The sequence below is a fragment of the Chaetodon auriga genome, chromosome 8, assembly GCF_051107435.1.
Source record: "Chaetodon auriga isolate fChaAug3 chromosome 8, fChaAug3.hap1, whole genome shotgun sequence".
In the NCBI taxonomy this organism is placed as follows: domain Eukaryota; kingdom Metazoa; phylum Chordata; class Actinopteri; order Chaetodontiformes; family Chaetodontidae; genus Chaetodon; species Chaetodon auriga.
This window is the reverse complement of record NC_135081.1, coordinates 5,610,143-5,835,315: the sequence shown is the minus strand read 5'-3', so window position 1 is coordinate 5,835,315 and position 225,173 is coordinate 5,610,143. Positions and strand designations below refer to the sequence as shown.

The window sequence follows — 225,173 nt, the reverse complement described above, 5'->3', positions numbered from 1 at the left end:
GTGCCGTTAAAAATATGCCACATCTATACATTAGGACTACTTTACCGGCAGACTTAAGAAATGATTGAAGAAGTGAGCCAATACATCATCAGACGCCAGAGAGGTCTCCTGCATGGAGACAAGCAAAAAAAAAAAACAAAAAAAACAACACTTGAAAGAGCACCCACTGACCGAGGTGAGGCTTGGAAACTGTTCAACCCAAAGCACTGTCAGTGTGAAAAGAATCTGTCAACAATCAAAACTTGTACTCACAAAGTTGCGAGCTGTAAGATGTGGAAACTCTTCATAGAAAGAAAAGCACAGGTTACCAAACAAACATTAGTTCCAAAAAAGCAAAGTTTCTCAAAAGTACCGCTCTTACCTGTTGAAATGACTCCACACATTGTTCGCTTCAAACTGGCTCCCCAGAAAGACGAGCCAGCCGCAAACCTTTCAGTGTAATTACAGACACACTGCAGGTTGCTATGGAAGTGGAGTCATTTTCAAAACACAGGGGGTGTAAAAGTTTAACTAGAGACAGACAGACAGAACAAACACAAGGTTGTTTCTTCCTGCAATTCCAGACCTAAAAATAACTTATTCCCAAATTTTACACTCCTGTTAGTCTAAGATTACTTACTTATATGTGGTAAAAAAAAAAAGTTAAATGAGTGAATGAAACTGTTGTTGCAGTTAAGACAAGTTAAGGTAAGCTCACACCACTAGATGGCACCAAGCACCTACAAATTGCTGTACATACTACAAGGAAGAAGTAACCAACTATTTCGCAAGTGAGAGACCGGTGACACATGTAAAAATAAATAAATAAAAGCATTCAAATTTATTTTAAAACTGCTCTGAAAACATGGTAAAAGTTGAAAATCTCAGAATTCCAAAAAACATTACAGTTGATCGATGTGTGGAAAAATACATCAAGAGCAAAGTGTACTGCTGGCGAGACTTCCTTCACATTCATAATTAAAAAGTAAGGTTTGCGTTGAAAAAGGGAGGGAAACAGCACACATACAGGCACAAAGACACACTGATAAGTACTGAAATTGCTCTCATGCACTGGCTACAAATCAGTTTCCTTGTTGCTAAGCCTCGTCGTCACTATTAGGCAGAAAAAAAAAAGCTTCAGTGACTTTGGCCTAGCAAAGAGGAATACAGAGAGGAATACAGTTCACTCCCTGCTCATAGTCTCCTAACGTTTCGCTTGCTTTGAGCGCTTCCTGGAAGGAGCGGGTCCTTCTTGCGGCGGCCTACAGACTGGCTGCCACACTCTCTGGAGCCGTGGAAAGCACACAGACAAGCTGTGCAAAACTGGAAGGCACAGTCAGCTCTGCTGCACACCCCCTCCCCTTTCACTGAGTGACATCTTGCAGGATGCTGACAGCGAGGGCAAGGCTTGAGGCACTCATCGTTGAAGAGGGTTTTGGCAACCTGAAAGAAAAAAAGTGACTTGAAATGACTCAGAGGAAATGCTTTATGTGAACATCTCTGGGCAGTTCCTTCAGTAAGGTAAGTAAGAAACTTCATTCACCCTCCACTGAACAGCAATTAGTACAACATTTTCAACTAATATTTAATAGATGCCAATATTTCAGTTTGGGCCCTGTGGGTCAAAATGTCTGTTACTGTGAACGGTTGAGTGGAAGATGAACGGATCTCCAAAAGGATGAAACATGCTTTAACATTTTAAGCAAGACTAGTGGAGTATTTTTGTTCTGTCCAATTGTATAGTGAAAAAGGTAAAGGAGAGCCACACAATAACTTCTGCCAAGGTCTCAGATCTTGATCAGCTTGATAGTGCTATGGCTTGTTCACAGTGACTGTTAGGAGAGTTCAGGTGATGCAAATCTCAAAGCTTTAAAAATACTGTGACTCCTCAAACCTTGTTCCAACAATCGGCAGCCATGGGCTCCTCTAGACAGCAGCCTAGCACTCTGAAAATTACAATAACTGATGCCCGCAAAGCAGGAGAAGGCAATAAGAAGACAGTAAAGGATTTTCAGGTAGTTCTTTCCTCAGTTGTACTGTAATTAGGAAATGGTAGTTAACTGGAACAGTGGAGCTCAAGTTGAGGTCTGGCTAATCCAGAAAACTTTCAGAGAACTGCTGTAGGATTGATAGTGCAGTAAATGACCTTTAGGAAGATTTAGCAGACTCTGGAGTAGTGATGTACTGTGTTCTCAAATTCCATAAAAAGGCTGAAGATGACAAGGCGATGGCTTCAACAACAAGATCATGATCCTCAACACTCCTCAAAATCCACAATGGGCTACCTCGAAAGGCGCAAACTGAAGGTTTTGCAGCAGCTCTCACGGTCCCTGGACCTAAACATCATTGAAAATCTGTGGACAGACCTCAAAAGAGCAGTGCATGCAAGACGGCCCAAGAATCTCACAGAAGAATCTCATTGGGTCGTCTTTGGCTTGCTTAGTTATTCACAGTAACAGAACTTTTGATCAGGGTGACACAATCTTTGCATGTCACTGTGTCATCTCTTAAAGGGAATCTAGCGTCATAGTTTTAAAACTCACTTCTAGAAATTTTTCCCGTTTGCTGCTACTGCCTGAATGTAAGACGCTGTGCTCTAATGGGGTTAAAGTTCTGTTTCCTGACTGCGGGGTGCAGTAGCTGGAGGTCCTAGACTGGGCCTGAATTGTCTTGAGTGCCGACCTCTTGGCCAGAGTGAGTCTGGTCTCTGCGTCAGGGACATGGGCAGCACCACTGAGCTACAAGACAAGAGCAGAGAGTTAGACTTCTTTGCAGCTATTAGTCATATTCACATGGACAAGTTAGATAAATGTAACAATGTCTCAGATGTTATCTTACACCAAATCAGCTGGGACAGTAAAAAGCTGTGAGGTGGGTTTTTTTTTTTTTTAATAAACACTGACCCTAACCCAGCCATTCATAACAGTGGCTAATATGGTAAATCACCTACCTCAAGTGCAGCCTCCACTTCATTCAGGTGGTTTCTGCTCTTAAAACTAGCTCCCTTGTCTTGCTGGATTATTTCATTCCAGCTCTTGCACACCTCACCACAACTGCCAAACACAAACAAATGCATGCATGAGAACAACAACTTCAGTCCTCATGGTACCTTTAATACTGACCCTGTTCTTGACTGTTCAATAAACAAAAGTCTACAAGTTTAACTGTTCTGCTCATCAATATTAAAAACCGCGTTGGTTACATTTTTTGATTTTGATAGTTTAGTTGCATACATATAATTTAGACTTGTGTGATGTCCCATACTTTCATTTGAGCTAAGCAAATGAACTCTACAGGAGTTTCTGATTTTATTCACAATTCTAGCTTATTACTGCCATCACAAGTCATTATTTTCAGAACCATTTACCACAAAATAAATTGGGAATGGAGCTACTTGACCTTTGAGAAGGAAGGTCATACAATTATGCAAAGCCATACAGTAGATGTAACAAAAATATGACAGTAAATTAGATTTTACTTTGTATATATTGACAGCTAAGTGTGTTGAAAACATCAACTCTTCACCTGTAGATGCTCTCAGAGGTCAGGTGGCTGAGGATGACAGCCAGGATGTGCCTGAGGTTCCTCTTCTTCAGCTCTGTGAATATATCCACCTTGCCCAGGCCCATCTTCCTGCCAATCAGCCCTGCCAATGGCATGGTGGTCCTGAACATCTCTGGGGTTTCAGTCAGTGCTGCTGTGCACTTCAGCTGCTCCTTCAGGCTTGGACTTTGGCCAACAAGCATCTGAGCTTTCTGCTGGCACATAGCATGAACGAGCTGCAAAGCTGGAGTCAGAGAGAGATTGACCGGGGTTGTCCGGAGAGGAGTTACATCGGGGTTGGCAGGAGTTGTGCTAAAAGGTGTCATGTTTTCTAGCTTGGTTGTAGTCACTCTTAGTGGTGTGGCGTAGTCTTGTTTTGAAGATGCCAAATTATCAGAGGTCATGCTATGACCACATTTAGCAGAAAGGACACTGTGAGGTGTGGCACTGTCAGCAAAAACAGAGTCTTCTTTAGAATGACTGTGGCACTTGTGAAGATGTTCATGCTTTCTTTCTGTTAGGTCTTCCTCAGACTGAGAGCCCCCTTCTTTAAGTGTAGAAAGCCTGTGCTGGCGCTGCAAACGGGAGCGCCGCTTAGCCTCTGCCAGATTTGGGGTTTCATTGTTTCCTCTGGAGACAGAGAGGAGCAGCTCATGGAATGAGCCGTCGTGATCAACCGAGGAGTCTTGTGATTTATCAAGGGTCAGGGAACTGAAACCACTGTCTTCACACACAGACCTGTTCCAGGGTTACAAGAGGGTTAATACAGGGATGCTTTCTGATGAATGTATGGAATGTATTCAACTAAAGTATTCAACTGAGTAAATGTAAATTTGTAGAATGTAGAATTTAAAAAACCATTTGGTCATTTAGAAAGTGTCAAAAAAGCACATACCTGGTGTATTTTGGTTTACGTGTGGACGATGGCGTGAACAAGACGCTTGAGCTGTCATTTAGGTTATTTGTCACACCGCTGATTGGTGATTGTGAATTTTCCTTAGATGATGTAGGCATGGCTTTGCCAAAGCAAGGAGTCTCAATATTAATTTGATCAGAGGCAGAAAAGTTCTCACTAAAATCTGAATCCGAGAGTGAATCTCTTCTCCCAAAAGCGGAAAGGCAACCAGAGTTGAGTTTACCATCTTCAAGAGTGGAGGTCCTCACCTGCGTGTAGAGGAGACGACGTTTCCCACCAGACAGTGGCAGATCCTGCTCCAATTTTAAAGTGCTTGATGCAAAAGCCCCCATCACACTGTCTAGAGAGTCAAAGGATGCACTGAGCAAGTGTTCAGATCTGACACTGGTGGAGAATTCAGTCCTTCTGGTGCATGGTGATTTTGCGCTGTCAGTTTTGACACCTGTGGTGTTCCTGCACAGTAAAAGTCTGTGTCGCAACGAGGAATCTCTTTTAGGAGTTTCACACCAGCTAACTGCTGATCGCTGCTGCATTCCCCTGAAGTCCTTGCCCAAAAATCCAGCTGGTCCTCTGGTCCTGTCCTTGGGTGTGACAGAAAGCCTGAGGTTCTCTTTAGGGGTTTCAGGGAAGTCTACTGGAGACAAAGACCTGCAGGGGTCTACCCCGCTGCTGCTCTGTGGGCTGTGGAACAAACCTGAGTATCCACTGTCAGAGCAGTCATCATAACAGTGCTGGCCTTTGCAGCGCTCATGGTAGATGTTTGATTGAGGTGTGCACTGCATTTCCTTCCCTCTGTATGCTAGTTTTGTCCCAAACACAGGATTCACCGAGGGCCGATGATGTCAGCTGACCTGAAGATAACAACAAGGAGTATGTGAGACAACTCAAGAACAGATGAATAGCATGCACTGTTGGGAACAAATTTATTCAAACATATAAAAAGTGATACAGGTTTAACAAGAAATTATGACTGTAGTAGGGACAACTTATACCAGAATAAAGATAAACTACCTTAAATGTTGCCTGTGTTTGGAGTTATTTCTAGGTAGGTGGTGACGGGCTGGGCTCGCACTCGGAACCTCTGGAATTTGTCGTAAGAGATGAGCCAAGTGATAAAAAGATGTCGTTCTGTCAGATGTTCCCATATATACGTTGACTACCAGTTTGTCGAAGACAGTTGTCAAAGAAAGTCAGCTGACTCAACCCCACACAGTCTCAGCTGGTTCATCAGCGTTGCTATGACAGCGCGTGTTGTCGATTTAAATCCCCCGTCGCGTGCTCTAGATGCCGCTATAAAGTGAGCGATAGCCGCCAAAACGAACAACCTCGGGGAGTCATACGAGGGTCAACGAGGGGGTGTGCCACCTGTACACCCTTTTATTTCCAGTTACTTAACACCGGCTAGGGGCGGAGATAACAGTCGGCTCATTAGCTGCACATTCATCTTGGTAGTTCCCTGACGACGAGGTCAAAAATTACGCTGCTGTGTAGAGCACAATTGTTCAAAGACACCTACAAACTGATGCAATTTATCATAGTTAATTACATTTAAGACTAAAGTTAAGATAAAAGCCTTAAGTTTACAGAAAAAAACAAACGCAGTAAGACTCCCTTAGGTCCCAAAGACATCCTTGTTAGAGCAATTAGCATGATGTGAGAACACCTGTGTCGATTACCGAGTTACATTTTGTATAGGGCACTGATATCTAATGTTACCGAAAAATCTGACTGCGTATCGTTCCACATATCTGTATAATATCACCCACGTCGATAAATGCAACGTCAGACATTGTTAAATATCAAAGAGTCATTAGGTTTGTATTGAGGATTGATTAATTCCATTCAGGTTCGCTACATCCTCTTATTCTTTGGGATTGCAGGATGGCTGGAGCCAAATTAACGTTACACCCAGTAATGTGAGCGATACAGTCCACATGGTGTGGTAAACTAATAAGTTATCACCGTAACTATGCTTCCTAAAACCACAACCACTGCTAGGTAACGTTGGCCGGTCGCCAGACATGTGTGTCGTAAATTGCAAATAAATAAATAAAAATAGTATTAAACACAGTTATAAAACAAACACTTACATCTGGATAAAAGCGGGTAAACAAACGTTGTCTCCTCAGGCTCAGTTCTAGGCCTCAGCTCGCACCCCTCGTCGTTGTTTCTGTTTGCTGAGGTTACATGTCCGTCTGCAGGAAACTCCCAGCCACGTTTTCAAATTTGGAGCCCAGTGTTGACCGTGTCACATGTTTCCGCTTTGGCATCAGCCTTCTTCCGCGTGTGGTTGCCATAGTAGCAGACCCCTTTTTGCCGATGAGAGTTTAGCTAAACAGCAGCAGGTAAAGTTACTTTCTTTAACTTTAAGCGCGTTAAGTTAAGTTAAGAGGAACACTGAAATTTACTAAAGAAAATTCTGTCTCGCCTTAACGTTACTTCCTCAAATAAAAACATAAAACTCACCATAACTTCACCATAAGTGCTTAAGTTAACGCTATCTAGCTACATTAACAATAACGTTGGGTTAGCCAACTTTATTGAACTGGCAAAAGTTATATATCTATCATTCAGAGCCACTGTATCAACCGCATTAACACAACATTGTTTTTGACATGATAATTGAGCAAACTGACATTCTTCCCAGCTATGAGTGCAGATGCAGTTTTCTCTCGTCAAAACCAGTTCACCGCCATTGACCATAGCGGGAAGGTCCCTGTGGAGCACCTGGACTATGATTACATTGAAAAATGCAGAGATGTAAAATACCTGGAGAAGATCTTGAGAGTGCTGAGGTAAAAGCGACATAACTGAGCTTGAGATGTGAGGAGGCAGACTCATTTTTGTGTGTAAATCCAATCTTCATTAATATTTAATAATATTACTTTACATTGCTGGTGAGCTTTTCTTCTTTAAGCTAATTCTGTCATCATGGGAATGTATATGCTATATTGAAAATAGGTTGCAAAAGGATATTAGAGCACAGCATATTACTATCTGATAAACATGACTGAAAATATTGCTAGGAATTTGGGCTTTCAGAAAGTAATGTTTTACTTTGTGTAAAGGTCTGGCGACGAGGGCATTTATCCTCATCTGATCAAGTTCTGTGAGAGTCACTTGGAGAAATTGGATCCGAGGAGCCGAGCTCTCAGGAAGGAGAACCCAGTGGCCACTGCAGCGAGCCTCTCTAAAGATGAGTGGAGCCGAATTGTTGATGAGTTGAAGGTATGGTTCACAATGCAGTGTAGTTTTTTTTATCAATCCTGCTTACTACCTACTCTCTTCTTACATGGTAATTTCTCTTAAAATGTGTCAAACATTTTCGTATTAAATACTTTACAGGCATGGCAAGAAGAAACAAAAAAGACTGAGATTTCACTACAACAGCAGTCAATGTTTGATGATCCAGTTAAGGAAAATATGCCACCCATAAGAGGTTCCAACTGCCCCGTTCCACTTCGTCAGGTAAAAATTGTCCCCAGCTGTCTATGTAACATGTATGCAAGAAAACTGCTGCCACTATAATAAAGTCTTATGTCATCACAGACTTCAGTTCCAAAAGAAAAGAGGAATTCTTCAACACACATTCTCCCACGTGATTATCGAGAATGGGACAAGTGAGTCATTTTGTGTCTACATTTGTCTATTATATTCAGAAGAAAGAGCACACTGTTACAGCAGCTGCAGGCGCTGTACATAAAAGGTTCCTTGCATTTTGCTTTGTAAAAGGCCTTAGCTACACTTCATTCATCTCAATGATCCACAGTTAAACACCTGATGCTGTTCTAGAGCGTCATTTTGTAAAATGTTGCCTTGCCCAAATGTATTTAACTCTATTTCCAGGTTTGATGTGGAAAAAGAATGTGAAAGAATCGACGGAAATGTGGTCAAAAATGATCCACCTGCCATTATAAACACAAGATACCCCAAGATCAAGACTGCAGTGGATGCTTCATGTAATGTATTATGCATCTCATATTTTTTTGGCATCTTTACAAAGCATTGTGTATACTTCAGTTGTGTGGGTATGTGTCTGAAATGTGCGGTCTCCACAATATATCCAGTGCTGACACACCAGGAAAAGCTCCTTCTGGCAAATCGTGAAAAAGACAAAGGCAATGAAGCTTTCAGAGCGAGCGATTATGAGGAGGCAGTGGCATACTATTCCAGGTCAGGCTCTTAAAGCAACTCCCTTACTACAGAAAAAAAAAATTAACATCTCTGAAGGGGATTATATTATATTGCCTTGCATTTTATTAGTCTGCTGTTGTTCATTGAAGTCTGATTTCATTCCCATTTACTGTACCTCTTAAGCGTTTGTCCATTAGCCTCATTATAAATAAAGATCTATTTTATTTCTGGCCTTCCATTACAGGAGCCTTTCCATTGTACCAACTGTGGCTGCATACAACAACAGAGCCCAGACAGAGATCAACCTCAAGCACTGGCACAATGCCATGAGAGACTGCCAGTGGGTACTTACACTGGAACCAGGCAATATGAAAGGTGCTTTCCTTTTTTCCACAGTAGCACTGTAATGAAATTACAATGATGCGTCCAATCAGAACCACACTTATAGTGTTGGCATCATTTTATGTTGCCTCTGCCTCACAAACAGTTACTTTTGGGGATTTACTTAATGTTTATACATGGTACATTAGCAACTTTACAGCACTTTTTTTTTCATCATCAGCCCTGCTACGTCGTGCCACTGTTAATTATCACATGGGCAACTGTCAAATGGCTGCTGACGACCTGAGGATGGTGCTTCAGGAACAGCCACGGAATGCTGCAGCCACTGTAAGTGATTTAAGTAGAGGCATTTTGATTACGTGCCAGCAGCCTTTTTTCCACTAGGTGTCACTGTATTTGTGTGAGATCAGGTACTTAAAAGCCAATTGCAGCTGCTTCAAGGTATTAATGAAATCATATGTAGTCCGTAAATCCTGTAAACAAGGAATGATGTAGTTTTGCAGTTGTTCTGTGTTACATGGTGAGTCCAAGGTGTATTTTATTTAGTCATAATGTCTGCATCTGACAGTCGACATTGTTTCTATGTCCTTGTTATTAATTATGCATCAGGGATTTTAATGCACTGTAAATCCCACAATGGGGGAAAAATGTTCTTTTTACATTGGTACATAAGCCATTCATTATAGCTCAGTAGAAAATGTATGATTGGAGTACCAGTAGATGTGCCACCTTTGCTGACTTATGTAACACACTTATTATTGACAAATTCTAATGTGTGAGTGATATATGGTTTAGCAACTTCTGTCTGAAACTGAGAAGAAGATGAAGGAATGGCAACCGGAGCAGCAACGCAAAGGCAAAAAAATCTTTATCAAAGAAGTAGAAGAGGAAGATGACAGTGACGGTGAGACAAAAGCAGAACTGACTGGTGAGATTGTTTGAATGCCTCTATAATCAATATCTATATCCACGATTTACAGACACAGAGACTATGAACAAGCCGGTGACCATTTGTAATTCCCTGAGTACATCTAGAAATCTATCGATGATCAATTTAAATTGTTCTCTTAGCTATATTCAACACAGCATGAAGCTTTTAATTCATTTGTCTTTTTAAGGAAAAGTTTGGGCTTTTTAAATCAGCATCAGTTATGTGCATGCCTAAAGCAGCATTCTGCAGTTCTTTAAAATAACTGTATCAAGGCAGTGCATTGATTTTCAGCAATTATTATTACTGATCTCAAATTAAAAACAACCAAATAAAGAATCCAGTGTAGTCGATCTATCTGATATATTGCCATGGTTGATACTATCTACAAATCTTAACTTATCACAGACATATTGGTGTTCATATGCAGTGTATTTCAACCAATCAGTAACATATGATTGTGTGATTTAGTCCCACTATAGCTGCCTGGCACAGGATTTGCCCTCTAATCAGCTCATGATTTATACAAAACATCTGAGGGAGCTTCAGCAGTGCTGGTAATAGTAGGGCAGTCATTTTCATCACAAACCCTTCTGTCTGCTTGTGCTATAGATAGAGGAAACACCCCCTGTCCCTCTGGGTAACGTGACATACTATGTGTGCGTGTGTTAGCTGCCCTGCCCCCACCCAGCGCTTCTGTAATTCACTGTTGAGAGTGGCTGCTTCCTGGAACTCCCTCTTTGAAGTGGCTCTGTGTCATGCGTGTCCAACCCTCCCCCACTGTGATGTAACCGCTGACTCCTTCCTGTGGGTGTGTCTCCCCCTTCTCATTCTGTCTCTCCCTCTGCCTCTCCCTCCCTCCCTCTCCCTACCAGCTTGTCCGGTTGAACCTAGCCAGCCTGTGGGAGGGGAGGAGAGCTCAGCTGCTCCTGCCGAAAGGGGAGACATGGGTAACGCTCAAAAAAAGCCCTACGGCAGAGGAGACGGGGGTCCGCACAGTGAGTTCAACAACTCCCACCATGGACACTGGAGGAGCAAAGGTGGAAACTCTGACAAGTACAAAGTCACACAGGAGTCCAAGGAAAAGGTGACTAATGGAACAAGCAAGAGGGGGTCGACAGCCTCAGTCCAGGCTGATCAGGGCAGCAGTGGTAAGGAGACTTCGGTTGGAGGAAATGCCGGGGAAACTGTCAACCTTGATGCCCCATGTGGAGCCCTGCCCCCACCTCTGTCCCGGCTAAAGAATGAAGGAAACCTGCTGTTTAAAAACGGACAGTTTGCCGATGCACTGGAGAAATACTCACTCGCCATTCAAGGCTACAAAGATTCAGGTAAGGTGAAAGAGTCCTCATAGCTAATGCTGTTCTTGTTATTGTAGTCTGAGGTGGCTGGTGGTACTTCAGTATCATATTATGTAAGGTTTTGGTTGATGCATGACATTGGAGAGAAGTTAACTATGCACCCTTCATGTCAGTAAACATAAAACATTTTTACTGACATGAGTGTATTATAAACAGGCTGTGACTTGTAACAAATGGCCTGTAGTTTGACTAATGTGTCACACATATCTGAATAGATTTTGCTATATGGGGTTTATGCGGTGGAGACTCTTTCCTGCATTATGCCAGTACATTTATAAATCAAAGGTCATGACCTTGCAGTTATAATTCTAGTGCCTTGACTCACAGAGCAGGACACAACAAAAATAAAACACCAAAAAGGATATTTTCCATGAGAGAAATTATACCTCAACAACAGAATTGATCTCTCCCAGAAGCAGCCCATATTAGTGTAATTCAAGTCTTGAAACAGTAAAGAAGATTTCAATATCCAGGAACCAAAATGTTGGGCTGTTTGTTTGCGTATTTAGTGATTTTGTCCCTACAGCAATGCGTCACAATGTGGCTGTTGTGGTATATACGGACAGTGTTTCTGTTTTAGCCTCAGCCCGGCACTAAGCCTCTCAGCTCAGGTCTGTCCAGGTCACATGACTACTAACCACTCACTGTGAAATTGAATTTGTGAGACCTCAGCTATAATTCTCACAGAGGGAGAAAGTGAGCGATTGATGGAGGGAGAGAAACCGCTGCATGTCAGACCCTCCACCATCAAACATCCTCTCCCTGCCATAATGACCTCACTAGCAATTGTGCTGCTGAATGAGAAAGTGACTGGACATCAACATCATCCAAGGTCCATCGTCTGACTGATGTAGGCAAGACTACATGTAATGCCAACAGCCTGCAGCTGAGAGCAGAGATGAGGATGCATTCGCTGAACTCCTTTAAACCACTTGAACATGCTATGTGTCAGTGATCTGTCAAAATGGACATGTCCAAAACAAAACTCATAATATTGACATTCAGACTGTTTTTTACAGGGTCTCAAAGTCACGTTTGGGTCAGTATATGGATTCCCTAGTTCATACCTCTAACACACTGTACGTGCTCTCCTGTCACAGTAACATAACTAAGTTTGAGCAGTTGCTGAGACATCATCATCGCTGCCTCGCTGTGTCATCATCCATAATCTAATTTCATCTGATGAGGTGGCATGCTAAGCTGACTGTATTTAGTGATGCTCTGCCGGTAATATACAGTATAGGCCTAGCTGATCTGCCTGTGTCAGTGATAATGATGGTGGAGTGAAATACCTGTTAGGTAAGTGGAGAGAATCGCAAACACACTGTGCACTCTGTGTGAGCAAGTTGTTTAAACTTGGTTAGAAAATTGGTTTGATGAGCTTTTCCTTGGTCGTCATTCTTGTGTTTTTCATCTTTCCAGCTCTGGACCTCATAGTGCTAATTTTGTACAATAGCAGGATATATTAGTGGAAAAATGGGTTGGCCAGCTGCTTTGTTTTAGGTCCTAACAAAGAGCTTAAGAAATTTTGGTTTAAGCTGTGTGGAGTCCAGACTTGTACCTCAGGTTACAAGTTCAGTTAAAAAATGCAAGTTACTCAAACTGGAAGATCAGTGATCACATTAATTTTGTGTGTTTGATAGTCTGCACTCATCAGTATCAGATAGCATCTTACAATTAAGTGGTTTTGAAAGTCACATTTCTAATGCTGATGCAGCAAAAACAGTTCCCTTCACTGCAACTTACACATACAGCATCAAAGGTAGAGTGACGAGATATTGGCAATATAAAAGACACGTTTTTCTTTTTGAAATCCATGTCCTTCTTAATCAGTACTCCCATGTGTCTATAGTTACATAATACATTAAACTGTCTGATTCAGTCAGTAACCTTTGAACATTCTAAATGATTCATAACACATACAGACTTGCTCTTGTTAAAGCTGCACCAAAGCCAGTCAAGAAGTTCTTTAAAGCCTATATAATTTTTTGCCAATTCTGAACATTTTCTGTATAACAGGTCCAAAGGTGGTGACAATCTGCATGTGCAGTTTCTGAGTTGTATTTCCAAAGTATTTTATTTGTCGTATTTGTGACATGTGTCTCTTTTTGCACAGGGATTGATAGTCCGGAGGATCTATGTATTCTGTATTCTAACAGAGCAGCTTGCTACCTTAAAGATGGAAACAGTCAAGACTGCATACAGGACTGCACAAAGTGAGTGACCTTATTTATGTGACTTTGTAACACAGTGTGTATCAGTGGAGTTAGGGGTAATGTTAGCTGTGGGTGTCAACCCAGAGTTCACAGTTCACAGTGGATCTGAGCTTGAGAATGCCACACAGCTTCCCAGTTTTTGTACACAGCCTGATCATTCAGCATACCTCAGTAGCACATCATTTTATGAGGGGATTTGCACTGGGGTGTGTCGTAAGGGATTTTCATTAATCTCTTTAGAGTGGTTTTATGCGCAGCAAACTCAGGGTAATTTGAGGGACGCTCCCATGAGAAAACCTTTGAATGCTTGTTATGTTTGCTGCAGATTCAACTTCTAGGCCTAACAAGAAAAGTAGGTTGTGTAACAGTTTATTCACACATACACAACAGTAATACATACAGTACTATGTACTTACACAGCAACACAAGAACAGATCCACTTTGAAATCTGTCACATATATATAGATTGTCAATCAGGACGGACAGTACTCTCAGAGAGTAGCATCTATAGGAGAGGCAGCAGACTTGATCCTTTGCTCCTGTCTCATCACATCTATTTATACCAACCAGAGCCCTGGAGCTGCAGCCTTTCTCCCTCAAGCCCCTCCTGCGCCGGGCCATGGCTTATGAGTCCCTGGAGCGCTACCGTAAGGCCTACGTGGATTACAAGACTGTCCTGCAGATAGACATCAGTGTGCAGGCAGCCCACGACAGCGTCAACAGGTATTAATCTTCTGACCTCAGCTGAGAGACTGCAGAGACCAGGGAGATGTCTGCACTGAACTGACTCAATAAGTTTAAGCATTCGCATTCACATTTATAAATGGTCTTACTGGCAGGACAAAGTCAGCATGTGACTAAATATTACAGTGCCTGTGGCAGATCATTGGATGGCAGTGGCTTCCCTTTCACTTCCCTTTCCCTTTCACGTGTACTGAAATGGACATCTGTGAAGACAGTGTTTTTGCTATCCATTTGAAGCTTCAGTTGTGAAATTATTTAATCCTGCTTCAACCATGCAAAGTACTTTGTAACTTTGTTTTGTTATTATTATTGTTGTTGTAGGGATATTTTATTGCTAGTGTAATAATATTCTTTATTTTAAACTGCATTGTAACATAATCAGAAGACTAAATGAAAACAAATCAAATGAACAAGCAGACAGAGTCTAATTAGTGGCTAACAGATTTAGCTGGTGTTCAAAGCTGCTTCAGCTACAGGCTAATTATGGCTGTCAGGGTGCATGCCCTCTCTCTGTTATGCAATCGGAAAACTCACCTGGCTGCTTTGTATTCAGGAGGACCAGAGGGCCGTAGCTTTAGCATATGTCCATATACAGTGTGTGTGTGTGTGTGTGTGTGTGTGTGTGTGTGTGTGTGTGTGTGTGTGTGTGTGCGTGTGTGTGTGTGTGCTAGAATAACAAACATACTAAACTGTGAAGAGGTGCTAATAGCAAACACTCTGTGAGCCTCTTTAATATCAGGTCTGTGTGTATAGCATATTCCACTGTCATGTTAATATCCATGTATTGACTGATGTGCGTCCTCCTCCAGGATCACCCGGCTGCTGATTGAGCAGGACGGTACAGAGTGGAGAGAGAAACTTCCTGACATCCCCCTGGTGCCTCTGTCAGCTCAGCAGCACCGCAGAGAGGAGCCGCCCAGCGCAGAGGTCCTCCAGGCCCGAGCAGAGAAGGCAGCCAGGGATGCAGGTCTGCTCTGAAAAAGCCATAATCATGAGTTTTGAAGTCTGGCCCCCAAAAAACAGGATTACACTTACTGACATGTATTGACATGTCTGACAGTATTTCGATGCTCCCATGTAAATTCTTAAACTGTGGATGGATTAATGAATACAAGCGTGACATTAGGGGAAAAATAGCCCCGTGCTTTCCAAAGCCAACGGTTATTCTTGAGCTGTGAAATGCCAGTGTGAAAGCTTAATGATTTGAAAAGCATGGGTCTTATGACTCGTAACTAGTGTTACGAATTGCATTTTTCATGCAAAGCACGTGACGAGCTCCTAATGGACTACACAACCATATATGTATGTAATACTTCAAAAACGCTGAAAGGTTAGCTCCACCTCAGTCAACTACAACAGAAAAATGACATGAACATTAATAATTTTCAATGCGGAACTCTTACTTAAGTATTTGAGATTTTACATTATGGTATTGGATAGAAGAGCATAGACTCAGCTCATCCTTGTTTCTCTGTTACTCTGCAGTGAGACAGGGCGAAGATGTTAAAGGCCTAATTTTTATATAAGTGGACGTGTCACCTCTGTTCACTGACCATGCAGTTTCTTCATTCCCTGGGCTGTGCTAAAGCTGTTATTTTTAAACTCTAATGAAAGACCAGACCTGCTGGCACAGTTTCTTTTCCCAAAAGACACTCTGCGGCAGATTGATTTGCCCTTAGTCCACATTGTGACTGATTGCTGACTTAACTCTCATGCCTCACGTCCAGCTACCACAGCATTAATTTCAAGGGTTTAAACCCTGAAGCTTTACAGCATGGAAGACTGGCCTATTTCCATGTGTTAGGGTTTCTTAGAAATAAAAGGGAGCTAAGTTAAATTGTGGATTCAACAAAAAGGAAAGTTGAATGCTCTTTGTGTGAAAAAGCAATAATCACCACTTTAATTTGTCTTCCAGAAAGGAAAGCAGAAGTCCGTTTTACAGGTTTGAAGCAAGAAGGGAATGACTTTGTGAAGAAGGGCCAGTTCGAGGATGCACTGGGAAAGTACACTGAATGCCTTAAGATAAAGCCAGAAGAGTGTGCTATCTACACCAACAGGTTAGAGGCTCCGTCTCACCTCAGCATGAACAAACACACACTGACCGATGGTCTCTTTCACTTTCTCTTCCTCACTATCACTCTTTACTTCTCATGGTTTGTTTCCTTATAAAGCCGGGATGACAGAAAAGACACAGAAAATCTATTTATTCCTGTGGATAAATTAAAACAGACTGATTCATTATCCACAGCTGTCATCTGTCAGGCGGTGCATTCAGCTCTGCAGCTAATCCCAATCAGTCGTCAGTCTGTCGCCGGTAGTAAATTAGCATGTATTGTTGGTAAGTTGGAACAGAGTTGCCGAGGCTCAGGATGCAGCTGCCTGCTTTCGTACTTGTTTATCACAACTCAGCATATAGCCACTCTCATTTTCTTTTATCATACATCTAAAGAGAAATACAGCAAGCGTAGCGCATGCAGCAGACAGGTCTGACTTCATTCTGTTTCCATCTGCCACCCTACCTACCCCCTCCTTTTCTTCTACACAGAGTAGGCAGATTGTTGACCACGTCACAGAGGAAAATTTTCCTATTGTGCGTACGTGTTTGTGAATGTATATTGAGCTGTGCTGTGGAAAAGAGCTTGTATGTACAGCCACAAAAGAGCAAACACAAACCTGTTGCTGCCATTCAGCTGCTGAGACCCTTTTGACTGAAAATGTTGACAAAACATGCATGAAGAAGACAAAGATATTAGAGCGAACGTCAGAGACGTTATATCGTATCTCATCCATTTCAAATGCAAATGATCTGTTTCGTGCCCTCAGCCTTTATTGTGAAGTCTGATTGACAGTTGATGAGTAAGAACGGATGATACCTTTTAGTCATGCATCAGATACGATGAGCTGCTGGTTACAATAATAAAACCCACAAGTGACGTGTGTCTGTGCCTGCAGAGCCCTGTGCTACTTGAAGATGGAAAGGTTTACTGAGGCCAAGCAGGACTGTGATGCAGCACTGAAACTGGAGCCAACCAATAAGAAGGCCTTCTATAGACGAGCAATGGCCAATAAAGGCCTCAAGGTGAGAAGAGCTGGCCATTAATGACTAATGCCACCAGGGAATGTGTTCATTTCAAAGGAGGGCTGGAGGGAAATCTTTAAATTCACCCCAAATTGTGCATGAAAGGGGCATATAATATAATGTAATTTCCCACATCTCCCTAAAATATTTGTTTAAAATTACACTTAAGGCTGTATTTTGTCTGTCCCTCCACCAGGACTATCTGGCGTGCAGCTCTGACCTGCAGGAGGTACTGCAGCAGGATCCCAATGTGCAGGAGGCTGAGAAGGAGCTGGAGGAGGTCACAGTGCTGCTCAGACAGAGTCTGGCCAACACCAACACTTCACCAGCCAAAGCCAGGAAGACCGTCCCCATCACAGAGGTAGGACCACCTCTACACCTGTATTTTTTGATGAACTTGATGGCTTTGAGTCAGATCCTGTACACGGCTCACCTGGAAAGTGTTTGGTCTTTTTCCACCAATTCTCAGGAAATCACATCACTGTGTACATTCGTTGTCAGTATATTAGATTTGTGCACATGTGAAAGTGTATGGAGGAAGGTGATATAATGATGGAGGGAGACTGATGGAGCCTGGTTCAGGCTGCCCATCAAGCCTCCTGCAGGAGCTCTGAGTGGTGTGGTGATGTTGGTTTAGTGGCCGTGGTGGGAACTCAGATGAAGCCTTGGTACCCAGAAAGACTGTCTGGGGGCATCGTTACAGCTTTGTGGTTAAGACACACACAATGTGACTACAACATCTTTAGTTTGATTCTGGCCAGGGCCTCGGCCTGTGCTGCATGTCATAGCCCCCTCTCTGCAAGCACTGCAGAAAGAGTGCTGGAGAACTTCCTGCACGTCACACACATTGAAAATGTACTCTGTTTAGTTGACATAATCTCAACCATCAGTCAAATCACATACAGCTCACATACCCATATGAAAGATCAGTGTTTTGGTTTTCTAGCCACCCAAAGACTATATAGCTGAATCTAACTGCTCTCAACAAAAACTCATGAAAAACGTAGCAGCCATTTCCACCAAACAAGTCCAGACAAGCCATTTATTATGTTATCCACCCAGCACCAAATGGCAGAGATCCTGAGTGAAGTGACTGGTGAAGAAAATCAAGCATCTTGCAAGCTAGTGCTTATTTCTATGCAGTGCCTTCAGTTTTAAACTGACTGGCTGTGAGTGTTTCATGCCTGTCTAAGCCATGGAAGTGCTCACAGACACCTAACATGCACATAAAGAAGGGGGCTTTTACTTGCAGAACCCTGGACAACAAAATTCTAGTAGCTACTCCAACTCTGCTAATGTGTGTTGTGCTGCTATCACTGTGATAGCACGCTCAAAAAGAGAAAGACCAGAGCCAGCTGACGTTAAAGACCATTACATCTCAGATTGGATTACTGTCCCAGAACCAAATGATCTATTCAAAGGAGGTACATTCTGAAAGATTGTGAAGAACTGACTGAGACTTGCCTTTCTCAAGTCAGTGTATTTAAATGAGTGCAGTATGTACAGAGTAAGCATCTTTCCTCAAAGTCTAAAGCCTCTGCAACAAACCCTCTCTCTTGTTTTTCCCCTGTAAACCTTGAGTTCATCTTCTTCCTCAGGTTGAGGGTGACGAGGAAACGACAGCCGGTTCTAACTCAGAGAGCAGCTGCAGAGGAGAGGACATCACCATCAACCTCAAGCCAACCAACGCCTACGAGTTCGGCCAGTCTCTGAATGTAGCTCGCTGCAGCGGAAACACAGCGGCCTGCGCTGACCTGCTGGCCTCCACAACCCCGGAGATGCTTCCCCAGCTCCTGAGCACCCAGCTGGATGGACACACCATCAGCTTCATCATGCAGGCGCTGGACTCCCACCTCCTAGAGAAAGACCCCAACCTGGTCTACCGACACCTCGACCATCTGCACACTGCCGACAGGTTCTCGGTGAGATACAGTTTATGTCCCGATCACAGAAGGTTTTGTAATTCACAAAAAGCTACAATCTGAGAAGACACGTCAAGCAAAAAAAGTTCATTTGTAAGTCACATATTTACTTACAGAGCACAGATTTAATCTGGTAACTACTCCATCCAATAAATCATGAATTTGCTTGCTTGCATCTGTAACCCCTGCAGCTGAGGTTCAGGTGATAAATGATGATGTGCTGTTTTTGCAGGTTGTACTGATGCTGCTGGAGAAGGACGAGCGTCGCTACATGACTCAGCTGTTTGAGCATCTGTCTGTTGTGGAGAGTGCAGAGTTCACAAAGAATGATGTTCAGAATCTGGCCAACAAATACATCTGACCCTCCTGCCCCTGCTCTCTGCTGCATGAGCTGCTGCACCACTACAACTCTTGGATCTATGCAAAACACTGCACAAGAACTGAGTACACAAAAGCAGGAAGCTGCAGAATGTGCCCCAGAGCAATACAATGGAACTGAGTCACATTCACTCTACTGGTGTGTGCTGGAAAAGATCTGATCACTGTATGTTTGAGTGACAGTATAAGGAATATATTTTTCTCTCCAGAACATTTTGCTATGCAGATTTACTTTTGTACCACCACTAACCATTTGCAATGTACAACAGGCAGGTAGAGGGATGCTATGGACCTTTCACTTGAACTTACTGATAAGTAGCATCCAATGTACACCGTCACGTGAGGCTGCAGGCAGGTGGATGTGCTCAGGACAAGCTCATTTTCCCAGAACTGAGCTCCAGTTGTTCAGGTCCTTGAACCCTGCCAGTCTTTTGATATCAATCATTTGATAAATGCGCTTCTGACAGACACCAGTTAAGATATTGGGTGCATGCTGAATGTTGCCTAGCAAAGGAACATGTGAGGTCATGTGCTACTGAGCTAATTAAGATGTTCCTTGCTGTGAGCCACGGCCCTGATATAAAGTAATAATAAAAGATTTATTCTGACCATATTTACTGGATTATCTCTGTGGAAGCAAAAGGCCTGCGTAATATCTTCCTGCTGTTCTGTGCAGTATGATGAGAGTATCTGTTGAGCTGATATCTACCGACTGTTTTAGGAGGAACTACAATTTGTAACCACACATGACTCAGATGCTCTCATGTTTCTTCAGCTATGCAATCAGCAGACCTGAGTTGTAATGTAAACTCACTCTTAAAGGCTGGTGTCTGTGTCTTTTCCATAAGGAATGACGTAATGTCACTCATCCTATTTGTTTACCAAATTAGCCTGTCAGCCAGCCAGCACGCGTCTGCACATTCATCCTCACAGCAGTTCAGCCATGCAGATGTGCACACACTGGAGAGAAGCAGCATCTTTACGAGATGTGTGCCTTGGATTTCAGATTAGGGGTCGACTTACATTTTGGTGAGTGTACAGATACTCCTTAGGAGTTTATTTATGTCATTCAGTAGCTTTTATCAGAATGTTAAATGGCTTGGATTTATGCATCAGAAACGATACATATATTCACTTAGCTACATGCACGTAATTGTTCCAAGTGTCATTTGCTAATTTAAAGACATTCTGTCCTCGTTAAGTATGTAACTACTGAATGCTCCAGTCATCCAAAAATTGAAGACTGCCTGAATCCAAACCATTCTTTGTTTGCAAGTGTTTTATCAATGCTACATGAATGTAACAAATTTAGTTCAGGGTGGCAAGTTGGGGGACAAGAGGCAATAATTTCACGTCACAGTTTCTCTTCACTGTGGTTTTAACATTATATTTCAGTAGAGATGTACAATATTCAGCTATTCAATAAACTGGAAAAGTTTTCTTCTCTGTGCTGATGAAATGAAATAGTTAAATAAAAATTGAATACTCTTAATTATTTACAGTATTTGTATTAACCTGAACACGGGAGGATGGGACAACAACATTTCATAAATTTTTTATTTTTCTGATATGCATTTACACGCATATAGTAAAGCAAATTACCAAACACATATACAAATACCTTATGCCATTCTGCACAAATTACAAATTATATCTGGCACTAGTGTTCAAATTAGGATCAAGAAACTGGAGTTTTGGTGAAGAATGACAAACAGAATCCGGGAGGAAGAAGAAAAACAACATTTTGCTTGAATGCGGGGTAGACTGCAGCATGTAGCCTCCTCCACCGAACCAAACTGAGTGTTCATTCAGTAACAGACCTGTGTCAAAATACCATTCAAGATGCTTTACCGACCTGGTAGAGGTTCACCTGAGCCGGCTCAGTGGCCTCAAAAAAGCTGACCACTGAGCAGTAGAGACAGGCGTGAGCAAACACTCTGAAATAAAGTGTTGAAAAGAGAATTTGACTTCAAGTCTGCTCAGCAGCACCGATTGGCAACACAAACAGGAATCACAGGACAAATCAATCGGAAAGGAAACCCAGAACAAACCAATGTATCCCTATTCACCTTTGTGCATTGCAGAACTTCAATGTAATAAGAAATACAGGTAACAGTGCAGGTGCCTCAGGCCGTTCAGGGGCCTCAGTTATTTGCGTAGCATTTGTGAAGCATGTACAAAACAGCAGTCTGTGTGTCTGTATAATCCTGGGTTTTGTCTTCATTCAGCCCCATGGTGTAAAAAGGGTGCACCATACTGCGTCTACAGGTGACAAGTCAAAGGTATAAGATTTAACAAGAGCCTGAGTGCTGTCTTTGGTAGGCAACTGAAAAGTCTTCATTTACCATGTCTACCACAGTATGTTCTGTATGTGAATGAGCATCCCTCCTACACAGACAGACATTCTGCAACCAATAATGAGTCATTGTTTGGAGTCTTGAAGACACAGTGGAGAGAGACAAACAGAGAACACAAACAGCTTCTTAAAGGCACCATGAGTTAACAAAGAAAGATATCAAAGCTCTCTCTTACTCAGCGAGGTGAGACCATCAGCCTGAATAAATCACCTTTGAACAGGACAAAACATTTTCTTGATACAATTTCACAGAATTGACCAACCCATTGGTTAATGTTAACATAATGACTTTCAGCATTATCTCGACAACCGTGGCCTTCCAGAGACCTTTCTCAAATCAACCTCCCCCCCCCCCCCCCCCAACATATCACCACAAGCTCTCCACAGAACTTAACCAGGCCCGGGCTTCCAAACTCACCGTAGCACTAAAAACACACACACACACAAGAATTTTAAGCAACATCAGCTACAGGTCGAAACTCAGTGGTTACCAAGCTGTGAAAAAGCAGCCAAGCTTTTGTACATGTGTACATCCATCTGAAGAGAATCTCAGTTGTGTCGATTTCAGTGCTACAATGATTCAGGATGTTGAGCCCAGGCCTTAGAATTATACATTAGAGGGTTTATCTCAAACAAACATCGAGGGAAAATACAAAAAAAGGCTAATAATAAATACAGACAAGAACACAGAGGTTCCTCTGTTACTAATATATCTGGGGAAAAATCAAAAGAGGAAATAGTGAATCATATTGCCTGGTCCCTGTTCGAGTTCACTTCCGGAAAGCTATAACATTAAGATTCCTGCGTGGTGTTGCATCCGCGTTGTCGAGCCAAAATCAAACACGAGCGAAACCGGCACAGTGGTTTTATTTGAACCTACACAGACCGACAGGACAGTGGGCTGTCTCTGTTACAAGTGGTGAGCGAGTGAACAGTCAAAAAAAGTGTCAGCAGTCCGCGGGTCACACAGGGAGGAAACACCAGCATTCACAACCTTAACATGTCTCACATGGCTGCACTTTGGAAACCTCTCAATAATTCCAATGAGCCCTCTGACAGCCAGTGGACGCACAGATCTCTGATTTACTCACATAAACCCCAAAAATAACACATCCCCGTCACAAGGGAAGAACAGAAAATGCAGGTTAAACTGTAAGCTATGACTGTTAGTTTAAGGGAGGAAAAGATGTTAGCGTCTGTGCAGCACTTAAGGTATTGAGATTTCATATGTCAGTCTGTATACAGGAGTTCTTGGGCTGCTGCTGGGTTTGGGTTGGGTGCTGTGGTTGGTGGTGGTTGTTGTTGTTGTTGGTTTCTTTTAGCAGCTCTCTGGTGTTGTTGTGAGAGTCCAGCTCAGCGGGGCACACCAGGTTGACATTCTCCTCTGTGATGAAGCAGAGAGGGGAGAGCTCTGCGCCGTGGCCCAGGGAGGAGGTGGTGGAGGTGGGGGAGTGGGGGGTGATCACAGCTCCTTGTCCCTGGGAGGAGGATGAAGAAGTGGGGCAGGTCTCCAGGCGGTCGTTCTCCACCTCGGGTAAGGGGCTGACGGTGGCGAAGCGGGTGTGGTAGTCGCCTCCACCGGAGCCGTGGCTACAGGACGTCTTCATGCTTTCCAGATCGGAGCAGCTGAACTCGGAGAAGTGGCTGGAGTGGGAGTCGGCCACAGATGGGAGGCTGCCGCTCAGCGAGGGGGAGTCGAACTCTGAGGAGTTGGTGCTGCGCTGCTCCAGCAGCTGAGCGTCCATGTCCTCCCGCGTCTCGTTGATCTTGGTGCCTCCGCCGCCTTTCTTGCGCAGCTTGCCTTTGCTCTTCTTGCCCCCCGAGCTGGAGGAGGATGCCTCTTTGGCCCACTTAGTGGAGGTTCCTTTGCCTTCTGAGGAGGTGCAACCGTTGGAGGGGCAGGTCCAGCCACAGCGGCCAACATGGCTGCCATCATCTACACTGCTGCTGCCACTGTGGTGCCGTAGTTTGCCGGGTTTGGATTCGATGTCAACCTGGACCTCCATGCTGTTGGCATCTCTGGAACATGGGAGGAAGAGGGGAGAATGAGACACTGAAGAAAAACACAGCATGTACTCGACTGCAGGAATGAATGCGCAAGTGCGACTGTTTGTGTGTAGCACGACTCAGCATGAAGCCTGCAGAAGGCTGCATCATTAGGCGTGATGCACAGAATGGTGAAACACTTCATAAGAGACCCTTCTAGAACAATTCTCATCATCAATACAAAGAGAACACACGTGCTCAGTGGATTTCTATAAATGATTTCAAACAGAAATCATTTAATGTTGGTTTTCTGCCGAGTAACACAGTATCTCCACACTGCCGATCATTTCTAACACACCGGTGCTGGTGCGAGCAGTGATATTCACTTCGTATTTACATTATGTGATCACACGTGTGCATTTGCTGGATACTTCACTGCAATCTGTTTCATATTACTGATTTTTGGAAGGACACCAGCTACACAGAACCACGCAAATGCTGCCAATGCACAGACTCTTCCCGAGATAGATAAATAGAGTACTTGACTGTTCCCCTGAGGGAACTTGCAATGCTGCTGCAGCAATTCACATATCACAAAACACACATAACTTACACAAAGCTGACATGAGGCAGGCAAGAAAAACACCATTTTAACAATATATACACATGCGCATAGAAACTACTGCGCTAGATGAAACTAAAATAGAATAAAAAAAATAGATTAGAATTGAAATAAGACAGAGCTGTCACAGTGCATATTAAAGTCTCCGCTCTTGCACAGAGGGGGGTCACTGTGCAGCGTTACTGCAGTGGGTTGGTATGACTTTCTGTAGCAGTCCTTACTGCAGCAGAGCTGAAGAGGCCTCTAACTGAAAGCAGTCTGCTGCCTGATTAGTAGGTCGTGCAGTGGATGTGAAGTGTTTCCCACTATGTTCATCATCCAGATAAGAAGTACATGATGCTCACCTGTCGAGGGGCATGTAGGCGTTAAGAATGGATCCAGCCATTGCTTTGGTGCTAGCGTTGTCGCTGATTGTACCCAGGCTGACCGTGCCAGACTCACCACTCAGACTGCAGCGCTCCTTCTGCACATCAGCCTGCACCTCCAGCCTGACAACATGCGAGGGGGGGGGGTTAGACAGTGCAGCAAAGTACTGTGAAGTCCAAAGCTGCACCAACAGTTTCCACAAGGAAATGACCATAGATGTCACTCCACAAAGTCCCATTTGATCATAGTTTAGTTTCAAAACAGAATTTGGGGCATCTGACATGAGTTTGCATAATAGGTCATTGGCAAAATATACAAAAGCATTATAGGAGATGTTAAACTGTAAAATGTCAGTGTGAGGCTGAGGCAGAGCCTACATTTGTCTCATACACAGGTTTCAGTGTGTTTGCAGTGTCTCTCAGAGATGGCTCTACTGTAAAGAGCACAGTGTAAATGAAGATAATTCATTCATTTGCTCCATCATAAAACCCATAAACGTGTGTTGCATGCATGGAAAATGCAGTGCATTCAGTGGGTTTCTGAATGCTTACTGCACAATTGTCAAATTGCTGCTACCAGTGTTTTCTGAAGCAGCCAGTCTAATGAGGATGCCCCCCTGTTTGTGCAATCAATGCAACTCTTGATGTTTTTTGTCATCAATTATTTCATATATGTCAGACACTGAAGATGACTGTCCGCTCTCTAAATGTACATGCACAGAGAATCACAACTTGCATTCATTTGCTATTTTACAGGAATCAAAAATTGATATCAAAGCACTCAGGTGGGCTTAAATCGCTGGCTGTCTGTCTGGCAGCTGGCGCTTACAGAAAGCTCTGTGCCAACATTTAAATCCCATTGCGTGTGTTGCTGTTTCAGTACCTGTTTAAGTAATTGACCATGGCACTGCCTGACAGGCTACCGGTGATGCTGGCTCCAGCCAAGGCCATGGTGGACGCAGTCTCACTCAGGTTGTCCCTGATGGCCCCCAGACGGTCCATGTGGCTGCCGCTGGCACTCAGACTGCCCGTCAGCCCCCCAACACTGCCTTCACCTATACTGGGGTTGTTCCTGGTGTCTGCCACTGACGTAGTATCTGCACAGAAGATACCACCATGAAATAACACTTCAAAATATAAAAATAAGGGATAGAAAATGTAATCTCTGGCACGAATAACAGGCAGTGCTGTCTGGTGAGGGTATTTGTCCAAGAAGCAGTGTCACAGAAGAAGCACAAAAAAGACAATTTTCACAGAAAGAGAAAGTGTGACAGAAGACGTGACATCTGTGGAAGCAGCCACAGCTTTCATTTGAACAGCAACTCAGTAATGTATTAGTCAGCAAAAGGCAAATTCTGTTGTTCACCAACTTGGGCAAAAATACACAGGGTGACTTTTGGGTGGGGGTGGGGGCACTGAAGCTTACCGGTTGCAGCTGCCCCACTCCCAACATTCATGTCATTCTCGTCGTCAAACTCTATGCGAACTCCTTTGCCATTCCCAGCTGAGACCCCACAGCCTCCACTACGGCACAGCGAGATGGGCACCACACCATAGACGTAAGCCAGCATGATGGGAACTCCAATGCCTGGGGGGTGAAAGAGAGAGACACACACAAAGACACCAAGGACATGTTACACCAAGGCACTGGGGGAAAAAAACAGTGGAGGCCACTGTTGATGACGCACAGAACTCAAAAACAGTCATCTCCTTCAACTTTCCCATCTTTGTGTACCAGCTCATGAGAAATCTAATTGACTTTGAAAACAAACTTTTGCATAACATGAACTCTAAGATTAAACAAAAGAAATTCCTGGAGCTAGCAAAGCCAAACAAGGTTATGTCAATAATGATCACCAGACATGCAGAGAGCTGAGGCAGAGGTACAGAAACAGATACAAAGGGGGGGGGGGGGCAGGATTGGCTGGAGGACAGACTGACCGACAGTGACTGCAGCCACCACTGGAGACACAATGACAGACAGAGTCACTCCCCCTGCGATCACCAGGTTCCTCTTGTGGTTGGAGATATCTTTGCCTTCATAGCGGTTATGAATCTGACAGAGAGAAGGAGCAATGTGAGTCAGAAAGAGGAAACTGACGAGTCTAACTTACACAACTGCTATCAAACCCAGAAAACAACTGGCTGTCGTGTTGTTCCTCCAGCAGTAACCAGCCATTATATGACAGCTGGCTCATTTTAGAGGACAGATCAAAGCGTGCGATGGATAGCTGCCAAAGTGACATGTGAACGAGTGCCAGCAACAGTAAAACAGTTTACAAGTCCATTAATACAATTAAAAAAGCAAAAGAAAGGAGATGTTTTTTCACAATTCATTACAGAAACTGTCAATACCTTTCCCCACCTACTTCCCACAAAGACTGTTTGTCATTATTACACTCCTGAAACATGTCTGCTTTATACGTCGGTCAACAGTGACAAAGTACAGCTGATAGTAAATGGCCATGGCCTTGGTGTAGCGAGTCCTGATGGTGGAGATTTAACATCGGGACTGAACAGCGACATTCATGTGGAATGCAGGTGATTCATGCTCAGATGTTTCATGTGTCATGTGATCTGTTCTCAATGTGGACTGGTTTTGTCAGGGAAGAAAAGTTTGCTGGCTCTGCCGTCCTCTTGGCAGCTTCGGGAGGGGAATTCTGGAGACTCAGAACACTTTCAATTCATTGGAATGTCAAACTCTTATTGGACCAGCTGAGACTGATGAGTGATACTGAACAACACAAGTGTATACACACACAGAAACACAAACACACAGGGCAGGTTTATGACAAATGACCTCAGCTGGCTTGAAAAGAGCCTGAGAACAATCATGACAGTATGTGTGCTAGTTTTACAATGTACTGTGGCTGGTTAGTTACTGATCGACTCAGGGCTTGGTTCTGGTCATGCAGTGTATTTACTTCCATGACTGATAACTGTGATATGCACTGTGTAGTTATGTAACACTGACTATGATTAGGACTGAACAGATAGTGCTTTAGAAATGTGCTTTGTGGGAAAGCAGAGCAGTTCTTCTAAACTACTAAATGCAACACTGAGAATGAAACTCTGAGCCTTCATAGTAATCCAGACAGCTCAATACAGTCAAGTGTCTGAACGGTAAACCTGAGCAGTGACAGATCCAATGAGTCAATGCTCTGCCTCATCCAAGTAGTGGAAACTATAAGCAGGAGACCTTGATTATGTTCCAAACTACAGTACGGGAATGCATCTCCAGGGCCTCACCTTCCTTCCCACATATACAGGGATGCCAATAATCATGGCGGGGATAGCTATGCCGGCGATGAGTGCGATGCCGACAGGGGCGCCCACAAGTGTTCCCAGTTGCCAAAGAATCTTCTTCTTCCTGCTCCATGGCTTCTTTCCCCAGAAAGTACAGCCTGATGGACTGAGAGTGGTAGAGGGGGAAATGTTACAAACATATTTTTTCATTCATACAGTTGGCGCTGTAATATGTCTTCTGCTTTTTCATCCCTTGTTGCCTATGGGAGGGAAAAGGTTTCTCCCCGTGTGGACAAAAATCTTCACTGTTCAAAAACATTTTCATTTAGGTCAGGCAGCCATGTTGACATACTGACCTCAGGTAGTGCAGGTCTGAGATCTCCTTCATGCAGAGCCAGCAGAACTCACAGCCGCAGACAGCGCAGGTCATGTGGTTACAGCTGCCATCGTTCATCTTGATGATGTAAGCAGCACAGCGTGGACATGGCTTAATGTCATCAGCTACAAGGCAGAAACATGGAAAGAGAATATGATTCATTGTGCATAATATAGTTTCACTGACTAGTTATACTACGAATCCTTCTCTCATTTCCACAACGTGACTATACTTGTGGTAATGTTCTGCATATAATCTATGCTCACGAGTGCATGAGCAGTCATGTTCAGTCAGCCAACCTGCAGCTCCGCTCTCTTGGCTGTAGCTGAGGGAGGATGAGCGGACTGTCCTCAGGCGGAGGCTCTGGGCTCTCTGCTGACGTGCTGCATCGCAGGTCTGGTTGGGATGCCACAGCTGCTTACAGTGGTAACAGAACTCTGTACCGCAGCCCTCCCTGCCGCACGTGATCTTAGGACAGCTGGCACACCCAAAGGCAATCACTGCGTACCTGGCAGAAGGCAAACATAACAAATCAGACTACAGTTAAGATTTAGCACATTGTGGTGACCGCATAGAATGAGTTTTGTCTGAATGTACCAAGGTCATAAGAAAAAAACATGTCAAAACAACAAAGATGAATAAAGCCACAAAAAAATTAGTTACAAGTAAATGATGCACTTGCTGTAAAAGTATCGCACAGACAAAATAAGGTACCATTCATTCGCAGCAGTTTTGCACAGTAAAGGCCATATGTTTAATGTGAGACTGTTGTCCAGGTCATCATCTAGTAAATAACATGTGACGTTGATCCGGACAGGTTTGGAGCAGAGTCTACAGTTTGTGTCAGTCTGCCTGGTTCTCCCAATAGCTGCGTCTTCTGCAGCTGCATAAAATGGCATTTAAATGGCACAGTAAAGCACAGCAAATCCAAACGTTTCGGACAGAGTGACAGCTGAGGTGAGGCGAAGCATGCTGCTTTCAGACAGCAGACCAGAGACAAAAGCAGCGAGTGCATACAAAGAGACCATGTTCAAAGTAAGACAGGTTCTTCTGTTCAAAAATGGCAGCTGAAGAATACTGGCTAACCAATTTCCTGAGGGAAACCCTGGAGTGTGTGACGTAGATGTATCTGACTGTAGCAGAAGTCTCCTAGCTCCTCTGTGACTGACCCCGAGATTAAGTTTCAGTCACAGAGCCATGGAGAGCCTGGGAGACTTCCTCTGCTGTGGATCAGTTTACTCTGCTGAGGACTGTGTCTAAAAGGCAGACAAACAGTGAGGAATCCCAGAGACATGTCAGTCTTATTTAAAATCAGTTTCGGTAAACCACCGGCACTAAAGACTATGTAGACTGGGGACTGGAGATGACCAGAGAGATACCAGAGAAAGAGAAGACCATTGCTTCAGTGTTGCTGTATACATTTAAGACTGTTTAAAAACCCTAAATATATCACACCAATAACTGCAACGAACATCAGAGTCCTCTTTCCATAACAGGACAACACTGTAAACCCTTCCTGCTGGAGACTTTGGGGACAGAAGGACTCAAACTCTGACCACCGCAGTGACAATACACCAGTAAGTTAATAAACAACAATATAACCAATGAAGACACTGTATTTAATAATGTCAGGTTAATACAGCTGCTGTGGGTTGTTTCCAAAACTTCTCTGAAACAATGCACATAACAAACTGAGTGATAAACTGCTCCACGTTGGCCGAAGCCTCTGAGCTGCCGGAAAGAGGAACAAGCGAGAGGAAAGGACAGAGCCGAGGAAAGCTGCAGAGAAATAAAAAAAAAAATCAAGTGATACAATAGTTTCCTCTGAACCACTCTGGGGTACAAGAGTAAAATCTACCCTCTCAGCACGAGAGACAGACATTTGCTGAAGGAAGGACTCTTAAAAAGACAATTACAAAAAGCTGAAGTCAAAGAACTAGAGTTACAGCCAACAGCCACCTGACCGACATGCAGAAATGGCCATTCAGTGATCTGTATACAGGCTGAGAATGTGTCTGGTGAGTTGAAACTGCGCCTGTAAAGTTTCATTTAACTTCCCTTCAGCATTGTCAGCCCGTGGTCTTTGGCTTGTCAGAAAAAAAAACTGCTGCCACCATTGTTTCAACACACTCAGCTGGCAGTATGACCACTGATAAGGGCGAACTAGAGGCAACAGTGGTGGAGACGTCACAGAGGCCTCAGCCAACAGTCAGCCAAAACGCTTAATGAAGGTCAAATGCTCTGATGTCCATCTGTTGGCTTGGTATCAAGACCCTAGAGACTGAAAGGACTGTTAGCTGAAGACAGTTCAGCTTTTAATGGTGAAAAAGACACTGTGGCAAGACGAGAGAAGGCCAATTCATCGATGTAATGCCAATAGTTATGAATGAATATATCCTGGCTGTATTCTCATCTCTTAAAATTCACCCAGATTTCACTATTATGCCAGCACTGTCCTTCCCTGTAGGATGGCCCTATTGCTTTCTTTCCAGCTCCAAGCACTCAAAGCACAATAAAACACGTCATGCCTCACACGTTTTTTTACCCTCAAAATATATTTGCTACTATTCTGGTCAAGGTTACAAAACAGGACATCCAAAACCAAAACATCCAGCTGCCAAGTACTCAAGGTTACTTTGGCTTCAGAATGAGGTACAAACAGTCCTTTAAGATGGTGTGATGGGATGAGGGACTTTATAGCCACCTGACCTCAAAACAATTCCTGGAAGAAAAGGAAATGGCTGTGACAGCGTAAGCAAAGAGAGGGAGAGTTTTTCAAAATGATAGAAGCTGGTTTATTAAGGCGGCCTATCCACGGATACTGATCCTCCCAATGAAGTAAACCTTTTCAGACAGGGTGCTGTGTTCACGCACATTCAGCCCTGATTCAGGGATGTCACTAGATCTCACTGGCTCATGCTTACATGCTTTATGACACCCAAAAAAAGTGTTTCCATATCATAGTCAGCCTGACAGAGAAAACAACAATTCACTTTCAATGAATGTAAAACCTGGACTCCTCCTGACTTTAGTGAGTAATGAAAAGCCAGCAGTTAAGGTACTTCAGACAGACGTCCACTCAACTTCATAGAAATGAGGTGCTGATTTGATTTGGCAGAGTCTGACTCACCATTTGATCCTGCAGGGCCTCTACAAAGACACACTGCAGTGACAGTGGGGGGGTGGGGGTGGGGTGGGGGGTGTATTAGACAGCAAAACAGTCCAGCACAACTGGATTACTTTTAGAGGGGCCTGATGTGACTGAAGACAACTCCAATGGTCTGTGACTCTTTCCCTCCTTCACTATCTCACGCTTTCCTTCAAATCCTTGTTCAGGTTAGCAGCAATGACTCGTCATCACAGTACACAACAGGTATCTGCAGCCTTGGCCACGTCCACAAACACACAGATATTCAGTGCAACTGGAAACTGATAGATATCAAACTCAAAAGTTGTCATTAACTGTAACTGAGTACATAAACCCTAAAAGGATTGGGGGACTTCACTGTGGAACAGAGTGAATGAACTATGTCAGTGGAGTTCAGTTGAACATATGTTGTAAAAAAACAATCCAAATCCCTGCAAGGTCTCTGCTGCTGCTCAGAACAGAGGGTCAATCGCTCGCTTTCTGGAGGCTACAAGGGAAGTCGTTTCCTCTGCTGCTGTGGCACACTGTCCTTCATTGTCCCTTTCAGAATCTGAGACATTGTCATATTGGTTACCATAGCAAATCACAGAACATGGAACAGGTCAATGATGCGGTGACGAGGTGCATGTTTAACCGATCAGAAACATAACTTTAAGTATGCAACAACAACAAAAACTGCAGTAATATGTACTATGTACTACTACACAAGCTCTAAAAACAGTACATGTGGCAGACTATGGGCCAGTAACTATTTTATGACCTGGAGATAACTGAACTGAGGGGGAAAGATGATGTCGACATGGACTGAAGTTCTTTGGCTACATGTGTATAGTTGGAGAGGACACGTACATCATATCACACCCTTAGCTAAGTTGTTAGACAAGGTCCGTCTTTCTTTTTTCACCGAGTTATTGAGTAATCACCTGCTGTATTCAACATTTTCTCTCCCAATGGGCCATACTTGACCTCATACTGGCACTATAAAAGACTGTTCACTGGGGAGACACATACCACACTCTATCTCACACACCACATTGTGAGATATTCCTTAACAAGAACACCTGAGACACCCTGGACATACAGGCACGCTGGACAACACCTTGTAGAGAAAACACTCTAGGTGTAATTCCTTTTCACAGCTTATGTGACAGCATCAGTGTGAGCCGCATCACAGTGTGTATCATTTTGGCTGTGTATTTAAAAGCAGTTCTTACCCACAGTCCGGTGCAGGGCACCAGCGGCAGTCAGGGTCAGCCACGAGCCACCTCCTCAACATGAACTCCTCGTATTTGTCCATGAGTGCCCGGTCACCCAGGATCATGCGGATGTCGTGTGGGTTAAAGCGCTCCGAGCACTCAGGGCAGCTGATGTTGACACGCGACTCTGAGATCTCAATGCGTAGGTACTGGCGGAGGCAATCGATGCAGGAGCGGTGATGACAGGTCATTATGTCAGGGAAGCTCTCCCTGGAGTGGCGCAGAAGGCACAGCGGGCACTCCAGTAGCTCGGTCCCCACCCCACCCACCACCTTGGAGGAGGAGGAGGAGGAGGTAGAGGAAGAAGGCCCTGAGGCAGATGAGGTGGAGGCAGCAGCAGCAGCAGTAGCAGCAGAGACAGCTCCAGTCCCAGCCACGGAGAAGAAGGCAGAGTTCTTGTCATTACACATCTCAGAGTGGATGCTCTCAATGCTGGCAATGCCATCCACCCCTCCAAGCCCTCCAGGTCCAGGGTGCTGGAGCTCTCGAGACCTTTGTCGCCCCAATTTGGGCTCCCGACCTCGCCGTCTGAAAAAAGAGGCGAGGGAGAGGCGCCTCTTCTTGGGGGCCTTCTTCACAGAGGGCAGAGAAATGGAGGAAGCAGTGGACTGCAGGTCCCGATCAGAGCCCATCACCCCACCGCTACCACCACCCAACTGATGGTGCTTCTGCAGGCTCATCTCTCCGGAGGGAGGGGAGGGGTGTGCCAGCGGGGAGCCAGGGCTGGGTAGCCTGTCCCTCACATGTGCAGGGAGGTCTGGGAGTGGAATGGGGCTGGGAGAAGGGGTAAGGTGGTGAATGGGGGAGGGGGAGGGGGGTCCAGGGTGGGGGGACAGGGCTCCAGAGGGCCCGTCTGTGTTTAAGACATGGTGGCTTCTCCTGATCAACCTCGTGGTCACATCTAATAGCCGGATTTTGGCGAAGGGGTGGGGGTCACCTGCTGCAAAACTGCTGCAACAGAACCTGGAGACAGCAAAAGAGGAAAGATGCAGCAGAGGGCAGGAGATGAGGAGACAGAAAAAAGAGCAGAGGGGAGAGAGAAGAAAGAAAATAAGATTATTTTAATATTTAATTTCAATAACCACATTGCACCTGTGAGAATGCAATGAGACAGAAATGCAAAGTAATGTTTCATTCAGACAGACAGACAGACGAAGCATAAAAACGAAAGAAAAAAAAAAAAAGAAAAGTTTTGGACAACAGCAACTTTATTATGTTATTCATCAACGTCAACCTAAAACAATAAATCAAATGACATTCTGCCTTTCTGAAAGGGGAGGAACATTACTCATTGCGTTTGACAGTTTGGTTCGTGGTATCGCCTTCTCTAAACATGTGGAGGAGAGGAGGAGGAGGAGGAGGAAAGGAGAGGAGAGTTTTAAAATATTCTCAGCTGCAGGCAGCCAGTAGGTACAGCACTCTGTCAAGATTATTGTATGTGTGTGTTTAGCTTAGTTAATAATGGCACATTACTCTTGAGATATACGTGTGTCCAAAACCCACTCAAATATGACAAGAGCATTCATTTAAGCATGCTCTCCTCTCCACGCTTTCACAAGTCATCTTGTGGAGGGAAAGCCATTGAAAAAATAAATCTGTACTTAAAATGGTGATAAGTCATCAATGCACTGAGACCCACGGTCACATGAAAACACTTCACACTGGACAAGAGAGTTCATTTGAACAGGTTGTAAAAATGTCAATATTTCAGTAGGTGGAGCACTTGAATCCCCCAATTTTTTTCTTCACAAAAAACATTTTTGGATTCTCCCTAATTCCAGCAATGATTGTGCTGTTTCCAAAGAGGTGCAGGACCTATGTACTGCAGTGAAAGAAAGAAAGGAAAAAGGCATCCTGACATCGCTTGGGGTTCAGAGGGTTGAACAAACAATTTACTGTTTCCAGTTATGTTGAATGCATGTGATTATAAAGCTTCATCTAAATTGTGGTTTGATGAACAACTGTGTTCAGGAGCAGTGATTGTACTGTGACAGGTTTACACGATAAGATTGAAAATAAATATGATGGCACATTTATGTCAGTGCACTGCTAATTCCATCCATTTAATTTCCTGAGTGAGGCCTTCACATACTCAACGCGTAAGATGAAGACTGAAGTATTCCAATGTATTTGCTGGTTCTCAGCGTTTTGCTCAGTCAGCCACCTCCTCAACATGAACTCCTCGTATTTGTCCAGCAACGTTTTGCTCAGTCAGTATCACAGTTGGCAGGCTGCCTTTTTGCATTGCTGATCAGTGCATCAGTCACAGAGCTGAGAAGAGGGGACAGAAGGTTGACAACCTTGGACAGTATTGACGTAGAGAGACGGTGCTCTGATGTGTTTGTAAGATCAACAGTGACAAGGCCTGGGCCCAGACCGTCCTCTGCTGATAATGGCAAATGGGGAAGTGCCATATAACGCACGACAGAGTAGAGCAAGGGATTGCTTGGTAGATCGGGTTCTGACTCAGCAGCAATTCAGACGGCGACTACTGTGAATCGCAATTGCCAAAGCTGTTGCACAAGAGGATAATATTGAGTTAACGGGAATAAAGAGCATGTGTCACCTTTAATACCAGTCTGACGAACACATCTTTAGTGTTGGTACATATATTCTCTCACAGTCTATCTTTTTCAGATAGTTTGGCAGGGATGAACATATTAGCCAATATGAAGATCATACCCACGACAAACTGTTACAGCTGAAGATTTAGGTGACAATAAATTCACAGTAATAAAGACCAAGATTAACATATTGTGTTCCTTAAACTCATCTAAGAATGCATGCTCTTGCATCTGAATTTCAACAGAAGTTTGCTAGGTAGGTCTAGTAATTTCACAATATCCTGTATGACAAAACATAATCACTTCTCTGTAATCTCCATGTCTCTGTGTGTGTGTGTGTGTGTGTGTGTCTAGTCACTCTAAAATGATAATATCAGGACACATTGCTTCTGAGCAGATCCTGTCCACTTGAGAATTTTACACATTTGAGAGGGTGAGAGAAACAGAGCGAAAGAGAGGGAGACAGAGGGACGCTGTGCGAACTACAACAGTGCTCAGCTGCAGAGGCAAAACAAGCTACAGTCCCACCAATACTACATTCGGGGGTTTAGCACTGTTGTTACGATTTAATGTGTATATGTTTTGCATCAACTTCTCATCATGTACCAAAGAGGAAAAGACACATCATTTACAGTTACAACAGCTGCCACACCATTTCCTCTTTTGTGATAAGTCAACTCACATGCCACACATATATAATTGAGCGGAACGACAATCTATTGTATGTAATCTTGATGCAGTTTCCTTTTTCTGTATCAGCTGTAATTTGATATCAGCCAACAATGTCAGTCCTCTTTTAAAATGGTCAGGCTTTCAAAGCAACTATGTTAGGCTAGTCATTAAATGCACCATTGCTACAGGTCCATTGGTAGGGGAATAAAAGTCCAGATTTAAAATTTCCATCTGAAATGAGCAAGACTCCATCTCCCGGACAGCCCACTTCTTGAGATATGCACAGCTTCTGAGGAGATCAGCCTGAGCCAATAAATACAGATTGTCTTCAAGGGCCACAACCTCAACAAACCAGCAAAGCAATGTAAAACTGTAATTGAGTGAAAATCATCTACACTCCGGCCAAAGAACAGTACTGAGACCCAGGATAGACTCGATGCTGACCTGGGAATCATTAACAAGGTTAAAACACAGGTTTGTCCCACAGTTTGCTTCACCGCTGACTGTACTCTCTGTGATTCTACATCTGTGTTGTGCTTTGTGTTTCTGGGAGTGGTGATGAGGGAGGTGGAGAAAGAATGTCTGTTATTTTAGGAGAGCATTGCTACTGAGGTCCAGCTTGCTCGCTGGGTGTCCATCCCTCAATGTGTATGTGTGTGTTTATCCGTGTCTTTGGTTACACCTTGGCAATGAGACATGATGTGCAAACACACACAGAGTAGTACAGAGTAGTGCCAAAGGGGACGCACACACACGCACACACACACACACACAGCCGCATACGAACACCCATAAACTACCCCCACACACACTGGAGGGGCCTACAGACCATATTCTCTCACACATACTGTACATATTTTATAAGCACTTACTGCAATTGCAGTAAAACAAAACCTCCACAATCTGTCAATCTGCACCACCATACCAAAAGATCAAAAGTAGCACAGTGGCTCTCCAGCTGCAACCAAACCACTGACACTACCAGCACCACACTTTTCTGACATGCCACATACACATGCGCTCACACGCACACACACAAACACAGATCCCCTCCCTGTCCCACAGCTCTGACTCCCCTTGCTTTGAGGCAGGACTAAAAACAGGAAACTCTGATGTGGTGGGCAGGGCAGGTCTTAGTATCTCCTGCACATATGGAAGGAGGCATGGGATTCAGGAGTGATTCTCTCATAGACACACACACAGGGCTGAATGTTTTGCACATTTCTTTAGAACTGAAAAGATTGAGGAAACCCAGTAGAAAACTCCTTCAGGGTGTTGTGTGTTCAGCCACATGCAAGGCTGCAGACCAATAGTCCCAGAGTCAATAGTGAGATATCGGCGTGCAGCATGTGGTAAACAGAGTGTGAAAGGCTAATAGTTTTCATTCAACCATGAAAAGGTGATTGCAGGGCAGGCACTTTATCCTGACCTTGATGTCTGCCACAAGGCTACCACCGCATCTAAATCAGCTAAGGAGTGACTGTCCAGGCTTATCGCTGCTAAGCAGATAGCTGTGCGTACATGTGTGTGATGAGAGGACTGACGATGCAGGCAGACTAAACCGGCTGTCTCATCTGAAGTCCCTGGCTAGGTCCCAATCACAAAATGAAACACCTATGTCAGCTCACTGGCTGCAGGCTGTGGTCAGCAGTAAAGGCTTTTCTCAGCGAGTGTGGCGATTTAAGTACATTAACACAATCCAAATCTGCCCAGCATGCCTGGAAGTGGAGTAGAGAGCTCAGATAGACAGAAGAAGCAAGGGTATAGAGAGGGGGAAGAAACAGAGAAATGAAGGAAAGAAAAAGAAGAGAGAGTACGCCATAAAATGAATGCAAATCTCGAATGGAAAGATGAATATTGATGGAGGGAGAGAAAAATGGGCAAAAGTTGCTGAAGGAGCATGTGATGAAAAAATCCTGCTCCATGATTTGGCAGCTTTCCACACAGCTACAGTACATTTCTCCTCGTGGATTAAAGGTCCAGTGCACATGATTTAGAGGGATGTATTGTCAGAAATGTAATGTAATATTCACACTTATATTCCATTTGCATGCTAGCGATAATGTTATTGCCAAAATAAGTTAAGGTTAGCCAGCAAGCTGTAATGTAGCTACACCGCATGGATGTGGTGTTGGTTGCTTGTAACATTAGCTGATAAAGTCATTTGCAATTTACCAGCCAGATCAGTCCAGGAAGTCTGGATGAATTAGCTCCAGCTTTCCACTCAGGACAGTATTTTGCTACGTTAGCTAGCTGACAATTCACTTGCACAATGAATCCGGAAGCTACAATGTTAGCTAACATTAGGCAGCTAAAACCACAATGTCACAATATATTTGACCTAAATTATCCAAGAATTAATTCGGACACTGAACTCTTTGGTGAGCCCTGTTAACCGGACGGTGTCCAATAGTGAGGCTGCGGTTGCTGCACACAACAACTCACACAGAGGTTTGAGAGCCTGCTCATCGCTGCTTGCTGCTTTAATTGTAAATGTAACCCATATTTCTAGATATCACACAAATTATGTTTCAAATAAGGCAGAGAAAAAGCTATTTGTCAACCATGGAGAGCTACTTAAAGAGAACATACCAATGGTTTTCAAAACAGTGGAAAGCTGCCACTAGAAAACAGTGTAATGATGGCCCAAAGGGACGAAAATATGTCAAGAACACAGACATGGGAAGCCACTTGAATGCAAAAGCAAACATTTTCAACTGTTTAGATAGTGAATATACATGTTTTTCATACTTCTCTATGAAAGTGTGAGCATGCACAAAAACAACAAACTAAGAAAGCAGATCGAAAGATGAGAGCTGGTAGACATGCCAGAACTTTCCTTTGGGACAGAGTTCATTCGGCATTCCGGTGAGAGAACAGATCCACTACAGACCTCAGCTGGCCTACTGCAAGCTGGGAGAGTCCAACTCTCACTAAACACAAGCTGAGAACCACAGTACACTCAGCTTTAAATGCACCACAAATTCCCTGTAGCAGGAGGCAGCTTTGCAATGCTTGTATGTGTGTGTGTGTGTGTGTGTGTGTGTGTGTGTGTGTGTGCTAAAAAGCTCATCTGGATGGAGATTGTTTTAGTCTTAAAACATTCTTTTAAAATGAAAACATCTTATAGCCAGAACTGTGTGAGGTGAAGGTTTGTGCACCTGTTTGTGTGCATGGTGAATCAATGACCCATTGCTTTTCTACTTGGTAGTTGTAGTTTATCATTCGCTTAAAAATCTTGTCCTGATGCATAGGATCCATACATCTAACACCAATCCCCACAATTTCAAGGGAAGGGCCACCTTCTTGGTGCATGGAAGCTGTGCCAGATTGCATGCAAGTTTATCAAGACAGGAGGTCTGTTAATAATTCAAATCATCATAACTAACTGAATTTTCTATTAAATTTCAAGCGTAAATAACACACAGTGGAAAAAGCATTTCCCTTGGCCAACTTTTGACGAGGAACAGCAGCTCCTGTTCCGACACTGGTCTGGGGAGGCTCCAGAAAAGATTCAAGGAGCAGACCTTTAAATAATGTGTCCTTTTTGTTAAGTGGTGTTAGCTCACAGATCCTAGCTGTGCTTAGTGACTCAAGAACACTTTCTATGAAGACCACATCTATAGTGCCTTATGGGAGCATTCATAGTGAAGTATAATACATTCATAATGCTTTATGACTACACTCATAAACACACTAAGCTTTGGATGCACAATGTCAACAGTCATAAAACATCATTGTAGACTTTTAATGAAATATAACTTCAAGTGTTTTGTGGAAGCTCTTTGCTAGTTATAAACTAGATGTTGACTAGCAGGGTTTATAATACTTTCTTTCTACATATACAGTGTTTATGAGTGTTGTTATAAAGAATTACGAATGCATTATACTTCACTAGGAATGCCTCTATAACACACTATAGATGCGGTCTTCAGAGAGTGTTACCCTTGAAATCTCTTAAAGAAATGTTTTGCTATACAGTTTTTAGTTGATACACCACTTCCCATGTTTGTTTGTGTAAATCACTATTAAGAGAACAAAAACACATTATTGATTTATACTGTACAATCAATGTGAATTTACGATAAATGATGTACAAATGATGACAGAAATTTGCTGAGACTTCTACTGGTCATCTGAAGCCTAATTTATGGATGTTTGTATAGAAAGAGGTGGTATGTCCCTGTAATTTACCATTATGTGGAAATAAAGACAATGTCTGTCTGAAAACATTCCTTGTTGATGTTTGGATGGTGGCCTGTATGCTACATTAGTGTCCTTTGCCAGTCACATGCCTGTTAAAGTGATGAACTGCACTGCTTGTGGTTGCGTTTAGAGATGGTAACAGGCATTTTTTTTTACTTGTGCTACAATTTTGTGGTCTGTGCTTCAGAACTTCAGCACAGACCACAAAATTGGTGCACCAGTAGCACCGGTTCTATGTGCAAACAGAGCTCATGTACAGCACTGATCCATGGTTTCTCCCCATCATAAATATCCCTCTATTCACCTATATTAACATAGAAAAACATTCAGGAAAAAAGATATTTCCTCAACTAATGTACAAGTGATGCGACATAATGAGAATAAAAGATAGCATCCAAAACTGTTTCTCATATAAAAAGGTATTTTGATGACAGCAATGCAACTACAGGATGAAGTGTGCATATCGCCATTTGAGAACCTCTAAATTTGTCATTGTGTTGATGCTATTCATCATGGCACAACACGGTCTGACACACCCAATGAAAACAATTAAGGGTACGTCACACTTTGATGGCTTAACTGTTTCGCCCAAGCAGTGGGAAGATTTAAAACCTATTCACCCAAGGTAACTGTCCAGGGCTCACAATCAATCAGGTACAACTAGTTTTGGTTGAGAAAATAAAGAGAAATCTGGACTAAAACATCAGCATTCCACTCTAGTGGATTTTACCTCTCAACATTAAAATAAAGCAATTACTTACAAACATTTTGTCACAAAATGTTGTATGTACAGTTAGAAAATAAAGATTAAGGGAATTCATGTACGTGATAGAGGCAGCTACGAATTCTCAACAAATACAACAGAAATTCAGCAACTTGCTTTCTCATCTTTTCCTTCGTACCAACATGCACTTTTACAACAAAATTCAGAGCATCTGTTTGATTTTCTTCTGTCACTTTCAGTGATGATGATATAACCACATCGACTCACACCAAGCTGTGAATGATTTTGTTGTCACGACATCTTTAGTTTTGCATAACATATTGTCTCAATCAATAACCTTTCGAAATCGTTTGCAAAGACAAGTACTTCAAAAGATAAACTACATATAGTACATCTGACATTTGTTAGCTATGCGTAGCATTTACTTGAGCAAAAAAAACTACTATAGCAAGGCCAAGCGGTCATTTAACCACTGTCTTTTCTGACAGTTTCTGAACCAACAAGAGGGCACAAACACATTCTAACAAGCTATGTGGCAAAAGAGTGAACTGTTCCTCTCAACGTAAAGAGAACATCCAACACAATCATTTTGAAACACAGGTTCATACACATGCAAACACTCCAAATGAAACAAACCCACTAAACAAACACTGAGTTGAAGGATCTTTGTAAGGTCTCTCTTAGTTCTTTTCCTGCCGTATAGACACGCTGGTTAAACACAGGCCTTGTCCAACCAACTCTGAACTAAAGGGAAATTACAAAGGGCAAGCCTTTCCATTTTCCATATCCAAGACTCATCTTTTCCTAGACCAATGAGAGTAAATCAGCACCTAGCTGTATTCTAGCAGACAGGAGAGGACCACCCTGGGTGACTCAGCAGTGCAGAAGAATGCCCATCATTTCACTCAGTTGATAATTAGACCTGGGATTCTACTGGGTCTAAACTTAGCCTGCAGAGACTCAGTAGTGAGCTGTGTTTCTATAAGTGGTAAGCAGCATGTGCGTGGGGTACATATGAGTGGGGAGAGGGAGACCACCCACAAACAGACCGTGTCAGTTACCGCCTGACATGGTGTTCAAGCAGAGAGACGCTGTGAAATGAGTTTCCCTATTTCACCTAGTTGGAACACATGAAGAAGCACAAATAAAACAGAAGGATGTGTGTACAGAAGATAAGACATACACCTACGGTCAAACAGACAGGATAGGTTCAACGAAGGCCTGGTAGATGGATAGGTAAACAGACGGATAACAGTGATGACAGGCTAAGAATGAGACAGCCACACATACAAATGTGAACAGTAAGACATGCAGCAGCTGAGCCAGTGTAGTCAGTCAGTCAGTATCACTCCAGCTGCATTCCTGGCCTGCCTGTCTCCTGTGTAATGCTGCCTCTATGCACATTCCTGGGCTTCTATGGGGCTGGGGACAGTCAATGCATTAGTGAGGCTTCCACTGCATCATGAACAGACACAGAGCAACCTCCTGGCAGGCAAGCTGAACAGCTATTGACTGATGTGGGATGAAAAGTCAAACAATGTCCCTCCCTTTTCACCAAAGTGTGGAGCAAGCTGAAAACTGGAGGTGTGGTCAGTGGCTGTATTCAAATGACAGATTTAACCTTGTATTAGTGTGTTCAGGGAAGTCATTCAAATGATATCAGTGTGATTCATTGACTATCCCCCTCTGCTGCAGGGAGCAACATTACACACAATATACAGCAGCTCAGAGAAGAGAAATATTGTATGCATTGTGTTTTAAATATGACCCTACAAGATGTAAGGGATTAAAAATGGCGCAAACAACGTCCACAACAGCAGAGTGAACAGGGAAGGCATTGTTGAATGTACAAAGAACAGCAAGGCAGGGCGAAAGGGAGAAGAAAAGGAAAAGTTTCCAACCCCAACAAAGCCAGTACAGTCTCCAGCTGCCCTCCTCCTCCCAGACTCCCCCTCTTTCCTCCCTCTCTTCACTTAAGAGGGGAGGAAATGAGGTAAGCATCCTGGCATTTCTGCTCAGCTGAGAGAGCTAAGAGCTCAGGAAGAGGGTGTGAAATAGAAAGGAATGATCTGTTAAATTGGGAGAATGTAATATATTTCCCCTGGTAATACTGCATGAAGAGCAGAAAATAAATAAATGCACAAATCTAAGACAATACACAGTATACCAAGAGCGGATCAGTTGGTAGAGATTTTGCCAGTCACACTGACCATCCTTTCAATAACTCATATATTAGTTTTAATTATGTGCAGTATATCCTTTTTTCCCAAAACGACTCACATAGCACTGGTGCTACTTACTCTTCAGTCCCTGCCTTTTACTTGCACAGGCCTGTTGAATAAGATGCGGTCATGGTTGGTCTTTAAGGAGTTCTGATTGTCTGGTACACACATTGAACATCCACTGGGACCATGTGAGCGAATGTCATTCAGTTTACACTTGAGCCCAAAACCTGTTTCTATTTTTTTCACCAGGATAGGGAAAGAAGACCAGACATTAAGCATCTGAAAAAAATAAAAACTCTCTTTATGAACAGAGAGAGAGATAGGCACAAACAAGAAACATACAGCAACAGTAAGAGCATCACTCATTATCCACTTTGGAGGGCGGTGTCATTTTTTTCCTTTCCAAAACCAAAAACACATGAGCAGAGGTGTAAGGAATGAATTAAACACAGTGTTTATCTGTTCTAACATAAGCCACTAAGGTTTAGCATGCCTGTCTGAAGATCTTTCTACCAACAGTAGTAAATCTTTGCATTTAGAGATGTCTCGAGTTGATCAAAAGGATCGGTATTTGCTCAACTACGACACTAATTACCAGCAGTGTGTAAAACATTCTGGTAGCAGCTACTCTTTTTAGTTTGTGCTGACTGCTAACTAATGCGAGATTCAGAACTACATGATGTTTTTGTCTGTCGAGAAGGTCACTGTGTCAGATTAAGAGATGAGACATGTTTTGCCATGACTTGGCCCACACAGACTAGTACGTATTTGTCCCCGACCAACCGTAGCTTGCCATCGTTCCCGACATCTGTGATGTCATCAGGAAGGAGGTGCTAGAGAGACGGCGGTAGCTTGCTCCACTATTTTGCAAGATTACAGATTACATTACAAAAAGATGTAAGATTTTGTCTCAGTCTTTTTAGCAACATTGCATGATTCTGAGTTGTAACCATTTAGCTATGTAGTCATGAAATCCATATCTAAGACCCTTTTTCAGGCTCGTTTTCAAATGAATCACTTGGAATCTTTTAGGTCTACAAGAGCTTCAACCAACTCACAGAGATAGCATTTAATTGGCTAACTAGCTCCACCTGATTCAACCTGCTAGCCACTTCTGTCTGAAATCAAGTGCTCACTGTTTCACAGCTACTTTTATTATGAATTGCCGTTATCACTGTAAACTGGTTTAGTGCAGTGGTAAAATGGAAATCTCGACACGCACAGCAACATAACTAATGGGGGCAAACGGTTTATTGCAAATTTAAATGTAGGATGGAAATCAAGAAAAGGAACCATTGAGTACTAGTTCCAAATTATCAGACTCATGGGAATTCTATGCCTCCTTGCTAATCGATCCTTTTATCAACTCTGGCATGTTTTTCAGCTGCATGTTGCAAAACAATGACGTCAAACTCGGGTGTCTAGACCGCTGGGAACTTACAACACAAAGGAGTCATGGCAGAGAGGACATTCCAAAATGTGGCTTCATTTCATGAAGACAGATGACAAGAGTGCCAGTTGTAATGTCTCTAAAATGATCACTTCAAGTCAAGGTGGAAACACCAGCAATGTGCTGAAACATCTGTCTCTGCAACATGTGCTTGAATTCCAGGAGTGCCACTGCTTCCCAACCAAGCTGCAGATCCATTACTGAGGGTAAATATCCTATGTTATAATCACATTAGTGCCATGCAGGCAGGCTTACCAGATTTTTTTCTTTGACTAAGAAAACCTAAATGAAAACAAATGCTGTACAAATATTCTCTCATTTCATCCATTTTAGACGATGACAGACAGACTGGTGTTACAGCTAGCTCTAAATCAATAATGGAAATGATAAAGAATCTGACTGATAAGCAGAATCAATAACGGCACTGCTATCAATAAAAGTTGACCAATTCCAATCTCTACTTAAATGAAAGCGCATGAAAGAGACTGTCTGCAGTGCAACATGCTGGCAAAAGACATGACACCTTTAGCACTTTACTGAGTACTTCTGCACTGCAGTTCAGATGCCATCCTTTTTGGGAGATTACTTGCAGTTTGTAGCTTAACAAGATCTATGAATTTCCACATGGCAAACTCCCAACCACCTCAGGAGTTCAGGAGATCAATCAAACCGCCATCCGACTTACATGCATCAAAACGCATATGCTGAGCACAATGAGATAGGTGCCTGATCACCCAAAATGCATATGTGCTCTTCATAATAAATGGCAGCACCCTAAATATGTTGGCCAACCAACTACAGAAGAACAGAGGGAGGTCACACACATGTCCTAAACACAGAGAATTCAGTTTGGGTTGCTAATGGGCTTTGGGCTAATGACCTTTCTTTGGAAGAACACACAGGTCTGGACAACATACTTCTAAGCCCAGGGAGGCCCCTGACACCTGCACACTGATGACTCTGGAGGGCTGCCTCTAGCACTCATAGAAGTTTTAGTTTAGTTTTTGCACATCTATGAGTCTGTGAGTGTCTCTGTGAGCGTCACACAAATGCACACACAAGTGGTCACAAGCGCTCACAGGCGCGCTGGAGAAAAAGCCGCATTACGTCATTATGCAATTTCATCATCTTTCAAAGCAGATTACGCTGTTAATACAAATGGAGAAAGTTTGTGTTTGCTCTTCTTGCCCTTGAAGAGAAGGAGAAACCAGTTAAAAAACAGAGGATGATGGTACACGATATCCTCATTGGGACCCCTGACCATGGAGAGTTTTATCCCATTGTCTTGGTAGTGCCAATTTGTAAGGCTATTTCCGCCTTACAGTTGAGCAGTCTGACCAGCAATTTATAAGCAGATGACAAACTTTAGGAGACCCATCAGTCCTGACGAACTTCTGTGAATCTGTCTGAGATACATGCAGTCAAATGTCTATAGTCCCTCCTCTCCAGCAATTTAATTGGTTGTTGACCAAGGAATTACAGGCACACTGCCCCAAAAGTAGTCATAATTTCAACTTGGTGCACCCTGTTGTGTTCTGGTGCCTAAGGGCACATCAGAGTTTGTTGGTTGGTAGAAAGTCGTGCCTGACACGTCCAAACCATTGAAAAAAAAGGCACAGAACTGCTCCTTAGTATGCTGCATCTGATCACAGCCTTACTTTGCTCTCAACACAGTAACTTAATGGTGAGGAGTCACCGTTTTTTTTGAGCCTCATGTTTTGTGCTGAGCAATGAAACGGTGGCAATGATTTTCTACACCTTTTTCCCTGATTTATGATAAATAATTTTTTTAACAAGCACATAGCAGAATCACAGTTGTTCTTCAAAGAAAAAGCCAATCAAATACATTAAACTTCTTCACCACAATTGATTCATCCTTTTGTAAAACCCAGATTCCAAAAAAGTTCGGACACTGTAAAACTTAGAAACAGAATTGTAAATTATCTGTGTTTTATAAAGTCTTCCTGAGTCCATGTAGATATATCCTTTATAGAATCATGTGTTCACAAAGTGGTGAACTCTCTCGATCCTCGCTTGTGAATGACTGAGTCTTTCCAGGATGCCCCTATCATACCCATGACACTATCATCTGTTAGCAATCAACCTGCTTACCTGTGGAATGTTCCAAGCAGCTGTTTTTGGAGCATTCCACAACTTTGCCAGTCTTTTGTTTTCAATCTAACACATGTCAAAAAAGGACTGGCAAAGGATCACATTCTGCTTTATATGTGTTTTACACAGCATCCCAACTTTTTTTTGTAATCAAGGCTGACAAATACACACCAAAAGAGGGGAAGAAGATTGCAAAGTGACTGTGTGGGATGACAACTTAGTCAGAGAATTTGGAAAAAGCACATCAAACAAGTGCAAATTAAAATAAAGATGCTGACATTTCTGAAAACTATATGAACATCAGTGCTTTGGCATTATTGTAGTCATACTCTGACCAAAAATAGATGACTGAAAACTTGCTATCTATATAGGCCTCCTAGGAGATCCCCTTAATGAACTAAGAACAAGAGAGCGTTCTAAGGTTGAGTTTCACTGCCCAATGCCATGAAATTTAAGGACCTAGTTGTTGCTATATGCAACTAATTTTTAACAGTGAAAGAATCTTTTGAGGCGGACCACAAATTAGCTGCTAAACTGTGGCCAATGCTGGGTAGTCAAACTGTCAAGACCAGAAAGACCAAAAACAAAAACCATCACACTGGGCCAGGAAACTCAAAACAGAAAATGTTTCACAGTCAACATTATATATTCCGACAAACAGTATCAGATGACCAACTGCTTACTGAAATTTGCTTATGGATGACTTCAACAAACTGTTGCAATTATTCATGTTGTTCAATATGGAAATATTACCATGGTAACACTATAAGCTATAAAGCCCAACACTAAAAATATATAGACACAGGTGTTATTGTGAAAATAACAAAACATTGCACCCTTGACTAAATGACTATGAGACAAAGGCACGATGGCTTTCTTTGATGTGATTCAGGCTCATTTCTCAACACAGCCAAAAGCATCTGGACAGAGCTGTGGTTCCCACAACACAGAGAACCCAGAGGATGGCAGCTTGTGGCCGCATAACCCTTCCCAAGTTTTGATATTCTTTCTTGCCACCACCAAAAAAATGACAATGACCGAGCAAAAGCAGTGTGCACCAAAATATATTAACCAAGTGTTCAGTCTTTCTTTAGCCAAAAATGCGCCGAGCAGAACAGCTACACTGCAGCGCAGCTGGGGTAGTAAGACACAATTTCCACTCTGCTGCACAGAGCATTCACTACAGTGACACAATTCACCTGCACATGGGACGTGCTCCAACCTTCTTTCAGATACAGGTAAGGGCCGATTACTGGCACAAGTGCTGCAGTGTCATTCTGAATAGGTGAGACCCTCACACACAAGTATCCAAGGTTATATATGATAATGCTCATCAAGCTGATGAAAGGGTCACCTGCTGCTTACGATCTATTGCTATTATGAGTAATTCATTCATAGCTTTAGTGCAAGTAATGTGTCTAGTCTTCATCACCTCAAAGCTGCAAATCAATATTTGCATTTTGTATGATATCTATCTAAATCAAGGGGTGCTCTGCTTTTTTACCTTAGAGAGGCAGGTATAATGAGAAGTAGAAATGGTCGGATGCATGTCCCCTGACAAACCCCACAATGCTGAAGAATAAAATATGAAAAGCAGATTCCTACCAATTGCCATAATATTCCCCAACAAATAGGGAGAAGCATGAAGTACCAAGCTGCCCACCTGTGATATTTCCCATACCCATCACTGACACAGATCCCTGCTTTAGATTACGTTTACTGTCCGTGTGATGGACACAACTTCTCAAAACCCTCTGAAAACACAACTTTTTCTCTTTCTGCTTGTAGTTTTTATCTGGTCATTACCAAATCAGTCCTGGAGTCCAAGTTCAACCCACTGCTGCAGTACTGAACGTTGGTTAAAGACAACTCAACATCTTTAATGGACTACAAACTGTAATCTAGCACTAATTTATTGGTAAGCAGCTGTTATTAAAAAAAAGTACTGATAATGCCAACACTTGGCGTTACGTTACGCACAGTTTTGTCTTCGAGTTCCCATTAACGTTAGATTGATAGCTAGGTTAGCTCTTTAGTTCACTGTTTAATGTCACTTTACGTCACCTCACAAATTACCACCATCTGGTACACGTGTCCAGATAGAAAATAGGACAAATGACGTTACCAAAATGTAGCTATGAGCCACTAAAAATGTTCCATGGTCCTCAGCCCTCCTAACTGACGGTAACCAGAACGCCAGCCAGCTAACCACCAAACATAGCGAGCGTTAGCAGCTGGCTAGCAAGGTTAGCTAGAAACGATGAGAACATACCGTCTGTTGCTAGTGACACTTGTTCCGCAGACAGTAACGTTGACAAAGACGAAAGGAGACGTTCTGCTTTCCAACAACGATTACAAGTTAATCAATCAGTGGTCCCGGTGCGCTGCCGTGAATTTCTTCCCCACTGCTCTTAATACTTCTTTTCCTCTGTCTTCGGTCCCACCTATCCTTTCCGTTTCGAACGACAACAGCTTTACAGAGCTGGCTCTGTTGTTCAGTGTTCTCGTTCTAGCTCAGAAATTCAAATCTCATCGCGAGATTTTGACCAACGGTGGTCGAAGTTCAGCACCACGCTCCGGCCCGTCACATTTTCAAAGAGAGATGCTATGTAATCTGTAAAGCAGATTTAATATAATGAAGAAGAAGAAGAAGAAGAAGAAGAACAACAACAACAACAACACTAATAATGTTAATAACAATAATATTTTTCCCCGAGTACACAGTAGCCTATGTTACTTGTCAAATAAAATCTTTGACATTTAGTACAAAAAAAAACAAAAAAAAACAAACAGTAGAGCTCAAGGGCATATGAGGTTTGATGGCATCTTCAAGCTTCTGTGTGACAAAGACTTCTCTGTCCATAGCAACTGGTCAAAAAAGCATATTATTATCTATCAGGTTAAATAAACAGACCCTGATTGTATTATTAAACCTAGCATGAAGACATTTTATCCAAGATTTTTTTTTTTTTTTTTTTTTTTTTTTAATGAATTACAGCAAATATGGGGCACACTAGAGTGCAATATATACATTAAAATGTCACACTATGCTCACTCATGTCTCAGAAATGACCTCCCTTACCTCACATAAATACATTATCTATAAAACCTTCTTTTCAGTTTGGTTTGGACCTTCAGTTCATGGGCAGCCATTCATTTAGTTCATGAAAGATGAACAGCTCCAGGCAGACAAATCTAATCCAAGCTAGAGAGGATTACATGATAGCTCTCTGTGCGTTTATCATTATTTAAAGAGACACAAGGGGAAGTGATGAATGAGTTGGTGGAATTTTACAGCTCTGGTCATTACTACTCAGATATTCACAGACGTGTTAGAAACACTGTTTACTTGCACCGAGGATTCCTTACAGCAAAGCCTAATTAGGGAGGAAAGCTGACCAAAACAAGGAACAGCCTGAACCAGACTGTGGAAATCATGTGATAGCAGGAATCCAGGGTAATCAGAGGGTTCTTTCACAAATAGGTGCAGGACAGAGTGTACACACAACACGCACATACACGCATCCTGTAGTGACTAAAGTGCGTATGTTCATGACTGCAAATCCTACACTACACAGGACCTTACAGTCAGTTTACATCCGCGTCAACATTGCGCCTGAAATGAAAAGGCGTGAAAGCAGCACAAAGACTCCAATGCGAACAGAAGGAAAATGCAGCACTGATGGTGCTATCAAACTGTGGAGATGGAAGGTATTTACTCAGAATCCTCCCTCTGTGAACCATAAACAGATATGAACAAACATCATAAGAGTCAAAGCTGGATAATCCCATAAAATCCCTGTGGAAAGTTGCTTTGGGTCAGCAATGCACTGTAGGTTTTGAAATATGTTCACAGTCTGTTCCATCTTAAACAAGGGCTGATCTTGAGCTTGTGAATGTTTGTGCTGGAGTGTCAGGGGAGACATTGCGAGAGCCTGCAGTCGCTATAAAGTTGGACGCTGTGGTGATATATTAAATGTTTTCGGTCCAATAATAATAGGATGTCAGTAAAGTAAGCATTAGTGATGTGATAAAAGCACACATCCAGACTTAAAAGGAATTTGTAATGATCAAAAGCTCAGTTGGAGAGGTTACAGGAGATGTTTCCAGAACCAACTTCCTGTTCTTCCACTATCTGACTAAAGAATAAAAATTTGGATTGTTCCCTGTATAACTAAGTGGCAAAAGAGTAATAGATTGATTTGCTTTTAGTCCAGTATTCTCAGGTTCCAGGACAGGATCCTGCCAAAACACCAGAGATCATCTGTATCCAAGGGCAGGCACTTGATTGGGTCGACAGCATGTTAATGTTTCCCACAGATATAAAAAGAAACAGCAGGTAGTGCGCCTGCTCCGTCAGCCTCTTCACATATTCATGCTCTGCCAGTTCCAAGACATTGTACAAGGTCCCCACTGCTGTTTGCAGGAGGGAAGATGTGATAATGGCATTTTCATCTCTACTGAACATATATTGGTGCAGTAATAAAAACTGTAGAGATACAATAAAGAAACAACAGCCACAAACACAGAGAGCAGAGGACTCATGTCAGCTGAGAGGTACAGTGCCATTCAGTCCCCGCTATACATGTAAATGACTGGTTTCCACTACAAATAAAATGCCATTCTCCAATTCTTTGCTTGTGATTTAGAGTACATTGAGGCTGAGAAGTGAGTAGAAACCTGCCTTACTCTCTGTGGAGGTTTGGTGTCTGAAAAAATATTTATGTGAACTCCACACTTCTAACATTTTCAAAGCCCAACCCATAACAAAAAGAAATCATTTGTCACTGTGGAACATTTGCTGCAGATTCCAGTCTATCTTGTGAAAGCAGCACTGTGTACAGTAGAAATCAGGCTTCAGTGACTGAGCTGCTGCCACTCAGTCACTCCTTTATGCAAAGTAGTCCTATTTTCTGTGAATATTAAGTACCAACAATGTAGATGAGGCCCGCACACAATGTTACCATGACCATGTATTCAATCACACAAAATAGTGTATAAATGGTACTGCATACTGTGTATTATGCCACAAAACGTGTGTATTCCAACAAAACCTGTCTACAACCACAAAACAGTGATACTGTACAAATTACACACAGGATATTCAGAGAATCCTATCATTTCCATAATTCCAGTGAATATCAGTGACACCTGGTGGAAGATGAAAGTACTGTCCATCATACTCAGATACAACCACATTACATGAAACTAGACTTGTACCTGCAACGCCATCTCAGGAAAACATTGGCCAATCGCAATGCAACGCCTTCAGTCTGTTAAAGACTGTTCTGTTAAACACGCAATAATCAAACTGGTGTCAAATGTTTGTATGTTACTGTTTACAGGTATGAAACTTCATGGGACAGTAAGAAATGAAGGAAGCATAAATTTTGAATGAATTTATTACAGCCAGCAGCTTACAATACAAATCACCTTTCAAAATGCTCAGCTACCACCTTTCTGAACACGGCTGATATTCTGAGCACTGACACAGTAAAATGACATAAAACAGAGGAATGCATTCAAATTTATAATCTCAATTTTCTCTTTTTCTTTTTTTTTTCAACAAATTTTTGTTTATGATCAAGGTCTAGTCAAACCATTCCTAGACCTGGCAAAGTCAATTGTTTTCTTCTTTTTTTTAAGAAATGATTTATCATTTTGCGATGTTTTCAGAGTTTTAGGTTTTTCAATGTTTAATATTTTTTTTCTCTTTTTCCATCGGTGAAGCAGGTTTCAAAATGCTCTGTAAGACAAAAAAAAAAAAAAAGAATGTAAATGCTTATGCTGTAGTTCATTTACTTATTACATGTACTGTATGATTTCTGTATATCTGTGTTATCTCGAACTTATTATGTCCACACAGACACACACACACACCTTTAGACGGTGGGAACACCAGCAGGGGTGGTGGACTTCTGAGCAGCCTCCTTGGCCTGATGGGCCTGAAGCACAGCAACAGCTTCATCCACCTGAAACAACAAAACACTTAATGAAGCATGCATATGAAGCTTTTTTACTGAAATCATTCAAGCAGCACGCCTTGTAAAGATGCGGCCAGCAAATAAATTTAGAGAACAAGAGTCTTTCAAATGGCAAAGACAAAGGAGAAAAAAAGACTTCCAGATATACAGCAACATGTCAGATTATCCATTAACTGACCTTTGAGCGCAGCGATTCAGGAGACTCGAGCATGTGGAGAAGCTCTGAGTTGTCAATCTCAAGCAGCATACCAGTAATCTTGCCTGCCAGGCTGGGATGCATGTTCTGGATCAGGGGGAACAGACGCTCACCTGAAGGAAGAGGAACAGTCATTAACAACTATTCTAAATGTGGCGAGGAGGGAGAATTCTACTGCTTTCTAAGCGTATTTTAAAAATACATTTGCTCCTGCTCGAAGCAGTTCAGTTCATGTTCTGTATAAATCCAAGCAGGTGATGAACTAACCCAGCATCTGCTTCTGTTCCTGAGGAGGGGCAGCAGCCAGCATGGAGGCAGTCAGGGGCTCCTGTCCTTGGACGTGGACAGCCGGCTAAGGAAGGAAAAAACATGTGAGTTCAACAACCATGTCAGGCTCTAGGGCACAGTGACTAACTTGAGACATTAAAAACATTGAGTTCTTTGGCTGTGTCGTCCACGGTCAATGCTTTTTCTGACAATACAACTTACACATAACCATTTGATGCACATGGTCATTTCACTTTTGTCGAGTCTACCATATTGTACACACTAAATACTAATACTAGCGGTGTAGACAGAAACTGGGGTCTAAATTTTTTTTTTCCATGAACTTTGTGAAAGTTTTCTTTTCTTAATTGAATGGAAATCTTACCTGCTGCATGGTGACCTGTGGCTGGGAGGCCATGTGCTGCTGGGGGTTGCGCACACCAGCAGCATATTTGTACTGGGGCATGGTGCGCACTGGTGCGGCAGTGGCCGAAGCACCGGCAGGGCGCTGGCCGAGGGCCTGGGTTGCTGAGGTGCGGAAGTCGAATAAGGCACTTCATCAAAACTGCATCCAGTGATTTACAAGCAGCAGCAGAACAACAAACAGGCTATGTGTTGTGAAAGTTCAAATACTTACGCATACGCTGGGAAGCCATCATGCGTGGGACCTGGGTGTTTGTGGTGGTGGTGGGACGGATGGTGTTGAAGGTCTGGGGCCTGGGAGCTGATGGGCGCATTGCATTGGGCATGTTTTGGAAATCTGAGGGAAGAGGAAACATTTGAGATCCACACTGAAGGAATTACAAGTCAGCTCATTTACATCACTTTGCAGGAATGGCCAAACTGTTACTCAGTCATAAATCACAGCGTGGAAGTGTGATACAAGTGAGTCTACTCACGCTGTGGACGCACTCCTTGAGTGGCCCAGCGGGGCCCAGGGCGGAGCTGGGGCAGCTGGTTGGCAGAGTAGTATGCAGCACGGTTTTGGGCCTGAGAAGAATGAAGACAAAGATTTAGCCATAGTATTGAAACATAATTTTCCCATCATTCATTTCCATACAAGCAACAGAAGTGGCGTAAAGTAGTGATTCCAATTCCAAACACAGTACACATTAAACAAAGTAGTGTGTTGGCAAAGTACAATACAAAATGCAACATTGTACATCATGTACACACAGCAAATTGGCGGGGAAGAGGTGGGGGACTCACCTGAGGTATAGCTGCCATGAAATAGCCTGATGGTGGGGCAGGTTGATATGGGTTGAGGACAGGGTTGGGCACAGCGCGGACAGTGGCCATTCTCTGCATGTACTGGTTGGTTAGGTGGGCCTGGCGCTCCTCCTTGCGCTGGGCAAGGGCCACATACAGTGGCTTTGTTGCAACAATACGTCCATTCATCTCTGTTACAGCTTTAGTGGCTTCCTCTGGGGAAGAGAAACACACGAAGCCAAAGCCTTTGCTGCGGCCACCCTCCATCATCACCTACAGGAGAAGACGCAAATTAGCATTCACTCTGATTATCATCTTGCTAATCATCATAACATTACAATCTATACTACTGAGGACAAACACAACGTGTGATCAATTCTTAAAACATTTAACATGACGAATCAAGTAGATTCAAGTCTACTTGATCAAATCTTTACCTTTGCACTTGTTATGGTTCCAAATGGAGAGAATTCTTTACGCAGGCGCTCATCGTCAAGGCCATCGTCCAGGTTTTTCACATACAGATTGACACCCTGGAAAATGGAAAACGGACAATTTTATTTGACGGGTATTTTTGGATTAATGAAGAGGTCGCATTCAACACAAGACTGTTAAATTGCCTTTTTTTTAAAAAAAAACTGCAACAACAGATTAGAAGGCCAACAAACCTGGTATCTGGTCATGCGATCCTGTTTCATCTGCTCAAATTTGCGCTTCAGCTCATTCTGGCGCTCCCCTTTCTTCTGTGCACGGCCCACATACACCTGCCTGCCATTCAGTTCTTTACCATTCATATCGTCCACAGCCTGCAACAAAACAAGAAACAGACCACTGAAATGAGCGATGCAGAAGCTGTTTGTATTGATTCAAGGCCATCAGCAGAGGTACACTGACAAATAAGAGATGAGCTTCGTTTTCCAATAATTTAGATAGATATCATGTCAATGTCCCAAGGAAAAGTGTTGATTCGAACCTTCTGTGCATCTTCATGTCTCTCAAAGCTGACAAAGCCAAATCCCTTGGATTTGCCACTGTCATCAGTCATAACCCGGATACTGAGTGCTGGTCCTACAAAATACAACAAACACGTTTAACAGGTCAAATCCCATTAGCAACACGCTTGACTGTGAACACGCGGCATCTCTTGAAATTGTTTCATCTTACCATATTTGCCAAACAGCTCCTTCAGCTTCTCGTCATCCATGTCCTCCCCAAAGTTTTTGATGTAAACGTTGGTAAACTCTCTGGCACGTGCCCCAAGCTCAGCTTCCCTCTCTTTACGTGATTTAAAGCGTCCAACAAACCTGTTGGTCAAATGATGCAACATGTTAGAAGAAATCACACATACCAAGACAAAACCATGGCCAAAGGTAAGTCCCCAACGCCTGACTACCATGACCTTTTCTGGAATATAAATGACAACCCGTAAGTGCTGCAGATGTTCAGGGAGCTCATTCTACTGCATTTTTTTTATTTGCGTCCTGTAACTAAACTATTCAGATGGACAAATGATGACCAAATGCTTTCTGTGGCGGTAAAATGAGCTTTAGTAACTTTGGGGAGTATTTTGGACTTTGAACAATGCAGGAAAGATGTGACCACAACAAATAGTGGTCTGAAGATTTGGAGTTTAGAAATCTTTCCGATGAAACCAACTTACAACCATAAACTGCACAACTTCAAACCATGCTTCCCAGAGTGCAGTGTTAAAATAAAACACTTTGCAATTAACTCCAAAATACTATACTAATTGTGCATTGGATTCAAAACTAATCAGAATTTAAACATTCTGATCATTACTACACAAACACACTCTACTTGTAATGCTGTAAGATGTTAAAAAGGTGGCCCAGTTCTGATGTGTTTGTCATTGCTCTCTCAGCCGTGTGGTCATTTGGTTTGGTTTGTGGACAAGATGCAGATAAACACAAACTATGATTAGGTGTAAACTTCACATGTTAATCACACTCTATTAAAATATATAGTTATACTAGAGAGCAATTGCAGTCGCACTTACACTTTTCTGTCATTGAGCAACATGCCATTCATTTTCTCAATGGCCCGCTCAGCAGCCTCGTGGGTCTCAAAGTGCACAAAGCCGTAACCCTTTGAGCCATTTTCATCACAAACCACCTTCGGAAAAGGGAGATTTCAGCACGTCAAAAACACCATGCATTTAAAAGACACACTAGACACACAATCAGCAGCAATCTGGTGCAATATTTAGTCATGCAATGGCCTTTATGTATATCACACACGCACAAAAGTAGAGAATGTCTACCTTGCAAGAAAGGATGTTTCCGAAAGCAGAGAAAGTGTCATAGAGGGCCTTGTTGTCAATGGACTTGTCCAGGTTCTTGATGAAGATGTTGCCCACTCCACTCTTCCTCAGGGAAGGGTCACGCTGGGACCACATGATGCGGAGAGGTCTGCCTTTGATCACATCGAAGTTCATGGTGTCCAGGGCTCGCTCAGCTAAAAAGAAAAAGGACCCATGGACAAGGATTCGGGTGAAACTAAGTCCCTATGTTTGCCTATTGCAATCATTTCAATACTTGTCAAAGTAAGCAAAACAGATTTAAATAAATATTATTTCATGATACCCCAGTAATATGACAGATGTATGACGTGTTCAGTACTTATCATTAAATTAACTAAAGCATCAACAGTGCTCATTGCAACAGAGATGCTATAACATGGCATATGTGCGGCATGTTCAAAATGGAGTCAGATGGTGCCACATCCCTCTGCTTAGCTGTCCTTGCTACATTACGGTAAACTTACCGTCAGCGGGCTGCTGGAAGTTCACATAGGCATAGCCGAGGGATCGGCGGGTGATCATGTCTCTGCATACTCTGATGGACAGGATGGGCCCTGCCGGGCTGAATTTCTCGTACAGCATGGCCTCGGTAACGTCTGGATGCAGGTCTCCCACATAGAGGGAAGCCATTGGGTAGCTAGGCGCGCTGGGGTTCATGTCAGACGACGCGTGTTCACAACCGATAAAACTGTATGGTTATATTAGCTCGATATTTTCTTGACAACCGTCAGACAATATCAGCCTCCTCTATGGTGAGGTTATTTTTCGGTCTTTTCGATAGCTTCGCCAAAATTACGAGCGCAGACACGGACTACCTCTCTTTAACAGTTAGCAACGTGGGCTAGTTAGCTGATTAGCAAAATGTCGGCGCGTGGCCTAACCGATGTGGCTCGGAGACTTCACTATTCTGAATCTGTATTATTCCACAGTCAGTGAGCTATACTGCCGATAGTATTCGAAACAAATGTCCTTGTTTACAATGATAACTGGAATGACAAAGCCCTTAAAGGGAGAAAAAAAGTGGTTAACAATATAACTAGCTAACGTTGGTCACCCACGCTTTCAACAATGGCTTGCTAAGTTAGCGTTCTTCTCGTTCCGTCTTTCGTTCTTCTCTCGAAGGCAGCGTCTTCTTCGCGTAGCTTGGGTTGGCAAATGAAATCCTGCTTCACCGATTTTTGTTTTTCTTATAAAAATATGTCTGCGTGTGCTCTCTAGCTTTTGGTTTGTTTCATAATAATAAAATGTGTGCCGAGACTAGCTCCGGAGCACACCCTACGCAGACGGATTACCGGAATGAAAGGAAGGTCGGTGGAGGTTGTTTCCCGATTCCAGTCGAAACCACGGCGCGTTCACCACTGAGGTTGACGTCACACATCTCGCGATACTTTATATTAGATTTGATGCCGATCACGACAGGTCAGATTTAATGTTGATCATCACAGACCATCCTTCATTACAAAAACTTAAAATGTGTTATACTAATAATATTTGTATTTTCAACAGGTAAGAAAGGTGTCGATGGTCTGAGTCTGAGCCAATCCCACTGACCTGCGCTCCTGTCACACTGATACACTGCACTACTATACTCTATCTAATGCTGAACGTATTACCGCCGCACCTGCCCTTTCAAACAGAATCTGCAGGCTATAGGATCGAGTACTTGAGTTTTAGTAAAGGTAAATCACGTTTCAATTGAACTGTATCAGTTCAAACACAGGCCATTCAAAAGCCCGGTTTCAAACGCGTGAACAGCCTCCTTCCGTCAATCTAAACGTTACTCCAGCACACTTTATAATTAATGTGAACAGATTGTCGAGTGGCATGACGACTCCGTCAATCTGTGTTGGCTGTAAACGTAGCCAACAAAAAAAGAAAATGAGTAACTTTTGACTTTCACTCAATTTATAGATGATTTTAAACGCCTTGTGGTTATTATCTGTATGTTTGTCATTTTGAGGCGACTCTCTTCATATGTCTCCTTTGGCTGGATGCGTCTGATGTTCGGGGTGCTTATTATGGCGAATCCCACTAATGTGTATAATCAAGACAATTTCCTTTTGTTGTTATTCATCCCTCGGTGGATAACATGTAGGAAATGTCAGTTCACTAATGAATTCTCAGCACATAATTTACTGGCTTGACTGGCTGAATTTCGTACACTGGCCACGCTCTTTGGTTGAAGTGTTCTCAGAAGCTGTAAACTCAGCTCTGCTAAATATCACATCCTCCCTTTGCGTCTATGGACACTTCAGTCAGCTGGTGTTACCTGCGCATATTTCATCTAGAGTAGCTTTGAATTTGTCTGCAGAAAGCTTCAGTCACTGAATGAATTGGATCACTCTTAATTTCATAAAGACCATATCATGTCGCCTTGATTAGACTGAGGGCCAACTCTGCACTCACAGCTCTGCAGGTGTGCTCTTCACTGTATTGCTCACTCACACACAGGCTTTAAGTGATGGCACTTTCATTCTTTCCTGAATGACATTTTGCAGTTGAAAACCTTCCACGGCTCTTGCCTTCAAAGGCTCAGTGATAGTCAAGGGTGTGGCCTGTGCTGGTGGTGCAGTCGGTTTTTCCACCAAGAACAAGTCTGTATGATGTATTTCAAGGATGCATTGCAAAGACACAAAAGCCATCACTGACCTTCCACAGAGGGGGGTTTGCATTGGAAACACGAAATCAAACTGGTGTGTAATGAAAGAGGACTTTCTGTGGGTGTCCTTGTCTGCTCCCAGCCTCCGCCTCAGGGTGACTCACTTATTCTTGTCCAGTGAGTCACAGAAAACAGAGCAGCTGAGTTATAAAGGTTGCTGCATTTACCGTCTAAATACAGCAAAACTGACTGCTTTTTGAGGTAAGCTAACCAGTCCTCCAGTCCTGAGAGTCATTTAGGTGAGCTGTAGATGACTCTGAATACTATAAATGTTAAATCAAACAAGGCTGTTACATGATTTCAAATGGACAAGATGAAACTTTTACATTATTTTTTTTATTCCACTTACATGAAATTACACATTTTCCCCCCAAATTACAGTTATGCTTGGGTGTTCTGTATGAAATTCCAAAGACATGAACAAAGCTAGCCCGCCCAACAACACTCTTACATCTCCGCAAACTAGTTCTTACCAACATGCAGTTCAGGCAAGTATTGAAAGAAATAAGGAGAATAAAAGACAAAACCAAAAAAAATCTTAATTTGAAAAAGCAGTAACTAGACCAGCACGTGCATTTTTTTAGTTTTTTTTTTTTTAACTGCTGTGCTCATAAAAACATCAACAAGCTTGTGTGCTTTTTTTGTTCTTCAAAGTTTTCTATACCTCGTAGTTGATAGATAGAAATACAAAAGCAGGTCATCTGAAAACCAAACAAATATAAAAAAACCCAATATAATAAAGAGTAGAAAGTTGAGCATCTGACAGTAAATGGAATGTAACCTTGGTGTTCCATCAAAACTTTGCCTCCTGTCTCCTGTACGCCCTGTTACACCTCCACTGTTCTTACCTCCTCCAAGCACACACTAACTGCTGCTGTCTCCTAAGGTGTGAGGAGCCAACTCCTGACTTTGAAACCGCAGATGTATCATCAAAAGATGGTGTTAATCGTGAACAGGACCGTTGACATGAACAGGACACACACACAGCATAACCGTTTTCTTACTCAACACTCAACCTGCAGCATGTTTCATGAGAACTGGCCCTCTGCCACCTTAATGCAACACCCCTGTTTGCTCCCGCACAAAAAAGGTCAACAGACAAGCAACCAAGCCCAAATACCCATTACCCTTCCACATGGACCCTCCCGCTACACAATTTAAAACTTACCCTCCCTCCCCATCCCCTTTCCCCACAGTTACTACAAAAGAAGGAATAGTAAACTGACAGGAGTGAGATGAGTGTTGAGAGAACAAAAAAACGATGATGACAATGAGGTGGTGTCATTGTAGATGATCGTGATGAAGTTGAGTCAGGACGATGGCAGGTAGACAGGGATGACTATGGGGGATGGGGGGTGGGTTGGTGGGGGGGGGGTCTGGCTCAATCTCTGGGCTCCTCTGTATCTTCCCCCTGGTTATCAGAGGTCCACAGCTGAGGAAGAACAGGGAGATGACAAGCAGGAGAAAGAGAAGCAGTGAAAGAGAGGAGAGCAAGAGGGTAAAGAAAAGAAAGAAAAGACAAGGAAACATCCATTAATACCTGATCTTAAGACTTTTCATTTTCATTTGAATGGAGAATTAAAGGGTACTGCACAGTTTCTACTCCTCTGTCAGCAGAAAAAAATGCCCCCTCTTGTTCAGTAACACATTTGGACTACTAGGTAACAAACACACTGAGTCAATGTGTCACCGATCTGCATGCTCATGTTAAAGCTGACCATGCAGAAATCAGTGCTTCACCCACTGGTCAAATACTGTCGTGTAGACTACAAGAAAACTGATTCACAACAACAGATAATCAATTTCAAATAATCAATTTTAAATCATTTGAATGCAGAAATGGTAAAATACTCTCTCATTTTAGATCAGTTAGTTCAGATTTTCTTACTCTTGTATCATAATAAACTGAACATCTTTTGTTTGTTTTGCACTGAAAATAAGACGTGAAAATACGACCATGGGCTCTGTGCGGCTGTGACTGGCACTTCATAGACCAAACAATCATACGAGAAAATAATCAGCAGACTAATCAAGTGAAACTTAGAACGACTTACTGTCAAGTTGTCTCTCAGTAGCTGCATGATTAGTGTACTGTCTTTGTACGAATCTTCACTCAGTGTGTCGAGCTCTGCAATGGCATCATCAAAAGCCTGGAGGATTCAAAACACATTTTTAACTACTGAAGAATGATGTCACGTGAGTAAAACATGTATATGTTTCAAGTCAGCTGTACACAGGTCTTATTGCTGTCTCACTGGGTGTATTTAACATTGAGTCTGACAAGTCCTCACAAAAAATGTGACATGTTCATAAACTTGCATTGCATTGAGTGGTTTCATATTCCCATGAGTATGAAAAGAGAGTCATATGGTGTTATGGACATACATTCTTGGCCAGCCGGCAGGCATCGTCAGGTGTGTTGAGGATCTCATAGTAGAAAACGGAGAAATTCAGGGCGAGACCAAGACGGATTGGGTGCGTGGGCTGCATCTCATCTTTGCTGATGTCAAAGGCACTTTGGTAGGCATCCTTTGAGTCTGAAATGATGGCTGGGGTGAAAAAGAAAAGGGCGTGAGATCCAAGGAACCCACAACAGCCCTGTGATAAATCCTACCCTCATAAAGGTTGTGTTCAGTTTTTGCTGAAACTGTTTCAGAGGTGTTGATTATACTAGAGGGTTCATCTCAGAGGCTGTAGTTTGTGGTGCTGTTGCACTGCACTGCATTCTACTCAGGTGCTTCTGATACTTTGCCCACTCTTTTTATGATCAATTGAAGTAAGATAAATTTGAATCAGCACTTCACCAACATTACAAAAACATATCTGCCTTTCCCCAACACTCAACAGCAATTCAGTAATATAGTATAGATGGGACACAGTTCCCTCTGGTATTCACAGGGGCCCGTTTTTTCAGTTTCTGTTGGCACGGAGAGCACAGGGAGGAGGTTTGTTGGAGGATTCAACCTATAATTGTTTGTGATGGCCTAAACTTTGTAAGAACACAATGTTGAAAAAATAAGACTTATTACTAATACTTTGAGTTTTTTTATTGGTTGTATGTCCGAGACTTTTTAATTTCCCTTTTCTATGGCTAAAGACACTCATGCTTAATTACACAGACTACAAACTCTGCAAGTAATATATGGTAATACTGATTATGTATTTGAGAAAAAAAATCCGTAAATTGAGATTAAGATGCATACAACTCTGAGCCTGTCGTTTCTGTAATGTTCCCTGAATTGGAACTATAGTACACTCTTTGTATTGCTAAGTGCATAGATGAATGAAAAGCAACCTCGGCAAATTCAACAGACGAGCTTTGAGTATGTCAGAAGTTCCTTTAGTTGTCTTCTCGCATTATATCAAGGTCTCAGGGCAAAGCTGAAACCCAGAAGGGAGCCTCTCCTCAGCCACAGTCCAACATCCTGTGTCATTTTAGAAAACTGTTCGATTGTGGAACGAGGCAGAAGGCTGAAACCAGTCAGTCAGGAAACCCATTGCCTTTCAATTTGCTGTACAAATTCTCAATCTTAGTGAGGAGGTTTGGGCAGGGTCCTGATCCCACTGTCTTCTTAGGAGTGAAATTAGTCAAATACAAATAGCTGCAAGTAACAGAGACTTGCAAACCAGTCCACTGAGTTTAGCAGCTTTAGAGAGAGGAGACCAGTGAATGATAATGCTTTGGTCTAACACCTATAGACACACGTCAGAGACATGTCACTTAACAGCCACTAGGGGGCAAATTCATTAAAAGAATGAGAAAGAAACTGAAACTGAGGGAGAGACTGAACTCATGAGGTGCTCTGTCTCCAAAGGGGTGGACATGCTCACCTAAAAAGGACTACAATGAAATGACCCAAACAGAATATTTCTATGAGTTTAAAATGGTCAAAATGGTTCGCTGCTGGAAAGCTGCAGGCTTTTGTTGCTTGTAGTTTAGGTTAAATTTACAAAAAGAAAGATGTCTGTTTTACATTCACTTTTTAACTTCATACAGTCACCTCCTGCGTAAGAACTAACTTACTAGTTGTGGACTGTTTAGTCAACAATGACAGAAACCGTTAGCATTCAAGTGCATTTATCCTTCCTTGTAATCAGCACTGCGGAGTCAATGTCCTAAAGCTTACTCCAATACTTAAGTGTTCATTTAATAGGATCTTGTCTAATACGTCTTATTTGGCAAGGTAACTCCTCCTGGGGAAGGAGCTGTGGATACCTGTTCTTACAATACAGCTTTCTAACTACAAAACATACACATACATAAAGGAAATTAAATAAACCAAGCACCACTCAGACAGTACAAAAAGAGACTTAACGTAGAGCTTACATTTCTTCTTATCGCCTGTAGCCACCTCGGCTAAGTAGCGGTAGTAATCTCCCTTCATTTTCAAATAGAAGACTTTGCTCTCTGCTGCCTTAGCTTTGGGAATGAGACTATCCTCCAAGAGACCCTGTGACAGAGAACAAACAAAACAGACACAGCACACTGTTAGAAAAGAGCAGCTTTCTATAACTTTAAATACAATGTGTCAAGTCTTCTTTACGACTGGAAAATCAGCACAAGCAGCACTTTATTTGTATCCTTCAACCGTGGGCATAAAATGTGCACACAATTCATTCATCAATAAGGCAATTTCAACACGTTATGTATTACTACACTTGTCTCTTAAACCCATGACTTATCCACTGACCCCACAAGTGCAGTGGTTGTTATTTCAACCCAGTCAAATAAACATCATAGGCAACATTTCAAAGCATCATTTCTCATCAGACTGAAATGAGGGTAGAAACAAGCTGGCTACCTCCAATAGCCCTGGGGCTTGAGCCTGAGACTTTGCCTGAGCTACATCACAGATGCTTCAGAGACCACTGAAGGGGGGTGGATCTGTGTGGATGGTGGATAACATGAAAGTATGGGGGAGGAGAACAGGATGAGCTGGACAGGAGAGTGGGGAGTGAGGAGGGTGGAGTATGGATGAAAGATGCTGGGGGTGGAGAATGAGAGTAGAGAGCCAGGCTGCTGAACTCTTGATGAGCTTTTGCTGAGGAAGTAGGTCACTCACAGAGCGCAGCTCTGTACAACACAAGCATGTACCAAGAGCTGCTGGAAAGTGTTGTTAATCTACTATGTTAAAACTCTGTGGGACAAAGAGGGCTGAACACTGCCTTTATGGAAACATGAATTAATACTTCATTCTAAGTGCTGATCTCTTCTCTGCTTAACTGTGGATTTTAATGTAGTTTCCATGTGGACATTTTCATGCCGCTTGTCCCCAGCAGCCATGATACACACACACACACACACACACACACACACACACACACACACACACACACAAACTGAAAAACACATAGATACATTTAATAAGGTCACACCACCCAACTCCACCATATGATATTAATTGCTCCAACACAGGCCAGTATTCTACATGGATTCAGAGACATGAATTTTGTTTTGTACGATCCTGTTCAGTACACAGGGCATTTGTATATTACCCAAAATATAATGGAATAAACTAGGCTGATGCAAGAACGTGCATTTGCCAAATGTTCTTAGACTGATATGAGGGCTCAAGGAGGCCCTCTGGGATCTGAATATAGAACTGGGCCACTGGCAAGGGCATCGCTAAAATCAAACTACGTCCATGGCAGCAATGTTCAGATTACACGAAATGCACATTTTCAGTATTAGCACACCCTATTTCATTACATCTTCTTCTATATCCTTTTTGCATTCAAAGAACTGAGGATTCCCAGAAAGGGTGTAGATGTCTGGACACTTCAACAGGCTTGTCATATTGTTTCTGCTGCAAATCTAATCTGTAAATCTAATTAATGTCAGTCAAAGTGAGCATTGGAGGTGTGTGTGTGTGCTCACTGGCTTGCACAAGCCGCACTGTGCAGCAACACTATTAGCATTCGATTACACAAGTTCTGTTCCCAATAAAACACTTTACTTAACTGACCTGAAAAGGGGCCATACAGTGCATAGTGCGTAAGTTTGTCTACTTCCAATAAGTCTGCCATCAAGCTAACCTCTAGAGTTAAACCACAGCTGTCTCTGGACATTGTTGATTACACAATGATTAAACAGCTTTATAAAAAACATCCATCAGCACAGACAGCATTCAGTGTGAGGTGTTGATACAGATAGTCTTTGCTTCTGCCAGACCCACTTTGACACCAAAGCGTCAACCCGGAAAACCTGTCTGCTTCTGGTTTGAAAACACACACACACACTCTCTCAATGCGGCCATTTGCCAGCTTTGCGAGAGAAGTAGGCATGGCCTCTTTGTTTGGTATTCATGTAACTATTTCCGTCACTTTTCATGTATATAACCAAGTGCAATGACATCAATATCATGGAGGAGAGACTGTCCAAAGGTTTATACGCCGTCATCCCCGTGTGATTCACAGTGTTTGTCCCTCTACATGACGGAATGGTTTTATCCAGCTTTTTGAGTGTGGCCAGTCAGAACAGGAATGAAAACATCTTCCTGCCAACGACACCTTGTGCGAACTAGTTCGCTGACAGCATACCTCAGCCTTATCCCTGTCCTACACCCCTCCTCCTCTGCCCTCCTTACTGTCATCCCTTTCTATTTCAGTCCTCATATGGCTTTTCGGCCATAGTGGAGGTCAGCTAGCCAGAACACTGGTGCCTCAGCTGCTGTCATTATAGGATTAGGACCCGGTGAGTCAGATGCATCGGCTGAGAGAAGAACAGAATAGGTTTACCAAATGGTTACAGTATTTCAGATAAGTGCAAAGGGCAATATGAAACTTGTCAGGATATGATCAGTAACAAAAACTAGTGATTAAACTAGTAAAACTACAAATCAATCTCCAAACCTCCAACATCCCTTTTCTTAGTAAAATGCCTGAAAAGGTTGTCTACAAACAGCTGCGTAATTACCAATCGCTTCACATTCTGTAAGATGTGCACCAATCTGGCTCTGAAACAGCTCTCATAAAACTCATTCTTACTGTTCAGTTGATACATGCTGCAACTTGGTTCCATCATACAGAAGCACAAAGCATCTTGCCATTCGTATGCTGATGATACACGACTGCGTATTTTACTTTCACACCGTGACCTCTGTCCTATAAATGACCTTGTCAACTGTATCATTGACATTAGACACTGAATGACCCATAAAGTTGTGTAGCTAAACACAAGAATGAAATCCTTGTGACAGGCATCATCTTGGATTCGAAACTCAACTTTACTAACCACATTTCAAGAATAACTAGGATGACATTTTATCACATAAATATTTCCAAAATTAATTCATCTTGTCTCAGTCAGATGCTGAAAAACTGGTTCATGCATTCATCTCCTCTAGGCTAGATTACTGCAATGCCCTCCTCCCCTTTGCCATAAAGACTGTGGGAGGACTCCACCTCATTCAAAATGCTGCAGTAGAGTACTCACTAGGAAGAAAATAAAACATAGACCCGTACTTACATCACTTCACTGGCTTCCATTAAAATACAGAATTGATTTCAAAATATTGCTCACTGTCTACAAATCACTTAATGGTCTAGCTCCCAAATACATCTCACTGCTTACAAGCCCCCCAGAGCTCTCAGATCAGACACTGGTCTCTTTACTGCACCCATGATCAGACGTAAATCTGTTGAAGGTGCATTCAGTTATTAATAATAAAAATAAACTTGTTTGTATAGCACCTTTTCATGCTCAAAGTGCTTTACAACAAAGAAATCACATGCAGAATGAACATAAGACAGGGACAGAAAATGTATTTAAAATAAGATGCAGAATAAAAAACACTTGATAATGAAAGTAAAATTAATAGAATAGGGTTGGAAAATAAGAGGACGCTTAAAATAAGATGGAAAATAAAAGCACTGAATATTAGTAATAAAATAAAATTAAAAATATAGTGCAATGAATGCATCAAGTCAAGTCGCATACATTTTAAAAGAAGTGCAGCAGTGCATAAGTGCAAAGCAAAGCACAATTGTTTTAGGCCTCTATCAGAAAAATCATTGCTAGTTTAAGGCTAAAGTGAAGAGATAAGTTTTTAACTTTCTTTTAAATATATTTAGCTAGCTGCCTTCCCTGATGTCTATAGGTAGTGTGTTCAAGAGCTTTGGGGCAAAGGTTGATCATCACTGATTTTCTTTTGGCTGTTTCAGGGAGTTAGTGATGTAGCTTGGTCCTAGTCCATTAAGGGTTTTGTATACAAGGAACAGGACCTTAAAATGAGTTCGAAATGTTACGGGAAGTCAGTGCAGAACAGCTAAAACTAGACGGATGTGCTGTCTCCTCTTGGTTCTGGTTAACAGACGAGCTGCAGAGCGTTTTGAATGAGCTGAAGTCTTTTTTTTTTTTTTTTTTTTTTTTTCAGGAGTACAGTAAATAGTGTGTTACAGTAATCCAGTCGGTTTGAAATAAAGGCATGAATCAGTTTTTCAGCATCTTTTTGGTTTAGAAATGGTCTTACTTTAGCTATGTTTCTAATGTGGAAAAATGAAGTTTCATCACCTTGTTGAGGGGGACGTCAACCTGAGATACAGATCTATGATAACACCAAGACTTGTAAGGTCAGATTTAATCCAGGGAGTTAATTTCCCCCGATTATTAAACACCACTTCTCTTCCTCTTTGCCGACTAGTAGGATTTCATTTTTATCCTCGTTTAACTTCATCATCCTCATCCATTTATTTATTGCCAAAAGACAGTTTACACAAGTTAAACTTAAAGTTAGTCACTTATCTGATTATGGACCTTATTTCCACACGTTTTTGTGTCCAAGTGACTAATGGAAACAACAATTTCTGAAGTTGTTCCAGTATTGAACGACAATGCTGCAGCTGGAAGCCAAGAAATGGGCTGCAATGTAATCCCTGTGGGTGTTTAGGCACCATGTGCATCCACTAAAACTGCAAGTCTTTGCCACTGACAGGCTCAGACTGTTATTCTGAGTGTTTGACAACAATATAAAATATGTAATCTTGACAAATTACACAAAAACATGAGAAAATAGGGTCCATAGACATAGGTAATATTTGACCCAAATTTTTCCCCATTTGTCCAGAACACTGAAATCTTCCAGGACACATGAACCAGCTCAATTTTTTTCTAATGGAAATCCTGATGCACAGTGCGAAGGGCCACACATTTCAGCTGCATTTAAAATGTGATTTGGTTATTGAAGAATGTGGTTTATTAATGGTTCAAAATGGCTCACAAGCTGCCAGGAACATCCCTTGCCCCTAGTAAAATGAGACTTATTCCCTTTGTCAATTCATTGACTGTAGAAATCCACCAAGCTACAAGTTCATGTAACTTATAATGGAACACAGTTAAGGATGGGAGGTTTTCTTACTTTTCTGACCTAATTGCCTCCAGTAAACACAACTGTAATGTCCCGTTTGACACCATCAACAACGTTGCCAATCCTGCTCCTCCTGATGTGCCTTACATGTCATTTTAAATAAGGATTGCAATAACTTTCTCGCTTTTATCTCAAACATATTAGACAAAGCTGTTGCCAAACAGCTCACTGTTGTCTTGACTGCATACATTTTAGATAAATTCCAATCTGGTTTTCCTCAGAAACTTTCCACTGAAACAACTCTTCTCAGAGTCTCCAATGACATAATGATGTCTTCTGTCCTCTACTGGGTTGACTGTTCTGTTGTAGTGCAGCTTTTGATCCTGGCTTAGGCAGTGGGCGGGTGTCTCTGGGACAGCACTGGAGTGATTCTCCTCCTATCTCTTGGGTAGTCTGTGTTGCTTGGTCCCTACATGCTACCATTTCCTGTGGCGTGTCTCTCAGGATTATGTCTTTGGTCCTATATTATTTTCTTTGCATTATCCGGTCATATTATTAGCAAATTAGAAAAAAAAAGCAAATTAAAAAAGGTATCTCTTACCACTGCTACGCTGATGATATCCCACTATATGTGACCGTTTTGCAAGAACTGAATGGCTATAACAATGTTTTACATTTAGGTGCTGATGAGGTCCCTATCAATGCTTCAGATAGCATAGCTTCCAAGGCAAGGATGCTCAGCATATCAGGTCCCTTTCTTCAGCTGTAATCTTAGAAACCTGTTATATTTGATCAGGCTATGTATGACCAAATTCAATGACCCATACATGTTTCTTCATTTTTGAAACATTGGCAAACACAGGCACAGACGATCATTCATGTTTTTATGTCATCCCATCTAGACTTCTGTAATGCCTCAGCAAATCATCTCTGGACCATCTACAAATGGTCCAGAATGCAGCTGCAATGCTGTTAACCATCCAGTAGAACTCACATCACACTCGTCTTATCTTTGTTATACTAGACTCCCAACAAGTTACTGGATTCATTTTAAGGTTCTTGTTCTCACAAATAGACCTGCATGGTCAGGCACCTGTTTGCATGTCTGACCTGCTCCATCCTTATATCACCAGTAGGCCACTTGGGTCTTATGGCCAGGGCTTTGTTCCTCACGTTCAACTGAAAACAAAAAAGTGATCGCGCCTGTGAAGCAGTGGCTCTGTAGAATGCTCTTCCTATAGACTTCCATAGAGCAGTATCTATTGATGCTTCTAAAAAGCAGCTAAAGACTCATTTATTCACACTGCCCTTTGTCTCGCCTTATGCTGTGTAGTGTTTGAAATTTTGTGTCTTTTTAACGTCTGTTGTACCTTACATTTTGTTTGTTTCCCTTTCCTGTTTTTAGCTCTCTCTTTTCTTCTTAAGCAAGTATCATTTTAGATACTCTTAACCCACTTAAAACACTTTTTTCCAATTCCAGAGGCATGTGTGAGGAAGAATGCCAGGATAAGATAAGATCATCACTGATGACAGAAAATTAAAGCCACAAAACTTTGGCTGGATCGCTGTGAGACAGCCAGGAATAGAAATGAAGCGGTCAAGGCGTGGCACTTCTCTACAAGGTCCACTCCGTCTTGTTGACAGAAAGGATACACCCAACAACATGAGTCGTTGAAGCAAGGTATGACTGTAGAGTTCGACTCAATTCTCAGTCGTCCAGCATTTCTTCACATTTTTTGAAAGTCAAAAAGGAGATTACTGGCTAACATAATTTGCCTAAGGTAACCTTTCTATAAATTTTGCCTTAAAGAGTCCTACTTTCCAACCTATTACCATACTTTCCATAACAGTCGTGTCTAAATGACAGAAATAATTACTGTAACAGATAAAGCCAGCAATGTTTTCTAATAAAATGTTATCTCACCAGCACTTCCCTGCAGATGTTTTCCAGCTCAGACTCAATATTTTCCCGGTACTCTTTAGCCATTTGCTTCTTCTTTTCGCAGCCCTCAGCCTTCTGCTCAATGCTGGACACCACACGCCAAGAGGAGCGGCGGGCACCAACCACATTCTTGTAGGCCACTGAGAGCAGATTACGCTCCTCATTCGACAGCTCCTCACTGTCGCACGTCACAGCCTTCATTGCAGCAGCCATGTCATCATAGCGCTCAGCCTGCTCGGCCAGCTTGGCCCTTTGCACCAGTTCCTTCTGGGGTCCCTCGGTCATGACTCCTCACTGGAAAGCAAAGGGGAAAAGAGGACACCTGGAGGTCAATTAAGTGTGTGACAACAGGACATATTCTATTTGGACTGGTAATCATTTACCTGAGGTACCCATTAATTAATGTGTAGCTATGCTACAGTAAGTACAGCACACAAAATTTTATTTCATGAGGCTAATGAGTGTTTGAACTATTAGGAAAAGTCATCTGTATTGGCTCTCAACTGAATCAATAGATGTGGGTCTCTGCTCAGTCCACAGAAGCTGCCACACCACACTAAATAAATAGGTTAACGGAAGTTGTGGCACATGATGTAACTGCTGTTTTTTTAGGCTTGCTGCCCTCCTTAGGAAGTAGTTCTACAAGGAAACACTGATGCACACCGTGGAAGCTCAAGGCTTTTAGAATGAAAATATTCATTGTTTGAGACGCATCTTTCTTGGCTACACTGGAAGGCTCAGTAAGTACAAATGCAGTGGCATTAAAAATATATGCCTATAAGGCCTGTGAGCAGGGCGATATGAGAAAATCAGAATCTTTGAAAAGTGGTGATATTTTTATTATTGTAATAAAGCACTGTATTGCCTAATTACTAAACAGTGTTGAATGCTATAGGTTTGTAAGATGAGAAAAGTAAGATACCAGCAGATAGAAATGTAAAAGCAGTCAGTATGTAAACTTGACACGCACACAAATCACCACATCAGTAGCCTACATCTGTGTGACCCATCTATAATAGCCAGCAGGCTTCCACACAATCAATCACTTTTTTCCATGACAGTGCGTGTAGTGTGCCGTGTTGAAAATATGCCCTGAGATGGAGAAAGACAACAAATTCTCAACACACGTCACACCTCCTCCAGAGTTTGGCAACCAAATGGAACTGAATAAATCAATAAAACATACCATAATTCTCTTCAAAGGGATTTTTTATGTTTTACAGGTCAAGTGTGGTACTACACAAGCGCCGCAACAGCTCACCTGGAGGAGCATGCGGCCCATGTACTAAGGCTGTGTCCTTACCACAGTGACCAGGGTGCAATGCATGTCCGCCCCCCCCCCCCCCCCCCCCATTATTTATTTTTGTTACAGCGAAGGATGTGTTTAAACACATAAAAGTACTAAATGTGTATTACCCTGTGTATTACCCTACCCCTGCATTACCACAACCCCAATTCCAACAAAGATGGGATGCTGTGTAGAACGTAGGGTTAAATTGGTACATCATGATATGAAAATTGATGGCTAATATCCTGAAACTGTTATCTTACTGTGAAAAGCTCACATGCTGCAACCCTAGTAAAATGTCAGTAAAAACAAAATGCATTTTCAGATTTTTTTTTTTTTTTTTTACTTGGAATCGGACTTGTACCACCACTCCAAAACACTCACATAAACTACGAAATTGTTTTCATTTTCAGGTTTATTAAATTCTAAAAACAGAATGCAGAGACATTGTAGGGCCTGTCACGGTGTAAAATGTAACATGACCCCGATGGATAAGTTAAAACAGGGTGTGCACGCATTTGTAATGGGTACATATGCCCGAAAATGTAATTCATAATTACAGTTCAAGCCACGTGTGCACATAAGAGACTATTCACCGGAAGAATGCACGCTACAGTCATGGTATACATATATGCAAGAAGAAGTTGTTCTTGTAACTTATACCTATCGATGCCAAGCATAGATGTACCTCCCGTGTAGGTACACACACACCACACCCATCCCCGTACCTGTGGCTCGCCAACGACAAACACCATTGTATGAATGAAAAGGAACCGCTAACGTTACCGCTATATGCCACTATGTAGCCATTTATCGCTGCGGCCTCGTGACTAATTTCCAGTAGGGCGCCGACTATTTCCTGAAACAGAGGCATTTGATAGATGGGCTAACTGTTGGGCGTTACAACTATGTTTATAGCTAACGTTACTCTGTCACGCTCTTAATGTGTACACAGTCCTACAAATATTTGTCTTAACCTCAAACTGAAACATTATGAGCTTGATTGAGTGAGTTACCGCAAATACAAGCGTTTAGAAGGTGTGTATCTTAGTTTGGCTGCACGTCTGGGGCTGATGTGGTAAGAATCGCACCTTTCTCGTCCTGTTGATTTTGATAATATGCTAATATTACCTGACACCTTAAAATAGCAAACAAAAACAATACACTACAGTATTCTCAGTACCGCGAATGTTATACCTTGCTGTCACTGTCTGCAAATCTGTATTACAATGTTACAGACGCTGACACTGAAATCGGGACAATACCTCAAAAATAACATTATTTACCAGCGATAGTTCTTCATACCCGACTGCGACACTTAATCACTAGACATCACCTGACTAATTTCTGAAGTTGACCAGATTAACCAGTGTCACAGAGTATCACAGGTTTTGCCTTCGACGAGACACGCCTTCGCCGTCTGATGTTGGACTGGGAAACCAGCTCTTAGACATATCCCAAACTGTAGCTGAGCTAACCATTGTTCTTCGGTCTGACGACTGTCGCCGTTGGATGAAGCGCCATAACGGTAGTCGATTGCAGACAATGCGTTTCCGTTATAGCTACACTTAAAGATAACTTAAAAAACATAATAAAGCTTTTATGAACTATACAAACGTAAAAGTGCAATTTTAAAAGCATTGAGTCCTTTCATACCTGAGTACTAGCAGATAGCAGCGATGTCGGTGTACCGAACTACAGCTGATTGTCTGGGCCGGTCAGTATGAATGTAGTCCACGGGGTTTCCCTCCAATCACACCAGTCCAAGGCACGGCCCGAGAAGGGGCGACTGACGTCAAACGTTACCAAGGTAACCGAACACAAGATACTGTGGGAGTTGTAGTTTCTCCCTCATTACTCCCAGAGCCTTTATTCAGTTGTCAACCTTCCGATTGACAAGGAACAAATCTGTCAAGCATAAAGCGTCCTGCCCATCTCTGCCATGCGTCATCCTCTCCTACCAGTTGTCTCACTTGTCAGTTGCCTCTCTCGAAATCAAAACTGAAGCACAGCGTGAAAGTGATGTGTGTATGTCCCCCAAATAAAACATAAAATTACCAGGTGCTGAATTTGTGTTTTCATTGATATAATGCAGGGATGTCCACAGCATTTCGCTGTCAGCCAGGTATCTGATTCTGACAACCTGACTGCAGTCACTTACTTAATGTAGGACCTAGTTAACCCAGTCCTTGTTGCTCTGATACTTTGAAGCAAGTTGCTGCTTAGTGGTTATAGCTACACTGGTTCAGTAAATAATGGCCACGCAACATACAGATGTCTTTTACATTTTAATCTTTGTTTCCTCCTCCGCAGACACCGTGAAAACTATAAAAATAAAGACATAAAAAACAATGTTTGAAATACACAGCTCTCTCTCTACAAATGTCCAGCTTTTAGACAGGCTCAACAACAACATTTGACCGGTCCCAGCAAGTTAGCATGAAAACGTTAAATTGTCCATTCAAAGTCACTCATACAAACATTATACCAAATGTTAAACAAATGAAAAAATAAAAATAAATTAAGAGTTACCGTGTGCGCCTCTTGAACCATGTAGAATGTAAGTTGTATGTACTTCCTCTGAAACTAAATTTAGACTCTGCTCTATAGCCATGTTGGCGATCCGACCCAAAATGCCACACGTGCAACCCCTGAACTCTAGTCATGTGACTATTACTATCAAAATAAAATGACACAAGAAACAATACATTCTTTTTTAAACAATATTTTTTAAAGGTGATATATTTTTTTAAATCATTTTAAATTAATCTTTTTAACAAAGACCATGAATTGATACATTAATGATATTATGACAAAGAATGTAATGTAAATAAACACTTCAATAAAAAATGTCTCTTAGACAGTTACACTCCCACCAAATGACTATGATTTATGATAACCTTTGTGAAAACATTTTAATAAATCAAGTAATTTCCAGAAGTAAACAACTAGTATCTTATACCTCTCAGGTCTGAACTGATACTTTAAACTTTCTACACAGGTAGGTGTTTACAAATTGGTTATACTGGAACACATTTTTAGTTGTTTTCCACAAGCACAACTAATTTATGAATGGGACGTTCAAGAATAGATACATCAGTGAGTCTTTGACCCTCTTTCCCTTGTTTTCTGTTTCCCATTTGCACTGTTACTTTTCGAACCAGTCCATCTTCATCTTTGCAAACATCTAGAACCCTTCCAAGTCTCCACTCATTACGGGGAACTTCTTCCTCTTTGACAATGACAATATCTCCAATCTTAACATTTCGCCTTGAAGAGTGCCAGCATTGTCTGAGGGTGATGTTTGCAAGATACTCCTTCCTCCATCTACACCAGAACTGCTCCGTCAGGTACTGTACCCTGCGCCACCTTTTCCTGGCATACACATCCTCAGCCACAAATTTTCCTGGGGGAGGCAGCGGGATGGAGCTTTTCATGGTAAGTAAATGGTTTGGGGTAAGTGGTTCTAGACTTTTGGGATCATTGATGCTGTCAGTCGCGAGTGGGCGGCTGTTAACAATAGACATGGCTTCATAGAAAAAAGTTCTTAAAGAAGCATCGTCTAATCTTCCTGCACTTTTGGAGAGGACACAGCTTAGGACGCTTCTAACTGTCCTGATCTGCCGTTCCCAAACCCCTCCCATGTGACTGGCATCAGGTACGTTCATAGTGAAGTCACATTGTCTCTCGGCCAGGTATGCCGTCAGTCTGTCTTTGTCCACTTCTTTCAAAGCCTTTGTCAGTTCATTTTTCGCTCCAGCGAAATTTGTCCCTCGATCTGACCTAATTTGTCTGACAGCTCCACGAATCGCTATAAAACATCGCAGTGCATTAATGAAGGCGTCAGTTGTTAGATCTTCCAACATTTCGATGTGAATTGCCCTTGAGGATAAGCAGGTGAATATAAGCCCATATCTTTTGTTCTCTTTACGACCCTGCCTTGTGAGAAAGGGTCCAAAACAATCCATTCCACAGAAAGAAAATGGTGGCGAGGGATCAACACGGCTAGCAGGGAGATCTGCCATTTTTTGTGTTTCTGTAGGTCTGCGAGCTCTCCTGCATGTGACACATCGTTTGATGTAGTTAGCTACAACTTTGCTGCCACCAACTACCCAGTAACCATTTGCTCTGAGCTCATTGAGGGTCTGGCCTCTGCCTTGGTGCTGAGTTTTTTCATGGCAGTAGCCTACAATCAGACTTGTGACCACACCATCTCTTGGTAAGATCACAGGGTGTTTCAGGTCATGAGGTAAGAAGGCGTTCTTTAATCGCCCTCCCACCCTGAGAACATCATCTTGCAATACTGGGTTGAGCTGGAACAACTGATGGCTATGTGGCAGTTTGCCACGACTCAGTATTTGCATTTCTTCTCTGAAGGCATCCTTCTGTGCCAGCTTCACAAGCATGAGGTTAGCCTTTCTTTTGTCTTCCACAGTTATGGGATCTGCTGTTTTGTCTCGTTTTGCTAGTTTCTGAATCCGCGCAACAACATTCAATGCTGTATGCCATTTTGAGAAACGCTCAAATCTCTCCAAAAACTTGTCCTCTTCGACCACATTTATTTGTAGTGCTTGTGTTGTTTTGACTTCTGGATCTCCCACCATAAGTTGTGGAGTTGGTTTTGGTGTGAAAATCTCTCTTTCCCACAGGAATTTTGGTCCAGTGAGCCAAGTTGAACTAATCAACTCTGCCACTCTGAGGCCTCTGGAAGCGTGATCCGCTGGGTTTTGGTCGGTTTCAACATAGTACCACTGTGTTGTGTCTGTTGTTTCTCTGATTCTTTGAACTCGATTGGCTACAAAGACGTGAAATCTTCGGGCTTCGTTGTTAACGTAGCCTAAGACTACCTGTGAATCTGTCCAAAAGTATTCTTGGTCGATTTTGAGCTCTAGCTCCTCCTTTAACATACTGCTGACTGCTGAGGAGACCACTGCAGCTGTTAACTCCAGTCTAGGTATGGTTACAACTTTGGTGGGTGCAACCCTTGCCTTACCTATAACTAGGGAACAATGTGCTTTGTCTTCTGTTACCACTCGGATATACGAACACTGGCCATACCCTTGGCTGCTAGCATCTGAAAAATGGTGTAACTCAATCCTCTGAACCTTCCCTAAGTTTTCAGGAGCAAAGCATCTTGGGATCTGGAGTCTCTGCAGATTTTGCAGGTCGTTCAGCCAGCTTTCCCATCGTGGCTTCAACTCTGCGGGCAGTTCTTCGTCCCATCCAATGCCCTTTTGGCACATTTCCTGGAGTATTTTCTTTCCCAGTAGAAGGAAAGGAGCTAAGAAGCCTAGCGGGTCGAACACAGAGGCAACTGTGGAGAGAATTCCCCGCCGTGTTGCAGGCTTCTCATCCAGGACAACTTTAAAGGAGAAGGTGTCGCTGTTCACACTCCATTTTACTCCCAACACGGTTTGGACTGGGAGTTCATCATGACTGAGATTAACATCTTGAACTCCACTAGCTCGCTCACTGTCAGGAATTGATTCCAAGACTGCTCTATTGTTTGAGATGAACTTGTGGAGGTGTAACTTCCCTTTTGCGCACACATCTTGTGCTTCTTTCACTAGTTTGATAGCCGTGTCCACAGATTCTACACTGACGAGGCCATCATCCACATAAAAATTCTTTCTGATGAAGTTCGCTGCTGTGGGAAAGTCCTTTTCATTTTGGCTTGCAAGATATTTCATTCCATAATTTGCGCAGCCGGGGGAGGATGCTGCTCCAAAAAGATGGACCCGCATGCGATATTCTTTTGGCTCTGACTTTGTATCACCATTTTCCCACCACAGGAAACGTAAGTAGTCTCTGTCCTCTGGGCTTACGTGGAACCTGTGGAACATTTTCTCTACATCACAAATCACTGCAATGGGGTGTTTGCGGAACCTGCAGAGCACTCCTGTCAGTCCATTGGTGAGATCAGGTCCAGTAAGCAAGTGATCGTTAAGAGCTGTGCCCTCATACTTGGCGGAGCAGTCAAATACAACCCTAATTTTTTCTGGCTTTCGAGGGTGATATACCCCTTGGTGAGGAATATACCAAACGTTTCCTGGCGTGGGTTGGTTGTCAGCTCTCTCTGCGTCTCCATCCTTGAAGACGTTGTCCATGAACTTAATGTAGTCATCCTTGAATTTGGAATTTTTCTCAAATTTCCCTTTCAGCTGCTTCAGCCGCACCAGAGCCAGACGCTTGTTTTCTGGCAGTTGTGGGCGTGTCTTAAAGGGGAGAGGCATTTCCATGTGCCCATCTGCGTTCTGGTGTATTCTTTCATTCAGTAACTTCATGAACTGTATGTCATCTTGTGATATGCTCTTTTCCCCAGGGTTAGTATCTCTGAAGTCAGCTTCAAGGGCTCTGATGACAGTGGCTGGTGTCAATGGTGGTAGTTCTTTGACAGCTATTCGATGGCACAGACCTATCACTTCAGTGGACTTTGCGACCTGTGGAGAGTTACCAACAATACTCCAACCCAGGTCAGTCTTGATGCCGTACGGCTCATTGTCACGTCCTGTGATGACTTGTCGTGGAGCCAAGGCTTTGGGGCAGTCATAGCCTATGAGGAGTCCAACCTCACACTCCATCAGCTGTGGAATTTCCTGTGCTATTTTGTTCAGGTGTTTCCACCTTTTGGCGGTTTCAGGGGTAGGAATGTGAGAACGCTCAAGTGGGATGAAATCTCTGGTATAAACAGGCGGCAAGTTGACAAAGCTTTGTGAGGAGAATCCTCTAACTCTAAGACCACTAACTCTATCACTCTGAACAATGGAATCTTTTCCCATCATAGTGGTTAGCTTCAACTTGACTGGCTCTGAACCCACCCCCATCTTCTCACATACCCCTTGGTCTACAAAAGTGTTGCTACTCTGTGTATCTAACAGGGCATACACTAAGGTCTCTGTTTCAGGGGTGGTGGTTGAAGATATCCATACAGGCACTATCATGGATGTGCTCCCACCCTCATTTCTGTTCACAGAGCAAGAGAGGGAGGATGTGTTTTCTTCTGCTTGCTTGGCATGGGAAGAGGATGTGTCTGTGGCAGCAGGACGTTCCTCATGAAGTGGTGTTGGATGAGGTTTCTTACATATGCCACAGGTGGCTTTATTCTTGCAGTCCTTTGAATTGTGTCCTCTCCTAAGACAGCCAAAGCACAGGTTATTGTCCAATATAAACCTTCTCTTTTCCTCTACAGGTTTACTGGCAAGTTTCTGGCATTTATGGATGGAGTGACTTTCTCCACAGCACATGCATGGGACTGAGTTTGGAGACGGAAATGAGGTGCTCACTTTCTTTGATCCATTTAGATCCTTTGAACTGTTCTCCACAGCACTGTGTGTTTTTATCGCTGTTGTCGATTTATCTGATGTTTTCATGTTTGTGATGAATGCATTAGCCCTTGGGCGCTTTACATCCCTAGGTGGCTTTTCTTCGCTGTGTTTTAAAGCATGAAATGATGTCACAGGATTACATGCAATATCTGCTTCTTTAGCCACAAAATCAGCAAACTCTTTGAAACAGGGGTATTCCTCTGTTTGTCGCAGCTGCTTTGTGACATGACGATTCCAGCGAGAGGTCAACCAGTCAGGGAGCTTTTGGAGTATCTTTTGATTTTCCTCGCAGTCGTTTAGCACCTGGAGCCCTTTGATGTGTGGCATGGCATTGCTGCATGCTGACAGAAAATCACTGAATTGTCTCAGTTTGAGCGACTCTCTTGAGCCAACCTTTGGCCAGTTATCCAGTTTTTCTCTAAATGCACGCTGGATCACAAAGGGGTGGCCGTACCGAGTGTTCAGTGCCTCCCATGCTTGGTCATAAGCTTCATCATCTTTTCTGTAGAAGCTTCCTTCCACTGCAGAGCGTGCCTCACCACTGATATACTTCTGTAGGTAAAACAATCTGTCCGCTGGATTTGTGCATCGCCGTTCTATCAGTGCCTTGAAACTTTTGCTCCACTCTAAGAACTTGAGTGGGTCTCCTGAGAAGACTGAGGGCTCTGGTGCAGGAAGTCTGGTAAGTACCATTGTGTCATGAAGGGCTTGTACTAATGATGCTTCATTGTACTCAGTAGTGTTTGTTTGTTCTTTGTTATTGTTATGACATATTTGTTCCTCTTTAATTTCTTTACGGGGTACTGGAGGACTGGTTACCTTACTGTGTGCTGCTTTATTTTCATTGTGGACTTCACCTGCGTCAGCTTCAGAGTATGCCTTAAGCTTAGCAGCTATCATATTGAGATCTCTCTGATTTTCCAGTCTTTTAAGTTGTTGCTTTTGTGCAGCAATTGCCTCCTCCATGTTCACTTCAGCCTTCTTTGCAGCCAACTCAGCGGCACACTCTGCTCTTTTTGCTGTGATGCTTTGTTGTTCAGATGAACAGCTTAAGTGGTGGCTACGAACAGTGGATTTGGACATTGTAGACCCAAATATTGACTGGGCATACTCTCTGTCAAGCACCATATGAAGCCTTGCACTTTCTGCTTTAGCATCGAATTCCTCTTGTCCCAGTTCACTCATGCGTACTTTCATTAGCTCCATTAAATCTCTTGTTACTGCTGTGCAGGAATCCATCTTTCTTCTAATCTCAGTAGAAGGTGCTGAATGAGATCGTATATTTACATATGCATCTTTCACTTGTGTCTCCAGCCCCTCAACAGCATCCATCATGTCACCCAAGTCTCCATCGGAGCACTCACCTTTCAGTGTGGTGCGTGAAGCTTTAACCTGCTCTTTCCATTTTTCATACAGTGCGGTGAATTTACTCTCCCTTTGAGAAGCCTCTTGTTGCTTCAGTTCCAGCATTTTAGGGGTTAACTTTCTCTCTCTTGAAGATTTCCTGAGTTCAACTGTTTGGGAGGTGGTGGAGGTAGGTTCAACTACTGTTACCTTGTGTATTTCTATTTTAGCATGAATATCACCTATAAGTGTCTCTAATCTCTCCCTTTCAGTGTCATCAGTTTGTGATTTTAATTGTTCATTTAAACTGATCAGTTCTTCTTGAAGGTACTCTATTTGCTCACTTAACTCAACACCTTGTGATGTTTCCCCATGAACTGACATTGTGCATTTTAGAAAAAGCACTGTTTTAGAAAATACACTCCTTTTTCACAAAGTTATTGCTAAGAATGCAAATAAACCCATTACCACTATGTGGTTATCAGTGCAGTTCAAGTACTAATATTTAGTAACAACTAATGCAAATAAACCTCTTAATGCGCTTCTTTGATTATGAATTTAAACTCTCAGGTAGAAAAACACCATTAAAACATTAATAGCAAATACACTAGTAAAGCAGGAACATTAACTTTGACATAAAGAAAATCAATTACTCTTTCAGTAATGAATCAGTTTTTTTTTGTTGAACAAGACGTTTCTTGGAAGGCATCTCTTGAATACTTGCTCTGAAGTTGTAGAAACTGTCCAGAAGTTCACAAGAAGTTGAGGTGGTACAGTCAAACCTGGCGCCGTCTGTAGAGCCGCCCTCCTCAGTGTTGACAGCGATGGGATTAAACAGTCACTGCACGCTAAAGCCTGAGCTGTAGTCACGCTGGTGCTGCCCTCTGTTGGCGACGTCGCGGTAATCTCCACCCGATATCGGGAGCGGTTCTCCCGTGTCCTCTGAATCGGCACGCCTCTGCTCCGGACTCTTCTCTGGTCACACGCTGCTCCGGTAATCGCGCTGCCCTCTCTCTTCTGGACGGACACCCGCTGTTCTTTAGTTGGGACTCTCACTCTGGACTGTCGGCCATACTGGCGTAACGTTTTCACTATAGCTACACTGGTTCAGTAAATAATGGCCACGCAACATACAGATGTCTTTTACATTTTAATCTTTGTTTCCTCCTCCGCAGACACCGTGAAAACTATAAAAATAAAGACATAAAAAACAATGTTTGAAATACACAGCTCTCTCTCTACAAATGTCCAGCTTTTAGACAGGCTCAACAACAACATTTGACCGGTCCCAGCAAGTTAGCATGAAAACGTTAAATTGTCCATTCAAAGTCACTCATACAAACATTATACCAAATGTTAAACAAATGAAAAAATAAAAATAAATTAAGAGTTACCGTGTGCGCCTCTTGAACCATGTAGAATGTAAGTTGTATGTACTTCCTCTGAAACTAAATTTAGACTCTGCTCTATAGCCATGTTGGCGATCCGACCCAAAATGCCACACGTGCAACCCCTGAACTCTAGTCATGTGACTATTACTATCAAAATAAAATGACACAAGAAACAATACATTCTTTTTTAAACAATATTTTTTAAAGGTGATATATTTTTTTAAATCATTTTAAATTAATCTTTTTAACAAAGACCATGAATTGATACATTAATGATATTATGACAAAGAATGTAATGTAAATAAACACTTCAATAAAAAATGTCTCTTAGACAGTTACAGTGGTGACTTTAGGATTTACTGTGTCCCTTTGTCTAAATATAAGGGGCATGTGGACAGTGGGAAGAGTGGTGGGACCATGGAAAATGCCCCTTATTTTCAAATCACAGTGTTGACAGGTATGGTCTTCATGAGGCAAACCGATAATGATTGTAAATAATGTAGTCAATATAGTATTATTTGGATGTTTTACAGTGAATTATATTACAGCGGTTATCTTAATCACACTCTTTAATGTAATCAGTTTACAACCCCAAATGCATTACAGGCAATTCTGTATAAATTCAATGCAGATCTATGAAAACCTCACCTTGAAACATCACAGTAACTTTGATATGGAAGTCAGCATCACACACGGGTTCAAGCACTGTCCTCTGTCTTACTGCAGATCACAATTATGTCTCAGAGCAGAGTTCAGGACAGTGCATTCACAGAGAACACAGGACACAGGGCTACAGTACATCTTGCCTAATAGAAACGACTATTTCTGCATTCTGCTCGGTTTCCGAAGGGAGAGGGTGAAGCTATTTTTGCCTTGTCACGTTTTCTCCTCAGGCCAAGATTTTAAGTTCGTAACCTATTTAAGGGCAGATCAGATGGTGTCGGCTGAAGAAGTGCACAGGCACCAGCGCTTAACGTCTCCTCTGTGTGTGGTTCAGGAAGGGTGTAGCACCAAACCAGATGGATTTCCAGTAAAGGAAAGAGCTGAGTGATAACCTGAAGATGCATAACTGGTTCAGGAGGTTCTCGGTCAGTCAACCACATCTTGAATTTGAACACATATGCACAGAGCTCTCCTCATGACTACCAGTGTTAAAGTGTTTCCCAGCAGCATTCTCAGATTTATCAGGGAAGTGGATTGGTTGGACATGCTGTCAGTTTTAAAAATTCACTCTACGAGAACCACTCAGCTTCTGAATTCTGTAACAATAGGCAAATCTGAAGAGGAAACGTTCATGTTCCACTAATGTCTGGTCTTTACTAAGTGGTGGATTTAATTAACAAACTAATGTACATCAATCTATTAATCTCTTCATAAGTCATGAAAATCCACAGCATTGTCTAAGGCAGTACCTGGAATCACTTTACAAACTTGATCATCTGGTTTAGGAATGTGTAACAGGAGGTGTTATTATTATACCATGTTATTATTATAGTACCACTTTGTTATTTTAGTTCATGCATTTGCAGCAGTAGTAGTAGAGCTTTGTGAATCCAGGATTTCCACCTGCATCTGTAACAAATGAGTGGACATTCAAATGACTGTAGGAGAAGGATTTCACCTTCTGGGTCGATATATTTAACCCTCATCATATATATGTAGGGTCACCACACTGCCACCTGTATACAGCACATGACAGAATATGCACTGTATGTATGTAAGCAACCGCATTTAGGAGATCTGTAGCACCGGCATGTATGTACACCTGTCACATACACAGTCAGATAAAGTGCCAATTTTAGTTTACCGAAGTATAACTCAAAAATCTCTCAAGTAAAATTCATTTGTGCTGTGCATACATATTACTTTTTGTTCCTTCATATCCTTTCTTAAATATGCAGGCATGTATGTGCTTGTATGTTGTTGCTCATTACTAGGTTGAAGTTCATGGAATGATTGAAAAAACACAGCTTAGTCATGATTCATATAAAAGTAACACCTTTATTAAAAGGCTATACATAACATTGTGTGGACAAAGATATGATTATTACAAAAGTAAAAACATGGCTGGTTGTCAGTCCAGACTTTCGTACAGTGATACAATGTCAGTGGTTAATGACCAATAGGTCCAAATGTATTGAAAATAGTTCATTTCTATAAATTAATTCTCTGTGTTAGCATGCTATGAAAAGAAACTAATATAAAAATAAGAACCAATGCTAACTTACAGTGTAATGTAGATTGTTAATGCAGATTCAGAATGGAAATACTTGTGCACCATCGTGAGAGGATAACAGTAACGGGTTTGAGACTGCACATGGGATCGTTTCACATATGCCACATAGATGACAGTGTGAGACAGATTCCACTGCGAAATCCCATAGTGAGCAACTAAAACATTATCAGATACTACAGGGGTGCACACAGTTATGCCACATACTTTTTACAATGACAAACTAGGGGCAGAGGAGTAGCTCATTTGTGCTATCATTTACAATGCCCAGTGCAAACTTTTATCTCCACCCTAACTCACTCAACAGACCACTTCTAACAGAGTGAAAGATAATCTAAATGTTTTATGCAGTCAGGAGTTAAACAAGTTGTGTCATGGAAGGGTTTGCTACGAGTAGACTCGCAGTGCCCTCTCTGGTCAAACTTTAAAAACACTGCTGCACATGAGACTGTTGCACAGAGGATGTGAATGAGACACTTCCATGACAATCTGAGGTGAAAATGCAATGCACAATGTCAGTACCTGTGTAGCAGTGTGTTTAATATATTCTTTGTATCAAGAAAAACTACAAACTTCTCTTGAATTTCTTGAAATAATCTAGAAAAGGAAAAAAAAAATCAGTGCAGATAATAAGTAAATCCGAATCTACTCAAAAGAACACAGGAATGATGTCTTTCCCCGCACATTATTAATTCCAAAGTCATACTGAATACACTATAATTACAAACCCATCTCATCTCATCCCTGGCGCATCACAAATCAGTTCCAGTCAAAAATCCATAATGGTTTCATAGTACATTGGATTTGGATGCAGGTAACTTCCAATCATCATGTTAGTATTATAACTACATCCAGCTGACCCAAAGCCACTTCATATTTTCTTCTAAATCCAAAGCTTGTCCTTAAACGGTGGGAGTCCTAAGCATGTGTACTGGTGGTAGAGCCCATGGACAAGGTGGTCTGTTGAGCATAATAAATTTTGAAATGACCAGATAGAAATATTGCATACAAAGATAAAACTTTTTTTTTATTTTTATTTTTTTTGCACAAAGCAAGGCAGGGTAGCTGTCTGGTCTATGTCTACCTTCAGTGCTGGTCCCAGATCAAATTCTGGGAAGTGAGGCCAGTTACGCAAAAATGCCAATCTGGAGAAATGACCATGGGCATGCAGGCAAGCAACATCCCTGCATGAAACACCCATATATCAATTGCCAATTTAAGCAGCATGAGGAATAACTGAAGTTGTGCTGAAGAGATTTTATCTGAAACATTGCAAAATGTAGAAGCCTGTCCTGAATCAGCCTCAACTGTCTTACTGCAAGAAAGGTGAATCTGTTACGCCTCCACATCGACCAACTCCGGGGGCATTGGGGACTTTGGATGCTTGCTCTCAAAGTGCTGCTTAAAGGTCTTCGGGTCAGGCATTTGTGTCTGAGGAAGTGTGGGAAAGAAAAAAACGGGGAAAAATTTGAATAACTACATTTAAACAAACACTATATGAAAACCACATTCATAAAAATGGTATAAATATACGAGGCATCCAGCCGAGTCCTGCCTATTACTAAAATTAAATTACACCAGTTTGCCCAAGTACATCAACAGTGCCATTACGGTGGAGATCTGGTTGTCAGTCATCGCTGGGACAAGAGATTGCTTAACAGGCTGAGGCAAATAAAACACTGCATTAACAGGTTAACATACAGGTTACTGATTACAAAAATGCAGAGAGGAAGTCAAGCGAGAGTTTGTATGTCAGCTCATATCTATTTCAGCTGTTGTATAGAACTTCATCACTGTCAACACAGAGATGATCAGTGTAATGCAGCTGTGAGCACAGGCAGTGGTGGAAGTAAGCATACGAAATAAGAGTTTGCAAAGCACCGTGGAGTTCTGCACACTCATCTGGACAATCACTGAAGAGAACGTGACCATCAGGCCGCCTCGGAAAGATAGAAAGTCTGGGAAAGGTCTCCTCAACTAACTTTCAGAGAGGGTTATTAACCACTCCAGCCCAGATTTGGTTATAGTCCAAGGCTGCAACAAATTATTATTAATGGATTATTTTCACAAATCAATTGATTGTTTAGCCTATAAAATGTTAAAAAAAAAAAAAAAAGGGTGAAAAATTCTCATCACAAACATCCTAAAGTAACATCTTCAGTTTGCTTATTTTGTGCAACCAACGGTTCAAGACCCAAAGATTTTTTATTTACCATCATAAATGAGAAAGATAAGCGGCAAATCCTTACTTTAAGAAGCTAGAACCAGCAAACGCTTGAATGATTAATTTTTAATCAAAATAGCAGGCAACTAATTTTCTTTCGATTAAATAATCGACTAATAATTGCAGCTCTATTTTAGCCCCCAAAGAAGGCACTGCGGGGCCTGTGGACTCATCTATCCATTTGGCACATCTTTGACACAACTAATGAGGCTGGATGAATTTTAAAGACTTAATCATATTAATGTGAAAAAGAGAAGCTTGCTCTGTTAGAATTTCCCACTGTTGTCATCAGCTGTGTTTAATACCATTAGCAACATGCAGGGGAAATATCCTGAGGTTCCGGTTCTTATCACGGCGGATTTTATCAGTTGCAGACTCAACAATGCTTTGCCTTCATTCCAACAATATGTGGACATCCTGAGGGGAAACACACTGGACTTATGTCATGGAAATATTACTGATGCGTACATCTCCCGTGCCCAACCACTGCTTGGTTTCTCTGAGCACAATGTTGTCTTCCTGCTTCTGCACTACAGAAAAGCCTCACACCTACAGCATCCACCAGTGGACAGAGGACAGCATCATGAATTGCAGGGCTCACTCGCCTGCACAGACTGGAACTATTCCTCAGGTGGAAATCTGGATGAGAGGGTCTTAGTCATCATGGACTATATTAAATTCTGCATTTCCACGACAATCCCAGTTAAAATTTTTAAGAAATATCCAAACTCAGAACCTTGGATTACTCAACATATCATGCACAGCCTCAGAGAAAAACAGAAGGCCTTTCAATGGCAAATCTGGGTTTCACTCAAAATCATAACACGCCAAATCAAAAAACAAATCTTTAAAGCTTGTACAAAAACCACAACTGCAATTCACAATCACAGACAAATGTCTCCAAAACAAAAGAACTGGTCTTCGACTCCTCCAGCACACACAGGTCAGTCTCCAACCCCACCCACACCCCCGTCAGCGTCAATGGTGAAGCTGTTGAAATGGTGGAAAGCCACAAATATCTCGGAATTGCCCTGGACAATAAACTGAGCTTTGAACAACATGCCATTGACATCCATAAACGCTGCCAACAAAGACCCTCTGTCATCCCTAAACTTAAAGCACTCTCCATTTCCCCCCACCTCTTGCTGACACTCTACAAAAGCATAATACAACTCATCCTCCTCTACTGCTCCCCCTGCTTCATCAATATGCTGCCAACCCCCCTCCAAGAACAGACTTACACAAATTACACACAAGATCGCCAAGATCATTGGCCTCCCAACCATCAACCTCAACAGCACAGCCGCTGCACGCAGAGCGCACACCACAGCACTTGACCCCAGTCACCCCCTCAACCCACACTTTGTACTCCTCCCATCTGGTTGCTGTTACAGGTCACTGGCATGGAAGAAAGTGAAGTTCAGCAGGAGTTTTGTCCCCTCTTCACCTGCCCCGTAATCCACTTTTACTTCATGGTTAAATGACACCAAGCTCATAAAAAATATTGCACGTTCCGTTCACTGCCCAACCACATACCCGACACACCGTGCACGTGTATACTAAAGCAGCCTTAGCTGCTGCCTTCTGGTCATGGCCTTTGGTCTTCTTGATGTCTGCTTGCTTTTTGGCGTTCTTCTGCTGGGACTGGAACTTCTGGTGCCCACGGGCCATATCTGATGCTAGACCTGAAGAAATTACACAGGAATGTGATCAGCACAACACCACGAAGAAGGTGATGAGCCATAAACCCAGAAAGAATAGAAAACCTAACTTGCAAACGATGACCTCAGCAAAGGAATGGAAAGATAAATACACCACAGAGGAATTGAGACCAGTTGAGGCTTCAGATGAAGAAACCTCGATGATGGACAATTTAAGGACAGCTGTCTTGTGAGATCAACAGACTTCAAAATGAGAAAGACAGCGGTGGCTGCAAAACATCTTTTCGAACTAGGTTAATTGTCGCTTTTTGGGTCACAGGGATACGGCAATTAACTGGGAAATTTCCCCGAAGAAAATCATACTGCAGCCATTCAAAGTAATTAAACACAGAATACTAGAACTAGGTCAGTACTACGGTTATATGAACTTTGTTTTTGACTGATAGTGACGGGAGAGGGGCGATCATCAAGCCCAACAGCGTCTGTGTCGGACATGAGTTGACGGTGAACTATTACCCATTTCGCTTGTTACTATAAATTAACTTTACTCGGAAACCTTTAACATTAAAATGTCAAGAGCAGTTGTGGACGTGAGGCCAGTCTCTGTCATACATCGCTCTCACACAGTTACTGACCCTTCGTTAACACTAGGTTAATACTGGTTTAGCAGTAGCGTTAGCCACCTTTAGCTAACCGCTGATTGTTTAGTTTGAGAACAACGGTTTCAAAGTGACCGTTACAGTGGTAACGTTAGATATGGTCGTGTTAGTAACGCAAAATTCGCATCTTAAATTTATAACATAAACAAAACATAAATTTAATTCCCTGCTAATTAAGAGCTAGGCATTCTGTTAGCCGGCTGCTATCGCTGACGATAAGTTAGCTTAGTGTGTGGAGAAATACATACAGATAATAGGAATTTTAATAGATATTAGACATAAAGAGCCATAATAGACATTTTGTAAATGTCTTACCAATGAAACTAAATGTCTTGCCGAAGACAGCCACTCAAGTCAAATTCAAGAATCGTTTGGTCAAGATCTCAGGACCTTCCGCCGCTTCTAAGTTTGTCCTCACTGTGTTAATGCGCATGCGCAAGTCATAAACTGTGCTGCCTTCAGGTGTGGTCAGTGCAGCAGTAACAAAAGCATTTGTCGGTTTTGTAAGGTTACGAACAGGAGTGGAAAATCTTCTGACAGCACGTAAAGGCAGCATCAGTTTCAGCCTCTCTTGCAAACTTCAGGGATATTGTCAAAAATCAAACAAAGAAAAAAAAAATCAAAATTTATGAACGTAAAGCCGTCTTTTATCTATTCTAAAATTAGCTCGCATAGTCAACCAAATATGTGGATTCCATACAACATTTTCTGTCTGCACGCTGCAAAATTAAATGTCTACCACAAGGTGTCATAGTACAGACGATAAAAAGGCCAATTTATTCAGATCAGCTACTTTCCTCCTACTGTATAGTCGCACCCTTTGTTGCATAATCATGATTAAGTGAACACACCATCTCTACTATTACTCTTTATAATATTAACTTGCAGCAAAAGTTATTTTACTGTGGACTAATCTGTTACTTTCAAACGAAATTCTAACAAACTGCCCTGACGTACTAACGTCGTTAAAAACGTGGGCCAACTGAGGGAGAAGCGTGCTGTCACTACAATATGGCTTTCAAGAAATACATCAGCCGAAACTACATTTTCACATCGGCGTGTACACCTTTGCCTCATTTCAGGTCAAGCTCTCGCTCGTCTTTATTCACCAATGGGATAGCGACCGTGCCACCTGTGTAGAAACACCTAACCAATCAGCAAGGCAGCTTGCGTTTCCTCGTTGATCCTGCCTTTTCAGATGCTGCAGCACCAATCTCTTAATTCACTACCTTAGCTAAACAGGATACAAAGCTGGCCCGTGCAAGAAATGCGGCTTATTTATTTTGATAGTGTTGGCTCAAATTTTACCTGACATCAGAGACATTCGAGCATGTTTTTAATGCGCAGGGTTAGAAATGATTTCATTGGCTGATTTGACTGAGAAGTTAAATAGATCCAGCCTCTTGCGCGCCCTGTTGTCTCTCCCACACAAACTTACCTGCACCAACTAGAAAGTCCAGTTTCTCAAGCAAGTCCTAGAAAACACCACAGAGTCCTGGAGGCAGCATGGACCTGGACAGGTAAGGGAATCATTCATATTAGGGCTAGTAAGTTCCGTCAGTGTTACTTCAATTTTTACAAGTGTTTAAAATATTTGGGATGTCTTTTGTCTCTTTGTTCTTTGCACGTAGGCAGCAGAACCTGTCTCATTTAATAAGAAACATACAAACATATATATATACACGTGTGTGTGTGTGTGTGTGTATAATTACTAGCAGCTAAGGAATAGTTTCTATCAAGTAGTGGTGGAACATCACAGATACTGCAGAAATGACCAAAATTAAAATAGTGGCAATATTATAGTGATTTTGTATTATGTACACTTACATACATACTCTTTTTCACAGAGGTGCAGTCAGATGTTACTGTTTTTGTAAGTGCTGTAATTACTGATAAAGGTTTGACTTAACTGGGATGTTAAGAGGTGTACAATGCAGGGCCTTCAGAAAGTGGGATTTCATACGCAGTGTCTCCTCTGGTCACTCTCTCTGAATGATGTGTCAGAAATGACATTTAAAAAATAACCCATGTCAGCTTGACATTTTCAGATCTGAATCAGTACATCTTTTTGTTCATTAAATGTGATATCCAAGCAGTTATCCCCAGAAGTGCACTTAAATAAACACACCCCACATGAAGCGGGTAATTAGAATGAAGTTCGGTGAGAAACAGCCTGGGGCGGACTTGATGGCTTGGCAGACGTGACTTCTGTTAATGACAGACTGGCTTTGCAGTAACAACATGACTTATTGTTTCTTCCCATTGTTCTGTCAATCTCCTAGTAAACGGCTGGTGGTGGTGGTACCAAACGAAGTGCTGGTGCCATCTCGCAGAGTGCTCAGCAGCGAGGATGAGGCGTGGAGGAGCTACCTGGAGAACCCACTGACTGCTGCCACTAAGGCCATGATGAGCATCAATGGAGATGAGGACAGTGCAGCAGCACTTGGAATGTTGTACGATTACTACAAGGTGTGGAAAACATGACATTACGGCCAAAACAGATGATATAGTAAGACCATTTTCACATGATGTGTTTGATTTGTTTCAGAGCTCATTTTTGTATTTGTTTTCATCCTGTCAGGTTCCCAGAGAGAGGAGACGTGTCTCCAGCAGTGTTAAACCCACAGACCCCTCTGCTATTGGGTCTGATAACTGTGGGAGCTTGGAGATGCTAGATCACCATCTCCAGGCTCTCAGATCCATGCCTGTCAACCTCTCGCTAAACAACAGCACCGCTACAGAACATCAGGGCTCTAAGTATGGAGCTACCTGCCTCGCAGGAGACACCAGAGGAGGAGATGGTAAAGGTGGAGGTGGGACGGCTCTTGCTTTGGTCAAGGCAGAAGGCCACACGTCCATGGGAGCGCCGTGTTCTGGAGGTGCCTACCAAGAAGAACCCAGAGAGCAGATAAGGATGGTTTATGACCAGTGCCACTATAATTTACCCCTTGCTGGGTACATGAAAGATGAGCAGAGAAGCTCTCCAGACAGCATGTATGACGATGCTGTGGAAGGAGAGGTGAGACCTAGTTATACAAGCGGGGTGAGGTGGAGGTGGTATTATGTCTTGATTTGTAAACCAGCACCACATTTGTGGGATTTTGTTGCTCCATTAGTGGTAGTTTGCTGCATTTCTACTTCTGAAACACACAGTATATTCCTCTTTTCAGATATACCATAAAAGTCCCTCCTCAGGAGTTGATGAATTCCACTACAGCCTACCAGTGTAAGTTAAAATCCTCAGATAAGCAAAAGCATGAAACATACAGATTCTACAAATCATGTGCACCCATGATGTTCTGATGCAGACGTGTTTGTCAGGTGTTAAATGATCAGGGCTGTAATTTTCTATGTTTTTGTTATTGCTGACAAATCCCATAAAAAGACCAAAACCAAGTCTGTCTCAAGACTTCCCCAGCGTCTCTGTGACTCTCAGCCCAAGCCCATTCATTCCTGCGGACGATGTAAAGCTTCAGTTTTAGCAAACATTACTCACAGGAGTAACTAGTGTGTTTCTGGGACTATTTTCAGCCTTGGATTGAAACACATTTGCGTGAGTGAGTATTTACTGTACAGCAGCAGGATGGTGTTAGTGGGATTGAGTCAAAATAAACTACACTCTGTGTGTTCATGGTGATGAAGGAACAATGGAGCTCTATGGCCCAGAGATATATCAGGCTTTGATACAGAGGACATCGTGGCAACATTTTTTTCTTGGTTTTGATCTTTTCTTGGGATTTGCTGACAATAATGGGAAATAGAATATCAGAGATTTATCGGTTGAAGCTGTGCTGTTGCACATTGGAGTACCTTTGATAAATAAAAAGAATAGTTTGTTCAGAGCTGTAAGAGTGGCGTAAGAGCCTCCATCCTTCCCTCCACCAAAGCACAGTCAGAAAACAGATTCAAAAATTCATCTTCATTTTCTTTTTGATTAAAATGACGTGTGTATGTAAATGCAAAGGTATGCATATATATATCTGTGCGTGCGTGTGTGTGTGTGTGTGTGTTTTATTGTTATGTCAGAGGAGATACTGTATCCTCATGACGTTTGCCCCACACACTTATGTTCTTCCAGTGACAGTTTCCACTACTGTCTGGAGGCCAACATGTCGCTGCGGCCGCGGCAGGGAGAAGGACCCATGGCTTACCTGAACCGGGCTCAGTTCTACACTTTGACACTGTCGAAGACTGGCCTCACATCCTCCCTATGTCGGCCCAGAAGCAAAGCGCGGGTGAGTGGACTGACACTGTCACACAGGCCTGATGGGAGCCCATCCAGTAGTGAGCAATGCACCATGGGAGGCCCTGAGCATCAGCGGGACAGTATTGTACAGGTGAGGGAGTGGAGATAGGACATGGAGAGAAAGCGTAGAGGTAGATATTGAGGGTTTCAGTGTTATTGGCGGGTAGACGGAAAACTTGTTACACTTAGAAATGTAATTTTGTGTTGACCTGGTTATACTGTAATATGTCTTTGCTTCCACTTCAGAGTGTTATCATGGTTGTCTTTGGGGAAGACAAGTGCAGAGATGAGCAGCTGAAGAATTGGAAATACTGGCACTCACGCCAGCACACTGCCAAACAGAGAGTCCTGGACATTGGTATGATGCTTATTGTTATCCTCCTCACTGGCAGGCCTGGGTGTGACATCCATGGCCTGATGGCATTCATCAGTAGAACAGATGGGGAATAGGCCCAGATACAAAAATGGCACACACACACACACACACACACACACACACACACACACACACACACTCACAGAGTTCAGTATTGAATATCACACTTAGATGTGGATATTTCGACACCTAAGCTGCACTGAACCAAGGGGTAAAAGGAGAGTAAGCAGGTGGCAAACCTGCAGGAGCCTCCAGGAGAATCCAGACGCATATCCTGAGGTGAAACCCGACACAATTTAAATAACTGTCAATCCTCAATTCCCACAGGAGCACTATGAAGAGACAGGCAATGGGTTTGCATTTGCATAGACGTTAAGAGGAGAAATAGGTGGGGGCCTGGACTGAGGCCATATCCTGTATGATCAGCAAGAAACAGGCCTCAGCCTGTGGTTTAAAACTCAATGGAATGAAGCAGAGATGTCAGACACTGGTTTTGTCTGTGGCAAGTTCATGCCAGTACCATGGTGAAATCCATAACCTAATGTAGGTGGGTGGGAATTAGCCTGCGTGAGCAGAAGTTGAGTGTTTTTAGGAGGCAAAAATGACCGTATGGCAATTTTTAGTCATTTGGAACCTGATTGGTTGACAAAATTGTTTCACAGGTGAAGAATCGCAGATTATGATACAGACACTGTATTTAGGATAAACCTAAAACTCAGTGTAAACAGATGAGACAAGAAATGAGAAAACAGTCTCATTTTAGCTGAACAGTGGTGGAAAGTAAGTAGGTACATTTACTCATGTACTGTACTTCAATACAGTTTTAATGTACTGTGTTTTACTTGAGCATTTCCATTTTATGTAACTTAATACTTGTACCACATACTACTCCTCCTCCTACTACTACATTATAGTTATCTGATAGTTGCTTTACAGATTAAGATTATACAGTAATATATAACACATATGATAAGCATCTAAAATACAACACATAATTAAAAATTCAAATTCAACCAGTGGTTTCTGACCTGTTTGACCCTCATAAAGCTGAGTAATTACCAGTCACAGAGGGCATTTTCCTGCAGAACAAGCCCTTTTACTTTCGATACCTGAAAGTATCCTGAGATGTTTGGGCTGACTGTCTCACACCCACTGACAGTTTTCTCCGATCTTCACTTTGCGTGCAGCCGACTACAAGGAGAGCTTCAGCACCATCGGGAATGTGGAGGAAATCGCCTACAACGCAGTGTCTTTCACATGGGATGTCAGTGAAGAAGCAAAGGTAACAAAGCCAGAGAGACTGTGATGTTTAAGTCAAAGCAAGAAACAGTTGATCTGGTCAGTGTTTATTCTCTTGCCTTTGCATTCTCATCCATTCAGGTCAGGTAATTTGGTTTTGTCGTATTGTTTTTTTTAGTACTAAACTTGTAGCCACTTGTGGCAAAGATTGCTCAATGAAACCGCAAGTCTTTGTCTTGAGGACTCCTCAGCTGTAGAGACTTTCAGTTTGTACTCTCCTGTTTATGGACTGCTGACACCTCAGGGTTTCAGAATAGCCAGTGGAGCCATATGCCAGGCCCCTCCATCCACCCCCAACCCCTTTGTCCTCCATCACAGAGGGGAGGGAGTATCTCTTGCTTTGGTCACGATTGGGACCGCAGACACACCAGGCACACGCTCAGCACACCTTGAAAGGATCCTCAGATTTCACCCTTGTAAAGGTGGAGAATTGGATAAAGACAAATTGCAAACAATGTGTAAACACACACACACCCACGCACACAGTATCAGCCCACCCTCGGGGTGTTTTGGGCTGAGGAGATTGTGGCTGTGGCTCCCATTCAGCTTTCATGAAAACTCCACAAACCGCCTCATTGTGAGAGAGGTAATTGCAGCTTTGTTGGCTTGTGGATAAATATTTAGGTTTGGAATAAACCTTCACTGAACTGTAATTGTTTTTCATGTGTTCAGGTGGTGGTATGCTAATACAGCGTGGAGCTTGTGTTTGTTACACCTGACCACAGTATTGTACCAGTGTGTACGCGAGACAAAGTGTATGAAAACTGATGCAGCAGATAAGGAGATCACACCCTTAAAATACTTGATCCTACACTTCCCATAATGCAAGCTGAGCATCTTTTTGTCACACCCTCTCTGCCTGGTAAACATCTACATCTTTAATTTTTCCTGTTCATGACTTTCACAGCTTGTCTTTCGGCACCATCGTCAGGTATCACCAAATACCTGCAAAGCTAATGACATTCCCATCAGCTGTACTTTGTGTTTTGAGCTAACTGGCACGTGTTAGCATGCTAACACACTAAACTGAACTGTAGATATGATCTGCTATACATCAGGTTGTTAGCTTTGTCATTGTGATCATATGATCATGCTGAGATGGCTGTAGACTCTTATGGACTGTATGAAAATGTGGTGGGGACGGGAATGGTCTCCAGTTGACATATTGGACCTGTCAGCTTGTGATACAGGGACAGGATAGTTGTGCTGTGCATGTGACAAAGCACAGCTGTGTGACACACCGCACACATTACAGCCATCATTTGTAACTTTGTGACCTTGTTGTTTCCAAAGTTAACCTGGCAAGAGAAGGCTGAAGTAAAGTATAAATCCAGGGTGAGAAACATGTGCTCCCATGTTCTCCTAAGAAAAGTCACACAACCCTCCATTCAGCAAAAAGAAAAATAACATAACCCATCCTCTTTCCTGACCACCCCCAAATGTTTATTCTATATACATATAGAGAAAATGTTCCTGTTAATGTTTCAGTACTCATGTCATCCACCCACTTCTAACTTTCATCTTGCCGTGCTGATCGAGCTTCATTTCCTGAATCTGTGTTTCAGTCAGCTAATGTGTGAAAGAAACATTCTTGACCATGATAATGAGCGTGCTGAATGCTCGGTGGTGAGTAGGTCGACTCTGATTTTGTAGATTGTGAATGTGTGCCTCTGCTGTCAGATACAAACCAGATGATCATTATCAGCGCTGCTGCTGCATGCTGGCTGTGTAGTTGCCCTCATAAGTCTCCACACAGGACCAGGGCCTGCAGGAAACAAGGTGGAGGAGGTTGAGAAAGTACACCTGTGTTATTGTGAGGAAATATGTGGGCTCACGCGTCACTGCTGCTGTCGCGTCTGTCTCTCTCTCTCTGTGTTGTGCCACCTACAAATTTTGGTTTCCAAACATAATTGGATGCACAATCGGGCTGTGATGGTATGACATGTAAAATTGGTATTTTTGTTGCAAATGATCCGTTTTGCGTTTTGCTTTGGCATGGCTCTGCTGTTGCCGGGCGACAATCATCGTCCTCATTGTAATGAGGAATAGTGTGAAATGTGCTGGTCGGGGAGATGAGTTGCTTCCTGCAGCATGACTCTGTTTTTGTGTTTGTTTGTTTGCGCCTGGTTGTGCGGCTGGCACTGAACAGCCACTTACCGGTGCCCTTGTGAACTTTTTTTCTTTTTCGGAAGGTGTTTGAATGCTCACACACGCAGTGCACGTTAACACAACACGCCTCCTACACACACACACACACACACACACACACAGATGCTAGCAGCAGTGCATCCAGTGCTTCTGGAGAAATTTAAATGGCTTGGGTCTGTGGAGGTGTGAATTTGTGGAGGTGTGTAGGAGGCTCATTTGTGCTCCAGGCCTTTCCAGCAATCAGCCCTCACATCTGCAGGTTCAGACACGATGCTGTTGATACGTAGTGGGAAAATTGCTGTTGAGCCACAATGAGGAATCTCTACCGTTAGTTGTCCGACCCCAGGCTGTCAGTCCTGTTTAACTGGAAAATTCATCAGAAGTTTATATTGGTTTGGATACTTTGGCATTAAACAAATATCATCACTCATCATGGGAATGAGATCTTGTGAATTCTGTTTTTCTTTGACAAGCTTTTAAAAGATTCAGCAGATCAGGAGCTCTGCTCTGATACATTATTTAGTGGTTTTGGAGCAAAGCCTCACATTTCTAGATGCTGCGGAACAGGGAACAATAAAAACCACCACTAATTCTGTCTGACAGTAGGCAAAACACACTGACAGATCCAAACCATATCAGCCACAAGTGTGTTCTCACAGATTGGAAGCTTATTTGTCAGTACATGAAACGCTGAACATAAGGCGCATTGAGAGGTGGTGGGACACATTAGCATGGCAGAGTGTTGCCTGTGGCCTGTGAACTGCTGCTGCTGTGACTCATGACTCTGTGACCCTCTCACTCATCACTGCACCGTTTATGAGTCAGGTGGAGATTCACGAAGGAACAAAGATCACTGTCAGATCAGCCTCTTCATCTGAGCCACGCTGGCTATAAAACTAACTGAGCTTTAATCGAGCTGATGACAGGCAAATAGCGGGTTCCCACATTGAAATATGTACCTGTAAGTAAGACCTTTATTATCAGCTTTAAGTTAGCAATTATTGCTTTACCTACGAAAGTGAATTACAGTAAAGTGATGCATTTCCTGGTGTCTGGGGGAAGCTCGTAGCACACCCTTCAAACCCTCACTTCAAAACTCGTCCCGACAAGATTAAAGGTTTGACTTGTCTCTTTTGATTCTTGACATGTGAACCGTCCACCTGCAAAAAGTTCTTCACAGCTCCAGAGATGATTAAAGTTCATAGAGAGGTGTCCAGTATTCCAGATAAGACAGAGTGAAACACACAAAACATCTATTTTCCCCTTCACATCACTGTCAGCTCTGAGTGATCTGTCTTTTTTTCCAGTTGGATTGAAAAAATACTTTTTCACATTAAAGCATCCTATATGACACTGTCCCCCAACCTTTTTTATATTATATATAATATATGTTTATTTAAACTGGATGATACTGTTACAATCTAGTTACAAATGACATTGTATTAATGATATTGTACATTGACATTAATGACATTTATCCATGTATCAGTGTTGGCTGTCTATTTGTCCATTACTTTGAGCAAACTGTTTCAGCTATTTATCCATTTACTCTTTGCTAGCTTTAGACCTTTCGCATCCTAATTGGTTTTCATGCACTCACATCATGTTCAGGTAGTGCAGTTGACTCAATGTGAGGATCAATTCTTTTTTTATTCAAATCATAATGTCAAACTTTTTCAAATTAGTTGAGCTACGCTACGGTCACACAGTTTAATAGTCACACTGTTTGTTTTCGGTCACAGAACTCCTGAACTTGATGCCGTCCTGTGTCTTCTTTTTGTTTTGTAGGTCTTCATCTCTGTGAACTGTTTGAGCACAGACTTCTCCTCGCAGAAGGGTGTGAAGGGGATGCCTCTGATCATCCAGATCGACACCTACAGCTATAACAGCTGCAGCAGCCGGCCCATCCACAGGGCCTTCGCTCAGATCAAGGTCTTCTGTGACAAGGTGGAGATGGCCTGCTCTGCTCGATTTAGACTTGAATGAAAGATTTTGTCTTTACCTTTACTGTCTTTTAGCATATTCTGCCTTTCCTGACCACTCAACCCACCTGTGTGTCTTGCAGGGCGCTGAGAGGAAGCTTCGTGATGAGGAGAAGAAGCAGCTCAGGAAGAGGATGAAAGGCAAAAACATTTAAAGAACAAAATGAATGATCTTAATTTCACATCTTATAATTGAAAACAGAAATAGCTGTTGGGCTTGATTTAAAATCCACTGAAACAAGGTTACAAAACACTTTCCGAGAAACAATAAAATTAAATAGGAGAGCTGAGCAGAGGACAAAGAAGCCAAACAAATGAAATCAAACCTTATCAAATCTGTACTTGAAGTGGTTGCCTGGCAACAGATGCTGAGTTCACAATCTCCCTGGATTAGGGAAAAATGGAGGCTCGGGGCCGATCTCTCCAATCAAGAGGGCCGATAACACACTGCTGAAAACCATGATAGACCTGGACTCCCAGCCTGTCCTCTTCATTCCTGACGTCCACTTTGGAAACCTGCAGAGAGCGGGACAGGTGAGACTTTCTGTCTCATCTAAGAGAGAGAGACACACACACACACACACACACACACACAGAGGAAATGTCCAGTCAGTGCAGTGCAGTGTGCCTCACGTTGGCTTTTTTTTACACCATTGATAGGTGTTTGCTTTGAACACAGAGGAGGTCAAACGAGATGGGTGAGTATCATACTGTTATTTTCACACTTTGGTTTGATCTAAACTGCAACTCACTGCACCATGTGACCTGTGTGACAACTCATTTGAAAAAAAAAGTTCAGTAATCCCAAACTCTGTCCATATCAATCATCATTGAACAAAAGAGGAAAAAAGTTCCCTGTTTAGAGAAAAACGGGGATCCATTGGCATTCCCTTTAGATGGTGACAACGATGACAGTGATGATTGTGTGCGTCTGTCTGTCTGTCTGTCTGTCTGTCTGTCTGTCTGTCTGTCTGTCAGGAGTGTTCTAGTGAAAAGGGTGTCATGTCCATCTGAGGAAGATGTCTGTCCACCTCAACCCAAGAAGTCCAAAGTGGAACTGGAAAGGAAAGGTTTGTAAATACACTTTTCTCTCACCGCAGGTTTCTCATCCTCTGCCTTAGTATTTGACTGAATTACTGACTGCTTGTCCCATTCCACGCCTCACCAGTTCTGCTGTACGTGAGGAAGGAGTGTGATGAAGTGTTTGATGCTTTAATGCTGCACACCCCAACCCTCAAAGCATTGATGGAGGCAGTGAGTATTAATGACTTATTGTTTGAGCTGTTTTGCCTGAAATAATAAGACAAATTCAAACAGATCATTAATACAATTCTTTTAAAATAATGATGACTATGCTGTGCTATGGCCTCAGTGTGCTTCAGCATGTCGAAAATGAGCTGTTTCCTTGCTGTTTCACAGATCTCGGAGAAGTATGCAGTGCCTGTTGACAAGATGGCCAAAGTTTACCAAAAAAGCAAAAAAGGGTGAGTGAGTCAAACTACTGTCTTCACTGTCCCAGAGAGCAGAGCCGTGCTTTGAGCCAAGTGCGTACTGGACATCATGCTGATGTTTAGCAGATATGTTTACCATGTTCATGATTTTAGTTTAGCCTCTTAGCATGTTAACATTTGCTAAACAGCATTCAACACAAAATACAGCAGAAGCTGAGGCATTTGGCCATAAATCAAAGTAGATGAAAAGTAATAAATTCTCTATTTCAAATCATCCTGAGGAATCACCAAAGCCACAAATGTCAACCTTACCAAGCTTCTAGAGGGAAAGTGAGGGGATCACCAACGTCAGTGGGATGTATCATCAGGAAACCACGAATGTTTATACAAAAGTTTGTGAGATGTTTTACTGGATATGTGAAAACTTTAACCGGCTGGTGGTGTGAGATAGAAAGTAAGGGGAACACCAGAGTCACTAGGATTCATCCTCTGGGGACCATGAATATTTGTACAAACTCTTATGGGCTGACCCACAGACCGACACTGCCATTCATAGATCCACACTGCTACCATGACTAAAAAGATATGCAGATTAAAATGAGGAAGCTTTGGTTCACTGAAGGTTTTACTTTAAATTAAGTGGAGGACTCTTGTCTGTGAACGTTTTTGTCTTCCTCAGGGTCCTGGTGAACATGGATGACAACATCATCCAGCACTACTCCAATGAGGACACCTTCATCCTGGCTATAGAGAGCTCAGCGGACTCCCTGCGTGTCACCCTGTCAGAGATCTGACGGGTGTTTGCCGCAGCACTGTATTCACCAGTCATTGTCAGACAGAGGTGATCACTGGTGGGTGAAGCGTTAGCCGTGCTCTGTATAGAAATTGTGAATGTTGCTAGCGGTATTAGACAACTACGCAAAAATGTCCTCCTTGAGGAAGACCACATAAGAGTCTCAGTAGGGTTTGCTGCCCTGCATGCATCATAGGCTAAACTAATCCACATACGCCTCACCTGCTGCAGGACCTCTTTACTGGACAACCTGCTGTCGGAGGACTTGCATTAGGAGCACAGGCTTAACTTTGAGAACTCATGAAAATACCCATATTTGTGGGTTAGGGGGGAAAATGTTTGATATTTCCTGGATAACAACCTATGCAAGTCTTTGACAAGCTGACAGGAATTCACTTCTTACTGCTCGATGCAACAGAGGAAAGGTCTTTATCCAGATCACCACAAAGCATCCAGCCGGCCTGCTGTGGTTCCACAGGAAGAGGACGGCACAGAATACAGTAGTGCTATTGGATTAACGGCGGGAGCTGCTGTTTGCTTCCTCTGTGCCTTCCTCCTTCCTTCCTTCCTTCCTTCCTTCCTTCCTGTTACCTCCTCTAGTGGTGCAAGTTTTTAAATGACTTGATCAGATGTTTGAAAGACTCTTGCTTCAGAGAAGGTCCATGTAACATCTTTTGCTGACACTCAACAGTTCAAGCTAATGGCCTATTATGTATAGAATTATTTTCTGATTCCTGGAAGTGAACATGGGAGGAGGAAAAAGGTGTCGCACTCTCTGGCTCCATATGCATTTCTCATTATTCAGATGATGTTTCAGCCCTTTCCTACTCTTAAATAGTTGCCATGATTCTAAGTCAGTGAAGTCACTCTAATCTTTCTTTGTTGCCCATCATTTGTATTGATTGGTCTTATTTTCACTCTGCTGAATGTTTCCAACTGGTGCCAGTGAATTAACAGTGAACCCAGGCTGCGAGTACATTCTGGTCTTTAGGGATCTACAATTACACAAGGCACCATTAGGGAACAAGACTGGAAGTCTGCAGGATGCTGTTAAACTGTTTTTCTTCTTCTGTGCATGTCTTCATCGGTTTTCCTCTCACTCAAGAGACCATGGTCATTAGTATTTATGACATTAGTTTACACAGTCCTTTTCTGAGGCCACTGCAGACCGTCAGACTTTAAGAGCCTGATCGCTCTGTTCCTGCTCACTGCCTGTGTGTCTGCCTGATTCGCTGACAGCTTCTATGTCCTGTATCTTTTATGTCACGCACCATGATGTACAAGCTTTTAAAGGAGTCAATAAATATAGTTTTATATGTAAGTATGTGTCTTCTGGTTTCTTCTAACAGCAGTGCCAGTATTACCTCCAAAAAGACATTATAAGCTGTGATTAATGATTTAATTAATAAATCAGCTCTTGATGTTTTATAGATCAGTTATAAGCCATTAATATGAACAAATGTTTCTGTTGTCAGGTTATGAGGAATCCCTTTGACTGGCTATTATCCATTCTATTGAGCAATAAATGCATTTAGAACTGCTGACAGCCATTAATAAGTTATTTGCAAGCATTCATACGAATCCAGTCTACTTGGGCCAGCACACCTGAAGCCTCTCACAGTAAAAATCTTGTTCTTAAGTGCCAAAAATAATGAGAATGATGCAGCTTTGTCCTTAGAATTAAGAGTAAGCGGCATCCATAAACATTGCTAAGTGTCAAACTCTCAACTCGCAAATGATTTCAGAGAGCAGGAAGCTCTGACCAGCAGAGGAAACTGCTCCACACAGCTTTGAAATGTCTTACAGTAAGTTAACAAAAGATCGTCCTAATGTTCCCATTCAGTCATGAAATGTTCAATATGAATCACATTAGCTGAGTTTTTCAAATTCTGGTGAATGTGAAAGACAATAAGAAACGCTGAACATGGAAAATGAAAACAATATACAAACCTGTCAGTCCACTTAGCTTAAAGTCTGTGTTCACAAAAGTGGAAATAAAATCATTCTACAGGAGATCCACAGATTAGTATCACTTACAATGGTTATTACATCCTTCCTGAGCTCTTCAGATGTTTTTGAATAACGGCATGATACTGTCAACATCGCTGTAGAGGAAACATGTCCAACTTTCCTTTTGCATGTTGAATATATCGAAGCATACAAGCGCTGATGGGTGGTCTCATCATGGCTGTTTGAAGCTGTGATGACTGCATGTGATGCAGCTCTGACATATAACCTCTGGAGGCCTGCTATTGGCTAATTGAGTTCTTGAGGAAGTGTCCTTAGTCCTTAGTTTACAAGACTTCGGAAGCCTCGAAGCCCAGATTCATATGAAGAATTGTTTGATTTATAGTTCAAGTTTAGGACCATTGTTAAGACAGTTTCTTAGATGTTTTATACATACATACTGATCTATAAAGCCACCAACCTAGAAATCCTTTATAAAGAGTGCTTAATAGAAGTGATACCACTTTGCCTCTGGTGCCTTAGTTTAGCTGTAAGTGCTTAGAAAGAACAAGTGACTTTGCTGTGATATGGTGAGAATTTGTTGCTTTATCAGTTTTCAACTTTCCAGCAGGTTATTTCACTGTGTTCCTTTCTGTAATCAAGGACTGAAGTACTTTATACAGAAGACAGCTCAGCGACGGGTCACAGAGATCTCATTTGAGCAAGCTGAACTGACAAAAGCCTTTCATCTGACATTCCTGTTGAGAGAAACTGCTCTGAACACCCACTGAGTGGCAGTTTGGAAGGTTTTGGTCAATATCAGCTTCCACAGTGTAATGTAGGGATGGCTGTGTTGGTCAGTTCACGACTTCGGTCCTGACTGAAATATCTTAATAACTTTAGGATGCATTGCCATAAACTTTGCAGACATTCATGGTCCCCAGAGGAGGACTACTACTGACTTTGATGACCCGACCGTTCTTCACCACAAGGATGAGTGACATATCTCAAAAAACTACCAAATGGATGGCCCTTACATTACATTCCTGTTCTCCACGTTTGTAAATGTAAAAGTATGATATAATGCCTCAAAAGGCAGCAATGTGCATTTAGTGCTAAATGGAAAAAATGAATCTGAAGAAGCTAAGCTAAAGCAGCCTCTTTGATTTGTGTCACCTGGCTGTCATTCATCGTCTTCATCATCTTCATTCGTTTGCTTCTTTTTTTCCTGGACCTTACTTGTTTTTGGACTTTTGAACTCTGCTCCCTTTTTCATTGGATTTTGTTTGCCTCTGGATGTTTTACTTTGGTTTTGATCCTCACCAGCCTCCTGTCATGTTGTTCTGTTGCTGGCCTCCTGTTCTGCTGGCCTCTCACCATTCTTCAGCCCTGCTGTCCTGTTGCTGGTCTCCAGTCCTGTTTCCTTCTCACCAGTCCCCAGTCTTGTTGCCCTTCTTTTAGAAGGGACCCACCTACGCTGTTGGTCTCCAGCCCAACCTCCAGAAGGGATTCAGAAGGATCCCACCTTCACTGCCGACCTCCTGAGAGGTTCTGCTTTTCGTTGCCGGCCTCCTGCCAGACCTCCAGAGCCAATCCACCTTCACAACCAGCCTCTTGACAGACCTCTCCGCTCAACTCTACAGCCCCCTGGCCGTCTGCCTGAGGTTCCCTGCTCCGCCCCTGCCCAGTCATCAGGCTGGTTCCCTGTCCAGTCCATTCTTCAGCTACTTGATCACTTGCCCTGAAGTCCCTCGTCCCTCACTTTTTTTGTATTTTGGGTTTTTGGACTTTTGAACCCTGCTCCCTTTTTCATTGGATTTTGTTTGCCTGTGGACTTTTACTTCAGTTTGGACCCTCGCCTGCCTCTCCTTCCGTAAGTCTTCGTTAGTTGCCATTTTATTAAAATAAATGTATGGAATTTCAGCAGCTCTGCCGTGTGGTCTGCATTTGGGTTCTATCCCTGTTCGTCTGTGACACGTTATGACATCTTTAACATTTCTGATATTTCATGTCATTTATGGGCCAACATACACATCGATACAATGTGTCTACAAAAAGCAAACACAGGCTGAATTTTACTGGCCACAATGTCACTGAAACCAGAATATTCAACAATTAACCAGACACCATATTAATGCTTGCACACAATAAATTGTAAATTTAATTCTTGCTTTTTAAAGTTGACCAAAAAACAGAATCCTGTGTTGCAAACTGCAGTCACTAAATACAGGATACCATACAAAACCTACAAAATGCAACAATTACAAACATTTTGTTCAACAGATAACAATTGTACAGTATAAATTTATACAATACTGTTTTTGTTTTTATTTGGCACTTGACCACAAGATGCTATTTTGTGTTTTAACAGAAATGTTAAACCTGACTAAACTTTTTAAAAAAAAAAAAAAAGAAAAGAAAAAAAAAATAAAAAATACAATAAAAGCAACACATCGTGACAGTATCACTGCAGTAGTTGTGATTCTTGGTTTGTCTGCATCTTTTTCTTCACAAAAAAAAAACCAAAAAACAAATAAAACAAAAAACAAAACAGCAGTTATTTAGTAAAACATTCAAAGCTTTTCTAATTGGAAAACAATCCAATAACTAAAACGGGTTCTGCACTGGGGAGGGCTCAGTTACATACAAGGGGGGGTTGGGGGACCTCAAGAAAAGCTTCTGTGCCTTTTCTTCAAGAGGATGAATCCAAAAAGTGGCAATGACATCCTTCTGTTTGGATTAAGTGGGATGCCAGCACTTAGGCTGGCGTGTGACCAGTAATATGTCTTTCATTTTGTGTAATACTATCGACTGTGTACGTGCTATTTCACTGAAAGTGTGCTCAGACTTGGGACTGCTGCTAAAGGTCTCAGTCCTCTCTGAATGTTTGTTCCTGTTACAGATACAATCGATCGGAGATTTCGTTATTGAAACAGAAAAAAAGCTCTCAGCTCAGACTACCCAGCAGTGAACAGTGTGTCTTTATGTGTATTGATTCTAGTGCATGGTGGTCTCCCTCCATCAAGTTATTCATATGAACCGTTGGATGTGTCAGCTTTGGCAGTCCATACGCTGTCAATAACACTGACTACTGGTAGCACTAACAATGACAATACCGACATACAGAAGCGAGCACAGAGCCTGATGGGCGACTGGCTGTTTAGCCACTGATATCCATTAACATACGTAAAAACACACACATGCGCAGTCACATGCATACGTGTTATTTAGTCTATGCACCCCTGTACCCAACTGTTCAACGACTGATTCAACATGCGGCATTTAAAAACATCTAAAAGTGAAAGTGAAGAAGTGTGTCTTTGTTCTTCAGATAGGAAAAGTCAAAAAAGGAACTGCTTTACATGCTTGACATCCCGCAACACCTTAAATAAACAAACATTTTTTTCATTATTTCACAACATTTGTTATGAACTGAGCAATGTGGATTTGATTAAGGTAAACTTGAATATATCTACACTGTACTCAAATACTTTATAGAAGACTACTTTTTCTATTTTCCTTAAGCTAGAGCGCAGTAACACACTGCCACTCTGAAATCCTCTGTCAAACTGACTGATATGAAAAACCACTGGAACAGATGATGGATAAAGGGATGTGTTTCATCCTTCATTACGACTTCACAAATTCAAACTACTCATTAGGGCGCATATGCATAGTAGCATAATATTACATGTTCATGTAATTTTGTCCCAGCACAAAATATGAAACAAAGTCTATCAAGTTTGCAAAATACACAAACACACGTACACATTCTCACAGTAGAAAAGAGGAAACTAAAAGCAGTACTCGTCGTGAGTGAAGGACAAACTTCACAAGTCCTCTCTGCAGAGTAAATAATCTCACCTACAGTATGTCCTGTTATTCAACACCATCGCGTCTCTCTCTCTTCTCGTCTTATGCACACACTCTGTCTATGATACACATTAGAGTGACAGAGTTTCTTTGTCACCCGGCTGGAGCCTGGAAGGGCACAGAGAGCCAAGGAAAGACACTGATACAGAGACTCCAGTTTATACTGTATATATACATCCTACTGCGGACCTTCTTTATACTCTGACATGCTTATAGGAGAACAGAGGGATCCTGGTCAACTGCAATCAGTGGGGTTTGATAACCTGATGAAGGTTTGGAAAAGTCTTCAGGTTCAGTCTTTGTTTGGGTTTGGAGGGTTTAGATAAACAACTTGGGGGATGGGGGGTAAAGTGGAGAATGTGGCTCCTGTGCCCATCTTAGAAGTCCTCAGTGCATTTTGAAGGCCTGTCTTCTTCATCGTCATCAGCTTGTCATTCTTCATCATCAGTCTGCTCCTTAGTGGAGAGTTAAGGGCATTTAGAGTCACCCAAAGAAGCACTGTGAGGAAGACAGGTGAAGGGAAACAGGTTAGTACTGGCGTGAGGATGGGTGTTAATATGTTGGTCATTTTTAAACATCACCATTTCAAATATGATGCAATATGAAAGAGAACAGAGCAAGAGGACACAGAACATCATTCAAAGAAGACGTCACCACTGCTTTTTAGTTTTGTGCATGACACAGTGTAGCATATTTGAACATTCACCTGTTGAATACATTAAATTTTCAGTTTAAATATCGACATGTATTGATAATTCTGTTCCAATTTACTGATTTCTCAAAATGTCCTCTCATCCCTGCCAGGTGTGGACGATGTCAGTGAATTAAACCCCTACTACTACCTACTACTACCACAGACATTAAGCTTCATCCAGGACAGAAAACACAAAATGTAAAAACTCTGAATATTAATGACATTAAATGTATGATTCATGCCTTGAACAAACGGACACCTGAACTCCTCTGTCATTTTCCTAATGATTCTGATGCTGACACCACCAGAGTCTCACAGTAACCAAGAATAAAAACAACCGCGTAGCTACCTGGAACAGGGTTTCCTCTCCTTCCTCATAAAAGAAGAGGTTAAACAAGAAAAACAGTTCAAACGCACCTTTATTAAGATCAGTCACTGTAACAGATGCTCAAAATATGCCTACAGCGCAGGAAGAGGTGATGATGACATTAAACTCCTTCTTCGGGATGCCGTACACAAACATTCAGAGAGCAGAGACATGTGCCAGGCTGCTGCTGGCTGACTGCTCCTCTGCTGTCATAATCCATCTTAATTTCCAATTAACTTCTGACAACACCCTCCACCTTTTCTGACTGCCGGCCGACTTCAAGTCACAGACCAAGTTCATCAAGTGTTACTGCAACTAGAGTCATAAAACTTAAGTAACTCCTGTTGACTTCACAAGACAGTAAGAGTTGTAAACATCCACGGAGAGGCTGAGTTAAATCTTGAGTAAAGTTTTTTTTTACTAAGGGTGCCCACAAAGACAGAACTTCAGCATCGGACAATCCTACACATGGGGGCTTTAAAGACACAGCGCTTCTGCAGAGCATCAACACCTTCGACAACTGCTCCAAAATAACAGGCCACCTCCTACAACGTCTCTCATGCCAGTCCACGAACTGCAAGTAGTCATAAAGACAGTGACACTGTGATGACCCATCCCACATGCTGCGCGGTGCACACAGCCTCTGAACAGCTTCCCTCCAGCAGGCGGCTTCACTGGCCGGGAGGCACGACTGCTCGTAGGAGAAACACCTCTGCTCCTGAGGCTGAACCTCGGGCTCTTTCTGTAACTGTAGCACCACCAGTGCACCTTCAGTAAATCCACCTCGCTGAACTTGCTACACTTTGCTGTTTAAAGTTTCAGAGTGGGTGGTGCTGCAGGTGGAGGTGCTGAATGTGAGCCTTACAGGTCGTGTTGATGCCTCGGGTTTAGAACTGTCCAGCGCTGCTCGGGTCACACTGCAGCAGGCGGACGATGGAGGGGTCGCTCTTCGCTCCTTTGATGAACTCCTCCAGAGACAGCTTACCTAAAACACATACAACACCAGCACAGCATGACAATCCCCATTCAAAAAAGTTAGGACGCTGAGTAAAACAGAATTTGTGGAGTTTAATCCTTCCTGACATGTTCTCAATTGAAAACAGTACAAAGACGATGTATTTAATGTTTTAACTCATCGGCTTCATTGATTTTTGTTAATACATGTTTAATCTGAATTTGATGCAGCAGCATGTTTCAAACAAGTTGGGACAGGAGCAACAACAGACTGGGGAAGTTGTGGAATGCTCCAAAAACACTGGTTTGGAACAGCCGTGTTCCACAGCACACAGCTTCAGGAACAGGTCGGACTGACTGAGCAGCACTGCGCTCCAACGCTACTGGGAGACACGTCTTGCTCTGAAAAAAGTCAGTAATTACTGACAGTGACAGAATAATGGTCTAAATGTGTTCCTGTTGGGTCTCTTGTCTAATCAGCTTGTTTACTCATTCTGCTGTAAAAATGTGACTGCTTTATTGGCTACCTCACGCTGTGACGAGGACCTGTCACCTGTCCATGTTAAAGCAAATCAATGGTGAACCAAAGGGTAGAAGGCCTTAATTACCTGCTCATCATTTACAGCCACTGTGGTGTGGGGGTAGCTGACATTTGTGATTGAGTTCAACTAAAGGGCTTTGAAAGAATTTTAGTCAGATAACGAAACACATGTCAAGGTCAGTCTGTTGTGATTCTTTGGAATTGTTCAGGCTTGAGAGCGTTCACAACGTGAATCAATGCAGCCTCGTGATTTTCCACTTCTCACCAACAGGTGGCAGCGTTGAGACAGCTCCACCTGTCCACCCTTGCCATAAACGGACTCTGTTGCCTCTCTGACTTGGACACTACTTATGACTCTTATTAGGGGCAGCAAAAGAAAGACAGCACATTCCATGTCCAGGTCTGCACCCTCCCTCTCTCTTTTTGTTGCTGTCTTTGTCACTTTTCTCCCAGTCAGTCTTCTCTCCTCCTCCACTCCTCTTTTGCTACATCTTCTCCTCCATCTACCCACACTACTCTCTAGTTCCTCACTGTCCTTCCCTCTGCTCCGTTTCATCTCGTTTCTGTGTCCCCTGCTGCATGACAGCGCTCTCTGAGTATCCACAGTACAATTGTGTGCAATCACATGTGAATTCTGTTGTCAATGAACTGCAGCTTCAGGCTGGAGCGCTCTGCAAGTGCCTCTGTAGTGGAGAACAAGGCCAGTTTGTAATGACAAGAGCTGTCGGCAAGCTAACCAGGTGGCAGTGACAAGCTGCTCAATACATTTGCAGCTGAAATGCCTGCTGTGTTCCTTATCACTGAAATCAACCACTAAATACAGTCATTCTATCAGATCTTTTGTAAGTGTTTGTATGTAAAGTCAGGTTACAAGTTACAACCAATAATATCTTCAAGTACCTGCAGTATTTTTCCCTCGCCAGCACAATGGATGTGAACTGAAGGCAGAATCTTTGTATTTTCAGAGTACTGACACTTAAGAGCAGGTACACACACACACAGCCACAGCAGGTCTTCACTCAACAGTCTGCTGTTAAAACATATGGAAAACCTATGTGAAGCTTCCCCAGCTTGAAGAAGGTAGCAGATGAGGTGAGCCTACCGTCTCTGTTGGTGTCCATCTGCCTGAAGATCTTCTCTGTCCTCTTCTCAGGCGTCGACTCGTCCTCAGGCATCTTCATCACAGAGGAAACCATCTTATAGATTGCCTAGAGAGGAGCACAAGTGAGATGATACAGAGATGAATTCATGGGTCTCTAAACCATTTACTCTGTAACTACTGCCTCAGGAATGTCACAACTCCGTGGATGTCCACGGACATCAGACTGTGTCTAACTATGAATGTGATTTTGCTGCTGCACACGCTTGATCCTGTCGACCAGTCATGTTTTATTTTTGAATGTTTGATCTCAGACTCAGAAAATCTATTTTCTCAATCAGCTACTTACTCAGCAATGTGAGTCCTCCATGAACACACTATTATCTGCCAAAGTTTGAGCATTAATTCCATAAACACAGGTTTAGTGCTATAGCTGCAAGTAAATGTAGGAAGGAACTTACGATCTGTATACACGCACACACACACGCACGCACGCACGCACGCACGCACGCACGCAACATCAACATTTCTGTGTTTCTGCTCTTCTTTCTTAAGCACCAATGCTTAGGAAATCTTCTGCAGTGCTTCTCTTTTCAGCCTGAGCAGTTGTCGCTGCTTCTTTTCTGCTTGCTGAACTGGACATTCAATCAGTTAGTTAAGAAGTGCAACAAGTGTTCATTCGGCAGCACTGTGTGCCTTGAACAGAAAAGCCCATTTTCTGCGTATCCAGCACACCCTATGACAGTGAGTAAAATAACCCAGGGAGGCAGCGCATGGGAGTTTACCACAGACAGGATCTTATGTAACATTCCTCTGTGATACGTAATTGACTGATATAAGTAACATTTACTCTGCTGTGTCACAAAGACCTCGGTGAGTCAATACGTACTCAATACAGTGCTCACACCCATTCAGAGGACACTTCATTCCAATACGTCCACATGTTGCACTGTTTCACCATTCTGTGATTACATTTCGGTGGTTCACGTAGGGAGGGGTGGAGACAAACATACGCACATACACAATCCCTCACAGACTATTTATCAGTGTTGTGTCTCCTTTGCTCTCTGTTGCATTGCAGGCTGTTTGGCAGTAAACAGTGAAATCACAGCCCACTCTCTCTGTCTCTAATAAGGAGGCGGATTTGAGGGAAATGGGAGCTGACATGTGAACAGAGGAGGGCTGATTGTGATTACAGTGGAGCAGGAGCTTTAAATAGGTGCTGGTTATGCCTCCTATTACACAGGAGCAGGGCAGCTCTGCTCCTGGGTCACAGTGGAGCTGAGGGACAGGCAGCAGCCTCCGTTCATACGGTCTTTATTTCAGTTTGGAGCTGCGTCTGTTATTAATGGAAATCCTTCAAACTGCTGTGACTGTTCACGACATTTAGCCAGTATTACATGTTGGAGATTTAGCTGTTGGTCTAATCCAGAGCAACACAGTGGAATAATCTTAACTGTCTAAATGCTAAAATTACAAGCTACCAATAAGAAGTGAAATGATCCGGAGCTTTTCGCAATCTCAATATTCCAATACGAATACAGCTGAAACCAGAGCGAGACAGAGGAATTTTCTTCTCCTGTGCCACAGAGCTCCACTGCTGTCCAAAAACTATTCAAAACACAACAGTGAGCCACACCGCTGCACTGGGTGACATGTTCTTTCATTACCACGAAAACACGCACACACTATAGTTTATTTTGACTCAGTCCCACACACACCATCCTGCTGTCACACTCACTAGAGCACCACCATACACACCACTGTGCAGAGCGTGTGTCACTGTATCGGGCATCTACTCAAAAAGACATTTTTCAGGTGGGTTTCTTAGTCAAAGCCACTGCAGTGGAGACTAACTATATAATAGATATGTCGGTCTATAGGATAGTGGGGTAGATGTCATGTGACTTAAGTGACAATGGCAGCAGTGAGTGTGATGATGAATGGCAGCCAGACAAAGGAGCAGCAAGCCCTGACCCATCTTTGTACAGGGTAGCTGAGGATGCTGAGGATGTGCCACCTGATGTGGCTTCATCCTGCCCTGTCAGTCTGCAGCTGTTTTTTTGGATCTCGTACTTGCTTCGTGCAAGCCTGGAAAACAGATGATGAGCACCGTAAGGCCATTTGTACAATCACAGTGGATGAGTAGTTCTTGAGTATATAAAAGAAAAAAAAAAAATCTTGATCCATGCTGAAAATAGCTTTGCTAAAAACTACAGTGACAAGCTGCTGGAAATTATCGAGCTTTCAAAAAATGACTATATATTTGTGACTCTTTTAATATTTTAAATATGTACGTATCAAGCAGTAAGACAGGGTAGAGAGGTCGGGGAGTATTAGGAGACAGACTACCACATTTGGTTTTTCATGGGATTTGTTGACAAAGGCAGAGAGTGACAGCAGCGTTATCCTGTCACACAGCCAGTCTTCTGATGGCACATTTGAGTCTCCTGCACCAGAGGTAGAGCCAGTGTTAATCACGTATGATCCTTCCTCCCCATGTATCCGCAGACCACAACCTTTGTCTTCATTGGATGTGTCTTTTTTTTTTTTTTTTTTCTTCAAACACCCTGTGGGTTGGTGTATCCTCCCTGGCTGACTGACTGTCTCCATCTCTCCTCCAACCTTCTATGATCAATTTGGTTTATTTCGCTCACAATTTTAACAATGAACACTACCTGAAAAGGGTTTTTCTTCTCTGCCAGCTATCCTCTATTTGTCTGCAATGCACATATGTATTTTTACATTTCAGACAGACTCCACCGAGCCTCAGAGGTCTAAGCAGCATCCATTCTATAACCTGAATGCCACACGGAGAGAAGAAAGACTGTTCTTTCACTCCCTTTCAGCAGGGACCTTCCAGACAAGAGCACAACATCGCCTCCCGTGGAGCTGGAAATGGTCTGAGCCACAGTTAAATGAGGACAGAGAGAGGGAGAAAAAAAGTACATAGCTACTAAGCCACAGCTGTGGACTATTACCTGAGCACTTATGAATGAGAGTGAGAAGGAAAGTATCATCACATAAAAAGTTATTACCTTCCTTCTACACCTTAACCACATTAGAGAGTGAGAGACAGGGACAGAGTGAGGGAAGCTGTCCACTTGTTGGGGCTTTTTTGGACTGACAGAGCCAGCGGAGCACCGTTTAAGTCATCCTGCATTAATATGCACACACACACAGCGTCTCACCTCTCCCTCACATCAAAGATGAATATGTTTCCCATGGTGACTTTATCTGCCTGAGCAGTGATCTATTCATCTTATTCATCCCATTCTGTTCAAGCTCACTAAATTAGCAGTATGAATGCTCTCTTCTTCCCTCCTTTTTAGCTAATCGAGACAATGAACTTCTCTCTGTGCCCGTCTGCCCTGCTGATAGGCGCGTATCGGACGAAAGGTGGGTTAGATATCAACTACTGATGAGTGGATGAGACAGTTTTATCTTTCTTTCTCACCGCGTTCAGACTTTGTCATTATCTGAAGAAGATGAGGCAGGCTGGCGGCGATCCTTCCCATTCAATTACTCCCACAGCAAGGCTAATTATGAGCATCACCAGCATTTACACACTCTCTGCAGGAGAGACCATTAGCTAGCTGCAGTGAGCCACAGCTCCCAGTCACTGCGGCAAATGGAGGCGAGTGTGAATAGAAAACATGGAGACCACTGCGGGGGGAAAGACAGGGATCTCTGAGTGAAGCGTCTGCAAGTGCTGGCCGCAATGAAACTGATGTGGAGGACAATGTCCCTTACAGAGAGAGAAAAGTCTAAAATTGGGTAAGCTGATCTTAAATCACAGAATAATTATATGGCATCTCTCTAATAAACAACAATAAAGGCTGCATACAGAGTACATACAATCTGTGCACACAGATGCATTTTAAATATACCCACAAGAAAACACGATGGCAGGAGGGAGAGCTCCTTTGTTTTGTGTTTTCCACTGATTAAGAGAGCAGTGTGGTTGAAGAGCTTTAATGAAACATATAGCATTAAACAGCATATAGTAAGAGTTGCATTGCACTGCAGATTCAAAAAATGAAAATGAAAATAAAAAACGTCCACCAAATTTAGTAGGCTTCATCCTCTGGAGTCCATGGATGTCTGTACAAACATCATGGCAATCAATAGCTGTCAACATGTTTCATCCTGACCCAAAATGGTGGACAGATTGACTGACAATGCTTACACTGCAGTAAAATCAGCATAAAAACAAAGGTGTGGAGCTTGGTTCTGCCTTCTCTCAAGCTAAACTAAGCCAGCGCTGCATCAACAACAAAACTGAAGCTGGTGAGTATCAAGTTGCCTTTGGGGTCAGGAACCAGGTAGAAAGATGTTTGGTTTACTTTGCTTAGCGTACTACCATCGTGAGTCCTATCCAGACACAAAGCAGAAAATGGATGCATTTAGCTTCATGAGATCCACCTGCAATCTGCCCTCTGACGGCGCTGAAAGCTGATGCTGTGATCACACTAAGCTGCAGACTTTGCTCGAAGACTCTGAGCTCGCTCATCATTTTCACTTCGGCAGTTACTTGCAGAAGTCAGCGCTACCTGAAAACTTTTCTCTTAAGCCTGCTTTTTCTCTGCAGAGGTGGGTGGCTTTGAACCAAGAGAATGAAACAGCCAAATGCAGAGAGGGAGTAGATACACATGGAGATGGATAAATACTGTGTGTATGTGTGTATGTACAAACGCTTTTTTGTGTCTGAGACAGAGAAATTGAGATGGCCCTGGGCTCTCTCTAAAACTGCACTCGTACGATACCAAGTTACTGCTTCCACATTTCAAAAGCTACAATCAAATTGGAGTTAGAGCTACATTACTGTTTTTTAACGCACGGTGGAAGTGGAAAACATTTCTGAACCCTTAACAAACAGCAGCTAATTAACAACTGCCACATACACAAACACATTAGCTAAATAACCTCACTCACATTCACGCTCATTCCCTCATTATGGCAGAACTATCAACTTTTCAACACTCTTGTCATCTGATTCACTTCAATTGATGAGCCCTGCAGACAGCCAGACATCCAGCGTCTTAGTCATTACTTTCTATTCTTTTGTCCTTGGGAACAGCACCACCTTTTAATGGAAAGTGGGCAGAGGGTTTATGTTGTCAAGATGTAATGGCAGTGACAGGGCTGAATCACTGCGGTCTTCAGGTAGAGAAGCTAATTTAACCTTGAAGCAATGACACGTGGGCACATGTGAGGTATTATGAATTCAGATTTCCTAGGACTGCCTTTGGCTACCTTGGAAATGAATCAGAGAGCTGACTTGATTAACTCAACTCTATAAGCACTGTACCTGTAGAATCAGTGATTGAGATGATTGTAGAAACCAAAACTCTAAGTAATACGATGCAGTGCCACTGACCACAGCAGAGTTGTGCACACACATGTAAAATTAGCGATGACAGCTAGATTCTAATGAGAAATTATGGATTTCCTATATACATCTTTGCTGAATTAGAAATGCTAATAGATCAGTCATCAGTTTTTCAAGACTGACTTAGATCAGATAATGTTGTAGCAGGCTCTATGAGGGGGCAGCAGGGGGCTGTCCTGACCAATCACACACTTGTTTCATCATTTCAATAACTGCCCACTCAAAGTTCCCCCATTTGGCCCCGCTTCATCAGGATGTGAAGGAAACTTGGTGTGTATGTTCAGGAGATATTCAGTACCCAGATTTATGATGATTGAACGAATCATTTGAGGGGGTGCAGCAGAAAAACAATATAATACCATTATACCAATCTGTAAAAACATGTTTGCCGACAACAGTTTCATGATGCGTTCCTGAGCCCATGTAGTAATATCCTGGTACAATAATGTGTTCGCAAAGCGGTGAACCTCTCTCCATCCTTGCTTGTGAACGACTGAGCCTTTCCAGAATGCCCCTTTCATACCCACTGCTGGAGCCTCACTACGTGGATGAACAAAGAGAGGCTTGCATGTAAAAACTAAAGCCTGATGAAGAACAATCGTAAAAGAAAACACGGCAAAACCCTGTCAGGCCTTGCAAATCTCTCCTGAGAGCAAGATCTGGTTTGAATTCAAATCAATGGCCCTGCTCTACCTCTCCTTTCCACTGCAATGTCAAGTTGCTATAGGAGATGTATCGTTCCTAATCAAACACTTGTACTTTAAGTAGCCTTGGCAGCAGTCCTTTGTCACGCTGGGCGAGTAACAGACTGTTTGTGTTTCACTGAACACTTCTGGATCCTGGGAAAGATCAGCTGTTTGTGTATCCGGCAATCACCCTGCAGAAGGAATTATATGTATAAATGTATTATAGCTCCTTGTGTTGTAGTTGGACAATAGATGTCTATTGATTGAAGGATTATTGATTGTTGATCAGTATAGCTGAAGTTAAATAAATGCTATTGTACATTTAGACAGCAGTTGTCTGTGATTTTTTTGGCAAATGTGTTGATGATAGCTGCTTCAACCCTTCTCTGTTCATCTGATAAATGTAAAATAATATTTTATACATTGACCTTTGAACGGCCTTTTGTGAGACTGCATCCACAGTTTGGTTATTAGTTCCTGATCTCAGGGTGGTGCCCTGTTACTATGAATTCTTCTTAATAATTTCCTTGATATTACTACAGTTATTGGCAAGCCACACCTCCAACCAGATCTCAACAACACTCATCATACTATAACATTATCAGACAACCTGTTTACCTGTGGAATGTTCCAAACAGGTGTTTTTGGAGCATTCCATAACTTTCCAGTCTTTTGTTGCTCCTGTCACCACTTGTTTGAAATGTGTTGACACCATCAAATTCAGAATGAACGTATATTTACTAAAGTTAATGAAGCTGATGATGTAAAACATTAAATAGACTCTTTCTTTGGGCTGTTTCTTATATAATACATAGATAGTATATGTCAAAAAGGATTAGCAAATCATCTCATTCTGTGTTATTTATGTGTTACACAGTGTCCCAAAGTTATGGAATCAGGGTTGTATTTGCACAGCTGTAACTGGCAGTGACATTAGTCAGCAGCTGCAGCCCCAATGTGCAATAGACATAATGCAATATGATTGGCTGCATTACCACACGTAACAAGTAAGCAGAGACACAGTCTAAAGTATTTTGTTTTAGCTGCCAAGATAAGCAGCAGCTGTTTGTGAAGTATGCTATGTCAAACTTTACGAATACAGTAAACAGTAACCGCCTACTCTTTCGTGGTGAGACAGTCCCCAAACTCCCATCAAAAACCGTATTAATTCATCATGCCTTTGAGTGAATTTGGTATTAACTATAATTTGTCAATTTATTTATGTTTACAAAAACCCCTCAAACTTCTGTTTTAAAACTTGCCTGTCCATGTTTTGCCTTCTTCATGTTACTCCATGATTCTTGGCATCCATTGTCAGTTCATGTTGCTGTGGTTGCTGAAGCATGCAACAACTCTTGAATGTCTATTTTAAGCCAAACTATTATGTTTTCCTGAACTTAACCAAGCAGTTTTGTTGCCAAAACAAAACCAAACTGCAACAGAAAACTGAAAATAAAACAAATAAAGAAACTGAAAATAATAAGTGAACTAAGCCTAAAAATACATGTCAACAATATGACAATTAACAAGTCCCACACAGGACACAAACCCCATCTCCGGGAAGAAAATCCTGTGCTTGACCCCTTCATCCATCATAACCTGCTCCCTATGCCCACTTTGTCGGCCATATCAGATTGGCGGTTATGCCTTCTGTCAACCGTTTTTTGTAGAAAGGTTAAAAATACTGATGATTAAAGGGGAGGACAGCTGGAGGGAGGTGTAAAATACAGGAGAATCCTGGGAAAAACGTGGGGGTTGAAAACGAGAGACTGCATTGTACAGCATCCCATTTCAAACCGCTCAAGGAGAGGTAAAGCAAGGTGAACCAACAAGCTGCTGTTACACAAATGTGGAGGAAGGAAGAAGAAAAGTGAGGGCAGAAGTGTACACACCCACCCACACACACTGATTTACAGTGTGTGTGGGTGTGTGTGTGTGTGTGTGTGTGTGTGTGCAGCTCTAATAGTCTGTTTACATGAGAAGCTCTTGTGCAGGAAATGCCACCCATGCTCCCCCTTTTCCCTTGTTTTCTTTTGTAAAGGTGAGCTGTGCTCTACTGCACAGCGCAATTTCCAATTCTTTTGCTGTAAACCTGAAGTACAACTGTGGAGCGTTCCACACCGAACAACATGGGATTCAATCCTATAAAAATATGGAAATACTATACGTCTCATTTCAAAATGACCGGAGTTTTCTCAAGCTGCTTGTGTGGGTTTTATCTTTTTTTTTTTTTTTTTTTTCTTTCCCCAGAAAAATAATATATTGGGAAGAACCTTTGAAAGCCCACAGAGGCTGCTGGGTACTGACATTTACATTCATTACCTTAATGTAGAACAACAGGTTAGCATGCAGGGCTCTTAACACTGTCTGGGATTAAATATAAATGTCCTCCCTCATCATTCCAGCATTAGGCTGTTTTTGGCAGCTAGAAAAGAAAACAAATGGGCTTTGCAAAATATGGTAATGCTTGTACTAGATAAAACATGCACACATAAACACGACAGCACGAGACACAATACAGACTTCAGACCAGAAGCCAACTCTGTAACAGAGGAGCATATACAGTATACAGTAGATGATTTAGCAGACATGTATAAGAGTTTTAATTCCGTTTGTGGAACTTCAAAGGTGCAGAACAGATGGAAAATGGATCCTTTTCACCTCAAGAAATGACTAAAAGCCACATTTAAGAATGAGTAAAGCTAATGAATTCCTGACTGTTTCCAAAACTGCTTTTATTGGCAGGACAAAGAATGTTTCCAATTAACCTTAACACCTAAATTCATCCTTTAAGTACTGACATTTGAGTGCAGACTGTAAATGAGGTCGTGAAGGACAAATCTCTTGGAGGTCCTGTGTTAGATGGAGGTACTTTGAGCTCCATGTCTGCAAGAGCTTCCTGCCTACATGGAGCAGAGCTGTACATCCTCCTGTTACCATAATGCCAGCGCTGCTCTTCAGTCTCACAAAGAGTGTGTTATGGATACGGTACCGTTAATGCAACAGTGTTTAACAATCACCACCCTGGCTAATGTTACAGCTAGCGTGTGTAAGCGTGTGTGAGAGTGCGTACGTGTTCATGCGTCACCTGGTGGATATCAATTTAGAGCTCACTGCCTCATTTGGCTCTATGCACACTCACCTGAACAATCTCCAGCATCTCAGCTTTACTGATGTACCCATTTCCATCCAGGTCATACATACTGAAGGCCCATTTCAGCTTCTGCTCCAGCTTGCCACGTGATGTCACACTTAGTGCGATGATAAATTCCCGGAAGTCTATTGTCCCGTCGCCGTTAGCATCAAATGTGCGAAAGACATGCTCGGCGAACTTTGAAGCGTCTCCGTAGGGGAAGAAGTTACCGTAGATCTTCTTGAACTCCTCCATGGAGAGGTTCCCGCTGGGGCAGTCCCTCAGGAAGCCCTTGTACCACTCCTGGATTTCATGCTCGGTGAAGTCAGTGCTCTCTAGAAGGTCCTGCATCACCTCAGGACGGAGCTTGCTATTCTGCTTCCCCATGTCTGTCAGTCTTGTCGATCACTCAGCTCACAGCTGGAAAAGAGAAGGAGGAGAGAGGGTTTGGTTTTAGGACGGCATAAACATCAATGGACAATTTAAAGTGCGGTTCTATTGATTTCTTGGGTCCCAGCTGAAGGATAGAGATGAAAAGAAGAAAAAAAGGTTCCTCATACACATGTACAAAATGTGTAGATTTAATCTAAAGACATGTTTTGGAGTGATGTCTTCCTGACATGCTTGCACACATGTGAGTGATTTTGTTCCATAAACTGCAAGAATCACCAAAGTAGACAGAAAGAAACCTTTTCCGCTCAGATTGCTTCATAAGTTAGCAGCATGGAGTAATCTGGCCAGAGCCCTGGATTTTAATAAGATGTTCAATAATTGTGCCTGGTTTAAGGCAAGACAGCTCACACCGTTACTGAGTGCTTAAGACAGTTTAATAAATGATGATCAATGTTTATGTGGTCAGTCTGAAGTGCGTTTGGTGTGCAATCAATGCTGGTTGATGGCTCTTGGATGGAAAGTGCATCATGCTGTTTCTCTTACAATATTTCTTTGTGTAGTCTTGGTTGGCATTACAGGCGTCATGTTAGCTAACCAGAGCTGACATATCTGTTATTGCGAGCTGCGCAGTAAAGTTTTTTTTACTGCTTTCCAGCAAGCTGCTGGATAATGAAATATATATATCAGCTCGTCTGACATTGTGCGCCCCCCCTGCAGTGGATATATCTAACGCTCATATTGCTGCTACAATGGTGTGCATCACCAAACACAAAAGAAGTAACTGGTACATTCAAATGTGTCCTGTTCTCTGTTGTTAGAACTCATTATCATGGGCCCTTTGAACATGGTTTCAGTTATAATATGCCTGTTGTAGTCTCCTTTACTTTGAAAGGGGAGCTCAGTAATTGGCTGCACAGTAGGGTGCTGGTTTTGAGGCTTGAATCCTGTGTATGAATCTGTTAAATAATCACCAAGGACAGAGCTGCTGTGTCCTCGAGTGGCTTCACTGAGGTATGAACCAAAAATGCAAACAATCCTTCTTTGCACACTTTGCATTTATCAGGACTAAAATCACTCCCTTCTGACAAACTATTGGAACTTTCCATGGAAAACAGCACTGTGTACTCTGAGTACACACAGCACCATATGCCCAACATGGGTTTAATTAGTCTATAAAATCTCCACACACACACACACACACACACACACACACAAACCTCAGCTTAGCTGCACTGGAAGGAAAAGGCGGTGCATTGAAATGATATTTAAGCTGAGCCGCTCTGCAAACATCGTTCACATTCATCGCCTCCTTTGAAACAATTTCTGAATCCTCTTCCTGGAACTGGAGCATCAGCGTTTGTGGTGTAGATCTTTATGAGCGGGATAAAGCTTTCCAGTCACTGTTTGCAGTTGATTTAAATGTTCATGCAAAGAGAGAAATATAAAATTGACTCAAAGTAGTGATGATGATGAGTCATTATCTACATGCAGTTGAGCCAGAATAAAGAAACACTATTGTTTATTAGTCACGGTGCTCGCAAAAATCAGCCTCCATGTTGGGTGATTGGTGACTCGGACACAAAAATACTACTTTACATAATTTTCCTCGCGGTTTTCATTTCAAAATGCCCCTTTTCCCCAATGATCAGTGAACAGCTCGTCAAAAAATGGTCATGTGAAATAAAAAAAATACTACCACTAATAATAATAAACTCACAAAGCCATAATTGTTGTACTTGTTTGTATGACCATTTATCTCATGATGTCTTATTGTATTTCATATTGGCCACTTTGGGTCTCCACAGATATTATCTCTCCAGAGACAATAGGGATAGCAGATATACAGACATATATAAACAGTCAGAGTCGGACTGGGAAATGATGACAGTGAGGCAGACAGTGACAGCAGCCATAGTGGAAGACTTCTGACTCTGTTTTCTATCTGCCCTTTTGGTGACACAAACAGGAAGTGGCTGCTCCTGGTCTCAGGGAGATTGTGCTCTCAATACAGTAACCATGCAGAGAATATACACACTCATCTTTTAGTATTGTCTTATCATGAGCTTTTATGCAACTGAAATACAATTTTAAGAACCAGGAAAGTTTGAAATGACTAGAGCACAGGCAGTAATTTCCCAAACGTATTTCATGTCATATGTGTTAAGGTTGTATGTATTTATGTCCAGTATGTGTTCAGCCCTGTGCAATGCTCTGTGAACCTCGCCTTGGCCTTCACTCTGAAAAGTCTCAGGAAATGAGTCACTTGTGTACTCAAAACCACCTAGAAAAGACCTTGATCACAACTGTGCGATAGGAGACCATATGAAATGACAACAGACTGCTGTTTCTTTTCCCATCCTCGGGGGCAGCCGTCTACTGTGTTTAGTTGACTACTGCAATCACATATTGAGAGAAATGAGAACAAAAAGTGGCAGCTCAGACTTTGACTCTATCACTGTCGAGATACTAAAAAAATAGACCTCCTGCACTCAAGGTTCAACCAAGGCTACCGCTGAGTAGGAATTCCACAATGTAAGCAAGGCCTTTTGAGAAGTGATAACTTATCAGACTGTTGAATTATCTGCTCTCAGAGTGTGATGGAAAACCTCAAGCTCCAGGCGTGCCATAGTAGAACGATAGTGAAATAACCAGCCAGGCGCTTAATGCTACAGACCAGCTTCTACCTCTCTTTGATAAACATGAAAATGGCTCTGATGTCTAGGTGCAACACATCATAACCAATGATTCATCATTTGAGTGGCACACAAATGAATGGAAGAATGACTTTTTGTGGGGAATTGTTTTGACACTCATTTGTTTACTTGCAGGGAAGGGGAGGTAAGAGGATTTTTTAAATTTAGACCGGTTTGCATCATGTACACAAGTAGCATGCTCGCTACCGTTAGCCTCAAAGGCTAGAATATTTGCCATTGCTTGGCAACATTGTCAGCTGCTCTGGGACTTGTTTCTCTCATTAGTTGTTGTGGCCATGCTCGGAAAGATAAATATCGAACATGTTTGAAATTACTGGGTTAGCCCCAGTTAGCGTGCATTCAGTTTTGAACTGGGGCTAAATTGGCCCCAAACTCCTGTAGTCTGAGCCCGACGGAATAGTCCACAGCTATGCCAGCGACTCTTGAGGCTGTACTTTGCCACAGAGGTGCTTACATGCTCACAAACACAATGCTAACATGCTGATGCAGGTAAAATGTTTACCATGCTCACCATCTTACTTTACCTTGATAGCAGGCTAACATGTAACAAATGCTTAAGTGCTAAATGTTAGCATTGCTTTGCAGGTATTTGGTCAAGTTATTATAATCCATCCTGAGGGGAACATTAATGTGTGTACACAATGTCATGGCAATCCATCCAGCAGTTTTGAGATCTTTTTTGAGTGGTGGACTGATTACCATCCACAGAGCACAAATAAATTGCGAGCCTAAATGTGGATGCAAATCTTGGTTGGATTATGGAACAAGTTCTACTGTCTACACCAACTACTTACTACTTAACTGCAATTTTCAGAAGTGTATCCTGTTTCTCCTCTTTCATTTTTACCAATTACTCATTGCAAGGCACAACCAAAAAAAAAAAAGACAAATGAAGAAATGTAAGGCATTTAATGTTACATGATGGACAGTCAAAGATTTTATGCAGAGGCCTTTTAAAATTTGAGTTAAAAAGCAACAGGAAAACCAAAACATCACAGACATTTGGGTGCTTGTTTTTGGCGCTAGTAATGTCATATTTGTATTGTTCTCTGTCCTATAATGGCAGGGGAAACTGCACAAGTCAAAGTTTGGTTGAGAAAACAATGACTTTATGTCAAACACTGCACTGACTACTATTTAAAAAGCTGCTACAGCACCTGACCCTCAGAGTGATTACACTTCAGTGTCACCACGCTCTTTACTAATGGAATCCACAGCCATAACCCTGTCTGCTGCTATAGCACACATACGCACACACACACACACACGCATGCACTCTCTCTCTCTCTCTCTCTCTCTCTCACACACACACACACACACACACGAACATGCACACTCACAAAGCCTTAATTACAGACCCACTGTGCCCTGTCTCCTCTTATGATACACCATGTTTCCAGTCTGTATATATACATTTGCACACACACACCCACACAGACACACACACATAACCATAGCGCTGAAACCATTCTGATACTACTGATGACATGCTCAGCCAACTGAGGACGCTGCTGGCAGCCCACTTGTGTAGTGTGTGTTTGTGTCTTGGTGCCTCTGTTCTTCTTAGTGCCAGATGAATATTAGACCTTTGAAATGAATAATTGCTTTTTGTTAGAATTAAATGGCAAAGCAGACGTGTGGATAGAAATATAAAGATATGTCAGAGTGTCTGTGTGTGTGTGTGTGGTGAGAGAACAAGAGCTTGTTTATGTACTGTACTGTATATTTGAGATTGACAGCAGCTGACATTAAAAGGAGTAGGCACTGGTGAGTGACAGAAAACGTTTCTGTGCCTCTGAAGGCTGCTGCACGTGTACTGCCTTCCCATATATAGGCTGGGGGTGGCGTACCTAAGCATTTTTGTGATTCTTCAAAATCATGCGACCTGACAGTCTCTGCTCACTTTCCACATCAACAAGCCAGGGCTGATAGGAGGAGTGTCAATTGGTTCACAAATCCAGTTCTGATTCTCCACACAGCTACTTTGACCACCGCATCAATCACTTTCAGCCACGTCTTAACTCCTGTGTAGGAGGAGATACTGTTGCTCCATTCCCATTCTTTTTATCTGCAGACCTAAACCCTCAGGTGTCAACCTCTTGCAACTGCTTTACATTAAAAACTTCTAGCTGTTCAAGAGGAACTGATGATGGATGCATAATATTAACATGCAGATTTTTTTTTTTTACAAACAACACAGAACAGGAACAAAACTACATTTAACAAGAATAAGTGCCCTTTTGTAGCATATGGTCTCTGGTGCACGGTGCAAGCACATTCAGCCAGCTCGTCTTTAGTTAGTTAAACGGCACATAAAGCAGGTGCAAAGTAAGGGGCAAGGCACCAAGGGGCTGTAACTGTAATTAGTTAGTTAGTTAATTGTAAGCAGGCACGGTGGTGCTTTGAGCTAAAGGATAAGAAAAAGGAAGAGTCAGTGGCAATGTCATGGCATGACTTCATGTTCATAATGCCACAATAGTTTTTCGTTCCGCCTCAAATTTCAGCTGTAATTCATAAAAGAAATACCTTGGCTATGCAATGTGATTGGCCGGCATTCTGTACAAAGAAGTCTGGTAAAGCGGACAGAAGCTTCCGCTGCTCCTGCCTCTTATCCAGTCACATTTCCTCTAGAACGGCCTCAAAACAGTCCAGCCATTCAAATGGAACGTGCAAACTGAAGTGGATGGTGATTCAGATTCAAATAACCTGAGCAGAGCTGGTCCCATAGCTCAGGTTCACATTTAGATTCTAACAACCTCACCACTTCACTCACACACACACACACACACACACACACACACACACACACACACACACACACACACACACACACACACACCAGTTAAGCTGTGGATATTTTCCGGCCACTTCCATTATGGACAAAACAATTTCTATGTAAACCACAAGCCTCTCCACGATGAAAGGCTGTGAAGACTGATTGTTTCATGCTGTATGAATACATTTATGAGATGGCTCTCATGCACTGACAGGGCAGAGGTAAGAAGACTGAAGCAATGAGAGGCTGAGGAGACGTGGAGCACGATGGAAACAGAATTTGTGACTTCTATATGTCTTTCTATTTTTGAGATACACCTTGTTTTTTATTCTCTCCAATACATTTCCTCTTTCACCATCTTCACACTCCTCATCTGTCCTTCATCAATCCCACTTGTGCTTCTCAATAAGATCTCGCCATCTTCACACTATCCCATTCATAAAGTTTTCGGCGTTCTCTTACACCTTTCCTGTACCTTATTTCAATATTCTTCATCCTCTGTTTCATTTCATCCTACACATGAACAACTCCCCCTTTTATGAAGTCATTTCACTGCAGTTACCATAGTAACATCCAGCAAAATTCGACAGCCATTGATAAGCCGAGTGAGCTTCATACACATACGCATGGGTGCATGGGTACACGCGCATGCACGCACACACACACACTACTCACAGTCAAATTGACAGAATCAGTGACTGCAGGATGTGTGTGTATGTGTGTAGGTGTATAGGTGGTTGTGTGGGTGCAGGTATGTGAGGTGAGTAGCAAGAAGCCAACTGCGATCAGCATTACAGCAGCCTGATCTGCATGCATGCTTCATGTGAAGCAGCTACTCAGGCCATTCCTTTTACCTTGATAAATTAGAATTATTAGTATATTAAATTTGCTTGGATTGTGGATGTGACATGACATAAAAAAACAAAGAGATTCAAAGTGCAAAACAGAAAAGAAAAGTCTTCTACACCAATGGAACAATATCAACATCCTATTTGTAAGAGCAGCTGAGAGGTGCAGCTTCCATACAGTGGCTGAAGTTATATGGATATATCTACCATTAACCTGATAAAGTATTTGCTTTATGAGTTGAGCGAGGCCGATTCACCTCTGTGTGGCAAATCCAGCCCCTTCACTGGGACATAGCTATATTCAATCAGAGCCCTCATCACTCATTCATAGAAAATATTGTTATAAAGGCTTAAAAACTAACAACAACAAAATAGTCACTGGCCTGCTGGTAGCTATAATAGTCTCCTGACTTTGCCTATTGTAACCTTTAGCAATGCTGAAAGATGTTTCTGCCGGTTCATATCTCTCTCTGTCTGTCTCTCTCTCTGTCTGTCTCTTGCACAGCAAAGTAGCAAGTATAATGAAGTGGGCCCTCTACGGTGACTGTACACAAGGACTGTCAATGACTTGACCCCGAGTATCCCACCATGTTAACACAGCTTAGAGGAAATAACTTTGTCTTAGCTGGATTCAAAGAGTGCTCAGCAAAGCCTTGTTAACTCCAGCTGTGCTCTGGTCTGTTCAACCTGTGGCACAAGGTTCTTTATCTGTTTTATAGACTGACAGACACACACACACACACACCAACAAATCATACATACTGTGTAGCATGCTGAATTTTTGTGATTTTGCCTATTAAGTGCAGCAAATTAATGGCAAACTAACTGTTACTTACTACATTACAAGATTTTAAAATAGAACACTTCACTTTGGAAACTTCCCGTTCATACAAATACTCTGCATACTTCTTAATTTGGTCCACTTTTGTTTTTAGTAGCAGAAAGTCAACATACGCAAACACATAGCAATTCATAAACAGTAAAATAACATTTACTTGTTTGGTGAATCTCCCACTACAAATATTATTCACGGAAATCCAAGTCGTGATGCTAAATGTTAAATGGAAAACCAAAGCAGTTTTGGGTTGAAATGCCCAAATAAAACGAAAGCTAACCTCACAGAGGGACTGTGATGTGCAACTATAGAGAAGTAGTTTTGCTTTGGGGAGAGGAAATCAGAAAGAAAAGACAGAGAAAGTTTTCCAGGACAAGGGAAGTGGGAAGAAGCTTTTTTCTTTAGTAAGAAACATTTGCACACTTGGGTTTTTCTTAGTGCAGGGCAGCAGCTTGAGTCTCCAGAACAATGGACAGCAGGAACAACAGAGATGGAAGTGGGGAAGTGTGACAGAGAAGGACACAATGAAACACTCAAAAATAGAGATTAAAATAAGAAAGAAAATGCTGATGAACTGATGATTGTGTCTGCCCAACATCCTACTGGGCTTGAAGCGACAAACCTCTGTTCTCTCTTTTCCTGTCCCAGCAGGAAAACCCTAAGACAATTCATGTAATTTAATAATAATTCATCCTCCAAACCACACTGTTTGATTAACTACATAAGGATGATAAAGCACCAAAGTACCCGTTTATACTTTTTTCTGTTAAGTGCGCAGAATTCCAAAAGCATTTTACACAATAAGGGATTTTACCCAGTAAAATTTTAAGCTAAGAGCAGTCTTCAACGTGCCTTGGTTCCAAAGAACTTCCAAAAGGAGAAACCTCTCCCCTCAAACTTCCTGACAATGCTCTGACTCTGGGAGGCGAGGTGGGAAAATAGAGAGAAGCACTGGCAGGCAGCCAGGCAGTAGCTGGATATTGGGTAACCCAAGAGTCGGGCAGATGAGTTTGTACTACTTGGACTAAAGCCAACTTTTCTAGGATCTGACCCCTTGATTCTTCCTTTTTCTCTTATAAAAAAAGCTGCCTAAACTTGTGCAAGCTCATTCCCATTGAATCAACACCAAACCTGAGACAGCACACAAGCGGCGTTTGTTCTGTCAGGCTGATTGAGGTTGCTAGCTGGTTAGCCTGAAGCTGCCCACAGTCGATATTTTCAGCCCTTATACGTTTAAATGGCCTCCTTAGCCTTCATTAGGTTGCTATGGTAACAGACCTGATAGGAGGAGGAGGAGGCAACCACACATTGTGTCTATTGATTCAGGATAAAAGGAGTGAACCAGTGAGACGCAAAAGATGACACCTTTCCTCAAATCACTTTCATAATCAACTTAAAGGTTATACAATTTCATGTACGTAGCCACAGCGCAGAGATCTGTGAGCACTGTTCCTGTAAAACTTTGCCTTATTGTATCCATGCTGGTTGTTAAATAAGGATTATATAACATCTTTAACGTTTATTATGACTCACAAGCATGAGATATAGAAATGTGTAAAGGTTCCAGATAACAGTGGATTAAGCAACTCCTCAGCTGAGTCACATTTGACAGCTATTTTGGTCGATGGTTATGAGAATCAGCTCTGGTTGCATGCCCGCGTGGAATGTCTCTTCTTCTTCTTCACTTGCTCTTTGTCCGGCAGAAAAGGACCCCTGCCTTGTATTCTGAGGTTGTGTCTAATTTGTCTGGCTCCCTGTCTGTGGTGCCCCGGTGCGAGCACTCTGTCTGCCTGAGACTGGATCACCGGACCTTGTTAATTGGTTGGATGACTCCTGAGTCCCAACAGGGGGAAAGAGAATAGATGTCTTTCTGTCTGTTACTGCAGTTTGTCTGTTACTGTGGTTCTCTGATTTAGTCTGCTCGCAAAGTTAGTATAAAGGATGTGGTGTCCGACTACATGACATGATAAATGATCAGACAGATGATGGTAAACACAGCGAGAGTTGATTTTGTCAGCTGAAATGCAGCCAGATCTAACGTGTTTATGCCGGGATCAGACTACATGAATCTAGACTGATTTTGAGATGATTTTGTCGTGGCTGACCAATAACCAGCGTCATGGCCCATCGTGACGACAGTCAGGCGTCTATACTCTGTAGTGTGACATGCTAAACAGCTGTTGTTGTGCAGCATCTTGGACGCTCAACAACACCACTCAACAATCAGACATGTAGTATGAGTAATAGTTGCCAAGTTCTGACTGGGTAAGTGATGATCAGGTGAAGGGCTTGGCTAAGGTTGGGTATCTAAACGCAGTCCCAGATTAGAATTGAATCCAAAATGGCAAAAATCAGATACTGATGAAAAAATTTGAATTTTGGTTGTGCTTATCAGTTCCTAAATGTGTGTTAACCCTTTAGGACATGGCTATCTGCCGGGACCTGTCTATGACATGCATCAACTCAACAGCATGTTGGTGATTGGCTGTAGGGTGGGAGCTCACGAGGAGCGGGGTGCAAGGAAGGTAAGCAAGTGACAGCGACTGAGAAATGTAGCAACACGAAATTTTAATTCAAACTGAGTTTGAATTATAACACTTCACAAACTAGAGTGTGCTGGGACTGCAGAGCTGTGAAAAACTGTTTGATTTATTGGAGTCAATTTGTGGGACATAAATGTTCTGTAATTCCTATTGGGCATAAACAGAATCACAGTGAAGCCGCAAAAACAATGGAGGAAATAATTATTAATCCTTGATATTAAAATACACAATCAACAACTTGAAAAAACACAAACATTAAGGGTTTAACTAAATCAAACTAGGGTTTTCAGTTTACAAACACAGGGCGTTACCTACAGGCACAGGTAGAGGAAGTGCAAAGCAAAATGGAACATAATATAAAAGCATCTAAACATTTGACCTCTTTCATTTTTACCATATTGAGATGGAATCAATAAAACTCAAACGATGGCTGACCCTGGGCTTAGAGAACAGCAAATTACACTTGATGTGCTCAGTTGCATCATTTTAATTGTTTAATATTGACTGCCATCTGGGCAGGGGACAAACCTGAAATAAATATCAACCTCACGCTCCAGCCAGAACGAGGAAAACAGTGAAAGCAACTCCAAACATTTCTATCACTTTAAATGTTTAATACACCAACGGATGCCTGTTTTGGTTATTTTGTTTTGGCCTTGCTCGTTCAAAGTTAATTTTCCATAAAACTGATGACTGGTGTTAAAAAAATATTTGCCTCCCACTCGATCACACCTGCTGGATACAAATTTCCATTCGCATTGTGAAGGTGGGATGGCTGTAAAATGTGCCAAAGCTTAACTCTAACTGCTAAAAGATGTTTGCAGAGCAACTTTAAGACCAGCTGGAGAATGTATGGTTGTCGCAGAGTGAGGGCAAGGCCTATCGTGTCTCACAGTGTATGCGTTATGAGCGAGAGAGAGCAGAGGGAGAGAGCGTGAAAAGAGAGACGAGGGAAGAGAAAATGTGGTTTGGGCAGAGCCTGAGCCTGGAGATGGTTCTGAGTGAACAATGCCCCTGGGGATGCAACAAAGCTTGCCCTGCTTCCTGTGGTCAAAGAAGAAATATAGAAACAGGATATAACATCACGGAAAATAACAAAACAGAACGGAAGTTACATCACAGAGGAGGTCAAGAGTCAGGATGAATCCAGGGAACTGGGATGTGTCGAAGATTAATGCGTTAAGATCACGGAATATTTAGACTGGTAGGCAGTTTGAGTCAGACCCTGTCACGTAAGAAAAGTAAGAATCTGCAACTCCAAGTGGACAAACGGCTCCACGCTGAATGATAATGCAGCCCTGTGCATGCTGGATGTGAAAATACGACAGCGTTGGCTAAAATGGAGATGTCACTGTTGTCTTTAAAGCTTGTTGTGCTGCTGCCATGTGGCCAAAACTGACTTTAAAATCAGCCACTGACAAAATCCACAGAACTGCACGAGTAGAAATAAACTTTCACACTGATGTATGCGCCGCCTTTTAATTGACTGTTTCTGTTGTATTAAAGCATATCGGAGTATTGCAAACATGGTATTCCCATATGATTACTAAAATGGGACTAAACTGACACTTAAGAATCGGTTTCTGAATTACCTTTGCAATTTACTGTATAACGCATACACACATGCAACACATCCACTGCACACTTGCAGGCACAGAGTCATGAGTTCAGGGACAGAACAGGCTAAGACAGCGCTGGACTCTCATGCCAATGCTGTTATCAAATTTCCTCCTCCCATATAAAGTCAGAGTTAATACACAGTGTAGAATGACTAAAGAGCCAAAAGGAAGTCTCAGTTCCAGTGAAGATAACTAATCATAGTCTGACAGCATCTTATAAACAGCAGTGGAAAATCCTACCAGCGTTTGTCATATCTGGGTGAAGGATATTCAAAACTAATGTGGGCTTACAGTATCTCTGTGTGTCGTGAACAGCTGCCACAAGATACAAGCTGCCACATAACAAGGACGAAGTCTGCTTCAGCATCTCCTCTCCGCGATAGCATCTTCACTTCTGACAGCTCACAATAAATGCGCAGCGTCAGAAAGCAATTTACCAGCAGATATTGCGTTCAAGTGATTTTCAAGTGACAATTCAGTGATAGCGCGCTCCTCCTTTCGCCTCACGTACTGCAGTCAGGAATGCATCCTGTCTGCCACAGATCCTTACGAACACTGAAGAATTCCAAGTAGTTGTGTGTCTGAGCTCCATCACCTCCTAGCTGTGTCATTTGCAACACTCCCCTTGGGAAATAATTCATATGCTACATTCTGAATAATTCAATATCTTCCGCATTGGCTGAGAGCTGCGTCTGTGCTCCGTGTGACAGGTAGAAAAACGGCTCGGTTCAAAATAATTTCAACAGTAATTTGATTTGTTTTTTATGAAATCAAAGCTTCTTATGAAATAAATTTCATCATTCATCCCTTTGTCTTCTCTTTACTGATGCAAAAATATTTTATCTAAATGCAATGTGTGCTAGTTTTATTTAACTATTAATTTTCTTGTACTAATTGCCAGAGATCTCATACTGAATTAAGATAGGAGGAGTGGATTTTTGAATTATTGATGCCTTATGATGAGCGTACAGTGACCCAGCACCAAATGTTCCTTCATGGTCGACATCCCAGTCTGGACAGTGACCATGGACTGGGCCTCGGCAAGCATGAAACACATCCAGCCCCAGTGAGTACATACACTATATTTAGCCCTGAAGATCCGGTTTTGCAAAGCCAAAAACATGCAGGCTAATTCTGCAAAAACGTGAACACAACGCGATGTCATTGAGCAACGCAATGCGTAGAGCTTATTATCTTGATGGCAACTTTCCAAAGTCCAAAAATCCTTCCTCACAGCATCATGAATCCCTGTGCAGCGTCTTAATAAGCCCCCAAACTCTTGAATGCATCAGTCAAACTGGACTTAATGCATCCTATTTCAGCTTCGCACTGGTACCTGTGAGCACACGCCACACCAACGCAGCTGTTTTTGCTCTGAATTGTAGCTAAGCAGCCTTTAATAAATGACATTAAATTTGAACAGACCGGTACAACAGTTGTTTCCCTGAATATTATCAATCTGAATGTTTTCAACAAACAGATTTAAAATACAAATTTAAAATCAAATTGAGTAAAACGTGCTCTAAAGTCCCGACACTGAAATCAGATGTTGTTGCCTCCCTGCTTCCTCTCAAACATTTAGATAAGTGTGTTAATCTTCTCGTTCTCAAACACGACAAGTGCTGCAATGTCTTTAAACCAGATGTGTAGTGATAACATCCTGTCTCTCTCACTAACTAACAGCAGACACACAGAACAAATGAAAGTTGCATCACATGGTTGATTTTCTGTTTTGTTGGTAGGAGTGAACGTCCAGCCTCTTTATCCATCTAATTTTAAATGTCCAACAGCATTATCAAGCAAGTGATTGCAGTTTTCAAGTCTCTGATGGAATAAATTAACTTACAGAGCCAATAAACAACCAACATGACTGAAGTCTCCACACAGAGCGCAACAATCCCTCCAATTAAAGATCAAATCTAAAGCACACTCTAGAAGGACATCCTGTGAGGGTTAACACATGCTGTGATGAAACTGATCATGTAAAGACAGAAAACCCGAAAGTAATGGCTGCAGGGGAGTTCCACTGTTGCAGTGTAAAGTACCACCAACAAGTACACTCCAGAAAGCTCACAGCAAAAGAACGTCTTTGTCTCGTGTCCAGCGTGACATGACAGTGTGTGTGAATTCCTCTCTATGGCTATAAATAGAACATCTGTTTCCCATAGTTCCCCTAAACCAGGGGCTCTCAAACACATCGCTCAAAGGTCCGCATGTGACTTTTAGTCGAGGTCAGAGGTCCACAGCGATCGATGATGAAAACATAATGCTGAATCAATGAATTAGCGTCACATCTCCTGTGATTGGGCCAGCGTGAAGCCGAGGCAGACGAGGCTCAGACACTTAGTCCATGTTTCTGTCTGACTCAGACAGATTCTTACTACTGCATTTACTCTATTTGGAGAAACTGTGTCCTGGACACACCGAGACACATTCTGTATCTGTGATTACGTTAATGTGTGAACTCTGCAGCAACAACACACGGCGCTCTGCAGCAGTTAACATCGCCATGACAACAACGTCAACCGTAGGGAAATAAGTCCCAATAAAACCACCTTCATCTGAGGACAGGCTCCCTGTGAGTGATCTACAGATTACGGATCAACAGCACATTTATTTTCAAAAGGTCACATTTATTTCACAAGGTGTAGCGGTGCTCCTCAACTGGATTTGTCCAAGGGCCAGATTGTTCTGTGGGGGGGCTTTAAAGAACAAAAACAAAAACATTCATTTAGGCCTAATTAGTCTATCATTGTTTAATAATGTGACTTTCTTACAAAATTAATCTTATTTTTATTCTATTTTTTTATACCAATGTGAACAGACTCTTAAAAACTATGGAAAATCCACATTGACAGCTAGATACTGAATGAGAGAAGACCTCAGTGCTCAATACAAAACCCACAGTTCAACTACCAATGAATGAGCGCTGATCTCAACTATAAGCTCCTCTTCTGGGGATTCATACATACATTTATTTTCATCGGCCAACTGTTGTATTGAGCCCCACAAGAGGAGTTTTTGTTGATGTCAGGACTCACTCATTGCTAATTGAACTGTGGGTTTTGTACTGAGTGCTGACTGCCTCCTTGGTGGAGCTCTTTTCTAGTTATGTATCTAGTTCACTTTAGATTTTCTATGTTTTTTATTCTCTTCACACTGATAAATACTCATAGACTCATAAGCTAATAAGGCATAATTACATAAAAAAACTAATCATTAATCCATTATTTGTTAGTGATGTTAAATATGCAGAGTAGCTGGAGATCATTCACATCGATCCTGCACCAAGATAAATGCTGTTTTAACGTGACTTACTTTTCTATCGTCGTCATGCTGATGTTAACTGCTGCAGAGTCCCCACATTAACTTTACACCAGAGACTTTGCGACCAGCTCACAAATCACACATACAGAAAGTGTCTCCTTGTGTCCAGGACACAGTTTCTCCAACTAGTGTGAATGCAGTAGTAGGAATCTGTCAGAAATAAATATGGACTGTCTGAGCCATGTCTGCCTTGGTTTCACGCAGGCCCAATCAAAGGAAATATGATGTTACTTCACTGATTCAATATTATACTCTTATAATATTACATATTATTAAATCTGGAAAAAGTCGTCAGGTGGAGGCAGCGGAATATGTTGAAATAAATACAATATTTTCTGGAGTCCCTGCCAGTCAAGGACAGCAGCAGGGGCGTCCATCTATTAGCTGATTACACTATGTCCTCCATCAGAAGTTCACAGCTGGTTTTTAACTGTCATAGTTAAATTGATAAATGTGACAAGTTGGAGAACCCCTCGCTGAAGAATGAACTATGTGATCCTATGTGGGATCCTTTCGCTGGGGGCAATCTCTCAGGGGATTCTGCACCCCACTGGTGTTGGATTTCAGTTGAGTGACCTATGACCCCTTTCTAAAGAAGCCCGTTGGAGAATGAAAAGCGCACGGCTGACCAGCTGTCCCTCGAAATCACCACCAACATGTGTCTCTCTGCAACCTCTCATTCAGCTCGTACCTCACAGAGACGAAGGCTTTCACGGAGGATAGAGAGGGAACTTCATTTATGCGGTGCTGCTCTGGGATATTTAATTTACTGATACTCCTGTTATCTCATGTCCAGTTACCTCTGCCTAAACAAATGATACACTCATCTCTAGGTCACATACAGTCCAACATAAAAGGCCAAAACACCATTTTCATAACTCTTTTCTATAAACTGTCTGCATGAACCCGACTGTAACAAAGTCCTCTTCCAATACTTAAGCCAGACACAAACACTGCTGCAGTTTGTCAGTCCAGTGCACTTGTTAAATGTTTCCATAAGTAAGGCAAATTTTCACATGTATTTCTTCCTTTTCTAACAATCACTGAGGAGTCTGAGGCCACAGCCATATTAATGCTGGAGGCCACTCAATTACTCATACAAACATGGTTAGAATGAAATTGTGAAGTTCGTATGTCCAAATATAAAAGGAGTTGAAGTAACTACATATTGTGGGGGTGGAGCGACTGGTCACCTTGAACTGATCTGTGATTCATCCCATGTTTCTACTGCTGGTCGTGTTTACTGACAGTGAGGATGACAGGGTGCAGGTAACAAATCTGCATTTGATACAGTGTGTTAGAGCTATGACAGGCGGGGAGTGACTAGAAACTCTAACCACCACAACATAACAGAAGTACAAGCGTGCTTTAAGTGTCAGTTCTTTTTGCTCTGACCTTTATGGTGAACGCAGACAAAGCAGTGAAACATGTCACAGCCACCTCAGCGCAGCAACTACAGTGACCAACGTTTCCACACCTCGGTCAAATGTGCGTGTCGACATGTCCTCCTTCAGTGAAGCTGGGAACTTGAACTGCACAAACACAATTTGAGATTTGAGTGCAACACACTCTAATTTCTAAGTGTCATTGTCATTGCTGAAAATACATTAATGCAAACCTGCACAGGAGTTATCAAAGCACTGTGTCAAGTACCGTTTGCCTACCTGAGACATCCAATTTCCCCAGTAACGTCTGTGTTGCTCATTTGAGGCCAGGGGCTCCGAAATGAATGGTGCTCTCATTGAGTGAGTGTTGATGTGAGAGGAGCCACATTTTTTCCACTTCATAATCACATGCTAGACAAAATTGCATTTTAATTTTTACCACTAGTAGTGCCGAACCATGTTTTCATAGACAGGTACCTTTACGGTCTCTATCCCCTGTTCTGCAATACACATTTCTGCCAACTGCAGAGTGGATGGAGAAAAACTGAACCACTTAAACCAAGTTTACAATAAGAGCCAACTGCTGAGACCATCATACACACACATCAAGCGGTCTTTCTTACACTCTGTAATCGCTTACCACTATCAAACACTTAGCAGTGTAGATGGGATGTCAGTAGTTTGTTGCTTTCTAGAGGAAAAGCTCTTAACAATTTTCACAGGTACTGTATTGAATTGATGGGCTGTTGGACATTTTAAACAAACAGAGCCTCTCTCTTTCTCTGAATAATAACCCTCAAATGCATCAAAGACTCGCTCTACAGTCTACTGCTTTTCAAAACGCTCCCATTCCAAGCTTGCACTCATTTTTTACAGCTGATAAAAGAGTGAGAGGAATCCAGAAAGTCCCAAAGTGTCTGTCTCTGCTCTTATCTCTGAGCGTCGTTCTCACTTAATCTCTTTACTTTCTGCGTCTCTTGGTTTCTGTCTCCATCTCTGGCTCTGGTCATAAATCAAGCGTTACATAAACTGCCTTCAAGTTAGTTTCCACCAGTGTTACATGAGACTCCCCTAAGTATAAAACAGGATGTTATAGAAGCCTGGTTCATACAGTTCAGCTAAGTTTGTGTATAGCAGAATTAAACTCTTTTCTCCAGGTTTTTTTAAACGGATGTGGGCATGAATACATCAGATACAGACGCAACTGTCTCCATGAATGTGTGGGCTCTGTTGCAGGCGAACAGAGAGGGAGTCATGTTTCAAGGATGCAGTTAACCATCATTTTCATCACGAAATGTATTTTTAAAACAACCCTCCTCATTGAACAGTGACAAGAGTGAAGAATGCATTTGCTTTTGGGGCAAAATAATGGTGGGTTTGCAAAATTTAAACAGATTTTCTTTATCTAGAGAAATTGGCCTTTTGCTATCTCGAGATAACAGCATGGTAAAAATAAACACATGCACGGTCGTTCTTGGCTTCCGTACCTTCACTTTATGGAGCCTCATTTTTTATGCAGCAAGATGCAAGCAATTTCCAACACGGTTAACTAAGGCTACAACAAACGGAGCATGCTTCACAGGAACAGCCTTACAGTGGCTGTCAGTGTAAAGCTTTTACTCTTTGCATTACGTTGGCCTTAACAAAAACTACAGCTTCAAAATCTGTTACTTCAGGAGTAATGTTTGCTGCGTAATGTTAATGATCTCCAACCTGTGTAATATTCTTTTAATACAGAAAAATGTACACAGTATCCGAAAAGCAGTTATGCCATCTATAGAGAGAGAAAAGCTTGAAAAAAGCCCATCATGACCCCGAACGCATTATGTGTAAATGAAAGGCAGAGATCAAAATGAGCGAATGTCACGGAAACCATTTCACTGCACTCAGTCATCCCATTACCTCTGTTCTTACATGAGTGAGTTTGAGCGTTAGCGTGAAATGAAAGAGTCAGTTTGAAGTATCAAATGAAAGTTTACGCAACAGGTTCCAGTGATTTGTTCAATACTTAGATCCAACACTGCTGCGTGTGTGAGTTTGCAGCTCCACCTCAGGATTTTCACTCAGGTTTGCTTTTTAACTTCTTCCACAGATAAAGATGGCTTCACCCACAGCTTTCCCATTCCATATGAAAACTACCCTCACATGTCACTTCTTGACATTTTCACATTAGACAAATATGCCTCCATGTCAATATAGCACCAGACAAAAGCTAAGACACCACACGTGATCATCTATAACTGCCACCTCCTTCACTCCATGAATTCAGTCGCCAAAGCTGTTTCAATACTGAGCTTTCACCATGCAAGATTACAATATTATGAAACATTTGTTCTCATTTCAGTTGTATTATATTTGGCCACCTCCTGCACACGCACATGCACACACACACATGCGTCAAAAGAATTATCCACTGCTGCAGGATGTCAGATAAAGCTACTGGCTGTAAGCGAGAGGTGTGTGTGTGCCAGTGGCTCTTTCTTCAGGCTAAATGCTGCCACTATACCCATCTTATAACACACACATAATAGGCAGACACACAACAATTAGATAGTTTGCTTGTGCACAAACATATTATTATCATGTTAGACTGACATGAAGGCAGAGATCACATTACTTTTCTGCCTCTTGACTCAAAATGGCCTCTTGTGGTCTTCATGCAGATCATTTCACAACAGGAAGACACTTCTGAATGATGCACCCTCAGGCTTAAAGGACTTTAGGAACTGCTTTACACGGACAACATTGACCGAAGGAAGACTAATTTATGCTTTAAACTGTAGCTTGCACAACCTATTAAATGTCAAGATTCATATTACTGTCAGCCTGCTTCTGAGTCCACTCGATTTTTGTCTGACCTACGGCAGTTCACTGATAAAAAACTACTTGTATTCAAATGGGACATGTAAGGTATTATGTCACAACAACCTTTCTCCAAAAAGCCAACTGTAAATCCAATCTAATCAGTGCAGCACACACTAGGCCTAATTTGTGTCTTAATCTTCTGCAAGCTGCTGAGCATTTAATTGGATGGAGTCAGTAGATATCTGCGACTAGGATACTTCAGCGACAAAGACCTGTTACATGCTCTTGGCTCATCTCCACATCATTAAGTAGGAAGGGGGAAAAACTGCTGGGGAGGGAAGGAGAAGATGAGATAAAGTGTCACAGCAGATGAGTTCTAGACAAGCAGAGAGAGAAAAGGAGAGAATGAGAAAGTGTGGAGTATTGTTGAGCGATCCAAACCACTTGTTATGCACATTTCTTTCCCTTTCTTTGCACCCTCTTTGGGCTAAATGAGGGCTGCCATGCTTTTTGTTTGAGGCAGGCAGGCAGGGAGGTGTCTGTGTGTGTGTGTGTGTGTGTGTGTGTGTGTGTGTGTGTGTGTGTGTGTGTGTGTGTGTGTGTGTGTGCAGGGCCACGGGGAGGGGGGGTTCTCAAGCTAGACACTTGTCAAGACAATTCCTGAAAAAACTGAAAATCCTTTGAAAAAAATCCCCAATATTACTGCTGACCTTCACATTAAGAGAGCTACAGTTTTGCAGCACATACTTCTGAGCCTTTCCCATCCCCACTGAGGGGGGAAGGTGGCAACTAACCCCCCCCCCCCCCCCCCCATTTGCCTCTGACTCTCTGGCAGACAGAGCCAGCAGCTCCAGCCCACACTGCTGCCTCTAACATTAGCAACGCTCTGGGAGGAAAAGCCATGTGGAGCTGCCCATCACTTCCAGCAACACAGGCAACACATAAGACGCTCAGCCCCCATAATGATTACACTCTCCTTCTCTTCTATCATGCACTCATTTCCTGCAGGGGTGAAACAGATGCGACTGTGTTTGCTGATAGTAAGCAAGGAGTCTTCAAGATCACAGTCTGATCAGGGATCTCCTTCAGCATCACACTGCATGTGTGCACTTCTTTGACTTGAGCTGAACGATTAAAGGGTGACGAAAGGAGTTTACAACATATACAGAGACTCATTCATCCTCAGTCAGGGATTTCATCTAAAAGACAACTTCCCTAGTATGTGTATGCAAGTACAAGAGCTCTCCTTTATCCAGCTACAACTTGCTGCACACCCCTCTGGAAGCAACCACTAGCTGCTAGAGCACACAATACACACACAAAGAGAAAACACAGGAAGCTTACCTCACTTTGTAGCAATGTACAAGCTGTTCAGCAGTCCATCACCCAGCACTTTCTCTCTAGACTAAGTTTGTGGAAGCAGCAGCAGCAGCAGCAGCAGCAGCAGAAGCAACAGGCGAAGATAAAGAAGAGCACCAGAAAGAATCAAAGATTAGAGCAAGACGGAGGGGGAGAGAACAGCAGAGGGGGAAGGAGAAGACGGACTGAGTGACTGAGACAAAGCTAACGGTGACTGACAGACTCCCAGAGTCTCCTAGTCTGAGCAGGGGGTTTGTTAAAAGCCCACAAACTAATTCGTTCCTCTGCCTGCCTCTCCGGTTTGACGTCAGTGTGGTCACGTGACCTCGCTCTGGTGTGGAGGGGAAATGAAAGGGGAGGGGAGTCAGTGAGAGAGACAGAGGGAGAGTAAGAGAGAGAGAGAGACGGAGAAGCCTGCGTTGCCGTGGTAACAGGCACACTGCACTGCAATGATTTCAATAGGCCATCTGACACAGACACACGCACACACAGATCCTCACATACAGAGAAGGTAGCTAAAGACAAGCTCAGCGCTGCACAGACGGACTCCCCCGGGAAAGGTGAAGGAGGTAAAGGGAGAAATGGAATTAGAAACTGATGCAAAGTGGTTCAAGTTTTCTAAGTTTTCTTTTTTTTCCTCCAGTTCTCAGAAGCAAATACAAGCAAAAACAGAAAGTGCACCACACAAACTGCACTTCTGAACTTGTGCTTCAACTCCTTGAACCACAATAAGCAGCATGTTCTGCTCTTTACTGTGACCTTCTCGACGGTGATGATGTACAAAAAGGGGTGATTTTTAAGGACTCCCCCAGTTCATTTTTTACCAATTAGATAAAAGCTTTTTAGTAACAAAAGTCCATTTATTTGCCATGATTTTGCTCTGAAAGTAGAAGAGCTTATGTGCATCACAACCAAATTACAACACCACTTTAGTTATTAGAAACAGACCTCCCCTCTATGTTATCACTCCGAGATGAATCCTCAAAACTCCAGTGATTAGTTCAACACATGACTAATAAAATCACTATTTCTGTACAAAGGAGTAGGGAGAAGAAATGAATAAGAAAACAAAGAACTTTCATTACTTCAGGGACGTGGGGAATACAGCAGCTCCAGTTTCAATTGTGTTTTTAATTCATTTATATAACAATGCTGTGAGACAAGCTGAAGAAGCAAACACACCTACAAAAAAATCAGATCTCAAGTAGAACACTATGATTAAGAGCCAACCAAGAACAATAGCAAGAAAATCAACTACAGTGACAATCAACAGAGGATATGGGTATGATTACTGCACAACTTCATGTATCATGAGCAGAGAAATGGCTCCATAGATTATTGTTGTCACTGTCAGAGTTAATGAGGCACATTAGCCTGGACTCTTTCAGGTAACAGCGTCTGGCAGAAAGATGTCAGAAACGTCTGTCGTCACACAATAAATGACTTCTACTCAAGTGGACTTGAGGCTGCAAGACTCTGCTGTGAGTAAATTATTCACAATTCAAATAATAGTTTGACATTTTGAGAAATACACTTATTTGCTTTCTTGCCAAGATAAGATTGACAGCATTCTCACAGTTGTATGCTAAATCTGATGCTACGGCAGCAGCATCTTAGCTTAGTATGAAGACTGGAAGATAGTCTGGCTCTGTCCAAAGGAACAAAATCCACCTACCAGGACCTCTTAAGCTCTAAGCTAAGCTAATGGGGTGCTGACAGTAGCTTATTTCCCAAAATGCTGAACTGTTCCTTTAGCAATGATGGTTAAGTTCTATTATAGATATTCCAATCTGAATATAACTATTATGCCAGTCACTGTGCATAAAATAAAATTTAAAAAAAATATATATATATAAAAGCTGATTATATGATTATGATCTAGAACATTTGGGTAAACAGTGTCATTCATTTCTCTTTCTGTAACTAAGACATTTGTACACCTGGAAAAAACCTACAGCATGTTTACGTACATCAGAAGTGTTTTTCATACAGCTAGAAAACTGTATCCAATTAACAAACTGCATGAATGATTGTGACAGTAAATATTGTGATACTGCTCAGAGTTCTGTTTAACTGTGCACCTTAAACTTGTAAAATATGTCTTTGGCATTTTTTATTCATTTATTGGATTTTAAAAAAAGATGTTTTGAATTGGAGCATCTTGTCGCATGTGTTCATTGACAAACAGTAACTCTTTGTACTGAGATTTCTAACATTTTCACATTCTCATCAGTTGAAGAGTCACCATACCTCTACTTCCAAGATGTGCTGTGCATTGTGTCAAGTTAATGTGGGGCAGGGCCTGAGTATCAGACAAAGACTGAGGGTGTGCAGTGTGGGAAGAAAAACTATTTCAGGGCCAACCAACTCCTTTTCCCATCCTCCACTCACCCAAGCTGTGAGTATGAACAGCTTTTGGCTGATTACATTCATCTGAATAGCATCTGCTGGCCTGTTGAATGGAGCGCAGTGGGGCCCAGATTAGGGTGGGGTAGTGTGGAGGGTGGGGTGAGGTCAGCCAAGTGAAAACCACCCCCACTGGACTGCTGTGAGTAAGGGTATGTATGCCTGAGTGAGAGGCACATGGACAGAGACACATGATGAAATACCACACTGGACTGAGAGAATGGACAGAGAGTAGGGAAAGTAATTTAATAAAGCCTGCAGCTAGGACAAATATGACTGTAAAGGTCCTGCTGAGGAGTAGAAACAAGAGACAAGAGGTGAAGCCACGAGGGTAGAAAACAGCAAAGCACTGAGAGATCAGATGATATAAGAAACTGAAATGAGAGTCTGACCGTCAGGTGGGTAAATTGGTTCAGGGATAAATTATTTAGACTAAAGCCTGAGTCTTGGGATTAGTGGGCTGACTGGCGATGCCTCAAGGTGAATACAGTCTTTCATAAGCTTGGGTGAAACAACGTCCACCCTGTGTTTTAGATGGGCTGCCTTTGAAAGCGGAATGAGACACTGGTCATCATGGTGGAAGAAGGGGAGCGATTAAGGGGAAGTATTTGTCGGTGCAGAAGATAAATAAATAGCTGAAGAGAAGTCAAATAATTGCATTTACAGGTAACACTTCTTCACAGCACTGTATGTTTCACATTTTCAGGCCCCTTCATACCAATGCAGACCAATCACAGTGGAAAAAAGTGCACATGACTGTCTGATTTTCAATTTAAAAAACAACAAAGATTAGATACAGAAGACCACCTTATCTGACATTTTCAAAGGGCCTTCCACTGCTTTTAGACTGAGCAGCACTTCTGTAGAAGCATGCGTGTGCGTGCGTGCGTGCGTGTGTGCGTGTGTGTTAGGATGTAGGGTGGGTAACCGGCACTAGAGGGAATTCCTTCCTGCTGAAGACTCAGGAAGCAACAGCATGGGCGGAAGAGAAAACAACTTCTCTTTCCAAGGCAAACCCTTTAGAAGTTGTTCCTTTGGAAAAGGAAACACTCCCCACACTGTGTCACTGTTAGAAACTCTAAATAGCTCCATTATTGTCTACAGCAAGTTTCTTAAATCAGATGAGGGTATGAAACAACAGACTCACACAGATTCCTGAAATTGCAAATTAACCCACACCAAGCAATACTGAGCGATGAAGGAAAAGTGAGTGAGAGGAGCTCCAGTTGTTATTGGGCAGTGAGACCTAAAAGCGAGAGGTTGGACCTGTGTCAGCGAACTGTCGTGTTAATCTCAGCAGCTGAGCTGGAGGTATTAGGTAACAACAGATTATCCATTGGATAATAAGTTGTCAGGGAGGGAAGGCACAAAACTCTTAACACGGTTTAAGTGTATTATCCAACAAATCAATGATAGCATGGAAGGCATACGAACACCCACACAGATTGGCTCCCCTCTAATCTCAGCTAATTATAGATGGCATTAGTGTTTCATTATTCATCTCAATCAATTTTAAGCAATATTTTGGGAATACCGCTGCTGGGTGGAGTTATAAAAGGTTTAATATATAAAGATGGATTTTTGTGCCCCACATAACAGCATAAATAAAGCTTTGCTTTGAAGATACGATACCTGCACCATCCTGTGCAGGGAGCAATTGTGACTGGAGACTTAGGCATGATCTCAGTGGTTTTAGCTTGAGATAAGCATTTTTTTTTTGGCTGCACACTCTCCAACTCAGTGGCTTAAGCCTCTGATATACTAATTTTTAACTATCCTGTGTTCTTTTAGAGAGTTAGATGCCATTAAGTCCATGGACAGCTGGGGCAGTGTATCAGGATGTGAAATAAGGTCAATTAAGCTGAGAATACGTTTTAAAATATGCATTTTCTCGGCTTGAATGTCCTCTGTCTGGGTAAATGGGGATGGTTGCAATAAGCATCCACACATGGAACTAATGTAAAAACGCATTTGCATGAGTTGAAAATGTCTGAACTTGAGCGAAAAAGTTTTTGCATGTGCGAAAGCATCATGAATCTGCTTCACAAACGTACAGAGACGAGGAAAAAGCAGAGAAACTGAAGGGAAATAACAGAACTGAAGTTTCTGGTGAGTCTGACTTTTGAGGTCAGGGTGAAGTCACACTCTGTGTTTCTGTTGCTAGATAGCTAATAGCTAACATCTGTACCGTTGGTGCATTCGGGTGATGCAGCAGTCACATCACATGTGTGCAGTGAAAATGTGCTATGTTGTCTGTCTGAAATCACCTACAAGCTAATGTTCCGACCGCTAACTTAACAGGCGTGCACTGTAGATGTGTAGATGTTAGCGATATCTGCATTAGCTTAGTAATCCAAACGGGGGCGAGTAGACACTAGCTTTCCATTTACATGTGGCTGTTGTCAAATTACACCTGTCAAAACATGTTGAAGGGATTCAGCATCAGTCCAGTCAGTCACATTTGCATGACTCCACAGGTACATCTTCATGTGTAGGATTTATTGTTAGAGGCTTCAGTGGTTTTATTTTCTGTGCTTTATTCTCTCTAACAGTTAGATGTTAGAGCCGGAGCCCAAACAACTGATGAGCAGAGCACTGTACCTGACTGTTGCCAAGACAACTCAGCAGCTCACAGACTGTGGTAGCCCCCCTGTAAACAAAGAGGATGAATGAGAGACTATATGTGAATGTAATTGTTGTGTGACTGAAGGTATAGAGGAATACGATCATTGTTTTATACTGGTACTGATAAAGGTAAGAGAACGAGATAGAATGAGCACAGCCAATACCCTCATTAAGAAGGGGTCATTTTAACAGCCTGCATTCATAACAGCATGTTTTATGTTTACTGTGATTCTATTAGCCTGTCTATTAGTCTATTAGTCAAGGTCATCTAATAGGCTTTGAAAACGTAGCTAAGCAGGCCGTCGTCTCCTGCAGGCATTGAGATGTAGCCCAAGCTGGTGAGGTTTATTCATTTTCATTATTCATTTTAATTTTCCTTTGCCAATACATCACAAATATAGAACTCGGCAGAAGAGTGAATGATGAATGAAAAATGTTTTGCTGCCTTTTCATCTTTACTTGTCAATGTTAGCTAGCTATACACTGGAGCATAAATCATTTAATTAACTATGCTGCTACAAAGCACACTTCAGTGATGACTGGATCTTCAAGATAACGAATGAATGTATGAATGAATTTCAACCGGATAATGTGAACTGACAACTTTCTCTTTGCTCTCTTAAAGAAAGAACTGTTGGAACGTTGTTCCGGTGCACTCTGGCAGCACTACACCTACAGCGGCACATACACATCAAATGACAGTTTCCAGTATTCTACTGTTGTTGTGGAGTAATACATATGTACACATATGATTTTAAACACACTACATAATATGGATTTGCCATTAAACTGAGTGAAACCCCCATTGTAAAGCAGGCCATTGCAATTGCTCACAGTGCAGACAGCTAGGAGAGCCAGCCACTTCAATGTCTGTTCAGAAAGCTACTTTGTAAAAACTCATTAAAAGCTCACATTATCTTAACAACCTTTCTTCATCTCAAAGTTACTGGTGAAATTTTGGTGTGAAAGTCAACAAGTGCAGACGCAGGTGTCTGAAGCATTGCTGCTCCACCCTCAGGAGGAACTGTTGGGAACATTGAGCATTTCTGTCAACACAGGGCAAAGACAGCACATGGTGCCTACAATGACGGTGAAACTGTGGTGTTGCACAATTGCAAGTGTTGCCTTTCTATGTAACTGCCAATTACAACACATACAGGAATCAGCAGAAACCTGGCTGGCAGACAGGGAAGTGATTCATCTCCCACACACCATATGGTTATGAATATAACAATGCACTGTCCTGAGAGGAGAGGGAGGGGAAAAGGACATCCACGTCTACCCCCCACCACCAAACATGTAAGTGTGCAGCCATGCATAAACTCACATACTGTAGGAAACGTTGTCTGAAGAAGCTGCACTGTTCAACACAGTCCACTAAAAGACTACTTGTAATGGTACACACTCCTTCATACTACAACAGCTGTAGTCAGACAGGCTATACAAACAGCAGCTGTTTTCATAGATTTACATTTATATCAGTATAGAAGGTTAGCTCACGGCTCACTGAAATGAGCAGACAATAATGTTTCAAACAAATCTCCTTCAGTACATGAGGTGGGCGAGCCAATTCACCTCACCAAACAAGCTAATTCAACGTACCCTACGGCTTGCCAAAACGAATGACGACATCTTATGTGGTTGTGTAATAAAAGGTTATGATGATGTAAATCAATACAAACAAAAATTATAAATGAATGAAGACAAGCAGTTATCAATTAAGTAGGCAAATAATTTACAGTAGGAAGAAACATCATAGACTCTTCACATGTTTATGAGATAATTTGTAATTAAACTACAGCTCTGAATTGCTACTTTTTTGTTTCTATTCATTCTGAAATAGCACGTTTATGTTGTAAAAACTTGTACAACTTGCTTTGTCAATGTTGAACTTAATTACAGTGATGGCAACAAATAAAGAAATATTTTCAGTTTAGAGAGACCTGATGTAGATACACTGGCCATTATCCTTCTCCATCGCTTCACTGCATACTTGTTTTCCATCACCCACGTTTGACCTTCCTGCCTAGACGATCTGTTACATTGAAGATTTTTAATGCTGAAAGTGATGACTGCAACATTTTGCATGAAAGATTTTTTGGCTTGTCAAGTGTTCTGACAGATGATGCCAGTGAAATATGATTGTTTAATGGCAGAGATTTTGCAGGTACTCACCAAGAGTACCACGACAGGCTGCTGCTTTGAAAGCTATCCTGTATCTAATCTCCACATATTACTAAAGCAGCTACTGTTAGTGTTATATGCTTGGATGGGGATTATCAGAAAAATATACTTTTAGCATCAAAAAGGATAAATATAAAATGACCTTCACAACAGTAGGATTAAAGCTGCAAACAGACCAAACGTGATCAGAGCAGCATCACAAGGCAACCATCCACAGAGTCTACAGCCATGTGTTGACTCTGTGAGGCTAAACTTAGTGTAGGAGCCATGAATGGATGAGTGTAAATAGATCATTTTGTTACGGTTTATGTATTTGCTATTGTGGTTATTTGTGATTGTTTATTTGATAATTATTGTGATAGGTCACATGGATGTGGGCGGTGACATGTTGATATAGGTTAATATAGGCACCTGCTCACCTGTGTGGTGAGAGACAGAGAGGGAGAGGGTGAGCGGTAGTTGGGAGTTGGGCGGTATACAAATTTTGATACTGTCACACCTTACCCACATTTTCCCGGGGTATACGGTATTATCGTGACTAATTAAAAATCACTTTGCAGGGCAGCATGACATGCGCACAGTTCAGACGGTCATTGGTTACGCTAGGAAGCACCAATCCTAACTTGTAGCATACCAGAATGAAGGGGAGAAACTCAGCTAAAAGCCTCTACCAGGCATGTCTTACCTTTGCTGTTTTGTGGTCAAAAGTTATATTCCAGCTTGAAAAAACACTGCTAATGTCTCCTCCTATGACTCTGTGTTAGTTGGAGATCGACTGCGATGGTCGTGGTTGTTTACATAAAGAGGAGGGGGTTTCTAGAGTGGGAGGAGCGCTCTCCGTGCGATAACCTATCTCTGGGGTGAATTTGGGTGCTGCCCCTCGATTCTCTTGTCTCTGACTGGTCAATTGAGGTGTTAATCATCAAAATACACCAATGGGTCGCTGAGCTATTGACCTGTAACTGTGCTGTTAGTTTCACCGCTCTGTCTCATTTACAGATGAATGGGCAGAGCGCTCACAGAGGACTCTGCTGAGCAGGCCGAGGTGTTATTTTACTGTTTTATTTGCATTTCGTCCTTTTATGAAGATAGCAAGCAGAAAAAACGCTGAAAAAGTATTTTCAACATACGAGTTTCTCCATATGCTTGGATGAGATAATGGTACTCTGCCCAGATGCGCCCAAATGAGCACCTGGACATACCTGTGTTAAAACATCTGTAAAACTGCTCAGGTTCATTTTTTTAAGCATGTACTTTTGCACAGTCACCTTTTTCTCGTGTGAAAATTCAACCAGATACATTGAACGGAGTGGACTTCATTTTTGTTATGACGATGCTACATTATGTTAAGCCCCTATAGACCTATATGCGCAGCATTTTTTTTTAATGACAGTAATGAAACTGATAACGTTGCTATTTTTAGATACCGCAGGATACCTTATTACTGGATTACCACCCAACCCTAGTGAGCGGGGTTGCTTTAATTTTGTTGCCCGCTGTTTCGAACGCTGTTTCATTGAACGCTGTTTTGATCACTGTGATCACAATGATTATGAGTTTGTGCACAGTACAATGAGGTAATTATTGTTTCTTGTTAATAAAAGGTTAAAAGTATTTTTCCGTATCTCAGTGATTTTTTTACGTTAAGCGCGTCAGACAAAGGAAGGCCCCGGCCTCAGTCTCTCAGCGACTCCGTCTGTGTCGAAGTCCCTACACTTAGGCACAGCAGTGCTTTGAGCCACATGCTAAATCAGCACGCTAACATGTTCACAATGACAGAGCTAATAATCTGATGTCTGCCTTTTCACCCTTCGTTCTGAACCACCCAAGGACTGGCCCAGGAAAGAAAGCCCAAGCGTTCCCTCTGCTGCAGAGGACAAACAGTTACCAGCCTCAGAAAAGGCCACTTAACGGCATCTCAGATTAGAGTGCACGTAAATACTTTACAGAGACGACCTGTGTCAGTCAGGCCTTCATGGCTGAATTGAGGTAAAGAAACACAAGGACTGGACATTAGACCAGAAGATGAACTGATGGTATCTGCATGTGTTGTTCCCACCATTAAGCATGAAGGAGGAGGTGCGATGGTGTGGGGATGCTTTGCTGGTGACACTATTTGAGATTTATTTAAAACTCAAGGCACACTTCCCCACCAAGGCTACCACAATATTCTATCAAGACATGCCATCTGGTTTGTACTTCGTGGGATCATCACTTGTTTTTCAACAGGACATTCTATGTAAGGTCTATTTCACCAAGAAGGAGAGTGATGGAGTTCTACATCAGATGACCTGGCCTCCACCCAACCTGAACCCAGTTGAGAAGGTTTGGGATGAGTTGGACCACAGAGTGAATTGAAAGCAGCCAACAAGTGCTCAGCAAATATGTGAAGTCCTTCAAGACTGCTGGAGAAGCTTTCCAGGTGACGACCTCATGAAGCCCGTTGAGAGAAAGCCAACAGTGTGCAAAGCTGTCATCAATGCACAAGGTGGCTACGTTCAAGAATGGCAAATTTAAAACATATTCTTTCTTTTGCGGTGTGTCCAAAATTTTTACAGGAAGCTGAAAAAGGATTTGCAAATGATTGCATTCTGTTTTTATTTACATTTGACATGGTGTCCCAACTTCTCTGGAATCAGCGCTGTTTGATGCAACCTTTGATATGTCCATTTTTCCCCATAATCCAAAGTGGTGATAAGAATAATATATTTGTTTTTTTCTATCATTTATTTACAGAGATGATTATTTAATCCTGTTTATAGCTGGGGTGGTGGGCTGTGAAGACACAGGAAATTGGGAGGGAAAAGGTTTGTTATACAATCTACAAAGTGTCTCAAGAGTTACTCAACAACATCACAACCCACTCCATCCTTGGTGATTCAGGAGCTATAAACAGAAGCCAGAAGAAAAGATGGATGACCAGCCTGTCTCATCCATTGTTCTTTATGGCAGACGGTAGGCCCAATGCAGAGAGAGGATTAACCAGAGCCCACTGTCTCAGTCTCTCTCTTATCAGGGAGTCAGGAGCAAGAAAAACATCACCACCTCCCCTATGAGTCATGCTCTTGCCTCCAGCTCACTATCACTGATACACACATGCATAAAGACTCCACACACACAATGAATACATACATACAGACCCAGCATACATATGCACTCACACACACACTCCCACACATGCATCAATAATATTAACGCAGGAATAGAGCTGATGTCTCTGCATACTGATGACCATCAACTGGTATGGATGGGATGGCCAGATGCAGCTTGTCTATCAATTGTCAGACACAACTATATTCATGGAGTAAGCTCACAGCAGCAGCCATAGCACTTATTTTTATTGGCAAAGTACATCCAGTGAGTCACACTGTTTTTCCAAATTTTTAACACAAAGAATGTAATATTAAGTAGCTGTAAACTTGTTTGGACGGTGCAGCTGCATGAATGTCCTGATAATCACATCATAGGCTGTAGAGTTTAAACGATTACTTGCTTAATTGATTAGTTGAATGACAGAAAAATAATCGGCAACTATTTTTGATGATATACGATCATTTGTAGACATTTTTCAATGTCAATAGACATAGACTGTACAAACTTTACAATAGTCCCATTAAAGCCTAAAACAACTGCAGCCACTTTAACTGCTGTGAACCTCTGCCAAAAGGAAAAGGATGGAATCCGACCAAACATTACCTTTGTTAAGTCTAGCCTGACCTAAGGGAGATGTCTACACAATAACAAGGCAGTAAGAGAGGGGCCATGTGTCTTATACGCGTCCAAATAATCTTATAAAGTGAATCAAGAGATAATTAAGTATAAACAACATTGTTCTACCACACTGCTGCAGTTGATTAATGAACATCAGACAAAACAAAACAAAACAAACACTAGAAACTGAGGAAACTGAGAAACCCATATTTAGCTCTCATACTCTTTCTCAGTTGCTCTCTATCACACACACACACACACACACACACACAAGCAGTACTGACCAATAAATTGTATTTTCATCCTCATGATGAGATGAACATCCATGATAAACACATCGCAAAAGGCTGCCTGTAATGCGATGGATACGAAATATCATTTTATGAGCCAACAGGTCTGAAATGAACACCCGTCAAGCGGGTGGATAAATGTTTGTACCTAAATGGTCATGTTATCAAAAACTATGTCATCGTTAACGAACATGCTGCTTCTGCCCTCTGCTCTACTGTCTGTATCTGACATTGGCATTTGACACACACACACACACACACACACACACGGACAGGGACAGGGACAGGGACAGGGACCTCATGGTGCATTCATGTGCATCTCGTAAAACTCTGAAATCTACGTCACTTTGTATGGCATGTGTGCCTTGCAAATTTAGTAATCTGTATTCAAATGGCCATGGAAGTGGTTTAAAATGGGAAAGTTTCTAATTTATTTTTATTTTCCTTTATTGAAATACATAAGCCTCCAAGTGTCAATACTTTCTTGTTCTTTCACTACAGCATTTTTAATAATTAGATGCTAAAGTCGCCCCACTCATTTCTACATAGGTAGATTTTAGGAATTCCTAAGGAGATCCTATCGAACTGTTACCAGTAAACTCAACCACATTCTTGTACCTCTGTGATCATTTTCAAGCTGTGTCCCCAAAGCATTTTTTAATAATAAAGTAGTAATATATACAATACCTAATATGCATACATTTTAGTTGGTAAAAAATATGGTTGGTTAGTAGATATATTCATCTGTGAGTCCTCTTGGCAGGTGAATCAAAAGGACTGACCCTAGCCAGTTGTTTGCAGCCTTCAGATTAATTGGTGTTAATTTGGTAGCAGTTGCGAGGTTAGCTAACACAGTATTCATGTGCAATTTGTTCTATAAAAGCAAGTTTGAAATAATTTATTTATTCAGTGGGCATGGGCTATTCAGTGTTTTGGTCTACGTTAAAAGTGTAGCAGAAAGACATAGGACATAAGACATGTACAGCTAACATGTACACCTCAATATTTGTTTATTTATCTCAAGTCATATCATAATCGCAATATTGAACTAAAACAGACACACACACACACACACACACACAGACACACACACACACACACACACACACACACACACATATTAAAGCAGAGTATGTTAAACTCATTCTAATACACTTTGCAGAGGTTAAAACTTCCTCTGTGGCTAATTTTACAGCAGCTCTTGGTTCAGTTAAAGTGCCAATGCCATTTATTTGAGTTTCAGTAGTTAGAAAATTGCACTAATGCCAAATTGTGGATTAACAGAGAGTTTGTTGGCTTTAGCTTTACATTTAGCATGAGAGTGGCACTGATGTCATCTAACTTTATGCAAGAAATCAAGTAAGTTATTTTTCACAATTTCAGACCATTCCTTTAAAGTTATAGCTAAGCTCGATCAAATCCTGTGAATTTACAAATCTAGACTTGAATACACTTCACAACTGAAACCTGAAAGTTTCGCATGCCTTTTTCTCTTCATAACGATTGCTATCACCTGCACTGACATTAGGCTAATAGCAACCTAAGAAAGTAAACAACTAATTATTACCCTAATAATAACCCCTCATTGTTTCAGAATTAAACCGAGTGAAGCTTCCCTGTTTCCACAAAGCTCTAAGTGGATGTCATCCTAAAGAAGTTCAGAGACAGCAAGTGACCTGAAGTGAATGTGTGAGTCAGACTTGCAGACGGCCCTTGTTTTATACAGTGGGCCTCTTAACTGGACAAGCTGCAGCTGTCCCGTAGTCTGAGAGCCCTGCAGACCTGTGTGTGTGTGTGTGTGTGTGTGTGTGTGTGTGTGTGTGTTTATGGTTGACAACTTAGACTGAGCATGTGTGCATGAAAGAGCAAAGGATGTTCAGGCCATTTATCTCTTTTAATGTTAGTTACACACATAGACACACACACCCACTCACACCCACACACATTTGCCCCTGATTTATGAGCGAGTGTGTATGTGTGATGGCCTGTGTTTGGAGGGATCTGGGGGCCTGGGAACTGTGTGGAAATCACACTGGGCTTCCTCTGGCTCATCTCAGAGTCATGGGAAACAACACTGACCAAAAACAACAGGGATCGTGCACGCTGCAGCATGACCACCCAACGGTATGATGTTTAGACTGGACATCATACAGCAACTTCTTCCACAGATAAAAGGAGAGAGGATGATCTCACAGTTCTTAACAGTTTCAAGGGAAAGGCAGGCCGATGAAAACACAGATTTCAATATTTTTTGTACAAACCCTTCGTGTCGTCTTCTGGGCTCACAGGGTAATTTCAGACCTCAGACAGAGTCGAATCTGTAAAAAGAAGATATTTCATTAAGTTAAACAAGACTAAGAGTCTACAGCTACGCTAACAGCTTTGTGAGGCTGTACTTTGGCACAGCAGTACTTTGAGCTAAATGCTAACGTCAGAATACAAAGGTCCGGGTAACTACAGAAAATAACTAGTTTGTATGAAGTGTTGTGTGACCTAGTTGAAAGCAAAACTGTCTATAGCTGGGGGGGGAGATACAATTTTCTCCTTTCATTTAGAACCTTTGTGCAAATTTTCAATAAAATATGTAACAAAATCTAAAATATGAATGTGTAAAATATAAAAAGGTAAGAGGAAAACACTTTCAACTATAGCTGAAACAAAATAACCCAATGTCTGAGTCTGGGTTTGTTTTGAGCACTCGACTAACTGTTGCAGCTCCAATAGGATTGTCATTAAGTTCAGGTGTTTGGTCTCTAAGTATTGGACCAATTCAAATTTTGAACTGAATGATGGTGCTAGATGAAAACTGAGGGGATCCCTCCTCTATGTGTCAGGCCACATGAGGTTGTACCTACTCGTTTTTTAAATGAAAGAAGAAACATTCGTACTCCAACAAGCTTTATCGGCCGACCAGCTGACTAACAAGCCGACTGACACTCCAGGAAGTGGAGTTAAACGCGGTCCTTGAGTCCTCTGTTTCGATCAGAGAGGGAGAGAAAGTAGACTTTATGTGATAAGCAGATGTATTGATGAGTTAGAAAATTGAAACTAGATGGTCAATGGTGATTAAGAATAGAAACTATTAATCAGCTGGAAAAAAACTTGTGTTTTTCTGGTCAGAGGACATTAAAAATAATGGAAGCCTGTTTTTCTAAAGCCACCAGGAACAAAAGCAAAGCTGTAGCTAATGACACGACTGTAACATGATATCAGCAGTGAATGGAGCCTGACTAATTGACAATGGTTCATCTATTCAAGAATGGAGGATTTCAGTTCCGTATTGTGCTTTTTACCACAGAGCTGAGTCATTAAATAATAAGTATTCTTCCATTCTTGGTATTCCTTTTAGATACCAAGCTACGAGACCTACTTTTTGCAAGTATGAAGTGTTTTTCTCAGCTACGGCAACACAAGCTGATGCCGTTAAAGCTCTTTTCCCTGCTGAGTGCTTGTAAAAGGGAAAAGTATGAGGAAAGCGACCTTCCGTGTTGCAGCGCCTGAGGAGCAGAACAAGCTCCTGAGGTTCCTGTCCTCTCACTTCCCCAAGCTCTCTCAAATAACACAAAGCACAGCTTGATAACCGCAAACTGCAGACTGACTGAAAATTCTGCATTAGAGGGAGTCTGTGTGTGCGCAAGTACATCATACAGCATTTAGCTTACTTGTGAAAGAGAGGGGAATGATCCAATCTAATGCAGCAAGAACGCAAAAAAGGACATTTCAGAAAATGTTGAGCTGTCCCTTTATGAGTTAAAAATGGTCTAAACAGAGATATTTTCTGCCCAATGCCAATGAGAGGCAGAGCTGCCACTAATATTACTGTCATCTATAGCATTAATAATATCTTGTGATTACAAAAGAGAGCACCAGTCTTGATTTAGGAGAGTCACTGTAAGGGGGTTAAAACGTATCCAATCAGCTATTTTACATTTTTAGCCATGGTAGGGATGGGAGTGTCGGTCTATCAGTCCACCACTTTGGTCCAGAATGAAATATTTCAACAACTACTGGAAGTATTGACATGAAGTTTTGTCCAGATATTCATGAATGTACTGACTTTGGTGATCTCCTGACTTCTCCGCTGGCCTCATCAGGTCGAAGTTTTCACTTACTGTGAAATATCTCAACATCGACAAGATGGATTGGCACTAAATTTTAATTTACTGTTCCCAGATGATAAATCCTAAACACAATCAGCTGACTTGAGGCATTAACACTTTTCATTTTAATCAATCAGATTCTGCTCCGGCTGTGTGACGCAGCTGTTTGTCTGTTTGTCCACTCAGTGGCAGTGAGGGGAGGAAATACATATCATGTTAGAGGAGTGAGTGAGAAATATTTCAAATGTTTATCTTAAATGGTGTAGCATCATAGCTTCAATCTTTGGGAAGAACCCTGCAAAGGGGCCTCCGTAACAGCTCCAACTAGAACTCCACACATTAGGTGTTGCTGCTGTGGCTTTCCCAGAATTGTTACTCAGTGGGAAGGTTTTGTACTTTGGAAGATAAACAGACACATTTATCATGTGATAACAACACTTTTTAGTGTTGGGTAATTGTTAGGGAGCTTCTCCATAAATATCTTGCAATAAATTTGCTGATATGGAAGCAAACATTTCTCTTGTCTTTTCAGTGACCAAATAACATCTTTCCATAATAATTCAGCTTTAGTTCAGGACCTTGCAATCAAGCACCAAGGAGGGAGAGAAGAGGGAGAGACTGCCGGCTGAGAAAACACTAGGTACCACGGATAATAGTCAATCCATCAAAATACAATCCAGCAACATTTCTCTCTTGATGTGAAGGCACTGATGCCTTCACATCAAAGAGCATTATTTCCCCTGGTTCTGTGAGCGCTGGTATGGCTCAGGGCAATTTTAATAGCCCCATGAGGAAAAACAGAACCACTAGTGTTTATGCACATTCGTGGCCTGACTCTCACTGCCTGCTCTCTCATACAGGCGGACATACATGTGTAGACACCACAGATTGTGCTGCTCTTGACCATACTTCACACACCATTTGTGAAATTACACAAACAACTCTGACTTAGAAGTCGGCCTGCCTGACAGCCCTATATGGAATGCAACATCTGGCTCAATGACAAAATTACTCAATAACTTTGATCTTACAGCACAGGGAAACAGAGGAAAGAGCTAAAACAAAACTAAAAATAGAACAACTCTAAAAATCCATGACGGAGTCCAGCTTTTGTCTTCTGGCAAGAAATCATATTCACTGCAATTACATCAGCACAGAGCCATTTAAGCAGGCGATCGCGATCAAATAGTATTAATATAAGGGTTATTAATGTAATCAGGCAACAGTCTGATTCTCTACCATTATGGACAATGTCCAACTGCAACAGAGCTATGTGTGAGAATACCCTAGCTGCTTAGCAAATTAAAAATTATCTTTAGACCAGCCCCAGTGTTGGGCTGGCTTTTTCATTTTTTCCATTCTGGTCTGTAAAGATGATGTCGTGTTTCAGTTTCTAAAAATCTCTAAGGAAGTGGTCACCTCCCCTGTGGAGACACATGGTTTCAGTCTCTGGGTCGAAGAGAGAGAGACATAATGGAAATAAACGTTCTGAGAGACGGAAAAGCAGATGGGACAAACAGCTCTTTGAACTAGGGTTAACTGTTAATCGTTTAACCATGAGAATATTTTTGACCGGTTAGGCATGTCGGCCCAGAGGTTAATTTGCATACACACACAGTGTGACGCACATTAGCCTGAGGCCATCATACAGTTGGCATGATGGAGACTCACATGCTGCCAATTAGTGTGGCAGAGGGCAAAGGAGTGAAACCACTTGTCTGGTACCTTGAGCATGTAATACTATTGAGAGCTACTGTGATTAAACGCATGGAAAAACACAAAGATGAGCTAATGGAAGCGAGCCAGGACAGACAAGCTAACTCTGGCCACCAACTGCTGGACAGCTCTCACATAGGAAAGCTACATCACATCTACCGTCACAGTTACTTCGTCAGTGCTGACAGGAAGCAGGGTTTCCATTAACTGATAATCATTGTTTACCAGGAAAATCTGTTGATGTCCATCATATCCAAGTCTCTCTGGTCATAATGTCCAATGAAAATAAATCCCGAGTTAGATATGAAAAAATTCTGGCCGTACACAAAGTTTCCCCTGCTGCCTCTCTGATGTCCGCCCTCTGGCTCATTCCTGTCCTGATTTGGTGAATTAAGGAATTATTTTGACCAAAACAGAGTTGGTGGTGATTGTTGGAACAGTAGAAAGATGAACTAAGAAGGTTTTGGTGAGTTTTATTTTGAGTCAGCCAATTTTCAATGAAGAATGATAAAATCACTGTTTCTGTAAGTGGAGTCTGGTGGCTTTGGCGACAGTGATGTAGTATCTAAGTATCTTACTCCTCTCACTAGCCAATCAGTCGCAAAAACAAGCTGTTTTGGACGTACTTCTCCTGAGATATCACATTGCAGTCCATTTTGCGGCTCTTGGCTGCAGCGCTCTCGTTCAACACTGGACCAGTTTCAAAAACTGTTACCTCCATTAGTATATGGAATACGGGTCCATAACAACGGATAATATATGACTGGAATATCTTCCAACTTGTCTGTGGCATTGAAATCTTCCAGGACACGTAGACCAGCACAAATGTTCTCTAACAGAACCCTGACTGGAACATGCAGTCCAGAGTGCTCCTCACCTCAAAATTAACCAGTTGGTTCAATGGGTGTCAGGCTATCGAAAGCAGTAATAACCAAAACTGACATTCCTTCTTTGAACAAAATGTGACAACAGGGAGACCTCAGCCTTTTCACTGATGCCATAGCAACATGTTCCATGCAGATGGTAGGTAAGAAAAAAAACAGCAGCTAGAATCAGGTGTAAAAACTAGAACAATATTCAACTCTGAGTGGATGATCAAGGATCAAAAACCACTGTGTGTGTGTGTGTGTGTGTGTGTGTGCGTGCGTATTCATGCAAAACATCAAACACTGTCAAATGAGCAAGAAAGCCGTGTAATTCAAGGGATTAACATTTCATTAGTAGCAAGCTCCTGGGCTCTATTTCTGTTATATTCATGAGGATAAAACGTCCTTCTAAATGACCAAACACCACTGATCCTGACAGTTGAACAAGGAAATTATATAATTCAAGGGCTTGAGCATGTTTTAGCAATGAGCTACCATACTTAATTTTATTTTCACCGTGCTCTTCTTGCTGTATGGAAAACCACTTGTGCCATGCCACCTTTACCGGCTCTGATCACAGCAGCTCACACTGCCGTATGGAAATAAGGCACATGAGTGGTGTACTTTATGAAAATGGAGAAATTTCCGCCACAGAGAAAATCACCACTACCCACTACTCTGACATACACAGAGGACTTGATTCCATACAGGTCACTGTGTTGGACAATGTGAGCAGTGAACAAGAGCTGCTTTGAAAACAACGGCAGAGTTAAACTTTACTTCCTTTCTGTAACACTACTGGATCCCTAAGGATTAACCCTTGAGGTAATCTACCTGCTCAAGCGGGTGCACCATGCCAGCCCCGTATATTAGACAAATGTGGATGACATTTTGCAGCAACAAAAGCTGCTTCCTGGTGTCTTTATAAAAATGGTGTCCCATAGGAATGACTGGCATGGTGGAATTTTACCAGGCCAAACTAATACCTCAGGAATGGACATGGCACAAGATATTTAAAACAACCTAACGCACAGAGGGAGAAAGAGAGAAAGACATAACAATGTATTGCTAATCTCCTCGGACACCAGCCCAGGCAGTGTGGGTGTCTGGACGAGACATGCTTCCTTGCTCATTCGTTCATCTGCTGAATAAAACTGGGCTGCGGCTGCATCGTGTTGTCTTATACCATATTTGCTGTGGTGTACTCCCACATATAACCCCCTCCTCTTATTCACTCTTTCTCTCGCACACCCCTACTTGCGGCAGACCAACTGTCACGGTTTCCAGCCCACTCATTACCGTTCTCTCTCATATATCTGTCGCTGCAAGAAGCTTTCATCCTGCCTCTCCTCTAGTGCACACTGGGTGGTACACTGAAACATTACATAAAGACAATGTGGGCCAAACTCGTGTGTGTGTGCGTGTGTGATTGCATCGACATGTGTGCCTTTACTGGTTCGTATTCACCTACATTAGTTAAAAAGGTTTGTGAATGTAGTACGTCAAGTGTTGTGAAAAATGTGGCTTAAAAATAAAGTGTAAAAAATAGAAAAATAAAGAGACTGTTCTAATGTCCTCATTAGAAATTACAAGTAACTGTCGGCACGTTTTGTGTTTGGTACAACTGTATTGTGGCACAGGGCTCATGGAGGACACAAGTGGTATTAAAGCTCCTGCAGGGTATCAACGGTTCATTTACACGAGTGGATTTTTGTAATCTTTATCTAAAATATGTTGTTTTGCATCCTCGAAAAACATTCATGGAGAGAAATTTGTCTCCATAGCAGACAACTAATCACTCAGTATCCACAGGACAATCGTACCCACAAATGAGAACAACATTTATGTCTCTTTGTCAAGAAATTCTGGTCTTCACCATTGAATTATTGTTCTTCGTATCCTATGATTTACCTAATCCACATTAGTAATTCTTGTTTTTATTTGAGGATCATGACAGATGTTTGTCATTGCTTTTAAGACTGATTTCCTTTCATGTTAATTGTGCTAAATGCTGCTTTGTTTCTAACTTTCTATCACAACAGCGTTTCTAATTCATTACTGAAACTTATTTTTATACCCATGATTTCACACTTGCCAGATTCAATTCACTCATGCTAGTTATGTCAAATCTCTAGCTGAACGTTTACTGATGACTGCAGCAACACCCAGGAGTTCACACTCAAGGGGTTAAAATAACTCTGAAGTCAGCTGTATACCCAGGTCTCCACACTTGTGTGACACTGACAGACGCTCCGACCACCACAGCATTCTCACATAGTGGGAAAGCCCTGCGCTAATTCGGGGCTTGCCCATAGACTCCTGGCCAGTCGGGGTGCGAAGCCAAAGCCTGTCAGTGAAGCTTAGCAACTCGTCTCAACTCCTCCAACACAACCCGCAGCTACTGATGCCATCACTTCTGACAATCTGCCTGGCCTTGGCAGAGGGGTGTCACTGTGTAGCTAGTGAGGTAATGGAGTGTGGGGTTTAAGGGTGTTATTGTATGTACAATTTTTGGCACTTCAGATTATAAATGGATACTTGTCAGTGACTCGTTGATCAGTCAGCTGTCTGTCTGCCTGCCTGTCAGCAGAGCTGTATGTCTTTGTGTGGATTCACTTGCGTGTTTACGTAACAATATTTGCAATCACGGCCTCATGTAATATGTGCATTCTGTTTCTGCTGCACTGTGTGGTTGTCTGTCTCAGTCTATGTATGGCATGAAGACCAAACAGGCCTTAGAGTGAAATTTAGCAGCTGCTGTGCAAGATTACACACACATCTGATGTTAGCAACAGCAACAAGTGGAAACAACTACTGCTGCTGCTGCTTACGTATTCTGCAGTGGCATTTATTATGCAGATAAATATCAAAGTGAATTTTATAGAGGCAGATAGTTTCATGTCTCGTGGCTAGGAACAAACGTCTCATAACTATCTGGACAGGGAGCTGTGGTTGGTCTCACTGTGTTGTAAACTCACAGAAGAACAGCAAAGATGTCATTTTTTGGCTAAATATTCATCTTTTATTTGAAACCCACACTGTGCCGTGCTGTATGTCAGTTTGAAGCCACACTCAGTGCAGGCAGAGTGACATGCAGACAAAGACAGATCACTGTGAAATGCCACAGCTGCCGCCCATTAAGCCAGTTCATAAATGGATGCACCATGGCATGTTGCCCTCTGGGGTAGATGTTCTACATTGACTTTGAGCACCTGGGTGATGTTGACAGAGGTGTCTACAAAAAAGGCTCCAGTCGGCCTATTTCCATTTGTAAATGGGCTCTGTTAATCTGCCTCAGAGCATATGCATAATGTATCTTTGGCATATGCACAAGAAGGATTTACTGCTTACACAGATTGCAAATGGCACAAGCATCCCGTTTCACAAATGATTGTTGCTTCCAAACTGCAGACAAATTTGCAAGTCCTACTTTCCTCTTGCATGCTTATGTACGCTTTGAAAGTACAGTGTTTATTTCAATTGGTTAAATGTGTCCTCTCTCACACACTCTCAGAGGATCTCTTGATGTAAAGCATAGGACAGGTTTTTCTGTTCAATGGACTTCACAAAAAACAGCTCTAAACTGAGGAAAAACCCTGATTTTTAGAAACTGCATCCACAATTGGGTATGTTCAGGAATACTCCATGTTTTACAGTTGATTCCCTTGTTATTGTCAAATTCTGTGATTCCGCCCTCGTTTTCTGCATTGTGGAAATCATAGGGCTCTATACAAGTAGCCATGTGATCCACTGTTACAATGAAAATATTGATTATAGCTACTTTAAGGCAATGTCAAGCCCATGAGACAAAATAATGTCAATTCAAAAAGGTCCACAAAGTAGATTTTTTGAGCTTTAAACTGCATCTCACAGTCCATCCATCAGTGAAAGGACATTTACTGTCCACATGTTTGACACCACAATCTGAACAGAAACATTCTACATGTTTTTATTCCCATTCCTGTGGGATTCAGCAGGACCTGTGGGACTTCTGGAAAAATCTTGACTAGAATTTCAGATAAAGCTAAAGCTAATGATTGAGACACACTGAAGAGCTTTTCGGGGTCACAATAGTGCTCAGTTTAAACGTTGGCTGATTCATTCAGGCTGTATGGCTGTGGACAGCCAAATGAGTACAGACTCCACTGGAATCCTGTTCTCATTGTGTATGATGGAACAGAAATTTGGCTCCATCGAGCAACAGACCCTGAAGCCCATCACCAGATTGTTAGACACTGGCAGTTGGTCTCTGTCTTTCTATCTAACCTTAATTGAACGACTAAATGCCACAGACACACAGACACACACAGACACACACAGACACACATAGTTGAGTAATAACAGCCAGCTGGTGCATACAGCTGACATTTGAATAAGAGGCCACAGAGGGATGTGGTTTTCTGGGCATACTAACAGAAGGGTGCGGTAAAGGATGGAGTGCCGATGGAGAACAAATCATCAAAATAAATACGATCCAATGTAACATGCTAGTGTAAGACTGTAAGATCTACAGAAGCAAACCTTATGGATCCAAACTCACAACAGAGCCGTGATTCTACAGCCCACATGATGCAGAGCGATTAGGAAGCTGAACTTCAGGGTCCAGACAGTTCAAAATTAGCAGTTCTTTGTGATTGTTACTGCTAACTGTAAACTGTTTTGTCTTGTAACAAACAGTGTTGGAAAGCTACATGAAGAGCGTGGTGAGCAAAGTGACTGGTTACTCTACATTAAATAAAGCTTCATTACACTGAAACCACCCCGAGAGAAATGCAGCAGGCTAAGCTCCACAGAAACTACTATTTCTAATCGTCAGTGCTGTCTCAGTGATCAATAGAACCATCAGTAAGATACAAAACAAACAGATAAAACTGCCAAGTTCAACTGCTAATTAACCAATACGCTGTACTGCTCTCACTGCTCCAAATGCATGGCTGCTGCGTCTCCTCCTCCTTAATTTCTTCTTGCGGTCTCCTTTAATAAAACAGTGTGATAATGGGTAGATCTATTTATGATTGCACACAAATAAGAGAGCAATTGTGCTGTATCAAACAATTTCTCACTGCAAAACACTGAGGAGAAAGATGAAGAAGGCTGATGTGACAAAGACTGTATTGGCCTCTTAATAACAATAACATAATAATTTGCGTAATAATACACAGAACAAGCCACCAGAGCCTGCGTATCTAACAGCAAATCAATGTGCTGCAGGCTGCATAGATCTCACTAAAGTCTGTCATCACATTTAATGTGAGCCATCGTTGTGATCGAACACAACAGACAGGCTGGCAGTGCATAGCTGTGATGACTCACAGGTCAGAGAAAGTCATCTGGCCAATCACAGGGCCAGGTGTCAGCACTCAGTCATCTGTGGACTGCACGCTCACTCTGACACACAAGACATGCTGGCTGCCTTTCACCCTTTGTACACTATGCTGTTTGACATGGAACAAGAGACATGAACTACAATTAAATAATACCAAATGACAGACAGACAGACGGACAGACAGGCAGACAGACAGACAGACAGGCAGGCAGGCAGACACAGACAGACAGACAGACAGGCAGACAGACAGGCAGACAGACAGACAGACAGACAGACAGACAGAGACTCGATGAAGAGTGAAGGTGTGAGTGAATGAAAAAGGACAGAGGTGCAAGTTAACGAAAAATTGTTCAGAGTGTAAATGTGAACTTGTGTTAATCTGTTTTGTAAAAGTTTGGCACAGTTTGTGAAAACTATTTTTACAGCATCCTCCAGCTCTGTGAGTGACTGTACAGTCAAAGAAAACTCCCTGAGTGATGTCACTCAGGTGGTTTGACTGGCTTTGCGCTGGTTCAGATGTAAGACAACTAGTCATATCTTCAAATTATAGAAAGGAAGTTTCCACACATCAGTGGCTTCTGCCATACAAACAATGAAAGGGACTAAAGAGTGAGCAACTTCTTGATTTCCATAATGAGCGCACTTCATATTTTCCATACTTTTTGTTTTTTTAATTACATGTATTTGTCAGGGACAGTGTACAAAGACACTGACAAAGACAAGAGATGTATTGCATCAGATTTAGCCGCTAGTTAGGATCTATACCTGGCAGGTGGACAATGTAAATAAGGAAATGTTGTTTGATATCCATAGAAAAGCCTGGCCTGAGTGTAGTGACAGTGATGTCACCCACAGGTTTCTCAGAGAACCCTTAATGTTGGGTTTACTGCTCACAGTCATGACTGTAACATACTGCAGTCAGAAGTTTGATTTGAAGAACAAGCCGACCTGAGCAGGATGATCATGAGACACCGTTTGGCATCAATTCACGAGTGAGCAACACAACACAAACACTACACTCACAAATGGTCTGCCCATGAATGGATGGAGTGACGGGCTGCAGTACGCCAGGCCTGCTCCTGAAGGCAGTGGGCAGCACATCATGTTCCCTTGTTCAAGCTGTCACCACCACGTCCATGGGAAGCACAAGGCTGACGCTCTATGGTCCTGTTTGATCTCAGCCACTAAACCACTCATGTCGAGCAGAGCAGAGGCACAAGGGGACAACTGCAGAGCTCTGTGCACAGGGTGGGTGTACACGAGTGCCTCAAGGATATTTCATGAACAACGTGCCTTGACATTTAGAGTTCTTTTTTTTCACAGGACATCGTGGAAATATGGTTTTAGCATTTGTCTTTGAGTTTCCCAAATATGGAGCATCCTGGCAGCTTTGTGTTCTGAAGGCACATACCATGTGATTATGACATCATGAGGTCAGATCTGGCATGTGTTACAAGCTATCCCCCCTTGAGTTCCCTCAACCTCTCCAGCCTCAATATTTAAAATTAACTTGCCAATAAAGGCAGACATGTTGAGTAAAAAATAAACAAATCTGCCAGTGATTTGATTTGTTCAATGCTCTTATGTTGAGCAGGGGGCTCAGGAAGCTGCAGTATAGCTGTGTCCTTGGTTTCAACGAGGAATGCCAGCAATTCTAACTATCCATCCTGGGAAAACCGAAGGACAAATGTGGAGCCGTTTCCCACACTGTGTCCGTGTTTGATAAGGAAAAAGAGCCAAAGGCAACCTAACAACCAACCAAAGTGATGCCATGCAGCCGGTGAATTCCTGCGCTGCACCATCACAGGGGTCAAGGCTGCCGCTCTCCTCCTGCTCACTACTTACATTAGCTGATAGAAATTTGGTTTGGTGAGCTCATACAAAACAAAAACCTCACATCACCTACAGCAACCGCAGAGGGACAAAATACAAGTAATCAAAAACAGTAATAATTAGAGCTGCAATGATTAATCTAATATAGTAATATTAGACAATATAATAGTATTAGATTAATAATGTGGATATTCTCTGGTTTCTTTACTCCTCTATGTCAGTAAACTGAATATCTTTGGGTTGTGGAAAAAACAGGACATTCTGAGGACATCATCTTGGGCTTTGGGAAACACTCATGAACATTTTTCCCAATTTTCTGACATTTTACAGACAAAACAACTATTTGATTAACCAAGAATATAATTCACAGATGAATAAATAATGAATATAATAATCAGCTGCAGCCCTCATAATGATAATAAGTGAAACAAGCATTTTCGTGGGGATGTCATCAGAACCACAAAGCAGCTGTGATGTATTGCAATGCATACATACCCTTACAGTGTCTCATTGAGTTGAATAATGACACCATGTTGTGATTTAGGAGTCAAGAGTGTTGAAGAATCTTGTGTCTCTTTAACGGCAGTCTAAAGGTGTACATTTCAGCATGAGATAAGGGGGATCCTAATCAAACACTCAAACCACTTCAACCAGCTCCTTTGAATCCAAAGATACCACGTGAGGACAACTCATTTCAGCTGCTTGTATTCACAATCTCATACTCTCACTTACGACCCAAAGCTCAGGACTATCGGCAGATAGGGTCCTGACCAAGCATCATAAAGAACCCTTAAGGATTGAGCAATAGCTGACAGAGCAAGCTCGCCTGGAACAGGGAAGCTGGGGCCCCTTCATGGCACCAGGCCAACAATTAAGTGACATGAAGGGTAACTCTGTGATGAAATACTTATTGCACTGCGGCTTGAGTACAAATGTTTACATATCTGAGAGCAAATAGAGCGCTTTGTAAAATAACAGGGCAGAATAATGTAATTAGTAATACGACTTTCTAAACCACTGCAGGGATGTCTTATTACGCACTGATGTTTAGTGTTTAATGCAATGTTATACAATATTTACCTAACAACATACTCTCAGCTCATATAATCAGTGTTTCCTTCACACTCAGTGTATAAATATATCTCGGGATGTGGTCCAATAGTACTTTACTGAATTCAAATCCAGTATCAAATCCCCTTATTTTCAATCTGAATCCCATGTAGAATCTTTTTAGGTCTGCCCTTCAACATTCTGACAACTTTCAAGCAACTAAAGGCTAAAACAACATCAACTCAAATACGTTTAATGACCTTTTGATGGCTCAGAATGCATCAGCTGATCATTTCATGAGAGAGGGGTCACCACGCTGTTGAACTACAGACACACAGTCCAGTGAACGAGAAGGCTTTCATAGTCATTCAGCTCTCCATTCTCTTCAGGTGCTTATCCTGTTTGGGGATTCAGGAGACTGAAACCCATCACAGCATACACAGGGAAGAGGGCAGCTTATCATCGGGCTAACATTAAACAGACAGCACACGCTTACTCTGAGACTACATGCAATTCACCTAAAGTGCGAATCTTTGAACTGTGGCAGACCACAGTGTTAACCAAAGCTTTCGCTGACAAATGCAGTGTCCCATATTAAGTGTGTGCCTGCAGAAGGCAATATGATGAAATGAAGTTTTGGTATGATTAATGTCACTGTTTCGTCAGTTGACACAAAAGTAATCATTGCTGGCCTAATTAAGACACACTCACAGTGGTGAAATCCGTCTTTTACAATGGCTGTCCTCTGGGACGCCCCAGACAATCTCTAATGCATGCAGCAGTCTTCTAATGCCCAGTTTGATGTCTAAATGCTGATGTGCTTATTTATTCAAACTCCTGCACTTATTTACAGCGTCTCATAAGTACAGACAAGCCATAAAACATGCATGCTAGCCAATTCACCTGCTGCAGTTCTGTCACTCACCGGGTGAATGTGTGGATGCCTGCAGCCCAGGTGAGCGGTATCAGAGTGCTGGGTCACTCCTCCTGATGTTTGGGTTCACAGTGTCCTTCCTTGTCCACCTGTGACCTTACTGAACAGCAGCTGAGGAAAGATGAACAGAGACTCACTTTTAAGCTTTTACTGACAGAACTGATGTCACACTGGCATTCTGTTGACCAGTAAACCCAGCAGTGTTTCTGTACTCACTGTACATGTAGATATGCATTGTAGTCTATGCTTTTGTGCTCGCATCCATAAATGCGTGTGCACAAACATGCATGTATGAGTCTCTGTTCATGGTCTAATGAGTGCGCATGTTGAGTTAATGAGTCGGTCAGTGGGTGGTTGCATATCACTGAGTGAGGTCCAGACGTGTGTGGCCTGTGTGGTTCAGGGTCAGTGACCTGCAGACCCAACAGAAGCACGAGATACTGGTTTGACTTCAGAGTTCATACATGGGGTCAGAGGAAACACTAACTGAGGGCAAAGCTTGGATGATGTTACTGAATAATCAGGTTATTTACACTATAAAAGCTGCTCAGACGCTCGCTGACTACTCCATGCTTTAAGATGCTATTTAGTACAGCTGGCAGCAGCAGTACCTTCACCCTGTAGAGGAAGAATGGCATAATCCATATGGAATAGGTGTTTAACATTGCCAAACAGCCATATTATACGTCAGTAAATATGAGTCAACAGACCCAAAAGGACAAAGGCAGCCCCTTCCAACTGTTTCTGAAAATCTATTATTCAACAAAGAGGAAATACCAAAGCGTCATTCACTTGTGGCTCAGTTTGACAAACAGGTTTGACTGGGTGGGGGAAAAAACAACAACAACAAACAAACACGACTTCATTCCCTCCTCATAATCCCCGTGGTAAAAGCTGACCGGATCCACCGTTAAGCCCTGCAGTATCAGTGAGAAGCCTGCCTGCTCTGCCTGTTGACGCTGACTACAGCCGTCAGGAATAACACACTGCCTGATGATGTGCGACCTGCCCCAGATGTCGGCTCATCTGGCTCCCCGTACAGGTAATAAACTGAGGAGATAAGGTGAGAAATCCACTTTGCACATACAGAAGGGGATCTCCACCCAACAACACCTCCTCAACACTACACCCAGATGTTCCACGCTTCTTTAACTACACACACCATCAAACATGTAATCATGGGGATGGAGATTTTCAGAGACGTGCTGAAAAAATGTTTGGGACTGATGAGGGAAATTGATTTGGATTACGTAAGAGTGTTAACCCACTCCCATCACCCCTTTGGATACTAGTGTAGTCAGTATTTTCAATAATAAGTCTGATCGCCATAAAATTGCAGAGTAACATTCCCACTTGCTCCAGCAGTGTCCAGGAATGTGATTTACATGCATTTGTTTTGGATATAAATGAAATACAGCTGAAACCATCTGTCAAGTGACAGAAAATTGATCTGCAACTATTTACTATTTACATCCTCAGCAAAATGAGGAGTATCTTCATCCCATCATCACTGGTTTTAGTGTGTTTAAGGGTCTGACCTGAGGCCTAGATGACAGCAGTGGTACAGCTGTTTTCTCCCCAGTGAGGTTACAGACATGTGCTTCTGTGCCAACTATGCGAGTTAACAACTAAGTCACATACTTGGCAAGACATGGCTCAGTGTGGTCTTAGGTCTCTGAGAAACACATTGAGGAATCCCTACTTTATGTGTGTAAAAAAACCCAAAAACAAATCAACATGAATCCCTTCAACTTTCTTTCAACAACAAACAGTTTGTGTGCATCACGACACTCAGTTCTTCTAGTTTGAGTCCACCTATAGCACAACCTGTGGAAATCTACAGAGCCCTTGTAAATACAACAGCAGGAGCAAACACATGTCGATTGACGTGATACTACGGAGGAACAACAGTAGAGAAAAGCCTGACCGTGAGCCATCAGAGCTGCTTCTACTCTGGAAAGCTAGTTAAATTAGCATAGCAAGCTAAAATGCTACAGTTTTGGGATGCGCCAAAGCAAAGCTAAACACGGCACACTGTATATAAGCCAAATTTGATACACGAAAGAAAGGAGAATAGTAAGCTGGTTAAAGGTTTTACAAACGCTGGCAGTATTTTTCTGAGACTGCTTTCATTTTAAGCAGGTTACGTTAAGGAAGATGCACGGACGTTTCATTTTGACAGAGTTTACATCAACGTTACATATAAGCTAATGAGTGTCTGTGAGGGTCTTTACGAGGAAACCCAGTAAGAGCGACAAATGCCGTGAACAGCTAGCCTCAAGTAACAGACTTACCATTAAAACTCGGTTAGAAATGTCACCATAACAGGCTTCTTCATCTGCCGGTAAGTCGGTAAACTACAGAGCAACACACAGGAACACATGTGTCTCCAACAAGTGTCAGTGTGCGGAGTTACATCAAAGATTGCATTTAAAGAAGATGTGCTGCATGATAGCAAAACTGTCTTATCTTCCGGTCAGAAAAAAATGCAGTCAGTCATGGCGCATGCGGCGTGGAGCAAGGTATAAACTTAGGCATTCGACATTTTTACAAAATATATGAGTGGTAGCTCTTTTTTGTATTTTTCCTCTTATCAATAATCGACAGCCTAACTCTGTACCGTACCGTAGAGGCAACGTGTGAACGCCATATTTGCGTACATTTACGGAATCCAGAAAAAGAGCAGAGTGAGAGTTCTGTCTAGTTCCTCCTCTTCAGCCATCCCGAGATGAAGCACATTAAGCTTTAGGCTCTTCCGCTCTCTAGTGGACAACCAGGGAAGCTACAGCATTTGGTACCACAAAGGCAACACGGACAATTCTTGAGGCTGAAAACATAATTTCACATATTTAACATTTAATAACCTTAATTTGGTTAGTGTAGTAGGGCACTGCTGAAGGTCTACTACAGTTTCTTTTTGTAATTCAACTTGGACTATGGTGTAACTATGTGTCTCATTGCTAATCCAGTTTCCCTGTTTTTGGCATAATGTCTTCATTAGACTTTTCTTCTTGTGGTGTTACATGATTTCCCAGTGTTTGATAGTTTTAAGGAAACTTATATTCTAAAAAACAAAGCTCTGTTTGAGTTGCCGCTGGATTAACCACAAGCACTGCCAAATGTGGCCTATGTGATGTGGTTTGGGGAAACTTCTCAAAAATGACAAGGAAATGTTAAAATGTCATGATGAAAGACAAACAAACAAAGGAACAACAACTGCACAGGCAAAGATGAACAGTGTTCATACCAGCACTGACTGAAAGCACACCTTCATGGAGTCCCAGCATTCACCAAAATAATATCTCATGCAGGTTGTGTTCTGTATCATCAGGGGTTTCTGTTTTTCAGCATTGATCATATTTTCCTTTGGAAACTGCTCGAAAGCATTGATGAATTATTGAACGGGCCTGCCAGGCTCAGGGGGTCTGGGGGCCCCTTTGCCGGAGCCTTTCTTTGGAGCGGCTTTTTGTAAAGTCGAAGTTTGGTTGAAATAGGTTTGTTTCACTATTGAGACTCTGCCAGTCACATCCGGTCTGATATTTGTTTGTTTTATTTTTCATTTCATTTCCTATTACAGCTGCACCGCATAGTGAGGCTGCAGTGACATTCATTAAAACACAAAACCCACTCAGCCTGCTGTAGTATTTAGTACAGCTGCATGATCGCAGTTATTGATGTACCTGAGTCCATATACAAAAAGCACAAACAGCGCGATGGAAGAAGATGTTTCTTCTATCTGAAGTTGCACATTATTATGTAGGAAAAATAGTCAGCTCCATGACTGGCATATTTGTGCATCAGACATTATGTTTCGTCAAATCCATTCATATTGTAGATGACCACTGCTTAAAATTGTTTTTGTTCTGCGTGACCAACAGGTGCACGCCAGGTGACTCACAGTGGATCCTCCAGCAGTGACTTGCTCATGAACTCGTTTCAGTGAGGTGTGTGATGTGACGCCTTTCTACTGTCTCTGACACTTTCTGTCACAGTTGTGACCGCAGAGCTGCATTCAGCACAAAATGTTTGAACGCGATGAGGAGCTCAGTGGAACACACACGTGGACTGGATATAATATGAATAAGCAAAGAAGCTCAACCAAGAGAAGATTGCCGAGGACTTCACAGTGCACAAGACACACACACACATATACAGAAATTTACACACACACACACACACACACACACACACACACACACACACATACACACACACACGTACCATATGCACTCAGAGGGGCAATTTGTTTGCATTAAGTACATTAAGTTCATTTTGATGCTTAATTTTCCTGAAACTTTTACGAACATTTTCCATGTAGAATTTTCTTGTAATGGAGAAAACTTGAGGTATTGGTGCTTTAACTTAAGTAAAGAATTGAATAATTCCTCCACCCCTGATCTGCTGTGACAGAAAGCTTTGGATAGGTGTGACAGCCTCTTCTCATGTCCAGCATGAGGTAAATACTGAAGTTCAGCCGCCGTGTCTGAACCAAAGCCAGCGAGCGTTTTGGGTCAAGGCTCCCAAGTGGCACCTCCCTTTGCCATAAGTGATCCTACTAACACATACTAAGACATTATTTCTATGAACCGGGCATGAATGATCATTTCTGGGAAGGAACATGCAGTCTTTGACCAAATGTTCCTTAAATTTTCAATACATTCACCAGTTAAATGAGTCTAAAAGCAGTGCATGGTGTTGTGTGTGAGGCCAGCAGGTGGTGATCAAGTGCTGTGCTTCACTGAAGGTTCCATTTACTGCATCTCACTACACCTCGTACGAGTTAATGCGCCAAAAATACAATTATTTAACTTACTATTTCATTTTATTTTATTGCATTCATCATGTTTGTTTCTTCAAAACATAATCTTCATTTATAAGACATTTCCTTGCATGTAGTCACTTAGAATTCATGTAATGGTCCATTGTAGGTACATATGACCGTCCATGACCGCAGATTGTGCATAACATCCACCAAGAAAACAGTTTTTGTGTTTGTTTTGTGGGCTGCATAAAGGAACGACAACCTGAATTCCATTGTCCATCCCTGTGTTGTAAAATGACAAATAAATCACAAAGTAAAGGATAGTTTGAAAGTTTTATTGTGTACATACTGCATATGTGTGTACGTGTGTGTGAGTGTGAATGAAAGGCATTTGGTACTTTCCCCACACAACCCCTGCTTCTGTTTAGATCAAAATAAAGATGCTTCTTAATCTCTGGCACTTTCTAAAACATCAGCCACACTGCACTGGATCACATACAGATTTGTCACCATTTTGACACAGAAAGATTTCTTTCCCTCCTCACCCATGCATCAGTCAGATCTGTCCATAAATCTCCTCTCACTTTAATGAGTGGAGAGGTAATCAACGAGAAGTGATGCCAGGCGTGGTAATAAATTCTGCAGGAATACTAATTGGGGTTTTGAAGGGTCAGAGGACTGCGCCTGTAACATAAACCACTCTGTCACATGCTCCTCACATTGTGCTTCTTGTCTTATGCACTAATGTTTCTTCCATTAAAGCATTGGACGAATCCAGACTGTAGGATAAAAATATATTTTCAGCATAAATCTGATGGTCCTTTCATGGTTAAAGGCCGTTAGGATTTAAATAAACATAAAACATGCATGTGCTTGCTGTGTTCTTTTGGGTGTAAATAATGAGCTGATCTTATCCTCCATATAGGAAGCATACTAACCTCTTATCATGCAACACATCTACGCTGCTTAATGTGTGGCTTAATTGAAACATTGTTTTTGCAGGAAATCTCTGTCGGATGTGGGTGTGGTACAAGAAATGTAAAAATTTCATCATTCATTGTGCAGAGCCACAACAAATCCACTTTTTGTTCAGCTGAATCTTAATTACTGTTAATCACAATTAACTGGCCAATAAAGTAGATAGAATTAATGGACAATTGAGGGCCAAATGACCATTCTTTACCTCAACAAAACCCACCAAATGAAGGCAGAGAATTCTATAATAAGTAAAGCTTGGTGATCAGAGGAATGCGTCGAAATGGCCCAAAAACAAAGGAATGTGTCCAGAGGGGAGGATTACATTTATCAGGACCGCGGAGCTGCCATGCAGACAGAGACGGGATCAGAGACGGATAGCTCGCAGAAAGCTGGCTTAGTGAAAAAAAAGAAAGAAAAGCGGCAGCAATCGGAATAATAAAAGAGTAAATGTATGAAATAGGACAAAAAAAGTTTTTAATTATTTCTGTTGTATTTTGGAACATGAAATTGCTAATTATGTCAACAATGATTCCATGAAATTGTTATCTCCAGAAAAGATTTGCTCATGCCTTTTACGCCGTGCAGCATTTTTAAATGAATTAATTAGGCGATCACAGTAATTACTGTTTATATTGTTGTTAATGAGCCCAAAGGCAAGCGAGCTGCACTCATCCAAATTACACTCATGAGGCACGGAGCCAAGAAAAGGTCCAAACCAGAGTGTGGCATGTTAAACATTCCCCGAGTCTTCCTGGTGAAGAGGTAACCAAGAGCATACTGAATTACACTTGAACCTTCTGTTTCCTTTTGACCACACATCTTTCCCATTTAGACATGTAATTATTGTTGAGAATCTAATGAAAAAAAACAAAAAACCTGCTTTTAAACTTTGTATTAAATGTCGTAAGCCCAACAGAGCACTATTGATCTGCTCTGCGGTTTAATGTGCATATAAAGCAGGTACCTCAGATCACAATCACTGTGTCATTTTGCTCATTTTTCCATTTCATTTTTCATTTTGTCAGGCATCTATCTCAGCCTTTTCCTCCCCCGTCTGTCAAATTGGTCTGACATTTACTGGCTGCATCTTGCCCATGTTGTATTTCATCACGCACTGCAGCTATCTGAAGCACAATAGCTGAGCGTTATAATGGAAAGGTCTTATTGTAAATATGATAATTCCATCAGGTGCTGTAATCAGGTTTGTGAGTGAGTGACACACACACAGATCCCTGCTGAAGAAATGGCTGTCCTTTAGTTTTTTATTAGTGAAAATGTCACAGCAGTGGAGTCAACAGTACAGTGCTATTTCTAATGCTGAGTGTATAGTTTGCAAGGAGGTTAAAGCACCTTTGCCCTTCAGTCAACACAATAAACAGTGTGCTGATAAATGGATAACACTTATCAATCCTTTCTTTCTTTCTTTCTTTCTTTCTTTCTCTTTCCCCAAATCCCCCCTCTTGGTAGCAGTTCCCACACAACAAAAACACTTCCAACATGGTGTAAGTATGCCGTTAGTGACTGAGAGAAAGTCATCTTAGCTTTCATTTTTAAGACAAGAAACCCTCTCCAGCATTAATGATTATAGATTTTTGCTAGAATCTCCCCTTGATTAAAAAAAAAAACTGTGCCCCCCACAATATCTTAAATTAATTTAACATATATTGATAACAAAATAATATAATATAACAATGAATCTACAGCAGCCAGTGAATATCCAGGGTTTGGACATTGAGATTGTGGGTGAGTACAAATACCTGAATGTTCACCTCAATCATCCATTGGACTAAACAAAACACACACACACCCTGTACAGGAAGGGCCAAAGTCGTCTGAGGTCCTTTGCAGCATGTGGGACACTGTTAAGAACACTTTATGACTCTGTGGTGGCATCTGTAATTTTCTTCGCAGTGGTCGGTTGGAGCTGTGGAAGCTCAGAGAGGGACAGAAAGAGACTGAACAAACCGGTCAGGAGAGCCGGTTCTGTCCTGGACTGCCCTCTGGACTCCATCCAGGAGGTGGGGGAGAGGAGGATGTTGGCCAAGCTGACATCAATCATGGACAACCCCTCTCACTGCCTCCATGAGACGGTGGGGGGCCTCAAGCATCTCCTTCAGCAGCAGACTGCTGCATCCATTCAGTGAGAAGGAACTCTACGGCAGCTCCTTCATCCCAGCAGCTGTCAGACTGTTTAACTCCAACATCATCTGACAATTTAACTGTCAGTCATTATTTAACATAGCACTGTTTCACAAACCTACTACATTATTTATGTTTTTAACATTTTGCTCGTATCCACTACATCTGGGCAAATAGCCTGTACAATATTACATGTGTTTTTTCTGCTGTGCTCATGTTTTTTCTCCTGTGTAATAGTGCATAACACCATGTGCAATCCAAAAATTCTACATTGAGAAACTGAGTCTAAAAGCAACTTTATTTTCATACACTTTTTCATGTATAATGTACAACATCATTTCCCTGGCATGCGATCAATAAAGTCTGTTATTATCTCTCAATATTGAATACAGTTTCTGCACCAATAACTCATAGAGGCAAAGCATGAATGATTCAAATGGTGGACCCTAACTTCACCTTTAATATACTGATGGAATAAACACAAGTTGGTGGTGTGTGATGCTGAACTTAAATGATTTTATAGACAAACTTTATATTCAAGTTAAACTTTTTCCCTTATGATGCAGAATTCAGTGAGAATTAATGCTGGTAGAAATAACAATGACAATCATCAGCTAATATCCATTAAAATCCATGTGTATTCTGTTTTCCATGTGCATTACTACTACTACTACTACTACTACTACTAATAATAATAATAATAATATTAAAATTAATGTATATAGTGGGTTGATAATTTACTAATAACATAATAATGTAACTCATGTATAAGGTACATGAAATCAATATGGCTAGCCAGATATAGGTCCATATATAAATATTGGCAAAGTGGTTGCCTGTTATTTTCTGTTGACTGACCAATCAATGAGCCCTATGCAGATGGTGTGTGTGTGCATATGAGTATAGCGTATGCTTTTGTGTGTGTGTGTGTGTGTGACAGACAGTGAGAAAGAGACAGAAAGAAGTGAAAGGGAAGATGTTGCACCTGTGTTTCTGGGGGGTCATCCAGAGTCGATGAAGTCTTCCTGCTTCCTGCTGTAAAAGAACAGGGAAAAGATGTTTCTGTCGCCTTGGTAACCATCATGCTACCCCCCACCTCAGATACACACAAACACACACACACACGCGCGCACACAAAACACGACGTGTCTGTCTCTATAGATACTGACGGCTGCTTGAAAGCAGCATTAAAGCAACAATTCACATGTTCACATGAACAAAAAAAAACCTGAGTATGAAAATCTGCACCTGTGACCTGTCACACAGCCAACAGCTGACTGAGAAACAAACAAAAGCTTGGATGTTGGTGGCAGTGAGCTACTTAATTTGTGCTTTCTTTAGCAGAAGAAAAAAAAAGCCCTTTTCATTTTTAAAATCTAACACAACAAACTGTAAAACCTCAAATAACAAACACACAAAACCATAAAGCATTTGAGTGAAATGCAGAGAAATTCCTGTCAGATGACGGGCTCTTAAATGTTATGTCTCTGCATTCACGTGCATTCATTCCCCATCATAATTACCACTTTAATTCACATGTGCTCAACTCATGATAAATACAATTTTTCCAGCAGCACTTGAAGGCAGCAAAGGATTTACCAAGACCAGGGGAAATAAATGTGTGCGCGAACAGAAGCTTCAAGTTAAATTTGTGTAACAGGGACATTGTTTTTTTGTCCCGTTTGCGTCCCGCACAGAATCCAACTCATGTTCTGCAAGGGATGCTAATTGGATATCAAAAACACATGAAGCAGAAGCAAATGGAACATGAGTGGGCCGCAGTTGCAGTTGGCTGTGTGAGGAGAAGAAGGTGTGAGCTGATCCCAGTCTGTGTGTTCGGGCTGAGGGCCGGGCAGCTGCAGCACCGACAAGAGAACAACACCAATCAGCAGCTCTGATTGAGACGCTGCCTCAAACTGTTCTGACTGGGACCAGATGGAGCACAGAATCCCATTTACAGAGGGTCACTCACACACACGCACATGCATGCATGTTAGAGCTCCCGCAGATGCACAAAAAGCAAAAACCACACTTTTAATCATAGGCTGTTTATGATACATGTGATTATACACCCGCACACACCTATGGTACAAACATACACAGATATGAATGGACATGTTCATGTACACACCTGAGACATAAAAGAAAAAGAGTGGTGTGTAATGTTGATAATTACCAGTCATTTTAGGTGTTTAAGCACCTGTGTGTGTTTCTGTTGCAGGACAACGAGCCAGGACAACATGTTAGTGTCCTAACCTGAGGAAAGCTGAGGCTCAGCACGTCTGCAGCGCTGGAAAAAGCACAGTTTGAATGACTGACAGAGCAATGCGCTGCACTGCAAGCTGCCGGATTTTAAATCACAGGAAATACTGCATGTCTGCAGAAACAATGACATTAGTCATGACAAAAATAATACAAATGCACATGGACATACTCAGAACAAACCAAGATAATCCAAACAGGAAATGCAACCTCACTGAATTATTCTCATGAATTTCCATCAATAAAAATGTGAAAATGGTTGAAGGAAAATATATCTGTTAAAAGCAGAGGTACCACCTCCACACTGGAAAAATCAAGTGCAATTATTTTCATATTGCATATCAATAACTTGGATTCTCTCTCTCTGTCTCTCTCTCAGACATTATCTAAATAGATATAGCTCTCTAATTAATGTGTCTGGCGGCCTTATTATTCTTTGAGGGTGATATTTTCCTGTGATGGAAGGCAGAGAAGGTCAGTTTTAACAGAGACCCATGGGAGAGAACAGGACAAGCAGAGACCCTGTTTGTGTGTGTGTGTGTGTGTGTGTGTGTGTGTGTGTGTGTGTGTGTTGTTTTGTATTTTACCATCAGGCTCCTTTAGTTGACACTCAGGACTGATCATCACTTCCAGCTGATTTGCTTTAGAGGAAACACTGCTGCATTCTGTTTTGACTGAAATCTAAATTACAGCATGATGGAAATGGTGAAATAATTCTGCATGAAAGGTGTCATTTATTCTTCCCTTTGCGTGTTTTGGCCAGCAGGAATTCTCATTGGTGCATTTACTCATGGTGCTTTTGCCACAGTTTCAGATCTTTTTACATTAAAACAGTTAATTGTACAAACTGTACCTCAGTACAGTTTGTACAAATTTAGATGTATGTACTTTACTTTGCATTTCCCAACATTTCTGTGTCAGGTTAAGTTACTCTTTAGATTTGTAGATAGAAATTTAAATTCTAAAATCAGTTTAGAAAGTATCAATTCGTTAAATATGATTCAATTAAACTGCCAAACAATATATAAAGTAGTAAAAAATCAGCTCTACCTCGATGAGCGAGAGCATTAACGTGCTTCTGAAAGCCCAACAATGAAAACTTCAAGATCATCATGCACTGTCACTGTTTTAAATCCTGCATACACACACACACACACACGCACACACACACACACACACACACACACCTATCCTTTTCACATACTAGTGTGCATTACAGCACTCAGCTGTCTATTCCTGTGTTTGTACATTGAGAGCAACGATAACCCGGAGTCAGACTCCTTGTATGTGCACACACTTGGCCAGTAAAGCCAATTCTGTTTCTGACTCTAAGTGGACAAGTTTGTGGGATGAATGGCTGTGAATTTAGTCTGTTACAATCACATATTTATTCTTTACACACATGAAAATAAAATGTCACATGAAATTAGTATCATTAAAATTACTCTGTGAGAAACCGTTCAAATTTCACCTCAGAATATTATCTCTGAATACATGTAAATGTGTGGATAAGGTGCATATTTTTACAATCTACATTCTTTTCTTTCATGCTGTCATTGGATGATCACAGTGATTCTCCATCACAGCCGCATCTAGAGTTAGAGATGATTTACCAGCTCTTCATTAACTAAAACTAACAAAACAAGGTGAAAGATTCTCATTCTCCTTCACGGTTTCTCCTGCAAGGAATTTCATATTGCGAGTGGATAAAACTGTGTGGGAAGAAAATGTGAACAGAGTAATGTTGCTGGAGCTTTAGGCCATTGTTCTGCGGAGTTTCCTGTTTGTCACCGGTGGAAAATACAGTCTGCTTTCTGTTCATTTTTGGCTAACATAACAGTGAAGACAGTTATGATTCACAGTGGCTCTTATAACAGACAGCCGTATTGTCATACGAAATAAAATGAAGCTGAAATGAACAAACACATTTGTTACATGGCAGAAGCAGCGGGGTGGTGTGGAAGTAAAGGAAGCCATCCTATAAATACTGGCCCATTAGCAAGCACATCCTCTGCTGCTGTGCTAAATTAAAAATGTTGTTATTATCTGCTCCCCCCTGGTCAGTTCAACCCTGGAGAGGCTGCTGTAAAGTGTATGGCTATAAAACGTGCCTGTGTAACACGAAGCTTCATGTCAACACTATCCACAGTGGTAGTGTGAAGTTATAGAGCAAAAATATGACCGTAAAATTGCTTCTGGCATTTGCCCAAATGTCCAATATTTGCTACACAGTGCAACAATATGCAGCTTTCAGACAGAGAAAAAAAAATCTTCTTATTGTAGATATAACATGTGCAAAGGAGTCATTAACATTTTTAATACAAACCGGAAAGATGCTGTTCATTCAGAGAGCATTCAACATCACACCAAAGCTGTTCTTTGCTGAACATTTGGATGTTCACACAACATATAAACAGGTTTTAGCCAAAAGACAGATAGAAATATCAGTCAGGAAGTGAATGCAAACATCTTGTTGGCTTTGCTGTAGCAGCTCAAAGAACCTCTGAACTGTTCAGGATCAGACTCGATCCCACGGACAGATGACACAGTAATCATTACCTGACTGTCTACAGTTGAGAGAGGCTGCAGTGCTGGATGAACAAAACATCAGCCGTAAACTTAAACTTATAGGCCTGGGAGTAGAAGATACAGAGCTTTCAGCCAGTTTATGCTTTTGACCATGTCTTTATGAGTACCTTGAGGATGTTGCTCCACATGCTGATTGGACCGATGTGGTCGTATTATGGTCTTTGTGGAGCTCTAAAGAAAATCTTTCCAATCATTTCAATGAGGAAAGAAAGGAGGATTGGGTTTTACCCAGTCCAGCCACCCTAGCAGCTGAAAGGGTGCTGTTGTGAAGCTGACCTGACTTCTGACCTTCTGCTGCTGTAGATCATTAGGAAACTTTCGTTAAGGTTCAATAAAATATCTCTTTATCACGATCCCGGTCAGATACACAAGTATAGACTTACAGACTACCAGCCCACTGATCCCCAGGGCACCTGTATGCATTCTCATTCATGCCATACATGTTTTGTAGTTACTCCTCACTGTTAACCCCTGAACTCAACTGCTGTGATAGCGACTGGCTGAAACCTGCAATAATGAGACCTGCAATTAGCACTGGCCAATCAATGGGGTAATTGCAGAGCGAGACTGATGGACTGTGAGGGGAAAGGAGGGGTTTTCTGCCAGCACCATATCGATTTCCCTCAAACCAATTAGTTGGTTTCCACCACTTTGGAGTGTTGGTCCCCAGCCATCTGCTTCTGTAATACAGAGAGGAGAAAACATACTGTTGTATAGATTGTATGCTGCACAGATCCACTGTCTGTGTGGCTGCTGAGGGAATCTAAATTAGGATCTTTGTCCATAAACACAGTCTCATATATTTTGTGAAAAGCACATACTTTGTAGCCTAACACACACACACACACACACACACACACACACACACACACACACCGTGTTGTGGATGAATGTGGATTCGCCACAGTACAACAGTGAGGGACTGTTTTACGTTACAAAAGGTCAACTAACAGTTCAGCTGAGGCTGCTGGCTGACTGGTTAAAGCCAGAGTTCATCCTTTGGTAATTGAGTGTTGCTATGCATGTCAAGCTATCTAGCTAATCAAGCTAATGTAAGCCTTATGAGTTGGTTGAAAATGTGTCTGACAGACTTTTTAATGTTTTCAGCTGACTCGTTATAAAAGGACTCTTGTAAAAGGGGTCTTAAATAAATGCTTGATGGCTCTATATGTGATGTTGCTCACAGGCATGATCATAGGCTACATGTCCCAGGCAAAAAGTCAGTATCATCAGCAGTTCAACATCCCACCAGAAGACATGGAAATAAGAATGAAGTATTGCTATTCTATTGCAAGATAGTTAGTAGTATTAGTTGGCTTATGATAAAGAAAAATGGATCAGACTGTTTCATTCTAACATAAACCTGTTTAGCTGCTGAGCACTTACGTGTAATTTCAAACAGTATATTTTCCACTTTTTAGGATGTGGACCAAGCGATGTGTTTGGTGAAATGGAATGATATGTCAGGTAACAGGCTGAGGCTGCGGGACTGTAAACCAAATCCAATAAAGAGCAGGACAGAGCCGCGTTCGTCAGCCTAAACTCTGTTAGCATCTCAGACTGGCTGGATGTGCTAAGAGGATAAAGTAAGCTAACAGGCTAATGCAGTTAGTGATGTGCCCCTTGGCCTGAAAGTAATGCTCAGTTAGTATAGTAAGCTGGTTAGCTGGACATGCTATCAAATGCAGCTTACGGTAAAGCAAACAAACACTTTCAAATCCATTTATGTACGCTTTGACTCTTGTACTTTAGGTTTTGGAGAGGCTGAACAAAGACACCACCCATGGGTACCCTTCACACCACTTTGCTGCAGAACTGTGGTTGGACACTTGCTGATCGGGGGAGGGACTTTACCAAACGGTCATTTAATGTTCAGAAAAGTAAGATGGCCATTGAAAGTAGGACTGCCCACAGTAGGTACATTGCCTGTGATCCAGGCCACCACAGTTACAAAATACATCCAGTATATCCACAGGATTAGTTTTGTTAGCTTATAATAAAGGCAATCGGTAGCTCTGTAATCATTTTCCCTCAGATTACAAATGAAGAATTCATTTTCGAGATGGTAATAGTCCACAGCAACTTGCACTCTTGATGAGGTCCTCCTCTGCTCATTATGCTCTCTTTACTGAGGTGAACACACAGACACATACAGGCCTGGTATTGATTTGGAGAGCTATTTCGAAAATGTCCTTTTCTATTCATGCACTAGTAATGTGCAAAAGGCCAGTCTCTCCCCCAAGTGAAGCCATTAATGCATGCAACCTGTCCACCCAACCATAATAATGGAGCCACTTGAGATCAGCACTACAGCTTTTTTTCCCCCCTTCTTCTTCTTCTTCGTCTTCTTCTTCCAGGGACCACAATCACAATTTTTTTTTTCTCGTTCTTTTCACAGAAAAGCTAAATGGATCTCTAATTATAATGACCTTCTCTGAAAAGGTTGGTCCATAATTGGAAAACAGCCCTAGAGTACAGGCCATCTTTTGCCAAAGTGGCAGGAATGGAGGACACGGAGAGAGAGCAGAGGGGAGGAGAGAGGCAGAGGGATGGGAGATTTATGAGGCGGATCAATTCTGGCATCAAAATGGCAAAATGATGAAAAATACAAGAACCTCTTTTTTTCTCCTCTGTGTCTGGTTCTCCAGTGTGTCTTTCAGGGTAAAATCAAGTTGTTTATTCAAATAGGCAGAGGTAAATGGTCACAGCGCTAATGGCATACAAAGCCTTGAAAATGCTAAATGATTGATTTAATGATTATTTTTCGCTGAGATTTTGCTTGTGCTCCACTATACTTTTCAAAAATGAACCACTTTTGAGATACAAATAAAAAAATACAATTTGGGGAACTTCGCCTCCAGCTGATGTGTGCATTGTCTGGTGAGTCTGCTGTCTTTTCGGATGAATCTAATTTACACTCCCAGAGCACTTCCTATACAGCAAGTGAGGAAAACTTAACTAGAATGATCTCTATGGGAGGAGATAGGGAAGGGGAAATCATGGTAATTGCTGCAGAAAATTAAAAAGTTCTTTCACATGAGTAAGGCAGCATTTTTTTTCCAACTCATTTTCTCTCCCATACTGTATTTACATATTTTATTTCTGCAGCCAAATTAACATAGGGTGACTGTTTCCACGCTTTTCATTATCAAACTAATAGATTTTAATCTATTGTTCTTTGCATTCATTTTGCTCCGTCTAATCAGGACGTCTCTCTCTCTCTCTCTCTCTCTCTCACACACACACACACACACACACACACACTTTGCTGTCTGTCTGCAGCATGTGCTACCCATCCTTCTCTTTTCTGCCTCTTTCAGAAACCATCACAATGGAGCTGCTAGCAAGAAGAGAAAACTGCTTCCTCAAGCACACTCTCTCCTTCCCTTTATTGTCTTCAACAAAGCCAGTTTATTAATCCAAAGGGGAAAGAGAGAAGAGAAGGGAAGAGGGGAAAAAAAGCGAGAGAAAAAAGGGAGAGAAGGAGCACGGTGAACAGAAAGGCAAGTCAAAGCAGTTTTGAGTTTCATCTCATTTTTCTTTGAGAACTGAGGGGTGGAAAAAAAAAAAATCAATTATGGAGCACACCTGAATATTATTTCGAGCACCCAGCCACCCACTCGCTGCCCGTCCCCTAGAAAACCAAATTACTCAGCAAACTTATCGCTTGCTGTAGCAGGTCTGGTATTAAAGAAAACAATCAAGCAGGCCTGGATTAATCTCTGACAGGCGCCTTATCTTTAACTTGCACCTTTGTTATTTTCTGATGAGCTGCTCTTTTTTTCCCGCCACATTGTACCATACCTCACTGCCCCCTTTCATTTTCTCTATGGGCCACGGCAGAGGACCTTTCAGTTTATTAAAAAACCCTTTATTTGTGAAGAACAAAGAGGAGGCGAAGGCAAACAATAAGGTCAGGCAATCTCCTTTCTGCCAGCAGTCGCTCACCTGTTATTTGGAGTGTTATCAGTGCTAGGGAGGGATTCGCTGTAGGTGAGAGAGACGGACAGGACGGCAGACGCTGCTGCTGCTGCTGCTGCTGCTGCTGTGTGAGGGTGAAAAAGAAGCTGATTGACATATATCAGCCTCCAGCCAAAGACCTTTTGGATGCTCTTCATATCAAAGGAAAGAGGCCTCTGGCCGCTGCACACCTTTGCTGGATTGTTATACAGGAAGTAGAGATTCAGAGGGCAATGCTGCAGAGCACACACACACACATTTAGCATACACGCACATGCATCTTAGAAATGTGTGCACAGATATAAACACACAAAGACACAAATACATTAGAAACACATACCTCAACAGTGTCATTTGACTGACTCTGTCAGCGCTGGTTGCCAGAGTTACTGTAGCCTTCATTTAGCCTGCGGCTGATGGAGCTTAACAGAGCTCAGATGCCTTCCAGATTGCTCTTCGTTACTTACTGCTGATGCACCCATCGCCCACCATTTGTCCTTGACAGCCTAAACAGAGACACACCTGCTATAACTGGACACTGCCACACAGAAACACTGGCTCAGGATTACAGACAGGTATTGATTGCAAAGATAAAAAAAACAGGCATACATATATATATATATACACACACATACATACATATATATACATACATATACACACACACACACATAACACACATATATATATATTAGAAAGGATGAAAACGTGAGGGAAAGTGTGTGGCGTATAAAAGGACTGTACGATCACTAATCAAGCACGTGTCTACGTTTAAATAGAGCAATCCTAATAGTTTGTATTTTCTTTTTGTTCCTTTGGGAAGAAAAACAAAACCATCAAGACTATTTATTTGAAAGCTCTTCACGCAATCATGCAGAATTAAAAGACTACTTTTGGTATTTTTTTGTGTGTGTGTTTACGTTCATGCAGTGCAAATATGATTCATTGGAAGTTCACCAGCGGTAAAAAAATGACAGTTGATATTTTATTCTCTCTTGGTTACAGTGCTGGGTAACATAACACCACATCCCACCAGACAGATGCCTTCAGCCCATCCCGTTCCCGCCTTGATTCCATTAAATTCCACCCGTCCCAATCTGAAGGGTTGACGAGTGTTGCTGTTCACCTTTTCTCTCTTATCTCCCTCCTTCCACAGAGAGAGCTTTCCCTCCTCCTTTGCTCTCTCACTCTTCTTTCTTTCTCGGTCTTCTTATCTCCTCCTAACCCTCCTGGACTCTTCCACGTTGGAGAGAAGAAGCGCTTGTGCAGACGATACACAGGTTTACATAGCAATAACTCGTGGACACACAACTGAAATGAATAAACTTGAGCTGTTTGGGTTTAATTCTGAAATGATGTGCATGAACACAGCTCAGGTACACAGAAACACATACTACACAAGACATAACGTACACCCAGTGTTCTACTACCTGTACAGTTCACAGGGAATTTTGACAGAATCTGTGTATTAAGCCAGACAGTGAGTGATATCAGTCGCTTCCATTGCACCTTTAGTGCTCTTGTAGTCAGTTTTGTAAATTTTGAACACATAACATATGCATTTATCCAGCCTTAGCCTTTTATGGTTTTGAGGAACTAACCCTGCTAACTGGAAGAGCCAGAAAATACACAGAAAAAGACCTTCTAGACTAATGCCCTACTCCGGTGATGGATACAGGCCTTCCTCACTAACTCTGTTCAGAGTTCCTGTAGTCATTCCTGTGGCATTGCAAATAGAGGTTGCATACAGTGGAATTGCAAAACTTTTATTTCCAAGCCTCAGTAGATGGGACTATTGTTCATGAAATGAACTCACATCTGAGAGGAAACAACAAAGCACGGAAACCTAATTGGGTCTCGACAGCTGGTTCTTGTGAGAAGTTCAGCTTTGGCTTTTAACAACTTTAACAAGCATGCCAGTTGATCGATCCACCCGTCACTCAGCTCATTAATCCTGCTGCATGGGAAAATTCAGCTTTAGGTGAGAGCCTGATCATGCGGCACATAGTGAAATAAGCAAATAGATGAATAAGAATAAAATATAGAGAACAGGAGACACAAACCTTGATGCAGCGTAGTTTATCTTTTCTCTCCAGGCTCTCTACAAATCTTCAAATCTTCATTTATCTGCATTTTAATCTTGCATAAACGTCTCTTGACTCGGTACAAACAAATTTACAGTAGTCGTGCCAGTTTTTCACTCCAGGCTCACAAAGGAAGGACTCACAATGGGAATACTATTTGCATACATTTAGAGACATACACAAGCTCACACAGACTTCTTTCATTTGGGGGAAGAATGGTGCAGATTGACTCATAACCGAAGTACAAAAAGAAAAAAAGAAACAGCATTGAACAACCGAGTGGGCGCATCCCATCCTGGCTGTGCTCTAATGAAGATCTGCAGTGGACACCGTGGTCTCACGCCACTCACGGTTCCTCCAGTGCTGAGAGCGACGCAGGAGAAGGAGGGCTCCTCTCCCATTTCTTTCTCCCTCCCTCTCTCTCTCTCTTGCTTTCACTCTTTATCTCTCTCCCTCCCCCTCTCCTCCTCTCCTCATCCTCCTCAGCCGGAGCATCATTGTGGCCCCTGCGTATGCATTGTTTGATGTTGTTCTAGAAGTAAATAGACGCGGCAAACACTTGACACAGTTGTTAAACAGAGACCATCTAAATGTCTCCTAACTCGACATCAAACACTATGCTAATGTCTGTTGCATTAGTGATAGGAAGCGCAGCAGAGAGGAGGGAAGTGTACACAAGCAACACAGCTCAGCGCGACACAGCGGAGCGCAGCATCCAATGACACGTCACAGCACAACACACCTAGTGTACCGCAGAACAAGATAATGAATACAGAGGAGCGGCGTGAAGAGGCTCTTTCTCGACGCTCGGTGTGTGTTGGAGAGGTTAGGCCCTCTCTGCCACTGAGAGCAGTAGCACTTAAAAAACACACCAGTGCCACCGGTGATATGGAATACTCAGCTACACCTCAGAAATGAGTTTGCCCACTTAATCTTACATTTGACAGAGCTGCTTCGTACACCCAGTGGGCTATTTGTTCAGACAGAGTGAAAATTAAATTGCTGTCCCCCTTCTATACAGCAGTTACCAAGGAAAATGCATCTACTGCACTCATTTTGTTAGCAAGAGCACTTACATGTATATACTACTAATCTGCTTTGCCAAGTACACTTTATGGCCACAAGTATTTGGACATCACAGCATTACACCCATACAGCATGTGGTAGTTGATAATGTCCATGAGCTTTAATTTGTCCTTCTCTAACAGCCTCCACTCGTCTTGTTTTCAGGTTTTCCAGCACATGTTGAACCTGGCTGCGGGGATTTGCTCGCATTCAGACACAAGAGCATTAGTGAGGCTCAACACTGATGCTGGAGGATAAGGCTCCCAGTCTTCATTCCAGAGGCGCTTGTTAGGGTTGGGGTGAGGCCTCTGTGCAGGCCAGTCAAGGTTTCCCAAACCAGACTGGGAAAAATGTTTTCACGCACTTGGCCTTGTGCACCAGGTGTTGTCGTGTTGAAACAGGAAGAGGCAAAGAGGGTTACAGACGCTGTTTACCATCAAAATGTATTTCATGCTTTAGGTGCCAAGAGTGGGTATTTCAGGCAAAACTAATTAAAAATATGTTGACAGTGATGATTGTGTAGATACATTCATTTTGCACATACTTCATTGCTAGGAAACAGTTTGCAGTGAAATGTAATATATGAGCTCCTTATTCTATAATCAACCCTGTGTTCCTGATAAAACACATTTCTTAATTTATGAGAGTAATTGTCGTGAGGCAGGGTTGTCCCTTCATGCCCCTCAGATTGTAGAAAAGTGCAGAGTGTGTGTGTGTGTGTGTGTGTGTGTGTGTTTTTTGTGTACTACAGTGTTTCCATCAACCTCTGCTGACCCCGGTGTTCTCCATTCACTCGTGTTTTCCTCGGACAGGTCCCACTGAGCTGTCTGCTTTTATGCCTCTGTGTGTGTGTGTGTGTGTGTGTGTGTGTGTGTGTGTGTGTGTGTGTGTGTGAGAGAGAGAGAGAGAGAGAATTCATGACATCCTGAGTGATGGTCTGACAGGAGTATGATCCTCTCAGAAGGCTGCTGCTTTCAGACCCTGCTGTCATCCTCCAGTCTCCCTTTCTCTCCTTTTTCTCTTCAGAGGAAGGAGAGGACTGGTCCTTCCCTCTCCCCCTCCCTCCCTCCCTTCCTCCCTTCCTGTCTCTGTACTTTCTTCTGTACTGTACCTCTCATTCCCCTCTATCTCACTCTTTCTTCTGATGCTTCTCTTCAATGTCTCATGCTCCTCTCTTACCTCTTTTTTCTTCTTTTGCAAGGATATTCTGTCAAAATCAACTGAGACTCAGGAGAATCAACATCCGCTTTTCTTCCTATTCTCTCTGTATTTCACTACAGAAAGAGAAGGACAAGCAGTACTTAAAGAGAAAAAGATGAATTTCAGAGAAACAACAAATAAAATCACTGAAAACCTCACGGCTGCTATGCCATGCTTCAGATTTGTAGTTTAAACATTAATCACACTCTTCTAGTCGCAGTCGCTGATTAAAGGTTGAGTTCCCCCAAATAAAAACATTTTTCAACATTCCTTTTATAACACTAAAATGAATATAAAAAGGACTTCATTGTGAAACAGTATTATGGGATTTATTCGTCATCAGGGAATTCCTTTAGAATTTCTATTTTGCACACGTTTGAAGTCGTTTCAAGTCTGCACAGTTTACTGAGGAGCTGGGAATGGTGAGATGAAGCGATGGTGAAGCGGACCAGCGAGAGGACATTCCACCAGCGGAAACTACACAGGCGTGAGTATCAGCATCCATTGTGGACCACCAGAAGTGTCTTTGTGTGTGCTGAGCCTCTCTCAGTACACATTTAAGCTCCCAGGAAACTGCTGCTTCAGCACAGGTTGAGGGGAGGACGGTGTCCTGGCTGGAGGGAGACTCTTCAGAGGCATGCTGGCAGGAGAGAGCGTCGGTTTGATATTTCTGGAAGCAGGTCAGTGGGTTAAGTTAAACTGACCAAAAAACAATGGCCAGTGGGCTTGACGGGAGGCATTTAGCTGTCTGAATGTAGGCCGAGTTCTTATGCACGATCCATCCCGAAAATGGTTGCTGTGTTCCTTCCAGACAGTGCCTCCACTCTTCCAATGTAATTTTAATGGCCAGCAGCTCTCTCACACTTCTCTGCCTTCACAAAGGCTGCGAAGGACCTGGCAGACACGGAAGTTGTGGTCAGACATGGTCTTTGGGAAGATGACTAGATCATCAAGGTGAACAAACTCCAAGCGGTCGAGGAACTCTCTCAGTAGATCATTTACCAGAGCCTGAAAGACAGCGGAAGCATTGTTGAGCCCGAAAGACATCACCAGATATTCAAAGTGGCCAAGAAGTAGGTTGAAAGCCATTTTTCTTTATCTGCTTCTCCGATTCTCACCAGGTGATATGCGTCTCTGAGGTCCAGCTTTGTGATGACAGCACGGCGGAGACAACACCACGGAGATGCTCAAAAGCAGGGTTGATTAATGGCAGAGGGTGCTAGTTCTTAATAGTCTGCTGTAGTCAATACAGGGAGTAGGGAGTCGTGAAAAAAAAAAGGAGTTTACAGTGGAGCGTGATGCGCCAGTGCATGGCTGGCAGGCTGGGAGCCGAATGGCAGACTGAGGCATGATTGGCAGGAGCTGAGCTGTTGGCTGGAGAGTGGACTCACGAGATGTTGAGTGGGGCAGGCAGATGGAAATCACAGGGAAATAGTGAACCTGGTGCACAGGTAAACACAGGATTAAACAGATACACAAACAACATGAGGAATCAGAGAACTAGAGCTTCATTTGGCTGTAGAATGAGTGCCACGTTGGCAAACTGACCGATCTGCCTGGAATGATCTAATGCAGGTTGATGCTTCAGGTGAGGGACTCGAAGCTGGCTGGTGTGGGCTGAACAGCAGTCAGGAAATGAAGAGCAGAGGAGAGCCACAGACATACACACCGAGAGAAACAGGCAGGGAGCACAGGAGACACAAGGGCAGGGAAAAAACACAGGAAAAGAAACAAACACAGAAATACAAGGAATTACCGGTGGCACAGCCGTGGCCGTGACAACCACGCTGTCACTCTGATTGATGTCAAACGGTCTTTCACCGTGGACTCTCCCCGTGTTGAATCTCTGTCTGTACTGCCTCCTCGGCTCGGAGGAGGAAGATGACTGATAAATTAACCAGTCTTCCTGGTTCCCGACGCTCCAAACCGAAAGTGATGGATGTGAATAAATGGCCCATATAAAAGCAGTGGGATTCATCCACTCGGTTTGGTCCATCCTCTGTGCCATATTAGATCTCAGCGAGTCACTGTGATGTGTCTTGTGAAAATGTAGGCCATGTCCACGTAGAGAATGGAGGGAATAATGCTTCATACGCAGACAAGTGCATTAACAGAGACCCACATGCCATGCAAATATGTCTGTATAAAGCTTTTTTGTAGCTAACTGGAAAGGTGCAAGGAAATTTAGTGTTTTTTCAGATTATGACCACAACACAACAGTACAGCTGCCTGTGCATTTCACAAGACATTAAGCACATACAGTCGCATCCTGCCCAGGATCTACTGACTGTGCTAAACAAAGGAAGAATCTGGTGGATGAAGACGTGGAAGACGAGACAGGACAGAAAACAATTTTCTTTACTGACCTAATTAAAAAATATCTGCAGCTAGGTCAGTACTAAACACAAAACCAGAAAAAAAGAGATTAATTAAATGACTAAAGAGAGCAGATAAGGAATGTTAAGACCCTTAAATCCAAGTTTAATCCACAGTGTACATCCTCATGCATGAAGTGTTAAACCTCACCAACAGCAAAAATTCATCCCACATCTGACTTCAGATATGTTTCTGATTTTCATTTTCTGCCTGCCATGTCTGCAAGCTGAGTATGTTTATCACCTCACAAATCCAAAATGGTCCTTTTCTCTGTGCTGCTGCTTTGTTTACATTGTTTCCAAGTGCAATTCTCATTTTCCCTTCCTTTCCACAGCTTGGACAGAGTTGTTGCCCCCTCCTGATGTGAAGCTGGAGACACTGTGTGACTTCAAGGAGAGACTATAACTGAATATAAACCAGACTGCGAAAGGTTTTGTATGCTCTGATGCACACGTGAACATGCAGAAACTCCTTCTGCACATTTCAGGTGAAACTTAAGAATAGTGCAAAATGTTTTTGCACTAAACACTGAAAAAGATCCAACAAGAATTCTAAAGTTCCTTCATGTCGTGTCTTATGTCAATAAATCATTGCTGCATTAAATTTAAAACATTATAATTATTGCAACCAGACAAGACCACAGCTGAGATAACTGTCAGCTTCTGCTGGTCCATACATTCCATTTGACAGTGGTTAATGAATCATATAAACATACCATGTGAGCAAAAGCTCTGCTCATCCTCTGTGATTTTTTGCATCATCACTGTTGCCTTGTATTGTTCCAACTACACAAACACAGCGTGCTGCTGCTTTAAACATAAACTGTCCTATTTAACTCAGCACAGGAGTCGGAGGAGGTATTTCTACCAGCATGTAATCAAGATTTTCTTGAAAAAATATAGATAAAAGATGAATGTAAGTTGCCATTCTACAGTATGTCAGCATTATCAGAACAACCCTGAACAGACAGCAGTGATATCCAGGCTTCCCCCTCTGTGCATTTTGTTCACCTTATGATAGTTCAGATGGCAAAATCTGCCCATAAAAACAGTGACAGCAAAGTGTCATATTCTCTGATGAAGATGTCTGCCTTCAGCGTGGGTATTTGTAGATATATCTGAATACATAGAAGCTTTCATATTCTGCAAACAAAGTAGATATTACATCATTAATTCAGCTGCTCCGTCACTGACAGCTCTCACACTGAAGAGGGAGGCAGGACATTTCTTACAGCGGATAAACATGTGTAACTGGACACTGGACAGATCCAGTGGAGTGTAATTTATCCAAGTACTGCATTTAAGTATAGTTTTGGAGTTCTTGCACTTTTTGTACTACTTTGTACTTCAACTCCACAGCATTTCAGAAGGAAATATTTTACTTTTTACTTCACTATTTGTATATGACATCTGTTGATTCATAAATACAACCAGCTTCCAAAACATCATGCGTAGCTCAGTGAAGATTATCAAGTAATTTCAGCTACCGTTTAAGTTAAATAAGTGAAAATTGCTAGTGCAGTAGGGATATTTCAACCTGTTTTTAATGCAAATCAACTCATTTCTAGACTTTTTCATGCAGTAATTATGGTCTTTAAACAAGTTGATTTAAATTAAGGCAGGTTTTAATACTCTTACTTCACTGCAAAATAAGGTTTTTAGGACTCCATTAGTTTTGTGTGTTTTTGGTTTTTGGGTTGTTTTTCATAGCTGTTTCAAGGGAAATGTCTTCAGAAAATCCAGGTTTTTAAATAAATAAACAACTAAACACTTTATAAAGTAACTCAAATCAGCTCAAGCTCTGTAATTTACGATGAAAATGCAGTCAGGCATCACTAATAATAAAACACTGTGAAAGCGGCCACTTGTCCTGACGAACAAGTAAGCCTTTCAATACATGACTTTTTTAAGGTATCACTACTTTTACTACGTAAAGGATCTGAGCTGAACAGATCTGAATGACTCAGTGATGGAGGACATCTTACACACAAATCAAAACCTTACTGTCTGCGATGGTTTAGTAACACTGGTGAATCAAGAACTGAAATCCTGAATCCTGTTTTGGTGAGTAAATGAAGCTCCCAGCTGGAGTCCATCAGCTTTCTGTCACCTCCTCCTTTACACCTTCCCTGCATCCCTTCATCCTCCTCTGTCCTCCTTCCTCAGCAGGGCTGCTGCAGCTCCTGTCCAAACTACACCCACACTTACATGCACATACACACTTACCTTTCTACGATACAAAGCCACACACATCCACTGTGCTCCGCCTTTCCTCACTGTTTCTGATGATCAGGGCTGCAAGTGAAAGGAGGAATCCATATTTTGTGATGGGTTTATAATTTCATTACTTCTGCTTTCTAAACACATTTTCCTGGCAAATAAAAATACAGTGGTGCACAGGAGATGACATGTTATCACACTGGCAGCAGAACAGAGCAGAGTTGGGTAGTTAGCAGTGTCAGTGACATCCACGAGGGCTTAGCAAAGCAAAGGGGACAGTTACAGAAACTGCATCAACTGAAAAGATGCCATGACAGTCTGATCATCCTCCAAGTTCTAAGGCCACTGAAACTGCTAGTGATATCCTCGAATCCATTTGTGTTCCCTTATATTAAATTAGCTTTGTTGCGACTTAAACAGAAACACTCTTGGAAACGCTCAGCAATGGTGATGATGATGTTTGTAGATAAGAACAATGGGAACAGTGCATCTCATTAAAGACCTGACTTAATCCTATTTTCGATCCAAGCTGAGCAGACCCCTGTCTCCTGATTAGCACAACGTGCCCCCCTCAAGCTTTACACATGAGCACTAAACAGCTTTATGGTATGAAAAGGATCAAATAATACATGTATTTTTACACACAAGGAAAGAATATTTCTAAATATAATCAGAATCTTCTACACATCAACAATTTTCCTAATGCAAACGTGTAGATTTCTATATGTATTGAACTGGCTCTTACTAAAAACATAAAAAAATGACAACAAGAAACTTGCAGATTACCACATGAAGATCAAATTAAAACCTTTTATTATTGCTGTGTTCTTATGTTCAACCCTCTGCTGCTTGCAATTCACATGTTGTTCGATGGCGTTTCTTTTCAAGCAGATACTGATGTCACAGACTGAAGACGTTTGCAGAATTGTTTGCCTGGTGCAGTTTTAAGGCTTCACCTGCTCTGAGCTGGCCCACCAATAATGTGAAATAACATCTTCAAATTCAGAATTGGGATGAAGAAACTGTGACGTGAAGGAGACAAAACAAGAGCAGATGCAGAGCTGAAGAATGGAGCAGAGATTTTGTACATGTTTCAACCAACAAACAGGCAGAGGTGAGAAAGATGGACAAAGCAGGGGGCAAAGGAGAGAAGCAGCTGGTGGGGGAGGCCAAGCAGAAACCGAGAAGGGAGAGAGAGACTTATTACAGCCACAGACTAATTACAATGTACTCACCAACACTAACAGGCACGCGCCTCGGCCACAACACCCACACCTGAGACCTGCCATTGGCCAAAAGGAGGGCTCATTTCAGCCAACGGGAGGTCTGCAGAGATCCTTTAATAAATAACGATGCCCCTGGATTCAGACATGTGCACCTGCGCCAATTAACAGGTTACTAATTGGCCAGCACAAAGCAGGATGTAACAGAAATGTCTGTTCGCCTCAGCAGACTGATTGATCCACAGGGGAAGAAGTGTGTTGTCACTGTGTTGTGTGGTTGATCAGTCAAAACGCAACAGATTTCAGTCACAAAGGTTATTTTTCAGAAATGTAGAAGGAAGCTATTGTTAAAGGGATGGTTTGAGCTTTTAGGATATAGTTCTTTGTTTTCTTTCTGAGAGTTATATGACAAGATTGGAATAACTCTCAGAGCTAGTGTGCAGGATGTGATTAACTAAACTGCTAAGCTTAGTTCCACGAATACGAACACATTATAATTTCCAAAAACAATACTCTGTCAAAAGAATGATAATAAAAGCTAAGAAACATGGCAGACCATGAAAAATCACCCCCACCAGCAAAAGACTTGTGGGTGTTAAAGGAAAAAAAAAAAACCTTGATATGACGGACAGGCATTGTCTCTGGGGTGTCCCTCATCTCTGGCCCAATGCATGCTGGGAGGCTCCCAACAGGATGTGGAAAATGGATGAATGAAGGATTTTTTTAGCTTCTTCTGATGGTGACATAACAAGATGCTGGCACACGTGTGATATCTTTTGACAGTGACATTATCAACATAAGCAGAACATCATATTTACATGTAAGCATCATCTTCATTGCAGAGCTCCCAAACATGGTTTTCAGTGCAGACCTCAGTATACTGAAGGTCAAAATGGTTCACTGGTTAATGTCAGAGCAAACACTGTTTAAAGTGTTTGATCTATGCTTCTTCTCCTGTTGTGTATTCATTGTGCTCACGTATAGCATCTACAGTAGCTTTTATTGCTCTAAATCTCTCCTGCCCCCTCGTCCTTATCTCTGCATCTTTCATTCTGGATCTCTCCTTTTATTCTCTCTCTGCAGCTCAGTCGTGTCTTTTCCATTTCTCTCTCCTGTTTCAGTTTGTCCTCTGGATTTATCCCTCATCTCCAGGGCTGGGTCTTCCTCTATTTATGCCTCCTGTCTCTATCTTCCATCTATCTATCCGTCCCTGCATACCTTGTTTAGATCCACTCCCTTCTACCTTATCACTGTTAATTTATGCTGTTCCTCTTTCTCTGCCATCTTCTCCTCCTTCACTCTCCCTTGCTCTGCTTTTTGCTCTGCACCTCAAACTCTCTCTCTACCTCGATCTACCCCTCTCTTGCCCTTGTCTTTCTCTCTGCAGCTGCACACTTAAAGACCCTCGCTGCATTATCCTTTTAATAAAGGCCTGGGCAGGAAGCAGGGTGGCAGAGGACAGAGACAAAGACGAGGCCGCCGCTGCCACAGCAGCCTTCAAACCTCATTAACTTTTGTCTTGTTGCGGCAGTCGCACACAAACACACACATGCACGTGCGCGCACACACACACACACACACACACACACACACACACACACACACGTACTCACAAACATACATGCACAAAAATACCCAGCCACCCCCTCCTAGTTGTGCTTAACATGCACTTACACACAAATTCATTTTGTGTTTGGCTCACACAAACACACACACACACACACACACACACACACACACACACACACACACACACTGCTCTTATTTTCCAGCTGTCCATCTTTGGTTCTGAAGCCTCTCCTTCCAATCAATTTGATAAACCCACACAATATTTGTACCTCAAATGTTTGCTTTAATGCTACTACTACTACTAATAATAACGATAATAATTTCGCATTGTACCCTTTACACAAGAATTGCAGCTAAAAGTGTTATACAACAAAGACGTCACATGCACCAGGTGTGTCACATAGCTCATTAAAGGTTAAAGTGAAGAGATACGTTTTTAGCTTCCCTGATATTTATACGTGGTGTGTTCCAGAGTTTTGGAGTTTTAATTGTCAAACCTGCATCCCTGATTTGGAACTGAATCAGTTTTCAGCATCTTTTTGATTTAGAAATAACACTTGTATGGTGGAAAAATGAAGTTTTCTTCACCATGTCGATGTGGGACTTTAAGCTTTGATCCGAATCTAGGATAACATCAGGACTTGTACCATCAGATTTAATGCAGGGAGAAAATTTCCCCAGATTATTAAACAGAGTTTTTCTTTTTGTTTTAGAGCCGACTAGCAGGATTTTAGCTTTTTCCTCATTTAACTTCAAGAAATGATTGCTCATCCATTTATTTATTGCCAAAAGACTGTTAGTAATAGTCTATAGCTGCAGCATCATTTGGTTTGGCAGAGGTGTACAGTTGTGTGTCATCTGCGTAACTATGGAAACATACATTGTGCTCTCTGATGATGTCATCAAGTGGCAGCATGTATAATGAGAACAAGGCAGCTCCCTTGTGCAATCCCAAAAGAAATGTCATGTTTCTCAGACACATGATCTCCGAGACTGACATAAAACTTTCTCCCTTTGATGTGTGTTTGAAACCAGTTTAACACACAGTCAGATAAACCAACCAACTGTTCAAGATGATTGATTAAGATATCACGGTCTTAGACCAACTGAGATCTAGGAATCTGTTTTGAACCGAACACTCCCTTTTTAGTCTTTGTTAAAATCAGTTTGGCATCAAAACACTCAGTGATGGTCAGCAGACCTTTCACTGCATTTTCCCAGGATTCTGCTGTATTTTGGCCTTCTCTCATGAAGTCCTCCTGTTTCAAGTTTTTCCCACAAGTCTCCTGTAAAGAACACCTGCCAATAGAAGAAGAAGGATGAACATGATGGAGTACTTGCTGAAAGGGCTAAAAGGCTGTGGGAAGAGGTTTCCTCTTCCTCAATTCAGACAAACATAGGTCAAAGTCATGCTTATTGGAAATTGTTTTAGTGTATCAAAGGAAAAGTGACAAAACTGGCAAGTGTAAGGTCACCCAAGAGGTGCAGAAACAGGCTCCACCAATGACTGTGTTTATACTCTCTCTGTCTGTCTCCACTCTGATGAGTGGCTTCATTTACAAGTTGGCTGAGTTCAAAGCTGTCCAGTAAATTCATAAGCTCCATAGCTTTTGAGTCATTCTTTTTGTTGATATAAACATCCAGTGTGCATTCAGGATTAATGTGTCATATCTAGTGATACCAAGTGTGATCAGCTCTGAAGATTCCTGCATAAACGCCAATGAATCAATCAATCAATCTTGGTGGTCAATACAATATAATGATGATAAACTGATAAATCTGCTTTGAGTTCAAGAGCCAGATATTCAAAGGATGTAAATTTCCCCAGGTCAATGACATCACACATACTGTGCAGTAAAAATGGCTGCAATGCCTCCTCCTTTCCTGTTCTGTCTGGCTGCCTGATAAAAATTATGATTTGGAAGACTCAGTCAGTGTTGCCGCACCAGTAGTGCTATTTAACCAGGTATCAGCTAAAACCATGAAATGCAAATTCTTTTCACTTATCAGATCATTAATAAAAAAAGGATTTGTTCGCCAATGATCTGACATTAAAAAAAGCTCATTTCAGCTGTAGGGATTCTGTGACGGGAAAGGAAACTGACTGTGGCTGAATATTGACAAATTGAAGATCATTGAGACTGATACCAGATGGTCTGTGAATGCTCTGATGTGTTTGGCCATGCCACCGTCTGTTTAAGATCACTGGCATGTTTAAGGAAGCGGCACTGGGCCTGTTTCATTTCTCAGAGACACCTGAGTCATCCACTGCCATTGTGATTGTCACTGTAATCATTATTTTTTTTTCACATGAACATGTGAACGTCATTATCAAATCAAAATAATTAAATGGCTTCACCAACGTCAACAACCCAGTTAGTTAAATTGCACTTCATATGGAAATGAATCAGAACGTGTTAGTGTCTGCTTCATACAGTTAGCAGCACGCCAGTCAGCCTGTAAACACACCTTCTCCAGGCTAAGACGGTTGTTGTCTGCCTACATTGGAAACAACCTCACCGCTGCTGGAGCTGGCTGTTCTCCAAAACTGGGCGTAATCAATCACAGTGTTTGTATTGTTGGATTGATGAAGGTCATTGAGCACCGCAGCTGATACTGTGCGAATCAGTGGCTCAGTTGCTGAATTGGAGTGGATGAATCATACAGGCACATAAGCAGAGACACGTGTCAGTCAAAGAGGAGTGGATTCAGTCAAAATGGAAAAAGAAGCATTGTAGTTACTTCATGTACATGTCAAGTCAAATTCATTCAATTGGACCAAAATTACAAATTTGTTGAATGCGGTACACAAAAGTAACACTATTACATTAGATGAGATGAAAGGTGCCCTGTGGAGTTTTCTTGTAACAGATCAAAAGTTATTTTTAAGTTCAGTGTTACTCTCTAAAACACACTGTGTGTATCCTTTGAGGACGAGCAAACGTGCAGTGATTTTTTTTTAATCTTTTAACTCCAGCATTGTTGACATCCATGTTCTGCAGCTCCTTCTTCTTCTTCCTTGCCTTTGTTGGTGTGTTGCTACACGTGCCCGTGCGGGGAATATAAAAGTGACTGATTATCCAAAAGATTTGAAATTCTGTTCAACCAATTATCCAGTGGCAATTGTGCACCTGTTCTAGGTTGACTGTGCATGTGTTTGCCTCGTGTCTTTGTCCATTTTGACTCTAATGAAGACACAGCGGTGTTGAAACATTAGTCTGTTTGCACAATTAAAGGCTGCAAATCAATCAGTCTGATTTTTCCCTTGGACTTTTGCTGTCCTTGAACTGAGATGCTCCTGATTCAGCTACGTACTGTTGGAAGGTGCGCAGAGAAACTTGTTTCAAATCAGGACCCCACTTGTAAAAAAAGATGCCACTTGTGGTAGAAAATAGAGGCCTTTGTCCACAAAACAAAAAGAATCACAATATGGGGAAGCAGGATTAAAATATAAAGTAAAGGAAAACTAAAGTATAATATAAAGGGTATACTGAGCTTATAGTTAAATAGGGACTTTCAGGCAAGTGTAAAAGTGAATGACAACTGTGAATCAAAAACATCAAGCATGATCAAGCAAACAAGCAGCTCTGTATGACAGTGGGGAAGAAAAGCTCCACAAAAAGCACAACTTTTTCAACTTAATCAAATGAACTGGACTAACAGGGGCAGTGATTTATTGTTCATTCACAGAGTTGAGGGACTTTTGAGAGGCAGATTTGGTCAAAAGAGGATGACAAATCCTGACTTTTAGGCCCCATTTACACCTGGTATTAGAATGTGATTTGTATCTAGACACGTTATCTGGAAAAGGAAAAATAATTAATTGATTAATGCAAGGTTTAATTGATGATTGATAAGTGGAATATGAATGGATCTGCCTGACCACATCTGGGGGTGGTCTGACTCGCATTGTGTTCAGGTCTTAGGCAATGAAAATGAAAGAAATATGGAGGGAAATGAAAGATACACAGTAATAAATAATATGTGTGATTGTGTGCGTTGCATTCATCTGTGCAGCTGATCTGCTGCTAACAAGGCATGTACACCATACTGAGCCAAACCGAATTCACAAGAGGGGACAAAAAATTCAGAATTTGTCATAGGAAGGATTTCACAAGGTTTATAAAGTTCCCCGAACTTAAAAACTTGCAAAACATGTGATTTTTTTTAAGGCTGCCGCCACCAAATTACTCACACGCAGGCTTTGCTCTGGAGGACATAGATCTGATCTCAATGAGGATAATGCCTTAAAAATATCGGGTACACATGCAAAGGCAAGATCGGATCGTTTATTGTCCAGATAAGGTTTCTGGATACAGATCCCATTTTAAGACCAAATGTAAATGGGATGTTAGTCTCTAACACAGAGGCATAAAAAGCAACAGTATTCTTCATCCAACCTGACTGTGCAGACCCACCACTCACTGAGCTGTATTCAATCTTTTTTTTGTCTCCACCTTTATAAAACTGGAAAAACATGATGGATGTTCACAATGGTTCTCCACCAGAATGAGTGTTTGAAATCACAAGAGAATCATTCTGCTGTTTATATGTACTTTTGATAGTTATTTCTGAGGTTTCATCATTCTCTTCACAACCTCGCTGTTCACTGATTGATTCAGCGCATATTTGATTAGGCTAAGCCCAGTCTAATTGGCTGTCTTACACACTTAAATCTTGAAAATAGTTTAGGTTAGATGTAATCTGGATATGGATGTGTGTGTTATCATCAACACGTATTTCTATTAGACAGCTCTAAAAGAATCAGGTTGGTCCTCCTGCCTGGTTCCATCCATGTAGCTCAAAGCCAAACAGCAGACCAAACAAATAGCTGTTAGTAGTTCCTTTGAGCAGCAACCTGCACTGTCAGTGAACACATGAGTCGAGTTGTTCTGGCTTCAGAAACTGATCATTTGTACTTCAGTAGCATTTTACAGCTGGTGGCCTGCCTCAAAGCCTGCAGGCAGACATCCAGAGTATTGTTGAATGTTTGTAGTATTTAAGAGCTGGTGTAAAAAGGTGAAAACATGCTGCTTCCTGAGTGCAGATTAGATTTTAATCTCTCCATGCTGGTGCAGGGCATTCTCCTGTGCCACACTGTACTGTACAGCAATTACAAGTACATACAGTAAAAAACACAGGAGGGGAATTTAAAGGAGGTGCCAGGGTTGTTTGTGCCACTCAGTCACCCGCTAATGAGTAATCAACTTTCACAGCTTGAGTGTTGGGGTGGTAATTCGGGTTGCACACCATGTTCCCGAACCGTGGAGTAGCGATTCATTATCATGAAGATCTGTATAATCAAACAATTAGTGAATTTCTTCTCATCAACAAGGCCTGCTCCCTGTCTGATGTGCTTGTCGGTGACGGGGGATCGGAGGGTGGAGGGGGATGATAGTCGCTGACGACTGGCTGCCTCCATGACGTTCCCTGGCTGTTTTCCAGTTCGGGGCGTTGCGAGGGTTAAACAGCTCTGATGAATGCTCACACACTCTATGGATGTGTCAGACTGAGGAGGAAAACCACTGGGACAGTAATTGACACGACGGTAAAATGTGCGAGCGAGGGAGGGAGAGAGAGAGGGAGGAAGAATTGTTTATGAGAGATGAAGGCAGAAAGAAAGAGAGGCATGGAAATGTGTCAGCCCTTGTTCCTTGTTTGCAGCCTTACTTCTGAAAAAAAAAGAGATTCATTTAATTCTTCATGGAGCTGGGAAATGAAAACAAAGCAACATTCTCACAAAATGGTACATTTTTAATAGGCCTTGTTATTTCTCTTGAGACTGCCTTGAATAGCTTTTTGACATGAGCTCATTCTTTCGCTAGCTTGAAAAAAATCCAATCATTTCTTTCTCTTAAATAATGATTTATCATTTCCCGATAAAACCACCTATTTTATGACAATCTGGAGGCAACATTCACTCTTCTGTTTACTGGAAAGAATCATTTGGCATACAAGGCATGATGTTCTTTATGTTGCGGCGGCAGCAACAGTAATTTGTTTGGAATAAACAGGAAAATTACAGGAAAAGGAGAGACAGTAATTCACATAATGAGCCATGATCACTGAGCAAACAAAGATTTTGTTTTGATAACACAAACTGAAACTTGTGACCCTGTTGGTCAGATCTGAAAGCACTGAACAAGGCCTTAAAGAGTCACAGAAGATAGAAGGGGAACAATGACAATCACACAGATAACACAGGTCAAATGGTGAAATTCAATATAAAACAGTGCCAGCAATAACAGTGCTGCAATGATGAAGCAGTAAAGAAATTAAAAAAAACAAAACATCAGAGTTTTGTTTTCTCTTTTTATGTGCAATAGCAATGCTGCAGAGAGTATTTACACACAAATTCATGTGTACATAGTGCCTGAAAGGCAGCAGTGCAGAGTGGCTGAGTGGTTAATCAGATTTCTCTGTAGTGTCCATGTGTAACTGTGCCAGGCAGCAGGTAGTCATTACACAAACACACGGTGCCTCTCTGATGCCCACTTGGCACCAGATCTGAGTAAGAGAGACAGACTGAAGAGACGCAGAGAGACAAGTGTACGTCACGCTTACCGTTCAGAAATGAATGATGGTCTGTTGTACAGTGACTAAGTTGTTTTCTGAGCGAACAGCCTGAAGTCACAGAATCAGTCATCATAGAAATAAAGATATTAAGATTTTTTTTTCCCCTGACTATCCATGTTAGCCCATAGCCACACCAGCACTTATGTAGCTTATGAGCTACCATTGGCTACATAACAAATTTATGACTTAATGCCAGCATCAAGAAATGTGTTGTTTAATCAAAGGGCAAATCCTGGTGTAATATCACACTGTAATAGATTGTGGGATGATCAGACTTTGTCATGAAAAAATGGCTCATGAAATTGATCACTTCCTACATCACTGACTCTGTCTGAGCTGTTGTTTTTACAATTACTGTCAAACACATTTGAATTTTAGAAATAGTTTTACTCCAAAAACCTCATGCTAGAGAAGAAAACTACAAGATAATTGGACTTTTACAATAGTTTAAACACCATGGTAGCAACAAACCTGCAGAGACGTGCTCATTGGTTGAACTTACAGCAATATGTTGTATTTTAGACAAGGTGAATAATCATATTTCCCAAAATGATGAATTTTCCTTTAAAGCTCCAGAACATACAGATCAGCACATCATGATTATTCTGATATTTCCAGAAAACTCTTTCAAAGTCTTGGTTGCCTGGCAAACTCATGATGATCACAAAACTACAGGGAGTGATTGCACCTGGCTGCTGTTCACCAGGAAATAGTCATGTTGTGCACAGTAACTTGCTAGTTTAAATTTCTGCTTGCATACATATTAAACCATGTGATCCACTGTGCTCATTTTGCTGTTGGTGTACTTTTGAACTTTGGACAGAGCTGAGCTAATGCACTTTTAAAGAGGTGCACTATGCAAGCAGATACAGTCAGCTTCAATAAAATAAACTTGTAATGTTACAGGCTAATCTGAAGCATTCCAATACACCTGACTAACAGATAACTATCACGCAACTAAGTCAGTGGATTCCATTTGAAAAGAGTATTTACTCATCTAATAATTTGTGCTGAGTCATACTTACATTTATGGAATCAGCTTTGTCCAGAGTCACTATGCTTCACATATTGTGAATTTGGAGGCTCTAACAAAGCATTTTTTGCACTGACTGATATATTTTTTATACACATTTTTATTGTGGGCCCATTTCACTGCCTTTAAAATCTAAATTTTCAAGCTGCTATCACCCCGTTAGACAGTAACCTCACTCTAGCCTTTGATATTTAGTAACAAACTAACCTGCTAACCAACCTGCTGTGTCAAAGTAAAAGATGAGATCAGAGAACTTGCCCCATAACACTGCGTACTTCTCGTCAGAAGGCAGGTTTAGGTTATTCAAGCTGTCATTATTAAGTTATATGTGTGGCTGCACAACATTAAAAGCCCCCAAGGAATATACCATGTGTATGATGATTCAGTCATGAGGCACTAGCACACTTTCATTATTAACTGTATTTGTAGCTCCGATAATGCAATCAAAACATCCACATGATGCCTCTTTATTGGTTTTGCATGAAAACAATATCAATCTCCGCCAGTGAATAATCCACAGCTGAAATCCAATTTGTTTGTCTGTGTTGTGATGAACAGTATTTCATAAAGTGAGCAAACCTCGCCATTATTCCTACTGCATTTTGTGTGTGTGCCAATGACATTACACTGTATATTACTTATCTGGGGAAAATAGGCTAGCTGGGAGACATTATGCATATGATAAATAATATATTCAGTCAGAGTTACCATATTAGGGTTAGCCATATGTGAGATTTATGTGTGTGTGTGAGGGGGGGTATGATGCGTTTCAGTGGGATGTTACAGCCGTAAATAGATGATCTGTGTGTCACATTACAAGGCTAAAATTCTGCCATGACACAAAAGAAGTTCCATTCAGTTCTTCACAACAACAAAAACATATTTTGAAAATTCTTTCTTTATCAGACGATATACAGCTGAGACAAATGGGACAGAGGTAGGAATGACCTGTAAGAGGGGATCAGAGGATCCTGCATGTACAGTCTCAACAAACATTCATCCTTATAGTGTTAGTTTACATCACCTCAGAAGCTGGCTGGGTGCGTGATTCAGTGCCATTGTCTCAGCTGTGGCACTACTGGTCGACATTTCTGTCCCTTTAGGCCTTTCTCACAGAAAATATTTTAATATGTTGCTTGGAATGAAACGGGTGTAAAAACTAAAATGAATGATGACTGAATTCCAATTAGCCGCTTCAGTTTCAGAGTCCTGCTGGCTCACTGTCACACTGTCATGATTCACTGGGACACTTGAATAGACCAGAGTCATTGTTAATATTATTAGTTACACCTGTGCTTGTCCTAATATGCCATGTCTAATCGTCGGCTGTGAAGAAAGCCTGTTTTAAACACTGAAGGAGAACCTGAACTCTGCCGTTCTTTTAAGGGATAGTTTGACAGTTTTGGAAATGTGTAATTCAGTATCTTGAGAGAACTGTGCCGACATGAGAGTGGTACAACGGAGATGTAACATGTTAATTGGTGATCTTTGGATGTGCATTTTGTTACTTTAGGACACAGCCAGACTTGCTGTTTCACCATGTTTCCAGTCTTTATGCGAAACAAAGCTAGTCTGACTTACTGGATGTAGTCTGTGAGATTAAGTCTGTTATTGGCCACCTATGTCCACTATCTGCATGATATCATTGTCAAAGCTCTGTTGCTACATGAAACCACTACAACCACCGAGCAGCCAACTTACACCCTAAAAATGGCAAAATACTCCAACCCTAACCTGGTTGCTAATGGCACACACAAGCTAGGAGCTGTTACCTTTTCTTTCGCAGGGATTTAGCCATTTTAAAGCCCGGTGTCTCCTCCCCACATGCAAATATTCTTCCAAAACTAGTTTCCCCCAAGACACTATTTTGGATCTTGCACTATGTGCCACCCGGACAGTGTTTTCCCCCTTCATCAGAATGATGAGGGGTTCAGTCAGACCTTTCTCCAGTGCTGACACAGCACTGAGGTCTGGCTGTGCCAGACTCAGTAAGAGGTTAACCCAACGAAGTGGCAACCATCCTCTGCTGCTTGTTGGACAGTTCTGGCCTCTTCCCCCTCCACTAATTCCTATAATATTTCATGGTCACTTGTCAAAGAAAAAAACATTAACTTGTATTTTCATGCATTTTGCAATCAAAATCAAGCCATAACACAGTTTCCCTGGTAGCACCTGAGGGTTTGACCAAGACCTGGAACAATCATTACCCTCCTTTTATGCAATGGAAATGTTGTTCACTACTCCAGTAATTAGGATGAACTTAATATATGACTTGATATGAGTGTTGGGAAAATTACTATCAAATGTTACACATTACATATTACTAGTTACTTTCATTTAAAAGTAACTATTAACATCATGATAGTAGTGTCTGTGTGGAGTAATGCGTTACTGATCGCTCTGCTCTCGTGTTACTTTCCACCAATAACTGCAGAAGTACAACTAGCGTTATATTTTAGTTATATTATGGCGTGTAATAATACAGCTATCGCTACAACAAGTGTACTCACTACTCAGTGTAACCCGGTCTCTGTGGAAATCTTATCTTACCTGATGATTGGTTTGGACAGGGATTTTGCTGAAAGCTTTATTGGACGTGTTTTCCTACTTGCGTGCCTCACAGAACAGATCTGCTCTCATTGTAATCTCTGCAGCTGTCTGCACGGACTCCATGCAGCCTTGTGTTTCAGCTGTGACTCGGGCATAATTAAGCATTGATTTTTTCGACGATATGTGCATAACATTAGTATTTTTACAGTGGTGTCTGTAATGTGTCTGTTCCAAACATGGTGGTTTATGTTGGTAGTTGTCATTTTTGTGCTGGTTTATAGTGTTGTTGAATTCTTGTCCCTTCAATAGCCAGTGGGAATGTATTACACAGAATGTTAAATATAGTAATAGCCTCCTGACTGCCAGGAAAAAAAAATATTGTCTAATCACAATCTTTTTTAAATTCCCCAATCTTTGTAAGGTAATTAGATTACTGAAGACGTTATTTTCAAGATATCGTGTGTCCGCTACAGTGGACATCGGAACGCCATACATGTGAAACTGAACCTTGATGGCAACCAGTTAGTCCCAAAGAAAATACCAAAAAGTCAACATAAGAATGGGTTTAACATCCACTTAACTGTCCATCATTACTTTTGTTTAGTTTAGTTTAGTTTTGTTGTGCTTATTTGGTATGATGCTTCAATAAGCAATTCCCATTTTGTCTTTCTTGGACCATCTTCTGTATGTGTCCTGAGGGTCAATGCCATAGACAGAGCATGCCATGACAACTGGCCTGTTGTCCAACCACTTTATGACAGCAAGTTCAGGAGGGCTTCGTCTGACTACCATCTCTGCACTCCTTTGGAACCCTGTTATTCATGAGGGTTCCAGTCCCTGTCAGCCCTTTTGTCATCAGGTTGTCGAGGAGGTTGATCTGTCAAAGAACAGGTGGGTTCCTTGGGGAACAAACTCTGCCAAATGAAGAACAGCTTGTTCTCCAGTGCCCTTTCCTCCTCCATACTGGCGCACTGGGCATTGACCAGTAAATGCAGGAAATAACTACAAATGTCCACTACGGAGGACATTTTTTAAACACTTAAATACTCCGCTAAAATACAGTTAAAATAATTCAGACAATGTTTTAATGTGTTGTTAAGAGACGTATATAAAATGTTCCAACATCATTTCAAGCCAAAATTTGCTCAATAAAAAGTATAATGCACTTACTTTTCCTTTTCCCATAAAATGCGCTTGCATTGATGGACACCATTTTTTTAATGGGAAAGAGAACGGTACCAAAGCCCGACCCCTTCACATTTGGTATCATTGAAAAACCCTAAATGTCCTCTGTAAATAGCAAAGGAGTTAATTGAGTAGTATGCAGTGGGTGGGAGATATTCAGGTTTACAAATGTCCTCCACAGAGGACAAATTTGAACTACTGGTAGTCAGGAGGATATTACTAAAACTTTGTTAGTAGCATGACATATTACTTTGTTACCAGGGAAAAGCAATATATTACTATAACATGCTGCTTTTGTAATGTTTTACCAACACTGGCAACAGGAGATTTTTGTAGTCCACTCAGCTCATTGAACCTTTTGGCTGTGAGCCAAAAAGCTAACGTTATGCTGGCAAGATGCAAACACTGTATATGGATGACAAACAGTAATGATTTGACCGTCTGTTAACAACAAGACTAGCTAGGCCATGCATACTGTTGGCTGCAGCCTGAAGAAGGCTGAACAGCGAATGGGCTTTGATTTTATCCCTCCTGTGATATAAAGTATGTTCCGAGGGGCAGTGTACTTCTTGCAGCTTGTGTGTTACAGTCACCATCCTGTGGTGTGCAGAGGTGGAGACATTGAAGGACCGTACTGTTCAGATTTAGTTTTAAGGTCCGGCTGCTGGAGGCTGCTAGCTTTACTGCTTTTCCTCTGACGTTTAAGTCTGGCTTTAAACACTACATGGCTGGTATTGAATCTGTTGTCAGTCATAACATTGCATTAATTTAAATGCTGATTAATTTTTCAAAGTTTGAGCCCATTTGTTTTTGTTCATGGATGTCTCTCAGTGCATTACCTGCCAGTTTCATTGTTATTTTCATATTGAATTAATTTTTTTCATCTTTAATTTAATTCTCCCGGTGTGAACTCCTTGTGACGTTTATCCTGTTTCTTTTCAATTTCTCTTTTTTTCAGCTGCAGCAAAGCCATCAAAGTTGTCATATTCTCCAAGTAGGGTAAAATAAATTGTGAAGTCACCCATTGTTCTAATTAGTTCGATTGTAGCTTGTTAATGTGTTCTGATAAATTGAAAACAAAGGTTTTGACTGGGTCCCCGTAGCTATGGTCACTCATTTTAGATACAGGCTGCACTTTCATTTCGAATGGTGAACAGACAGTCTCACTAGAGCCACTTGGTAGATGGAATTAATGGGCATGCTGCAGCCAATCAGAATCGAGTATTCACCCATAACATGGTATAAGCTAAGCTAACTGGCTGCTGGCTTCAGCTACACATTTTTCATACCCATGACACACTGACACACATATACATGAGTGTAGTATCGATCATTTCATCTACCGCTCAGTAAGAAAGGGTATAAGTGTTATTTCCAAAATGTCGAACTATTACTTACTTACTATTAATTACCACAAAATTCATACATCCAAATACAACTGAATGTATGCAAGCTCACTTTACACCACTTAAAATAAATAAATAAATATTAAATAAATAAATAAATAAATAAATCCACCAGCCAATGTTTGATTTTTCACCATTGAACTTGTTAGGATAGTATGTCATAAATATGACAAACATTCTCAGAAATATATGATAATAATGATAATATTAATAACAATACTAATAATATTAACAACAAGAATAATAATACAATGTAGTTGGTTGATTTTTTCAAGTGGCAGAAATAAGTCTCCATAGTTTTGCAAAAACAAGTTTCAAAACAAACATAATGTGGCCAAAATAATATTTTAAGTCAATATAACAAAGATATCTCTACAGTGAACAGATACAAAATGTTAATATATTTCATAAAATTTTCTATAATACCAACTAAAGCATGAATAAGGATTTTATGGTTGTGCCTTGGGCAGATCCAAACACTTGGTAAAGGTGAGAGAAAGGTTGTGGTCTTGGTTATATAAAAAAGTTAAATGCTGACTTAAAGAACTTTTTATGTTTCTAACCAAAACCATGATCTTTCCCTAATGTTAACCAAATGCCCCAGCATGTGGGACGCATGGCATGAACATAAACCAAACCAGATTACTAGTATGTAAATTCAAATTCCTAGAAATGATCATAGCATCGAGCTATAACAATCATTAATAATAATCTATATGAATATCCACCTTGGCCTCTGTGCAGAGCACATTTTGAGAGCAACCTCTGCAGCATACTCAAGGAGACATCTTCAATGTGCCAAGGCTGTGTGTGTGTGTGTGTGTGTGTGTGTGTGTGAGTGTGTTTGAGCTTTTTTTTCCTCATCTCAATAAAAGTTTTGGTTGTATCAGCACAAATTAGCATTGATGGTACCTTGCTAATCTCACACAGCTGCAGAATGGAGCATTAGGGAGAGGGTGCAGGGCCCCGGCCCATCTGTGGAGGGACCGACTCACGGTCCCCTGAAACCAACATCACTTTGGCCTTGTCAGATAGTCCCTGCAGTGTGGCTTTATGTGTGTGTGTGCGTGGAAGGGAGAGAGGGGAGAGCCAGAAGGAGTGTTTCTCTGTGCATGTGTGTATTTGTTTGCTTGTGTCGCATTAACTTACAGAAAACCTTGCATGTGAAGTTGCAAGCCTGAATGTGGTGAGTGGATAAGCAATTCTCTAAAGGTGCTTCCCCCTCTAGACCCACACAGCTGTGATCAAGGTGCTTTTAACAGAGATGACAAATTATTTCACTGTACATTTCTCATGAATTATAGCTTTTCTACTTGTGTCGGGTTCAGCATTGTCGCTTTTCTCCCCATCGGTCCCTCTATGCTAAATGTTGTTCTCATCAGCTCCCTTCCTCTCCATTCACCTCTGCTGCGGCCCTTTTACTTTTCGCCAAGCGGCAGTCTGATGTATGCGGGATAGTTTGAGGTCTGTCATCTCTCTTGTTCTTCGGCATGTCTGTCTCTGTCTCTTTCAGTGGCCTGTGCCCTGTCATGCTGCAAATCAGCAGCTGTTAGCGTTTTCAGACCAGAGCAGAGAGTTAGAAAATGAAGAATGATCTTTCCATTCTAGTTCACATTACTGAATGGTTGTTTTACACGCTACACTTATTTGACACCTGTGATTAATAGGGCCATGGAAATATATTTTCAATACTGTGGATGGCATGCAGACAGCTGATGTGTTACCCTGGCGAGAGCAGCATTTCAGTGCGCTTGCTGATGGCTGTCTTGTTGGTCTTTACAAATCTGATTCCCATGCATCCCATACACACACAATAACAACATTATATTAAGATTCAACATTGGTGTACCAGGAAGTGGCCTCTCTACCCATTCTACATCTATATTCCCGACCGCCGCTCTCTTTAAGCCGTCTCATGTGTCTGTGTGAGTGTCTCCATGTCAGTCCTCAGGTGGTGCAGAAGCCCCCCCCAGTGTGGCGCCAGTGGCTGGACAGTCCAGGCGATAGCGGCTGATACCCTGTCAACACTGACGGCCATGTCACCAGCACAAAAGACCCATGAGTGCTGCTGTGGCACACTGATGGAAAAACAAGTAAGTGTTTCGTATGTACAGAGGAGATAGATGCAAAAATGTGACTTATAAACTCCATATAGAAAAAATGTAAAAATGTAACTTCTCCCTTTCTTAACTGGTCTGAGAAAGCAATTCAGTAATTTGGTTTGAGTGTTGCTTTCCACAAAGAAGTAACTACGGCAGGCGATGGTGTTGGGGTGGAGGGAGGAGGAGAAGAAAGCATTAGGAGAAAATGTGTGTGTTCATTCATTCATTGAATCTATCATGGACACATGAAAGTTGATAGAAACGGTTTCAGCCACACTGGATCGCCAGTCAGCCTTCGTTTTCCCAGGAGGTCGCTGGCAGACTAAATTGCAGAGTGAAACTGAGACTTATAGGAAACCAATTGAAACACTGATGTTGTCGTTATTCTATAGGCATTAAATTGTGCAATCAACATTTACTTCATAATGACATGTTAAGGCAGAAAACACTTTAGAGAAAATTGAAATATTCAGTATTTGCACAAGTAATGAGCTACTGTAAGTGAAAACATGCAGTTAACAGCACAGGCATGCACAAGGTTTAAAAAAAAAAAAAAAAACTTTATGACAAAAGGTTGAGAAATGCATAAAATGTGAATATAGAATAATGGAAACTGTCCTCGTCTAAACCCCTTTGCCTTCTTTGGTATGAACTCTTCCATTTATGGACTGTAATATTCTTAATGTGTATGCAAACCTGATTGCTATCTTTACTAGTTGCTGAATGTTTAGTGTATGCTGATATGATGGTGCCTGGCAACAATTTACCCCGCCCCCACCCATTTTCAGCCTTGGCTTTCACCTCATAGCCAATCAGAATTTATAAAACATTACTGAGCTTCAAAAAACGCGGATGATGTTGGAGAAGCAAAGGATATAACCATTGATTTTAGAAAAATATTGCATGAAAGACATTTTATTGGGGTTCTTTATACAAAGGAAAAAAAGTAAGTAAGGGATTGGGAAACAATACTATTTGCACTTTTGCATATTTTATACTAGTATGTCTTTGCTTCATTCTAGCAGATGTACTTTACACTCTACACTTTCTAAATGCACAGCATTACTGGATCCAGCATATCGCAGACATGCTCACACTGCCCCTAGTGGAGCACGTTCTCTATAGACAGCACCGGAACCCTGAGCCAGGATCTTTCACTCGTCCTCTCTCTGCACTGCTGTTGCTCTTTGTATTTGTGCTCTAACTGTATTGTTGTACTTTATTTAAATCAGAATCTTGCTTGCGGACAACACACTACTGTAAAGCAGTGTTCTCTTTTAAAGAACAGACAGACACTGTTGTGGGACAAAGATTTTGAGAAAATAAAGATACAAAAAACTCAATAAGCACTACATGTTCAAGCTTCATTCTTGTGTTGCTGCACCACCATCACACAGCTCTGAGTGAAAGATGCTCAGATCTGCGTTCTGGATTAGTTTGGCACTACTTTATCTTCACGCTCTCCCCCAATAATACAGGTATTCATACTAGTCACTAGTTACTAGTGCCCTTCAGGTTAATGTGGGCTCAGACTGAGGCTTCAAAATAAAAGCATTTACATCAATTCACTACTGGTATGTGTGCTAAAAAGTTCAACCTGAAGAAAACATTTGTTTAAATTTGACTTGCAGACTTCTTTCACTGCATAGTACCTCCTCTCCTCTCCTCTCCTCTCCTGTCCTCTCCTCTCCTCTCCTCTCCTCTCCTCTCTGCTTGCCCTCCATCCTTGCTCAGCCCTTCACCATCCACAGAGACCATTAAGTTAATGAGACCTGCGGTAGGGGCGGCTGCTCCCTCTCTTTACTCCCTCCCCGCCATCCCCTCTATCGCTCTCTCTCTCATCCTCTCTCTTTTTCTTTCACTCCTGCTCTTGCCATCTCTTTTTCTTTCCATCTCCTTCCCCTCTTTCTGTCCGTAGATTTATTATTGGATGCCTGTTGTCATCTCCAAACTTGTGCCACAGCAGCAAAGCTCTGCTGCTTGGACTCAGGGGACAGACATTTCATTTCCGCCCTCTTAACGAGTTGGTGGTGAGTGTGTGTTAATATTTGTGTGTGCGCACGGGAGCTATGACGGGAGCTGGTTGATGGGGGGTGGAGGGGGGAAGGCTTCATCGTTGTCCTCCTCCTCCTCCTCCTCCACACTCTCAGACAGAGATAATGGGGGAGCTGATAGCAGCCTTGGAGACTGCTGTGGCTCCAAGCACAGATATGGACTGATAACGCCTCCACCACCTCGCCTGCTGCTGCTGCTGCTGGTGCATGTGTGTGTGTGTGTGAGCGTCTTTGTGTTTGTATCTGGATGTAGGTGTGTAGTGCTGTAACACACATACATCCAGGTATACACGAATGTGGGTGTGTCTTTGCATGACTTTTTTGTGCTTGTGACTTTGTATTTGTGTGTTTTCGATGTTTGTGGGAGTTTTTTTTGTGTGTGTGTGCATGTGCAAGAGTACAGTGTGTGCTGCGCTGCTGCGTGCGTGCATACCTCGTCGGTGTGGAAGTGTGTGTGCATGTGTGTGTGTCCTACATCTGCTCCTCTAAAGCGAGTGTGTGTGGCTCTCTCTGTGTCTCTGCAGCCTCCTTCATCCCACCAGACATCCCTGCCTCCTTTTTATGGGCACAGGAACAGCTGGCCACCCCAGTAGGGCATTCTCACAATGAGACAATCACAATATATGAGCCTGGTGCCACACACTCACTCATACACACACACACACACACACACATATATATACACACAGGAAAGCATATACAGTATGCAGAGACACACACTCTCCTGGCTATTGCTAATATGTTTCCTGTTGTGCTGTTGTGTTACAGGGCCATCAGGTTCTAACAGCCGGAGTGGGTTAATCACTGCTCTTTTCTCTTTTACTTCTCAAGATATGAGGAGGCTTTTCATTGTTAGGGCTCGGGCGAAAACCCATCACAGCAGCTTCAGCGTCGATTTCCATTCTGACGTTCACATTTTTTTGCCCACGCGACTTTGATGAATGGCAAAAGGCGAATCTTTTCGCTGTACTTCACACAATCTCCTCGTACGACAATCACATCCTGACAGCTCAAATGAGAAAATGATTAATAGGGCTTGTGATTAACATAATGAGTTATTATCCAGGACAGAGAAATTATTTCATCAAGCCAGGCTATATTTATCTTTGTTCACCTATGCACCTGTTCTGCTCATTTCACAGCGTTTTATTGCATGTGAGATTACAGTGTTTTTCCATTCGTGGCTATGTGCTGATTAGTTTTGAACAGTGGCAATATGATTGGGTATTTGTTTCCTTTTGTACATGAAAATGCATATTTATGAGTGCCTATGCTCAGCTTGAAATACAGTATGTAATTAATTTCACAGAACAATACTTTGCAACACTGTCTTTACATAGTCTATCTCCAGACAGATGCAACACTGAAACTGAAAGCCTGGACATTTACTTGCTTTCATTTCTGAGACTGATCAATTACTGAGCCTTGCACAACATACCAGACTGCATTTATGCAGGAAATATGCACTTACATGGTTGCTTTTATTATTCTAATACAATATGCGTGGAAAATTGTGCACTGTGTGGACTCAGCCAGGGTGGCTTTTCTCATTAATTTCACACCAGAAGATCTGTTTTGTTGTCATGAGAAGCGCCACTGGAGCAGTTTTGTCAAATCTGAGAAAATAACCCTGATGATGTCATCAGAGATATGTCGTCTTGATCTCTCAGACCACACATTTCTAACAGAAATCACATGTTACAAACTCGGGGTATGGACTTTGAAAAATATGCGCAAAGATGCTCTGTAATAAAAGATGACACAGAACAAACTGTGCAAATGGTATGAGATGGCATACGCTTCCTGTCTCCTAAGTGGGTGCAGTACAGATTTAATATTTGCATCTTATTTTGCAGCTTGTTTTTAGCCTAATACAATCGCCCCACGTCTCTACATCTCACCAGGGTGTTGCTGAGAAAGAGACAGGTCTGGAATGAAGTTACGCTTCTCCTGATTTGTCTGTCTGAAAAATGGCATTTTAAAGTCAGAATGCTTGGAAGGTATGCGGCTTGTGAAGATGGGTCCAGTATTTATTTCATTGACTGTGGGTTGAAACAATTGGACATAATCTGTGCTCACTTTCACTCCTCCCATTGGGGCGAATGGACTCAGTACCAGCTGCTTGTTTCCTACAGGAGCGGGGCAGTGATGACACCCGTGTGACACAGGCACATGACTCGGCCTCTGCTGCTACCACTTTTGGCTCATGGGAGATTGAAAGGAGGCTGTGAAAGTTTTTTTTTTTTAATGTGAGCATTTAAATTCAGTTGCCATCCTTTTTCTTTTTTAACCAAAAAATTAAAACAATGAAATAATAACAATAAAAATCATCACCCACCTTTTATGTCCCATGCAGGCGAGGGGATGGGTTCAACCTGGGCAATGTGACTTTATTGTTTTGTTGAATGAACTGCCTGCCTAACACTGAACTGGGGAAAGAAAAAAGCTGTCTCTAGTAACTACCTGTCACTCCATGGGAGGGCAATACTAAATTGCAGCAATACCCCATGAAACTATGATCAAGACCTTATTTCAACCTTAATAAAAATAATTTACCTTTCATCAAATTCAGCAAACCAAAAAGGCCTGACTGTAATGTCATAGTTATGTAATGAACATACAAATGAAACTTAAACACTTGCATTCTCATGACAATGAGGCACACGCTATCTGTGGATGAAGATCATGAATTATTGAAAGCTCATTATCAGATAATAAATGCACCGTAAGGAGATTTGGTTTTGTTAACTGTATATATGGAGTATAATTATCAAAACAGTTGTGTGCCACATTCATGTGAGAAGATACAAAAAATGTTGCACTCTTTCCAGCCCGCTAGGAGCCTCCTCTGTGTATTTCATGTTGAATATTCAATATGCACTTTTGTTTTGGAAAAATGTCCTTTTTTTATTTTCTTTTTCTTTCTTTTTTTTTTAACCAGAACACAGAGCTTCAGACCAGTCCCACACAAAATTAGAATATTAAGTTTGTAGAATGTTGAACAACTCATTGTTTTTCTTTGTGTGTGTTATGTATGAAAGGTCATTTCAAGACTTTGTTTGTGTGTGTGTGTGTGTGTGTGTGTGTGTGTGTGTGTGTGTGTGTGTGTCTGCGCACAGTGCGGCTGCCCTGTATTCATGCCTGAATCTGTTCATTAGTTGCTTACGAACTCACAAAGCTGAGATAGACAGTGGCAGTACCCAGAATGCCTTGTTCTGGGGAGCCATACGCACTTGTGTTTTGCTAATGAGCACATCCAGGGGACGTTTCTTGTAGGCGCGCACACACACACACATACATAGAGAGAGAAAGAGAGAGAGAGAGAAAGAGAGAGATAGGAGCGCACACACTCCTAACTACACAGGACTGACATTCTCCTCACACAACTGCAGAGCAAGTCTCCTGAGAAAGATTGCTGCCAGGCATGAAAATGGAGGAGAGAGCGGAGAGAGAAAGAGCAGAGCAAGAGGTGAGGGAGAGATGTGTGGGGGAGGAGGAGGGAGGAGGGTCGGGAGAAATAGAAATGCTGTTTTCTTTTTCCCTTTTCTCTCCACAAGCCTCAGCTGTTTTGTCCTCAGTGCTCGTGCCTTCAGTCCTCGCTCCGCTTTGATAGGTTTCAGCACACTCGACTGTATTGACTGCGGTCTTGGCAAGCATGAGGACAAATCAATTAACAGCGTCGACTGATACAGTGTCTGAGTTTTCCCCCCATTCTCAATAGCGAATAAAAGCAATTAAAAGCTGACTGTAGCACATGATGTGACAGTAATGGCCATAATGGATCATCGTCAAGGTTCAGACGCCAGATAATGTTTATCTAGATGATTGTTGTTGTTTATTCACAAGCTTGGGAATCCTGTCCCCCCTTCTTGACAACCCTGTACCCCGAGCCTAAACACAAACAGACGTCTGTGATATTGAGAGGTGGCCATCTGTCCAATCAGGGAATCAAGTCAATAAGGGGAACCAGTTTGGGGGCGAGACCTGATCTGGAAGACATTAGCATGTGAATTAGTTGTTGACTGGGTGCCAAAGCCAGCGCCATAATTGCTGCCAACTAGATGACAGCATTCTCCTAATCGATGGCTTGATATCTATATGGAAACATATGGAGGGATCAGGAGCGCAGACTGTGCTGTTTCATTTTGATCCAGTTTGTGCTGAATTTCTGCTCCACTTGTGAGAGTTTTTTGACTGGCATCCACCAAAAAACATCAAAGAAAATGTGACATTTACAGCAATGACAGAAATATTATTTCAGATGAACTGAGGCCTGTTGAAACTGAAGCTCTCCCTTTGTAGAAGGTTTGTTAATTTTCCACATACTGTAAATGCATGAAAGGCCAACATATGTTGCTGTGAATATTTAAAGTACTGGGCATGTGATACTGTTTGTGCTATATGTTTCCCTCCAGTCAGAAATGTGTTGCACTTATTACAGAATTGGAGGAAGTACTCAGATCCTTTGCTTAAATAGAATTCGTAATACCACTGTGTTAAAATTCTCTATTGTATGTAAAAGTCCTTGATTCAACAGGCATTTTTTTTCTTTACTGAAGCACAGAAGTATTACCAGCAAAATGTACTTAAAGAATCCAAAGTAAAAGTGCTCATTGTACATTGTATTATACTTATTGAACTGAAGTTGGGAGGGGTTGATAAATAATTTTTCCAGTGTAAAAAGATGTTGCTCTTCAGTTGACAAAACAATAATAATGCATGTCTTATTTGCTATCGTTGAAATGATGCAAAACTGCAGCAGCCCCTGAGCTTTTATCCACTAAGTCATACAATGAATTTGTTAGCTTGTTCACATTCAACGCTTTTCTTTCAGACTTTTTCCCACAGACCTGAAAACACGGAACCACTTTTAAAAAAGAGTAATGCAGACAACTCACTAATGAAAAATGATAGGCCCACATAAAACCTCCCATTTGAAGTAAAATCATTGGCTGTTTTTCAAGAGTTTAACACTCTCTTGGCCCATTACAATTGTTTTGATGTTTTCCAGTCAGGATTCCAATACCAAGACTGCTCTTGTTAAGGTCTTGAATGACATCCACTTAAGCACAGACAGTGGAAACTTTCAGTCTTAGTATTATTGGGGCAATCACAACACATTACTGGAAGGCTGGAAAACTCGGTGGAAGTTTCTGGTGAAATGCTTATCTGGTTTGAATTCTGTTTGAAGGAAAGGAACTATTTTGCATCCAATAGTATTATATAGTAATTGAAGCATAACAAAATGACATGTGGAGTCCCCCAAGGCTCCATTTTTGGACCACTTGTGTTCTAAATCTACATGCTTACACTGGCTCAGATTATGAAGAACAACAGATTATTTTACTTTAATAATGCAGACAACACAGAGATTATACACACACACACACACACACACACACACACACACACATATATACACAAACACACACACACACACACACACACACACACACACACACACACACAAAATATAGGATATCTGAACATCGAACAAACCAGTGACTGGACATGCCACATTGTGACAAAACAGTCAGTACTCAGCTTCCATCGCTATCATTAAAGACCACATGGCCACAAGTCTTGGGGTGTATTTCCACCTAGTTTTTTTGGACCAGACCTGGAGCACTTTATCCCCAGGTTTGGTTCATTTGGGCATATGTGAACACAGCTTGCACATTGCCTGATGGGATGCTCTTTCACAATGGCACCGCTATGTAATCAAGTTTACCTGATGTGCTGTCTGAAGACCATTTGTTGCGCGAGTGTGTGGTGGTATGCACCCATCCATCACAGCCCATCTGTGGCGGCGAACTCTTGAGGCGGCATGTCTTCTGATAAGATGCATCAGGACATTGTGTTCTAGTGCCAGTCTAGATGGAGAACTGGATTTTGTTCATTTAATGAACACTGCTATATTGATGACAAACAATTAACAGTACATGCTGCTGGTGCTCCACAGTGAAGAAAAAAGGGAGTTTTGTTCATACAAGGCATTTGCTTATAACTGTTGAACTGTTCTCGAATGTTGGCATGTGAACATAAATGAACCATGGGGCAAATGCAGCCATTGTATCAAATTAGTCCCTGAAGGAGAACAAAGGGACTGAAAATGTCCTTAGTTTAGTCATGGACTGAGTCCATAGCCACAATAATACAATTACAAAATCAGTCTATTATCACTTCAACATTATATCAAGAATAAATCTGTGTTGGATTCAGAAAAAACTTGTGATGCCATTTATCTTCAGTAGCTTTCAGTTTCAGCTTCAGTTGTGTCTGCAGTGCTGTCTTTACAGGTATCTCTGAAAGATGGATCAGACGGCTGCAGCTGAATCAGAGGGAGGCTGCCAGAGTCCTCACTCAGACCAGGACTGTGGATCTTATCACCATGAATCGACTTTTAGTTTATAAAGCACTGAAAGTTTTACGGCCAACATTCATTTCTGACCCATTATGAACTGTCCAGTCTTCTCAGACTCAAAGACTCAGAGACAGTCTCAAATTGGCTTACTGTCCAGAAACTCAAAACTAAACATGGAGAAGCAGCATTCAGTCTTTATGTATCACATATCTGACACAAACTCAGAAACCTTGAGATTATTCCAACTTTGTGCACTTTCAAGTCATGACTCTGTCTATTAGCACAAATGCTATATGTAAGTTTGTGCTCATGTAGTATGCAGTGTGCAAACAAAAGCAAAATCTGCACTATGCCAAAAATACCCAGATATGGTACTGATTCAACAATAATATCCAATAATACATTGGACCAGTCTTTCTCGTCTACTGTGTCCCACATTGCAAAGCACAAGAGCGGTAACAACAAAACAGCCAGGTCAACTACGAGAAGGTTTTTGACATTTTTTTTTAAGCTACTTCATCGGGAAATTCACTTCTGAGTATAAATTTGGAATGTTGGCAGTTTCATTCATTGATGATGAATCAAAGAAGTGCTCTGTTTTCAGATACCGTTATGTTTCCAAGGCAACAGAAATATCGTGAGACCTAGCTCCAACTCGCGTTACATTTTCACTGAAGTTATACCACAAAACGCTGGTGAATCTGGTTCCTTCCAGTCGTCACATAGGCATTACCATCCCTGAGGTAAATGTGCAATGTGGGGAAATCGAAAAAATCCACATTTATAGTTGCTCTTTTTTTAGAGTGCAAGCGGATGCTGCACAGTGGTAGTGGTTTGCCGTTTGACTGGAAACCATTTAAGCCTGGTCTAGTAAACTGCAGAAGAAATCAATCGAAGTGCATGCACTCCAAAGGGTTCAGTGTTCAGTTTACTATATATGTATATATGCCTAGAGCAGGCATTTTAGGCTAATTTTACAGATCTTTAAAACAATGAATTAAAAAGCACTTTAAAACTGGCTCCACCCTGACCAACTACATTCAAGTATTAGTACATATTGATGTATTAATGATAATGATCCAATGACCTAATAATGTAACACTGAGAGGGGCCGTTCTGCATAATGAATCCTTTTACTTTTGATAATTCAAAATAATTTTGCTGCTCATACTATAGCACTTTTACTGAAGTACAATTTTGGAAACAGGATTTTGACTTGTTAATTTTGTATTTGTACAGTGTGGTATTGCTACATAACGGGTGCTTTTATGTCAAGGGTCTGAATATTTCTACCACCACTGCAACTAAAGGGGTTTCTGCATTATTGCCTCATCTTTTTGGCCCTGTCTTGTAGAGGAGCACTTGTAATCTAATTTTAAGGCTTTGTTTTAGTTGTTATTGGACTCACATAGTGTTTAATCGAACTGTTATGCTTTCAGGTATTTTACCCTGCTGTATAATAATCCATCATATGATACACAAGATCATCAAATATTTTGGAGGAAAAATCTTGATGTTTAACTGTATTTGTCAAATAAAGGTAATGGAGTAAAAAGTAAGAAGATACAGCAAATGTAAATCCTCAAGGAAAGTACAATACCACATAATTGTACCCAAGTACAGTCCTTGAGCGAATGAGCTTCCCACTGACGGTCCTTCACTTTGTGTCTACAGCACAGACTGTGAATAGACTTTTCAGTGAAGAAGGAGACATCTTGTGTTCAACAATTAAAATTTTGAAATGAAACTTATTTTGCCTATTCATAGATTGTGGCTTTATATGTCTTAAAATGTGTCTGGAAGGCGTTCCACCATATCTTCCCCCAGTGTGTCTGCTCTTAGTTTAGTGTCAGTGCCACTGTGCAGGCAGATAACAGACAAATATAGAATGCTGTAAATGCGAACAATGTTTTCCTAATGAAATTGTAAATGATCTATATCAAAACGTATATCTGCGGCTCGATGCGCAATCTGTAAGAAATTGAAACATTGCGGTGCAGTAAAATTAATTTTTTCCATTTCCAAATATAATAGCAGTAATGCAGTTATTCAAGGTCTCCATTTGTCATCTCAGACTCCAATGTGATTTCTGTTTGGTTTGATGTAGTTTCCCCTCAGGCAGTCGCTGAAATAAAATCCCCATTTTGACTTGGTATTCCCACTCAGAGACAATTTTGTCTGACGGAATCTGATAGCTCATATCTGAGCCCCAGAAAGAATTTCAAATAGCAGAATAATGTGACGCACAGAGTCCTGTCATCCTGAATCAAGACAGAAACACTGATTTGGATGACATTTTTCATGACCTTGAATTAATCTATCTATCTATCTATCTATCTATCTATCTATCATCTTCATTTCTATTTGTCTTGACTTGAAATTATGTTATATGTTGCCCATTACTTTATTTATTATACTCATTACCTTATTTTATCTACCATATTTTATTATCTATTGTGCTCGTTTCTTATTTGTTGTAGCTGCTGATTTGTTGGATATTCTTTGCTTGCTGTGTGTTTTGCCCACATGGGTCTCTGTGGTCAGTGCATCTGTCTGTATCCCTACTCGTTATATTAACGTTTTAAAATCGGTAACCAGAAATGTAGCAAAAGAGACATCTACTAATCAGGGGAGAAAAGCAGGATTTTTAAAAGCGAGGGGTACATGCCCCTCCCCACCCCCTCTCCATCACGTGTGGAAATTATGCATTTATATCAATCAGGCTAAATTCATATAGGCTTTATCCAGACAGGACAGGTAATAAGAAAACTATCGAAAAATGGAAAATAAAACCAAAAAAGTGCGGCTGAATGAGCTTCAGCCTCTCGTCATTCTGCATGTGTCTGCATTTACTCCCACTTCACAGCTGAAGACATCTTGTTGAAAAGCACCCGAAGACCTACCTGAGTTAGACAGATATTGTATTCGTCTGCGAATGCGGCACATTGTTCCCTCTTTCGTAAACTAAGCCTCATTAATTAAGCTCATTAGGTGAACAGAAACCTGTTTGATTGGAGGCAGTTGGAGCCCTTCCGCTCTGATGCAGCAGCGGTATTTAACTCGCCATATTGGCTGTCTGATGGCTGCACCTCAGGGTCATGTTCTGTGACATGGCTGTTGTCCCAGTGCCACCCATACACACACACACACACACACGCTCACACACACACAAACTAACACAGATCCTTTAAGGGGCTTGGCAGACCCCTGGTTCCCCCTCTCTAATCACTGTGTTCTCGAGGGGGGCGCAGCCATTCTCGCAGCTCTTTGGAAAAGCTTGGCATTTGTCTGAGATCTCATTTCTGTAATTCATCGCCCGTCTCCTGGGAGCTGCGGTTGGCACTGGTAATGCCAAGTCCTCCCTCCTCCCTCCTTCTTCTATCTCTCTCACACTCTCTACCCCTATTCCTCCTCTCTTACTGCGTCTCCTTCTCCGTCTTCCTCTCTTTCACCCTTGTCGTTGTTTGTTGTTGCCCTAAAAGAGGCCCTGACTAAAGCTAAACTGGTGGGTGTACACACATTAACTCTCCTGTGATTGTGTTTGATGGCCGCTCCAGGCTCAGATCACATAAACATGTTGAGTGTGTGTGTGCACGTCCTTCTTCCTTGAGTATCTCTGAGTGCAAAACGTCAACTGAGGCTGCTAAATTAAAATGAATGATCCACGGTGGGATTATTATTTCTTCATATTTTCCTCTCAAATATAAAAACACAAGTGTCAAATCATTAATACACACACAGCCCAAATGAAGAAATAATTACACATCAATTATCACTAGTAATATGAATGTGGAAAATATAATTGTGATTAATTAGGCATCAGTAAAAATGTACATCTGTTACTTATCTGGAATAGCAGGAGGGGAAAAAAGATAGATAGCAACTCATTTTTCAAAATGTATTTTTTTTTTAAAGCAATGCAGAGTATTTCATGAAGTATTCACTCCCTCTCTGAAAAAATAAGAGTTTAAATATTTAAGATGTTCTGTGATGTCTCGCCGTAGCTGAAGCTTCCTGCCAGTCTGTAACTCTTGTTTTCCAGTCTGAGCAGTACAGGTGAATTGCTGCACCTCACATTTTGTTTATGAGTAAACGGCTGTTGGTGGCAGGCATTTTAAGCTAATAGCTGCTTTAAATAGCTGCAATTAGCGAGAAGCATGAGATATTTAATCACTCTAGACCAATTAGTCTGTAATCAAGTAGTGTCCAAGAGCGAGCACATTTTTGTCCTCCACTGTTCTCTGTAAGCACCCGCCATATATTTCTCTGTGCGCCAGGAAGAGCAGTGATTAACACGCAGGGATATAGGCCCCCGTGGAACACCGTAATGTGGAGTTAAATCAGGGAGAGAGGGAAGTGAGACACGGCAGCCAAACCTGTTATTGCAGTTTAACATATGTAGAAGGTTAATTCAAGGCAGAGACGATGGTGAGCATTCTTGTTTTATGTGTTTGTGTCACGGTGTGTTGTACAAATCTGTAGAATTAGAGTCTGGTGTATCTCTTCTGTATGGATCTGCATGAGAAAAAACATTTGATTTTTTTTTTTCTGGGTTACAATCAGTGATGATAGTTTTACCTGGAAGAGGAGGGTAAAAGAAGTGTCGATGATGAGCGTGTGAGATTTAATCATAAACAGTGAGTCTCACAAACTGCAGAATCCCTCATGTAAATTTGGTTTTATATTGTAATCTTCTGCAGGAAAGGCCTTTTAAAGACGAGGACAAACACACCAATGCATGCACACAAATGAAAGCCATGCATGAATACACACACACAAACACACACACTCTCACACCTGTGCAAACAGTTGGCTCCACTTGCAACCTGGCCAGTCCCTTGTTTTGATAATAGTGATACTGTGTTCATAATGACATTTCTGAGTGACTGGTCACAGGGCCAGCACGTCCACTCCCTTTGGCCTCAGCTCAAGGGTGGAAAACAGGTTGACCAATGTAGTTTAGGCCTCCTTTATCAAACAGGATGAAGACGCTTTCCCACGACTTGGAGCACATATACAGAGAGAGGAGGGCCACAGGTAGCAATTCAACATGAACGTTTATCCAGTTCATGAAAAATGGTCAGCGGCAGAAAGAGCTGATGAAGCCTCCATACACGTCCCACACGCGTTCTGTCCTGCTGCTGCACTGCTGTCTCACTCCCAACAGGGATTATTTGGAAAATCCTGCAGTGCAAACGCTGTTGAGACGCAGGATGGGGCACCGCTGTGGTAGCAAATAGTGAGACAGTGGGAACTGTGAGTCAACATATGGCTGCAGCAAACTATAATAGGAGCAAAGATGAATAATGGACCTCAGGACAGCAGCCGTTTGGGTGCTGACTAATAGAGAGAATTAGATCTACACATCATGGAGCTGTAATCGAAGTCTCCTGTCCTGTGTCCATGCTGGATTACGCTGCAACTGTGAGGGAGAAATGTCATAATGAAACGTACTGTATGTGTAAGAGTAAGTGCATGGCTGATGGGCTGTTGAATGAATGGCGTCTATCTTTGCTTGGAAATGCCACGCTTATTACATTCGACATAGATAAATGTATTTTCTGTTTCTGTAAACATGTTGCAAAAGTGCAGCTGGACAGCGGCTAACACTACGGTCTGAACATGTGACTAAAATGATCACAAGACGGGACGATGATGATATGTGTCAGGACTGATTATCCGACAGCAGCTGTGTGTGTTTGGAAGTCAATCACTAAACCCAAATTATGTTATATTTTCATTATAGCCGAGAAAATGTACGTGTCAAATAAACTTTGATTTATCTGAATTTTTCAGTGAAGAGTTGTCCAGATATTTCTTTCCTTCCTGGTTAGATCAGCTGAATACTAATACAATTTCCTGGACGAAATACATTGGAAAACTGCAGAGTGATGGCTGCCGAAGCGTAGTTTGAACTTTCAGGCTTGTGTTGTGCTCTCTCTGAGAACCAGAATATCTTTAATCATATCAGGAAGGTCTAACTGTCAAGCTGGC

General features: G+C 41.9%; 8 protein-coding genes across 11 annotated transcripts; 2 read left to right on the top strand and 6 right to left on the bottom strand.

Annotated features, from left to right (window-relative positions):
• Positions 1 to 1,173: 1,173 nt before the first annotated feature.
• Positions 1,174 to 5,220, bottom strand: fbxo43 (F-box protein 43). Its single transcript, XM_076738189.1, has 5 exons — positions 4,418 to 5,220; positions 3,505 to 4,260; positions 2,930 to 3,032; positions 2,523 to 2,717; positions 1,174 to 1,422 (listed from the first exon to the last, which is right to left on the bottom strand). Exons 1-5 carry the CDS (start codon positions 5,218 to 5,220, stop codon positions 1,174 to 1,176), a joined length of 2,106 nt encoding a protein of 701 aa, XP_076594304.1.
• Positions 5,221 to 7,085: 1,865 nt separating this feature from the next.
• Positions 7,086 to 21,034, top strand: spag1b (sperm associated antigen 1b). 2 transcript variants are annotated; one of them, XM_076737654.1, is made up of 18 exons: positions 7,086 to 7,233; positions 7,507 to 7,666; positions 7,784 to 7,906; positions 7,988 to 8,058; positions 8,285 to 8,397; positions 8,506 to 8,611; positions 8,817 to 8,947; positions 9,135 to 9,241; positions 9,710 to 9,842; positions 10,718 to 11,173; positions 13,320 to 13,419; positions 13,990 to 14,142; positions 14,973 to 15,130; positions 16,079 to 16,220; positions 17,116 to 17,242; positions 17,439 to 17,603; positions 18,841 to 19,164; positions 19,397 to 21,034. In XM_076737654.1, the coding sequence occupies exons 1-18, from the start codon at positions 7,088 to 7,090 to the stop codon at positions 19,523 to 19,525; spliced, it is 2,844 nt and encodes a 947-aa protein (XP_076593769.1). In that variant the 5' UTR covers positions 7,086 to 7,087; the 3' UTR covers positions 19,526 to 21,034. The 2 variants fall into 2 exon arrangements, with proteins under 2 accessions (XP_076593769.1, XP_076593770.1); XM_076737655.1 differs by lacking the exons at positions 7,086 to 7,233; positions 7,507 to 7,666; positions 7,784 to 7,906; positions 7,988 to 8,058; positions 8,285 to 8,397 and having other exon boundaries at positions 8,560 to 8,611; positions 9,710 to 9,818.
• Positions 21,035 to 21,085: 51 nt separating this feature from the next.
• On the bottom strand, positions 21,086 to 49,334 carry LOC143324681 (E3 ubiquitin-protein ligase RNF19A-like). The gene is made up of 10 exons (XM_076737372.1): positions 49,123 to 49,334; positions 32,856 to 33,860; positions 28,793 to 29,001; positions 28,474 to 28,618; positions 28,121 to 28,283; positions 26,813 to 26,927; positions 26,298 to 26,459; positions 25,755 to 25,968; positions 24,851 to 24,994; positions 21,086 to 23,917 (listed from the first exon to the last, which is right to left on the bottom strand). The coding sequence occupies exons 2-10, from the start codon at positions 33,575 to 33,577 to the stop codon at positions 23,122 to 23,124; spliced, it is 2,670 nt and encodes an 889-aa protein (XP_076593487.1). The 5' UTR covers positions 33,578 to 33,860; positions 49,123 to 49,334; the 3' UTR covers positions 21,086 to 23,121.
• Positions 49,335 to 52,234: 2,900 nt separating this feature from the next.
• On the bottom strand, positions 52,235 to 58,186 carry LOC143324600 (polyadenylate-binding protein 1A). Its single transcript, XM_076737242.1, has 15 exons — positions 57,291 to 58,186; positions 56,788 to 56,981; positions 56,524 to 56,639; positions 55,671 to 55,810; positions 55,480 to 55,574; positions 55,175 to 55,312; positions 54,944 to 55,039; positions 54,507 to 54,779; positions 54,197 to 54,287; positions 53,935 to 54,057; positions 53,683 to 53,825; positions 53,298 to 53,382; positions 53,013 to 53,143; positions 52,731 to 52,822; positions 52,235 to 52,596 (listed from the first exon to the last, which is right to left on the bottom strand). Exons 1-14 carry the CDS (start codon positions 57,481 to 57,483, stop codon positions 52,733 to 52,735), a joined length of 1,908 nt encoding a protein of 635 aa, XP_076593357.1. The 5' UTR covers positions 57,484 to 58,186; the 3' UTR covers positions 52,235 to 52,596; positions 52,731 to 52,732.
• Positions 58,187 to 59,801: 1,615 nt separating this feature from the next.
• LOC143324601 (14-3-3 protein beta/alpha-B-like) lies at positions 59,802 to 73,790 on the bottom strand. Its single transcript, XM_076737243.1, has 6 exons — positions 73,677 to 73,790; positions 70,715 to 71,026; positions 63,813 to 63,936; positions 61,871 to 62,034; positions 61,540 to 61,635; positions 59,802 to 60,917 (listed from the first exon to the last, which is right to left on the bottom strand). The coding sequence occupies exons 2-6, from the start codon at positions 71,015 to 71,017 to the stop codon at positions 60,867 to 60,869; spliced, it is 738 nt and encodes a 245-aa protein (XP_076593358.1). The 5' UTR covers positions 71,018 to 71,026; positions 73,677 to 73,790; the 3' UTR covers positions 59,802 to 60,866.
• A 10,271-nt stretch (positions 73,791 to 84,061) lies between these two features.
• Positions 84,062 to 89,299, bottom strand: LOC143324976 (zinc finger protein 706). Its single transcript, XM_076737799.1, has 3 exons — positions 89,173 to 89,299; positions 88,074 to 88,222; positions 84,062 to 85,744 (listed from the first exon to the last, which is right to left on the bottom strand). Exons 2-3 carry the CDS (start codon positions 88,206 to 88,208, stop codon positions 85,649 to 85,651), a joined length of 231 nt encoding a protein of 76 aa, XP_076593914.1. The 5' UTR covers positions 88,209 to 88,222; positions 89,173 to 89,299; the 3' UTR covers positions 84,062 to 85,648.
• An 861-nt stretch (positions 89,300 to 90,160) lies between these two features.
• Positions 90,161 to 102,452, top strand: LOC143324596 (grainyhead-like protein 2 homolog). 2 transcript variants are annotated; one of them, XM_076737235.1, is made up of 15 exons: positions 90,161 to 90,377; positions 91,140 to 91,326; positions 91,439 to 91,876; positions 92,028 to 92,083; positions 92,936 to 93,092; positions 93,350 to 93,461; positions 94,667 to 94,761; positions 98,715 to 98,873; positions 98,992 to 99,049; positions 99,303 to 99,442; positions 99,569 to 99,606; positions 99,887 to 99,978; positions 100,077 to 100,162; positions 100,328 to 100,392; positions 101,039 to 102,452. In XM_076737235.1, exons 1-15 carry the CDS (start codon positions 90,364 to 90,366, stop codon positions 101,151 to 101,153), a joined length of 1,812 nt encoding a protein of 603 aa, XP_076593350.1. In that variant the 5' UTR covers positions 90,161 to 90,363; the 3' UTR covers positions 101,154 to 102,452. The 2 variants fall into 2 exon arrangements, with proteins under 2 accessions (XP_076593350.1, XP_076593349.1); XM_076737234.1 differs by having other exon boundaries at positions 92,936 to 93,194.
• Positions 102,453 to 105,230: 2,778 nt separating this feature from the next.
• Positions 105,231 to 169,981, bottom strand: ncalda (neurocalcin delta a). Of its 2 annotated transcripts, XM_076736813.1 has the most exons (7): positions 169,778 to 169,981; positions 167,475 to 167,594; positions 153,920 to 153,976; positions 119,848 to 120,258; positions 110,631 to 110,736; positions 108,899 to 109,018; positions 105,231 to 107,470 (listed from the first exon to the last, which is right to left on the bottom strand). In XM_076736813.1, exons 4-6 carry the CDS (start codon positions 120,223 to 120,225, stop codon positions 108,921 to 108,923), a joined length of 582 nt encoding a protein of 193 aa, XP_076592928.1. In that variant the 5' UTR covers positions 120,226 to 120,258; positions 153,920 to 153,976; positions 167,475 to 167,594; positions 169,778 to 169,981; the 3' UTR covers positions 105,231 to 107,470; positions 108,899 to 108,920. The 2 variants fall into 2 exon arrangements, with proteins under 2 accessions (XP_076592928.1, XP_076592929.1); XM_076736814.1 differs by lacking the exons at positions 153,920 to 153,976; positions 167,475 to 167,594; positions 169,778 to 169,981 and adding an exon at positions 140,428 to 140,741.
• Positions 169,982 to 225,173: the final 55,192 nt, after the last annotated feature.

Coding starts and splice junctions, on each gene's coding strand:
- fbxo43 (XM_076738189.1), bottom strand. CDS start 5,220: ATGCAGTGCACACCTCAATCAAACATCTACCATGAGCGCTGCAAAGGC. Junction 4,261..4,417: donor CGTAAACCAAAATACACCAG/GTATGTGCTTTT, acceptor ACCCTGGAACAG/GTCTGTGTGTGAAGACAGTG. Junction 2,718..2,929: donor AAGTGGAGGCTGCACTTGAG/GTAGGTGATTTA, acceptor CTTGTCTTGTAG/CTCAGTGGTGCTGCCCATGT.
- spag1b (XM_076737654.1), top strand. CDS start 7,088: ATGAGTGCAGATGCAGTTTTCTCTCGTCAAAACCAGTTCACCGCCATT. Junction 8,948..9,134: donor GGAACCAGGCAATATGAAAG/GTGCTTTCCTTT, acceptor TTTCATCATCAG/CCCTGCTACGTCGTGCCACT. Junction 14,143..14,972: donor GCCCACGACAGCGTCAACAG/GTATTAATCTTC, acceptor GTCCTCCTCCAG/GATCACCCGGCTGCTGATTG.
- LOC143324681 (XM_076737372.1), bottom strand. CDS start 33,577: ATGAGCCTGCAGAAGCACCATCAGTTGGGTGGTGGTAGCGGTGGGGTG. Junction 29,002..32,855: donor TGCCCTGCACCGGACTGTGG/GTAAGAACTGCT, acceptor GCCTTCTGCCAG/GTACGCAGTGATTGCCTTTG. Junction 26,928..28,120: donor CTGTATATGTGGGAAGGAAG/GTGAGGCCCTGG, acceptor TCTCTCTGTCAG/ATTCATAACCGCTATGAAGG.
- LOC143324600 (XM_076737242.1), bottom strand. CDS start 57,483: ATGAACCCCAGCGCGCCTAGCTACCCAATGGCTTCCCTCTATGTGGGA. Junction 55,040..55,174: donor ATCGCATGACCAGATACCAG/GTTTGTTGGCCT, acceptor TCCATTTTCCAG/GGTGTCAATCTGTATGTGAA. Junction 53,383..53,682: donor CACAGGTCACCATGCAGCAG/GTAAGATTTCCA, acceptor TTCCTTCCTTAG/CCGGCTGTCCACGTCCAAGG.
- LOC143324601 (XM_076737243.1), bottom strand. CDS start 71,017: ATGACCGAGGGACCCCAGAAGGAACTGGTGCAAAGGGCCAAGCTGGCC. Junction 62,035..63,812: donor TACAGGCGATAAGAAGAAAT/GTAAGCTCTACG, acceptor TTTTCACCCCAG/CCATCATTTCAGACTCAAAG. Junction 61,636..61,870: donor CCTGCCGGCTGGCCAAGAAT/GTATGTCCATAA, acceptor TGAATCCTCCAG/GCTTTTGATGATGCCATTGC.
- LOC143324976 (XM_076737799.1), bottom strand. CDS start 88,208: ATGGCCCGTGGGCACCAGAAGTTCCAGTCCCAGCAGAAGAACGCCAAA. Junction 85,745..88,073: donor ACACGTGCACGGTGTGTCGG/GTATGTGGTTGG, acceptor ACACTTCCTCAG/ACACAAATGCCTGACCCGAA.
- LOC143324596 (XM_076737234.1), top strand. Junction 91,327..91,438: donor TGTTGTACGATTACTACAAG/GTGTGGAAAACA, acceptor TCATCCTGTCAG/GTTCCCAGAGAGAGGAGACG. Junction 99,443..99,568: donor ACCTGCAGAGAGCGGGACAG/GTGAGACTTTCT, acceptor CACCATTGATAG/GTGTTTGCTTTGAACACAGA.
- ncalda (XM_076736813.1), bottom strand. CDS start 120,225: ATGGGGAAGCAGAATAGCAAGCTCCGTCCTGAGGTGATGCAGGACCTT. Junction 110,737..119,847: donor AGATGCTGGAGATTGTTCAG/GTGAGTGTGCAT, acceptor GCTCCTCTCTAG/GCAATCTATAAGATGGTTTC. Junction 109,019..110,630: donor GATGGACACCAACAGAGACG/GTAGGCTCACCT, acceptor TATGTGTTTTAG/GTAAGCTGTCTCTGGAGGAG.